The sequence below is a fragment of the Cryptomeria japonica genome, chromosome 3 (genome assembly GCF_030272615.1).
Source record: "Cryptomeria japonica chromosome 3, Sugi_1.0, whole genome shotgun sequence".
Classification (NCBI taxonomy): Eukaryota; Viridiplantae; Streptophyta; class Pinopsida; order Cupressales; family Cupressaceae; genus Cryptomeria; species Cryptomeria japonica.
In genome coordinates this window covers 936,734,870-937,023,227 of record NC_081407.1, presented here as the reverse complement: position 1 = coordinate 937,023,227, position 288,358 = coordinate 936,734,870, and the positions used below count along the sequence as shown (strand labels likewise).

The window sequence follows — 288,358 nt, the reverse complement described above, 5'->3', positions numbered from 1 at the left end:
AGAAAACAACCACAATGTCAGATGAAGAGTGAGACATTTTAGATAGAAAGGCACTGGGATCCATTCGATTGTGTCTTGTGTCGTCTGTAGCATTCAATATAACAGAAGCAAAAACCATTGTAGATTTGATGGCAACATTGGCTAAGTTGTATGAGAAACCCTCGACTTCGAATAAGGTATTTCTTATGAAGCGTTTGTTTAATTTGAAAATGAGTGAGGGAGGATCTATAGTGAAGCACTTAAATAAATTTAATACAATCACCAGTCAATTGTCTTTAGTAAAAATTACCTTTGCAGAAGAGGTTAGGGCTCTCTTGATTTTATGTTCTTTGCCAGAAAGCTGGAATAGCTTGGTTATGGCTATAAGTAACTCTATCTCTGGTAAAAATACTTTGGTATTTGATGATATTGTTGGTGTTATCCTAAGCAAGGAAATGCGAAGGAAAAGCACAGGTGAGACTCCAACATCATCAAGTAGTGTTTTGAATGTGGAGAACAAAGGAAGATCAAAGGAAAAAGGAAAAGGCCCTTAGAATGAAAAGTCATGAGGGAAGTCAAAGAAATGACGCTCTCAATCTAGAGGAAAAAAAGATTGTTGGTACTGCGGAAAGCTTGGTCATCTAAAGAAAGATTGTTGGTATCGGAAAAACAAAGAAGGAGACAAAAATGAAAATGACAGTAAGGAAGCTAATATTGCAAGTAATACTTTACAAGATGCTTTAATCTTATGTTTGGATAATGTTAATGATTCCTGGGTAATAGATTCTGGGGCTTCATTTCATGCTACACCCCATAGAAAATATTTTCTAGATTATGTTCAAGGTGATTTTGGATAGGTATATTTGGGTGATGATGAGCCTTGTCAAATTGTTAGAAAAGGAAAGATAAAGATCAAGTTGAAGAATGGAAATGACTGGTTTCTGTAGGAGGTAAGACATGTTCCTAACTTAAGAAGAAATTTAATTTCTCCAGGGCAACTAGGTAGTGAAGGTTGCATAGTTACCTTCTTAGACAATATCCAGAAGGTCAGTAAAGGATCATTAGTAGTAGCTAAAGGTGCGAAGGTAGGCACATTATATCTTTGTACTGGTAACACTTACTCTACCTTGGCTGCTACAGATAAAGTTACTGCAGGGACAACAACAATAGATGTTGCAAGAACAAATTCGATAATGTGGCACCATAGGCTTGGGCACATGAGTGAGAAAGAGATGAAAATCCTTCACTCCAAAAATCTATTGCCAGGACTAAAGAAGATTGATTTAGAGTTTTGTGAAAATTGTGTTTATGGCAAACATAAAAGAGTCAGATTTCTCAAGGTTGGGAAAGAGAAGAAGAGTGAGAAGTTAGAGCTTGTGCATTCAGATGTATGGGAACCGGCTCAGGTATCATCTCTTGGTGGCTCTTGTTATTATGTTATTTTTATTGATGACTCAACTAGAAAAACATGGGTATATTTCCTAAAACAAAAATCAGATGTTTTTGAAACTTCTAAGAAATGGAAAGCTTTGGTTGAGAATGAGACAAAAAAAGTTGAAGTGTCTCAGGTTGGATAATGGAAGTGAGTATTGTAGAAAAGCATTTGAAGATTACTACTCCTTACATGGAATTAGAAAGCAGAAGATAGTTCCAGGAACTCCACAGGAAAATGGTTTGTCAGAGAGAATGAATAGGACTATCATGGAACGCGCGAGGAGCATGAGATTGCATGATGGATTGCCCTTACATTTTTGGGAAGATGTTGTACATACTACTATCTATTTGATAAATAGAGGACCTTCAACCCCTTTGGATGGTGGTATTCCAAAGGAGGCATGGACTGGTAAAAAGGTAAATTATTCTTTTCTAAAAACCTTTGGTTGTGAAGCTTTTGTCCATGTTGATAAAGAAAACAAAACCAAGCTTGATGCTAAATCTCAGAAATGTACCTTCATTGGATATGGGATAGATGAATATGGCTATCGGTTATGGGATTTTGAAAATAAGAAAATACCTAGAAGTAGAGATGTTATATTCAATGAGAAGGTTATGTATAAAGAACAGATGCAGGAAAAGAAGCATGAACAGAACAAGCAAGAATATGTAGTGTTGGATGAGATTCCTGAAAATGAAATGCCATAGGTACCTGATGCTCAGCAACAACAAAATGTCCACAAACTCCTGCAAGTGTTAGACATTCTACAAGGTCAAGTAGACCCCCTGAAAGATTTTCTCCTTCTTTGTATTCTATATTATTAACTGATTCTAGTGAACCAGAAGAATATGAAGAAGCAATGCAGGTGGATGCCAAACAACAGTGGGAGCTAGGCATGAAAGAGGAGATGGACTCCTTGATGAAAAATAAGACTTGGGACTTAGTCCCTTTACCTGCAGAAAAAAAGAGCCTTTTCTAACAAATGGGTTTATTGGCTGAAGGAGGAGGAAGGAGGTCAGAAGAGATATAAGGCCAGACTTGTGGTAAAAGGTTTTGCACAAAAAAAGGGTATAGATTATGATGAAATATTTTCTCCAGTTGTAAAAATGACTTCATTTAGAACTGTACTTAGTCTTGTGGCTGCAGATGATTTACATCTTGAACAATTAGATGTGAAAACAACTTTTCTCCTTGGAGATTTGGAGGAGGAAATTTACATGTTGCAACTACAGGGATATGACGTGAAAGGTAAGAAGAACTTGCTGTGCAGGTTGAAGAAAAGTTTGTATGGCCTAAAGCAAGCACCCCGACAATGGTATTTAAAATTTGATAGTTTCATGGTTGAACATGGTTATCATAGATGTCATTCTGATCATTGTGTATATTTTAAGAGATTGGATAATGGCAATTATATTATCCTATTGCTTTATGTTGATGACATGCTTGTTGCTGGGTCTAACATAGAACATATAAATGATCTTAAATATAAATTAGCCAAGTCATTTGCTATGAAGGATTTGGGTGCAGCTAAGCAAATTTTGGGTATGAGGATTACACGGGACAGAAAAAATAGAACCTTGAATTTGTCCCAAAGTGAATATATAAAGAAGGTGTTGAAAAGATTTAACATGCAGGATGCAAAAGCAATTAGTACACCTTTGGCTAGTCATTTCAAATTGACTAAGGAGATGTGCCCAAAGGCACAGGAAGAAGTAAAGAAAATGTCTAACATCTCGTATTCATCAGCTGTTGGTAGTCTGATGTATGTAATGGTATACACAAGGCCAGATATTGCACATGTAGTGGGAGTTGTGAGCAGGTTTATGAGTAATCCGGGTATGGAACATTGGAATGTTGTGAAATAGATCCTTCGGTATTTGAAAGGAACCACTACAAAGGCATTATGTTTCAAAGGATCTAATGCTGCTCTGAGTGGTTTTGTTGACTCTAATCTGGCAGGTGATATTGATTCACGAAGGAGCAATACAGAGTATGTTTTTACTATAGGGGGAACTGTAGTTAGCTAGATTTCTAGGCTGCAAAAGGTTGTTGCACTTTCAACCACTGAAGCTGAGTATGTTGCTGCTACAGAAGCCAACAAGGAAATGATTTGGTTACAATGTTTTCTGGAGGAATTGGGTCAGACATAGGAGGATCGTCCATTGTATACTGATAGCGAGAGTGCCATTCATCTTGTGAAGAACTTTGCTTTTCGTTCAAGGACAAAGCACATTCAGCTCAGGTAACACTTCATCCAGATTGTTTTGGAGGAGGGTTAGTTATGGCATGAGAAGATTCACACAAGTGAGAATCCTGTCGATATGTTCACGAAGGCAGTTCCACAGGAGAAGTTGATTTCTTCATCATTTTTTGTTGGTCTTCTTTATTGATAATTGTGGAATTTATACTAGTCGAGTCCTAGTGCTTTTATCCAACGGATGTTGCATGTATAGTGGTGTCGTGTAGTATCAGTCTCCAAGTGGGAGATTGTTGAAATGTGGCGACTGATAAGAAAAGTATTGTACACTCAACACGTATCCTTTCTGGGGTCCGGGGTCGGGCCGGGGTCGGGCCGGGCTTCGGGCAAGGGTTTGGGGGTGGCAGCCCCCGAGAAAAGCGGGGATTCGGGGGCGAGAGCCCCCGAGAAAATTATTTTTGGGTTTTTTTTTTTTTGGATGAAAAACGACATTGTAATAAAACCCTAAAAAGGCCTACTTTGTTTTTGCCCTAAAAACACATGCTATAAGCGGCTGGGATGCTTAAGGCATTGTAAGGTTGATGTACTTTTTTTGCTGGATAATAAGAAAGATTGGACGACTGTGTATGGTGGACATAACCCATTCTGGGTGAACCATGTTAAATCTCTATGTTATCTATGTCCTATTTTATTCCTTTATCTTTTGTATTTAAATCTGCGTATACTTGTTAGTTCATATTTGCTTCAGATCTACTTGAAACCCTAACATTCAATACCTCTTTGACATACTTGGACTGAGTAATAAAGATTCCATCTTTCATTTGTTGAATTTGTAGTCCAATGAAGAACTTAATCTCTCCTATGAGTGACATCTCAAATTCCTTTTTCATCTCATCGGCAAAATCATGACTCGTCTTGTCAACTCCTCCAAAGATGATGTCATCAACAAATACTTCACAGATCAGAATCTGATCTCCTTCTGATTTCAAGTAGATATTGCTATCTTCACTTGTTCTTTCAAATCCAATCTTCACAAGATGAGAGTGCAAGCGTTCATACCATGCTCTAGGTGTCTGCTTTAGTCCATACAAGGCTTTATGTAGCCTACACACCATGTCACTATCTTCTGATAGGGCAAACCCATCTGGTTGCTCTATATACACCTCCTCTTCAAGTATTCCATTTAGGAATGCATATTTTACATCCATTTGGTATACCTTGAATCCTTTAAAAGCTGCATATGCAAGAAGCATACAAACTCCTTCCGATCTGGCTACTGGAGCAAAGGTTTCTCCATAGTCTTCTCCTTCTTCTTGAGCATACCCCTTACATACCAATTTGTCTTTGTTTCTTATCATTGTCCCATCTTCATTCAGCTTATTTCTGAAAACCCATTTGGTACCAATGACATTTTTATGCTCCGGTCTGGGTACCAAGGACCATGTACCATTCTTTTCTATCTGATCAAGTTCCTCTTCCATTGCCTTGATCCAATCTTCATCTTTATGTGCCTCTTTGAATGATTTAGGCTCATATTCAAAGATCATACATGAGTTTTCTCTGACCTTTCTTCTTGTAAGGATTCTTGTATCCTTGTCTCCTATGATTTGCTTTGGATCATGATTGAGTTTGACATACCTAGGTATATTCTTAATAGCTTCCTCTTGCTTTTCTTCATCATCCTCATCTTCATCAGCATCTACCGGTGTAGGAGCATAGTTGCTGGTACTGGGCAAATTTGCGACCGGTTCCCAGAAGGTTACTAGCGGTTCATCTCCTACATGCTCTCTGTTGGTTTCCTCAGATTTCTTAGAGTTTTGATCAACCCTAACATTGATGCTTTCAACAATTCTCTGAGTCTTATTGTTGAAACATTTGAGAGCTTTGCTCTTAGTGGAATACCCTAGGAATATTCCCTCATCACATTTGGCATCAAACTTGCTCTGATGTTCACTCCTCTTGATGTAACATTTACTACCAAACACTCTAAAGTAGCTTACCACTGGTTTCTTACCGGTCCAGTACTCATAAGGAGTCTTATCCTTTCCTTGCTTGATGAGTACCCGGTTCATTGTGTAGACTGCAGTGCTCACCACTTCTCTCCAAAAGGTGTGAGCAACTTTTCCTTGGATCAACATAGTTCTAGCTGCTTCAACCATAGTCCGGTTGTTCCTCTCTACTAAGCCATTCTGCTATGGAGTCCGGGGTGTTGAAAATTGCCTCTTGATGCCATTCTCTTCACAATATTTGTTGAATTCACCGGAAGTGAATTCCCCTCCTTGATAAGTTCTAAGGCATTTGATTCTTCTATCGCTTTCCTTTTCTACCAGTGCTCTGAAGGCTTTGAACTTTCCAAAGGCTTCAGACTTGTCCTTCAAGAATGTGACCCACATCATTCTTGAGCAATCATTTGTAAGAATCATAAAATACCTATCTCCGTACACACTCCTAGTCTTCATAGGACCACACAAATTAGTATGCACAAGATCAAGTAAATTGTCAGCAGTGAAAGATTTACCTTTGAAGGTTGAGGAAGACATTTTCCCCAGTTGACACTCTCTGCACAAAGGATTTTCCGGTTTTCTCAGCACAGGTAATCCTCTAACTGCCTTGGTCTTACTGGCCTTCACAATGTTATCAAAGTTTACATGGCAGAGTCTCCTATGCCATATCTAGCTATCATCAAAATTAGCCATAAGACATGTACTTATATTTGCATTCAGCTGAAATAAGTTACCTTTGGTCTGCATATCGGTGGCCATCAGTTCACCATTCTTTCCTTTGATTTTGCAAACTCCATTTTTGAATTCTAGAGTGATTCCACCATCATTCAGCTGGGCAACACTCAATAGATTGTGTTTGAGACCTTCCACCCAATACACATTGTCAGCACTACTCTTTCCATTTAGAGAGATGGATCCTCTACCTTTGACCATACATGGTGCATCATTACCAAAATGAACCACACCACCATCATACTCTTCCAGGGATATAAACTTGCTCCGGTCACCAGTCATATGGTGAGAGCAACCACTGTCAATAATCCATTCATTGAAATTATCAAAGTGAGAGACAAGAGCCTTCTTGTCTGACACATCCTCCTTGACTGTAACAAACACAATATCTTCATTTTCTTCATCTTTTGATTCCTCATCTGTGACACCTTCATCAACTGCTACAAAATAGTTTCTTCGGTTTCCTCCTTTGAATTTCTTGAACCTTTCCGGTTTGTCCTTGCTATCACCATTAGGACAGTCTATAGCAATGTGTCCTATCTGGTTACAAGAGAAGCATTTCAAAGGAAGCTTACCTCTGTATTTGTTGGTTCCCTCAGGAAGTCTCTTAGCAAGAAGGGCTTCAAATTCCATCAGAATCTCCTCATCATCCATTTCTCTGCTCTGTCTTGGTTCATCGCTAGTGATTGCTTCTTTTCTTTTTCTGGATGGTGCAACAGATGCTCTAAAAGCTGATTCAATCTTCTGAACACTGCCATCAAAACTATTTAGCTCATAGGCTGTTAATTTTGCAATGATGGAGTCTAGGGATACCTTAGTCTTGTCTATTGATCTCAACTCCTGAATAGTAGCAACCCTTATTGCATAGACCGGTAATAGGGATCTCAAAACTTTGCTAACAACAGTGGAATCTTCCATTTTACCACCCGCACTCTTGATATCTCCAACAACGGTTTTGATCTGTATTCCATATTGTTGAATGGTCTCACCTTCAACCATCTGCATGTCTTCAAGCTTCCCTCTAAGGATTTCTTCCTTATCTTGTTTTACATGTTCATCACCTCCATAGATATTCTCAAGAGTATCCCATACTTCTTTGGGATTGACTTTATCCTGGACATCAATAAACTCAATGTCAGATAAGCTGCTGATTAGGGCTTCCATGACTTGCCCATTCTCTTGAATCTCTCTCTTTTGGTCATCGGTGAGAGTACCGATAGGGATAACATAAATGTTCTCAACATAGCTCCAATGTTGAGTACCCATGCTTATGATGTATATCTTCATTCCGTCCTTCCATATTTTAAAGTTATCTATGTTGAACTTTGGACCTTCCCTCTTCATCATTACAATAGGATCTTTCCCTCAAACGGTTAAGCTTACAACAGAGAGGACCTAGAGGATGTTGTGATACCAATTGATAACTCAATGATGAACGATGAGTACCAAACCGGTACTGAGAGGGGGGGGTGAATCAGTATAGGCACAAAAACTTCTCTTGAGCCGATTTGATTAAAGACTGTAAACTACTGACAATCTCTAACACTGGTCCAAACCAGACTACTACCGGTTAAACATAGTGCAACTATGAAAGACACTGACCGGTCAATCTTCTTAGCTTTCCACACAACCTACTTCCTCATTTCCACTTTGTCCTTATGCATAAACAGATAATCTATCATCAGAAATATAATAACTTTCTAGCATAACATGAATCACCGCTTGACAGAAAATAACAAAGCATCACATGAAAGAGGCATCACACATGACACACACATTTTTCACGTGGAAAACTAACTGAGAAAAACCACGGTGGGGATGAATACCCACAAGCTATTTTTGAACTCTTTAGAAATCTACTCTGTTAGGAGCCTAGTCTGGTTAAAGACTGTTATAACAGGTTCTATTAGGAACCGATTCTGTTAGGGATCACCTGGTTAAGGGATGGCTAGAATACCCAGTTAAGGGTTAAACCCTGTTAGAGGTTACCTTGTTAGAGGATTTTATGAACTCAATGGCTTTGAGTCGCCCTATTAAAGGATTTACAGCAAGCTGGTTAAAGCTACCCGGTTAAGGGATTTTCCAATTGTTGAAGTAGTTAAAGATCAACAGGTATTACAATGATCTGGTAATAGCACTCAATGCCAATGCAGATCCACTTTAGTTCCTTCCTTCTACACACACACTAGGCAGGTATCAATCCTCTTATCTGGTCTGGAAAGAATCACATATCTTTGTTTAGATACACACACATCATTTTCCAACAAACTCAACATGAAACATAACATCGACCTTATAGAACACAGATAGGTCAGTAGCATAAACCCTAAACCCTAAACACTTAGGTTAAGTAACTGATCAGTTCAATCCTAACCATTGAGCACTTTGCATTTGAATACAACGATCTTGAATAGATCTCAAGACATTCTCCATCGTTCATTCTTCACCACTTCATGGAGGCGATAACCCATCACGTGCCATTTGCAAAGACTTCGCACATTCCCGAGGCAGATAGGATCAGGATCAATCTCCTTCATGCAAGATCCTTCACGTACACAAGACTGACGTTGCAAAACAATCTGATCTCCATTACAATGCTAACTCATCACACACTATCATCGGGCTTGGAATACTTCAACCAGAAACCCTAAAGCTAAGACTACCAACCGGTAGTCTTACCACATTCCATGTACTGGTTCTCATTCCGACATACCGGTTCACTTGGACAAGCATACCGCTTCACTTATTGCACATATACTGGTTTACACCACCATACCGGTTCTCTTTGCCAGTTGCTTAACTTCAATATACTGGTTCACTTCTTAGCATATTGACATCAATGACAACATACAATATCATCATGTCATCATACTCTTACACATATGCCAACAGACTTGTGGTTGCAACTTGCATTTGTAGGAGAATGGAAGTGGGGGGAGGGGGGGGGATTAAATGATTTAAATAAATGTTTTAATTATTTATTTAAAAGAGGAAAGGGGATTAAATTAAATAAATAGGATTTATTCATTTAATTGATTGTGAATTTGGTTTAATGAATGAATTAAAATAAATTGAATAATTTATTTAATTAATAGGAGAATGTTTGAATAGGAATTAATTAAATGTTAATTTAATTAACTACTGACTAATGGATTTATTAATCAAATAAATAGCAAATATTCATTTAATTAAAATGGACAGATTTATGTGACTACATTTGCCCCTATTTTAGATGGTGCAGTTTATCGCGTCGTTTCAAAGAAAGAAAAAAATAGGTGTGAAGAAATATGCCCCATAAATGTTAATTTAATGGGTGGTATGCCCCCTCAGGAGATGGGCCGAATTTTTTTGAAAAATCGGGCGATCTCTCGAAAAAGAATGAGAATTGGCGAGGAGTTAGAAGAGAAGAATTTAGCAATAACGGTGAAAGAATAGAAGAAATCGAAGTGAAATGGAGAAACAACAAGCCAGTGAGTACCTTTAGGTCAGGCAAGAGATATGGTGCAAATGTGGTGTGTGCTTTTGATTGATGTTATACAATTGATTAAAATTGGTTGAACAATCTGGTGCAATTGGTTTAATTGCCCCGGTCGAGTCAAAGCATGACAGTTGATGTCAGTTGTTTGCTTGGATAAGATAAAGTCTGAGTAAGTGAATCAAAGTGACCTGTTGGTGACTTAGACAATTGATGTAATTGTCCGATGAAGTCAAGGTATATGAAGAAAAATACTCATTGAGACTTAGACAATTGATGTAATTGTCCATTTGGATTGTGTTTGATTGGTTGATCAATTGATAGTGTGTGTGTGGGATGGATGGTTGTGGTGAATCATAGCAGGCCCGTTGAGACTAGGTCATTATGATAAATGTCTGATATAGTCTAGGTTTGCCATGATTGATTACCTTTTGAGACCCGAAGATACTTGATCAAAGTATCTATTGATAGTCTAGGTGTGTGTGATTCGATGTGCCTGTGTAGATAGAGTAATTGGCTTGATTGTGTGGATAACTGAGGATGGGAAGCGTAACTCCTCCTGTTAGAGATGGATGGTGATGAACGTAGCTTGATTGAGTTGATGGGAAAGATGAAGGGATTATGATGATGTTGATGATCAAGATAGGGAGGGTGAGGGGGGGATTTGATGTTAGATAGAAGATATGGAGGACCTATGACTCATTCCTATGGAAGAAGGTCAAAAATAGAGTATGCATCCATTATCATTACTATGTATGAATGATATGCAACTATTATAAATGTATGCATGGATGAAATGCAATAGAATGCAATATATACAGATGAGATGGAATGACAATCCATAGTGCGTTATTTTTCATCATTGAGCATGGTAGTATCAATCTTGGACGAGGCAGTAGGAACCAGGTTTGGAGTATTATACCTGCAAGCAAGCAACAAAAATAAAGAATATGGAACCTCCATAATGGTTCATGCTCATATGGTTGAGGTATATGTTGTAGTCAGCAAGCCATAGTGATGCATGACTATATTTTGCATATGATCACATAGCTTAGTGAACTTCCCATGTAGACACCATTAGTACATGCCCCAGAACTTCATTGGAATAATGCGCAGAAGATACACAAACAATGCTTAGGAACCATCTTGGCTACTCTAATCACTTGTGGATATCATGGAGTAGCGTAGGAACCTAATATAAATGAATAAATAACTTATCAAACTGACCAAGTACTTGATAGCTTAAACATAATTTGCTTGTCAAAGAAAATGTTATCATGTTTTGTTTTGGTAAGGAAGGATGCATCCTTGTTAAGACAGTTGTGCATACCTGTGTGGATTGTTTGGTTGATTTGATAAGTGATCATCATTTGAGTAGTTCAAAATGTTTGTTCAATTTCGGCTTTTGATACGTATGTACAATGCGTTGCCATGTTTTTGGTTGATTTTTTATTTTTTATGATGTTTTTGGATTTTGTGAGACAGTTTTGAATGAACAATTCAATGAATCATAAGTAATGTAGAATCCACTTCCATCAATAGGTTTAAGAGTATTGCCCCCAGTTTAGACATGACTATAAAAAAGTGGGATGCTAGGCGCATGAAGTACTATTCTCGATTGCAGATCAAAAACAAGCCATGGTTGTACTGATGGATGAATGGATGTAATGAATGTGAGCGCAACAAGTCTAAAAGACAATGGAGCCATAGCATTTACGAGTGGCACATGTTTGCCAGGTTTTCACCATTGCACTTACCCAAGGTGCCACCAGAGTGGTTGTTCACCGTTTGGATGCATGATTTTTCTTTACTATTTTGATTTTTTTGTATTTTCTTTAGGACATTTATCTGAATGTTTTTGGTGTTTTTCTGGTATGTTTGGGAGCCTGATGCTCTATACAGCTTATGTATGAAACCGTTTGAGGTGCATGTTTTTGATCAGATTTGCTAGCAGTTCTCCTTCTGAAGTAGCCAACTGATATGCCCCGGACCCAAACTACAACAGTGATAACATATGGAGCTAACTAGTTTGATTCAAAATTTCCCTGATGTTCTCTGTTTAGTTGGTTATGAGGATTCTCCCTAAGAACAAGATCACCTACCTCAAATGTCTGAGGTCTAACCCGGTGATTATAGCTTCTGCTCACGCGCTGCTGATAGGCCTTAAGGTGGTTGTATGCAACTTGTCGTCTTTCGTCAAGTAGCTCCAAGTCTTGAAGACGAGAGACTCGATATGCTTCATCATCTATCAAATTATGCAAGGAAACTCGTAGAGATGGTATCTCAACCTCAATAGGTAAGATAGCTTCTGCACCATAGACCAGTGAGTAGGGAGTTGTGCTTGTAGGGGTTAGAATGCTAGTTCGATACGCCTATAATGCTGGATTTAATTGAACGTGCCAATCACGATAGACATCATTGATTATCTTCTTGAGGATTCTTAATATGTTCTTGTTCGATGCTTCAGCTTGACCATTTCCTTGTGGGTAATAAGGAGTGGAAAAGCGGTGTTGGATGTGGAATTTCTCACAGAGCTCACAGACATCCTGATTTTTGAAAGGAAGGTCGTTATCTATGATGATGGAGATGGGTACACCATACCGGTAGATAATGTAATTAAGGATGAATGAGGTGATCTTCTTGCTGGTGACTTGGGTAAGTGGAACAACTTCGACCCACTTTGCGAAGTATTCGGTGGTGGTAATAATGAATTTGTGGTCATTGGATGAAGATGGATGAATTTTACCCACAAGGTCAAGTCCCCATTGACAAAAGGGCCATGGTGTTGTGATTGGTTGTAATTCTTGTGTGGGTACATGTATCAGGTCTCCATGAACTTGGCATTTCTTGCATTTTCAGACAAAATAGTAGGAGTCCTTTTCCATGGATGACCAATAGTATCCAACACGCATGATCTTCTTTGCTAAAGAAGGACTGCTTGAGTGAGTCCCACAAATTCCTTCATGTACCTCTTCCAAGGCCTTTGTTGTCTCATCTGTTTCCAAACATCAAAACAAAGTACCATCAAGACTGCACCAGTATAGGGTTTCGGCAATGATGGTGTATCAAGCAGTTTGGCGAATGAAGGTTTTACGTTGGTTATTCAATTGGTTAGGAGGAAGTGTGTGATCGTGAAGGTAGGTGTAGAACTCACCGTACCATGGAGATTCTGAACCAACAAGGCGACATATCATTTTGGATTCGGGGATATCATAAGCGGGAATCTAAAGCCATTCTACCAAGAAATTGTAGCATGTTGAATTCTATGGAAGATCTAGGAGAGATGCAATGGTAACCATAGCATCAGCAGCTCGATTATGATCTCTAGGTATCTGTTCAAAGGTGATAGTCGTAAATGATGCCTTTACACTATCCACCATTTGCTTGTACGACATGAGTTTATCATCCTTAGTCTGATATTCGTCTATGACTTGTCGGATGACTAGTTGAGAGTCACCATATACTTGTAGCTCTTTTAACTTCCATTGTACAACTAGTTAGAGTCCTGTGATCAAGGCCTCATACTCAGCTATGTTGTTTGTGCATGAAAAAGTTAGCCTGTAAGACTTCAGGATGGTGTCACCTTGAGGTGTGATAAACAAAATGCCTTCCCCTGAGCCATGCCTAGTATATGAACCATCAAAGTATAGTTTCCATGGTCATGCTACTGTGATCATGAATATCTCTTCATTTGGAAAATTGGAAATGAGAGGATGATCGCCTATGAGAGGTGCATCAGCCAACTAATCTGCAATAACTTGGCCCTTGATAGCCTTACGGTCCACGTACTCGATGTCAAATTCACTTAGAATCATCACCCATTTGGCCAAGCGGCCTGTCAATGCGGCTTTGCTAAGTAAGTACTTTAGTGGATCAATCTTTGCAATGAGTTGTATTTTATGTGTTAATAGGTAGTGCCTCAGTTTAGTGGCTACTAAGATTACTGCTATGTAATCTCGCTCAATAGGTGTGTAATTGAGTTCATAGCCGACCAATGTGCGAGAGATGTAGTAAACAACACACTTTTTCCCTTATGCATTATGTTGTGCCAGTAGTACCCCCAATGTCATATTAGTTGCTTAAATATAGAGCAATAGAGGCCTACTTGAATCTGGTGGGATCAGTAATGGTGTATTCATGAGATAATCTTTAAACATCTGGAATGCTTGCTGGCATCTGGCATCCCATTGAAAGTGGATTTTTTTGTGTAACTGGTGTGTAAAGGGGTGACACTTATCTGCCAATTGTGCAATGAATCTTTAGACAGATTGAAGCCACCCTTGTAATGTCCTTAGCTAACTAATGTTCCTTGGTGGTGGCATGTCCATGATTGCTTTAACCTTTGTTGGGTCGACCTCAATGCCTTTGCTTGAGACAATGTATCCTATAAGCTTCCCTAAGGTTAATTCAAAGACACATTTCTTTGGATTGAGTCGAACATGATATTGTTCTAGTTTGTCAAAGATTTTATCTAATATTGCAAGATGACCTTCTCTTGTTAATGATTTTGCCAATAAGTCATCGACATAATCCTCGATTATGGTATGCATCATATCATGAAAGATGGTGGTCATTGCTCTTTGATAGGTCACCCCTGCATTCTTTAGACCAAAAGGAATTACATTCCAATAGTATGTTCCCCATGGACATGTGAAGGCAGTTTTATGTTGATCCTCTAGAGCGATCTTTATTTGGTTGTACCCTGAAAAGCCATCCATGAGAGAAATCATGACATGTCATGTTGTTAGGTCCACGATCATGTGAATTTTTGGTAGGGGGAAGTCATCCTTAGGACATGCCTTGTTTAGATCTTTGAAGTCAGTACAGATACAGATGCCCCCATTTGGTTTGCCAATAGGTACAATATTGGATATCCAATCTGCATAATCAATTGGTCTAATAAAACCAATGTCTAGAAGTTTCTTAAGTTCTGCTTTGACTAGTACCGCAATCTGAGGGTGCATCTTGCGAAGCTTCTGTTTGACAGGCTTAGCTCCTTCTACTATGGTGAGGTGATGCATGACCAAATTAGGATCAAGCCCAAGTATGTCTGGATATGACCATGCAAGGTTGATCTAACACTTCTGGAAGAACTCTACAAACTTAGGTCGTTACTCTAGAGTCAAAAGAGATGCAGGATGTATGTGGTGTGGAGTGTTAGGAGTCCCCACGTTGAATTCTTTTGTTTCCTCAATAAGGATCATTGATCATTCCTGATTTATACTAGAGGGGAGGATGTCAAACCTTTTATCCTCAGGTGCCTCAGAGATGTTTTCACCATTGCATACGCTCTTTCTTTTTACTTATTTGGGATCAAACAATGCCACAGCGTGGTTTTCACTGGAAGATCCATGTTTTATTGTTATATTTTTGCAGTTGAAAGGTTTGGCATCTGCCCCAAAGTATGTTGCGCTATTAAGTTCAATGGTGAATCCAACTTTGTGATCCCCACTTGGTATGTTATCTCGTAGTTCCATTCGATGAGTTCAGGATGGATAATGGGCATCACCTCATCAATCAGGTTAAGTTCATAAGATGTGTCAGTGAGGGTTGTTGATGGTACTCTCCCTGTCAGAATCGAGCGTAGGACGTGACATAGGGTCTGTGGAAGATGTTTCCATTTCAGGAACCCAAGAGGTTTTTATCTCCGCTTCTCCATAAATAGGGATTTCTTTGCGAGGTGGAGGTAGTAATGCGTCTTCCTCATCTGAAGTGTAGAGACGTACAGAATCAAATTCCCACTCATGTGAGTCAGTTTCTGAGTCGCTTTCCAATATCTTAATACTATACCAAATCAGGATATCCTTTGAGTTAAACACTGCAAGTGTAATTGGTTGATGTGCCTTTGGAGATGGAATGGTTGGTGCTGCAGGGAGGATTATTGGGATCAGTGAATCCGATACTAGGAGTATCGGCCTTGTTGGATCTGCTACTTCTGATGGAATTGTCAGTGTTGTCGATACTGCTAGGGTTTTGATACTACTAATGGTGTTGTTGATGTGGTTGTTGTTGTTGATGGAGTTGTTGGTTTGATTGGTGGGATGATTGGTGTTGTGGATGATATTGCTAGGATTTTTAACCTCAGTGGGGCAGTTGGTATGGTGCTTGGTGTTGCTGATATAATCAAAGGTGACCTCTTTAGAGTTTTAGGCTGATATAGAGGTTTGTTGGGTTTCCCTTTGAATCTGAGCTTAGGAAGAGTCTCTTTTTGAAAGCCTAATCCAATGTTATCTTTAGGCTTTAATTCAGGCTGCAACAGCTCATGGTGTCCTTTCTTACAAGGTCCCAAAGCACTCTAACCATCATAGCCCATTCTTTGCATAATGAGAAGGCCTTTTCCATATTGATCTATGGGAAGCTTATCTTGTGGGATTTATGTGGTGATAGGGTCTTTATACATCCATTCTGCTAAGTCTTCATCTCTAGTCTCCTCTTCCTGACTCTTTCCAAGCATAAAAGGTGTCAAAGTGCATGTCGGTTTGGCCAGTGATGCTTGAAGTAACCTTTGAGGCTTACCATGAGTTTTAGGGGAAGTGGGTAGTTGCCCAACACAAAAGAGTTGGCTTAGATTGTACTCCCCAAGACCTTCCTCTGCCATTTTCATCTTTAGCTTTTCTTGCTTGGGTATAGTGGTGTTTGAACTGGAAAGAGAGTCTAGACTTACATATGATGTGGACGGGATAGCTTCTCTGTTGTTGGGAACGATGATCTATGGCTGATGGTTGATATTATTACAATATGCAAATGGATTTGCATCACCCAAGATTGTAATTTCGACACCATTATGAGGGAACTTGATACACTAGTGATATGTAGATGTAATGGCTTGCATGGTGTGTATCGAAGGTCTTCCTAACAACAAGTTATATGGTAGAGGAGGGTCCACAACTTGACATATGATGTGCTTCACCATTGGGCCCACTCAGATTGGTAACACAACTGCTCCTTTTGACGAACGGTCTGCATCATCATAGGCTTTTATTGTTACCTTTTTGCAGGGGTCCACTGATTCAATTGCATAACCCAATGTTGTGACCAATTGTAATGTATAGATATTTAGGCCTGCTCCATTATCGATCAAGACTCGCTTGATCCTGTATTGGTTGATAAATCCTTCAATATGGAGTGAGGCATTATGAGGTTGTTGGAAGGATGTATTGTCACTTTCAGAGAAAGTGAGACATGGTGACGACCGTAGACTACCCACCATAGCTTGAAATTGATCTGTGTTTAGATTGGCAGGGACTGATGCCTCTTGGAGAGCTTGATCCAAGATTGTTTTTATGAGATGGGGATAGGCACAATAGCTCTAAGATAGATATTATCTAATTGTTCCACAAGGTTGTACTGCTTTGGGATGGAGGTGGTGCCTTGTAGAGTTGCTTTTATGGTGATCTTGCTACGCCGTGTAACAACATTGCAAGTATGTTTTGGATTTTTGATGATAATGTTGAAATTTGTTCATTGGCATCATACAGGTGGTTCACAGTGTAATTATAGGTGGCTCGTGTATAATCATTGGTATTTGTGTTTCATCCTGAAGTGGACAGACCCCTTTGATCTTTTGATGGAAGTGGATTTTTAAACATAAGATGATCATTGTTTTTGGGTCATGTCCTTTAATTTCAATCTCTCCTCGGTCAATAAGATCCTGAACAAGATCTTTCAATCTATGACAATTACTTGTTTTATGCCCTTTCCCTTGATGGAATTTGCAATGTTCATTATCCCTCCACCATGGAGGTTTGACCTGAGGTTCGTAATTAGATGTTTTTGGTAAAGTTACGAGATTTGAGGAGACCAATTGATGTAACACTATTTCAATAGGTTCCCCTAAGGGAGTGTATGTACGTTTTGGTTTATAATTATGTTGTCTTTGCCTTGGTTCCTCTTGCGGTACATTGCGTCCTTGATTTGGTGGGGGAGCAACCATGTTGTTTTTAGGAAGGGGGTTTTGCCCCGCAAATCGGACCACAGGTTGTGCACTCTTGATAGTCCTTGCGTCTACAACCCCATCATTGACGATGTTTTTGTTTTTATTCCAAAAGTTAGGTTTATTACTGTTGAAGCACAAGCGAGGGGCATGCTTTGGTTCATTGTATATTTTGATAAGCCCCTTTTTTATGAGGGCCCGTTCACATTTTAAACCCTATGTGATCATGTCATTAAAAGACTCTGTGCCTTTCATGTCTAAATGAAATTCCATTTCTTTGTTCAAGTTGGAAATGAATATTTCCACTAGCTCTCTTTTAGGTAACTAAAGAGAACGTCTGCTAGACATTTGTTGCCATCGTTGCAGGAAAGTTGAAAATAGCTCCCCTGGTTTTTGCTTGGTGTTACACAGATCTGCCATGGTGACATCGTGCTCTATGTTATGGGAATAATGGGCAATGTGTTTCTGGACCATTTCTTTGAACGTCCTAATGTCGCCTGATAGTCGGGAAAACCATTGTGTGGTTGTCCCTCCCAAACTCTGAGGAAAAAGGCGCATTAGATACATGTCTTCGTATGCCACTTCTAGGCAAGCAAAATGAAACTCCCTGACATGATCTCGAGGGTCTCCTTTTCCCCGATACTTTTCAAACTTAAGTGTTTCAAACCCTCGTGGAAAAGGTGGCATATGTAGATTCCTATCAAAGGGATAGGGACAAATATCATTAAGTGAAAATTGGTTTGTTTTCACACCACTATGGAGTTGTTGGGCGAAATTCTTGACTTGTTGCCTCAACATGTCAATGTCATTCGGAGGAGGAGGAGGTGGGGGATTTCCTTGATGAAGGTTATATCTAATGTGATCTTGAGCTCTTCCATACTCATTACGACTCTAGTGTTTTGATGCTTGCCATAATTGCACCGTATCAAAATCAAAGGGTAGTTTGGCTCCCTCTTGGGCAAGTCTTAAAAAGTGAGCATCAACATTGTTCCTGAGGATCTCATCGAAAAGTCAATTGAAGAGGGGGTTGTGTTGTGCCCTTTCGATTTCTTCAGGAGTGGGTGTACTAGTATTTTCCTCATTTGTGTTTCCTCCAAGGGCTTCTTGGAACTCATTGAGATTTTCCTCCTCTTCCTCTTCAATTTCTTGTTGTCTAGACCTTGATCTAGTTTGAGCCATGTTGAAATTTGTTTGTTGAAGTTTGGTGAAAATGATGATGAGTTGATGATGGAATGAGAGATAAATGTTTGGTGACATGTTGTGAATACAGATCTCTAGCACTAAAGGTTGATGTTATTAAAGTCCTTCTATGAATTGCTTGTTTTGTTTTGTTGACAAATTTTTGATATGATAAGGTATAGCGAGGTCTGAGATGTGTTACAAACCAAGCTACCTAGTAATGAGAGGATGCACTCATATACTAGTTTTACCTCGCATAGAAATGCCTCTTAGAATGAGTTTATCCTAGAAGTAGAGACACTCTAAAAAGTGATGTGCTTGTGTTTGATTCAAGCAATATCAGAAAAGAACTTTAGGACAAGACCTTTTATGTTTTGAGAGTTGGAATGGATTGATGATGTATGAATGTGAGAATGGATGGAATGTTTAAACCTCAATAAAAGCTTTGTGTCACATATGGGACAAACTCTTCTTCTTCTTTTTCGAGGGTTGGTGGTTCTTCCCGAGCTATGTTGTATGTTATGCAAATGTCTGGAAAGAAGGCAGGATTGATTTTGCCTCGTTTTTATGATAGCTTAAAGCTCTATATTGAGTAAAAGCTTTGCGGTTCAAAGACTCTTGATCAAACTCATTAGATTTTCCTTGAAGATATAGACGCATGTGATGCAAGAAGGCTCTATGTGAGACAACGATTTGTCTATTGAGATAGAAAAATCTCCTTCTTTTGATGAGAGCCTTTGAGCTTAAAGGTCTTTGCTTCAAATTGATATGCTGATGAAGATTCTTCCTTCTCAAAATGTGAAGGATGGTCATATAGTTTTGATACTTTGTTTGTCACTTTGTTTTTTATTTGTTTGCCAAAATGTTGGTTGTGAAAATTTTGTGTTTGGATAAATACTTGTTTTTGAATTGGTTTTTATTTTCTTTGACAAGAAAATAGAGCAAGCACACAAACACAATAATGTTGCCTCAAAAGGCATAAATGGGTGTGGGTCTAAATCAACCCAATCTTTGAACTTTTTGACCCTTTTACAAAATGTTTTTGAGTATGTTTTTCCAAAAATCATGAAGTTGGCTCAGTTTATCACTGGTCTGACACAAATTGAAGATACTTTAAACATTCTTTATCCCTAAGGTCAAATGGCCAGTTGCGATAATTTCAACCCACATCTTGATATTTCTTCAACTTTGGTACTACATACCTTATGAATCCCGTCGTGGCAGGTAAGGATGTGATATACTAAGTCTTGCATGAGCATAACAAATAGATGATCCTTATGATGGGGGAGTCGCCACTTTTATCAAGCCACAAGTAGCCTTTCAAAAAGATATGTTTCTACTCAAGGAAATATGTATGGTGAGTATCTTGGGAGCAAAACCATCTATGCTCTTGCACTAAATTTATCACAAATATCCTCAATTAATAGAACGGGTGGGTTTCTATATAAAAAGGTGTTTAGTAATTTTTGATGTTTTTGGACATAAGTTCATTCTGCAGTGACTCACTTAAGAGCCTTGTAACTTGTGGTGGGGCCCATTTGTCCTTTCGACAAGTTACAATGTAGGAACAACTATACCCAAGGCTACAGCTTTCGCTCACACCTGATTTCTATAGCGGCTCAAAGGATTTACCACATGAGGTCATTCCCAAGAGTGATGTGTCTCTTGGCAGACCTCTCTTAAAAATATAAAATTTGAGTGTTACTAACACTTTTCTCTTGCACCTAGGACCATGAAAGACAAGGGAGAGGATAGTGTGTGTTAGAAGTAGGACCACTCGACCAACTTTGCACAAGTGTGCCAATCGCAAAAAGCACTTGTTCTTTTTAACTGATTTTCATTGCAATGTGATCTAACTATTTGGAGATGTTGCTCCAATAATCATGGTGTTCTTTTTAATTGCAAAGGCAAAGTGTTTTTGTAAACTAGGAACTTTGAAAATCCTGGTCAACTGAATTGAGAACATGTTTTGTTTGAAGTAAATCATTTTGAACTTAAAGGAAAAGTGGCTTGTTCTTTTTAGATTGCCCAAAACGAAATGTTGATTGTGAATTTCCTTAAGTTGATGTAAGAAATGAAAGTTGTGTTGTTGATTTTAAGCACCAAAATAAAGATTGTTCCTAACTTGCAAATAAACTTTGATGTGAAGTTTTGTGGTTCTTTTTAACTTGCAAGTGGGGTTCTTTTTACAATCCAAAACTAAAGATGTGATGCTTTTTATGATCCAAAATGAAAATGTGAGGTTCAATTTTTAAACCAAAAGAGACAATGAATTTGTTTTAATCCAACTTTGAAAAACAAAGTGAAATAAAGAATTCAATGCTTTCTAATCTAACTCCTCCAATCCTGCACAAACAAACAATCAGTTAGTCAAAAATAAAAAAGTTGAGGTATTGGTGGGCTTCTACAAGCCAAAGTTTTGATTTTTGGTTACAATTAAAATTTTTTACAACTCTCTGTTACAATAGCGCCACTCTGTGTAAACACAAAAGTGCTATTTAACACGAAAGTGCTACTTAACCGACAGATGCACTAAAACAGTGACAAATGCGCTATACTAGAAGCAAAAGCGCTAAAAATACTCTCTCAGACAAAATAAAATTTTGTCAAACAGAGCGCACGAATGCGCTAAATTAATAACAAGAGTGCTACTTTAAATGCAAAAGCGCTAAATGATGGACAATAACGCTACTTCCTAGACAATAGCACTATTCTAGTGAACAAAAGCGCTAAACCATGAACTTTCGCAGGTGCTAAAATGTGTTCGAAAGCACTAAAGCGCAACCTGTGTGTCAATTTAAACAAAAAAGTTAGTAGTTTTGTAGAGAAATCTTGTGTTGGATTCACGTCGGGTTCACCAAATGATGCTCTATAAAAGGAATGATAGTTAGGATGACAAAACACAAACAACAAGCAAGAAAACCAATTGTTAGTGTTAGGAAATAAACTATCAAACACTATCCTAAACAGGCATACCAAGAGAGACACTATAAGCAAAATAGAACATTTAACTAAGATAACAAATGCAACAAGGCATCTCCAAATACCTTCCACCATGCTTGTAGCTCCTCCTCCCTTGTTCCTCTCCTCTCCAAGTTTTCAAATGAGTGTAGCTCTCAACAAATTTTTGCACTATGGATGTCTTATGGAGATTTAAGATTGAAAAATGCTTTAAACTATGCTATGCAAGTGTAAAACAAGCTAAATATGAGATATTATGAACTAAGATTAATTTTAGTCCAAAATGACAATATAAGTGATTATGCTAAAATGCTCTCTAAAATTGACTATAGATTAAATGCATACAAGATTTCAGGATCTAGATTGTGAAGAAATGAGCTCTATTTATAGGTAAAATGGAGCAATGGATGGTTGAGATTGAGCAATCTCAACAAGGGTCGGGATTGAAGGGCTTAAGATCCATGTGAGGACTTTCAACCCAATCCCAGGATGACAAATGTCAAAAAGAGATGGGTTGAGAGGAGAGGGAATAAGCATTAAATGCTTGACATGACTTGAGGGTTAACTTGGGAGGTAAGGTTAATGTTGAGTTGAAAGAATAAAGCCATTATCTAATAAATAATGTCTTTATTCAATGGATAAACTCTTGTACAAGAGTTAGTGATGATAACCATGGTCAAAGCAATAAATGCTTGAGAAGACACATGGGTTAAATGAGGGTTGAGTTTAGAGGTAAAGTCTCTAACCATGTGGGTGAGTTGAGTTAACCATTAATGGTCGTGTAAGAGGCATAAGTGGTTTGGAAGAGTTTAGAGGTTAGCTTGTTGAACACATAAAACATTTAATGTTTTTCAAAGACTTTGGAGTCTTTGAGAAGTGAATTCAAGTTGCTTAGGAATGTGACAATATTTAGGGGATGGATTAGGCTAATTAGGAATGTTTAAAAAATGGTTAGAAGAGTCTAGAAGGGGATTTTGGAGTGCAAGTGGATTTGGTGGGTGAGGGAAAATAGGATTTAAATTAAAATAAAATTAATTAATTTCAACTTGTGGTTGCAACTTGCATTTGTAGGAGATTGCAAGTGGGGGGGGGGGGATTAAATGATTTAAATAAATGTTTTAATTATTTATTTAAAAGAGGAAAGGGGATTAAATTAAATAAATAGGATTTATTCATTTAATTGATTGTGAATTTGGTTTAATGAATTAATTAAAAAAAATTGAATAATTTATTTAATTAATAGGAGAATGTTTGAATAGGAATTAATTAAATGTTAATTTAATTAAGTGTTGGCTAATGGACTTATTAATCAAATAAATAACAAATATTCATTTAATTAAAATGGACAGATTTATGTGACTACAATAAGTTTTCATAACATACTTTTGTTTGCAGTTTACTGATATAGCTAATCTAATACACAAGGATGTAGGATCTACAATTAGTACAAGGCACATATCGAACTGTTTATGAAAGCAGTTTGATATAAAGATGGCCTAGAAATGTATGACTCTGTTATATAATAGATAGCGAAGGGTAAGATACTCACTTGATGACATTTACAAAACATATAGATATACTAAAATAAGTGAAGTTTAGAATCCGGATGTTTCTTTGAGTCAGGCATATACTAAAATGCAGTAACAGGAGGTACTCTAGTAACTCTTTCATATTGGCTTGATTTAGCATTTACATTTAGACATCTATAGGACTAGAATATCATGGTAAGATCATGAACTACATGATAGATGGGTTGTGTTATTATCAGTCTCTTGTTGACCAGTGTTTATACCTCTATTATTATTGTACCCTAGGTAATATTTCATAGCATAGCCAACCATTTCTGATGCTGACTTAATATGAAAGAAGCCTAGGCTATAATAACAACAGTGGAAAGTATGCAGAGATAATACTAGTTCTTCTTCTTTTTGTACTAACACTTCATGAAGTGGTTTGTGGCAGGATTGTCTTGAGAATCTATTTTGCAAGAAAAGCAGAAGGCAAAAAATATGGCAAAAGTGGCAACAGTACACAATGAAGTCTGGTAGAAGCAAGTTAACTCATGGGAGATTATAGATACTACCTATGAAGGGATTTTTGAACAGCCAAAATGAACAAATTGTAAAGGATTATATGTAACTCAATAAATGATATTAGATATTGATTGGACCTATGGTTCCTCCTCTTCGCTCTTTCCTACTGGTGCCCGCATTGAGCGGATATTGTAATTTTATTTATTAATAAAATATGGTTTAGACCTTTTACAGAGAAACAAAAAAACCCATTTCGTAGATCTGAGTTCCATCTCATTTATATTTAAAATGAGAAGGTAACATATCACAAATTCATATTCAAGTACTTTAGTTTGAATGAATTAATTTAAGCGTAATAAAGGATAATGGATCAAATCATCTATTTGATAATCATGCACTTTGCATATCTCTCTGATAACTTTCTTGATAATAAAATGAATATTGAAGTTCAACTCATATCAATAACACAAGAATTCATATAAAAGCATAGTGTCCAAGAGTACATAAGTGCATACAAAGAAAATAGATCATACAGGTGCTTTGGTCCATGCATATCCACAACTCTACTCATCAATAGAACTTCAGTTACAAGTACTCTATAAGTTATTTGTATATCAAAAAGTCAAAATACTATAAGGAAAATATCATTGTAATGCCCCTCCCATCTTCTTTTTTGTATTACATACTTCTTTATGTGGACTTGGTATTGCAACCATGGATTGAACCATTTGTAGTCTAGATGTGGATCATTTTGTGGTGCTTGATCTTACTTTGGATTCTTTATTATTGTAGTTTATGTGATTTTGAGTGTTTATCTTATGCTATGCTTTGATATATGTTTGTGATCATTCTAGACTAGTGATGTGTTGAATTGCTCCATGGTGATCTTGATTGTGTTGTTGCATTGAGATGCATGCCTGCTTTCTTGTGCCTAGTTGTGAGAACCATTGCATGATTGATTTGGGGAATTGACTCATTAGGTTGTTGCCATGATATAGTCTATACCTCTTGTGTTACAATAATCGAGTAAGACCTACAAAATTATTAATATTACCATATGTGAAATGCTAATTTGAGTAATGATCAAAATGAGATAAGTGATTTTAAATTTTTCTCATATATTTTGGATTAGTTGATTAAATATAATAAATTATATTCTATGTTATTTGATTCCATTTCAGAGATTAAATGCTTAGTAGTACATATTAGGATATTTATGTTAGATGCAACAATTGTATATTCAACTTGATGAGATATCATGTTACTAACGATGCTATTATGTTGACCCCATCCAGGGAATACTTATATGCTTAGGGTTGTAGAGATAATCTTGATGATGTTATTTATGTAGTTAATCAAATAAAATCATTATTATGGAGTTTAATTGATAATTAGATGTGAAAGGGATGATATTGTATCATTCGATTATATGAGAATGCATATGATGTTAAAATCCCCTTTAATGTTTTGAGTTAATTTGATTATTTATATATATACATATGCTTGAGTAGGTACAATTGGTGTGTGAATGTTTTAATGACTACAAGTTTTAAGCATTGACTCCACCTAGCTCCATAGGTTTGCGTGTGCCCACATCCCTAACAGTGGTTAATAGGAGATAGAACACTGAACAAATACTCGAGCCACAGCCATAATCATGAGAGGATCATATCGTTGTTGAAGTTTTAGAGAAGGTAACTCACTTTGTGAGAAGTCAATCACCAAAATAATCACATACATGCAATCTAATAGAGTTGGTACATAATTTAGTCTAACAAAAAGGTAGAATCACTATCCTCTATAAGGCATCCTAAATAATTTAGTGGTATGTAGGTGAAGTTTGTATCAAGTCATAGACCGAGATCTTATCGAGAGTAGCACAAAGTTTTTCCATAAGATCAAACTCTTTACCAACAAAAAACGTTGTTTTCTATTTAGTATGTGATATGTGTGAGCAGTTGTACATGGTAATTAGCTGTAACACATTCTAATTCAAGTTATTTTTTTGAGTGAGTTGTTTTATAAAGATTATAATTGGAATCCACTAGTCTAATTATGTAAACTAGGAATCAAAAGCCATGTATACTAACAAAACATTCAAGAATGACCAATAAGCCCAAATTTAAACTTATTGGTGAGAGTTGGGCACTTGGATTAATCATTCATTTGTTTGATGATTTGATTTGATAAGAGAATGCAATAATTAGGTCTAATGATGTAATATTGATAGTAAATTAGCATAAATAGTAAGCTACATAATAGATGTGCAGACCCTAAATACAAATTTGGAAATGCGAGTTAGAGAGGAACCCATTTCTGCAATTTGAGCCCAAAAGTGTTGGATTATGTTAGTAGGTGTCCTAGTGTTGAAGGTGTTTCATCTGGATATCAAAAACATATTTAGGATCAAGATATCGCTCATAATATCTCCCTGAAATTTTGTGAGAAAATTGTCAAACACTAGTTTAATAGTTGCCACTATCTAGAGGTTTTTGCTTCTTCAAAGTTTGGATCTCTTTGTCTCGGTCTATACTATTTGAATCTATACTCCTCTGCTAAACCTAAAAAACCTATATACATAAGAGAGGAAAAATGGTTTTGGGTTTATAGGGGTTTTCCTAGATCAAACCTTGGGTTTGGAATTAGCCCTATAATGAAGAATTGATAGCAAAATAACTACCATTGTAGGGTTGAGGCTGGAATCTTAAGGAAATGTTGAATTCACAATATTATACCTCAAGTTTGATGTTGTCGATGATGTAGTTCTCTTTGGATAGGACCCTCAAGTGATGATGCAATGATATAACATGATAAGATGAGATCAATCATGAAAAACCATTTGCATGAATATTGTTGTAACTTGTTGCTCCATAATGCTCAAATTTGAAGAAATTCATTCATAATACTTGCTCTAGGAGTTGATTGGAATGTGTAGGTATGAAATTGAATTAGGAAAGATGTTCTTATATAGGTTTCCCAAGGTAGTTCATAAATTAGGCCGATCTCCAATGGTCATATTAAAATATCAGTATCACAAATCAATTGGCAAGAACTAGTACACTAACATATTCAAAATTGGACCCAATTTGGGGGGACTATGACACCTAGCACCACAATCCACCCAAAAAGGGTTGTGACAAAGGTAGATTCAATATACATAGGCTCACAATAGAGAATCAAATAATCATATCATCATATGAATTGTTTTGTAGTACAAGACTCATAAATAAGCTTGGAAAAGAGGTAAGAGGAAGAACACTAAGGCAAGGGCCCAAGAAAGAGTGTGAAATTGTAAGGGTTTGAAATTTACAACACTATATTAACCATGAGGTAAAGGTGAATTTTTAACACCTTGAATATTAATAATAGGTTTTATATTGGGGTTGAGGAACATCAAGACGAAGATACAATTAGAGGTTTCATAGGCTCATTTTTATAATTAGAAACATAAATTGTGCTCACTAATCTTGGACAAATAGATGTTCTAGGAGTCATAGAGGATGACTTCATCAAGATGAGGTCATAAAAGGCTCCATCTATCATAACAAAATTGCCACTACTAAATAACTCATCAACTGCATCACAATTTTGTAGACAGAGATTTGACATAGTAAGATAATATTACTTCCTCCAAAATTATTCAAATGTAGAAGAAGAGAAAATAAATCAAAGAAAAGTGATGACAAAATGACAAATGTTGATTAAGGGATAGAAGAATTTTTTTAGTTTGATATTTGTTTTCTAATCTAAAAAGAAAATGTTTAGGGACTTTTGCTTTCTAAACTAACATATAACGTATGCAATAGAAATGTCTCATCAAGTAATCAAATAATAAGCATAATTCAAAAAGAAAATGCATAGAAGGATTGGCCTAAGTCCATTTCATTATTCCTATCTTGATGACATGGAATGGGGTTCGGGTTAGTGCTCTAGTTTTTTTTAAAAGACATGAATTTTTTCTATAAAAATAATAAAAATAGTTATGAAAAGAAAGCACTTTATTATGTCCTTTTCTTGTTTTCACACCATACCCAAAAATGAAACTATATAATTTAATCAATTTATCAACTAATCAGATATATGCAATTAATTTTGAATGCAAAGAGATGTACAATAAATAAAAATGATTGCAAGTGTAAGCTGAGTCAAGTTCTTAAAAATTATATGTAGAAAGAGTGATCCTAGACTAACACATTTGCATTAGCCTAGGTCAATCCTTAGCCCATACAATCATTAGAGATTTGAGTGGGATTAGCTATTGTCCATAAGGAATATGTAAATTGACTTGCACTTCACATATATGTTTTGTTGTTAGTGATTGAGAATTGATCAAATGTGTGTAATGAACTAGGATAAATTGAACAAGTTCAATTGAACTTGGAAGATACATAACATAAGGTAGATCTGGAAATGAGATGTATGGAGAAACCTGGTGATGAAACTAGAGGTTGACTAGGAAGGACTCTAGTGTTTAGTTCTAGTATCCCTAAGTATTGTAGATGAGACTTGGGGTTGGGATCAATCTGAATAGGGATCTAGGTAGGTGTCTTCAAAATCTAGAGCAAAACTAAGAGGATAAAAGCATAGAGTGCTAGTATCCTAGGGTTTTGTGTTGTTTGAAGTCTAGAGATGATCATTGTAGTATATTGTATGTGTATATACCATTATTGTTATCTAAATCCTTTAGATATACACTTGTACACATGAAATATGGGAAAATGTAGTGGTGTACATGGGCTTGCCTTCGTCAAACCCCATGTTGGTGTTCCCACCTCCACAACAATAATGATGATGATGGTAGAGAGTGCATACTTTAGGAGAGTAGAGGGAAAAACTAAGTTCTGAAATGAAAATATTATGTTAGATATGAAGCCCTTGTATCTACACAAGGTGATGGTGAAGTCTTGCAAGTGTTAGTACATAACATGATAATAACAATGGATATGAAATAATAGTTCAATTAAATTAAGATTGTAGATCACGGTATTCTTGACAATGCTTCTCTTGATAATTTGATAAGATGGATCATGATAATATTCTTCTAGGATTTGCAATGGAGAAGGGAGTCATATTTATATGCAACTAAAACCTTTTGAGTTTAGGTTGACAATAAGATCATTTCTAATAAATACAAAAGCCAATATATGAACTTTAAAATTTGGGACCAATTATGTGAGACACTAGCATTGGGTGCTATAGTCCTACCATATTTGGTGGTACAATGGGAAAAACACCTTAGGATGTGACTAGGTTTGCTAATCAGGGCTCAAGACACACACGTTTTCTCATGATTAGTTCCATGCATAAAATTTGGTGCTAAACACAATATGAAATTATGAACAACGATAATTTATGATGCTATATTGTAAGGGGACAAGTCCCCCCAAAAAAGGAGTTATGAAAAATTAGCTCTAATAGAGGTGCATTAGAGTCTTAAAGGGTCTCATTACAGTTCAAATTTGAGTTGTTAATGTCAGTTTTGGAATGAGATTGTAAACTTGTCTTATGGATTGTAGTATCTTTTTTGGGATTTTCTCCCTTTTCTTGCACCACTTTATACTCAAAGGGGGTGAAGAAGACTGAGCTGTTATTACAAACCTATGACCTTCCATAAGAGAAAAAGTATCATTGGCAATACCAACAAGTTCAATCAATTGTAATTTCTTGCTTTGAATGGAGCATAAACTCTCTTCAATAGTTGAAAGGGGCTCCTTTGATGTCATCTTAGGTATTGGAAACCATTGAGAACATCTATTTTCAACTTGATCGGGTGTGGAGGGAGATATATGATTCTCCAAAGGACCATTTTGCAAATGTGATATTGATGCTTGTGTTGGTTGTCATTGATGTCAACATAATAGTTGTCATTAATGTCAGCACATTGTTTTGGTGTTGGTAATTCGGTAAATGTGTTCCCACAATCCTTGGTGCTCCGGAAGATGTGCTATAGTTGATATTTAGCATGGATTGATTGAATTGATGATGATCCAGATTTCTCTGTTTATCGGCTACGTTATTGATCATTTGTAATCATGAGTATCTTGGTTCCATTCTTATTTTTGGTTGTATTGGGCAATGATTATTGGGTCCAGATTAGGCCTGAAATTCGAGGATGAGTATTGACATTGATGTATGTTAGAGTATTTGGGTCTTTACTTGATTAATTAAACAACATTTGTTTAATTATTTAAGTTCCCTTTATCTCTTTTACACTTAAGCTAACTTTAGGTGCATAATAATTAATTCTTTTATTAATTATTATGTGCAAGCCTCAGTTTTCCTTTTTAGGGTTTCTTGACCTATTAGAGGTTAACTCTTTTCTTTGTATCATTAGTGTGGGATGCAAAATTCATTCAATTCTTTATCAAAGCAAAGTAAAGTAATCAATTAGAAACAAGGGAAATCACGAGTCCCTTTCCTAATTAGAATTTAACAAACAATACAATGAAATAATGCAAGATCAAATAAATAGGAATTATAAATCAATTCAAATAAAACTCCCTATTCCAAGATTTGCATATTGCTTCCATTTCTCTTCTCCTCTTCGTGGTATGATGGCTCTCAGATATTGCGCTGGAAACCTGCAAGTGACACAAAGATTCAAATTTCGTGATCGTTGAAAATGGAGATTGGATGCTCAATTTATAGATAATTGGTGAAGGTTGATTGAAAGGTGGAACAGAATGATCAAGAGGTGTGAACTCAGGTGAGCTCAAATGCAAGTTGATAGTTGAACTGCTGATTGTGGGAGTAAAACTCAATAGATTGAATAGATTAATTGAGTCAACTGATTGAGAAAAAGCTGACTAAAGGATGAAAAAGAATGATTGGAGGAAATAAAGAGGATTACACAGAGAGTTTAATTTAGAAAAAGCTAACTGAAAGATGAAAATAGAAGTTGGAGGGATAAATGATTTAATTAATTAATTGAATTAATTAATTAATTTAGCATGTTCTTGCATTTAGATTTAGATTATTAATTTAATCTTTGCATGAGATATTATTCAAATAATTGAATTAATAAATTCAATTTAGCATTTGAATATATTTAGAACTTAACTTTGATTTTCAATTTGGTTTTTGAAATCATGCACATGTATTTGAATTTGGAAGAAATTAGAAGGATATGAAATTAAATGAAATTAGAATTTGGGGATTTGAAATTGGAAGAATTAATTAGTTAATTAAATAATTTAAAGAAACTATTTAATTATTTTAGAAATGAAATTTAATTAAATAATAAGGATTATTTAATTTAAAGGATTAAATCACAATTGATTAAATAATAAATATTTAATTAATATTTAGAAAAGGGTTGAATGATTAGTTGATTAGAGATAGAAATTGAATAATTAGTAATTTATTTAAATAATAAAGATTATTTAAATTGGGGAATTAATCAGAATTAATTAAATAATAAATATTTAATTAATATTTAGAAAATGATTGAAATGATTAAATGATGATAGAATAAGAAATAGAATAATTTAGATGAATAAGTTTAATTGACTTAATTAAATAATAAAGATTATTTAATCAATTAGAGGAATAATTAGTACATGATCAATGAGACATTTTTAGGTGTCTACATTTGCCCCTCTTTGAGATGATGTCGAAACGACATTGTTTCAAAGAAAACAAAAAATTATGCCCCAGTATGCCTTGGTATTGTTGTATAGTGTAAATATGCCCCCTCAGAAAAGGTGGTCGAAAAATTCAAAAATTGAGACCATGTTTTCAATACCAGTGTAAAGAATAAGCGTATGAAATGTTATGTCATTTCGAGATTGTTTGAGTAGGCTACAAGTTGTTTGAAGTTGGCGGGGACCACAAGCGTCAGGGTGTCATAAAACCCTAATTTTTTAGCTATAAATAGAGAATTCTAGCTTTTCATTTGCTCATTTATGATTTGGTTGTTCCTTGGTTTCTTTGCAAGTGCTTGTTTCTGAGTATTTGATCATCATGGCTGGTTATAGAGCTTGATTGCACTTGTCGGACCGAGTACGTTCATTTCAGAGACCTCCTGGGACTGGCAGCATGGTATTTTTCATTTTTTTCCCTGATTTTTGCTTGTTTTTCAATAATTTTCCATGATCACTTTATGCTCTTTGTTACGCAATCGCTTGTCGATTTTCATGCATTAGTGTTTAGTGTACCGCAAATTCTTTAAATGCTACACATGCGTCGTAAGTGTCGCACATTAGATTTATCATGCCGCATTCCTATATATCATTACGCATAAGTGTTTTTTGTCACGCATGCGCCCATTTTGTCACGCATTAGCTTTAATCATCACGCAAGAGTCTTATTTGTACTACATAAGTCATAACTATTACGCATTCATTGTATATGTTATTTGTTGTCATGCGTTTGAAAATATTTTAAGTTTATCTGGATCCGACATCTAATATTTTGATCATTTTCTCGTTGCAGGAGAACATTGGAGTGTTATACTGTCGACAGAGCAGACCTAGTGGACTTGATCTTCGAGCTAACCTACCGGATGATGAGATTGAGCATATTCGTCAGCTTGGTCTTTACCATGTATTGCATTTGCCAGAGGTTACGACCAACAGGGCCATGATTACAGCTTTGATAGAGTGGTGGCACTAAGAGACGTGTTCGTTTCATCTTCCAACTAGTTAGGCATCCATTACCTTAGAGAATGTATAGCATATACAGCTTATTCCCATTCATGGTGAGAGAGTTATATATGACCATGATGATGGCATTGCTGGATTATGTGCACTTTTTGAGTGTGAGATTCAGGATTTGCAGATCAGTGGCCGTTATGAGATCCCTTGGGCCCGATTAGACTATGATGACTTGACAATTATATTATGCGGTATTGTCGGTGGTTTACTGATACCTGATCAACGAGGTCATGGGTTTCCAGTTGTATGGGGCAGAGTGCTCCATGATATGATTGTGCACCGTCAACTGTATGCTTGGGGTCCTTGTCTACTTGCCATGTTGTACTATCAAATGCATGGTATTGTGTATCTGGGATACCGTTCTATCAATTATGGTGTTACTTTGCTGTAGACATGGGCATGGGAGCACATTTCTATTTCTAGGCCTGTTGTTCATGTAGATTTGCAGCTTGGTGAGCCTTATGTCTTTAGGTATACAACAGGTATCAGACACAGGGGTTCGGGGAACACCTTGTACTGGAGAAATCAGTTGGATATATTGCAACATTTTATTTCGAGACCTTACTTAGATTGCCCTAATTGGCCTGATGATGTAGTGCACTTGTCTTTCTGCCAACAACAGAGATATCTTATTGGGAGGACCTTTGAGACTCAGCGGATCATAGAGATGTATCTTCCTAGGCGGGTTCTTAGACAGTTTGGTGAGGTACAGGTGACACCTGTGGTTACTGCATATTTTGCTCGTGTATCGCGGGAGGTATCTGATTGGGGTGTGTATATTCAGCCACATGTTGCTTCTGCTGAGTTCGATTCTTTGCAGCCATTACTCTGGGGTTGGGGTAGAGGTAGAACAGATCTGGGGACAACAACAGAGTATGATGCGTGGTTTGCTAGGCACGGGCCAGTGCCTTTGACTGATCCTGTTGTTTCGATTATAGCACAATAGATTCGCCATCCTAGACAGCAGTTGAGGATAGACGTAGGGGAGAGAGCCGGAGGAGATGGTGGAGATGGGGGAGGAGGTGGTGGAGATGGGGGAGATGGGGGAGATGGTGATGGAGGAGAGGGAGATGAGGATATAGACATTGGTGCAGACACTGAGTCTATTAGTAGTGAGGACAGTGATGATTCTTTAGAGTCATTGAGTAGCGAGGGTGGCGATGATGATGATGATATGCCAAAGTTGGAGGATGTGTCGGCCGCCGAGGGTGGGATAGGAGAGGTTGGTGATGGGGATCAGCTGCAGACTCTTAGAGCACGGGTGCAGAGCTTGGAGGATGAGGTTGCTAGACGAGATATCGAGCGAGAGACCTACCGTGCAGATTATGGAGCCCTTGAGGCGGAGCGAGTGCGTCTTCAGTGGGAGAGAGATGAGGTAGTGCGACGATGTCAGATCACTATGGATGCCTTTGATAAACTTTTTAGAGTAGGTACAGATGCACGTGACCAGGGAGAGAGATATTTCACTACTGCGTAGGAGGCTATTTATTATAGATAGGCATATGAGAGAGCCATCCCTGAGGGTCAGAGAGAGACTAGCTTCAGTGCATTCATGGGGAGGAGAATGAGTAGATCTACTTCACGACAGACTAGTAGTGGTGGTGTTATGGGACCACCTCAACATCCTAGGGTAGGATCTAGTGGATAGGATCCACCTGCTGATAGAGGCAGTGTTGGTTGATCATGTTATCTGAGCCTTCAGGATTATTTATTGTATTCACACACATGATCATTTTTGAGTTATATATATATGGCATGCAGGTTTTTGGAAATGATCAATGTATATTATTATTTTATTTTATTTTATTTATTTTCTTTTTAATGTATGATTTATATGATGTTATGAGTTGTATGATGCATATCTACTTGAATTCTATATGATTCTAAGTGTAATGGTAATACATGTATGTAGTAATGATGTAAATGAAATCTAAAATGAATGCTACTGAACTCTATAATGAAATGCAAATGAATGCTATAATGAATGCAAATGAACTCTATAATGAATGCTTTTTTGTATGATAATAGCTGAATCAATTTTAACTCAGATACTCCTTGAAGAAATATTAGTCAGATGGTAGAGAGAAAAATTGATGATAGAAAGAATGTTAGAAAGAATGCAATTTAGACAGAAGATGAGAAACCAACAAACTATCAATAAGCAAATGAGATGAAAATAAGAATGAAATTGAATGAATCACGAACCTGTGTCACATATTTTATTGCATCAATATATATTCATCACTGAACCTTATTATTGAGCAATGAAACTTTAGCACATCAGGGTATAAGGAACCAAGATGCAAAGATATCTCATTGTAGAAACAAACACATAGCAGACAAGGAGTGAACCCTCCATTCTGGGAATTGCGTTAGGGGTCGAGGTATGTGTGGCGATTTCACCTTGATGTGAAGGCTCTTATCACAGACACCCACTAGGGCAATTTCCCTAGAATTTCATTGGTTCACACCACAAACAACAAACAAAGAAAAAGATAATGTTCATCATAGCTCCTCTAGTCACTTGTGGACATCCTTGAGTAGCATAGAAACAATATCTATCACCAAATGATAAAAAGATAAAGACTGACCCGGACAAAATTCAGTAGCTATACTGACCTTGTGCCTTCGTTCTCAGTTGTTTGATGTGATGGTTGATAACGTCTGATCTCAGAAAGTTGCAGACCCCGTTTAAGACTGACCTGTCTAATTTCGAGTGTATCCTCTTCTATTTAAGACAAGATAATGATCATGTTGATATGGATATGATACGATTGATAAGACAGTTTGATCAGTTGATTGCAGATGTTTGACTGGATAGTCGTATCCTTTGTTAACTTCGTGCGAAGTGTTTGCTGGATATCTGCTAGGGTATTTGTTTCTTGCAAGAAATTTTATTGCAAGTTTTTTGATTGAATGATTGTCGATTTTTAGTTTTTTACCAAGAGCTTTTTCGATGTTTTTGGATTATGTAGGTAGATTTTTTAATGTTTTTGTTTGATTTTCTCAGGATTGTATTCCAATGTTTTTGGTATATTTTTTCAACACATTATATGGATGTTTTTGGATTTTAAGTTTTTTCAAGATCGTATATGGATGTTTTTGGTTGATCTTTTCAAGACATTTTATGAATGTTTTTGATATTTTTTCAAGATCATTTATCTGATTTTTTGGATTTTTTCAGGACTTTGTTTGATTTTTTTTGGATTTTTTCAGGACTTTATCTGATTTTTTGGATTTTTTCAGGACTTTATCTGATTTTTTGGATTTTTTCAGTTATGCCCCCAGTGTGCAAACCTGTATGACATGATGATCTATAGAATGCGTGTGGAGACAAATAATTTTTGACATGACCTATGTGAATGCAATATGCAGGATGAAGATGCACTTCCTATTCGAACAAGGTTGACTGTCTTTGTATTTAGCATTTGTAATACACTGATTGAAAATGAAGGTGCAAAACATTTCATAGAGAAGCGGTCAATCGATCTCTAAGGCCCTTCGGAACATTCATCTCAACACACTTAGTGACTAGGATATACAAATGGAGACGTAGAAAACTTCCCCATTGGTTCTTGAAACTTTGATCTTATTTTGCCCATGTTTGTGTAGATGAGTTAATTCCTGCTCTTGTGCTCACTAAAGATCCTTAGCATCCTATACGACTAGCTACATGGATTATTCTAACTTAAAAAGCATCCCAAATAGAGCCTCGTTACCAGCAAGCCTTGAGAGCTCTGACGAGGTTATAGACTGTAATTTCTCAAATATTGCTCCATTGCCAGTAAGTGTTCATAGCCCTGATGGATTTACTTGTATGTTCCCATAGTCAAGCCTTTTATCGCATTTGTATACATGATATTTCAGTTATATATCATTGCTCTTTTGCCTTGAGATGGATATTTGGCATAGCTCTTTTTATTTTTTGTTATTTTCTTGCCTTGACTTGTAAGTAATGAAACCTACTTGGGTGTGACAATTACAGCGGCGCTGAAGCAGAATTTCAGATTTTTCACTAGTCATATGATCAACTAGGTGTCTAGAATGAACAAGAGATCTTGTCAAGGTGTGAGATATAGCAATTGATAGATTGTGGGTTAACAAGTCTCAAATAGTGAAATCACTACCCAACCATAAGTAAAGCGTCGTCATAGGATAATGTTGAGAATGAATGACTTTAGAACCCAAAAGACTTCATGTCCAAATATCTAAGAAAGGCAATGACCCTTGTTTTCTTTAGATGCAAACAAATGATAAACTCGAACAATTGCCTTGTTTTATTTGATGCTTCTATATAAGAATGCAGAACTTTAAGAATGCAATGCATCTAAAAAGGAAACTACATGTTATGCAGTGTTTTAAATGATATGATATGCAATGCGGAAAGCAAAACCTAAACCACACAGCCCTTAGGTATAATATCGCTTAAGGTGCATTTTGTTCATAGGGTCAGAGATTGGATCTCCCTCCATGGTAACCAAATGATAAGCATCATTGCCTATGACCCTTGTTATAATGAAAGGACCTAGCCAATTAGGTTCAAATTTCCCTAGCCTTTCTCGTTCTTCTAAGTTCCTTTGATTCTTTTTAAGTACTAGATCTCCCACTTGAAAGGTTTGTGGGTGGACCCTTTTATGATAACTTCGTCTCAGTCTATTTTGATATCCTTGTAAATGATTGAATGTTGTTTGTCATTTTTCATCAAGGGTCTCTAGTTCTTGCAACCTTGCTACCCTATAGTCTTCTTTTGATATAATATTTTGTAAGGATACTCTTAGAGATGGTATTTCTATTTCAATGGGGAGTATTGCTTCTATACCATAGACCAAGGAATATGGTGTTGCTCATGTAGGTGTGCGCACTCCTGTTCTGTAAGCCCAGAGAGCGGGATTTAATTGGAGATGTCAGTCCCGTCCTGTGTCAGTGACTACTTTCTTAAGAATTTTCAATATTGTTTTATTTGTAGCCTCTACTTGTCCATTACTTTGTGGATAATATGGCGTGGCAAATCTCTGTTGTATGTGAAATTTGTCACACAATTCTTTCACTTCCTGGTATTTAAATGGACGCTCGTTATCTATAACAAAGCACATTGGAACTTTGTACCTACATATAATGTAATTGAGCATGAATTTTGATATCTGCTTTCTAGTAGTATTGTTTAAGGAATTGCCTCAACCCATTTTGTAAAGTATTCGGTGGTTGTCAAGATAAACTTGTGCCCGTTGGACGAAGTAGGGTTGATTTTACCTACTAGATCTAATCCCCCTTGTGAAAATGGCCATGGTGATGTGATGGGTTGAAGATCTTGTGCTGGTGCATGAATAAGGTCTCCATGCATTTGGCATTGTTTACACTTTTGTACATACTTGTAAGCATCTTTTTCCATGGTTGGCCAGTAATACCCTGTTCTCAGCAGTTTCTTTGATAATGGCAGACTACTTTGGTGAGCCCCACAGATTCCATCATGGACTTCTTTTAAAGCAAGGTGTGCTTCATTCTCATCCAGACATCAGAGAAGAGTTCCATCGAAACCCTTTCTATACAGAGTATCAGCTATAATGGTGTATCTAGATGCTTGATGAATAAAGGTCTTCTTTTGATTTCTGGACAGATCTGGTGACATGTATTGGGTATGCAAATATGTATATATTTCATTGTACCAAGGTGATTCTGGACCCATAATTGCACATACATAGTCTGATAGGGGGGTCTCATATGCAGGTAGCATTAACTGTTCTATGATAAACTCAAACTGAGTTTCATTAGCAGGCATATTCAGAAGAGATCCTATGGTTGCCATTGCATCTGCTGCCTTGTTTTGTATTCTGGGGATTTATTCAAAGGTAATTTTGCTAAAGTGCTCCTTGTAATCTTTGACCAACTTCTTATAAGGCATGAGTTTGACATCCTTCGTATTGTAATCATCATTGACCCGGTTTACAATTAACTGTGAATCACCATAAACCTGTAACTCTTGTATTTTCCATTGCACATTTGTATGAAGCCCTATGAGGAGAGCTTCATATTCTGCCATATTGTTGGTGCATGCGAAATTGATCCTAAATGACTTAGGTATAACATCCCCTTGAGGAGTAATGAAGAGAATACCTGCTCCAGATCCATGATTTGTATATGATCCATCAAAGTATAACTTCCACATTACTGAGGCAGTTAGTGTAAACACGGATTCATCTGGAAAGTCTATCAACAATGCATGACTGTATTATATAGGAGCCTCTGCTAATTGATCTTCTATGATTTTTCCTTTGATAGTTTTTATGTCTATGTATTCTATATCAAACTCGCTCAAGATCATAACCCACTTAGCCAATCGCTCGGTCAATGTTGCTCTGCTCAATAGGTATTTGAGTGGGTCAAACCATGTAATGAGTTGTACCTTGTGACTCAACATGTAGTGTCTGAGCTTTTGGGATGCAAAGATTACTGCTAAGCATGCTCTCTCTATGGGGGTGTAATTAATCTCATAGCCGATCAGAGTCCTACTTATATAATAAATGGCTCTTTCTATTCCATTTTTGTCATGCTATGCCAATAGAGCTCCCAGGGCTGAGTTCGTTGCTGATATGTATAACAATAGAGGTTGTCCTGGAGTAGGAGATATTAACACTGGTGTGTTCAAAAGATAATCTTTTGGAGCTTGGAAAGCTTCCTGGCATTGTTCTGTCCATTTAAAAGTAACTCCTTTCCTAAGTAAATGCTGGAATGGGTGACACTTATCTGCCAACTGTGCTATGAATCTCCTTATGGATTGCAATCTTCCTTGTAACCCTCTGAGTTTTTTAAGTGTTGATGGAGGTTGCATATCAATGATTGCCTTGACCTTGGCAGGGTCTATTTCAATTCCTTTGTTTGATACTATAAACCCTAATAGTTTACCTGTTGTTACACCAAACACACATTTCTTCAGATTTAATCTGACATTATACTATTCCAACCGATCAAATATATGTGTAAGAACTGCAAGGTGACTTTCTCTAGTTTATGATTTAGCCAATATGTCATCCACATAATCTTACATTATGTTATGGATCATGTCATGAAATAATGTTGTCATGGCTCTTTGGTATGTTGCCTCGGCATTTTTAAGACCAAATGGCATCACATTCCAGCAGTACATTCCTCATGGGCATGTAAAGGCCGTTTTATGTTGATCTTCTGGTACAATTTTAATCTGGTTGTATCGTGAAAAACCATCCATTAAGGATAGCATATCATTTCCAGTTGTTAGGTCAACTATCATGTCGATATTAGGAAGCGGGAAGTCATCCTTAGGGCAAGTTTTATTTAGATCTCGAAAATTGGTACAGATTATGATGCCTCCCGTGGGCTTAGTCACAGGTACTAGGTTTGATATCCATTCTGCGTAGTCAATAGGTCTAATAAAACCTACATCCAGCAATTTTTGTAGTTTTATTTTAACCAGTAATGCGATACTTGGATGCATTTTTCTCAATTTTTGCTTGTAAGGTTTAACTCCTGGTATCAATGGTAAGTGATGCAACACTAATTCAGAATCTAAGCCTAGCATGTCTAAATAGGACCAAGCAAAGTTGATAGGTCGTTGTTTGAAAAAATGAATGAATCTGTCTTTTTCTTCTTTGCTCAGTGATTTTGCCAGATGGATGTTATGTACAACTTCCCCTTATGCTATATTTACTTCTTTTGTTTCCTCTATAAGTAATATTGAACTTTCTCTTTCCATAGGAAGATTACCCAAGTCACTTTTGTCATTATGGGTAGTTTGATCCTTATCTTCTATTTGAGAAGTACTTTCTTCTCCAAAGTATGTCATTCTATTTAGGTCTATAGCAAACCCTGTTTTATGATCACCTTGCGGAAATCCTTCCCTGACTCCTAGAAATTTTGAAATTGCTTTGTCATTTTCAAACCAATCCAGCGTTGGTTTTCCTTCTTGCCCCCAATCAATCAAGTGTGAATGTACTAGGGGTAAATCATTATTCCCTTCTATAGTAGAGTCTGATAACATGAAGACTTGATTGTTTGATATTACACTTTCTAGTGGAGTAGAATCATGGAGTGATAAGAATTCATAGTCATGAGAATATGTCTCACTGTCAATATATGTTTCATCATATGGGCTATCATCACTTATTTCTTCTTGTTCCTATCCCTGATTCCATTGCAGATTGACTGGTCTTATTTGTACATTAGTGACTATTCTTAAGCCAGGTATAAGCCTTTGTAATCTTTCTTCATCTGTTTCATTAGGTTGAGCCTGAGTTGCCTCTCGTGGTAGAATTAGTGACAATAACCATGGGTGGGATTCAGGTGGTGGGGGTAATCCTTCATCTATTGCCACATTAGCATGTACTATTGTGTTAATAACTACATCATTTTGTAACTCCGCGGTGGGTTCTTGCAAGAGTTGTCTCATGTCTTCCCCATCTGATTTTGCGCTTGGTGATGTAGGTACTTGAGTGCTTGTTTGAGATGAAGATGGAAGACCCCGTGTGGACCAATTCCTTTGTGATATGTAATTTGATGGTTTGCTTGGTCGATTTAGTATATCAAGGGTACGTTGTTTGGCTTGTGTGATATGTTGTACATGCTTGTATCCCAATCCTTGATTTCCTGGATTATCATTAGGAACAACAGGTTCTAGTCTTCCTTGCTTTTGTAACCCCAGGCCTATGGTACCATCATATCCATGTCTTTGGAGTATTTTGAATCCATTGCCATATTGATCTGTGTGTATTCTGGGTGTTTTCATATGATCTTCTTCTTTATATATCCAATGGTTAACATCTTCGCTCAAGGATTCTTCCTCTAAGTCTCCCCATCTAATGAAAGAGCGTGAGTCTGAGTATCTGACAATTTCTTTTCCTTTGTCTTTCTTTTGTATTGTAGTGTGAGGTTTCCCAAATGACTTAGGAGAAAGATACAATTGTTTTCCATTTAAAGTATTTGCAATAGAGTACTCTCCACAACCCATATCCTTTATTTGTAAGGAGGATGTCGTAGGCATATCTTTTTGTGTTTCTGTGATCTTTAACGTTTCCAACTGTATAGTGAGAGGTGCAGCCTGATTGATAGGTACCTGATTATCGACACTGTCTTTTAGATAATTACAATGTTGAAACGGATTTGGATCACCCTTTATGGTGATTTCAATACCATTGTATGGGAATTTGACACACTGATGAAATGTGGATGGTACTGCTTGCATGGTGTGGATCCATGGGTGGCCCAATAATATTGTTATATCCCAGCTCTCTGTCCAAGACTTGAAAAGCGACCTCTGTTGTTATTGGTCCTACTTGTATAGGTAATGTTACAATGCCTTTAGATGGACATTCTTCATCATCGTAAGCCTTGATGTTTATCCTTTTGGAAGAATCAATGCGAAGTTCAAAATATCCTAGTGCTTTGACCAGCTTTAAAGTACAAATGTTCAGACCAACTCCCCCATCTATAAGTACTCTTCTAATTCTTTTCTTGTGAATGTAAGCTTCCATATGTAGTGGGTCATTATGAAGCAATTTATCACTAGGAATATCTTGTTCTATAAATGCAATATGTGTACCTTGTGTCAGATTTCCTACCATAGACTAGAAGGCATGTTCATCTATATCTCTATCCACTACTGAATCTTGAAGTGCTTTGTCTAGTATAGCTCTATGATTGGGTGAAATACATAATAGTTCGAATAAGGATATATGTGCCAGAGTTTTCTTAAGTTGCTCAACTACATTGTAAGTCCCTACTACTGGTGGTTGATTTTGTGGTATCCCTTGCAAGGTTACCTTTGACCTGCGAGTAACCATTGCACAGTCTCTGTCTCTGGGAGTAATTGTGATTGAAGCAATTGTATCATTTGTATCATAGGCTGTCTTATCTAGATTTATATTAAATCCTTCTTCATAGTCCCAATGTGTATGTTTGACATTCATAATATGTTCAATGAGTTCTTCTTCAAACCAATCTGAGTGAGTTGGTTGATCCAAGCCCCAGTCTTGGAGACAAAGATTTGTATCATCATCATACTTTGGTCCTTTGGATATCATGCAAATTTGGTTGTCATCTTTATGAGTGTCTTGATATTGGTCCTCCTAATCAGGTTTTTCTTGTGAATCATTGTTTGTTGTATCTCCTAAACTAATGGCATGAATAGTGTAGTCGTATGAGACTTTCGTGTAGTTAGTCGTGTTGTCTTGGGTACCTGATGTGGTCACTTTTCCCTTGTCATGCTTAACAAAAGGATCCTTAAAAATCATATGATTTGTGTTTATTGAGGTCTTATCCGTATCAATTGTGATGTCCCCTTGGTCTATCATATCTTGGACCAAGTTTTTCAATTTGTAGCAACTTGTCGTTTTGTGACCTTTAGTCCTATGATAATCGTAGAAATCATTGTCATTCCACCATGTGGGTTTGAAAGGACCTGGTTCATATACTCTTACTTCAGGTAGAGTGATCATGTTTGCATGTATTAACTTTTCAAGCGTTGACTCAATAGGTTTTCCTAAAGGTGTGTAATTTCTTCTTGGAGTGTTTACCCTAGGGTATCTTGTGTTTGTATTTTGTGTAGCATTTACATTGGTTGAGGTTGTGTTATTTCCGGTGTGTGGATTTGTTGATTGACTCGTTCCCAGTGATAAAATGGGTTGAGTTCTGTTTATTGTTCTAGCGTCTACAATACCATCATTGGTCACATTTTTGTTTTTTAACCAAAACTTAGATTTGTCATTGTTTTTGGTATTGCCATACTTAATAAGACCTTGTTCTACCAAGCCCTTCTCACATTTGAGAGCCTTTTCTGTGATTTGTTTGAATGTGGTAAGACACTGCATTTGTATCGAATATTTTATCTTAGGAATCAAATTTTTTATAAACATATCCACTTGCTCTGTTTCTGGGATAATTGTCTTGCATCTCTTGTAGAGAGCCCTCCATCGTTGTATGAAGGATGCAAATGTTTCATTCTCGTATTGTTTAGCGGCACATAAATCCATCAAAGTAACCGGGGTGTCAATGTTGTGTGAGAAGTTTGCAATAAATTGTTTAGCTAATCCCCCCCATGACATGATGGTTGGTGGTAGATGTGAAAACCACTCTAAAGCCGGACCTCCCAGACTTTTAGGGAATAGTCTCATTAGGTAAGTATCTTCCAAGGCAACTTCTATACATGTCGTAAAAAATTCTCTGATATGATCTCTAGGATCACCCTTCCCTCGATATCTATCAAATTTGGGCATTTCAAAATGTTGTGGGAAAGGTGGCATGTACAATGTGTGATCAAATGGATAAGGACGTAAGTCCTGCATTGTGTAGCTCTTTTTATCGTTACCAGTTTGCATGGTCATCATCTGTTGTTGCAAACTCTGTACTTGATGTGTCAGAATATCTGTTGATGTCAAAGGTATAGCTTGTGTGTGTGTATGTCCCACAAAAGGATTCGTGGTTGCATAACTAGGAGGTTGTTGAAAGGTACCAAGATTATAACCTTGTGTGTTGTGTGTTCCAGTAGGTACTGTGAAATAGATGATATGTGAACCCGTGTTTGGTTGACTGGTACCTATTGTATTGGTAATACCTAGATTTGCATTTTGATAACTATATGTGGATCCCATAGAATAGGAAACTGGAGGTTGGGTTACACTTGTTGCTTGCATTTGAATAGGTGCTAAGATACTTGACATTATTGGTATTCTCTGTGATGGTATACTAGCATTGATCACTGAAGATGACACGCTTGTTTGAAAGTTTGTCTTTGTGTTGACATTTGTGGAAGAGGTACATTTTGAGGAAGACTAGAGGTCGTTGCTTGTATTTGCATCAAGGGTGGTGTTTGACTATTATCTTGACCTAAAGTTTTCCTGGTGGTAAAATCTTTGTGACATCAAAATCCTCAAGTAATTTTGCCCCATCTTGTATTAACAGCAAAAGATACTTGTCCCTATCACTATGTATAAGTGCATCTAGGATCATGAGGACATGCGGGTCTTGTTGTGCGGACTCAATTTCTTCCTTTGTCAGATGTTGTAATTCATTTATGGTGGACATTGTCTGTGCACCTGAGTGTTGACCTGTCGACATGTCCATGTTCCAAGTAGGGTTTATAGACTGTGTGTTGTTTGGGTCCATTATTCCTTTTTCTTTCTAGGACCTTGTGATGGGCATCTAAAATTGCATATATGATGATGGTTCTATGCAAGATGATGACCTAACACTAGATAGTAGACGTAAATATGAGGTATGCAATACTATACTAGACTCTCTATTGATGATTTTGATGTGAGACCTTTTTAGCCTTTCTAGCTTTCTCGAATGCAAGTCTTTCCATTTGTTGACGAAGTTGTTCAGCCTCAATCTCTCTATCAATCGTACAGGAAATCCTAGACTCAATATCTATCTCATATTTAACTCCCATATATTGGGGTGTGCTTCTTCTTAAATCCCAAGCTAAGTTAGCTAGACCATCAATGATTTCTCATTGATCGTCGTTTGGAACTAGATTAGGTTGCTCGAAGGGTAGCAAACCATCACCAGGGAGACCCGTGAAGGTACATGCTATGAACCTATAACTGATAATGGACTTAGATGTATATGAGGTCTAGGTGAAGACGTATATGATAAATGGTGGACTATGCAACTAATATGGATGATAATGAGGACGTAAGTGGGACTATGCAAAAGACTATGGACGATAATGAGGACATAAATGGGACTATGCAAAAGACTATGGACGATAATGAGGATGTAAATGGGACTGCCTATGGTCACAAGTATGTAAGGACATTTTGAGAATCAGTTTCAAAATGGACTTTGTTTTTGGTAACTTTGTGTGTAGGACAATGTTTTGCAGTTTTCCAAATCTGAGAACAATGGTTGGTAGGTATGTATACCTGACTAACTCAAATTTCATACAATCTCAGAAAATTCGGAGATACGTGGGATAGGGCCTAAAATAGCCCAAGGGACTGACTCAATACTGGTCTATCACAACGATACATAAAAAATCATGGAATACAATCTTAGGCTGGCTATGGGACACCATTCAGTAAGGCCCTTACAATAAAATACCGAAACAAAATGAACAGATAGAGAGTCTGGCAGCACTGGCTCCACTCCATGACACACACTTCTCGGGCATGCCAGTCTCTCTTACCTTGAAGATCCGAAGATCTTTTAGCCAAGGGATTCCTATATCATAGTGTAAGGTACATGAAGGGTATCTATGGGGTACGATCTGCACTCCTGGAACCACTGAATGTAGGATTTTTGGCAACTAATTTGGTTCTTAGTATTAGGTTTCGAGGGGTCTCGATCCAACGATGGATTCTCAGAGCAAGCCACTTAAAGCTTTAGTTGAGCTTATCGGTCCAGGGAAAGCCCCCACATACGTCGAATTCACTCAACACTCTAGTCGCCTGACCAGTATATTTATGTAGCGGCTCGAAAAACCCGCTCGAGAGTATGCTGGGAGAGATGATATCCCCAACGCATCCCAATTCTAAGTACCTTTGTGGGGTGATGAAATCCCCAGTCAAAGATACCCCTCACTACGTAGAACAAAAAGAAAATTTGGATGTCGTTGTCACCTTCCTTCTTTCTCCCATGGGCCCGATGGCAGGTAGAAAGTCAGTTAGTGCAACAGTAGGTCCACCCCAGACACAATGAAAAGTTATTTTCCCTTAAGACAATGAAAAATGATTTAATCTAATGCAGCTTGATTCACGTTCATTTTATAGCCCAAATTTAGGTGTTAGATCTGCATGTGCATGTCAATTTTAAACACCAAATCCAAGAATGAAGGCATACATGTCAATTTTAACCATTTGTTGATTTTTAAGCACCAAAAACCAAGTGTGAGATACACACATGTCAATTTTAGCCCATGTTCATTTTAAACACCAACAACGAAGTGTGAGATTATCCATGCATGTCCTTTTTAACTGTTGTTGATTTTAAACACTAAAAATTGAAGTGTGAGAATATCCATGCATGTCCATTTTAACTGTTGTGAGATGTGCATGCAAAATTACTAATCTAATCCTCTCTGTGAATCCACCACAGGCTGTAAACAGAAGATTAGTAGCAAAATAAACCAACAGAAAATAGAAACTGAGAACTTGACAGAGGCGATTGCGTAATACTACCTGAGCGATTGTGTGATACTTACTGAGCGAATGTGTGAATCTGATAGAGTGAATGCATGAATCTGACAGAGCAAATGTGTGACGTTATCTACTCAATTGCGTAGCACTAACAAGTCGATTGCGTGACAAAATGCAGACAACAACAAAAAAATTAGAAAAATACAAGAAAACTAAACCCGATCAGGAACTTGCGAAACCAATTGTGAAGCCCTAGCCAAATCCCTCATCATCCATTCAATATTGATTATATCATATTTAACTATATAAGAAAGAACTAGGCTATTATATCTGTCTAAGACCAGTTGTTCTTCCGAATCCTGTATCAATTTTTCTGCCTAGAGAACTTTTTGATATCATTTGGCTTCTCTCCTTTGTTGTTTCGTCCTTCTTGCACCTGAAATCTTGAACTGAACTTTTCTTACCATAAACTGTGTTAATCAAATCCTAAAGTTAAAAAGTAATTTTGATCCCGGATTAACCAAATTTAAGACATAATTATACAGAACTGATATCAAACAAAAGAAGAAAAAAAACAACAATTAACCCTGCGGATGCGTGACCCAGAAAGGGTGATTGCATGATTTGGACAGGTCGATTGCATGACCCTGTTAGAGAAAATGCGTGACCCCGAAGGGTCAAATGCGTAATTTTGTCTATGCTATTGTGTGATGATGTAAGCTCGATTGCGTGACGGAAATTTTTTTCTCGAAATTTGTGCAACCTGAAAAAAAAAGAACAATCCGTACAGTCTGCAAAAATCACACAGAACACAAAAAAAGGTTAAATTGTTGTTAGTTCACATCGGGTTCACCAAAATGTGGGATGAAAAATTCATTCAATTCTTTATCAAAGCAAAGTAAAGTAATCTATTAGAAACAAGGGAAATCACGAGTCCCTTTCCTAATTAGAATTTAACAAACAATACAATGAAATAATGCAAGATCAAATAAAATAGGAATTATAAATCAATTCAAATAAAACTCCCTATTCCAAGATTTGCATATTGCTTCCATTGCTCTTCTCCTCTTCGTGGTATGATGGCTCTCAGATATTGCGTTGGTAACCTGCAAGTGACACAAAGATTCAAAGTTCGTGATCATTGAAAATGGAGATTGGATGCTCAATTTATAGATAATTGGTGAAGATTGATTGAAAGGTGGAACAGAGTGATCAAGAGGTGTGACCTCAGGTGAGCTCAAATGCAAGTTGATAGTTGAACTGCTGATTGTGGGAGTAAAATTCAATAGATTGAATAGATTAATTGAGTCAACTGATTGAGAAAAAGCTGATTGAAGGAAGAAAAAGAATGATTGGAGGAAATAAAGAGGATGACACAAAGAGCTTAATTTAAAAAAAGCTAATTGAAAGATGAAAATAGAGGTTGGAGGGATAAATGATTTAATTAATTAATTGATTGAATTAATTAATTTAGCGTGTGCTTACATTTAGATTTAGATTATTAATTTAATCTTTGCATGAGATATTATTCAAATAATTGAATTAATAAATTCAATTTAGCATTTGAATATATTTAGAACTTAACTTTGATTTTCAATTTGGTTTTTGAAATCATGCACATGTATTTGAATTTGGAAGAAATTAGAAGGATGTGAAATTAAATGAAATTAGAATTTGGGGATTTGAAATTGGAAGAATTAATTAGTTAATTAAATAATTTAAAGAAACTATTTAATTATTTTAGAAATGAAATTTAATTAAATAATAAAGATTATTTAATTTAAAGTATTAAATCACAATTAATTAAATAATAAATATTTAATTAATATTTAGAAAAGGGTTGAATGATTAGTTGATTAGAGATAGAAATTGAATAATTAGTAATTTATTTAAATAATAAAGATTATTTAAATTGGGGAATTAATCAGAATTAATTAAATAATAAATATTTAATTAATATTTAGAAAATGATTGAAATGATTAAATGATGATAGAATAAGAAATAGAATAATTAGTAAGATAATGAGAAAATATGAAATTAGAAGAATTTAGAAGAATAAGTTTAATTGATTTAATTAACTAATAAAGATTATTTAATCAATTAGAGGAATAATTAGTACATGATCAATAAGACATTTTTAGGTGTCTACAATTAGATTGATGGATTATCACATTACACATTTTTGTGAATATTGAGCTCTCATCTTTTTGAGCATGTTTTATGTGTATTTGTTTTTCTGTTATTGCTTCATTGCTTCTCCTTGTAACAGGTTATTTAGCTTGCAGAGATATTTTGGGCTCTCGTGGTGTTGTATTTCTCAACTCTCACATGGTATCAGAGCTTCAAATCTATAGCTATCTATTCTTGTTTTGAGATTTTTTGCATTGGAAGCAGATCTGGGTTTTAGGAAGTTTTTTTTATGCACCTAGGGATAGGCCTTTTTTTTAGCACTTTGGGCCTTAACGGACCTCACCATCGTGCTCAAAAGGCCCAAAAACCCCTATGGTCATAAAAAACTTGACCATTTTTGGCTCCTGAGCCTCTGGGGGTATTTTTCCTCCAGTACCAGGTCGTACGGCCCTGGCACGCAGTTTGAGAAAAAAATTCAAAATGCCTTTTTACGGCATGCAGGCCGAATGATTTTTTTTGGAAAAAAATATTCAAAAAATCAATCAAAAAAATCAAATAAGCGAAGGCTTTTTTCAAAAAATCAAAAATCATTTTTTTGGGGGGTTTCCCCACAATACGCAGGGTACCTGGGGCCCCCTGGCTACCGTCGGACTGCTGCAAGACTGTACGTGCAGGCCCCTTGCCGGTCGTCGACCTCCGCCGCCCCCATCGATTCTTTCCCTTGCCAGCGACCGCCCTCCAGCCCCGCCGGCCCCCACTAGCCACCATAGTAGCCTCGTCGGCCTCCCTGCTGCCGACCGCCACAACAACCCCGCCAACACCCTCCCTACCCCATCATCGCCAGCGTTCTCCCTGCTGCCGACGCCCTCCCCGCCACCATTGGTGCTCTTCACCGACTACCACCACAGCTTCGCCCGCCACTGTTGCACCGTCTGTCGGACACCACTGCACCACCCACCCGCCACCGAAGCGCCGCCCATAGGCCACCTCCACCTGCCTGCGACCAGACAGCCACCCCTTTTGCCTCTTTTGGGGGGGTTGGGTTTTTTGTCATAACTTGGGCAAACGGAGAATTTTTTTCGAAAACAAATAGGTGTTGGAAAGCTGGTTCTGAGTTGGACCTCATGGTGTTGGAATGTTTTTCCAATTTTTTCTGTTTGACTGTAATTTTTTCCAGTCAAAGTGGGGTCTCTTTTTGCACTTCCGGGGCCGTAGAATGAGCATTTGAACTCTGTTTTTTGAAAACTTTATATTGTTTGAAATCTTGTTCTGTGTACTTTCCAGCCACATGGGTTTACTTTCCCGATTCTTCTCTAGGGATATTTTATTCAGTTTTTTTCTTTTCAGCACTATGGTAAATATCTTGGTTGTTTTAGGTCCTAAGATCTCTTCTTTGAGTAGGATGTCTCATTTTTTGTTCTTCTTTTTATTTCCAGTCTTATTATCATTGTAGAATTTCATTAATGCAAACACATTGAGATAAAGTGTCATCATGCATTATTTACTTGGGATCTTGCACATCTTGTGCCTTATTGTACATGCACTACTTATAAAGTGCCATGAGGGGGTTGATGTTTGCCTTTTGTTTGTCATCTACCTTTGTCCAGTGAGTGTTCCTTCCATGACATTTGCCTCATGATGTGTGTCAAGTGAGTGTTCCTTCCACGACACTATGTACTTTCTCTGCACCTTTGATGTTCCTGGTTCTTCGTCGTGCAGTTTTTGTTGGCTGTTCTTTTTAGTGTACTTGTCCCTCTCCCTTTTTCAGCATTATGGGGAGGTTTGTCCTATTGGTTCTAATGCTTCATTGGTTCAATTGATCAACTCTTCAGGCTTTGGTTTCTCATGCAATCTGTATCTTTGAGTTCAATTGTTTGCCTTTATTTGCCATCTGATTCGAGTAGTGTCATTTGAGGGCACTCATACATATTATAGTCTTTTCTACCTGGTCATGTTCTATTTCAGTGGAGGTTACAGGAGTTATTCTTCGACAGTGTTTGCAGGTTCTTCATGCTTTAGTGATTCTTCTAATCTTCTCTTGTTCCTATCTTTTTCGAACATTCTTGTTTGGAGGCTTTTTCAATCCTTCTTCTTGCTTTTTCCATCTCTGTTTGGAGTAGAGTTTTTTTCCCACGTAGTTTTCTCTATTTCTCCAGTTCATAGAGATTTGGTTGTATTTGGGTACCTGATCAGGCCTTGTTGTCAGGACCCATCTTTCTTGCTTTCAGTAGTTGTTCTAGGTTTTAGCTTCTCCCTAAGTCTAGCTTAAGGGGGGGTGTTAGAGTATTCGGGTCTTTACTTGATTAATTAAACAAAATTTGTTTAATTATTTAAGTTATCTTTATCTCTTTTACACTTAAGATAACTTTAGGTGCATAATAATTAATTCTTTTGTTAATTATTATGTGCAAGCCTAGGTTTTCCTTTTTAGGGTTTCTTGACCTATTAGAGGTTAACTCTTTTCTTTGTATCATTAGATTGATGGATTATAACATTACACATTTTTGTGAATATTGAGCTCTCATCTCTTTGAGCATATTTTATGTGTATTTGTTTTTCTGTTATTGCTTCCTTGCTTCTTCTTGTAATAGGTTATTCAGCTTGCAGAGATCTTTTGGGCTCCTCTAGTGTTGTATTTCTCAACTCTCACAATGTAGCGTGTGAGTCATGATTTGAGTTTGGAATTTGTAATGAATGTAACGTGTTGATCTTATCGATGATGTGTGTTATGGTATGGTCTACTTCTCATTCCTTTCCACCATCAAAATGTTTAGTGTTGACCTATTTTAGAGCTTTGTCTTGGTCGACTTAGAAGATTATGTTTCCCAAAGACAATATATATATATATATATGAGGATTATCTGAATGATTTAGTGTGGAAAAAGTGTGGCATTGTTATTGAAGATATGCGATATTGAAAAGGAAGGATCTAATTATTGACGATGTGTAAAGTGTGTTGGTGTTGAGGCACCAGAAGTAGTTTTGATTTTGCAGAGTGTGTTACAGTGGTGGATTACCTTTCTTTCTCTCTTAATTTCTTTCTTCGACAATGAGACTTTTTTTGGATAGTGAGCCCTCCTGCAGTGAGCATTTTGGCAGTGAGCCACTCTTTGTAAAAATCACCTTAACTGGTGTCACCTTAATCGGTGTTAAATTGAGAACTAACATTCTATGTGGTTTTTACCTTCTTGGGTTTTCCACATCATATCTGGTGTTCATTATGTGATGTCTTGTGTGTATGTGTTTTCATGTTATATCTACTTTAATTAATTCTGATGGTTATTTCAAATGTTGAAAGCATTGAAGAAATTGTTTAAGTTGTCAACTGATTCACCCCCCTCTCAGTTGCTCGGATATTCAACATATCATCCATGGTATAATGTTACAGTAGTGCAATTCTCCATCATGTGGATTGGTAGCTAGAATTGAAAATTGAATGGGGACATCGAGTAACAATACGTCATATTGAAAAATCAATGAAACATGAAAGACGAACCTTCATAGTCTAATGTTTAACATCGATTGTGCTTAACAACTTTAAAAGTAATGTTTACAAGAAGAGCATTTGAAGTATCAAGATCTACAAGAATGGGTACAAAATTTGTGTGTGAAATTTGTATTGTCATGATCAACAACCAAGAAATAGCTTGGAGTATTGCTAATAGCTTCAAAACATGCATCCAACCAAAATTAGAGTAGAAGCTAAATGGAAGATGAATTCATATAAGTTTAATCATAAAAGGTTTCAACTGATGGATTAAAATTGGATGCCACGATTTGAGCAATGAGAACATCCTAACCCCAAATCCAATATTTTCCACATAGAATAACATGTCAATCTTTTCAAATAAAAAATAATTATTAAAAACCACAGGTATGGGGGTATATTCATTCAATAAAGGCATCTAGCCATAAGTGATCCATTTGTGTAGGTTTGGAAGAGCAATCCACAAGCAATTAATTTTTTTTAATTATGTCATGTTTGGTGAAAAAAGCTTTTCACTCTAAAACTTCATTTTGCAAGCCCTTCGAAAAAAAAACATGAAATTTGGAATGACAAATGATGGGTTTGGATTCCTCTTCATAGAGAATTTAAAGTAGAAAGTAGCGGCATTAAAGGTGAAATTTGATCAAAATTGATGCAACATGATTGGAGCTAGGAAATGGAATTTTGGGACTCAATTAAGATGAATAATAGATGATCCACGAATAGAATTAGGGAAGGGAAATGCCAACAAAGTACCACATAATCCATGTCCAACATTGGCACATATAATTCTTGTTCTCCGTAGTGGCTAGAAAGTCATAAATGATGGAACCATTTGAAAGATCATCCACACTAAAGTAGCCAAATTAATTGTCAAAAACCATAAATGCAAAAAAAATAGACAACCCAAAAAAAATCAAGATCATAAAGCTATACACGCACACATATACACATATATGTATGCGTATATGTGTGTGTGTGTATAAATGTATGCGTATGTATATATACATATGTGTTGGTGTCTATATGTGTGTGTGTGTGTACATGTATATATATATATATATATGTATATATACATACATATATATATATACATACATACATGTATATACATACATGTACGTACATACATACATATATATATATGTCTGTGTATGTATATATGTATATGTATATGTATATGTATATGTATATATATATATATGTGTGTGTGTGTGTATATGTGTATATATGTATACGTATATGTGTATGATGCTCTGTGAAATGGGGGAAGGTTCGACTAGAACCTGTGGTGGAATAACACACAAAAACACAAGAAACAATGATCAAAGTTAGTGTTATTCAATCAAAGACTAATCTAAGCAAGCATATCAAAAGAGACACCAAAAATAAAGTAAAACATTTAACTACAAATGTAAATGCAAGAAGACATCTCCAAATGCCTTCTACCATGCTCTTCGCTCCTTGTCCTTTGTTCCTCTCCTCTCCCAGTTCCAAACTAGTGTAGCTATCAGCAGTTTTTTGCACTATAGATGCTTATGGAGGTTCAAGATTGAAATGTTTATTCTAAAATGCTATGCAAATGTGGATAAAAGCTAATATTAGATGCTATGATGCTAAAATGATTTATTTTAGGCCAAAATAACAAGATATTAGTGATTTATGCTAAATGCTCTCTAGAATTCACTATAACTTAGATGCATACAAGTTTTCAGGATCTGAATTATGAAAAAATGGGCTCTATTTATAGAAAAATTGGAGCAATGGATGGTTGAGATTGAGTAATCTCAACAAGGGTCAGGATTGAATGATATTCAATCCATGTGAGGGCTTTCAACCCAATCTCAGGATGACAAGTGTCAATGTGAGATAGGTTGAGAGGAGAGGGAATAAGCATTAAATGTTTGACATGACCAGAGAGTTAACTTTGGAGTTAAGGTCAAGGTTGGGTTGAGTGAATAAATTATTTATTCAAAGAATAAGCTTTTATCCAATGGATAAACTCTTGTGCAAAAGCAAAAGGGATAACCATGGTCAAAGCAATAAATGCTTAAGGAGACACATGAGTGCAAGTTGAATTAACCATAAATGGTTATGTAAGAGCCATTAATGGTCATGTAAGAGCCATTAATGGTTTTGGAAGACTTTAGAGGTTAAATTATTGAACACACAAATTATTAAATGTTTTTCAAAGACTTTGAAGTCTTTGAGAAGTGACTCCAAGTTGCTTAGGAATGTGACAATAATTAGGGGATGGATTAGGTTAATTAAGAAGGGGTTAGAAGAATCTAGAAGGGGGTTTAGGAGTGCAAGTGGATTTGGTGGGTGAGGGAAAATAGGATTTTAAATAAATAATTTTTATTTAAAATGGTTGTGCAACTTGCGTTTGTAGGAAAATGCAAGTGGGTGAAGGATAAATGTGATTTAAATAAATGTTAATTTATTTAAATGTGAGATGGGATTTTGGGGGATTTAAATAAATTTAAATGTGAGAGAAGATTAAATTAAACAAATATGATTTATTTATTTAATTAATGGACTAAATTTGGTTAAGTGAATTAAATCAAATAAATTGAATAATTTATTTAATTAATAGGAGAAGAGGGTTTAAGATGAATTAATTAAATATTAATTTAATTAATTATTGATTGATGGTTAAATAATCAAATAAATACTCAATATTCATTTAATTAAGTGGACAAATTTATGTGACTACATTTGCCCCTCTTTGAGGCGGTGTAGTTTTATTGCGTTGTTTCAAAGAAAGAAAAATAGGATGTGAAGAAATGCTCCATAAAGTGTTAATTTAATGGGTGGTATGCCCCCTCGAGAGATGGGCCGAGAAATTTTGAAAAAATTGGGTAATATCTCCATAAAGAATGAAAATTGGCAGGGTGATAGAAGAGAAAAATTTAGCAATGCTGGTGAAAAATAGAAGAAATTGGAGATGAAATGGAGAAATGAGAGGCTCGGGAAGTTCATGGGGACCATGGCGATGAGCGGGGAAAAATTTGGGGTGCCATGAAGGGTTTATATGGGGAGAAAGGGGTGAAAACGGGTTCATTTGTATCTGCGACCATAGTGAAATTGTAGCTCTGATAGTGACGTTCTGGAAGAGCAAGGAGTAGTCGGGATGTCGGTTCCCATTGTAGAGCACCGATTAGAGTGAGTCCGTCGATTTCAGCGGCCAGACGACTACGGACCAGCGGTATGTGAATTTGAATTTTTGAATTTTATGCATTTTTTATGTGTTTTAGCTAAGTCCAAGTTGAGTTGAGGCAATAGCGCTAGAACTTTATTTTGACGCTTTTGTCAATTTAATTAGTGCTATTGTGTCACAATGGAACTATTGTGTGGTTGCTTTAGTGCTTCTGTAAAGGTTGGTGCTATTACCCAAGTGTTTGAACACTATTGTTTGCTTAGCGCTATTGAGTAGTTGATTGAGCGCTATTGTTGTTAAGTAGCGCTATTGCATAGCTAATGTAACGTTTTTGTGGTTTGAGCGCTTTTGCATAGTTTATTAAGCACTTTTGTTAGGGTATTAGCGCTATTGTTAGGAGATAGCGCTTTTGTGCAGGAAAATAGATGTCTTAGTTTGTGTGGACAAAAATCTCCCGATGCCAATGATGGATGGATGGAGAGACGAAGGTGAGAGTTGTTTTGAACCATAGGAACCTTGATGAGACTTAGATCATTAGGATAAATGTTTGTTGAAGTTTAGGTGTGCCATGATTGCTTACCTGTTGAGACCCGAAGATACTTGATCAAAGTATCTATTGATAGTCTAGGTTTAAACTTAAGAAAGTTTGAAACAAAACAACTGATGATGACGATTGATGCACTTGTGTAGGAGGATCTGCGCGTCTTACAGTTGCGCAAGAGACATCCCGCCACACAAGGGTTGCGCGATAGGTTGACTGAGGCCGAGGTGGATTGCATTGCAGCGACCGTCTTATACGATATGATGTATATGCTCATGATTCAGATGAATCACGGTTTGATTACAGCATTGGCAGAGTGCTGGCATAGTGAGAAATGCACGTTTCACTTGGCGCAGGGGGAGATGACTGTGACACTAGAGGATGTATGGTGCATCCTGCATATTCTCATTTGAGGTGAGTTGGTGACGTATGACAGAGCGTGGGGGACCCTAGCGGTGCAGAGATTTTTTGATAAGGATGTCTTTATTGATGATGGATCGATAGCCTGGGAGGACATAGCCATATTGTATGAGTCGTTACCAGCAGTGCTATCAGAGATTGTGGGGGGACTACTGTGCCCAGATCGACAATCACATGGACTTGTTGTTGGTTAGGGTCAGGTGATTGAGTAGATGATGATAGAGGGGACCTAGTTTGCATGGGGACAATGTGTGCTAGCGCACTTATATCAGGAGCTGCATGAGGTAGTATACCGAGGGAGGGGTTTTTTGGCAGTGGGAGTCACGCTGCTGCATATTTGGGCATGGGATCACTTACCAATTACCCAACCAGTTAGTCTGAGATTTCGGGCAGTCGACCAACCATATGTATATATGTATAGCGGTATGATGAGTCAGCCCCACCTGGGGAAGTTACAGTGGTGGTGGCAGGCACTGGATGATCTGGATGCAGTGATCTGGAGACCATATATTGAGTGTGAGCCCTGGGAGGATGATGCGGAGGCGTTGCCGTATGTGTTCATGACCTGATTCCTCATTGGGAGGACAACCTACCATGTGGAGAGACAGTTGCCTAGTAGATTTTTGAGACAGTTTAGACAGCGACAGGGTTTGCCCAGGGGATCGGGAGAGTATGCCAGGGTGGTCCGAGAGAGGTAGGCATGGGGGCCAATATTACCTTATGATCAGGCATTAGTAGAGTTTTAGATGCTACAGGCGAGACCATGGAATATACGGTCGAGGATGGTAGATGCAAGGGTGTCAGAGGAGTATACGCAGTATATGGCGGCACATCCGATTCTTCGGATATCAGATCCGGCAGAGCCGATTCCAGAGTTTGAGGAGGGTAGGGGATGAAAACGGAGAGGACCTATAGTAGATGGACGAGGGAGAGGGGATGGTGGTGATGGAGAAGGTGGTGATGGTGGAGGAGGAGGGGGGATGGTGGATGTGGTGGTGGTGGTCGAGTTCAGTGGAGAGGGAGAGGCGGTTTTCCATTGTGAATATCACAGGGACCTTTGATGCAGGGAGGAGTTAGATTGGGTGGGAGAGGTATGGGAGAGAGGGAGGTATCAATGGATAGAGGGGAGGGAGCCACTGGAGAGGGAGTGATAGGCGAGGCACGTATGGAGACAGTGGAGGGAGCCACTGGAGATCTTTAGGACCATATGATATTATATTTGCAGACTCGACTTACAGCAGCTAAGACACGAGTGGAGGATATGGAGGCGGAGGTTGCAACTAGAGACGTGCAGTTGTTTGCATGAGAGTCAGATCTGACTATAGTGTTGCGGGAGAGAGATCAGGTCATGGACAGGGTGATCCAGTTGCAGGAGAGAGTGAGGGTTTTGGAGGGAGTACAAGGACAGGGGCCATCTATGGAGGCATTAGCGAGGGAGGTACGGAGAGCAGGTGGAGAGGTTGATTACTGGCGGGGCCTATATGAGCAGGAGGTGCCATCGATTCGATAGGCACTGAGTTATTCACAAATGCGTCGAGAGAGATCAGAGTGGTCTCAGAGGATGCAAAGTAGTGGGGGTGTGATGGGTCCTCTACGGAGAGATAGGTCAGGTGATGCAGGAGCTAGTGGGGGTTTGATGGGTCCTCCATGGAGAGATAGATCAGGTGATGCAGGGACTAGTGGGGGTGCAGGTGGTGATGGTGGTGCAGCATCAGGTCAGAGTGGCATTTGAGAGAGCATTTTGCATATTTTGATATTGTTATTTTGGACTATACCTTGGATGGCTCTTGGTAGTTGATTTTATGGACTTCATTGTACTCTGATACATGAGATGATATATATGAGGAGATCCCATATTTTGTGATGATATGCATGTTGATATGTATGGATTTTATGCAGAATGATGATCTTATGAGTTATGCTTAGATGGATACTTGTACTTGCTATATGTATGTGTTTATGAGATGATTCCTATATGCATGTTTATGATGATCTATGCTAACATGTGAATGCAGGTTGATACATGTTTGCATTGATGTTATTGGGATAGAATGTCTGATGTATGTAATGCCATGATGGTTATGTATACATAATAAAAATGATGGTTTTTTTATGGTATAGATAGTATTTTGTGTTTTATATTAATACAATGATGGGATAATGATATGCAATGATGTTAATGTAATGTTTTTGAGTGAATGATTTATTTATGGATATGTATCTAGATGGTTTAAAAATGAATGTATATGTGGATAAACAAATGTAAAGTACAAATGTTTAAATGATGATTTCTAAATTGATGCATATGTATAATGTATGAACTAATGTTTGAGACAAATGGTTTTATGATTCTAAATGTCAAAATATGATGAAGTAAAATGATAATGTGATGATGATGCAACTCATGAATAACTGCATCTTAATGCAATTAAAAGGGATAATGAATGCAATCTAATGAATCCTAAGTGAGATAATATGAGTATAAGAATATACTAAAATGGATGAATGAATGCACTTTAACTAATGAATAGATAAATGAATGCATGCAATTATGGAAACCTAAACAAATGTATGATACATAAGTGTTGAAATGATGATAAATGATGATCACTAACTGATATTTAAATGAATGTATAGTATTGAGTAATCATGGTAGGAAATGCAAATAAGGACAATTATTTATGTAAGTGAATCTAAATGTCATGAGGGTAATAATGAAAGAATATAATGATACTAGTGCAAGTAAGATGAGAATGAACTATATGGGGTAAAGTGCAACTAAATGATATTAAATGCACGCTAATGAATGGCTAAAGAGTAATGCAAATGTGACTAAAATGTAATGAAATGATGATGTGATTTATGATAGATGAATGCAAGGTTGTTTAAACATTGCATGATGATGTGATGATGTATCAGAGAGCTCTGTCGTGATTGTATCCAAGATCCACTCATTTTTCCACAAAAGTTCAGTTTTGTTCATACTTGCCTATAAAACCATGCTTATAAATAAATGAATGAGTAAATGGATGGGCGATATGCAACAAAATGCAATATATAAACAGATGAGATGAAATGGCGATCCATAGTGCTCTATTTTCATCATTGAGCTTTAAAATGTTGTAAGAAAATACAAGCAACTTGACATAATGATTCAAGATGACCAGAGTATTCCTTACATGGACTTTGATATAGCAAGTTAATACATTCAACTTGATATAATGGGTCAAGTTGACCTAAGTATTGCTTGCGGAACAAACAAGGATTATCTCCTTTCATGCATGACTTGGATCGTCCTCCTTGATCTTGGGCTGATCATATCCTGAGACAAGTTCATACCGTAATAAGAGATAAAAACCTTTATCTAGTTTGGATGAGGTAGGAGGAACCAAAGAAAGAACATTGTATCTGTAAGCAAATGACATATATAAAGAATAAAGAATATGGATCCTCAATAATGGTTCATTCTCATATGGTCGAGGTATACGCTATAGTTAGCAAGCCGTAGTGATCTATGACTGTGTTTCGCATAAGATCACGTAGCTTAGTGAACTTCCCACATAGACACCATTAGGACATGCCCCAGTACTTCATCAGAATAATGCACCGAAGATACTCAAACAATGTTGTAGAAACCTGATATGAATAAATAACCCATAAATCAACCAAGTATTTGATAGCTTAAACATAATTTTCTTGTCAAAGAAAATGTTATCTTGTTTTGGTTTTGGTAAGGAAGGATGCATCCTTATGGAAGACAGTTTGTGTGTGGATGTTGATTGTTTGGTTGATCAGATGAGTGGTCATTGTTTGGAGTATGTCACAATGTTTGCATGTTATCTGCTTTGAAAAATGTATGTACAGGGTGTTGCCATGTTTTTGTTTGTTTTGATGTTTTCTGATGTTTTTGGATTTTGTGAGATAGTTTTTCCAATGTTTTTGGATTTTGATGATTGTTTTCCAATGTTTTTGGTATTTTGTGAGATAGTTTTGAATGAAGAACTCAATGAATCACAAAAATAATGTATAATCCACTTCCATCAACTAGATTAAGGGCATTACCCCCAGTTTAGGCATGACTATAAAAAAGGCAGGATGCCAGACGCATGAAGTACTATCCTTGATTGCAGATCAATAAAAAGCCATGACTTTGGACAGATGGAGGAATGGATGAAATAAATGTGATCGCAACAAGTCTGAAAGACAATGGAGCCATAGCCTTTACGAGTGGCACCTATTTGCCAGGTTTTCACCATCGTACTTACCCAAGGTGCCACCAGAGTGGTTGTTCACCGTTTAGATGCATGATTTTTCTTTACTATGTTGATGTTTTTGTATTTTCTTCAGGACATTTTTCTGAATGTTTTTGGTGTTTTGCCAGTATGTATGGGAGCTTGATCCTCTATGCAGCTCATGTATAAAACTTTTTAAGGTGCATGTTGTTGATTGGATCTGCTAGCGGTTCTCCTTCTGAAGTAGCCAACTGATATGCCCTAGACCCAACCAATTTGATTCAAACTTTCCCTGATGTTCGCAGTTTGGTTGGTTATGAGGATTCTCTCAAAGAACAAGATCACCTACCTCAAATGTGCGAGGTCTAACTCGATGATTATAGCTTCTGCTCATGCACTGTTGATAGGCTTCGAGGTGATTGTATGTAGCTTATCGCTTCTCATCAAGTAGCTCTAAATCTTGAAGACGGGATACTTTGTATGCTTCATCATCGATGAGATTGTGCAAGGAAACCCGTAATGATGGTATCTCGACCTCAATAGGTAAGATAGCTTCTGCACCATAGACCAGTGAGTAGGGAGTTGCACATGTAGGGGTTCTAATGCTAGTTCGATATGCCCATAGTGCTGGATTTAATTGAACATGCCAATCATGACCAACATCATTGACTATCTTCTTGAGGATTCTTAATATGTTTTTATTTGATGCTTCGGTCTGACCATTGCCTTGTGGGTAATAGGGCGTGGAAAAGCGGTGTTGGATGTGGAACTTCTCACAGAGCTCATAGACATCCTGATTCTTGAAAGGAAGACCATTATTTGTGATGATGGACATGGGTACACCATACCGACAGATGATGTAATTGAGGATGAATGAGGTGATCTGCTTGCCGATGACTTGGGTAAGTGGAACAACTTCGATCCACTTTGTAAAGTATTCGGTGGCGGTAATAATGAATTTATGGCCGTTGGATGAAGATGGATGGATTTTACCCACAAGGTCAAGTCCCCATTGACAAAAAGGCCATGGTGTTGTGATCGGTTGTAATTCATGTGCTGGTGCATGTATCAGGTCTCCATGAACTTGGCATTTTTTGCACTTTTTGACAAATTAGTAGGAGTCTTTTTCCATGGATGGCCAATAGTATCCAGTGCATAGGAGTTTCTTGGCTAGTGACAGACTGCTTGCGTGAGTTCCACAAATTCCTTTATGTACCTCTTCCAAGGCCTTTGTTATCTCATCCTGTTCCAGACATCGAAGGAGAGTACCATCAAGACTGCGTCGATATAGGGTTTCAGCAATAATGGTATATCGAGCGGTTTGGCGAATGAAGGTTTTACGTTGGTTATTTGATTGGTTAAGAGGAAGTGTGTGATTGCGGAGGTAGGTGTAGAATTCATCGTACCATGGGGATTCATAACCAATAAGGTGACATATCATCTTGGATTCGGGGATATCATAAGCAGGAATCCAAAGTTGTTCTACCAAGAACTCATAGCGTGTTGAATTATGTGGAAGATCTAGGAGAGATGTGATGGTAGCCATAGCCTCAGCAACTCAATTCTAATCTCTTAGTATATGCTCAAAGGTGATAGTAGTAAATGATGCCTTTAATTTGTCCACCATTTGTTTGTATGGCATGAGTTTGTCATCCTTGGTCTGATATTCATCTGTTGCTTGTCGAATGACCAGTTGGGAGTTGCCATATACCTATAGTTCTTGTAACTTCCATTGTATGGCTAGCCTGAGTCCCGTGATCAAGGCCTCATACTCTGCTATGTTGTTGGTGTATGGAAATGTGAGTTTGTAAGATTTCAAGATGTTGTCACCTTGAAGTGTGATAAATAGAATGCCTGCCCCTGAACCATGCCTAGTGTATGAACCATCAAAGTATAGCTTCCATGGTTGTACTGACGTGATCATGAATATCTCTTCATCTGGAAAATCAAAAATGAGAGGATGATCACCTATGAGTGGTGCATCGGCCAACTAATCTGCAATGACTTGTCCTTTGATAGCCTTACGGTCCACATACTTGATGTCAAATTCACTTAGAATCATCACCCATTTAGCTAAGCGACCTGTCAATGTTGTTTGCTAAGTAAATACTTGAGTGGATCGATCTTTGCAATTAACTGTACTTTATGTGTTAACAGATAGTGTCTCAGCTTAGTGGCTGCCAAGATTACTGCTAAGCAAGCTCTCTCAATAGGTGTGTAATTGAGTTCATAGCCAACCAGTGTGCGAGAGATGTAGTAAACAACACACTCTTCCCCTTCTGCATTGTGTTGTGCCAATAGTACACCCAATGTTGTATTTGTTGTTGATATATAGAGTAGTAGAGGCCTACTGGGATCTGGTGGGATCAACAATGGCGCAATCATGAGATAATCTTTAAGCATCTAGAATACTTGCTAGCATCTGGTATCCCATTGAAATCAGATGTTCTTGTGTAACAGGTGTGTAAACGGGTGACACTTATCTGCCAGTTGTGCAATGAATCTTCAGATAGATTGAAGTCACCCTTGTAGTGTCCTTAGCTGGTTGATGTTCTTTGGAGGTGGCATGTCCATGATTGCTTTAACCTTTGCTTGATTGACTTCAATGCCTTTTCTTCAGACAACGTATCCTATAAGCTTCCCCGAGGTTACTCCAAAGACACATTTCTTTAGGTTGAGCGGAACATGATATTGTTCCAGTCTGTCAAAGATTTTTTTCAATATGTCTAGATGACCTTCTCTTGTGAGTGATTTTGCCAGTAAGTCATCAACTTAATCTTCCATTATGGTATGCATCATATCATGGAAGATAGTGGTCATTGCTCATTGATAGGTCGCTTCTGCATTCTTGAGACCAAAAGGCATTACATTCCAGCAGTATGTACCCCATGGACATGTGAAGGTTGTCTTATGTTGATCCTCTGGTGCGATATTTATCTGATTGTATCCTGAAAAGCCATCCATGAGTGAAAGCATGGCATGTCCTGTTGTTAGGTCTACTATTATGTTGATGTTAGGCAGGGGGGGTCATATTTAGGACATGCCTTGCTCAGATCTCGAAAGTTAGTACAAATATGGATGCCCCCATTTGGCTTGCTGACAGGCACAATGTTGGATATCCAGTCTGCATAATCAATTGGTCGAATGAAACCAACATCTAGGAGTTTCTTAAGTTCGGCTTTGACTAATACTGCAATCTAAGGATGCATCTTGTGAAGCTTCTGCTTGACAGGTTTGGCTCCTTCTGCTATGGTGAGGTGATGCATGACTAAATCAGGATCAAGCCCAGGCATGTCTACATATGACCATGCAAAGTTAATCTGACGCTTCTGAAAGAACTCTACAAACTTAGGTTGTTCCTTTGGAGTTAAAAGAGATGCCAGGTGTATGTGGTGAGGAGTTTCAGAAGTCCCTACATTGTATTCTTTTGTCTCTTCAATGAGAATTGTTGATCTTTCCTGTTGTGTACTAGAGGGGAGAATGTCAAACCTTTTATCCTTAGGCACCTCAAAGAGGTTTTCACCATTGGATACGCTCTTTCTTTTTACTTTTGTAGGATCAAATAGTGCCACAGTGTGGTTTTCACTGGAAGATCCATGTTTTATTGTTATATTTTTGCAGCTAAAAGGTTTGGCATCCGCCCCAAAGTATGTTGCGCTATTAAGGTCAATGGCAAATCCAGCTTTGTGATCCCCACTTGGTATGTTATCACGTAGTTCCAAAAAGTTAATGAGCACCTCATCATTTTGGAAATGGTAAAGACATGGGGGATTAGGTTGGTTCCATTCGATGAGTTCAGGATGGATAATGGGCATTACCTCATCGATTAGGTTAAGTTCGTTAGAGGTGTCAGTGAGGGTTAAGAGTTGTGGTGAAGGTCATTGATGGTACTCACCCTGTCAGAATCAGGCGTAGGATGTGACGTAGGGTCTATGGAAGATGTTTCCAGCTCAGGAACCCAAGAGTTCTTTATCTGTGCTTCTCCGTAAACAGGGATGTCTTTGCGGGGTGGAGGTAATGATGTGTCTTCCTCATCTAAAGTATTAAGTTGTATGGAATCAAATTCCCACTCATGTGAGTCAATCTCTGAGTCACTTTTAAGTATCCGATTACTATACCATACTGGGATGTCCTTTGAGTTAAACACTGCAGGTGTGACCGGTTTCGTGGATGAAATGATCGATGCTGCAGGAAGGATTATGGGGATCAATGAATCTGATACAGGGAGTATCGGTAGTGTTGACTCTGCTGCTTTTGTTGGAACTACAAGTGTCATAGACACTGTTGTGGTATAGTTGTTGCTGCTAATGGTGTTATTGATGTTATTGCTACTGCTGATGGGATCGATGGTTTGATTGGTGGGATGAAGGGTGTTGTAGATGGTTTTGTTGGTATTTTTAGCCTCGATGGGGTAGTTGCCATGGCTTTTGATGTTGTTTTTATAATCAAAGGTGACATCTTTGTAATAGGTTGATATAGTGGTTGGTTGGGTTTTCCTTTGAATTTGAGCTTAGGAAGGATCTCCTTTTGTAAGCCTAGTCCTGTATTATCCTTGGGCTTTAATTCCGGCTGTAGTGGTTCATGTCTTCCTTGTTTACAATGCCCTAAAGCATTTTGACCATCATATCCTATTCTTTGCATAATGAGAAGACCTTTTCCATACTGATCTATGGGAAGCTTAGCTTGCAGAATATCGATAATGATGGGATCTTTATAGATCCATTCTGCTAAGTTCTCATCTCTTGTTTCTTCTTCTTGACTCTTTCCCAGGATGAATGGTGTCAAAGGACATGCTATATTGATCAGTGGCATTTGAAGTAACCATTAAGGTTTGCCATGTGTTTTAGGAGAAGTAGGCATTTGTCCCACACAAAAGAGTTGGCTCAAATTGTATTCCCCAGGACCTTCCTCTGCTATTTTCATCGTAAGCTTCTCTTGCTTGGGTATAGTGGTGTTTGAACTAGAAAGAGAGGTTGGACTTACGTATGATGTGGATGAGAAGGCTTCTCTATTGTTGGGAACAGTAATATGTGCTTGATGACTTATATTATGACAATATGCAAAGGGGTTTGCATCGCCCGAGATTGTGATTTCTACACCATTATGCGAGAACTTGATACACTGATGGTAGGTGGATGGAATGGCTTGCATGGTGTGTATCCAAGGTCTTCCTAACAATAGATTGTATGGCACAGGAAGGTCCAAAATTTGAAAAATGATGTGTTTCACCACAGGGCCCACTCGGATTGGTAACACCACAGCTTCTTTGGATGAACACTCTGCATCATCATAGGCTTTGATTGTGATCTTTTTGTGGGGATCCACTGATTCAATTGCATATCCCAAAGTTGTGACTAATTGTAGAGTGCAGATATTTAGGCTTGCTCCATTGTTGATGAAGACTCGCTTGATCCTATGTTGGTTGATAAACCCTTCAATGTGGAGTGAGGCATTATGAGGTTGTTGGAAGGAGGAGTTGTCACTTTCAGAGAAAGTGAGACAAGGTGATGACCTTAGATTTCCGACCATGGCTTGGAACTGATATGTGTTTAGGTTTGCAGGGACTGACGCCTCTTAGAGAGCTTGATCCAAGATTGTTTTATGGGATGGAGATAGGTGCAATAGCTCTAAGATAGATATCAATGCGGGTGTTTTGTCCAACTGGTCCACAAGGTTATACTACTTTGGGATAGATGTGGTACCTTGTGGAGCTGCTTTTATGGTAATCTTGTTGCGACGTGTAACAACATTGCAAGTGGAGCTGGGATTTTTGATGGTTATAGTTGCAATTTGTTCACTGGCATCGTATAGGTGATTCACAGTGTAATTATATGCAGCTTGCGTATAATTGGTGGTACCTGTGTTTCTCCCTGAAGTGGAAGGACCCCTTTGATCTTGTGATGGAAGTGGATTTTTAAACATGAGATGATCATTGTTTGTTGTCTTTGGGTCATGTCCTTCGATTTTGATTTCACCTCGGTCAATAAGATCCTGAATAAGATCTTTCAATTTGTGACAATTGTTTGTCTTATGCCCTTTCCCTTGATGGAAATCGCAATGTTTAGTATCCCTCCACCATGAAGGTTTGACTTGAGGTTCATAATTTGATGTTTTGGGTAAGGTTACCAGATTTTTAGAAACCAGCTGTCGTAACACTGTTTTGATGGGTTCTCCTAAGGGAGTGTAAGTTCGCTTTGGTTTTTGTTGACGTTGTCTGGGTTCATCTTGAGATGTGATGCGGCCTTGATTTGGAGGAGCCACTGTGTTAGTCTTAGGTGGGAGATTCTGTCCTGCAAATTGAACCATAGGTTGTGCACTTTTGATAGTTCTTGCATCCACAACTCCGTCGTTGACGATATTTTTGTTTTTGTTCTAGAAGTTTGGTTTGTCACTATTGAAATGTGGACGAGGGCCATCCTTTGGTTCATTGTAGATTTTGATAAGTCCTTTCTTGATGAGAACCCTTTCACATTTTAGGCCTTTGGTGATCATGTCATTGAAAGAGTCTGTGTCTTTCACATCTAGGTGAAATTCCATCTCTTCGTTTAAGTTGGAAATAAATATTTCCACTAGTTCTTGTTCAGGTAACTGAAGAGAACATCTGCTAGACATTTGACGCCATCTTTGCAAAAAGACTAAAAATACTTCACCTAGTTTTTGTGTAGTGTTACATAGATCAGCCATAGTGATATCACGTTCAATTTTGTGTGAGTAATGTGCCAAGAACTTCTGGATGAGTTCTTCAAATGTCCTAATGCCACTTGGTAATCGAGAAAACCAGGATGTGGTGGTTCCTCCCAAGCTTTGGGGAAAAACGCGCATGAGGTACGTATCCTCATATGCTACTTCGAGGCAAGCTGAATGGAATTCTCTAACATGATCATGAGGGTCTCCTTTTCCTCTATATTTTTCGAACTTGGGTGTTTCAAACCCTCGCGAAAAAGGTGGCATATGAAGATTCCTATCAAAAGGATAGGGACAAATGTCATTGAGTGAAAATTGATGATTTTTTACACCACTGTGAAGTTGTTGGGTGAGATTTTCGACTTGTTGCCACAATATTTCTATGTCATTTAGAGGAGGAGGAGGTGGGGGATTACCTTGATGATAGTTGTATCTAATGTGTTCTCGACCTCTTTCATCCTCATTATGACTTTGGCATTCTGATGCGTGTCATAGTTGTGCAACATCGAAGTCAGAGGGTAGTTTAGCCCCTTCTTGAGCAAGTCTTAAAAAGTGAGCATCAACATTACTCTTGAGTATCTCATCAAAAAGTCTATTGAAGAGAGGGTTGTGTTGTGCCCTTTCTATTGTCGTGGGAGTAGGAGTGCCTGGATTTTCATCATTTACATTTCCTCCAAGGGTTTCTTGGAACTCATTGATATTTTCTTCCTCTTCCTCTTCAATTTCTTGTTTTCTAGATCGTGATCTGGTATGAGCCATTTTGTTTATAAGTTTTTGTTGAAGATGGGTGAAAATGATGATGAGTTGTTGATGAAATGAGAGATTTATGGTTGGTGTGGTGTGTTGCATATGGATCTCTAGCACTTAAAGGTAGATGTTACCAAATTTTTTTCCTCTTGATTTTGCTTTTTGTGTTTGATTGACAAAGTTTGATGTGATAAGGTTTAGAGAGATCTGAGATGTGTTACAAACTCCACTACCTAGTAATGGGAGGATTCACTCGTAGACTAGTTTTAACCTGCATAGGAATGTCTCTTAGGATGAGTTTATCCTAGATGTAGAGACACTCTAAAAAGTGATGTGTTTGTGTTTTATTCAAGCAATATTAGAATAGAACTTAGGACAAAAACCTTTGGGTGTTTTGAGAGTTGGAATGGAGTTGATGAGATATGAATATGATAATGGATGAAATTTTTAACTTCAATAAAAGCTTTGTGTCACATATGGGACAAATTCTTCCTCTTCTCTTTCGGGAGTTGGTGGTTCTTCCTGAGCTACATTATATGTGATGCAAATGTCTGGAAAGAAGTCAGGATTGATCTTGCCTCCTTTGTTTTTGTGATAACTCAAAGCTCGATATTGTGTAAAAGCTTTGCGGTTTAATGACTTAGGATCAAATTTGTTTGATTTCCCTTGAAGATAAAGACGCATGTGACGTAAGAAGGCTCTATGAGAGACAAAGATTTGTCTATTAAGATAGAATAATTTCCTCCTTTTGATAAGAGTCTTTGAGCTCAATGGTCTTTTCTTCAAGTTGATGTTCTGATGAAGATTCTTCTTTCTCAAGATGTGAAGAATGGTCATAAAGTTTGATACTTTGATTGTTGCTCTTTGTTTTCGATCTTTTGCTGGTGTTTGGAAATGTTTATGTTGGATGAATACTTGTTGTTGGATTTTGATTTTTGATTCTTTCTTTGATAAGAAAACAAAGCAAGCACACAAACACAAGAATGTTGCCTAAAAAAGGCACAAATAAGTATGGGTCTAGATCAACCCAATCCTTGGACTTTTTATGACCCTTTTCCTTTAAGTTTATTTTTAGGTGTTTTCCAAAGCCTGAAGTTGGCTCAATTTGCATTGGTCTTGACTCAAAAATGAAAACACTTTCAAGCACTTTTTATCCCTAAGGTCAAATGGCCAGTTGCGATAAATTCAGCCCACATCTTGATATTTCTTCAACTTTGGTACTACATACCTTATGAATCCCGTTGTGGCAGGTAAGGATGTGATATACTAAGTCTTGCACAAGCATAACAAATAGATGATCCCTATGATGGGGGAGTCATCACTTTCATCAAGCCACAAGTGACTTTTCAAAAAGCTATATTTCTACTCAAGGAAATATGTATGGTGAGTCTCTTGGGAGCAAAACCATCTATGCTCTTGCACTGAATTGTATCACAAATATCCTCAATCAATAGATCAGGTGGGCTACTACTTAAAGGTGTTTAGTAATGTTTGATGTTTTTGGACATAAGTTAATTCTGCAGTGACTCACTTAAGAGCCTTGTAACTTGTGGTGGGGCCCATTTGTCTTTTTGGCAAGTTACACTATAGGAATAGCTATACCCAAGGCTACAGCTTTCGCTCTCACCTGATTTCTATAGTTGCTCGAAGGATTTACCATGCGAAGTCGTTCCCAAGAGTGATCGATCCCTTAGCAGGCCTCTCTTAAAAAGATAAAACTTGAGTGTTACTAACACTTTACTCTTGCACCTAGGACCACGAGAGCCAAGGGAGAGGATAATGTGTGTTAGAAGTAGGACCACTCGACAAACTCTTTTTGCACAAGTGTGCCAAACATGAAATGCACTTGTTCTTTTTAATTTGTCATTGTAATGATTTTTTAATCTATTTGGAGATGTTGCTCCAACAACCATGATGTTCTTTTTAACTTCAAAGGCAATATGTTTGAGTAAACTAGAATTTGAAATCCTGGTCAACTTAAATTGAAACACATATGCATGAAGCAAATCGTTTGTGCAAAAAGAGACAGGTTGATTGTTCTTTTTACTTGCACCAAAAATTGAAGTGTTGATTGTGAGTTTTGCTTAAGTTTGTTGCAATAAAATGAAATTTGTCTTGTCTTGTTTTAAGCACCAAAAAGAGAGTGTATCCTAACTTGCAATGAAAGCAAATTTGTGTTGTTCAGTTTTAGAGCACCAAAACAAAATTCATCTTAACTTGCAAGAAATGAAATTTTGTGTTGTTCAATTTTAGAGCCCCAAATGATAAATTTTAACTTTTAAACAACAAAAGGAGTTAGTTTAAACCTGCACAAGAAATGAATAGTTAGGAAAATCCGAACATATGGTGGGCTTCTACAAGCCTAAGAAAATTTATTTTCTTAGTTACATGGCCTTTTTTACAACGTTCTATTACAATAGTGCTAGTTTGTGTGAAAACAGAAGCGCTATTTAACACAAACGCGCTAAAAAGAAGATAAAAACGCTAAAATCAAAATCTTAACAACAAAACCAGATGTGCTAAAACAAAGACAAATGCGCTACTTAAGCCTCAAAAGCGCTAATATACGTGCAATAGTGCTAAATTTGAGACAATAGCGCTATTGTAAATACAATAGCACTAGAATATCAAATTGCAATAGTGCTAAAATGTGATCAAAAGCGCCAAAGCGCGACCTGTGTGTCAAGATCAACAATCAAAAAGTTAGTTTTTAAACAAAATTTGTTGTTAGATTCACGTCGGGTTCACCAAATGATGCTCTGCAAAATGGGGGAAGGTTAGACTAGAACTTGTGGTAGAATAACACACAAAAACACAAGAAACAATGATCAAAGTTAGAGTTATTCAATCAAAGACTAATCTAAGCAGGCATATCAAAAGAGACACCAAAAATAAAGTAAAGCATTTAACTACAAATGTAAATGCAAGAAGACATCTCCAAATGCCTTTTACCATGCTCTTAGCTTCTTCTCCTTTGTTCCTCTCCTCTCCAAGTTCCAAACTAGTGTAGCTCTTAGCAGCTTTTTGCACTATGGATGCTTATGGAGGTTCAAGATTGAAATTTTTATTCTAAAATGTTATGCAAATGTGGATAAAAGATAATATTAGATGCTATGATGCTAAAATAATTTATTTTAGGCCAAAATAACAAGATATTAGTGATTTATGCTAAATTCTCTCTAGAATTCACTATAACTTAGATGCATACAAGTTTTCAGGATCTGGATTATGAAAAAATGGGCTCTATTTATAGAAAAATTGGAGCAATGGATGGTTGAGATTGAGTAATCTCAACAAGGGTCAGGATTGAATGATATTCAATCCATGTGAGGGCTTTCAACCCAATCTCAGGATTGAATGATATTCAATCCATGTGAGGGCTTTCAACCCAATCCCACGATGACAAGTGTCAATGTGAGATAGGTTGAGAGGAGAGGGAATAAGCATTAAATGATTGACATGACCTGAGAGTTAACTTTGGAGTTAAGGTCAAGGTTGGGTTGAGTGAATAAATTATATATTCAAAGAATAAAGCTTTTATCCAATGAATAAACTCTTGTGCAAAGGCAAAAGGGATAACCATGGTCAAAGCAATAAATGCTTCAGGAGACACATGAGTGCAAGTTGAATTAACCATAAATGGTTATGTAAAAGCCATTAATGGTCATGTAAGAGCCATTAGTAGTTTTGGAAGACTTTAGAGGTTAAATTGTTGAACACACAAATCATTAAATGTTTTTCAAAGACTTTGAAGTCTTTGAGAAGTGACTCCAAGTTGCTTAGGAATGTGACAATAATTAGGGGATGGATTAGGTTAATTAGGAAGGGGTTAGAAGAATCTAGAAGGCGGTTTAGGAGTGCAAGTGGATTTGGTGGGTGAGGGAAAATAGGATTTTAAATAAATATTTTTTATTTAAAATAGTTGTGCAACTTGCATTTGTAGGAAAATGCAAGTGGGTGAAGGATAAAGGTGATTTAAATAAATGTTAATTTATTTAAATGTGAGATGGGATTTTGGGGGATTTAAATAAATTTAAATGTGAGAGAAGATTAAATTAAACAAATATGATTTATTTATTTAATTAATGGACTAAATTTGGTTAAGTGAATTAAATCAAATAAATTGAATAATTTATTTAATTAATAGGAGAAGAGGGTTTAAGATGAATTAATTAAATATTAATTTAATTAATTATTGATTGATGGTTAAATAATCAAATAAATACTAAATATTCATTTAATTAAGTGGACAAATTTATGTGACTACAGTGTATACATACATACATACATACATACATACACGTATATATACATGTATATATATACATACATGTATATATATATATATATATATGCATACATGTATCTATAGTGAATTAAATCAAATAAATTGAATAATTTATTTAATTAATAGGAGAAGAGGGTTTAAGATGAATTAATTAAATATTAATTTAATTAATTATTGATTGATGGTTAAATAATCAAATAAATACTAAATATTCATTTAATTAAGTGGACAAATTTATGTGACTACAGTGTATACATACATGTATATATATGCATACATGTATATATATATGTGTGTGTGTGTGTGTGTGTGTGTACACATATACATACATACACACACACACACATATATGTGTGTGTGTATGTGTGTGTATATATATATACACATACACATATACGTATACATATACATATATACATACACACACACACACACACATATATATATATACATGATGGTATGATGAAAGAATAAGTATCCGGTAGATTACTGAGAGGGGGGGTGAATCAGTAAATTGAAAAAACTGATACAAACTTCCCAAACTCAATCTCAATCACACAAAGTAAAAATATCACTGTCGAGATCAATACTCATAAGAATATCGATTGACTGTTATAGCAACTTAATAGTATACAACTTTATTCTTGTAAACATCCAAATGCTTGATCATATATCAACACACTTCATCTCTCAATGCTTCTAGTTATCATGCCTTATCAGAAGTTAATCAAATCAACAAATAAGATCATAACCACAAAAACATTCACCACATGACACAAATGTTTATATGTGGAAAACCCAAATAGGTAAAAACCATGGTGAGATGAGACTCACAAGATAGCTATCTGAACTCTTTTGAAGTTCACCCTGTTAGGAGCCAAGCATGTTAAAGCTTTTACAATAAGTCTTGTTAAGAATTGATCCTGTTAGGAATCACCTAGTTAAGGGATTTGCAAATGCCTTGATAAAAAATAAATACCCTGTTAGGAGTAACCTCGGTAGAGGATTTGAGAATCCAAGCTAATGGACCACCTTGTTAGAGGATTTAAGAAGTAACCAATCTTGTTAGAGCTTACCCAGTTAGGGGATTTCAATTTTGTTGTAATTGTTAGAAGACAACATGTTTTTCTTGATCTGTCGAAATAGCATTACATTTGCTTGATCGGATCCTTTTAAGCTTCAATTTGCCTTTACTCAAACTGCAGATTCGTTATCCGATTAGGCAACCACACACTCAACTAATTTCTACCAACACCTTTTACAAAACAACTTCATTGACCTTAAATACAAATCAATTAGGTCGGTAACACAACAAAAACCTTATTCTCTCATAGAGATTACAAACAAGTTAGTTCAAGTGTGACCATTGGATTTACATAGCAATCTGTACACATTCTTCAAGAAAATTCCAACCGCTCCATGATCACTGCTTCATCGAACTTGTAACTCATCACGCGCTTTGCATTAGATGCAATCCACTTTTCTCCTTCCCCAGACAAACAAACGCGCCAAAACAATTTGAACTGGTCTTCATACAATGACCTTACGTGTCACCATCATCAACAACATAACCATTTCAACAACCTTAATCGGTTAGGGTTTAGCAAAAACAACTGGTAGCGTTTTACCAGTTACATAACATAGAACGGGTTTAACCTTATACACCGATTACCAGTTCAACTCACAAACTTACATATCGGTTTACAATATCTTCCACAAATCTCTTTGGTGCAGGAGCACCTAAGGGTGAGCAAATACCCTTTTCAATTTTGGCAAATTTGTCATAAGGACTGGTTCTAGTCCATTGGGTTGTATGTTTGGAGCTTTAAGTGCATTTTTGTCTTCTTTTTGAAAATTCATGTTTTGGCAAGACTTACCCCGATGAGGTCGCCAATGGATTGGAGTGATTGGAGTGAGTTAGGAGTGGAGCCATCGGGTATCGACAAGACTAGTTTTCGTGCCACTCGATAACCTGATGGGAAGGCATAATGTTTGGAGCGCATCATCGGCTATCGGCATAACATGTTAGGAGCTACACCGATAACCCGATAAGGAAGCATTATGTTGGGAGTGCACCATCAGCCATCAGCAAGAGATATTTGATGCTACGCCAATAACCCAATGAGGAAGTGTGCAATTTGTAAACTGTCATCGGACATCGGAGTGAGTGTTTTGATGCTACTCCGATGACCCGATGGAAAAGCAAGTGATTTGTAAATTGTCATTGGACATTGGAGTGAGTGTTTCGATGCTAACCCGATGACCCGATTGTAATAACCCACTCTACATAACCCAATAATTTTCAACTTTTTTTTTTATTTACTTATTTAGTCATTTGTGTTTGATTCAATCGCATACTCTAGGCATCTATCCATTTGGATTAGGCATTCATCCATCCGGGATGAGCATCTAACCATACGGGTTAGGCATCTGTCCATACGCGACAAGAGGTTTCATCTATCCAATACGGGATAAGCATCTATCCAACTTGGGATAGGAGGTGCTCTGGCCAGAGACTTAGACTCATCAGGACCATTTGGGTCCTGAGTCACTCACTAAGTACTACACTCCTCTAATAGGAGTGCACCGAGGTCGCCGTCCTTAGGAGAAATCAAAATAACATAATGCAAGCTTGAATTCCGCCTCGGAATTTCACTTATAGCCTTGGGAAGTCAAGCGAATCCATACAGGATTCCTTCCGAGTATACATTGAATTACTTTTTCCTTTATTTTCCTTATCTTTCACTTAGGAGGCTTTGTAATCCATCTATTATACCAAATCCTAGACCCCATCTCGAATGCCTGAGTACTAGGGACAACTTCATCCCTAGACTGCCTACATACCCATTTCAGCACGGGATCAAGGCGTAAAGTATGTAGTTCTGTTTTCTAATCTATGGTTTAATGTAAACTATTTTGGTGGGTACGCAACCCTTTCTAGGGTCAATGTCCCAGATAGTTTCTCTGCGGTTGCTACCCACGATGGTAGCTTTAAACAAAGTCTCAAGGTGGCCTATTGCTTGTGGCCTAAAACGTCTAGGTCCTAACGCCTATCATAAGCGTCACCCTTGACCCAACTGTCAACTGCCAATAATTATTCAAGATTAAGCCAAGTTTATAAAAGCATTTCACTCAATCAACCCTAAAGGGGCTTACTAAGGTTTAACTAGAAGATATAAATTCATTCAAAGATTATCTTATTAGATTATCGATCCAAAGGGGATTACCCGCCCCTTGGATTTTAACTTCCAAGTGTCCCTTATTACTCCCCGACGATTTATAAGGACGATGCCACAAACGTCGTTGATGCAGCTTTATTAGGCGTTAAGTGCAGTAGTTCAACGTGACGACTTTACCCGTAAGCGTGACCCAGAGGCACCATAGATACCGAACGCTACTAAGGTTTTGGTTTCAACTCCACTTATTTAGTTATCCAACTAGAAATGAACCATAAGTTCACGAAAGCTTGAATAAAATTTTACTTAACAATTACGAAACTATTACATGGAAAATAAATTATTGCTTGACATTGAAAATAAGATATAATCGAAAGGAACATTTGTCAAGAATGAAAAATAAATAAATCAACTACCTTGGAGTAACATTCTTGTGAAAATAACTATGATAAAAAAAATTCTAATTCTTAAACTAAATACATGAAAATTCCAATTTCTTGAAAGCTAGGATACTTGTAGGAAGTAGCTTACACAATGATTTAAATCACTAACTGTTACACTTTTAATAAGCACTTAATACATGAAAGATATTGAATTGCTTGCAAGAAGGTTACCAACCAATTTAGTGCCTACTTGCTTGAAGGGAACAAATCTTGATAACCACATTACCCATGTTTGAAATATGAGGTTAGGAGAGAGACAAATTTCTTACTAATTAACCAATAAGAATAAGGCTCCTAATTAATACCAATCGATCTACCTTTAATCAATCGTTATGAATATCAAATTTTTTTAGTTAACCAATATGAACACGATTGTCAAATAATCCCAATCAATTCACTTTTAATTATCCAATGAAAATAATTCCAATCAATCCATTTTAATTAACCAATATACAAAAAGTTCCTAAGTAATTCCAATTAATCAATATTTCAATTAACCAATATACAAAAAGTTCCTAAATAATTCCAATTAACCAAAATACAAAAAGTTCCTAAATAGTTAATCTTTGTCTAGTTGCTTTTGAGCCAATGCCAAAACCTTCGCAACATTATAAGGAGGTAACTAACTAACCCTCCCACTTGAAGAAATTTAACCCTTGGTTATTTAATAACTTTATCGATCTCAAATTCTTAGATGGGAGCTAAGGTTCCCTCCTAGATCTTCCTCAATTAAAATTGTTGTTTAATCTTCTAAGTGATCATGGAAAGGGATTCTCAAAACCCATATTAAGGCAATAATCCAACAATAGGAAATCATAACTCATTCATCTTTGAAGCTAAGTTTCATTAGACATTTACAACGAAAGACGAAAACCTGATTTGAGGTTCGCAAACTAAGACAAGTCTCATGGTAGAATGATTTCAGATTTGATAATATAAATGATATAACAATATAGATTATACCATGCAGATTGTATGAAGCTTTATTATGAGGTTCACCCCTACATTAAATGGAATTTCCCCTTTTTACTAATCTTATGTTTTCTTAAGGTTAGAAAATAAATTTGACCATTATTAGGTTTGACTATACTAAATACCTTGTTTATTTTGCATCTTGGAATCTAATAAAGAACAATCCAATATTCAACCTACTACTAGTAAGAGATTTATATTCAAAATGAGGACTATGGTAACTTCAATTATGCAACTTGCATGATAATCATAAATATGTATTTGGTATGATGACAATAAATATGTAACTTGCATGACATTAAATTTGTCTTTTTTCTAATTTTACCCCCCTTTTAAAATAATATTGATACTTAGGTAAGAAATGAAATATCAATCTAAATTCATGAAATTAATGAATCATCCAATTAAATAAATCTACTTAGTTAAAATTCATTGTGAAGAATTTAAATTGTTCGTTCCTATCTAAGTTTTCCAATCACTTGACAAATGATTTCCCATTTATCTAATCTAGATTCAATTGTTGGGACCTATTTCCAATTTTAATCCCCCTTAGAATTTACAAATAGTGATACAACAAAATTTGATAAATTAACAACCCTTTTCTATGTATGCATTTTCATATTATTAAATTTAATAATTACAACAAATTATTAAAATTAGTGTTAACATAATCTTACTATATTAATATTATTAATAAATTATTATATTTTTATTTTATTTAAAAGCTATTAATACCTAACCTTACTTTGATTAAGTTTTATTCATGGAAATAATAACTACTGATTTATTTATTAGTGGTTAAATAAAATAAAAATATAGATAATAGTTGTATGATGAAATTACAGAGTTACAGAGAATGATTTTCTGGAGGCATCAACAGATTTCACATATTCCTGAGATGCATTTTTTTTAAAAAGTTTTATTTACAGAGAATGATTTTCAGGAGGCATCAACAGATTTCACACATTCCTGAGATGTATTTTCTTTTTCTTGAAAATGTTTATTTACAGAGAATGATTTTCTAGAGACATTGATATAAAACAATAATTTAATAAAGGGTTTATTTAAGAGAATGATTTTCTGGAAACATTGATATAAAACAATAATTTAAGAAACAAATTTCTCAGAAAGAAATTTTTTAGAGAAAATCCTTTACACAAGGCACCAATAATTTGTTGAATAGATTTTTGAGAGAGTAATTTTATTTCATTCTTACAGAGAATATCAAATACATTTGAAAATTTCCTTTACTACAATCACAGAGAAGTAGACTACTCACAGAGGAAAAATAAGGGAACAAAAAGAATACACATAATTGATCAAACCCTCATTCAAAGAGAAATAAGCTTCGGGTGCACAACTTTATAATCACAGAGAGTTAGAAACAAAAATTCACTATTAAGGAATAAGAATTTCACTTGATTGATCAAACCCACGGGTAAGTGAAAGATTTAATCACAGGAAAGAAAAAGAATAAAAATAAGAAACAAGATTCATACACAGGAAATTAATTTTTTTATTCACTGGAAAGAAAAAGAATAAAAATAAGAAACAAGATTCATACACAGGAAATTAATTTTTTTATTCACAGGAAAGAAAAAGAATAAAAATAAGAAACAAGATTCATACACAGGAAATTAATTTTTTTATTCACAGGAAAGAAAAAGAATAAAATAAGAAACAAGATTCATACATAGGAAATTAATTTTTTTATTCACAGGAAAGAAAAAGAATAAAAATAAGAAACAAGATTCATACACAGGAAATTAATTTTTTTATTCACAGGAAAGAAAATAAATAAAAATAAGAAACAAGATTCATACACAGGAAATTAATTTTTTTAGTCACAGGAAATAAAAGAATAAACACAAGAAAACAAGATTCATGCACCAGTAATTAATCTCTATTCACATTCACAGAGAGAAGAATTAATTCTTGGAAAAAAATAACTAAATAGGAAAAAGAGGATTTTTGCACAAATCTAGACTTAAATAGAAAAGAAAGCAAAAGCAAGATCTCTTTCCTTCTTTTTCCCTAAAGAAAATTAATTAAATAAATAGATATCCTTACATGCATTTTTGAAGAGAAAAGGTTTACCTTTTTTTTTTTTGAAACAACAAATATATATATATATATATATATATATATATATATATATATATATATATATATATATATATATATATATATATATATATATATATATATATATTTGAATTAATAGAATTTCCTTTATTAAGTTTCCTAATTAACTAAGATGGTAGATATTTTATATGAAATAAATTCTAAGAGAGAAAATAAACTATTTATTGCAAAATACAAAGTTCACGTATGTCAATTAAAAGAATGTGAAGAGAGGAGAACCTGGATACTCGAAGCTCGATGTAGAATCCCCTCCAAATTCTTCAAGCTAGCCTCCCTTGATCCTTCCTATCAACTTTGTGAAATTTCTTGAAAACAACTACTTAACAATCCTACAATGAAATGCGACTCAAAGAGAAACCTACTACTTTCAATAACTTGAGAAAAAAAATTTCTTCAAAATAACCAACCCCCTCTTTTCAAAAACTTGCATACATTATATAGAAAAGATCCCTCAATTCCACTATCAAGAGAATTAATTGAAAGAAATGATTCTTTTCCAATATTGGATCCATGCAAAATTGATTAATATCTTAGTGGGGGGAGTTACATGCAAGGAAATTAAAGAATGAAAATTCCCCTGGAAGCTTCTAATTTCTCCTACAACATGTGCTAAATAACATATTGAGAAGATAAATAATTAATTTATTGCAAAAATGATTGTTGTCATCGTGGGGGTTACATTTGACCATGCATTTAAAATTCAAATTTGAATTCTCCTCCATTTTATCAAAAATAAATTTTGTAACTCCTTTGTCATAAAAAGAACTATGAGTAGAATTATTCTTGTCATAGAATAATTTGTAACTCCTATGTCATATATTTGCTAAATATAATATTTATTCCTTGATATTTTGAATTTGAAAATTGATTTTCTAGAATCTTCTTATTTCTCTTACACCATGTGCTCAATTATAATATTGAGAAAATAAATAATATCCAAGTAAATTATGACCTCACGAGTTTGTCACCACTATTTAATTCTTCTTTTTATTTAAAACTTCAACCTCATTTCAATTTATCTTTTCTTTCTAACATTACTCATAAAATTAATATAATAATAATAATAATAATAATAATAATAGCAAGTCATTTCAAGTTCCAAAAAGAGGGTTATGACATCCCGTATGGTTAGATGCCTAGTCCCGTATGGATAGATGCCTAACCCGTATGGTTAGATGCCCATCCCGGTTGGATGGATGCCTATCTCATTTGGATAGATATACCTAAGTATGTGATTGAATCAAAAATAAATCAGAATAAGTAAGAATAAGAAATCAATATTTTTATATATTAAAAAAAATAAAAATCAGTTGAGTTTTTGGATTAAGTTAAGTGAGTGTTTCGATGCTACTCCGATGACCTGATGGAAAAGCAAGTGATTTGTAAATTGTCATCAGACATTGGAGTGAGTGTTTCGGTGCTAACCCGATGATGAAAGGAAAGACAGTTATAGTCAGAAACCAAATTGTTGCCAACGGTTGGAGCAAGTTGAAGTGGAGCCATCGGATATCGGTGGAAGTGTTTTGATGCTAACCCAATGACCCGATGACGAAAGGAAGGACAGATATAGTCAGAAACAAAATTGTGTCGAGTTGAATCTCAACTGTTAGGGATGATTCAAGATATGTCTAGGAGGCTATAAAAGACCAAATGGGCATTCTGTAATGGGGGTTGGATTGGGATTGTCGGATGTGTTGGTTCCACAAGAATAAACTTCTTTTGAATAACAATTGGAAGATCATTTTCTGGTTTCTTTTCTCAAAGTTTAGTTTCTATTGTAAACATGGCTTAAATCCTTAAGTGATAATGCAGATAGGGGAGATGTTGTTTTTTCGTGTTTTGTGAATTCCAAGTTGCATTCATGCCAAGCTCGGTTCTGTAAATAAAGTCGTCTTTTGTTCTCTTGTCCTTTATTGGCGTCCCACATTTATGAACATGGCTCTATTTTGACACTCCATCGTGGAATCCGCACAACCATTGGAGGTTGTCAAGAAGGGCTAGCCATGTACAGTAGAGTTCTATATGTAGCAGACCAGAGAATGGCATCGACCGTTTCAACAAACTGGCCCTAGGCGAGCTTGATGATAGCCCAACTAGGTATCAGTGACCAAGAGGAATCACTTGCAGGGTAGACCGAAGTCTAGGCTATTAGCCTCAGACCAAGGGAAGATGGGATCAAAAGGAGAGAAGATCCAAGCATGAGGAGAAAATGACTTAGGAGAAGTCGTAGGTACAATTGATGGTAGAGAAAACCCTGCAAGGTGTCTAGTGAGATCTAGTGGATTAGTGAGTTGGTGGATTTACGAAAGTGAATTGACAAAGAGAAGAGTAACAATCCTCGGTAGTGAGGACCTGGAGTGGAATAGGGGAATAGAGAGGAACATTCCCGGGTTAGGCTAGAAAAAAAGCCTTGGAGTGAGTCAAGCTGACTCAAGCAATCTAGGGTCCTCCCTAACACTCTTCCTACCAGTTACAAGACAATATCAATAACAACAATATCAACAATATCATAAACACCATTACCGGTTCAATTGACATCAATGACAATATAATATATCATTAATACAATCTTTATGCAAATGCCAACAATACACACACACATATACATATATACATATATATGTGTATATATATGTATATACATATATGTGTATATATATGTATATACATATATGTGTATATATATATATATACACATATATATGTATATATATATACACATACACACACACACACATATATACATATGTATGTGTATATGTATATGTATATGTATATGTATATGTATATATATGTATATGTATATATATGTATATGTATATGTACATATACATATATGTATACACACACACACACACACACATATATCTATATGTATATGTATATATATATATATACATACATACATATACATATATGCATATACATGTATACATATTGTATTATATTAATATATGTATATATACATATACATACACACACACACACACATATATGCATATGTATATATGTATATATAAATGTATATAAGTATATATATATATATGCATATATGTATATATTTGTGTATGTGTGTGTGTGTGTATATATGTGTGTGTGTGTGTATATATATATAGACACACACACACACATGTGTGTGTGTGTATACACGCATGTGCGTATACATACATACATACACATCACACACACACCCACCCACACATACATACATACATAGGTATGTATATGTATACATATACATATATAGATACATATATACATACATAGGTATGTATATGTATACATACACACACACAAATATATGTATACATATATACATATGTATATATATGTACATGTATATATATGTATATTGTTGGTAAACGGATTTGTTGCTTTAAGAAACTTTCTTGAAAAACTCTGTTTTGCCCTGTAATTAGCAACAAAGCGTTCACAACAGTTGAAGAATCACAAAGAAATGGTAATTCTTCTCTACGTTTGAGAGGGGCAGCTCCCTCGTATAATGGGGGTATTTGGATTTTTCAAAAATTTAAAGAACGAACAATAAAGAAAGATTGAACACCATATAAGGTATGAATCTAGATTAAAATAAATTCCATATAATCAAGTTTGAGATACCACAACTTGAAATAAACTTCTTCACATTCAATGTTAAAGGGAAAGCATTAGGTAATCATCAATTAAACATAATAACATTGATAATAACCCATGAGAATAAGTTGAACACACATCCAAATTGATCTCTATTGCTTAATTGCTTGAATAACACTATCCAAGTCTCTTATACAAAGCTTGTGAAAAAGTGGAATCCCCCTCACATTGAATAATAATGAGGTATATATAGGTGAAGTGGTAACCACATGAGGTAACTACCCTAACCACCTTTATAACTACTTTATAACTTCCTCAACTACTTGAAATAACTTCCTCAACTTTGGGAAAAATAACTACTTAGAATAACTACCCAAAATGAGAACTTAGGATAACTACCTCATATGAAAAGAGCCAAGATTATCTTTTATTACAATACAAAAATAGAGATGAGAGAAAGGAAACTCGATCATGAGAGTTATTTACAAAGAAAGACAAAAACATGATGCGAGTAATACAAAAAAAATGAAGACTATACAAAATGCAACTCTGCACTTATTCTAAGCTAACTCCTTGCGCTGTCGATGAGGTTGTCGCTTCTGTAGGCACATCATGTTGTCCAGGTCCTTTGTCTCTGAAGATTCTGAAAAATCTGATGGCTGAAGTGACAGATTTTCCTTTGGGGATTAGGATGTTGGCTATCCTCATTTTCCATGTCTTCAAGTTTCTATGAATGCCACTTAGTTCTGTCACCATGCTGAGTATCTGAGACATAGAGATTCTCAAGGAAGAGTAAATATCAATCAATTTTTCCATGGTATTTTCATTGAAGTTTGTCCTATTAAAAAGCTGTTGATCTACCATGTTCTGGAAGCTATTCTGTAACACCTGCAAATCTTCCATCAATGTCACATCTGGGAGAAGAGTAGTGAGTTGTCCTTGGAGTTTGGTACACACTTGATCACATAAAAGCATGAGCTTTTCTAATTTTGATGAAACTTGATCTATGATCACTAGTTTCCAGTTAATGCTTTCTATCCATATTTCTAGATAATCTTTTTCATTACTAGGCACGATTTTCTCAGTTGCAAGGGTGTCCATTCCAATTTCTATCATTTGTTTGAAATCATTCACAATTTCCTTCCAAGTTGTTTCCTCTTTCTTGACATTCTTCAAGTCTTGCTCAATAGTATTTTTCTTTATTAAGGCCTCATCATGGATAGATTTTGCTTGGACTAGGAAATCACATGCAAGAGTTTTGACCTTTTCTACCCAACCTTCAATTACCTTTCCATAGGCTTGGTACTTTTGAAGATTATCCATAACATTCCTTTCAATTACTCCTTCTGGTGTCAATATAATTGGCTGGCGATCTACACTTAGTGGCATAGTGGAGGTATCAACTATGGATTTCAAGTAAGAAGACAAAGTGTGCACTTGTTTCAATTGATCCTTGGATTGCTTATCCTTTTCACTTCTCTCCACCATTCTGGCTGCCATCACATTAAAGTTCTGAATATCAAACTCATGAGAAGAAGGTCCCATATCAATCTTTGTCACAACAAAGTCCGCAGAGGTGGCCTCATTTGTATCCTTCTCAGATATGGGTTGAGCAATCTCTAAGCACATATTCCTTGAATTTGGATCAGTCTTTATTCTTGAGGATACTTTGAGTTTCTTCGGTTTTTCAACTCTTCCAAAGAGATCAGATATGCTACTAAATTTAGGTACCACTAGCTTTTCTACCTTCCTCTTCTTCAATAGACTTTGTTCTAACCATGGGAAAGAAGAATTTTTTGTAGACTCTTGGATGATTTCTTGTCTTGCTACCATTGTTGTTGTCACCTCTCTGATTTCTTCAAATTGATCGCTTGGGTTGCTTGGAAATGATGAATCCATGACTAGAGTATTTTGTTGTGCTTCTTGTCATAGGGATTCAATAGGAACTGAGGGAGCTATGGAATGCACTCCATCATCAAATCTTGTGTCATCCAGAATTTCCACTGGAACTTGATCCTTTACTTGACTTGCAATAGAATTTTCTTCTATGTCTTTTGCTCTGGATTTCTTCCTCTTTTGTCGGGGTTCATCACCACATGTGTTCTGAAGATTGTTCCTCCTTGGAGGGTCTTCATCTCCATCACTTCCTTGAGTATTCTGGTAAGAAGGAGTATCCCTAGCTGGAGTATGGGAAGAATGCAGTGACGTAGAGCTCTCAAGCTGACTTCCTTTCCTTCTTGGAGTTTCCTTTGTTGGTCTGGTAGCAGTCATTTGAGTAATCTTCTTCTTAATCCAGGCTTCAAAATTCTTGATTACAAAACTCGTTCTTTCTCTGACATCTCTCACTTCTGGATCTCCCAATTCAAATTGGGAAGTGGCTGGGACTGGACTTGCTCAAAATAGATAGGATCAATCAAATCAGATCCATCATCTTCAATGCCTTCTATGGTCCAATCCATCTTGAAATCATTCATTTGCTTCAAAGTCAACCTTGTCCAATCTCTTTTTCTAACCTCGAACTCATCTTCACAATCCTCCCAAAAGTCTTCAAGATTAGGAAAATGAAAATAGCCAGGACCTAACTTTAAGCTGTTCTTGACATAATCCTTACTATCAAAAGGAAACCTCATCTGATATGGATACAAGTTGACCTTGGACAAAGCTTTTTCTGTCTCATCTGCTCTTGAACTTGACTCACATCTATAGTGCCCGAGACAAATAGGAAAGGCTACCCCTTTATTCTTTCTATCTCTACATTTCTTTTGAACTGAAACCAATTGCCGACAAAGCTCAACTAAAATGAGCTTATCATCAACATATCTGGGTAACTTGTGTGGATAACCTTCAAATCCTCCTACTCGAAGATAGGTAAATCTCGGGAACTGGATGAAGAAACTTCCATATTTCTTTATCAATTTAGCGGCTTCCTTTGATATTTTGGTGGCAATGTCTCCTTGTAATAACCTTACTGCCCACATTGTGAAAGCATCATTCACCCGTCTGAAATACACAAAGCTTTCCTCGAGTTGCAGTTGCTTGTAATAATGGTAAATTTGAGTTTCTTGATTCAAGACACCATTAGTACTTAACCCTGGCCATGACCTCAAATTAGCAATAGCATATATCAAGTAAGAGGTCATATGGAAGCGATGACTTGTTTTGAAGTGCACTAACTGGTCATGTATGCAGTTGCTGATGAAATGGCCCCAGTCAATGAATTGCTTACCAACAGAAATGACTGTTATGAAGAGGTACATCCACATTTCGAACATAGTGGAATCAAGACTTCCTGTCACTCTATGGAGTAAGATAATCAAGTAACAAATCTCTTTGATGAAAAGAGAACAATGGAGTGTTTTTGGAAATTGAGACTGTCCTCCTCGGGGTGCGACCATCCATTCTTTAGCCAGATTGTTGAGGCATTTGCTTCTATTATCGCTGAAGTATTTGTAAGCTTTTTGCTTATTGATGTGAGTGAACTTTTCCTTATATGGCAAACGAAGAATAATAGCTATTGAAATTCCATCAAGTTTGGCCATTAAGGATCCATCTGCAGCTCTTATCTCTCTTGCATCTGGATTATATCTTTTTGAGCATTCTATCATCAAATTTGTACATTGAATTGCTATGGGAAAACATGCTGCTTCAATCAAGCCGCTTCCTGCCACTCTACAGGACAACTTTGATCTGTCGCCTTCCATGAAGAACTTTTTGATTTCCTGCAAATTAATATGCCCAATCTTGGTATCATGAACCTCTGGAATCATGGTGGTGATCATCGGGGCGTACTCATACTCTTGAGCCTTGTATTTCATGATGATGTGTTTTGCAGATTCTTATATTGAAAACTGTTTGGAATATGTGAGTGAAATGCTTTAATAACTGGTTTGAACTTTGAATTTCAAATTTGTATTATCCTGCTTCAACCTTCTAGAGCATCCTCCTTTCAAGACTGCATAGACTTGCTTATCTTTCTACAACGACGTATCTTCTTTGTCAAACACATCAAGTGTTAAGTCTCTGCTCCTTATGTGTGTGGATATTTGAGGGACGTTGTCAAACAACTCACAGCCTCTTTTTTTTTTATACACCTCCACATTTTGCATATAAGTTTACTAAATCATTTCGACACATAACATCTGCTAAAAACATTTTGTGCATATCTTGCAATCACTGCGATATATGCATTTCATTCACTGAGATGACATCTCCTCAAGGCATGTTGTGGGAGCAAGGAGATTACTCGCAGAAAATCATGGAATTCAGTTGTAGGCTGGCGGAATATTATTCACTTGCTTGAGTATTTCTAACGTCTTATCAACATACCCAACATCTTCAATACCTGTGAGTGGAGTTAGGGAGCACGATAACATGCATATCTATCAGCATGCAAAGCAAATGGTTAATAGGTAGTTACAAATCAACTTCAGCCTTCCTTCCTGGCCACATGGTAAGTTCCTTCTGCCAATTGGGGTTTCAGGCGAGCTTGGTGGTGTGATTTTCCAGTTAGAAAGGTATCGGCATGTTGGTCAACTTTGCCAAGTTGCCGATAACAACCAAAACATGACTTAAAACTGTAAGTTGGTTGCTGATATTTATATTCGGCTTGTTTATCCTTTTGGTCAACTTACCGATATCTTTCATGCATAATTGAGTTTGATGCATTTACCAATTTGAATGGAGAGAGAACTTCGAGTTTGAATGCAAATTGAATGCTCAACATACGTATCGGCCAAGGCATTGCAACTACAAAAATTGATAAAAATCTGCAAATGTACATTCCTAAATGAATCGAAGAGGTGTTGAATCATTGGGCAGTCAAGAGTCGATTCGTAACATGAATCTGCCGCCCAGTTGGGAAGAATGTTCAACGTAGCAACTCCACCGCTAGCCTGAGAGTAAGAGTCAAAAGGCATTGGACTCCAAAGAAGTTGGGTGTCAATGCTCTACATTTTTTATTCGAAGTCTTCCATTTTGACATCAGTGGAAAGAATATTGGAAAAGAATTTGGTTTTACACCCACCAATTGCATCAACTTGAAAATTTCTAAAGACTTCTTAATTTTAACAAATCGATTTGTGCATATTCTACAATCTTTGCTTGTCATGAGACCACATTTCTTTGAGTTATGTCGCCAAACTGTCCAAGAACCATGTCTACATTGTCAAATGATTTTGATGCTTTGTCTATGATTCCTCATTTTTCATACACACTGACTAGAGCAATTCCAACAATAATATATGTGCGCTGCATTTGCTTGATCATTTTTGAAGCATGCACAACGAATCCATTTTGTGTATTTCCCTGCAATCTTTTCTTTAGGAGATTATGTTTAGGAGATTATGTTTCTTTTTGGTAAGTTGGAAAATAGTTTATGCACCTTAACTGTGCTTCTTCATTATGCATGTAATCACGATGTGCTGTGAGGAGACATTTGATGAAGTTCTCTGCCAAACCATTCCTGTGGCCTGTCTTTGATTCCATTTTTTTTTGGGTGCATGTATCAACTTGCATACTTTGTAACTATAATTTCTGATGATTTGATGGATGCCTATAACCTGCGAAATGAATATTGGGCTCTCCTTTACTCTTCATCGATGCCATACATGTCTCCATACATATTAATTTATCTTTTCCATTCATTGCAACCGGAGTTGTAAAAACACATAAGCTGATGGCATGCATGGTCTATCAACATTCTTAAAAAGAAAACATATTACTTTGAATGATCTTTAAGAGGTAGTTATAAAAACTAACTTTGTGTCACAATACTCCTATCATGGAGCGCATGCGGAGTAGCCTTTTCCAACTACAAGCTATCTTCACAACTTACGTGTGTCGGCTTGTTTATTCATTTCACCAACATGCTGATACATTTAACCAAGTGATGAGATGATTATATTTGCCAACTAGCATCTTTCATATCAAACCACCAAGAAAGTTACTAGTTAAAGTGGATAATGGGATAAATCGAGCTTGCATAGCATTCTTTATTTCATTGGTGGGTTCTTGAAAAACCATTAATGGCCAATAGATAGAACTCATCGAACCACTTACCTTATTCTTTGCGGCTTCCATCATTGGTTTGCATAAACATCTTCGGCAACTTAGAAGTTATTATCAAAATATCAAATTGTTTTGAAATGATACCGGTGACTTTTAAAAGTAGCACAAGCTACCATTAAGTTTTCTTCAAATGTTTTTTAGTGCCTTTGGAAACTAGACAAAATTTGCTGATGGATAAATGAAACTTTGGAAACATGCCACATGCAAGTATATTGGCCTTTTTTGAAAGTAAACTAGCTCGCTGATGATGAATTTCTCACTCGAAAGTGTTTTAACAAACCTCCAACTTTGCAAACTTAGGTGAACTGTCGATGATGGTGCAAATAGAATGAAATTGCCAACCTACCGCAAATACATATCGGCCCCTTCATCCTTCACTCTAACTCGTCAATGTATCCTTCTATTGTCGAAGTTTTCCACATAGGCAGTTTCATGTATGCTTGTTAGTTGATTGAATTGGCTTATTTTATTCTTTATTCAGCTCAGCAGTAGGCCGATTGGAGTTAACCTTCTCTTGCTATTGGCATTTGATGAACTTTCCACGGCTTGTGTTAGAAACTCAAGTCAATTTGGCAATAAAGACCAATCCAACATATCTTTGTCCACACTTGGAATTGATTCCACAAGTACTTGAAATGGAACGTTGTCTTGAACAAGATGAATACTCATTACCTTGATGTCTAACAAAATAAAAGTTTTTGTTTTTGGAAACTCTTTATATCAACATGATTCCATTCTTGGATGATAGGAAAAAAAAAAAAAAAAAAACCTTTTGGATGATAGGAAACTTTCTAGGCCAACATTTATCACACGCAAGATTTCAAAGGCCAAAATTTCAAAATTTTCTAATTTTAAAATTGGGGCTGACATATACGTATATGTATATATGTATGCACACACACATATACATATAAATGTATATGTATATGTGTAATTGTGTGTGTATGTATATATACATATATACATGTATACATGTATATATTTATATATATGTATATATGTATATATATACATATATACATATATATATGTACATATTTATTTATATGTATGTATGTATATATATATATATACATATATACATGTATATATGTACATATATATACATATATATGTATATATGTACATATGTACATGCATATATCGATAAAGGTTAGTTTTATATTGATTTTCAAAAGACAATACAAAAAATGGAGTATGTGGCTCTTACCACTGATTTGAGCATGCATATCTATAGTCCCTAGATAAACCCCATTTTTACAAAAAAGAATACATTAGCAACAATATATAGAATCCCTTAACAACCCCGAAAATATACAAAAAAACATAATAGCAACAGTCTTGAAAAGGGTTTGATGCCAACTATAGCCAAATATACCGTATTTATAACGAAAGATATAAATAGGACAATATTAACAATTTTGGCAAAAACTCTACTATTCAATCTTATTGCCCCTTCTAGTAGTCATCCTTGGTGAATTTCAACCTCTTCTTGCTCTGTTATCGGGAAAAAGTGTATAGTTTAGTAATGTTAATTATTGATAGTTAGTTAGCCGACGGATAGGTAGTTGGAGTCGCTCGAAGGCTTTCCATGTTGCCTAGCCTGTTGTCAATAGCGATTCTGAGACTTGGCACCATGAATTCCACTGGTACCACAGCCTCCTAGCCATACATCAATTGGAAAGGTGTCTGCCCAGTGGTTACTTTGTAAGTTGTTCGGTACGCCCAAAGTACCGATGGCAGACGCTCCTCCCAGTCTTCTTTTTCCACCCCACAGGACTTATAAATTACCGAGACCATGATTTTGTTGGTCGCCTCAGCCTGACCGTTTGCTCTGGGATAGTACGGACTTGATAGGGAATGAAAATTTTTGAACTCGGTTGTCAGTAGTCGAATAATATGATTTACAAAGTGCCCTCCTCTATCACTTGTCAATTGAATAGGTATTCCATACCGGGTGATAATCTGTTCATAAATAAATTTCGCTGTACTGACGGCAGAGTTGTCTGCCAAAGCCCTCACTTCGACCCATTTGGTCAAATATTCTGTCGCCACGACAATGTATCTACATCGTCGGGCGCGAATCGATTTCAATGGACCAACGAAGTCTAACCCCCATCTTTCGAACAACTCTTGAACATGCGACGGGTTAAGTGGCATGAAATCTCTCTTTAACGGTCACCCAGCACGTTGACATGTATCACAACTTGTCACCCATTCTCTGGCGTCATTATGCAGTGTCGGCCACCATAAGCCCGCTAGTAGGACCTTCCTTGCTGTCGTATCCAGTCCCATGTGTCCTCCAGCGGCCCCTTCATGGGCTTCTCTCAATACTCCTAGGATTTCTTCTTCCAAGACGCATCGTCGTAGGATCTGGTCAGGTCCCATTTTGTAGAGAAGGCCATTTATAAGTTGGAATGTTCGGCTTCTTAGTACAAGTTTCCGTCTTTCGCCTGCTGACATTTCCTTAGGAAATTTTGATGTTGACAGGTATTCACCCACACTCGTATACCAGGGAGGAAGGATGGCAATGCGGAAAAGATGGGCGTCCGGAAAATCCTCGCCAACGCCTTCGGCCGGCTCTCCAGACTTGATCCGTGATAGCTGGTCGGCTATGACATGGCTCCTGCCAGGTCTGATAATGATGTTGAACGTAAATTCTTGTAACAACAACAACCATTGACTAATCCGCCCCTGGATGATTGGCTTGTTCACCAAATACATCAACGCCTGGTGATCCACATAAAATGTGAATGGTGTCGCCAATAGGTAATGTCAGAATTTTTGGACGGAGTATACCATGCCGAGGGCTTCTCTCTCCGTCGTGCTGTAGTTCCTCTCTGCGTTTGACAAGAGTCGACTTGCAAAATACACTAGGTGGTCCAGCCCGTGGCTAGCAACCTGTGCCAGGGTGGCCCCTATGGCGAAGTTGGATGCGTCGACATGTACATGGAACTCTTTGTCCCAGTCTGGGTATGTCAAGATTGGCGCACCCACCAACCATAACTTTAACTCTTGAAAAGCCTCTTCTTGGGCCGTCCCCCAGATGTATGGCTCCCCCCTTCGTGTCAACTTATCAAGTGGGTATGATACTTGGGAAAAGTTCTTAATAAACCGCCTATAATACCCGATGTGCCCAAGAAATGACTTGACGCCAGTGACATCGTCGGGCGCCTCCATCTCCACAATGACTCATACTTTGTCAGGGTCCGTCTTCAGTCCAGCCTTGCAGACGATGTGCCCTAGTAACTTGCCCTGAGGCACCATGAATCTGCATTTCTTGGGATTTAGGGCGAGGCGGGCTCGTCGGCATCTCTCCATGCATTCGCCAAGTGCGGCCAGATGTGCCTCCTCCGTGCTGTAAATGGACCAATCATCCAAGAATGCTTTGAAGTTTCCTATGGACATTTTATCGAAGATATGGAGGATTATCCGTTGAAAGGTAGTTGGCGCGTTGCACAACCCGAATGGCATCCGGTTGTATGCATAGACGCCATCTTCTATGACAAAGGTGGTCTTCAATTTGTCCTCCTCTGCAATGGAAATTTGATTATATCTGGAGAATCCATCCATAAATGAATAAATTTCGTGACCCGCGACTTCCTCGAGGATGGTGTCTGTGAATGGTATGGGAAATGGATCTTTAATTGTGACAGCATTCAAACACCTAAAGTCTACACAGATTCTTATCTGATCGGCCTCCTTTTTCAAGGATATCACAATGGGTGATACCCATTCACTCGTATGGACCTTGAAGATAATCCCTGATTCAAGCATGCAGTCAATTTCGTTATTTACCCTGGCCGCATAATTTTTGTTCATCCTGTATGGCCTCTTCCGTACGGGCATGGCTCTGGGAACCAGAGGGATCCGATGTACACAAAGTTCTTGTGGTACCCCCTTGAGGTCCTTATACGTCCAAGCGAACACATCTTTGTATTCTGTGAAGATTTTGAACGCCGCCGTCTTCAAGACCGGATTCCAGTCGTCACCGACCAGAATATTTTTCTGTTCTGAAGTTTCTCCAAGGTTTGTAACTTGAAGTGCGGATTCTTCGTACCTTATGGGCTTACTTTTGTCGAATTTGTGCGCTGGTGCGTCATCCATAGGGACATCCCCTTCCTTGTATTGTCCGTATTCTGGCGGAAACTCGTTCATGTCAGGTCCTTCAATCCCCAACATATTGCACCCGTACAATAATTCATAGTCTTCCATTTGCCAATGGAAGAGCCCTCTCAAAGAATCCGTCTCATCCTCAGAACAAGCTTGAATTCCTAAGATGCCTTCGTCATCTGGTTCCCTGCCATCTTTTCCTTCGTCGGTATCGTTGTCTCCGTCGGACTCTGACTCTGACGCCAACTCTTCCCTGACCAGTTGAGTTTTGAGGTCAATGGTATACCTTCTGCCAGCCTTTTCCATGGACAAGGTGTTCTTCTTCCAATTGTGGTTTGCTTTGGCCGCCACCAACCAGCCTCTACCGAGGATGGCATCATACCCCTTCTTCTTCAATGGGATGACCACAAAATTCAAGACGAACGGCTGTGTTCCGATCGTCACTGGTTGCGCCATGAGTGTGCCAAGCGGCTTGATGCCGTGTTGGTCTGCTCCCAATAAATTAAAGGTGGACGGCCAGAGAGTAGGTTTACCCAATTTTTTCCATGTTTCCTCTGGCAAGACATTTACTCCCGACCCGCCGTTGACAATTGTGTCGGTCAGGATGGTGCCCAATATACCCATTTCCACCACTGCTGGGTGTCTACCATTGTTGATCGTCAAGGTTAATGGGTCTGCTGCTGTCTCGCCAAGGTTGTCCTTGCCATGTATTGGTCGGCCTACTTGGGTTATCATTGCGGATTGCAACAATGTCGCTCGCAAGTGCGACATACTTTCCAGGAGGTCCTTCATTTTGACGGGTATCTCGACCTGTAACAGTTGGTTTATAATGTTTGTTTCTCCTTCAGAGCGAGAAGTACCCGCAAGCCCCTGTGCATCCTTGCTCGTTGACATCTCCTTCTCCAATTCCGCTCGTGCCTCCAGTGCCTTTCGTTTTTCCGTGCGGGGATCTGGATAAGTGGCTGCTTTCGTCTTGGACCTTGTTATGGCGAGTGCATCCTCCGTATCTACATTCAACAGGTTCACGCCAGATTTGGGACAATTGCCATCATCATGGTCCCCTGGACCGCACCACTTGCAAAGTTTTTGTGGTGCTTCCTCCACTATACAGTCTCTGGCGAAATGCCCCCATTGATTGCAAGCTCGACATTGTATCATCGGCCGCCCTTTAGCGTTGTATTGGATTCGACTTCTATTATTCGTATTGTTATTATTACCTCTTCCTCGCATGTTGTTTCGATAGCCGCCAGACGAGGCGTTGTTGCTCGCAGGCTGGGACGTGCCGGCTGACGCAGATGGTTCTGTAAAGAGAACCTGTTGGTTACGGGTCCTCATATTGTACGGACACTCCTTGGTAAGGTGTCCGGCAATCTGGCAAATATCACAAAATGCTTTTTTCGGACAAGACCCCTTGGTGTGTCCATCGGTACGGCAGTCCGTGCACCATAATTCCCCTTCGTCGCCCTTGCTTGTGCTTCCTTTGGTTGCCTTTATCTCTCTCATCATTCGCTCCATATCTTTCTGGAGAGCCCGTACCTTCCGATTAGAGTTGTCATCACTGCTATCACTTTTGTCAGAAGAGGAATCATCCTCCGACGAGGATTCATTTTTCTTCTTCTTGGACGTCTTCTGTTCACTTTCTAAATCCATTGCCCTGTTATAGGCATTGGAATATGAAGAGGGAGGTACTATCTTCATTTTTCGTCTAAGGGATTTCTTTAGACCTTCCACGAACCACCGTTTTTTCAGTCCGTCTGTCGGCTGGTTCTCCATCTTTCCTAGCAGCTCTTTGAGCCGCCGGCTGTAGGTTCGAACAGTCTCGTCCTTTCTCTGTTTCGTGCCGTAGATTTCGGCTACGATCTCATTATCGTCTCTTAGGAGACAAAACTCTGCTTGAAATTCCTTCTTCAAGTCTGGCCATGTGCTAATTTTAGCCTTATCCGTATCCGAAAACCAGTCGATGGCTACGCCCCTCAAGGTTGCGGGAAACTGTGTTACCCACTCGTCCTCATCGGTAACACCATTCGCTCCCCAAATTGTTTCACAAGTGCGACAGTGGCGGACAGGGTCTTCTTTCCCATCCCCATGGAACTTTGGAAGTTTTTGTTTTTGTGCCATGCCTTGTCTTTTTACTACTGGTGGCTGTTGTCCTACTCCGGATGGGTCAGATCCTATGAGGGGTGCTTGACCGTCGTGCCCCGGTGTCCCTCCGACACTCCTGGCAACCCCGGTGTCTTCTCCCTCTCCTGCCTCCTCCCCACTCCTTGGAGTTTTCCTAGCCTCTGGTGTGTGTGGCAAGTCCCTCAAATCCCTCAACTGAGTTTTGGTACACTCTATCCTACGGTGGGTTTCCGCAAGTAACTCCTCTCGACTCCGTGGGTGGCCGCTGGCCTCACCGTCCCCTTCGGAGCGTTCCTCCTCTCTTCGCTTATACCTCTGTCGCCTTTCCGCTTGCTGTTCAAGGATCAAGGCACGTTGGGCTACTGCACGTTCATCTATATATTGTTGCTTATTTTTGTCTTTATTCAGTGTATTGGGCATTAATTCCCAGACAGCTTTCTATATACTTAATGACATAAAAAGTAGAACACTTTTATTCATTCATAATGTGGAAGACAAGTTTATGCCAACAATATGACATAATTATTACAATAAGTGTTCTTTATTCCGCCCCGTATGGCTCACGGTTCAAATGCCCCTGACCTGGCGCCATCTCGTTCTGCTTCCCGTTCCTCGTACTGTTGCAAAATTTGTTGGCATCGCTCTTCCCGGGCAATCTCCTCCAGGCGAGCTTGTTGTGCCAACGATGCTTGTGCTAGCAATCGGGGGAGATGGTTCATCAACCGATTTACCTCCGGACTCACTTCCAACGCTGTCCACACGGCACTTGGTGGGACTTCCGCCCCCGCCGCCTCTCGTCAAACGTAGGTCTGAATGGCTACTTGGAGTAGAATTGAAAATTCTCTCGTCGCGGTGTCTTCTCCTACGTAGAGTTCTGTTTGGGCATCGTCGACTTCTGAGTTTATTTCACCAACGAGTAGGCCCATTGGGTCTGTGCGCCATCCGTGTCTTCCATTCCGAGTTCGTCTAGGCAACGACGCCAAATGTTTACCTCACTGGGTAAACAGGAAGAATACAGAAATCGAACAGTAATGCACAATGCCAATACAAAAGAAGTACCAGAATAAGCTTGCCATTAATGTCAAAGGATGTTCATATTATAATCTGTAGTCAATATTACATGTCCTCCAACACCCGGAGGTGGTACAATATATGACAGCCGAAGGGGTGCGACACAACCGTCGCGACTCCAACTACCTACCCGTCGGCTAACTAACTATCAATAATTAACATTACTAAACTATACACTTTTTCCCGATAACATGCTCTACTCCCATGTTGGCCCCACCTCTGATAAGAGCTCAACCTCTTGCTCCTTCAGATAATCCTTGAGGTGGCTCCACCTTGCCAGAACTTGTGCTCTCCTTCTCTCCTTGTCTTCTGCTGCACTCCAAAGCATGAAATATTGCATTAGTGGAATGATTTTTTCTACATGGATCAGATCACCCCTTTTGGCTTTAAAACCCTTTCCAAGAATAACAATGGCTATGAAATCCCTCAGACCATGACACCATTGACCTCTCACACACATATTTATAAAGCATCCACCATCATCTTTGCTCTCTAATTCTAGACACCACACAAGGACCATGGACACAATGTCAACATTTGATTTGTATTTGTATTCAAAGGCCATAAAATCCTCTCCCAACATCATCTTAATCATCTACAAGACATCAGGTTGTCAATGGAAAATGCATTCTTCAACCTCTCATCTGAGATCTTTCGCATTAAGGCAATTTGCCTCTTTTTCATTTGTAGACTAAAATTTGCATGCATGAATTTGGACACTGTTTGCCCTCTCGGGTGAATAACTTAAGACAATAAGGACATAACGCAGAATAATGTCGTAACTATCAGACAAAGTGTATCAAAATGTTCTATTCATCAAAAGTGTCCTTTACAAGTTACATTCCGGAGTATAAAAGGGTACCGAGGGGGTGCGAGCGCCAACCGTCGCATCGCAACTTCCACCCCTTGGTTGCCAACTAACCAAAACAATTACACATAATTAACTAATGTTATTCCCGTGTACAATAATGCCGCCAACATCATCCCCCCCAAAAAGAAAAGTCGTCTCCAGGCGACTTACAAAAATGGAGATAATGCAACCTATACAAGATATCTGAAAGACTAGGGAGGGGGCTGAAAAAGCATCCCTGAAGTAGAAGTGGGAGATGGCGGTGGCTGGGTCGCCAAGCAGGCATGAAGCTCATACACCTGCTGAGTGCGTGCAGCCACATCCCGTTCCGCTACAAGGACCTTCTCTAGAGCTGTCTTCACCATGTGTGCTGCCTCCAGTAACTCCTTCTCTTTGGTATCCACTGCCTCCGTCACGCAGGCCAACCGTGTCTGCTCGGCTGCCAGGCGGCCCTCTACCTCGGCCTTCGCTGTCCGGATCTCAACCATCTTTGTGCGGGCCACCTCTAGTTGTGCCAACAACTGGGCCCTCTCGGCTGCCCATGAGGCCTGTTGACTGGCCACCTCGCTCTCCAACGCTACTCGGGAAGCCTCCCTGACTGCAGACTCTTGCTGTGTGCGCCTCAATGTATAATAGGCATCTCGGTAGACCTGCTCGATCTCGCGGACAACTGCCGTCACCCGACTCTCCACAATGGGCTGACGCAACCTCCAAGCCTGGAGCATCTCCTCTGTCTCCGTAGTCGGCCACCCCTGAGACTCAAAGCAGGTAGCAAAGGCTGTCGGGCAGCCCACCCGCATAAACTATAGGACCTGCTCTAGCTCCACCACCACCTGCAGCAATGCTTGCGTCTGGGTGGCGGCCACTACCTGCCTACCCCTCGTTACCATATCAGCCATGTCAGCGAGATAAGTCTCAACATCCTCTCCCATCTGTGTCGAAGACTGGGAAATCCCTGGTGGAACGGTCACTACTGTATCCTGCTGGGAAGGTACCACCTCCGCCATCGAAGGTGCACCATCTCCTGGTGCCTGCCCAGAGGCGACCTCCCCTGCCTCGTGCCCAACTGTGAGTCCATGTGCCTCCCCTGACGAGTCATCCAAGTGGACTACCTCCGCTCCAGTCTCTCGACAGACAGCCACACAGCCACGTAAGGGCAAAACGACCGCCATAGGTAGACCAAGCAGCCGCACGATTGGAGGTGCTAGTGCTGTTGTTGACCGGAGGTGTGTCCGTACGATAAGAAGGGTGTCGACTGCACGGGAAGGTGGCCGCACGATCGGAGGTGCCAATGCTGTTGTTGACCGTACAGGGAGGTTGTATGGCCGGGGTGCCATCGAGGACATTACAGTGCATAAAAAAAAATGACGACGACGGATTGAAAAATGATTCGATGACATCTGGAGCCTAGACACTGAAAATATTGGAGTGTAGAAGAAGGGTTTTGACATCATAAAATATCACAGAAATGATGCGCGTCATAGACTTTTGTGGGGTTCTGAAGGTTGTAAATTGGTGTTGGCGGTGGGGGCACTGCCCCTCGACCCCGCTGGGGGCGTTGCCCCCAGACCCCCAGTTTATTTTGAGCTACAGAAGACCACGGGAAGTGTTGTGGTTGTCCGTATTGTGAGAAAGAAGCCTGCAGCTAAGCATTGGCAGGGAAGCCATAAGTCGTAGAGGGAGACGGATTTGGAGGTTGGGAACACACAGAGTTTGAGGGAAGGCATTGCAGGTCCGCGCAGTTGTATGACATCAGGGAGTTATTCAGTTCAGTTTTTAGCCTTTGGGGAGTGTGATGGAGGATTTGAGGTGTCTCCTAGCATTTGTGCCAGTGGATTGTAGCCACCTCCAGGCAGGATAGGTACGCTTTGAGGAACTCAGAGTATGTCTCGGCTGGACGTGAAGTTGCCTTGGTGGATGCACAAAGGGCTCGGGAGGAGTTGACCACCAGGTTGGAGGCAATAGTCGCGTGAGACTTAGTTCAGCGTACCCAGGAGTTGGATGCCAGGAGAGCAGCACGGGTGGCTATCGAGGACAAATTGGCTAGGGAGATAGTATCATTTGAGTAGCAGTTGGTGGAAGCTGAGACTGAAAAACGTGTTTTGCAGACAAGTTTGGGTTAGGCACAGGAGGACTGTGATGGCAAAGGAAGCAATATTGGTGAAATCTGCACTTGAGCATCGAATCGTAGCAGAAAAGGGTTTTCAGGCGAGGACGTAGCAAGTGTATAAGATCCAGGCCCGACTGGCGCCAGTAGTTCCTACCGTTCATCTCTATTTTGTATTAAGTCGTCAGAGTCGACTTCTTTTCTTGGGGGGGATGATGTTGACGGGAATAATCATTATGTTATGTTGTTATATTATGTTTATGTTGTCGTCGGTAATAATGAGTTACGGCGGTCAGTTAGTTGGCCGACGGGTAGGTAGTTGGAGTCGCGACGGTTGTGTCATACCCCTTCGGGTATTATATATTGTGTACCGTTTCTTCGAAGTATGATCATGTTAGTCGTGTCAGATGTAATGTTATAAGCACTTATTGTACATGGACTATGGAATTAATACAGAGGCTGGTTATTTAATATATTTCCATTATGTTCTGTGCATTTACTTTCTGCATTTAACCGTTTACCCGAGAGGTCAAACAGACACGAAAAACACTTTCAGGAAAAGAAAGCCTATGAAATTACATTACCGCATACACAAAATGAATTACTTCACACACTTCAAATGCCTTAAAACTCCCACAAAATCCATTCACTTAGGAAAATCAACCCTCTCTTGCAAATCATACCAAATCTCCATCAATACTAACTCCTCTGAGTTCTCCAACACTACGTAGTAGAAGTTAGAATTTAATGCAAATGCCCACTTCGATAATATGTCTGCTACCTTATTTCCACTCCTATACGTGTGAGAGATTTTAAACTCCCTAAAAAGATTTAATTTGACTTTTATTAGTTTAATATATTTATTAATTTTCTAAACTTGTGACTTACCATTTATTATTGTATTGATTATAATTTGCAAGTCCCTTTTCATATGTAGATTGGAAATTGATAATTTTCTCATCAAGTTTACAATGAGAAAAGCCGCTTTGACCTCTACTTCATTGTTAGTTCAATTCTCAAGCTTTTGAGCTCCAATAGCTAAAATATTCTCCAACCAATCTCGAGTCACACATCCTGCCCCTGAAGGCCTATGATTGCTTTTTGACGCTCCATCAAAATTTATTTTAACCCATCCCAATTTTAATTTTATCCAAAATTATATTATTTTTTTGAAAAAATGGGGGTAAAGATTTATTCAGAAATCATAGAAATACAAAGAAGAGGCCTCAGGCCCACGAAGACAACAACAAAAAAATCCTAAAGGAAACACCAACACCACCACTACAAGGCCAGTGACCATAGCACTAGATCTGATCACCAGATTTCCAATGATAATACCTTTTCAGAAAGCCCTCAGAAAGATGATGTTCCACAAAGTAGGGCCAAAGGCCAACTACTTTGGAATTGCACAAAAAATCAGGCTCATATGGAGCCTCGAAGGGCCTCAAAAATGACAATGAAAAGAACCAAACATAAAAGGGAATTTGATCCTACACCACAGGGTGCTCTTGCATCATCCTGTCTTCAAGCCTTAACCTGTCTAAAGTTTCAAGATAATCATGAGGTATACCATCCCTTCCACTAAAATCCCAACCATCAACATGCTCTGAAGCCCACTTGGCCAAACAATCAGCCACTCTATTCCACTCTCTGGGAATATGACAAAAGGAGACAAATTCCAATGTGCTACACATTTATAAAATCTGTCTGACCACATAAGCTAATTGCCAACTCACATCATTCAAAATTTGTTTGTTCAACATGTCCACAACAATCTGAGAGTCTGACTCACAAATAATCTTCCTCCATCCTAAAGAACAACCCCGCTCAACATCAATCTTAATAGCTAGGGCCTCCATAAGATTGTTGGAGTGCTGCCCTGTGTAAATAGAGAAGAAAAAAACTGCACAACCATCATCACCTCTACCTATACCTCCAATACCTGCATGTCCAGGATTCCCATGGGAAGAGCCATCAATATTAATTTTTAAGATTCCCACAGGAGGGGGAATCCACCTTCCATCTCTACTTATCCGCTGCTTTGCATGACGAGATCTATTTCCAGCAGCACATTCCATTTTAATGTTTTCCAATAGCAGATTCCTTACAATAGCATAATCACCTGAATCAACATTTACAAACAAATTGCATTTAGTCGAGATTGTCTCCTGAAGCCTATTAACTATCTTCTGCCACAGCTAAGAACTCCCTATATGTGAACCACAAAAGACCCTTTGATTCCTTTCTAGCCATAAATTCCAGATAATAAGAGCTGGCCCAATAGCCCAGGCCACTTGAAGAAAAGAGGTCTTTGTTGGGGGTCTGCCCAAACTATCCCAAAATTCAATTAAGGAGGTAGCATGAAAACAAGCATGTTGCCAAGCCTCCCACCACTTGTGCCAAATATCCCTAGAGAAAGGGCATAGAAAAAATAAGTGGGAGCAGTCTTCCTCATTATGCATACAAAGATAACAATTAGATGGTCCCTGGAAGCCTCTCTTACGAAGATTCTCCCACGTGAGGCATTTCCTCTGAGCAACCAACCATATGAAGAAATTACATTTTGGCCAAGAAAAGCAATTCCAAACCTTCTTCCACTAGGGAACATCCGTCAGGCCATGCAATTGCCTATCAAGCTGAGCATAACCTTCAGCAACAAAAAGCTTGGCTTTTGGATTAGGACCCCAAGCCAAAATATCTCTCTCCTTGAGGGAACTACATAACCTACCCTCCAAGATATTAAACAACACCACACAATCTTCATCTGAACCACCCAAGGGCCATTCAAGAGGATCCTTCCAACAAGTCACCTCAACCTATCCAATGCGCCTAATTGTTTTAAAATTCTCCACCTTAACCCATCCAGCATCACTGAAAATGTTGGAAAGAGGCTGAAGCTGAGGATAACTAGACAAAATAGGAGGGTGACCATCCCAAGAGTCCTGCCAAAAAAGAGCTTCAGAGCCTCTATTACAAATCCAGAAAAGACCATCTTTAATAAGTTGGGCACCTTTTTTAAGAGTATCCCAGATACAAGAGCCCCTGCCCACTAAACTAAGACGAGGCACCTCATGATCATTAGCACCAGGGAGATACTTGTGCGTTAAAATCTTGGTCCAGTCCTGATCCTAACTGTTACACCACCTCCAATATAGCTTAGCCGCCAAGGCCTTGCTAACCAAAGCAATATATCTCAGGCCAAGACACCCTGCATGTCTCAGTCTACAAACAGAGTCCCATTTAACTAAACTCCACTTAGAAGAAAGGAAACTACCAGACCAAAGAAATTGACGAGAAAGAGCATCAAACTCTCTCACAAAGTTAGAGGGAGGAGCCTGCACAAAACACCTATAAATGGGAAGTGCTTGCACCACAGTTTTCAAAAGAATCACTCTTCCAGCAGAGGATAACCACCTATAGGTCCAATGATTAACCTTACAACGAAATTTATCCAAAATTCCTTGCCAAAAATCTCTGCGCTGACCCCCCAAATCTAAAGGAATTCCCAGGTACAACAAAGGAAGAGACCCCGTCTGAAATCCGAGGATCCTGGAAATCCTATTCCGAATAAGCCAAGGGGTGTTAAAGAAATATATGGATGATTTATCTTCATTAATTTTCTGACCTGAGGCTTTACAATAGATATCCAAAGCTCTCCTGAAATTCACTGCCTCATTGATTTTGGCCTTGCCCATCAAACCTGTGTCATCCACAAACTGAAGATGGGAGTGGGGAGGTAAAACATTATTCCAACTCTAGCCCTAAATAAGACCATGTCTCACTTGGGAAGTGAGAAATCTGCCAAGACCTTCAACCATGAGAATAAATAAATAGGCAGATAGAGGGTCCCCTTGTCGAAGCCTTCGAGAAGCTCTAAACAATTGTGAGGGTTCCCCATTAATAAGAACTGAGAAAGAGGTAGAAGTCACACAACTAAGAACCCAATTCACCCACTCTTCTCCAAAACCAAAAGCCAAAAGGATGTTCTGTAAGAAATCCCAACTCACCCTATCATAAGCTTTGGCCATGTCAAGTTTAATAAACATAGCCTTCTCCTTAGAGGAAGCTATCGAATGAATAGCCTCCATTGCTATCACAACTCCATCAAGGATCCGTCTTTCGTTAATGAAACCACCTTGCTCCTAAGAAACCAAAGTGCAAAGGAGAGGTTTGAGTCGTTCAACAATCAATTTAGTGATTATCTTGTAGACAACATTACATAGAGCAATAGGCCTGTACTGATCCAAGCTATTAGCCCCCTCCCTCTTAGGAATGAGAGCCAAGAAGGTAGAATTCATAGATTTGAGCATTTGTTTATTCCTATGAGATTCTTGAACCACATCTAGAAGATCATACTTTATAATCTCCCAAAATTCTTGAAAAAACTCATTAGGAAACCCGTCAGGGCCAGGAGCCTTGCCTTTTTTCATTTGAAACACAACCCCCTCAAGTTCAGACAACAAAATGGGGCGCAAGAGAGCATCATTCATTTTAACAGAGACAAGAGGGGGAATATAGTTTAGGATGGCCCTCTCTTCCACCATAGCTTTAGGATCCTCTTTGGTAAACAAATTAGTAAAAAAACTGACAACTTCTGTAGCAATTTCTTCTTTAGATGAAAGATGAACCCCTTCTGAAGAAATGAGAGAGGTAATAGAGTTACCATACCTACGAGCCTTAACAGAATTATGAAAAAAAGCAGTGTTTCTATCACCTTCTTGGAGCCAATCCAGACGAGACTTTTGTTTCAAGAAAATCTCCTCACACAACTCCCACTCTTCTAAGTCCTTAAGAGCAAGGGACTCGGCCATACTGAGCTCCATAGTCATCCCTTGATCCCTAATTTGACACGTAGCCTCATCCAGCTTGGATTGAGCTGCCATCTTGTGTCTATGCAGGTTCCCAAAACATTGTTTATTCCACCTCTTCAGCCTATATTTTACATTTTGTAATCTCTTCCCAAAGGAGTACATAGCCCGCCCATGGGCAGGCACCCCTTCATACCACCAATCAACCATAAGATCCCTCAATGACTGATCATGAAGCCACATCAATTAAAATTTGAAAGAGGGATTTTTGGAGGTTCTAAAAGATGTAATAAAAAGCTTAATAGGCCAATGATCAGAACCCCTCCAATCAAAAATTTCTGAACTAGTGGACCACCTATCATGCACCCAAAAGCAGGAAACCAAAAATCTATCAAGTCTTTCAGAGATAGCCTCAACACCTCTCCTCCTATTATTCCATGTAAAGACACCATTAATTGGCATCACATCGATGAGATTCAAGAGACCAATATTATCTCTGAGAAAATTTGAGGAAGGATCAAGCCTGAATAACCCACCTCGCTTTTCCTCCAAACTAGTAACAACATTAAAATCTCTAGCCAAAATCCAGGGTAGAAAAGGATCCTAAGCCCAAACAAAATTGATGTGAGCCCAAAGATGAGACTTACCCACAAGATCCGTAGGAGCATAAATATTAGAGAAGAGGCATCTTTCTCTTGTCTCAAAGCTAGAATTGACCATAGAAATGGAAGACCTACTAGAAAACCACCACAAAGGGGAAACTTTCCTCGGGTTCCAGAAGCAAGCAACCTCCCCTAAACTACCATGAGAGCTCACTCCCTGCCAAAGGCCTTGGGGCCAGACACGACAAGCACAACTGGCCAAACCATCCACTGAAATCTTGGTTTCTTGAATAAAAACAACATCAGGAGACTCAGAGTCAATTAATCTACGAACAACCTTTTGTCTAGGGATGTTGTTCAAACCCCTTACATTCCATGAGAGCACAATCATTTATGTGGTTGAGAGAAGTGAGAATCAATGGGCTTTACAGACCCCGACTCAACTAAAGTATCACCAATAAGCTTAACCTTTTCCTGATCCATTTTCTGTCCACTCCTTAAAGGTTTGTCTAAAGAACCCTTTTTGAGGATCTTCTGATGCAAGCCTAAAATAGTTGGGGCTTTGCTAGTCTTCACTGAACTTGAAGCCATAGTAGTGGAAGGGGGAGTAGACGCCATGACCACTGCACCTTCAGGAACCAGTGACTCACTGAGATCTCTGTTGTCTTGAACATGGGATGGCAAATTCGTAACCATTTGAATATCCCGTTGATTCTCTAAAAATAGGGCCCGACCCTCTTTGTTGGAATCCCCATCCAGCACTTCATGCTGAAATTGAGCACTTAAGGACATTTCAACTGGAACTCCTTCCTCTTAGACCAAATCCTCTAGAACCTCAAACCTATTTAGGGTGACATCATTTTGCCTATCCAACCAGGTTCTCTTCTTTCCCTTGTCTTTATTTCGAGGTTTCACAAGAATGAAGCCATCTTTATTAGCAGGACCATTAGGCATATGGGCTTTCCCCCTATCTTCCCCCATAACAGAGTGAGGAGGATAGGAAATAGTTCGTTTAGAAGATTTATTTCTGGGGCATCTCCATTGTAAATGACCATATTCATGACAAATTTTGCATCTAAATGGTAGGGTCTCATAGTCCAACTGTTGGATCCAAGAAGATGTCCCCAAATAGATTTCCATAGAGTTTGGCAAAGGATTATTTAAATCAACTTCTACACATATGTGAGCGTAGGAAATTACATTTAGATCTTGAGTGTGTGATGCTGAACCCACAAGTTTACCAAGAAGTAGTGAGATTGAGTGAAGAATATCTTCTCTCCAGAACTCCAGCGGAAGCCTTGGCAATCCAATCCACACAGGCACACGAGAGGGAAGCTCCTCAGCAGAATTAAAGCCAATATGCCAAGGTTTAATAAAGAGTCCCACCTGGTTGAAAAAATAAGGGCCACCTTCAAAAGCCTTGTTCCTGTCTGCCAGGTTGGAAAAAATAACCAGAAAATAGTTATTGGCTGCCATAAGTAGCTCCATGTCTCCTTCAGGATTCCAGACACGATGTGCCCAAGACTCTAAAACAGGTATAAAGAGGCGAAGACCGATGAATTTGCATATGAGAGCATGGTTGCACCAATATTCAACATCCTTTGAAATTTGCTCAGGTTGAATAACCAGAACTGGGCGATCTTGGGCTCTCTCCAAACAACCATTCACCTTTTTCATGCGAAAAGGCTCTTTCGAAGAAGAAACGCCTGCCCTTGATTGGGAATGACCAATGTGTTCCTTTCCACATGCATGCATCAAATGAGACGGATCCACCATAGCCAGATCTCCAGAGACCATCTGAGAAGAGGATACTCCTCTATTCTCCATGGATCCAGAGAAAATACCAAAAGAAGAAAAATAAAAGGGGCGGAAAACCCAACCCCAAAACCCCACAAACCCCAACGACAACACAGAGTAGAAGAAACAGAAGAGGGTTGCAAAAAACCCCTACGGCAACCCAAAAAACCCGACCACAGGCAAGCAAAAGTCGACCCCCAACAAGTAAAGACTCCCCCCCCTGGAATGAAGCAAGCAGAGCGCAAATTACAGGCTAGGGCACTTCGGCCCTAGCACGACATCCACGCACACGCAGAGCCATCTCATCAAATTATATTATTATTATTTTTGTCAAAACAATGATCTTTAATTAATAAAAAGTCGAGATATTACAAAAAATTACAATATCCATCAAAATATATTGATCTGATTTCAATAAACTAGCATCCATCCGCAAACCGCCATGCTACTCAGGAAACCATATACCCCTAACTCACTATGCATTATTTTCACCTATCAACCATTACATTATCATAGAAAGTTTAAACTACCTTCAAATTCACAAACCTAAATAAACGCATATACTTCTAGAACTATACCATACAAATTTACAAAATATGGACAAACATGAAATCCTTCAGAAAATTACAAAAAACCCATTATTCACCAGTACCCCCCATCGGGCCATTCACCCAAAAATCCTCCAAAGAAAATTCACCACCCGCCAACGTCACCACCTCCGCAACCTTTGACCCATATGTTTCCGCTACTCGCTTACTAGGCTTTTTTCTATTAGCCTTCTCCAATTCTTTCGCTCTCAGAAACTACACCAATACCTTCCACTCGGTCACTGCCTTTTCCCGCCTCATGTCTCTCTTCTCCCCATTTTGCCACTTGATAAAGGGCATCAACATACAAACTTCTTCATTCTTTGATTTCTTCTCTTCATCTCTGATGTCAAACCCAGTGCTTGAAATAACCCTTGCCAGCATCGATTGAAGGCCATAAAGCCAATCCTCTCCCACATAGGCCTTCATTACCCACTTAATTTCCTCCTTTCAACGTACCTCCAAACCCCATGCTACAACCATTGCAACAATGCCAACATTTATTCTATACCTATACTCTATCTGCACAAATACCTTCCCCAAAAGCATCTCCAGGACCTACAAAACTGCCTTCTCTTCATATTTAACGATCAACCTTAGCCTTTTTTCAGAGATTTTCCCCAAAACAGGTAGTTGCCGCTTTGGCGTATAGAGCATAAAAGTCGCTTCCATATCGTACTTCAGATGCCACTTGTCTCTCACAACAATTACCTACACCTTCTACTCCAAGTTGCACTCTCCCCCTTTGAATCCTAATCACTACACTTCACTGCCTTACCTTGCATTGATGGCATCTTCAAACGACAACGTACGTACCCTCCCAAGGATCCAGAGTATGATTTCGAAAATCCTCAAAAACACATTCCCCTACCTCATCATTACATGAGGTTGCCCATTTAGAAAGGGTATCCACCACCTCATTCCTTGATCATACAACATGCACAATTTGGAATTCTTCGAAGGTGGAAACAAATTGTTTGGCAATAAATATATGTTTATTCAAAGGCCATGCACTTATTTCTCCATTTTTAATAGCATTAATTATTATTAGAGAGTCTCCTTTGAGTTGAATTTTTGACAACCCCAACTTTTTGCTTGCTCTAAGCACCTGAATAGTTGCTTGGGCTTCAACTTCATTGTTCATTCCATCTGGTACTTTACATGCTCCAAAGGCCAATATATTGCATTCCTAGTCCCGCGCTACCCAATTAGCACCCGAAGCCCCTGGGTTGCCCTTTGATGCTTCGCCAAAATTTATTTTGTACCCTCCTTCCATTGACCTAGATCACTCTACCGTCCTCTCCTTCCCATGTCCCGGATGAACCCGAGCATGCCCATTAACAGGTCGAAATTTTATATTTTTTATAATATATAAATCATATATTTTAAAAAATAAAATTTGACACATATCACTTACAACACTTTTATACATTTTATATCAGTCTATAATACCTCCTATAATAATACCTCTTGAACCTAATCAAACACATTACGAAACACTTTTATACCATTATAAAACACTTCTCATACCTATTAGCATACTACGTCTTACATTTTTTATTTAAACAAAATATTATATTTTTTCTTAATAATGAATTTGGGCACATAATGGCCCATGAAGCAAGACATGATCTATGTCCAACATGACATATACAACCCTTGTCCTTCGTAGTGTTGTAAGAGCCGAAAATGATGAAACATTTTGAAGGATCATCCACACTAAAAGGAGCAATTTTAAAAAAAAAAACTTTAAACACAAAGAAATTCAATATCAGAAAAGATATATAAATTGTATTAATTTTTACTTATATAAAATCATATGACTAAAAATATAAAATTTAAACACATGGAGACTTATATCATTGTAGAATACTACCTACCATAATACCTCTTGGACTTAATTAAACTCACTACGAGACACTTTTTATTACCACCATTCTCTCTGTGTACTACGTACCTTAACTTGATTTCATTTTAAAAAAACATTAATTTTTTTCTACAGAACTTTTAAAAATAGAAAATCAGTCCCCCATAAGACCCTGGTATAAATGTTCGCCTTCAACGAGTGTCAATAGACTGCGGCGTTTCGAAACAGTTCAATGCAAATTCCATTTAAAACAAACAAACAAGGGAAAAAATCCCAAAGTCTGCCACAATTGTTACAGGAAAGAAATTAACGTAATCCGTAGTTATGAACAGGCCCAAATGCGAACATACACAATACAAATAGCGAGGGAAGAAAGCAGGAGTCGCCAAATATTCCATCCCTCTGTAAAGCCATGCTGGCTGCTTCCTCCGCAAGAGCCGCTCTCAGGCCAGCTCTCAGCGCCTTCTCTTGCAAGCACCTGGTTGCATGGCACAAAACCCAAGGCCTCATAATCTCCTTATCTTTCTACGCCACCTGGTCAAAAGTGAGCCGCCGCAGAAACCAGGGTACGAATCCCCTCCGAGATAGTGGGGTTAAAATCTCTATTTGTTCCAGCCTGAGCACATTGCGCTCAAGCCATGTGAGATTGGCGTCTTCTTCGGTCCCGGCCATGGACGAAGTTGAGTGGAACGAATCGGGCGAGAAGAAAAAGTTGGCAGTGGATGTGAACCGTGAGTTGATACTTGAAGCTCAGCACCAGCAACACAGCCGATATATTCCTGTAAAGGCTTACTTCTTGTCTACTAGGTCCGTTCTTTGATTCTATCGCCTAGATATAGTGTTGAAATTGAGGCTTTGTGAAATACTTTATTTTTGAGCTGGCGAGTTAGTGCTATTGCTCTTTTACTAGCTAGCACCCAACTTAGGACCTCCCAATTGTATGCTGTTATCTAGATACTAATACATTTCTTGTTGAGAGTGTGGGTTGTTATTCCACTACCACTTGTTCAGTTGGGCTTCCTAGCTCTGATATCGTTTTATTTTTCACGAACCAGTTAGTACACAAATTCACAGCCTCCATTTTGAGGTTAACATGGTCTATATTGAGCCACTTCTCTTTCCATCCGGGGTGTCGATTACTCTTTCAACATGTGGATTGTTCTTTCAACATCCCCAAATTCAAAGTTATTTGCTTGGGGTTCTTAGTGCAGCTCTGATACCATGTTTTTTTGTCAACGAACTAAACCTTAAACCTATAACCTCCTCTTTGGAGGCTGAGGTGTTCAAATAACAGAGCCACTCGGTGCCTTGGCGTTCCAGAGTGGGGGTTGCTCTTTTAACAGCTATGAACAATGTTTGGTATCTATTTTAACAATAATGTTGCTTATGTTCATAATGTTAATTTGTAAACCCTTACCTATATTTAAGAATCACAAAATAATTGAACTGCTTGTTGCTTGCTTTTGCAAATAAAATTTGCTTTAAAAGAAAAGGATATTTTAACCAAAACAGAAATTAAACTTACAACAATTCACACAACAACTCAGACTTTTATCCTGGAAACCCTAATATGGAGGAAAAACTGGTTCTGTGGTGGTGGCAATGCCCTTAGTAATTTATTTTATTAGCTTGGGAGATAATGACGTCAAATGGGACTCCATTTCTTCCATCTACTTCTGATTATCTCCTTCTTATGATTAACAATTGAATTCTGCAATAATTATTTATTCTCGCAAGACTCAAAATATTTCTTAAAGTTACCTACAATCCCCTTTAAAATTATCTACAATCCTCTTTATATGGATATCCTGTGACAACAGAGTTATCCTGGGCTCTAAAAGAATTTTCGCAAACACAATAAGCTGAAATGACAACTGTACGATCCGTATTTCAAGTGAAGTGTTTCCTATTATTGGATAGCTATGCAGACACAGTGCTGTCTGGATGCTAACACGGTTGCTTTCCCATCCAAATACATTCTACTCTATTTTTGTTGTACCGTTTCCTGTTCCTGAATATGAAGTCACACCATTATTTAAGTTTTCCTATTTCTAAATACTTTCCAAATCTATTTTGGATCACATTTCCCTTTTTAGAAAGCTTTTGGTTGCCAATAGCTTAATGAGACAAAAGGTGGGGGAAGATTCTTTGGAGTACCATATTTCTTAGATCTCTACGTCCAATTTTCCAGGTTTCTTGGACTTTATTCTTTGTTCCTCTCGTTTTCTTTTCTAGAAAACATGCGTTGTTGAGTATGGCTTTTCCAAAGAGGTTAGTACTTGTTTTTCTTCTTCATCTAGCATTAAGAGCTCATAAAAATTTGCAAGTACTCACAATAAACAACTGAGTGCACCTTCATTAAAGGAAGAAGATCAAATATGAAAGCATTTTCACCTACGTCCTCCAAAATTGTGAAGGGTTCATATCTTAATGGCCTAATTGCTGATGTAGACAACTTCTATTGCTTTCAGTTAAAATAGTTAAAACAGCCCTGTTGCAGATACATAAACAAACAGAACAGGATAGAAGGGAAATAGGGTAAAGATAAGCATTTCCAAGTAAAAATCAACAAAGACATAACACTTGGTCAACCTCCGTTGTTAACAGTTAAAACAGTTAAATAACTCTGTTGCAGATACAAAAATAAACAGAGCAGAATAGAAGGGAAATAGGGTGAAGATAAGTATTACCAAACAAAAATCAACAAAAACATAACAGTCAAACTGATCTAGACTAATCTTTATTCTCAGATTTGCAAGTTAAATGCAGTAATAATGAAGATTCACAGCATCGAAATCACATAGATCTCCTTTTATTTTAGACAAAAAACAGCCATTACATATTTCTACTGCCCTCCACTACTTCAGAAAATAAGAATCTACTTATTTCTAAGTCTACCATTAATTCAAGCCCAAATTTGTTCCTCTATACAGCCCAGTCTAAGGCACTAGCCAAGATTTCTATTCTAATCAACTCTACAGCTAACACTATTAAATTTCTCCATAAAACAGGGCAGTTTATAATTATCATTATTTTTTGAAAATCACTCCCACTAATTTCTCAATCAAACTAACACTCCCTGATTTGGTGGTGCAACATTCATTCCACATTTTAGATTTCTAAGCCTCCTGGTTCACAGCTGGTTTTATCCAAAATCCATCTCCATGAAAGCCAAATGCCAATAGAACTCAAGAAGCCGACTAATGACACTTTTTTAATCAATGATGCAGGATTGCTTTTACTGTAGGGTGTTACCGCATCAAACATCCAGGTTAGGGTTTGTGAACATATGCTTACAAATTTGGCTTAGATGGTAAAACCATCCTTTAGACTTGAAGAATTAGTTGACGATATTCCTTTCCACGAAGTTAGATACTTTTGTAGCTTTCCACACATTTTCCTCCTCTCCTTCCAAGTACATTTTGGACCTTAATGGTCCTTTGCCAAATTGTTCTCTTTTTATTCTCCTAGCTTCTTGCAAGCTTAAACCAGTCTCTACTCGTCCTCCTCCCTTGAAAGCTATTTTGACTTTTCATATGGCTTGGGTTACCATTTGTTGCACCTGCACACAAACAATTAAAAATAGAAATCAAATTAAGGGAATATAAAATTCCTGTAGGGTTCTTCTTTCTCTCAATTATGTAATTTAGCCATGCTTCCCAATTCTTCTTTGTAGTTTGTATCTTTTCCATGGCTTGTTGCCCTATAACAGGCAAGCAAAAGTCTGTTTTTCTCTTCATCTATGTTTGCTGCTGTATCAGCTTCTGGCATGCTCACAATATCTTGCCATTAATATTCGTTCTTCACCATGTTATCCGTTTTATGAGAACTTCCCCTTCTCCACCACTGCTAGCTTGATTTCCACCAGGCTTGGGCTCCTCATATCCTTTTTCATTCATACTTTTGCCTATCAAGGAAGTCTCTTCATTCTCCTTCCTTTCTATTTCTTCATCTCTAATGTGGACCACTTCCATAGCTGCAATATTTTGGGCAGGCAATAGTGATAGGCTGCATCATTCTTCATTGTAGTCTTCTAAATCTTCTTCTCTTCCATGGTAATCATCAATATTTTTCCCTTCTTTAGGGTAATACAACTCAACATTTTCATCCTATTCATCTTTGTCACATTTCAATCCACTAGTAATTTTGCCAACTCCTTAAGGGATTTAATCTTTCTCTGTTCTAGCAGTTCTATCTCTAGCCAATCTTAGATTCTTTACCTTTCCTCTCTGAAATCAGCTCTTGCTCGCAAGGTGAGTATTTATTCCCACCAATCTTTTTCACCATCTTATGACCCTTGTATGCCTTTGCTTCAGATTTTATTTTGCTTTCCCATTATTGCTTGCCTCAGACTGCTCAAGCGTCCACCATAATTTCTCCAACTCAAACACCAATTCTTTCAACTTCCTTTACTTGTTTTTTGTTTGCTTTTGCCTCTTCCGTTGCTGTATTTCTTCTTCCAATTTGATAATCCTCTTTGTCACCTCATGAAACAACCTCACTTTACATCCATAGCCATAGCCACAACTCTTCTTTGAGCTATTGATAACTCTTTTCAATAAAAGCTAAGGCTGCCCATGAATTTTCTGCTTTTGGCATCTTTGGATGTTTTGATACCAAATCGATGCAGGCAATCTCTGTTGCTGCTAGTTGAAATAACCCTGTTGAAGGTACACAAATGAACACAACAGAATAGAAGGGAAATGCAGTGAAGATAAGCATTGCCAAACAAAATTCAGATAAAAACAAAACATTTAAATGTAGACTAATCTTTATTCTTAGACCTGCAAATTAAAATCAGTAATGATAAAGATTCAAACACAACTTCAAAATAATGAAGATCTTTTATTTTAACCAAAAACCAGTCATTACATATCTTTGCTCTTCTCTACTATTTCAAAAAATAAGAATTTACATATATCTAACTCTACCTTGCTCTAGACAAAAATCAGCCATTACATGTCTCCACTATCCTCCACTACTTCAGAAAATAGGAATTACATATTTCTAGCTCTATTTTTGATTTAAACCCAAATGTGTTCCTACATACGGTCCAATCCAAGGTGCCAAGTAAGAATTCTCATTCTAAATTAATTCTATAGTTTCCTTTCCCTATAAAACATGGCATCTCTAACTACTACTATTATTAGAAAATCACACTCCTCAATTTCTCAATCAAACTAACACTTATTGATTCGGTGGTGCATCAATTCCCTTTGAAGCCTTTCCTTGCCCATGGAAAGCCAAACTTTGCCCCCTACCTTAAGTTTGTATTCCTTCGTATGCTGACCATGCCTTTGTTTATAACTTTATACAATTTCTGTGTTCTTTCCATATACCTTAACTCAAATTTCTACAATTTTTTTTAACAAATTTTGATGCTCTAGGCAACTAATTATCTTTCCTTACTTGTTCATCTTGTTTATCAAAATCTACATCAAGTGGACTAGAAGGCTCTAACATGCCTTAGATGGTGACTTATTAGTAGAAGAATGCAAAGCCTTATTTTAAGAATTTTGAATGTAAGGAAGTGATTCATCCCATCTCTTGGGACACTTATTGTTATAACCCTTGATGAGCTGCACCAAGGTCCTATTGACCTCTTTTGCTTGACCATCTATTTGTCTGTGAAAGGCTATGCTTTTTTAAGATTTGTGTCCATGCTCTGTAATGTAGACCAAAACTTACCAACAAATGTTATGTCATTTTCTGAAATTATGGACTTAGGAAGGCCAAAGTGCACCCTTACATCTTCTATGTCTCAGCTGCTTCTTTTTCTTCATACATCTATCCAAAATCCTTATTATGCCTATATTCTTTGTGTAAACCTCTTTTGTGAAAGGGTTTAAGTGAATAACAATAACCATACCTGAAATAGGTGGCCTAGACAACATATTTGCCACAACATTGCTAGTTCATATTTAATATTTAATCACCATTTGCAATTGTTGTAGAAATCCTATTTGTTTATATATACATATTCCCATACTCATACCCAAGAAAAACTATGACCAATTGAAATTGTTGTAGAAATCCTATTCATTTATATATACATATTCTCTTATGTCATTTACATGGGTGAATCGATGGAGTTTTGTTGCAAAAACCCTTGCGTTCAAATCCATGAGAGGTTTGGTAATGTATAATACCATAAAAACTCCCTATTGAAGCCCACAGTGGATATGTGGTTGTAATATTGATTAACATACAACATGCAATTCTGGGTGTGGCATGGCACAATGATTGAGGCCTGGGATGAGTCTTTGGTGAAGTTGATGGACTAAATATCTGTTTTGTTATGTCATTTAAGTTGATGGACTAAATATCTGTTTTGATATGCTTCTAAAGAAAAGAAATTCACACATTTCGACTAACACAGCTGCACCCTTCCAATTGAAAAATTGATTGCTCAAAATAATCGGATAAATTATTCAACGATATACAACCATATATAAAGAGTTTACAAGATGACGTTCTAAATTAAGAACCAGTCGTTTAAGTGAAAACTAAAAAGCTAAAAAGCTAAATAAAGATGAAAAGCTTAAAACTAAAAAGCAAACTATGCGTTCTTATAAAAGAAGCAATAGTTGACTAATGACTAACTAAATGACCATTAATAGTGTTAATTTTGTAACGTTGGTCGTACTATTTCATGCTTCCGATATATATATATATATTATTTTGATTACATATACTAATATGTTAATTTTAACTAATGATAAATAAAACCAAAGTTAACTTATCGCGTTTGACCAACGGTTACACCGTTCATGGTATTGTGGTAAAGCGATTCTCAAACAAGTCGCACTCCTTCCGATCGGGTAAGTAAACGGTGACTAGTTTATATACTGTGGTGAGAGGTACGTAGGGAAGAGATGTGTCTTCCCACGTGGGAAGACATATCTCTTCACTACGTAACCCCTCATCCACTTATATTGCATGCTTACATTGAGGAGGATGTACACACTGAAATTAATGTGTGGTGCATCTTTAAAACACGCTATAGCAGATAAAATACAACTTTCAGATCATATCTCCATCTCTTCTATTTTGATCACAAAATTTTGAAAGAACTTAACATGGTATCAGAGCTAGGTCCAGGCTAGGAGCCCCAAGCACACGAGAGGTGTGGCTTAAGGGGGGGCGTTGGTTCTGGAAATAAGCCACACCCGGACCGACGATGGACTGGTCCAAGAGGGGCCCGTAGCTCAATGGTAGAGCACTCCAGTAGCGTATGGAAGGTCCTAGGTTCGAGCCCTAGCTGGTCCATGTCTCAACATGGTATTAGAGCGAAGTTAAGGAAGATCATATTAAAATTCTGTAACGATCTCATAAACTTTCACCAGGCTCTTACTAAGATCACATTCCCATAATCCTAATAGCAACTAGAATTAGGTTTGAAGATAGATTAGATGGAGCATCAAATTTTGTATCTTGGAAATTTAGGATCATGCTTGTTTTGAAAGAAAATAAAATTGACTCCCCTGTCAAAAGTGAAATTCCCGAACCCTCTGATGATACAGAGAAAATTCAGTGGAGCAAGGACAGTGAGAAGGCCCTTAAGATAATTGTGGATTCAGGAAGAGACCACATTGTACCAGTTATTTCTAAATATGAGACAGCCTTTCAGATGTTCAAAGCATTAGCTGACATTTATGAAATCAACAACACTAGCAGGGCGCTCACCCTAAAGAATCAACTACACCATATAAAGATGAATAAAGGAGAAACAGTTACATCTTATTTCTTGAGGATCACTGAGCTTAGGGATCAACTATCCACTATTGGACATCTAGTAGACAACAAAGAACTTGCTATGATGGCCCTAAATGGACTTCCTACCTCATGGGAATCGTTCATTCAAGGAATCAGTGCTCGTTCTAAATTTCCTAAGTTTGATAGATTGAAAACCGATTGCATAAAATAGGAATCTCATCTTGTCACAAGAGAAATAAAACAAAACAATGGTAATGAAGACATTCAAGTTCTAAACTCTAATTCCCACAAGAAAGGAAAGAAGAAGAACTTTAAGAGAAAGAGGGACAACAACTCAAATGGGAAGAGGTCTTCAAAGAAGAAGAGAGACATTTCTGAAGTACAATGTTTCAGATGTAACCAATATGGGCACTATGCAATGAAGTGTCCAAATAGGATGAAACAACAAGCTTCAATGGCAGAAATTAAGAAAGGGAGTAATTCCGAGAAGCTAGTCTTCTACTCAGCCCTCTCTAGTCAAGTCACCTCCAGTTTCAACACATGGGTGATTGACAGCGGAGCATCTCGACACATCACTGGATTTCGTGAGCACCTAGATACACTTGTGGAAAGTTCAAATGAAGAAGTGACAATTGGTGATGACTCAAATTATCCAGTTATGGGAATAGGAACCTGCAATATCAACCTAAAGTTAGGCATATCCCTACAGCTGACTGGAGTTCTATTTGTACCTGGTATAAAGAGAAACCTTGTCTCAGCTTCTGCACTTGAAGATAAGGGTTACAAATTAACCTTTATGGAAGGAAAGGTACTTGCTTGGCCAAATAACTCCACCATCAAGAAAGCCCATACCATTGGAGTAAGACAAGGGAGCCTCTACAGACTTTGCACCACTCCACCTCTAGCCTTGATTAGGGCACCTTCATTTCCATGCCCTACCTAAGATAGAGAAGATGGTGATCGGCTTACCCAAGCTAAGTCAAAAATCTGAAGGAGCCTGCAAAGGGTGTGCCTTGGGAAAGAATGCTAAAGGGTCTTTTAATTCTAGCAACAGTAAATCCAAAAATGTATTAGAATTAGTTCATTCTGATTTATGTGGACCCCATGTCTATACCCTCATTAGGGGGATTTTTATATTATGTAATATTTGTAGATGATTATTCTAGGAAGACCTGGATATATTTTCTGCGGTACAAAGAGTCTGAAGAAATCCTTTCTAAATTTAAGGAATTCAAAGCTCTTGCAGAAAATATGACAGGAGAAAATCATAACCTTAAGAACAGACAATGGGGGGGAATACACTTTTGACATGTTTAAAGATTATTGTATAAATGCTAGGATTAAGAGGGAGTTAACTGTACCTTATAACCCACAACAAAATGGGGTAGCTGAAAGAAAGAATAGGACTATAGTAGAAGCTGCTAGGGCTATGTTGTTTGACCAAAATATAGAAACCTCATTTTGGGCTGAAGCATCTAGGACAGCTGTGTACATTCAAAATAGATGTCCTCATTTTCTTCTTGACAATAAAACCCCTGAAGAAGCCTTTACTGGCAACAAACCTGACATAAGTCATTTCTGGATCTTTGGGTGTCCAGTCTATATTCGTGTCTTTAAAGAAAAGAGGTCAAAGTTAGAACCTTCTGGAAAGAAAGGAGTATTTGTTGGGTACAGTGAAACCTCTAAAGCCTACAGAATATACATACCTGGTCAAAGACAAATTGAACTAAGTAGAGATGTCATCTTTGAGGAAGACATAGAGGTCCAAAAGCTCTAATGAATTAGAACACCAAGATCCTCCTACAAGCTTGGATGAGGATTCCACCCCTGAGATTCAGAGGGAGACCCTTGAAGATGCTGAGCATGAAGTTCAAGGCTTACCTTAAGAAGAAAATTATCCCGAAACTAGGAAGAGACCACTTTGGGCTAAAAAGATGCTTCAAGAAGCTGAAAACTATGCTGCTCCAAAGGGGACCTTCAGAGAAAGTAAGAGACCTAACCTATTTTCCAGTTATAGTGCCTTGATGAGTGAGATCATTGATGCAGAACCTTCCTGTGTTTGAGATGCGCTCAAGCATCAAGTTTGGAAAGATGCTATGTCAGAAGAGTATTAGTCAATTCTAAAAAATGATGTCTGCTATATTGTGCCTAGGCCTAAAGGCATCTGTGGTATCTTCTAAATGGCTCTTCAAAATCAAACATGCAACAGATGGCAGCATTGAGAAGCACAAAGCAAGGTTTGTTGCCACAGGTTTCTCACAAAAAGAAGGTATTGACTATGAAGAGACATTTGCTCCTGTTGCCAGATACACTTCTGTTCGAGCAGTTTTGGCTATTGCAGCATCTAAAAGATGGAAAGTCCATCAAATGGATGTCAAGACTGCTTTTCTGAATGGTAAGATTGAAGAAGAAGTTTATTTGGAGCAACCTGAAGGTTTTGTGATTCATAAGGCTGAATCACATGTCTGCAGATTAAAGAAAGCTCTTTATGGACTGAAACAGGCCCCCAGAGCATGGTATGAAAGAATTGATCACTATCTCTTGGAATTAGGGTTTTTCAAGAATGAAGCAGATCCAAATCTCTACTAAAAGGTAATCAATGGTGAATTATTAATTCTTATTCTTTATGTTGATGATCTATTAATCACAGGAGAGGATAATTGTATTTCTCAATGTAAGAAAGAATTAGCCTCTGAGTTTGATATGAAAGATTTAGGAATTCTTCACTACTTCCTTGGATTGGAAGTTTGGCAGCAGGCAGATGGTATAATCCTTAATGAAGGAAAATACACCATTGATATACTCAAGAGATTTAGAATGTTGGATTGTAGATCCATGACCACACCTATGGAGACAAATTTGCACAAGCTAAAGGAAACAACTGCAGAATCAGAGTTTGCAGATCCTACACTCTACAGACAGATTATTGGATCTCTGATGTATTTGGTAAACACAAGACCTGATATATGTTATGCTGTAAATGCACTAAGTCAGTTCATGTGTGAACCCAGGGAAATACATCTTGTTGCTGCAAAGCATATTCTGAGATATCTTCGAGGAACTATTGGTTTTGGTTTGAAATATAAACATGTAGAACTTGACCTACATGGATTCACTAATTCTGATTGGGCTGGAAGCATAGTTGACAGGAAAAGCACATCGGGATGTTGCTTCAGTTTAGGATCAGGAATGATCTCATGGATATGTAGAAAACAGTCTTCAGTTGCTCAGAGTTCTATAGAAGCTGAATACATAGCAGCCTCCATGGGAGCAAGAGAAGTTGTATGGCTCCGGAAATTGCTTGTAAGACTGTTTGGTCAGCTCTTAAATCCTACTGTCATCTACTGTGACAATCAGAGTTGCATTAAGCTTTCAATGAATCCAGTATTTCATGACAGGTCTAAACACATTGAGATTCCTTATCACTATGTTCGAGATATGGTGGAAAGGAATGTGATCCGACTGAATTATATTAGTACAGGTGATCAGATTGCAGACATTTTACCAAGCCTCTCTCCAGGATCAAGATTGAACACTTTAGAGATAAACTTGGTATGGTTGAAAATGTTATTTCATTTTGAGATAGAGTCTCATTTATTCCGATATACTAATATATTTAAAGATGTTTAGTGTGTAAACTCTTTTATTTGTCATGTGTGTGACTCCATGACTGCATGGGCCTTCTGTGAACATTTTTGAAGGGTGACGACTTTTCAATAATGAACACTTGTTTCAAATTGATATTGTAAGGTGAAGATTTTGCAATTATCAATTTAACTATCTTGATGGATATCATGTGATTTGATATCTGTGGACATGTCATGATAGTATATATATCTCTGAGGCATTATGGTAGATATTTGTTGGTTGATATCATTAAATAAACCATAATTATGATAGAGATCTTCATGGTGAATATTATGAACATAATATTCGTGGACATGCCACAAAATCATTATCAGTATGGTAGGCATCATGTGACTTGCTGCCAGTGCACATACCTTACTTGATAACTATGAGTTATGGTGAGTATCATGAGACTTGATATTCATTGTTGAACCATATCTTTGAATATCACTATGGTGTGATATCTCCTCTCTTCACAATCAATGGATGAATTGTGATGTTTTCTCTAACATGAAATGTGTCCTCCCTAGTTAAGAGGGAGTGTTAATTTTGTAACATCGGTCGTACTATTTCATGCTTCTGATATATATATATATATATTTGATTACATATACTAATATGTTAACGTTAACTAATGATAAATAAAACCAAAGTTAACTTATCGCGTTTGACCAACGGTTACACTGTTCATGGTATCGTGTGGTAAAGCGATTCTCAAACAAGTCACACTCCTTCCGATCGGGTAAGTAAACGGTGACTAGTTTATATACTGTGGTGAGAGGTACGTAGGGAAGAGATGTGTCTTCCCACGTGGGAAGACATATCTCTTCACTACGTAACCCCTCATCCACTTATATATCATGCTTACATTGAGGAGGATGTACACACCGAAATTGATAAGTGTGGTGCATCTTTAAAACACGCTATAGCAGATAAAATACAACTTTCAGATCATATCTCCATCTCTTCTATTTTGATCACAGAATTTTGAAAGAACTTAACAAATAGAACCACAAAAGAAGGTAACTGACTAAAAGAATTAATTATTCTAATACCAATATATTATACTTTATCTCCACTTGACATTGCATAATTTAAAATATAGAAACAAAAGGCAAAAACAAAAATTATCAATGTCCATGAATCCTCAAAAGTAGATCAGTCTAGGTTTATTTGAATCAAAACCACAACTAACTATTATAGCTAACTTGGAATGATAAAAGGATCCCCGACAGCTAAGACGAACACATTAAAAATTAAAAGTTGGGAAGCAATATAACCAAATAAAAGAAGAGGGACTAAGTCGAATAGGAAAACCTTATTCATGTAGACTGTGCATAAAATTCACATAGTTAAAACATTTTCTGTGAGTTTCCTGCATGTTTAATCTTTTGGAGTTTCTATTTCTGATTCTCAGGGAGCAATGCAACATAGTCTGAAAATCATTGACCTTACTGATATTCATATTGAGTCAACTGTTAAAGCAGTGGCCTAATGAGCAAGCTGCCTTTGTAAAGGCGCAGGGAAATAAACTCTAGCAACTTAACCATAGAAGTTTTACAGTTACAACACCAATGAAATGGTACTTGAATAGTGGAATGATTAATATAAATTATATAAGGACACAATAAGTCAAATGAGTACTTGTGTCTATGCATCAATTGTTCTAACCAATGAAGCATTAATTGTTTGGGGAATTAATCAGCAAAACAAAAGTATAAGATTTTTTGAAAAAATGGGAAAAAAATGGGGAAAACATCAGATTTAAAAAAATGTAAAAAATTAATATATATATATATATATATATATATATATATATATAATTAATATATATATATATATATAATTAATATATATATATATATATATATATAATTAATATAAATATAATTAATATAAATAATAAATATATTAAATTTTATATGTTAACTAATAAATGTATTATAAGTAAAATTCTAATTTTAATATTTTAAACTACTAAATTTAATATAGAATAAATCCATAAAAATATAAGAATTGAATACATTATTTATAAGTATATTTAAAATTTTAATTTAAATATTATTAATAATAAATAATAAATAATAAATACATAAAATTAAAGTTCATATATCAAATACAAAATACATTATAATTAAAAAACTAGTTTAATATTTTAAAATTTTTAATTTAAATATTAAAAAAAATAAAATTAAAAAATGAATTGACATTGTTTTAAAAAACATATATCTAAAGCTATTAAACTTTATTTTTAATAAAGTAGAAAGCTATGGCCCCTCTTCTCGATTAACAACTTTGAAAAGGCCCACCACCTAATTTTTCATATGTTTGCTTTAAGAATATTTTTAATCTTTTAATTTGGCATATGGACAAACCTAAGACCTCGATATCAACGCCCAATAATATATTATTATTAAATCCTTTAAAAAGAAAATTTGGTCTCTCTTACATGCATTGTATGCAGCTACATTTGACGCAAATCTAATATTTTTGTCATTATTATTATTTTATAATTAAATCATGAATTGCAAAAAAGATATTATTAAAGAAATAAAAGAAACTAATGGTGAAATTTTTTATAATGATAAAATTTAATTATTTACTTGAAGTTCAATAAACTTTGTATTTTAATTAAAGTTAAAAATAAAATAACAAAAACTTTTGGATCGAAATCTCGTCCCATTCCCATTTGGTGAACCCTATGTCCTGACCCCACCTATGCCCTCGACTTGCACATAAAAATTCCCATCAGCCCTCAAAATTTCTGTTTGCCCTTGATTTTGCCTGCTTCGTGTTCGCGCCGTGTAGGGTTATGTTTTTTTTCCGTGTTTAAATTGCATTTTTTCACCTTTTTTTGGCGATTTTTTTAGGAAAAATCGTATTTAGGGTTGACCGATTAAATCCAATTTTTTGAGGGAAAAATTGGCGAGCTCCCCGACTCCTGATTAATCGGGTATAATCGTGATTTTTTCCAGATGTTTGCTTCTTTGGTTCGAACTGGTTATAGAAACTGTCACTATTGTAAATTATATCTGCATGCTTTCATAGCTGTCCACAAGAGTTATTAAAAATATAGGTGACTACAATGAATTATCTTGTTGGGTACTGTAAACACAAAATAAAATACCAAGGTATCTTATCCTCTCTTGAACAAAATCTTCTCAAATGCTAAACTACGTGATCAATTGGAAGACTCCAAGGTTTCGAAATGTTAGGTCTTGACGTGCGGATGAGCTCAATGGTTTGATGTGATAATGCTGGAATCACAAGGGGACTTATGTTGCATACAAATGCTTGAATGTTTGAACGTTACTGGAACTTGGGACTAACTCATCTAACAAAGAAAGAACACAAGGAAAGGGTTTAGAGAGTCTAATCTAATCCTAGGAATGTAGGATGTAGTGACTAACTTGGTGAAACTCTACTAGACTTTGCTTTGACATCAATGAACAACTCCACAAAACTAGTGCAACCTTCTAAGGTAAATATATGATGTTCAAATTACCACCAACAACATAGACACCATCAAGGCAATGCATATCAATGTGTGAATAGTAATTGAAGTTAAGTTTGAATAAAGATTCTAGTTGACCACGCAAGGCAAGTTTACAATCAACAAACTGCTAGTAGTATGGATATGTGAATTTCACCATTACACACCCACTAAATCTTCCATTCATCTAATTAAAGCAAACGAGAAGTAGAAACCATGCAACTTGTTGAAACAACACATTTCATCATATCTTCAATGAAAAGAGTATTATTCATTTACAAGTCTTAGCAACAATTTCTTCTTCTCCTACTCTACTCTAACTTCCAATTTCTAATCTATCTATTCTCCTAATTTCTAGCTCTTCAACTATTAACCTTTACAAATGAGAGAGCCAAGCCCTTTTATAGAAGTTCCATTTACAATGAACGGCTCAAATTGATTCAAAATCAATGGCCAAGATTGAAAGATAGAAACCCTAATTAGGGTTTGTTACAACCACCATTACATTGGCCAATGAGAGACGAGGATAGGTAAGATAAATAATATTTGATGTAGCGCGATGTGTCACTTGTTCCATCCTTGAATGAATGTTGACTTGGTACCCTTTGATTGGACAAATGGTGACTGGGATGCCACCTTAGCTTGTCCTATAGACTTGATCAACTCTTGAGCATTCTTCATGATTTTTGGAATTTCTTATGGTACTTTGCATTTCATCCTTAGGGTTGAACTATTTCATCCTTAACATTCTTTGACTTTGAGATCCTTTGATGTAGTTCCTTCTTCATAACGTGGAATCCCCCCTATACTCATATCTTGGATTTGTCTTTCCTCATTTGTTGCTTTGAAGTATTGAGCCCTTGGTATTCTTGCAAACCGCATCCTCTTTCACCTCAAGCCTTGATCATCATACTTCCCTTCCTTGTAGCAGACCTGCAAAACAAACAAATATTGAATCAAAAACCTATGAAATGAATGAAAGCACTATCAATCTTTCACCACATGAGAATGGGAACTTGATTCCCCTCGGGTCTCATGAATCCTTAATTCCTTTTGATCTTAATAGCTTTGAACCCTTAATAGAAAATTGAATCCCATGGGGATCAATTTCATGTTAAATTGAGTCTTCATCGGTGGGAATTTGCTGGTCATAGGGACTACTTTGTCATTGATCCTTATTTGAATTGATTTGTCCCTTGATGGAGAATTGATGGGTATAGGGACAAAGCATTTCGCACATCGAGAATCAGCCTCCATAGGGACTATTTAGTCCTTGTTGCAACTCCTCATCGAACCCTGAGTGGAAAATAGAACCTCATAGGTGTTGACGTGGGAAAAGTGCACGCTAATCTTTCGGTCAACACAGAGTACAAGACCTCCTTTCATTTTATCGCCTAAGTTTATTTTATGCGTTTCTATTTGAGCTCGAACTTTATTACTTTGTTTTGGTTTTAGTTCGAATGTTTTTTTTGAATAAAAGGGGTAAAAACTTTATTGAAATTTAAACAGAAGAATTACAGAGAGAGCCAGAGCCCTGAGGCCCCAGACAGAAGCCACAAATCCAACCCCATCTTATCCAACTTCATAACCATCCATGTCCTCAGTAAGAATCTTCTGCAAGTCCTGACTGTAATCCCCGGAGAGATGCTCCCAACCTTCAACTTTCCAATTACTATCATGATCCGAAGCCCACTTGGCCAAGCAATCAACTGCTCTATTCCATTCACGAGGGATGTGGATGAAAGACACCTGTTCCATTAAAGTACTAATTTGGAGAATCTGCTGGACAATCCTAGCCAATTGCCACTGAATCCCACTAACCTTTTGATCATTCAACAAGTTAACAACCATTTGTGAATCCGATTCACAAATCACCTTCCTTCGATCCAACTCCCAAGGATTCTCTAGGGCATAGAGAATCGCAAATCCCTCCATAATGTTATTAGACTGCCACCCTTTATGCACCAAGAAGAGGAAAACAACCTCCCCCCTACTATTCCTGCCAACATCACCAACTCCAGTCAAGCCTGGGTTCCCCCTTGATGAGCCATCAGTGTTAATCTTGAAAATCCCTTCCAGGGGGGGAATCCACCTTCCCACCCTTTGTACCTTCTTCATAGCCCGTCTACCTCTCCTGACACAAGCTGAAACAGGAGACAACTCCTGCAGGCCAAGCCTACTCACCATATCTGCCTCATCTCTACTCAACGGAAAATTCATCTTACATTTAGCTTCCATTGTCTCCCGAATCATAGCAATGATCCTATTCCAAACTTGTTGAACAAACAATCTGTCCTCACGAAAGATCCTCTTGTTCCTCTCGAGCCAGATCTGCCACAGAATGAAGATGGGCCCAATATACCAGACAGTCTGGAGGAAGGGGGACAAGATAGGAGGTCTGCCCAAACTGTTCTAGAACTCTACCAGAGAATCTGCGTGGACACAAGGATGCTTCCATACCCCCCACCAATAATGCCAAATAAGCTGGGAGAAAGGGCATCTAAAGAACAGGTGTGAGGAATCTTCTTCCCCATAACCACACAAAACACAGATAGAGGGTCCCAAAAATCCCCGCTTGTGGATATTGTCCCAAGTTAGACATCTATTCAAAGCCAAAGTCCAAGCGAAGCAATTACACTTCGGCCAAGAAACATTATTCCACACCTGTTTCCACTAGGTCACCTCTCTTCCCTCAAGTCTTCGGTTCAACAATTCCTGGTATCCACTAGCCACAGTAAAAATGGCCTTAGGATTTGGAAGCCAAGCAAGCCCATCCCTACTCTTGAGGGAGCTACAATGTCTTCTTGCCAAAATGCCTTGCAACTCAGCACATTCTTCCTCCATCTCAACAACCGGCCACTCATTAGGAACCTTCCATCGCTCCAACTCCAGCCGACCACACCTATAAGCAACCTTAAAGTCACTCACCCTTGACCATCCCGCCTCCAAAAATCTCTGGCACAGATTCCCAAGGTTAGGAAATTGGTCCAGGATGGGAGGATATCCATCCCAAGAGTCGTTCCAGAAAAGGACCTCTTCCCCCCTTCTGCATATCCAAAAAAGTCCATCCTTAATGAGAGAGGCCCCCCTCTTGAGAGTATACCAGATCGAAGAGCCCTTTCCCTCCAGTGGATATCTAGGGATTTCCTCCATCGGGATCCTCTGCATATATTTGTTGGCCAGAATCCTAGCCCATCCTCGATCCTGCTTAACACACCACCTCCAGTAAAGTTTAGCCGCCGATGCTTCCCCAAAAAGAACAGACTGCCTTAAACCAAGCCCCCCCGATTGTTTCGGGCTACACACCAAGTCCCAATTGACCAGACTCCATTTGGAAGAGGAAAGATTGCCTGCCCATAAGAATTGCCTAGCCAGAGAATCCAATCCCTTCAGGAACCACTTAGGAGCCACATGAAGCATACATCGGTAGATCGGAAGAGCCTGAACCACCGACTGAATCAGTTGAACCCTTCCAGCGAAGGATAGCCATCTATGAGTCCAATGTTCAACCTTCGTGCAAAATTTATCCAAGATATCTTGCCAGGTCTCCCTAGGAGGGTTGCCAGGAGAGATAGGAATACCCAAATAAATTAGGGAAAAAGCGCCAACTTGGAATCTCAAGATAAGGGCAATCCTTCTTTGAATAGCATCAGGAGTGTTGAAAAATAGGATAGAAGATTTATCCTCATTGATCAACTGGCCCGAGGCCGCAAGATAAACATCTAAGACCTTACGCAGATTAGTAGCTTCCCTGACCTGAGCAAACCCCATAAGGGCCGTGTCATCCACAAACTGCAAATGAGATTGCGGCTACAAGTCATTACCCCATTTCCATCCTTGAATAATACCTAGCCCCACATTATGCTTGATCAACCTTCCCAGACCCTCAGCCAGAAGAATGAATAAATAGGGGAAGAGGGGGTCCCCCTGGCAAAGGCCCCTAGAAGCACCAAACAACTCCGTATGGTCACCATTAATAAGCATAGAGAAAGAAGTAGACGTGACACAACTCATAACCCACTGGACCCACTCATCAGCAAACCCAAAAGCCCTGAGGATCTTCTGAAGGAAGGACCACCGAACTCTATCATACGCCTTAGCCATAGCCAACTTAATAAACATAGCTTTTTCCTTGGATGACACCATAGAATGAATGGTCTCCGTAGAAATGACCACACCATCCAAAATTTGTCGCCCTTCCACAAAACCACTCTGCTCCTCAGAGATAACATTCCCCAGGCACTTCTTCAATCTATCCGCTATCAGCTTAGAGATGATCTTATAAATCACATTGCAGAGAGAGATAGGGCGGAATTGGCCTAACCGGTCAGCCCCCTCACATTTGGGGATTAGAGCAATGAATGTTGCATTCAATGCCCTAAGCATCTGCTTATTCCTTTGAGACTCCTGGACTACATCCAATAAATCTAATTTGATAATATCCCAGAACTCTTGAAAGAATTCAACTGGGAACACATCCGGTCTAGGAGCTTTTCCTTTCCTCATGTGAAAGACAATCCTTTCTAGCTCTTCCAACAAAATAGGACACAAAAGCTTCTCATTCATCTCCCCTGTGACCAGAGAGGGAATGCAAGGAAGAACCTGATTCTCCGCCACCACTTCTCCCTAGGAATCCTCCCTAAAGAGGGTCTGGAAAAAATGTAGCGACTCCCTTGAAATCTCCTACAAGGATAGGCACTGCTCACCTCTATTGTTAACCAGGACAGGGATGGAATTTCCATGTCTTCTTTCTTTCACTGAGTTGAAGAAGAAAGCAGTGTTCTTGTCCCCCTCCTCGACCAATCAATACGAGCTCTCTGCTTCCAGTATATTTCTTCCTTAAGCTCCCATTCCTCAACCACCTTGACAACCCTGTCCTCCTCCCTAAGCAAGTCCTCAGACAACCCATGCTCTTTGATTTCACTGGTGATCCCATTTAGCACGCTTTGAGCAGCTTTCTTAGCATGAAAAATGTTCCCGAATCCCTGTCGGTTCCACTGTTTAAGTTGAAACTTAACAAATTGCAGCTGCTTGGCAAAAGAGTACATGGCTGTGCCAAAGGCCGGCCTCCCTTTCCTCCACCACTCCGCTACAAGAACTTGCAAAGTAGGATCCCGAAGCCACATGAGTTGGAATTTGAAAGAAGGTGAGCGAGCTACCTGAGCCGAAGAAGACACCAGCTTAATGGGCCAATGATCTGACCCTCTCCAGTCCAGAATCTCAGAACTTGTGGACCACCCCCCCCCCCCCAATCCAAAAATTAGAGACCAAAAAACGATCCAACCTCTCTGCAATCCAATACTCTCCCAACCTCCTATTGTTCCAAGTGAACAACCCATTGCCAGGCTTAATGTCAACAAGGTGCAACAAAGATATATTATCCTGAAAAAGGTAGGACGAGGGTTCCAACTTCATAACCCCCCCCTTCTTCTCACTCAGTGCGAGGATTGCATTAAAATCTCCTGCCATAATCCAAGGGTGAAAAGGGGTCAATCTTCGCACACCTGAAATATGGGACCATAAGTTTTGCTTGCCCTGAAAATCAGTAGGGGCATAGATGTTAGAAAACAAGATTAGTTCTCCAGTCTCAAGACTAGATATAACCCTGGATATCGAAGATCTGGAGGCAATCCACCAGACAGGGCGAAATCTTAATGGGTTCCAAAGGCAGGCCACCCCTCCAGAAGAACCAGCTGCCCCAACACATTGACACTCGCCTCGCCCCCACAGCTTTGGCACCAGACCCATCATACTCTCCACTGAAAGTTTAGTTTCTTGCAAGAATAGGACATCGGGTGAATGATTCCTAATCAACTCCCAAACAACTTTTTGTCTAGGGCCACTGTTCAAGCCCCTCACATTCCAAGAAAGCACAATCATTTAGGAGGATTGGAAAAGTGAGAATCCAAAGTCTTCACTGACCCTGACTCAACCAAGTTCTTCCCCATCAATTTGATCTTCTCCAGATCTTTCTTTCTGCCCACCTTTGAACTCTTCTCTGAAGCACTTTTCTTTATATCTTTCTGGTGCAAACCTAGGTGAACAAAGGGCTTATTACTTCTAACCCCAGCCGGTTCCATTTTTAGAGCTATCGGAGACCCCTCCCCCTCAACCAAGTTCACCTCAAAGCCTCGAGTGATTTCCATCTGGGCCCCTACTGGCTGATCCATCTCCATCTGCTGACTTCCAACCACAAGCAAGGCCTGGGTAGAGTTCTCAATTACTCTTTTCGGGGCCCCCCCTGAAGCACCTTGATCCAAAGGGGTAAACCCCGGATTTACTTCCTGATGGCTAAGGTCATCCAAGACTTCAAATCTGTTGAAGGAATTCCCCTCCTGTCGCTCCTGTAAGGGCCTCTTTTGTCCTCAGTTCCTGTTTTTTGTCTTAACTGAGACAAACCCATCAGCACCCTCACCCTCGACCGACATGGCAGCTTTCCCCTTCCCAGCCCTATCTAGGCTCGGGTTTGACTGCTGAGGTTGGCGCATCGCCGGCTTATATCTAGGGCACTTACATTGTAAATGACCATACTCGTGACATAGACGACATCGGAAAGGTAGAGTCTCATAATCTAACTGTTGAACCCAAGAATAAGAGCTTGCGCACATATCTATAGCATCTGACAGAGGTTTACTAAGGTCAATTTCAACAGAGATATGCGCAAAGGTCATTACCTTTCTCCCTAGGGTTTGTATTGATGAACCCACAGGCCTCCCAAGCAGAGCGACAAGCATCCGAAGCACATCCTCCCGACAACATTCCACAGGAAAACGTGGTAACCGAACCCACACTGGGACCCTATTTGGGAGCTCCTGAGAAGGATTAAACCCCGCATGCCAAGGCTTGATGAACAATCCCACTTGGTTGTAAAAATACGGGCCCCCTTCAAAGACCCTATTGCGATCCTCCATACAATTGAAAGTAACCATGCAGTAGTTATTGGCCAACAGCATGATCTCCATTTTCCCTTCCGGTGCCCAAGTCCTCTGCGCCCAGTTTTCCAAAAACTGCAAGGAAACCCTCATTCCCAAAAACTTGCAGTATAGCGAGTGTTTTGAAAAATAATCAATGTCTTCCGCTATCATCTTTGGAGGAATAACCAACTTCGGCCGCTCGCTACATCTCTCCAGACAACCATTAATCTTCATCATGCGAGAGCTGGCACCACTCCCAAACCCTGAATCTGATGCATACAGATTATTGTTAAAGGTCTTCATACTCTAAGGTGGGGGTTTTGAGCTCACCGCAGCACGAAAATCCAAGGCTGGAGCAACTTGTGAGGCCTCACCACCAAAGCTCGACATCGGAGCGTAAAAATAAAATGAGGATGCCTAAAAAACCACCCCCACAAAAGGCTTTTCAAAGAGGCTCGGAGCCCGAGACACCACCTTGCCCGAGCATCACCGTAGGACAGTGCCAGCCGGCACCTGTTGATGTGTATTTTGTACACGACCAAACACAGAATAAAATACCTAAAGGTACCTTATCCTCTCTTGAACAAAGTTCCCGACTGCTGAAGATCTTGCCGAAGGATCAGTCGAAGTAACTCCAAGGTTTTGTTATGTAGGATCTCTACTCGTGGATAAGCTCTTTGCGGTATGATGTGATTTTGCTGGAATCACAAGGGGACTTACACTTGACGACCTAAACGTCTGATTTGCTGGAATCACAGGATTTCACTAGCCTAGATTTTGAAAAAAAAGAAAAAAGGATGAGGGCGAGAGAAGGATCTAATTCTGACACTAAGAATGTAGGAGCAATGATTGATCTTTGATGAAATTCTAACTAAGTCTTGTCTTGACATCCCAGGACCATCTCCACAAGGTTAGTGCGATCTTCGGAGGAAAGCTTTATGATGTTCAGATCATCGCTACAGGCATAGACACCATCAGGCTGATGCATATCAATGAAGAAGCGACAATTGAAGTTAAGCTTAAGCTGAATGATTCCAGTTGACTACACAAGGCAAGTCTGCAGTCAACAAACTGCTAGTAGTATGGATATACAAATTTCAGATCAATCAAACACATTTCTTCCACTCATCTAATAACATGAAATCAAATCTGAGAAGTATAAAGACCATGCAAATTGTTGAATTGACCCATAGATTTCACCATTTCTTCAATGAAGTTTTACAAGTCTTTTACAAATCTTGGCAACAATCTTTGCCTTCTCTTGCTATTCTACTCTAATTGCTATTCCATCAACTGATTATTCACTACTAGCTAACTATTCACCTACTATCAACTATTGACTAACTATTAGCCTTTACAAATGAGGAGCTAGGGCTTATATAGCGCCCTCAATACAATTCAATAGCTTAGATCAATTTGAGATCAATAGCCAAGATTTTACAATGAAACCCTAATTAGGGTTTGTTACAACAAACTTAATTCTGACCAATGAAATAATTGTATTATTTGGACACATGTCTTCTCTGGAATATTCGACCAATGGATAGCCGGGGTAGGTACATCGAAGTTAGTGCCATCTTTGATGAGTCAGGTACATTGAATCTGGACATGCTGAAGTGGACCAACCCGACTGGAGGAGTGATGATTGGGATGCCACCTTGTCTTTCCTTCAAATGTTGGACTGGAAGAGGTCGTCCTTGATGATGTTGGGCTGGAGAAGGTCGTCCTTGATGATGCTGGGCTGGAGAAGGTCGTCCTTGATGATGTTGGGTTGGAGAAGGTCGTCCTTGATGATGCTGGGCTGTAGAAGGTCGTCCTTGTTGATGCCGGACTGGAAAAGGTCGCCTTTTAACTGCAAGACAAACAAAAAGATGATTAAGGACACATGATAAATTCATTTCAACATAGCATTTTCAACTTAAATCATGAACAAAAAGATATCAACATGAAACTTGCCCAAGATTTTCTCTAGGAACAGACCTTATAAGAATTTTGCCCTCGACCCTTTGGAAGGATCAGGAGCGATTTTCTCTTCTTGTAGCTCATTTTTGATCGTTCCAACTTCAATCGACCTCACAAAGCTAGGAAATATCTTTCTTCTTTCACCCAATCTAAGTTTGATTTCGTTTTGCAAGGCAGAATAGGAGATTTTAGGATTTTCGCCCTGGACCCTTTGGAAGGGTCAGGAGCGAAAATCCTCCTTTGGCCTAAAATCATCACTTTTGGAAACCAACATCAAGTCAGAGGTAGTCTCAAGGGCATTTCTTACCTTAGTCAAACCTTGTCTTAGCATAAATTTGAAAGGAATGGGTAGGTTTTAGGATTTTCGCTCTGGACCCTTTGGAAGGGTCGGGAGCGAAAATCTTGTTTTAGGGCTATCTTGCCATCCTTCCAACTTCAAATTACTTCCAAGGCATAGAACATCTTGTCTTTCTCCTTCCCATGGTATAAAAACCAAAATCTTGTCTTGAATTTGCAAGGAAAAAGGGGAATTTTAGAAATTTTGCTCTGGACCCTTTGGAAGGGTCAGGAGCGAAATTTTCATTAGGCTTTCAATTTTGCATTCTTGGCAACCAAAATTCACTCTAAGGCAATCCAAATGCCTTCTCACACCCTTGTCCTAGCTTGGTCTTGCCCAAAATTTTGAAAAAACAATGTTTTCAAGGATTTTCGCTCTGGACCCTTTGGAAGGTTTAGGAGCGAAAATCACTTTTTAGGCTTATTTCTCTATCATGCGAAATTTTCATTAGGCTTTCAATTTTGCATTCTTGGCAACCAAAATTCACTCTAAGGCAATCCAAATGCCTTCTCACACCCTTGTCCTAGCTTGGTCTTGCCCAAAATTTTGAAAAAACAATGTTTTCAAGGATTTTCGCTCTGGACCCTTTGGAAGGTTTAGGAGCGAAAATCACTTTTTAGGCTTATTTCTCTATCATTTCAAGTTGCATTCACCTCAAAAGGCTAGAAAACACTTCTCCTCTCACGTCCAACCCAAGTTTGACTTAATTTTGCAAGGGAAAATAGGTGTTTGAAGAATTTTCGCCCTGGACCCTTTGGAAGGGTCAAGAGCGATTTTCATCATTTCTAGCATGTTCCCCCATCATTCATCTTGAATTCACCTCACAAGGCAAAGAAACTCCTCTCTTCTCTCATCCAACCCAAGTTTGACTTGGTTTGACTTGATTTCGCAAGGAGAAAAGGTGATTTTAGGAAATTTTGCTCTGGACCCTTTGGAAGGGTCAGGAGCGAATTTCCTATTTTGAGCTTGTTTTGGCTACTCCATTACCTCAATCCAATATTCAAAGGCAAGAACACATCAAAGTCCACCTAACCATGCCATAAACTCAAGAATTTGACCATCTCCAAGAAGAAAATATGAGTTTCCAAGAATTTCGCTCTGGACCCTTTGGAAGGGTTTGGAGCGAAAATCTGGTTTTGAGCTAAAATCATCATTCTTTCAACTTGAAACTTCATTGCAAGGTAAAATCTCATCTCCCTTTGCCATAGGAACAAGGTTTTAAGCCTGAGAAAGGTCAAAAGGTGTACTTATAAGGAATTTTGCCCTGGACCCTTTGGAAGGGTCAGGAGCGAAATTTCCTTTCCTGGCTAGAATCCTTCATTTTCACAACTTCTAAACATCCCCAAAGGCTAGACCATGTTCATACTTCATCTCATCATGCCTTGGACATCAAATTTTGGCCAAATAAGGCAAGAAATGTGTCTCAGAGAGATTTTCGCTCTGGACCCTTCGCAAGGGTCAGGAGCAAAAATCCCTTCTTGGGCTAAATCCTTCATTTCTACTTTCCAAAACGACCCCAAGAGGCAAAAGCAAGTCATTTTCCTTCCATCCATGCAATAACAAATCAAAACTTGATTTCCTTTACTGCAAAATTAAGAGCTTTTAGAAATTTTGCTCTAGACCCTTTGGAAGGGTCAGGAGCGAAATTTTCGTTTTTGTCCAAAATCCTTCATTTTCAATGCTTTCAAGCCTTTCAAAGGCAATAAGAATGCCCAAGCTTCCTTCCAAGGTACCCTACAAGTCAAAGATTAGCCAAACTTAAGATGAAATGTGCTTTGGGAAGATTTTCGCTCTGGGCCCTTTGGAAGGGTCAGGAGCGAAAATCTCATTCCTGGCTAAATTACTCATTTTTCAAGCTTCAAACCACTTCACAAGGCAAAATTAGATCATCATCCACATTAGGAGCAAGGTTCTTAATCCATTCAAGTCAAGAAGCAAGGTTTATGATGAATTTCGCTCTGGACTCTTTGGAAGGGTTAGGAGCGAAATTCCCCTTTAGGTCAAAATCTTGTCCTTCAAAATCAACCAAACTCCCTCTCAAGGCAAAAACATACCCATTCATCTCCCATCAAGCCAACACCTAGCCAAAATAACGAGGAAAACAAGAGTTATAAAGATTTTCACTCTGGACCCTTTGGAAGGGTCAGGAGCGAAATTCCTAATCTTGGCCAAGATCCTGACTTCGTTTTCACATTTCTTTATTCAAACAAGCGTTTTTACCTTCGTTCAAGCCTAGGAATGCATTAGTTCTAGGTTTTGGTCAAAGTAGAATGTCCTATGGAGAATTTCGCTCTGGACCCTTTGGAAGGGTCAGGAGCGAAATTCGCTTTGGACCCTTTGGAAGGGTCAGGAGCGAAATTTGACATTTTGAACTCTCCGTCAGGATCATTTTATGGAATATAACATTTAAGTATAAGTGATTATACTTTAAGTTATATTCCATATATACTTTCAGGATGTTTGAGAGTGGTTTCGGGCCTCCAGGAGTTATATTGCAAAATCTAGTTTTTGGAGGATTCTTCAGTTTTCCAGACTTAGTCAAATTTTAGGATCAGGACATTCCAGACTTAGCCAAATTTCAGGATCAGGACATTCTAGACTTAGCCAAATTTCAGGGCATTTGAAGATCAGGATGACATTTCAGACTTCATCACTCACCAACTAGACCTAGCTCGGACCTTCAAGAATGATACCCACTCACAAAGAAAGACACAATTAGCAACGAGAGCAAAACCAGGCCCTAAGGAAGACTCTCAAAGAAACCCTAATTCTGGGCACCTGCTGACTCCCCTGGCTCAAGCAAAGCCTACCATCCTATTGATCCCCTGGCGACACCCAAAATGCAAAGGCTAATAGACAAACCCTAAACACCTAGAAAGCAAACCCCAGAAAGCAAAAAGCAGGGGTCCCCATTTGCAATGGGGCGATGTGTGAATACGTCACAACGTCATAAATGTTCCTGAACAATTTCAGAGATAAAGACTCAATCGACACCTAGAACCTCCGAAAAATTCAACCCAACTTATCAAGAGACTAAAAAATGCACTCAAAGTAGAAGAAGAATCCCTAACCAGATCAAAATGCTTAGTCTTTGATTACGCATGTGCGTGCAAGTGTATTCATTCCTCTCGACAAGACAATTATGATCTCCGAGTTCCCCTGTGATTAGCTACGTAGTTTATCTGAACCTCAAAAGCATCTTGGATAGAGCCTCGCTGCCAGTCAGACGTCCATAGTCCCGACGAGGTTATTGCCGCAAGCTCATGAACATTGCTCCATTGCCAACCGGGCGTCCACAGCCTCGATGGAGTTATCCGTATATTCCCTTTAGCCCATTTTGGTATTTCCTTTTATTTCACCTTTTTCTTGATTTTTCTCTTTAATTTTCTCATTTTTCCCTTTTGATATTGCCTTTTATTCCGTCAATTCCTTTGGCTCGTAAGCAGTGAAGCTTACTAGGGTTTGAGGATTGCGGTGGTGCTGAAGCCAGATTTTAGATTTTTCACCAATCACAGCTTTGCTTGAAAACCATAATGACTCGAAGTCTATTAATGTGTGAAGATATAGTAATCAACAGATGTCGGCATCAAGACATAGAAAATGATTCCCTTCCAAGTCAAGTACAAGTCCTGATCATATGATAAAGCTGGAGAGGAACAACCTCGGATTCTGAGCACTTCATGAATAGATATCTACGAAATGAGTCTAACATAAGATCCAGGATATTGCTAGTGTGTGAGCAACAACACAAACGCCTTTCTCACGATGGGAGGCTCCTACTCAAGACACCTAAACTAAAGCAAACGACCGACGGACCGACCCAAGGCAAACTAAGCTAAAGCGCACACCAAAAGCAAACTTCCTAAAGAAGGCAAACAACTAAACTACCTGAGCCACACTAGATCATGAGTCAAATGACTCAAGGCAAATTAAGAACAAGGCTCAAAAACTTCTAACTAAAGACACGAAAAGAAAACCTACTCCAAACCTATATACAAGAGTCCTAGACTCGACACGACTCAAGGAAGCGAAAGATGTACATGACCTCACATGATTTCTCAGGTTGTGCAACAGGAGCATGGCAAACGTGATGGTTCTCAGTCGGGCAAATTCATCCTTAAACACAGAAAAGCAAACTCTCACCATGCATCTCTCATACTCAGGCAAATTTTCACTCAAAATGATCAACTGGGGTAATTTGTTAGGATCATGATCAATCCAGATGCAAGTTGTTTTCCCAAAATCCCCATAATCAAAATCATAATAACTTTCAAGGCTAGGATTAAGGAAAGAGACAACCTGACATATTTCTGGCTCAGACGGAATTGCATTGTTGCAAGCGAGGTCATCGGCTGCTTCAAGAGGTCGCCATTGGTGATGAATCATTCCACGAGCATTTGTAGTATGTTGATCTTGATTTGGAAGTTCCTCTTGAAACAAGCTCAGCGCCCCTTTGAATAGCTCAACATTCTCTGTTTTCACTGAGATATCTTGCATAAACTAGGCATCTTCATGAAATTTTGTTAGCATATCTTAAAAAACCAAGCACTCCCTGATGGATTGAGCCTCAAACATTTCCTCTAGTCAATCAAAGATAATCAAAGGTGATGTCTCGTCTTCACGCATAGTCTCGGGAGGTCGGAGTTGATGATGGATCATATCACTCACAGCAACTTGCCTATCTTGAAAAAAATTGGGCAGTGATTCCACTTGTGTTTCCTCTACAAGATCTTTCAATGCTTCCTCAAATAGCATAATGGTGATGAAATCTTCAAGCGCCCCTTTGAATTGTTCTTCATACCTAGGCTCACTTATGATGATTTGTATCTCTTTACTCAATATGTCAACTTGATTGTCCTCTTTAAGAATGCCATTTGAAACCTCTTGTATTTCATTCTCAAGGATTTCCTTCTATAGTATAAATGAGAATTCCTCAAGGAATGAGTCATCTTCTCCTTTAATTGCTTGTTCAACTCCTGGATCTTCCTTTATTACTGTTTGAGTATTCTCAACTGATTCTTCAACTTTTGTTTCATGGTTTTCCTTTTCAGGTGCAAGGCATGGCGGGCTATCCATTGTAACACATTGTTCCTCAGGTGTATTTGTATCGTCAACGTGCAACTGATCCTTCTCACAATCAGATGCCGGAACGATGTCTTGTTCATAGGTTCTCCTGAATTCAGCTGCGAGATGTGCACCCCAAGATCTGTTCATAATACATTCTTCCTTGGACAAAGTTGGCATTGCGAGATGTGCACCCCAAGATTTATCTTGGGATTGCAATATGTCTCAACACCATATTCGGTGTTTGAATCGGGACTATCTTTGGCAATGGGGAGATTGAAGCGAAATTACTTAGCCGAACCCTAGACTCATACTTTGAAATTTGCTATTTCGAGACCTCTTCGGTTTGCCCATTCGGTCCCTCGGGCACTCAATCATTACGCAGACCAAGCATCTCTCTCGCACGCTAGCAGGTTATAGACATCGGGGGGCCCTGTCGGGGATGTTGGCAAAGCACAACAATAGGGACTTTGTTCCCAACCTTTGTCCCAACCTGTGATAGGTAATTTGAACAAATAACTTTCCAGAGTCAACTTGGGTTCTGATTTCAATTGATTTTCAGACTTATTATCTCTCTAAAATCAGAAATTCGAAATTATGAACATAATTCTGGAAAATACAAATGTTTGGATCAAAATCTGGAAAACTCGCCTTAAAGAAACCTGATTTTCAGACTTAGGATAGGTCTGATTTTAATGTGTAAGTCTGAAAATATCCTTTTAAACTTAGAAAATGAATGATATGGCAACCCAGTTTGCTGTCTCAGCTCTGATGTCTGGGTATAAAGGTCTGAAAATATGCCTAGGAATCGTGTTTTATCAGCTGGAAGTCATCCTCTTCAAGGCACGATTCCTATTGTAGGTGCAATCTGTGTTTTCTGTGGCTGGAAATGATATGTTTTCAGCTTGAAGTGGTAGTTGGCAATGGCGTTCTCAGCCAGCAGTGGTGCCCTTGATACTGCTGCAAATACCTCCAATGGTGGTGCTATTAATGCCTTAGGTAAAAATCGCACCTCTCTCTCCTTAGATGATTCAAATCCCTTCTTTCTTCCAGCTCACTTGGAGTCAAATCAGTACTTAATGATATGATATTGCTTGCTGGCCTGCTTTTTTATTCAACATTTTGCCTTTCACTTTCACCACACAGCGAATGTGGGATTAAAAAAACATGTTAACCAGCTAGGTGGAAAATCAATTTGCATTGGGACATTATAACTTAGCTTTATTTTCCCTCCTTTTGTCTACCAAATGCAATGGTGGAAAATCGCACCCCATTGGGACTCTTAAATTTGGAAAATCGATGCCCATCTGGACTCTTAAATTTGGTCAAATCTTTGCAAACCAGCCCCAAGTGGAAAATCGACCTCCATCAAGACTCAATATTCATGTTGTTTTTGCATTACTTAATCATTTTCCCTTCAAGTGGAAAATTGAACCTCATCAGGACACTTAAATTTCACCTTACCTTGGTCATTTTACCATCAAGTGGAAAAATGTGGGTCATCGAGACTCAGTTTCCTTATGCATTTTCACTCTTGTAAGCCTGTTGGAAAAACGACCTCCATTAGGATTCACTTTGTCCTTTGTTTTGTCCTGAGTGGAAATTCTCTAGTCATAGGGACTTTCCATAATATCACTTGTAAATTTAGTCCTGGAGTGGAAATTCGACCTCCATTAGGACTTTCATGATCCTTAACATTAAATCGGTACCTTCATGCTCAAAATGGAGTGGAAAAACGACCTCCATTGGGACTTTATCAGTTTTCATCTGTATTTCTTAGTGGAAAAACGCCTCCCATCGAGACTTAGTGTTTTATGACTTAATTGCTTGGTGGAAAAATGTTTTCCATCGGGACTAAGTTGATTTTCACACTTTAAAAGCCCACATTTACCCAATTTCATCAATTTATGTAGTGGAAATTCTATTTCCATTGAAAATAGAAGTCCTTTGGGACTCTGTGCATTTTTGATTTATTTCACCTCATAGGAGTGAAAAATCAACTCCTATAGGGACTTTTAACATTTTTAAACAAAATTCATATCAATTTGCAACATTTTCATCGTTTTTGCTCAAAATTTATAAGGCGAAGTGGAAAATTTACCTTAGAAGGACAAATTGACACATTAAAGCAACTTACCTTAACAACCTTTTTCATTCTGACCGACACCCTCTTATAAGCAAAGGCTAAAACTAGGAAATTACTGCTAAATTAAGACAACCTATGCAAAACTCGTATCCTAAAAAGCGAAAAAGTGGGGGTCCCTATTTGCAATGGGGCGATGTATGAAAACGTCACAACAAGTACATGTATATTTATGATTAAACTGAGACTTGTAACTACAGTGGTAGCAAGGGTGTAGTGTAATGGTATGAGTGTGTTAACAAAAAATATTAAAGAACCAACTGTAGTGTCGAAAATTGCATAACCCTTTGTAATTTGACCTACATCTTTTGTAACCACTTTGGTGTCCATTCCCCTAGCACTTGAGTAGGCTCATTTGAGCCCTTGCATCAGCCTTTTCTCTCTCAGGATGCTCAAGCCCCCCTTTTCAGCAGCTCCCTCGTGGCGTAAGAATTGTTAGCCACGTGTCTCTCTTGTCTCCTGCTGTTTTCGAGCGTGATTCATTTGGACACTAGCACGCCACGCAGACGTCCGTGCGTTGCACATTCGTCCCACGACATCTTAACGTTCAAATGTCAGTTTTGAGCGTGCCTTTCCACTTGTCACCTGCATATGTTGGTGGAAACGGCTCCGAACCTTTCAAACGACTTGCCAACCCTCTTTTCCCTCCTCTTCTCTCATTTTAAATCTATCCTCTCTCTTCATTCAAGCTCTCTAGATTCTGGACACAATCTCTCTTATTCTTTGGGCTCTCACAGCTTTCTCCGGCTCTCTCTCTCGCTTGCTACAATAGTCTCTATTTTGCTACAACACTCTCAAGCTCTCATAGTATTCTTTTACAACTCTCTTGGCTTTCTCAAGCCTCTTTGGTAATATCTATCTATTTATCTTGTCTTTGGGCATCTTGGGATTTATCACATCCCTCTTCTATCATTTATCGTATCTTGCATTTATCTTTTATTCTATCAATCTATCTGGCTGTCTGTGGAGGTGGAAACACCAAAACAGGGATTTGATTGAGGCAAGTCCGCAAGCAGCCCCAAACATTTTTCCTTTCTGGCTTGTGTGCAGGTTGCATTAGAGAACATTTATTTTTCTGGAGGCTTCATAGCGCGGACCTATTATTTGTCTATTCTCTTCCCTTTTCTCCTTCCATTTTATCTTGGTTATTTCGTATATTGCATTTACTAGCTTAGCTTCATTATTTTCCTTATTTTATTGCATTATAATTGCACTTGGAACTTTCTGTACGAACTCTGTACCTCGTCCATACAGAACGACAGCGCGCTGCACTGGTGTCCTAGACCCGCGCGCTCGTCCTTTAGATAGAGGATTGACAGAGTCGTCCAAGAGCTTCAGACTGCAGTTATATGCTTAACTCTGTTGTTTTTATCTCCTGCCTCATCTTAGCACCAGTTTGAGTGAGGTAGCAGTGGATTGATTTGTCCTTTGAGATTTATCATCTTAGAGGTGACAAATCCCCTCCTCTACACCAACATACTAACTCTACAAAATATTTATGTGCATGATTGTTTTCATTTACCTATAATGAATAATATAATTTTGGTAAGTAAAATAGTAAATAGTTATGTACTTTTGTAAATAAAATAATAGATATATAAAATAATAATGTTTTAAAAATAACAATTTAGTTAAATATGTAATAAATAATTTATTTCAAATTTAATAATTTCAAAATTTAGAAAAATAAAATGCATATTGCATAAAGTAGCAAGTAAATTTTTAGGTTTAAGTAGAAATAAAATGTAATGTCCCCTTGTTGAAATAGGATTTATTAATAAATAATAATAATAAATTAAAATATCAATCAACAAGGAAATTATCATCTAAGGAAAGCTAAGGATATCTTAGCAGTAAGCTTGAAAGCTTACGAATTATGTATTTATCCAGAAAGGAACTGGAACCTTCAATATTGATGTAACAATTGTATGCTGATCCAGTAAAGGATCTGGGCTATGTCGTGACCATTTCACACATCGCCCCATCGCAAATGGGGACCCCCTCTTTTTGCTTGTCTTTCGCTCGCTTTTGCTTTCGTTTTTAGGATTTTGCTAGTTAGTTAGTCGTCTGGATTTAGGGTCAAGCCTTAGGGTTTTAAATTTTGTCTTTTCAGGCCAAAATCCAGTCGTTTTTGAGAGCTTTTGAGCTTCCTTTTCTAGGATGCAAATTTTGAATGCAATGAATTCGCCAAAATGGTCTAATTTTCAATTGGAATGTTGATGCAGAGCTTAAATTTGTCTAAGTGTTGAAAGTGAAATGTGAATTTTTGTCCGATTGAATATTTTGACCAAATTTTGACTTTTTTTGATTTTAATCCTAGGCATTGGAATTGATTTGTTTTCGCCTCGTGAAGTGTTAAAATGTGAAAAATCATGTTATCTTGGCCTGTAGGAGCAAAATCGCTCCTGTCCCTCAGTGAAGGACGGGAGCTCATTTTCAAATATCTCATCATCCCTGCAGAGTCCAGACAAATTTCAAGTTGGAAGTGATGGAGAACGGCGATATCTTTCCATTGAATATAAATTGAAGATTTTCATGAGCACAGAAATGCCTCCAGGAGGAAAATCGCTCCTGTCCCTCAGTGAAGGACCGGAGCTACAAATCAAATTTCGCCTTGTCCTTGCGAGATTTCGATGACTTAACAATTTGAAAGGGTCCGAAGGAAGATGCTTTGCCAAATGAATATAATTTGAGATGCAAAAATGAAGGAGAATGACCTAGAATGCCCATATCGCTCCTGTCCCTCTCTAAGGGACCAGGGCGAGGTACCTTGTAGCTCTCGTCCCTCTCCAAGGGACCAGAGCAATTTCTTTCATTAGACAGGATCCGAGCTAAAATCAAGGCAAGTTTACGTTCAAAAACAAGGGAAAACATGAGATGGACGCATTGAATACAAATTGAAGATTTTTTGGACGTCCACGAAGGTCCTAAATGTCTAGTTCGCTCCTGTCCCTCAGGAAGGGACCAGAGCGATTTTTGATATAAATGATTTTCTTGCAAAGTTACAGATGATGTCAAGGCATGGACAAATGGAGTGAAGAAGGACGAGTCCGTTGAATATAAACTTGGAACCTGGCAAAGTGAGGTAAAGGCTATAAAAGGGGGATCGCTCCTGTCCCTCTCCAAGGGACAAGGGCGATACAAGGATGATGTTGCTTCCTACGCAAGTTCAAGGACGATCCAAGTTAAGTCAAGGTGGCGAGGGACACTTCAAGACTTTTTTAGCAAGCACAAACATTCAAAGGTCGTCGCAATGATGAAATTCGCACCCTATAGCCTAGATCGCTCCTGTCCCTCAGGAAGGGACCAGGGCGATGTTGAATGCATTGGCCATTTCATGCAAAATTTACGTAAGGACAAGACTTCGCAATGTTTTAGAGGGTCCAAGGCATCGTATGAAGATAATTCGCAAGGGTTTTCAACGTCCAAACATCGCCAAACAATGTAAAAGCCTCACATCGCTCCTGTCCTTTGGACAAGGACCAAGGCGATACTATCAAAAGCACTCATTTTCCTTCAAGATCCAAGCTAGGCGAGGTTAGGTAAGGTGAAGGACGCCGTTTGAAGGACATCACAACGAGGATCAAGGTTTAAAGTTGACAAGGTCAAGGAGAAAACATGGATCGCTCCTGTCCCTCTCCATGGGACAAGGGCGATGATCCCTTTAATACGCCCAAAACTTCATGCGAGCAAATGGAATAAGCGCAAAAGACACGAACAAAGGATGCTATTCGCCAACAATAAAAGATCGAAGTTAAAAGATGCAAGATGAACGTGGAAACAAGAAGATCGCTCCTGTCCTTTGGACAAGGACCAGGGCGATGTACACTCAAAAGGCACTTAAACACACATGCAAGATGATCAAATGCGAAGAACCTATCAAGATGATCGATTTTTTAACGTGGAGATGAAGAAGTTGATCGTGAAAAAATGCAAAACCAGGACAAAAATGTTGAATCGCTCCTGTCCCTCTCCAAGGGACCAGAGCGATGAGGTACGTCCCTTTGTCTTCCAATTTTGGCGCCAAGTAAGCAATTCGAATTTTTCTCAAATGCTAAATCGATTTAAAAAATTGAATATCCATTTTATTTAGCATTTAATATGGCGTTATCTTTTATTAATTATTTTTTGCCTTTATTTAAAAATCGAAATTCACATTTAAAAAACGCAAGGCATTAATAATTAATTAATTAATTAATAAAAATCGATTTAGAGCGCTCAATTAAGCAAGTCGGCCTTGTTATTTTATTGCAAATCATTTAAAATCATTTTTAAAATGGTTTTATTTATCAAGTCGGCCTAGGGGATGAAAAGGTGTGAGCGCTATATATAATGGGAGTGGAAATTTTCATTTTCACATAATCATTTTTACCTTTCTTCATGCGAATTGAGGAGAGGCGAATATAGTGCGAAGTGTGTTCAAAGGTGGTGCGAATTCAAACCAAGGGTGGCGCTTAGTTATCAAAGTGTGGAGTGCGAATTGCGTTGAAGACCAAAGGTGGTGCGAATTCCATTCATCCAAAGGGTGGCGCTTTATACATCAAGGGTGGTGCGAATTTGAAGACCACACCAAATGCGAACTTGAGGATACATTAAGGCGAATTTGCTAAAGACTTGGAGGATTTGTTTGAGCGATTTGTCAAGGGCAAATTTGGAGATCATTTAAGACCACGTCTAGCGCGATACTTGAAGATCACGTTCACTCCAAAGGTGGCAAAGTCAATTCTGAGGAGATCATATTGAAGATTATTTTATACCTCAATTTTGCCTAGGCGAATTTTGTTTTTGCATTCTAGAGTTAGCTCTCTATTGAGGTATGGCGATTTATTATTATTGCTTTATTCATTCATCGTCGTATTTCAAGTTTTGAAATTTTGATTTTTGATTTTTTTCTAAGCTCAATCGTTTATTTTAGGAAATGATAACTCTAGAGACTTATCATGATGTTTCCTAAAAATTTATCTCTCTTATTTACGTTATTTATTGCAAAATCTATTTCTTATAATGAAATGTTGTGTAGGTATGGCGACCCCGAAGGCGGGAGCATCCACCAGCCGCTCGGCTCTCATGAAAGAAGATCAGAAGACCGAAGAAGTGGAGACCAAGATTGTGTCTAAGTGGAGCAACATTGGAGATACAAACCTGGGGAACTTTAGCACGAAGAAGTTTCGAGAGGTCCCTTACATTGGCAAGCCATCACCTGTCGCCCGGAGAATAATAGAGAGTGGCATCATCAAGGCGGCCGGTTTTCCTCCAGCTATTCAGTGCCACGAGTTGATGATCGAGTGTGTCCGTCACTACAATCCACAGTCCAGGACAATTGTGTCCAATGAGGGAAACACTTTGGCGTACCTTTCAGAGGAAGCCATAAGTGAAGCCTTCCATCTTCCAGAGCACAGGGACATGATATACAAGAGCATTGAAGGAGCCAGATCAGTGTACGATGATGATCCAGATGCTTGCCTAAGCATAATCAACAAGAACTGGCTACTCAAGAGTCGTCCCCGTCTAAGCAAGGTACCGAACACACCGCATCGGATTGATTTCCAGGAGGAGTACAGAGATTTGATTACCATGCTCAACAGAGTTACAGGAGCACCTCATGCCTTCTATTTTGAGAAGTGGATGTTTTACTTCATCCAGGTGATTGTTCAAGGAAAGGGTACGATACATTGGGCTAGGATAATTAGCCATTGCTTAGACGTACAGTTGAGAAGACTCAGGGCTACTAAGTCCTTCCACATGAGTTCATACGTCATCTATGCCTTAATCAGGAGCGTTGAGTACGCAGGACTACCTCACAGAGGAGTGATTGGAAGAGGACTCGGCGAGGTCAGAGCTTGTGAATCCTATACCTACTTGCATCATCCGCCAGGAAAGAACTACAAGTTAGTCAATGATACTTTCACGATGAACATCACAAGGACGTTGCAAGGAGGGATTCACAACAGATTATCTCAGGATGCCCAGGAGTTCATCAAGAGGTATGGTGCTTGGTTCATTCAGTTTCCCAAGTTCACTTACATTAGAGTGCATGGATGTCCTTTACCTCCATACATGTTGCCGAGGTACCCGACAGACAGAATCGTGTTACTTGAAGTAACAAGGCAGTTGGCAGCATATGTGAAGGCATTCAGACACAGACATCAGAATGGAGTCCAGGTACCTATTATTTTGGGTAATTCAGTTGAGGTATGTCCTAATGTCTTAGCCATGGATGACGCAGAGAAGGAGTTAGCCTTGTATTCTTTTTCATCTTTTGCTTGGAGGAATAGCTTTGATCCCCATGGACATTTAGAGGAGACGGTCGGTAGAAGATTTAGACATGAGCACCAAATTGAAGATTTTATGATGAACCTCCTAGATGATCTTGAAGTGAAACGTAAGATACATTCTAGATTGCCTTTGGATTTCATCAGGAAATGTAAGATTTACAGAGTGGCCGACCAAGCTCAGGACAATGGCAGGCACATCCAGTCTTCATATGATAGAGAAAGCAAAACAATAAGTTTGAATTGGAATGAGCCCGAGGTCGTGGATTTAGATGATTTGATGGCACCAGTCTTGTCTTGTACTCGCAGATGGGTAGACGTTCAGCATCAGAAGTTGAGAGAACAAGGCATAGCTATGTCTTTTACTTTGGAAGAGAAACCAGCCGAAGGTGGAGCCAGCGTTAGTGAAGGCAATCCTAATCCTAGGAATTCAGGTGAAGGTAACCTTCGATGTGCCAGTGAGGGCAATCTCCATTCGAGAGGTTCAAAGAGAAAGGAAAGATCAGAAAAGAAGGAGTCTTCCAAGAAAAAACAAGGTGCCAACAAAGATCAAACACCAGGTACTTCTTCCAGACCGGAAAATAGAACAGTTCGAGTGGAAGAGTCCATGGAGTCGATGGTACAGAATGACAGACAGGAGGAAGGACAGACACAGCATGTTTCGTCAGATGGATCTCTCCAAGACTATGATTTAGAAGAAGATAATGAAGTGACATCTCCTCCCAGACAAGAAGAAATAGTACATAAAGAAATTCAAGTTCAAGAGACAAGATCGAATATCCCAGATTGGTTGAAGGAAAGATTGACTAAGGTGATCGTAATTGAGGACGAGGACAATGCAATTGACTTAGAGAGCCTTGTTGGACGTTCACATATGACAACAGAGAAGAAGAAGGCTACAAAGATGTCCAAGATGATTCGAGATGAGACTGGGTCTAGAAAACTGCAGATAGCTACACCGGCAGCAGATAAATATGAGGGTGAGATCCTAGCAGAGGATTATGATATACAAACTTTTGAGTTAGGACCATCCACAACAGAGCAGACTTTAGATGATGCCACCGACACATTTGAGGCATTGAAGGACAAGTTTAGAGAAGAGGTGGAAAAGAATAGAAAGCTTGAGAGAGAGGTCGGTGCATGGAGGACATATTTCAGTCACATCAATGAACCTTTGGGACGTCAGGATCCAGTTAGATCACCAGTGCAGGCATTGCCCCTTCAATCGATCAATGAAGCAGAAAGATTCAGGAACCTGGTCCAGCGTACATGTAGTTGGATGGATAGATCTCATACAGTGGCCATAGAATTTGTTACAAGGATGTCGAAGATCATTCATCAGGCTATCCAAGTTCTTGAGATTATCCACAGATTGATGGCAACAGTAGCTGCATTTGCCCATACCAAGGACGTTGTCATCCCTGTCTTGAAAGTAATAAGACACACATCCAGAAGAATTTTAGCGCAGGAGAGGGTCTTAGAAGGTGATTCTCACAGTTTGTTTCAGTGGTCAACCTTACTTCATATAAAGAGTGTTCTCTTCGAGGACATCAGTGTTAGATGTGGTCAAGTTGAGGAAGTGATCAATCCGATCCAAGACAGAGTATTTGAGGTACTTCGTACCATTCTTGGCAGAAGGATCGAGGTCGAGACAGATGTGGATATCCAGGAATTTGAGGATAGAATCAAGATCATCTTTCGCAAGGACGCAGATGTTACAGATGAGCAGTATGATCAAATGTATGCCACCATGCTCCTGATTGATAGAACGAAGGAACTTGAACCTACTTGGGACGCAGCTCTTCTAGATGCATTCGATCAGGTCATCCACTTAGAGGAGAGTATCAAGAATCTTCCCGAGATTCCAATCACAGAAATCGAAGGAATCGTGACAAAATTCATTGCATATGCTAAGAAAGAGAATTGGAAAGGGTATAAGATTCTAGATGAAAGGTTGTTACAGATGACATGACATCTTATTTCTCATTGGTTGATACCTCCTAGATTTTTGTGCCGAATTTAATATTTGGCTATGTATTTAATATTGTTCAGTAAAAAGGAGGTCATTTGTAACAAACCCTAATTAGGGTTTAGGTGTCATGATCTTGTCCGTTGATTTACTTTCAATCTGGACCTTTCATTGTAACTGGGGATGCTATTTATACCCCCATTTTTCATTTCATTTGGTAATAGTTAATAGTCGGATAAGAGTGAAATAGAGAGATTAGAGTTAGAAGCAATTTTTATTTTGTAGCAAGATTGAGTCTTGAAGAGAGAAATTCAAGCAATTGTTGTACATGATGACTTGGAAATCAATAAAATATTGAAGTTATGGTGTTTTGTTGCAAATTTCTTAAGTTATCTTCATGGTTGTTGGATGTACTTGAATCACGCTCAATCAAAGTAGTTTGTTAATTTGAAAGACTAAGTGTGGGATTTGATATTTGGTAGGATTCGCAATCCAAACCACTAGCTTCTTGCTGATTGTAGGAACGCCTTGCGTGGTCGACTGGAGAACACTTTGAGTCCTTAATCTTCAATTATCATTGTGTCTTGGATATGTACCTTCATAGTAGTGTCCTTGGTCTTTGATGCATTGAACATCATTATATTACCTTAGAAGATCGCACTAATTTCAATTGAGTTGTTATCTTATGGCAAAATTGAAGTTGGTTGAGTCTGGCCAAATCTCGTCCAGGCTAAGTCATTCATAGGGTTAGGCTAGATTAGACCTCTTAAACCCTATCTTTTGCTATTTTTTGAAAGTTCCTTTTAGTTTAGTAAAATCTTCGAGCTTTGAATACGTAAGACCCCTTGGAGGAAACAGCAAATCACATCATACCACTAAAAAGCTTGTCCACACGTGGAGACCCCACTAAAAGAACCTTGGAGTCCATCTAACTGATCCTTTTTGCAGATCTTCAGCAGTTAGAGACTATTTTCTCAAGAGAGGATAAGATACCTATTGGTATTTTATTCTGTGTATGATTGTGTATAAAATACACGTCAACAGGCTAGACCGGAGGTTTTCTTCCCTCCATTCTTTCCTACCGGTGCCCACACTGAATGGAGGTGTAAAATTTTTTTTGTTGAGTTATATATAAAATTTTTGGCTTCGGCCTTTTACCGATCAAAAAAAAAAAAAAAAATTAAAATATAAAGGAATAAAAATAAAATTTAATAATTAAAATTAGTTAAGATGAATGGTCAAAAGGCATGAAATGAAAAGTTGTTACTCTCTCAAACATGACATATACAAGGGAAAGAAGATAACTTCATTTGGGGAGAAAAGAGATGAAGAAAAAAAGAAAGGAGCAAAAGAATTAAGGAAGCATTAATGGGAAGAAGATAAGCAAGTGAACTCTTTTAAAGGGGAGCAATGATTAAGGGTTGTGACCCTTCTGAAGGGTGCTAATTGTGAAAGGTTGCAACCAGTATGAAGAGGTGTGACTCTCCCTCACATTGGAGGATATAAAGGGGAGAAGTTTTCATTTGAGGAGGAGATAAAAAGGGGAAATCAATTTGAGAAATAATATATTATTCTCTCCTTGCTCTTGTACGCCATGGACTGGAATGTTGGAATTCCAAATGTTTCTCCAATTGTTTCAGCTGTGACGTTGGCTAGGAGTTTGCCATTTGGTGCCAAAATTGCCCTTCTTTCAACATTGTAATGTTTTGCGCACTCAATAATCAGCTTGGGGAACTGGATGGCTGGAGGGAAGCCTGCAACTGCAACAATTCCACTCTTGACAAACTTTGTAGCAATGGCTGATGGAGGATGTCTAGCTGTTCTCTTCTTCTGAATTCTCCCATCCTCAAAGTTCCCAGGTTAGTGTTGGTGACCTCTTTCCACTTTGAAATAATCTTTGATTTATGAAGATATCCTCTTTGTTCATTCTTTATTTGCACCTGCCAGGAGGTGTTTGCAGCCTTGCTAGATTCCACCATTCCTGCAAAATAAAATAAATAACATTAATTTCGTCATAAAGAAATTCAATAAATCCACTGAGGAAGGAATTCCATGCTGCGATTCCAGGCAAAATAAAATAAATCCTTCACGAATGAGAACTTTTGGAAAATAATAAAGCTTTGCTTTTGTCTTTTCTCCACTTCTCTCTAGCTTCGAATTTCTCCAAAAACCGTTGTGAGAAATGAATTCCAAATTGTCGTTTAAATAGAAGTTTCCCACTAAAGCTACTAAGTTGGTTAGGGGTTAAAATTGGCAGCTGCATTGATTTTCTTCAATCATGCGTCATGTTTCCTTCGACAACTCGCCATGCAAGTGGACCTTACCATAATTTTGAGTTAAAAAATGGAAACTTAAATTTTCGAGTTGTGTCATAAATACAGAATATGCCCTTTACATGTCACCAACTCATTTATTGTGAAAATCTTTCCATTTTGGGCGCTTTGAAAGATTTTCCTTCCTTGGAAGAATTTTATCAATTTTGAAGGAATCCTGTATGTTTGGAATTTTAGGAGAGAGAAAGTCTTTCTAGAGAGATTTTTTCATCTTGAAGGAATTTTTTGCATTCTTGTTCACATCTCGTCCTGAAGGAGATTTTTGTATCAATCGACCATTTCTTTTCATACTTGAAGAATTTTACCTTGTCTGGGAGAGAGAAAAATTCTCTCTTAACCAAATTTTCCCGTCTTGGAAAATTTTAAATCTTTGGCTCAATTCCCACCTGGAGGAAGAAATTTTGAATTTTTTCCTCTTGCTTTGAATTTAACTTTCTACCTCTGACCTTGGACGCAATAAATTTGAGGAATTTGGAAAAAAAAGGCGAATTCTTCCTTGCAATGATTTTGGCACCCAAGTCTAGCTTGGAGCGTATTTTGCTTGGAAGGGAGGAATTTTTGACTTGCTTGGAAATTCCTCCTTGGCCTTTGTTTAGCGCCCAACACTTGACTTGAGCACATTTTCTTCATGAAGGAGGATTTTGATGTGGAGGAAAATTCCTCAGCCCCATTTTGGCACTCAACACCTTACTTGGGCGCATTTTGACTAGGAAGGAGGAAATCTGGAAAAAAGTGAATTTTCCTTCTTGTATTCGTTTTGGCACCCATCTACTTAAGCGCATTTCTTCATGGAGGAAAGAATTTTTGGTGGAGGAGAAATTTCCTCCATGTCTTCATTTTAGCGCTCCGTAATGTCCTTGGGCACAAATTGCATGAAGTGAAGGATTCTTTGTTTGGGGAGGAAATTCCTCCATGACCCCATTTTGGCGCTCTACCTCAACCCTGGACACAATTTGTTAGGTGGGAAGGATCTTGAGGAATTTTGGAAATTCCTCCTCAACATGATTCTAGCGGCCCACCTCTTGCTTGGGTGCCATTTGACCAAGGTGAAGGATTTTTGGTCAAGTTTGGAAATTCCTCCTTGCAATATACATTTTGCGTTCTTCGTTTGGACTTTGATGCCAATTTTGGATCGAAGAGAATCACGGAACACTTTCTTGCCTTAGGATAGTTTTTTCATGCTTTTTCCACTTTAGGAAAGAATTCTAGACTTAGCCATTTTTTTGAATAATTGCCTGCTTTTTCAACTTTCCGGATTTGGAACTTGGATGTTCAAGAATGCTCTGCCATCAGTGTCCCGTCAACTGCTTGAGATAGACTTGCCAAAAATAGACTTACTAAAAATAGTATGTTCTTCCCAACATCATATTAGGGCAAAACGGGACAGGGTGACACCTGCTAAAAATAGACTTACTAAAAATAGTATGTTTGTTTAAATGCAAATAATTTGGGATGCAGTGAAACTTACTAAAAATAGTAAGTGCTTGGAATTCGCTCAAATTTCACTAGTAGCTTCCTTGAAGGGTTTTGACTCCATTGCTACATTCAGATTTTTCGAAACCCTAAGAAAATGACCTCAAATCTAAGTTTGAAGGGCAAAAACCATAAATAGACAAAATAAGCTCTAGACTTAGCCAAATTTACTCAAAACACTTGCAGACTTGATCAAAATTTGCCAAAACATTTGCCGACTTGGGGAGATTGAAGAAATTGCTGCTAAAAGAGCCAAAAGACCACAACCAAAAGACCAAGTGGACCAAAAATGTAGGGGTCCCCATTTGGAATGGGGTGATGTTGTGATTAGGTCACAACAGTCACTTGCCCAATCTTTCCACCCGTTTTTTTTCAGAATTGTAGCTTTACAAAGTTTTTGTCACAATTATACACTTTGACCCAAACTGGTATCCTTTAAAGCAAAGTAAGCACGAGGTTTTCACAGTCCAATAGATTGAAAGGGCTTCTAGAAAAACCAAATTCATAGAGGTTTTCCAGATGAAAATGAAATTTAAACAGTTTAATGTTTTTTCTCAATCTCTTTTCAATTTGTGTAAGTATTTCAGTATCTAGATCAATTATGGAGTTCATGGTCTAAGAAATTTTCCAAAAACCCATGGAACCAATTGGAAATCTCTGTTCTGGGGTTTTAAACTTTACAAGAAGAAATTCAATTACCAAAAATCTAATTTAAGGAGGACCCTACTTCCAATTTTTAAATTCAATCTAATAAAGCTTCCATCAAAGGCCATTTCCCATTAATTTATGAATCAATGCCTGCGAAGTCAAGGGATTTACCATAGTTAAGAATTCTGCATCGTTCAGATTGATCTGCACATTTTCTTCTGCTATCTGAAAGATGAAGTGTTCATGTTGGGTTTAGTCATGCAACTGAATCTGATCTTTTGGAGAAAGGTCAGCAAAGGTGCCAGCCATGGCCTCCTTTTGAAAGGTTAGCATTTCCTTTGACTCCCCATTCCTCATTTTTGCCTTTTTTTTTGCCATACATTTGACATCCCATTTTTGCAAAGCTCCTCTCCTGTGTTTGCTTAATCTTCTTGTTTGTTTGAAAACCTGGTCACACAATTGACTGCCCGTTTTACACTCTCCTTGCTTGAAATCCTGCTCACTGGACATCTACTTCTCTGTAAGAAATAATTTAGATATTTAGGAATATTAAATCATTTGTAGACTCTAATTTTTTATCTTATTATGATAGATTTTTTTTTTTGGGACATGTGCACTAACATATTTACTTGCATGGGAGGTATTGCAGTGTGGATTTGAGGAGCTTGCAGCTTGAACATGTTCTTGACATCGTGCCTCCAGCTTCCCGAACTGCAAATTATCTGATATTTAAATACACCAATACTCTATCTCACCAGTCATCTACCAGTACTTTGATAACACAGGTAAACATCCTTCTTTGTCTTTTCGTTTTTTGATAAACAACCATTGGAAGATATTGCATTGCTTCTAAGTTGTAGATTCTAAAATGTATCAAATATCCATTAGGAGAAATCCTAAATTTTGTTGCTTGCATAAACTTATTTGATTTTTTTCGCAAAAAGTAAAATATCTCAATCTAGGTTGTTTGAGATAGTGTTCCTGACAATGCATCAGAAAACTAGTAGATCACATTGTTCAGGGTGTAACTTTGCAACTGTAGCTATAAACAACCTGGCTCAAAAATCTTTGGAAAGTTTAGGATGTGTATTCTGTAGTTGTACTATATGATGAACAAAGTTTGACCCCTGAAAACCAATCTGAAAGGCCCAAAATTTTCAAAATACAAAAAATCTAGAAAGCTTAAAACAATTTGGGAAACTGAAATCTTCTTGTTTTATGGGTTTCATCAATGACTGATACTCTCCGCTTCATGTTGAAATGCTTCTCAAATTGGTTTCCAGAGTCAAGGTTGAATCTCTATATTTTTTATCTCCAGACTATTCATTTCCATAAACAGCAATAAACTTTAAGGACTTGCTATTCAGATACAAAGACGAGAGAAGGTTGTAGATTCGCATCTCCTCTCAAAGATCACTATCATACTATGTTACCCCGAGTTTCCGGGATGGGGACGGCAGAGGACGGGGGTACGCGTTTCCGGGACGGTGATTTTTTTTGCCAATTTTGGGGACAGCTAGGGACGGCAAAGGGGACGCCTATATAAAAATAGGGAAAATTAAAATATATAGGGAAATTTAAAGTATTCATATGAAAACACGGATAAAGCATGCACATATACATTATAGAACCTTAACATATAAGAACTAGCAGAGTTCTTATGCCAAATTTGTGTTAAATTGAGAGTCAAAGCCAAATTGCTTATAGATTTCATTGTCAAAATTCACTGTCAATATGCAGAATTTATGGGGACGTCCCCTAGGAGTCCCTTGTTCCCGGGACGTCCCCAGGACGTGGACGCCTGAAAAAAATACTGGGGACGCATCCCCGGGTAACTTGCTGAGAGAGTGTGTGGTAGTTTCACATCTCTTCTCAGCTATTGACCTTTTGTAATATGTGGAGATGAGCAAAATAGCAAAGTGCAGTGGGTATAATTTCAACTCTTATCAGGGATGGCTAACTAATTTTGTAATAATTTGGGAGAAACAGCTTACATAATTTCTCAGAGACAATTTTTGCATATCTCTCATATTGATAATCATAAAATAATTATACTTTTATTCAGAAATTGTTCTCTTTGCTTTTATTTTATCTCCATTCATTCTAGACAGCTTTACAATCATCGCTAGGCTATAATTGTTTTAAATTTTTAGTTAATTGCTTTGACCTATAATACATCTATGTTCCAGCAATTTAGAGGTTTTGTCCACCAGATTGCCAACCAAATCCAGATCGATCCGTACATTTAGTATAAAAATTCAGAAAACAGCAAATAAGTCTTCCATATCTAGTGACTTTCCAAAAGGTTGAAGCAGTCTAAGTTTAAAACATGTTAAATTATCAAATGGGATTTAAAACCCTTCTTGTAAAAGGGCTCATGATTAGCTAGAGTGCAAATTGTTATCATATGGTCTAATTTTCCAAAAAGACTATCAGAAATTCCTCAACAATAACTATTTCTGTAAATCTAAACTATAGTTATCAATGCAGTGATTAAAAGGGAAGAACTTATACAGCTTCCAGAACAGCATCTCAATGATGCAAAGAGTACTGTTGCAGAAATTCATGTGAGCAACATCCCAGAGTGCAAGAGTACCAAGAACAGCCATAAAACAAATTTGCAAATTGTCAAAAAGCCACAATAGATTGGAAATCGCCCAGGAAAACAATTTTTTGAAATGAAAAACTGTTGTTTGCTAAACTTGTGGTCAGCAAGCTTGACCAGAGAAATAGCAACAAAATTGGCAGTCACTACTGAATTGCATTTTTCGGCCTTTTTTTGGCTATATATTTGAACTTTTCATTCATTTAAAAAAGTCCTAACCCTAACCCTGACCTGATTTTGTTCCTTCTTTTAAAACCTTAACCCTAACCTTAATACGATTTTCCTGATTAAATTGCAATTTAAAATAAAAATCTTTATCTTTTGGTTTGCCGATTTATACCCAAGAACTATTAATGATACTATGTTGCAAACTACTCCACAGATTCCAGCCTGAAAAAAATAAGTGACTCGAAGGAGTTGGCAATTTCCTGCCTCCAACCACATTTGTCATTAATGATTATCAGGTGGTTGCTCTACTATTAGGGCTTTACACCCTGTTATTATCTTGAAAGTTTCCTTGTTCATTTCATTGGAATTTCATTAACTAGTGGACATGGGGTTTTGAAAGCATTAGGGACAGTTTGACACAGCTGAGCAGGTGACTTCCTGAAATTGTGTTGCAGTGGCAACAAGCCCTCTGCTCACCGTTTGTTCTCTCAACATCATCAGCTGATTTTCCATTCTACAAATGGTTTCCTCCTGGTTTCTCATGGTTGCTTTCTATTGTTAGAAATCAGGCTTGGTTTTGGCCTTAGCTGCTAAGGTCCTGCAAAAGAATCCTTTTGTGTTTCCAGGATTTTGAATTTCTCCATTATTATATTGAAAGATAGACCATTTTCCTCAATCTCATCATCTATTTTATCACGCCCACATTTGTACGCCTATCCATATTTCTCTCAGTAATAAAAACACCTATCACATTAGGGGAAGTAAAGGCATCAAGGTGTAGCATCGTAAATTGTATCCCTATACAATTTTGTCCTCACCTAGACCTCACTTCAGTGTTCTGACCTTTTGTGCCTTAACCCTGTTTTGATTCTATTCGCAGAACCCTAAATTCAGCATTTTCAGTACCTTTTTGGGGCTCTGTCCAAATTTCAGCCTTGATGTTTAGGACGGGGACGCCCTGGGCGCCCTTGTCCTCCCAAAAGGGGCCCAGATTTTGGACCCCTCAATAGTCATATTTTGGAGGCGGAAAAACTTTCTCCATGTTAGCTTGCTTTGAAATTTCAAAGCATTCATGATGGCATCCATGATCTGAGACATTACGAAGACATTCCACATGATCAATGAAAAGGAATAGAAGAATTAATACTTAAAGTGATTGCTTGCTCAGGTTTAATAACTTTTAGTTATAGAAGAATTAGTTAGCTAATTAAACAATTAAAATAATTTTGTAATTAGAGGAGACAAGAAGAAAATAATTAATTCCTTTTCATAAGATCAATTCCAAAATTCAAGTGAGCAAGCAATCACTTTTAAGTATGAAGCTAATTAAACATTTAAAATTCCTATGTAATTATAGGAGACAAGGAGAAAAGGTTTAATGTTTGGAAAGTATGTTTAATTCCTTGTTTGCATGCATAAACTTGTAAACCCTATTTTCCAACCAAAACACAAGGTAATCTTCAGTCATGAGATGGCCACGAGACTCTAGGATTTGTGTTAGTTTTCTTACACCTTTTGAAACTTTGAAGATATTTTTATAGTAAGATCACTCTTGGAGAAAGGTATTTGTAGACACCGAAAATTGTCTAATGCTTGCTAGCAACATTTTCACTGATTATTGCTCTAAATTAATTAAATAATTTTGTTATTTAATTAAGCTACCTTTATTTCTCCATTTCAAATTCAAAAAACAAAATCTCCCTCTCTTATCATGAATAAGTAATTTATTATCATTTAGATATCTAATTTTCTTCCAACTATAATTAAATAATTTTTGTTATTAATTAATTCTTTCTTATGCAAATAATTAAATAATAAATATTTAATTATTCTAATTTTCTTCCACCGTGCACATTAACTAAATAATTTTAATTATCTAATTAAATCCTTTTCTTCCACTTTCCCTATAATTAAATAATTATTTTAGCTAGCTAACATTCTCTTCTATAATTAAATATATTATTTTAGTTTATTTAATTATTCATTTTTAAAATATATTTCTTCCAATAATAAATAAGTTTGTTATTTTATTGATTTCCCACTTGCACATGAATTAAATAATTTATTTATCTAATTCTTTTCCCACTTACACTTGAATTAAATAATTTATTTAATTCTTTTCTTATGCACTTTAATTAAATAATTTTTAATTATTTAATTAATTCTTTTCCCCTTGTCTCCTATAATTACATAATTATTTTAATTGTTTAATTAGCTAACTAATTCTTCTATAACTAAATGAATCTTTTAATTTATTTATTAGTTCATTCTTCTAAACATATCTCTTCTAAAAATAAATAAGTTTTTAATTTTATTTATTTTATACTTCGATGCACTCAATTAAATAATTTTTAATTATTTAATGCTAATTAAGTCTTTACTTCCACCTCTCCAACTCACACTCACTTCGAGTTCAACAGACTAATCAATTCTCTTTACTGATCAATATTTTGTCTATCTCCATCATGCAATGAGTTAATCTTGTAAGTATCTCAATTAAATCGTCTCATCAAATCTCAACCATTGATCAACAAATCTTCTCCTCAGATCATCACCGCTGATGGATATTGGAAAATCTATAAAAGCAACCTTGATCATATATCATTCTAAAACCATAGTCTTTGAGTGTTCGTGCAATTACGTTGCCGTAGTAGTGCTACAGATTCTAAGAGCAACATACCACCATTACACGAAGGTCAAGGAGAGCAATGGAGGCCAATGTGATGCATGCTTGAGTGAGGTATAATTGTGTAATTTCCAGTTGATTCCAAGTTTGTATTCATTAATTCTCCAATTATTTTGAGGTTTTGGAATTAGTTTGAATCGTAGGGTCTTTGTGGTTGTCCTGTTTGATGATTCATTCCGCTTTGAAATTTTCACCTCATACAGTATCCTTCAAGAGTTTAATAGATTTCCTTTATTTCATTTTTTCTTCATTGGGTTTGATCGTTTATTATGCATCTATACACCATTTAGAATTGCATATATTGTTCCATTGAATTGTGAAAAATCTTTATTCATTGTATGAGCATTTGGGATGGGAAATCAAAAATTGTATTCTCTAACCTTAACCTCTTTTTATTTACAATCTTTTAAGGAAAAGATAAGTAATTAACTAGTTTGTGTTCTAGGCCAGATTAGAAGTGCATTTCTGTTAATTTTATCTACCATTCTTTCCATTATATTAAATATAACGGGTAGAAAGGCCTTTTCTGATTAGGTTCCTTTGTCTATTTGGACTATATAAACCTTATTTCAAACTCTTTAGCATTAAACCTTTGTCCAATCACCAAAAGATTGGATTGGCTGTATCATTTAAAGAGATTGAATGTGCTCCCTCCTACGAACAAATTCAGCTGCCTAGATCTCTTCTTATGATACAACACATTCAATTTGTTTTTGTTTGGAATGATACTTCCTATAGTTAAAACTATAGAAACATTGTTAAATATGTATGGGTTAAATGAAATAGTTCACCAAGTGCTTAAAGGTTCGTGGACTAGGACACATACCATAATCCATGTCTTACATCACGAAGGACACACCCAACTGTGGCCTTATTGAACTCATGGTGAGCTACCGTGCCAATAGTGAAGGTGGTAAATGTACAGCCAGTCGATCAAGTTCAAGCACATAGAGAAGAATCATCATAAGAAAGAAAGGCAACATGAAGAGAGGCAATAGAGGCAGCATTTGTTTGAAAATGAGATCAAAAGCTATTTGCATATCCAGATACAGATCTCAACCAGGGAGAGAGACACATGCTATCCACCATCAAAGTTGTTCAACAGGGACACATGCCTTGTCAACGACAATGATATTACACAAATGTGGATAAGGACACACACTATCCATCATCAAAGTTGTTTTGACAAGGACACACACTGTCAATAACAATGATCTTACAACAAATGTTGGTAGGGATGCATGCCCGCAAGCATAACTCATTCTCATGGGTTCCTAAACTTTTCCTAGTTCATTGTCTTGCCTGCCAAGCTTCTCATTGTTTTGGTTATCACAAAATCCTCTCTGTGATTCAAAGGGGAAACAATAAAAAGATCTGGAGCTTCTAAAGCAGTATAGCTAATCTCTGATTGGGAAGCTAACTAGAGATGGGTACAGGCCTCCCTATCCTCCTAATGGGTCCTCCATCCTCCATGCAAATTCGGCTTCACTTAGGTAACACAATCAATATGCATGTGAGCCATATAATACTACATAGAGCTCTCTGGCCTATTCATTGAAGGTATTGGCTGCATAATATATGGTACTTAGACCCTTCATAGAGATAGGATTCTTTCCTTTAATCAAGACAATAATCAATAATGCACTCTTACAATGAAACTCTTATTCGATTGAAAAATTAGATATCAAGCACCACTTAATGTGCACCCAAATACACATTGAATGGTAACACCAATATACACACGTTATTTCCCTTTAAACATTACACTTCATTGAAATGGTACCTTATGTATCTGCAACTATAAAAAATCTTATCAAAACCTCTCTTTTAAACACTAACAAACACTGCACTTGTGAAATGGCAAATATGGAAAAAGTAGTTGTATTATTACTGAATTGTGTTAATGCAGCAGGTTAGTGGTTGTGAGTCAAACATAGCGTATAAGTAATAATGATTTATCTTTTATAAAATCTTGGAATCCATAAAAGATTCTGAGGCAGCTCCAAAACCTTTGAGAACTGAGCTGTAACAAATGGTGTTGCAATATTCATCCACAAAACACATGATGGCACAAATGGTTTGGCTGCTAGTATATCCCAATTCCCATTTGTAGCCTTCAAACACGTTCCCTTGTGAAAATTGGCTGCATCCTCCATGTAACTAGTGCTGGTTCTTAGCCTACAAATGAATCTCAACGGACATGCACCCATCACCCTTCAGGGTCTCCTATGGCGCTAATACCATTGTTAGGTCCAAATGCTTTGATAATAAAATACTGTGATGTTTCAATTGATCAACCAAAAGGATGAATATACAAGAAGGAATATAGTTATTTGTAACTACATTATATAACCTCCCCCAACTAATTTACTATGGGAATCCTTATTATTAACCACTAACTAACATACTATTCATGAATTACTAACAATGTGATGTAATATTTCTGACACAGGCTTTGGTGCGAGTCGAAATTTTGTCAGATGGCATGCAATATGGCTGAACTTGCTATTGAACCACAGCCTGTTAATAATGTTAGAACTTTCCGAATAAAGAATAGAGAATTGCTCATGAATAACTGTACTTCATGGTTTGGGAAGGATATGTTTTCGTGATCATTGACTCTATTTCTTTGCAATATTTGAGAAAATTTTGGTATTGATTTCATTCTTCTTGTTCTCATGCTTGCAGCATTTCAAAATGACAATAAGGATCTTTTCTGGGTCTTGCTTTATATTTTCAATAATGATAGTTCATGACAATTGTGCACTTTCAGATAAGATACTTCAAATCTTCATTAAAAGGTCCACTGATCTAGTTCTAGATTTATTTAACGTTTTCATAATAGAAGTGGAAAGGCTTGAATATATTAAATTCCTTACAAAATTTATTTTGTCATAGTTTTGATGGATAGTAAATGCTTTCACACATGATATGATTATATAGCAGGGCATCGAAGGAAGCAAAGAGTCTTGGAGTAGTTTCCATTACATGGTAGTCTTTCAATATGGGTCTGTTGTGTTGTTCAACATTGCTGAGCAGGAGGAAGAAAGATACCTCGAAATTGTCAAAAAACATGCTTCAGGCTTGCTTTCTGAGACAAGAAAAGATGGTAAATACCAGTTTTCTTTGTATTCTCTAGAATAGCCTAATGTTGTTCTCATTCAGCATACACTCCATGTAATAGTGTCCAGTATGTTGCTGTGATTTCTGTTCCCTGGAGAGTACTTGTTTGCATCCTCCCCATTGTGTTACAGAAATTCTCTGGGGGGTACTGGTATGGTAAGTTTGAATGCAGACTGTTTTTGAATTGTTTAAACTGGACAACTTCCCTTGCTCTAGTTTGATAATTCTTCAACTATCTAGAATCCAAAAAGTCAGAATTTTATATGAAAATAAATTGTTGACACAAGACCAAAAGCAGGTGAATGGGAGTCAAGAGTAGTCCTGTAAACTTTAGATCATTTTGACTGTAGCATCAAATTTTCCATTGTTAGCAATAGGTTGAATTTTAACCTCAGTAAACTAGAAGTGCCATGAGCTTTCCATGGGCAGTAGTTGCATTAAAACAAATTTAAAGCAAGATATTTCTGTCCTCTGAGATGGTTTGCTAGGTCATATTTAATAATTAGTGAAGTGTCCTTCTTTCTATGTTAAATTGTTTTAAGCTGTATTTATGTAGGACATTGAGATTTCTTGGAGCTTTATTGTTGATTTTCTTAATAATTGACAAAAAAATCTGTATTGCAATTGCATAACTTTAAATGGTGAAGGGCTAGAACATGCACCATTAATTACAAAAATAATAGCTTCTGGGGTCTCCATGGCCAGAAACACCAAATGCTACTATTGTAGTGCTCATCACACTTGCTACCCCTGACTCCTGCAAAAAGAAAGTCTGTCCATAAAACAAATTATAACTCGAAACTATCATGAGAATAGCTTGAAATGTTTATATCAAATTAAATGAGAACATTTTAATGAAACCAGAAACTAACGCAACAGCAGATGAACATAGAGATCAGAAATCATAGAACTCATTAATGATTTGAGCAATGGAGAGTTGAATTCCTTTCTGCAATTCTGTGTTATAATAGGTAATGTCTTGCAAGCAGTGGTGACAGGAAGTTTGCAAGAGCAGCAGTAGCAAGCAATGAAATAGCCTTGATAAATGAGAGAAGGGTCCACCTATTTTTTGATGTTCTTTACTATTTTCACCCCTTTAATTTTTTTTTTGGACTTCTTTCAACGAGATGCGATTGCTTCCAGTCTCCCTGTTGGCCATAAACTTAGTAACTTTGTTTTGTTCCCTATAGCCAATTAGTATTTCTGAAAACTATAATTTCTTTCAATCTAGCTCTTAGCTTCCAATCTGTCTTGGAGCGATGGTTCATTCTTTTAATTATCAGTTTAGTATTTATCTATATCCCATTGCTGAACAATTCTTAGGGCTGTGTTGAGGGCATCAAATTCCACCTGATTAGTGGTACACCAGCATCTTTAGCAGAGACAAAAACTAAACTTCCCATGTTGTCCCTGTAGGATCCTCCAGCCCCGGCATGGTTTGGGTTTCCCTATTTGCACTGGCAACGTTTATTTGACCCAATCTTCTTTAGGGTGTCTCTATTTCAGAGTTTGTTTCTCTCGTTCTACACTTTTTAGCATTTCTTGAATCTTTTTCTTCGATGGGAATAACTTTAAGTCTTTGAATACTTTGGGGATAACTGTGAATACTGCTAGGGGTAAAAACGTATGTTAGTACGGATAACAATTATAAGTGTGTTATGTGTGTTTATGTTTTGCTATTGCCGAGAGGTTCCCGTCGGATAGTTGGGAGTTGGTGACGGTTGGCAACTTGGCCAACCATCGGGTCTATATATTGTTTGGTTGGAACCTCGGCAGGGGATCATGTATGGACGATTCTGGACATTGGAATAAGGATATAACTTTCTGGTCTAATTATTATCATTTGTAATTTGTGCTATGATGTATAATTGTTCTGTTCCATGAATACTTGGTACGTGCAAGAAATACTGTGTTATCTGATTATTCACCAACTATACATTTAGGACTAAACATTTTGGCGCCGTTGCCTGAACGAACCTGGAGATAACTATGGCGGCAAGCGGAAGCAATTAATGGGCCGGCCGTTTGACCAGCAATTAATTGTCGTGGACAACGACACGTACGAGGAGAGTACTGCGGAAGAGGAACAAGAGGATCAGTTGACGACATATTTGCTAGAGTTGTGGGACGTGTCGGTCACGCAGTACGTGCAGCGAGAGGCTTAGGAGAGAGCCGTCTCGGAAGGCACGGTACGTGGTGAACTCACCGTCAGCACCCCCGTCTTTGACCTCCTCGGGAGCATTCCAAGGTTACTTGCCATAAACTTGATTGCACAACAAAACCAAAGAGAAGAAACAACAAAGGAACTTCAGCGGCAACAAGGCCTCCGACGGTACGAGGAACGGAGTCGTAGGGATGAAGAGGAGAGGGAGGCCAGTCAGCGCCGTACCTCTGATACTTGATGCCCCTACGGCCGAACAAAGACAGACGTACCACTGCTACCGAAGGAGTAAACGAGGGAACTGTACGACAATCCCTCCACATAAAAGAACAGGCCAACAGGGGACGGCGACTAAGAGAGGTTGCTGACTCAAGGAGTCCAGAGAAACACAACAGAAGTCGGAGTGTGAATCGAAGTCGTAGTCGGGAGAGGCAAAAATCGTGTACGTGGAAGGTTTTGGCCGAGGTCGCCAGGAACCTACCACTTCTAGACGTAGCGGAGGAAGATCTCGCCGACTAGGCCCCACACTCGACGTCAAGTGAAGAAGACTCCTGAACCAAACCACAAAGCACCCAATCGGAATTTTCTGAACAAGGAGAGGAGGCCGTACGAGACCTGCACGAGGAAATCGCCATGATTTTTGAAGCAACGTTGTCCGGCATTAAAAACTTGTCCTTGTCAGAGGGCATCAAAATAGGAAGATCGGATCCGGAAACCCCGGGAAGGAGGGACTATAGAAGTGAAGGTGACCAAAGCCTGGTTGGCAAGGACCCAACCAGACTAGGAGCGTACGGCACCATCTGGACACATAGTACCTTCCCGACATATAGTCAATTCCAGGCACTGCATAAAACCACACAGAAAAGAACGATGGCACACACCCCGGAGAAACAAAAACTTCCAAAATTCATGGGCGACGGGTCGGAGGACCCCGTAAGGCATTGTAAGACATGCGTCACCATCTGGGAAGCAAATGGCTAGGACGACCGGGACTACTGGGTGAAGGCATTTCCAGCCACTCTGCGAGGAATAGCTATTGACTGGTACACAGACCTTGATGCTCAGCATAAAACATCCTGGAGCAATCTGAAGAAGGCCTTCGAAGAAGAATTCAAACTCCTACGAGACGACAACGAGATTGTGGCGGAAATTTACAACACCAAACAAGGAAAAAACGAAAGCATACGTGCATATAACAGACGGCTGAGGGAACTACTGAACCAAATGGAGAACCAGCCGGCAGATGGCCTCAAGAAGCGGTGGTTCGTGGAAGGATTGGTACAATCCCTGAGAAGGACAATGAAAGTAGTACCTCCGCCATCGTACGATGAAGCATACAATTGCGCCATGAATATTGAGAGTTAAAACAAAACATCTCGGGGGAAGCGACGGACCAGCGATGGTGACAGTACGGACGACGACAGCGACGGAGGATCAAAAACAGTGCAAGCACTCCGCAAAGATATGATGAGGATGATGAAGGAGTTAAAAGGTGACAAAGAAAGTGACAGGGAAGGAAAAGAACTATGGTGTACTGATTGCAAGACCGAAGGCCACACTAAAGGAGGTTGTCCCCGTAAAGTCTTCTATGACATCTGCCAAATAACGGGACATTCCACCAAGGAATGTCCGTACAACTTGAAGGCATAGAGCACACAAGTGCTCTACGCCCAACCTGACCAAACCACACCACCAGCAACACCTCCAAGGCCAACAACAAACCCTGACGCCTCACCCGGAGGGTACAGGAACAATCGGTGGGGGAACAACAGCTCCAATAATAGCACACCAAGGAGCAGAATTCAATACGACGGGAAGGGGCGACCCATGATTTAGTGCAGGCAGTGCAACGAATGGGGCCACTTTGCTCGAGAATGCCAAAACGGAGGTGATGTAGGAAGTTTGTTGTGCAGATGGTGCGGTCCAGGGAATCACGAGGACATAGATTGCCCAAAGCAAAAAGGGGTGAACATGCTCGATGTAGAGGGATCAAAGGAAGACGTACTGGCAATCACAAGGTTGCAAAACAAGAAAGCCATGTAGCCAGACCCTCGCACAGAAAAAGAAAGATTTCAGGAGGCAAGGGCAGATATCCAGCGGGCGATGGCTGGAGAGCGGAGGGCCTCGCACTTGGCCGCTGATATGCCGGTCCGACCGGAACCAGAAAAAACTATCATCAAGCAAATGTTACAAACCACAATACTCGTACGGGTGTACGACCTTCTGCAAACCATGCCACAGATAAGGATGGCTTTGACAAATATAACCATGGCCACTACCTCTCGACAGGAACACCAAACGGTGGCGGACCCATGTAGTACGGACCCAGTGAAGGAATCGGGTACGGATGCCATGAATCCTATGCTACTCGCGGTGGGCGCTGGACGGAAACCAACAGTAGTAGAGATGGATATAATGGGGCAAAAGCTTACTAACACCATTGTTGATGGCGGGTCCGGAGTCAACGTACTACCGGAGGGAACCTGGTGAAGCCTTGGCAAGCCTACTCTCTGGCCACCAACCTTCCACCTGGTCGGTGCCGACCAACACGGTATCAAACCCCTCGGCACCCTCATGGCACAAAAGGTGGTAATTGGGACGCAGCAGTTCCTCCTGGATTTTGTAGTCATCCCGCTGGAAAGGAAAGCATACAACGCTCTTCTAGGAAGGGGGTGGCTGATCAAGGCCAAAGCTAATCATAACTGGAAAAGGGATATGCTCTCAATCGAGAGTGACGGTCATAAGTATGTAATTGATCTCAGGAACCAGTCCGTCAGCGAAGAACTCGCATCATCAGACTCCGATTCAGAAGATTCCAATCGATGGGAGTGGGGCTCTGAAGGAGGCAGAGGAGGGAAAGAGCCCGACGAAGGAGTGCTGGAGTTGGACGGGTTTTCGGAGGATGGAGCCAGTTTGATGGCAGGACTTTTTCATTGGCAAATGGAGGACTATGAGGTCTTCCACCCAGAATGTCACATGCTACAAATATGTGAGTTAGGAGAATCAAGCGGGGGGATGGAGGAACAATCCTTTCCCCCAGAGTTTGGTAGATATCAAGAAGGAATGGCAAGAGTGGATGACACGCCAGCACACCAGTTTGAAAGGGATAAACCCATCAAGTATGAGGAATGAGATGTGGAGAAGATTAATCTAGGCAACGAAGCAGTACCTCAGATGATACTAGTAGGAGATGATTGGAACCCAGTACTGAAGGCGGCAGCCTTCAAGATATTTCTGGAATATAAAGATGTCTTTGCCTGGACCTACAAAGACTTGAAGGGAGTACCGCTAGAGCTGTGCGTGCATCGCATAACCTTTGTACCGAGAGCCCAACCGGTACGAAGGAGGCTGTATAGGATGAACAAAAACTATGTAGCTAGAGTCAATGAGGCGATCAACAAAATGCTAGAAGCAGGGATTATATTCAAAGTGGAGACAAGTGACTGGGTCTCCCCAGTAGTCATCTCCCTTAAAAAAGAAGCTAATCAAACAAGGATATGTGTGGACTTCAGGTACCTAAATGCAGTAACCATAAAGGATCCATTTCCGATCCCATTCACTGACAGTATCTTGGAAGAAGTCACCGGGCACGAGATGTACACATTCCTGGATGGATTCTCCGGGTACAACCAGATAAGTATCCCGGAAGAAGATAAGCTGAAGACCACATTTGTGGTGGAGGAAGGCGTGTACGCCTATAACCGCATGCCCTTCGGGCTATGCAACGCGCCCGCGACCTTCCAGTGAATAATTCTGCACATTTTTGACAAGATTTCAATAGGAAATTTTAGAGCATTCCTGGACAAGTGGTCGATTTTTAGCGATCAGGACACCCATTTGAAGGCTTTGGGAGAGTGCATGGAAAGATGTCGGAAGGCTAGGCTAGCTTTGAACCCAAAGAAGTGCAGATTTATGGTACCACAAGGGAAACTCTTGGGCCACATCGTCTGTAAGGAAGGATTGAAGACAGACCCAGACAAGATAGGAGTAATTGTCAACATGGAAAGTCCAACGAACGTAACAGGGGTGAAATCATTCCTCGGCCACGTAGGCTACTATCGGAGGTTCATCAAGGGCTTTGTGTAGGTGTTGTGGCCATTAGATAAGTTGACAAGGAAGGGAGAGCCCTTTGTATGGGGTACGGAGCAAGAAGAAGCCTTCACGGAATTAAAAGACCGACTAGTGAGTGCACCAATATTGGTATACCCAGACTGGAACAAAGAGTTTCACGTGCACGTGGACGCCTCCAACTTTGCAATTGGTGCTACCCTCGCTCAGGTGGGGGCACAAGGACTAGACCATTCCGTCTTCTTCGCAAGTCGACTCTTGTCAAAAGCAGAAAGAAACTATAGCACAACGGAACGAGAGGCACTAGGGATGGTGTATGCAGTTTAGAAGTTCCGGCACTACTTGTTGGCCACGCCGTTCACATTTTATGTGGACCACCAGACACTAATGTACCTAGTGAATAAACCAATCATCCAAGGGAGGGTAAGTTGGTGGCTATTGCTTTTACAAGAATTCACCTTCACCATTGTCGTACGGCCAGGGAAGTCCCATGTGATAGCAGATCAGCTATCAAGGATCAGATCAGGAGAACCAGCCGAGGGAGTAAACAAAGACTTTCCAGATGCACACTTGTTCCAAATTGCAATACTACCAACCTGGTATGAAAAGATAGGGCAGTACCTATCTACTTCCACATTTCCAAGTGAGATGCCCCCAGGGGAACGGAGGAAATTGGCACTAAAGAGCAAAACCTTCCAACTAATTAATGGACTTCTATACAAGATGGGTCCCGACCAAATCTTGAGGAGGTGTGTCATGGAGGAGGAAGTTTGTAGTGTACTAAAGGAGGCACACGACGGATTGGCAGGTGGACATATGGGACCAGATGCAACCGCCAGGAAAGTGCTGCTGGCAGGGCTATGGTGGCCAACTCTACACACGGACGCTCGAGAGTGGGTGATCGGATGCGACACCTGTCAACGAGCGGGAAAATCTCTCAAGAGGGATTTCATGCCTCTCTTCTCCTCGCAACCGCAAGAGCTATTCGAACAATGGGGCTTGGACTTTGTGGGACCTCTGAAACCAAGTAGCCTTCACCGGTGCAAGTACATTGTGGTTGCCACAGAATACCTCACTAAGTGGGGAGAAGCTATGGCCTTGCCCGATAACACACCTCTGAGTACGACACGATTCTTGTACAAACAAATTGTCACCAGGTACGGGATACCACTTCGAATCACTAGTGACAGAGGAGTGCACTTCGTCAATCAGGTAATCCGTACCATGACCATGGAATTTAAAATATTCCATAACCTATCCAGCCCATACTATCCTCGTGCTAATGGACAAGCAGAGGCAACCAACAAAGTGTTGGTATCAATAATCTACAAGTCATGTGGGGTAGAACAAGAGGACTGGGAGGAAAGACTACCAGCTGTGCTATGGGCCTACCGTACAATATACAAAGTCACTACCGGGCATACACCGTTTCAGCTCATGTATGAGCAGGAGGCAGTGGTACCAGCTGAGTACACCGTGCCAAGCCTTCGGGTGGGGGTAGAAAATCGATTAGGGGACACCGAAATTATGAATGCAAGGCTTGATGGGTTGGTAAAGTTGGATGAACAGAGACTGATGGCACAATGGGCGACTGAGGTGGCACAACGTCGGCGAAAGCATTGGCACGACCAACATCTGCGGAAGGCCAACTTTCGACTGGGACAGTTAGTTTTGAAGTATAATGGTCGGAACGAACTTCGACCAGGGAAGTTCAAGGTCCGTTGGCTCCCTATAAAATTAGAGAGGTTGGCAGGAACGGATCAGTGAAACTTGCGACTCTGGATAACACTCTGATTAGGGACCCCGTGAACGGTTCCAAGTTGAAAATCTATAGGGAAAGGAATAAACCTGTGATTGGAATCAACATGCTAGGATATGCCACAAGAGGACATTGGACCATTGGTCAAAACAAGGAGATCAAGGAAGACCTGGTAGTACAAGGGGAACCCTACCGGAAGAGCGACTTGTACCAAAAAGGGTGGAAGGTGTAGCAGTCCCCAGGATTCACAAACATCTCATGAATGCATACTTCGGAGACCCAGCGGTGTGGGTATGGGTGTCAGGATATTGGAAAAAACGGGTCCCATACGAAGGAGCTCAGGAGGGATACGTCGCATATGACATTGATGAAGAAGCAAAAGCTCGGAGGAAGACTGAGAACCCCCTTGAAGAGGTAGAGCCGGGGGACCTAGAGGAAGAACTCAACCTGGAAGAATATGGGGCAACCTGGAAGAATATGGGGCAACCCTAGGACCATGTTTAAAAATGGTACTGAAGACAGAGGATCTATTTGTCATCGCGTCTGGAGTAGGCGAGGTGGAAGTCGGACCTAACTCATTATATCGGGTGATTCCCAACCCTGCTGGACCATCGGAAATCGATGGAGAAAGAGTAAAATAGTACCACCAATACGGGGACCGGTACATTGACGACCGCTACAAGGGTGTGGGACTCGCACCACTGGTGGACAAAATATGGGACCTAGAATACATAGGGACCTGCTGCGCACAAGAATGCTACAAAAGACTACCACATGTGTGTACTTGGTTGCATGACTCGGAAATAAAAATAAGGACGCCCAACAATACACCGGGAGTGAAGAGGAGGAACAATGAGGAGGGAGACTCCGAACAGGAGCTAAACAAGAAATGGAAAGAGGATAAGGCGAGGAACGTCGAACCAAGGAAGGAAGGGAGGAAAGAGCAAAGTAATAGGCAAGCAAGATGGAAACAAAGGTGACAAAACTCTACAACCGAAAGGTACCTGGGCAAATTAAAGGCGAGGAAACTAATATTGAAGAAGCCGTGCCAGATGAAAGAAGCAAGACGAATGGAAAAACAAGGGGCTTGGAAGGGTGAGAGGTATTGGAAAAAAGCAAGTAAGCTCGAGTTCCAATCAGCAGGTAGGAACAAATTAAAAAACCAGGCAAGTAGAAGAAAAAATAATAGAGAAAAAGTAAGGTTGCTGAAGAAAAAATTATTTTATATTAAATTGATAAGGCATTTTTACCTAACCATAATTCTGGCAAGGAGAAAAGCTTATAAAAACCCCCATGAAGCCTCATTAGACAAAACACAGGAAGATGAACCAGAGAGCCGAACAAGGCTGGGCGTACGAAAGGAAGTCGTTCAACGTACGGATCAGTGGCATGCTGCAAGGACAGAAAAAATAGTATGAAGCACGTGTACGGACGCACTAGAGGGAACAATTCCGTATAGTGTACGGAGTGAACGATCAAGCAGGCAAGAAAATCCGAGGACTATACCGTACAGCGTACGGGTTGCGGAAGGCTGCCAGAATCCATCATACAACACAGAGGTCATACCGTACGGCGTACGGGTTGCAGAAGGTTGCCAGAGTCTATCATACAACGCAGAGGTCATATAGTACGGAGTACGGATTCAAGGCAAGAGAGACTGGAGCCACTGTACGGTGTATGGGGTACGGAAGACAAGAAAGGAAAGCCTTAGGCTACCGCATGTGTAAGGTATACAAAACTCATCAGAAGGGGAGCAAGTGTACGACATACAGGCTCCGTACAGTGTACGACACATAGTGACTGGAATTGCGGCACGTGGAAGAGCAGGCCATTCGCCGTACGAGTACGGCTTGGGAGAAACAGGGGGTTGTCAACTTATAGTACCGTACGACGTACAGACTTACCGTACGACCATAACCCTTGAGGGTATACCCCCACCGTACGGTGTACGACACACTTCCGCCAGTACGTGCAGAGTAGAGATATTCGTACGACAACCAGCATCAACAATTGCCAGACAAACAGAGACAATCGTACGACCAACAGTATCAGCCATAGGCATCCGTACGACAACCAACATCAACATTTGCCAGACAGTCAGGGACATCCAAACAACCAACAGCATCAACATCCGTACAGCAATCAGCATCAACCACGCCCCCAAGGCAAAGTTCGTACGGCGTACGACATCAGTTAGGTAGACAGGGAGGTCCGTACGACGTAAGGTACCAGGTGGACAGGTAAAGACATCCGTACGGTAGGCACTTGTTAGGACAATCAAGGAGGCCGAACAACAAGGAAACGAAGAGTGACACAATGGGCCATACCAACTGGCGAGACAATCTGTCAGGCGGTTATAATGACTTAGGAAGGGGTATGGGCAGAAGGGCAGAGAAAGTCAGTTGCAGTACAACCATGACTGCCACAGAGCCTGCTAGCAGCAGGAAAACCAGGAGCAGACTGAATGCAACAAAGGACTCAGAGGAACTCACGGCAACAAACGCAGCATTCGAGAGTGTGACTGGCAATGAATGCCGTACTTGGTGGGAGGAAAACCTTCCAGACCATGTGATGAAGGAATCGCTTAAAAAAGCATAGGTCGATCACGCTATGCAGATGCCCATATTTAACATTAAGGAGTTCGAGCTAGTCTTACGGACCATGGTATCCGGTTATAACCCTCACGAACGAGCTTCGGTCATCCAGTTCCAAGGGTACACAATGCGGGTTTCATTCAAACCTGAGGATTTCAGGCGCGTATTTGGCATACCGGATAAAGGAGCATCTGCTGCCAAACCAACCAAAAACCTTACCAGAGAAAAGAAAAAATGGTTGATAGACCTGGTGTGCAGAGACGACCTCACAGAAGAACAGTGGAAGTGCATCTGGGTCGATAGCAGAGGAATGAAGCGTAGCTTTATCACACCAGGAGAATGGAGGATGTTGATGGACCTGGTTAAAAGCCGCTTGACAGGGGCCAGTCGGGCCTCGGACATCGCCATATGGATGATTGGGTTAATGAATGGGATCAGATGTGGGAAAGTGTACAACAGGGGGCAACTCCTGGCAGAATGCATTCACGACTTCCTGAGATTAGAACACAAAGCATTCTACATGTGCCATCATGCCATCAACTTGTTCCTAGATGCCGTACGCCTGTATGTACCGCCAGAGGATTGGGGGACGTTTGAACCTCACAGATGGGTCAAACCAAATAAACCCACTTTGTACTACTACATTCACCTGGACATCCTTAGTGACACATCGCAACACACACGGAAGAGGAGGAAGCTAGACACGTCTGTGGAAATTGAAGAGGATAGCAGTGCCGAGGATTCTGAGGAAGCGGAAGAAATGGAAGAACAGGAAAGTGGGGATGAAGGGTTCCATCTGTCGGAACACACCACCATAGAGGAGGAAGAGGAAACAAAGTCGTACCAGCAGGAAGAAGATGACGAAGAGGAGCAACAGGGGGGATTGCAGGCACAATGGAAGAGTACGAGGGTAAAGTTTATGCCCTCAAAATTAGCTTCGGCACACCTGGTACCTCAGGAGGCGCTTGCAGTCGCCAGCCTAGTAGGAGATGTACGACTAGTGGGGGTATTATTCCAGAAGATTGGAGAAGGGGAGCCGCCGGCACAACGACGAGTATCGTTGCCACAGATCAGTTTGGCCGTATTGGCAGTAGAAACTGGTACGACAAAAATTGGTACAATGGCAGCAAAAACTGGTACAACAGCAACTGGTACGACGACAACAGGAACTAGTACGGCGGTAATAGAAACTGGTATGATGGCAGCAGAGACCAGTACTGTATCAGTTAATTTAGAGGCAGCCTTGGATACTATGACAGATGAGGATATAGATGCTTCGCTGGATGGATGGCTAGGATAGTTCGCGCTCGCCCCGAACCTTCCCCCCTCCCCCGCACCACATAACATGGCCATCGGGCCAGGCATGACTCCAGATAGAGAGGTCACTGTCCCAGATGAGGAGAGACCCACTAACCAGGTGCAACAGGGAAGGGACGAGCAGAGCAGTGGCCTAGAGGGGACTCTCACTGGACTTCATATCACACTACTTGATCCGAATGACCCAGCAGGCTCACTTAGACGATTCTTGGTAGAGCTACAAGGACTCTCGGATGTTGCACGCGACATGGCTTAGCTTACTGGACAGATGGAGGTTGGTAATTCAGCAGACGCTACACAACTGTGTCATTTTATGGCCCAGGGGTGCAAAGATGAGTTCACACAGCACCTTGAGTAGCAGGGATGGTCGGATAATAGTACACTTGAGATGATTCAAAACTGGACCCACAGGCACGTGATAGGAGGCTCAGGCACCTTAGGCACCATCTTTCGCAGTATGGAGGGAACTTTTCGAGAGGTGTACTTACAGATGCGGCAACATCAAGTAGAGAAAGAGGCCCAACAGATGTACATAGTAACCCTGGAAAAAGAGAGCAGGAAGCAGACGAAGTTGGCCATAGAAGAGAAGAGCTTGAGGAAGGAGATGGAAATGAAGATGACTACATGTGAAGCCCGCTGCAGTATGCAGGAGGAGGCACAGGCATTGGCAGCCCAGGTGGCGGTGCTCACTTCACAGTTGGAGCAAAAAGATAAAAAGCTAATGGAAGCGGCTCACATGGTAAAGAAAGCGCGGGAACGATAGTTATTGGTAGAAAAGAACCTGAAAATTCAGGCCGGACCACAACCTCCTCCTATTGCCACTACAGGGACGCCTCCTCCCTCTTCTCGGTCTTAGCTATGTTTTTCATTTCAGTTTCTCTTGTCTGAGTCGTTTGGAAGACGACTACGTTTTTGGGGGGGCTAATGTTAGGGGTAAAAACGTATGTTAGTACGAATAACAATTATAAGTGTTATGTGTGTTTATGTTTTGCTATTGCCAAGAGGTTCCCGTCGGGTAGTTGGGAGTTGGTGACGGTTGGCAACTTGGCCAACCGTCGGGTCTATATATTGTTTGGTTGGAACCTCGGCAGGGGATCATGTATGGACGATTCTGGACATTGGAATAAGGATATAACTTTCTGGTCTAATTATTATCATTTGTAATTTGTGCTATGATGTATAATTGTTCTGTTCCATGAATACTTGGTACGTGCAGGAAATACTGTGTTATCTGATTATTCACCAATTATACATTTAGGACTAAACAAATACCTCGTCCCTGACAATCAGGAATTGATTCCAAGTACACTCAAAGGTTTTCCTTCTATCCTAAAAGATGCACTCATTTCTTTTCTTCCATATCACCCTTGGCAGGAGAGGCAACTGATTTCCTATCTTACTTTATCTTCCTCCACCTGAAGTTGCTTGTTGTCAATGCTGATACAATCCTTAATTTTCTCTGGGAGGCATTCAACAAACTTTAATTCCTAGAATTGCGTGTACCATAGCTTCTTAGAGAAATCACAACAGGGTAAGAGGTGATCCGTGCTTTCTCTCTCACTCTACAAAGATAACATCTAAAACGATCCTGAGAGGCTCATTTTAGGAGATTATCTTGCTTAAGAATTTCATTGGCACAAGCAAGCCAACAGAAAATCTTTTCTTTGGATGAAGCATTACTGTACCATAGTTATCCAAAGGAACTAACTTTTGTTTCTTGTGGCAGCAAGTCTACAATATCCACTTTTAGCAGATTAATTGCTGGATTCAGCCCCCTCCCATCTCAATTTGTCTCTTCATGTTTTTTAATTTCTTTTGTAGCTTCTAAATGTTGTTTACCTAGAGCCATCATCTGCAAGGGCCCTTCCAGGTTGGGTGTCTTCTGCTTTCTGATGAAAATCCCATTTTCTTGTGTCTAATTGAATGAATTTCATTTCTTGTGAATGTGAGTCTGAAGTATCCACTTTTGGCAGATTAGTTCCTGGATTCAACCCCTTCCTATCCCAGTTCATTGACTACTCCTTTATTTATCATTTTTGCTAGCTGCAAAATATTGTTTCCTTGAAGCCATAATTCCTGCAAGCTCCCTTCCAGAAAATCTCATTTTCTTGCATTCCCTTCAGTAGTTCTGAGATTTATTTCTCCACTCATTCTCAAGCACCATCCTGAAGCCTAAAAAATCTCTATTGTTGCTCAAAGTGAGTATAGAACCCATTGATCATTCCTTAATTAGATGTGATTCACTTGCCACATATTCCACAGAACCTATATGGTCATATTCCACATATTCTTATTGTGAAGATTAGAATTGGGTCTATATTATCCAGGTATTTATCCTTGATTTATTTACTCCAAGCATGTCCTTGTCTATAAGTAACCTCCAAACAATTTTTCCTAGAGTCTTCATTAACTTGGTAAGGTTGCTAGCTCCCACACCAGTACATCTTATAAGAAGGCATATCTTACTTCCACGTAATAAGAGGATCTGTTTGTTTCATGTGTACCCTGCCAAAAATATAAACAGATGCCATATTTTGACAGCAGCATCATAGATCTTCAATGGGATAAGTGAGATCTACCTAAAATAAATGAGGAGAGATTGCAACAACAATTTAGGCATTTGTAGCTTACCAGCAGATGAGAGCTTCTTCTGTGCCTGTCCTTCCTGCTACTTACTATATCAATTAGCCTTGCCCAAAATGCACTTGTAAATCTTACCTTGGACATTAGAGTTTGTAGGTTTATTGGCAAGTCTGCACTGAAAAAGCCAAAAAATTCCTATCCTGCAATCTTTGATCTGCATTGAAGAAAAAAATGAGGCTTGGCAGATTTTAGTTGCTTCACAGATACTTCTTAATACAGTTTTAGGGCAGTCCTGAAACTGTGGCCACTTTAAGTGCAGTCATTAACAAACTGAAGGCATGGTATCGTAACTGAAGGTGTTTTATTGCAATCTAAGTCTTTAGAGGTGACTTCTTTTAGGCTTGTGATCCTTCCCACCTTGCTACTATTTGATAATGACTCCTCTGCCACATTGGGTTATCCAATCCAGTGTCTTCTACATCTCCTCCAGCCACATTTTCCATAGCCTAAACACAGAGGGCTGTTCATCTTGTGTGCTCCAATCATTATAGCAATCAATCTCATTCAAATCAATAAGCTCCTTTGATTTGTCCTCCACCCTTTTTTGTGCAAAGCCTAAGTTTGTATTGCACAAAAACTAGGTCATTATTTTGTTGTTGAGTCAACTTATTGTGCTTCTTTTTGTGAATAACATCAAACAATCTCCAATTGTGCCCACAGCTAGAAGTGCTACAAAGTTGAGACAAGATTCAAAAGACTAATTTTTGAAGATTTGTTGTATTTCCACCCCAATCTTCTCACTAAAAACATGCAATTAAGATATTCAAGAGTTTGTAAGCAAGCAATATTTTATTAATAGTTGTAATTTGTAGCTTGTACGATATAAGAATTCAATTTTTGTTACTTGGGGATTGAGTGGATCTTCCTCAAATAGCTAGTGGCAAGAAAAGAGCTTCCCCCAAGCTTGCTTATAGTTTTGCGATTCTGAAATAATGAGGTCACTCACCTCAACTCTGGGTGTCATCCTCTTAATACATGCTGAGAGGCCCTCCACAAACACGTCATAAAGGTCTCTAAAGCTATTGAAGAAAGTAAAAATTGGGGTTGAGGTAGTACCCTGTTGCATGAATGGGTTTGTGGAGTTGATTGTTCCACCTTCGATCAATGATCTCATAATGGGATCAAATTTCTCTCTATCCCCCATGTAATAGTTTTAGATGACCTTTTTGGCCCTATTCATGGCCTCATAATACCATTGGGTTTTGATTTTCATACACCAATTGGAAACCTCTCACCAAGGGCTCCAACACCTACAAGTACAAACAAATTAAGTTACAAATTTGAAGTTGCATTATAAGGTGTACTTAGAGTTTGCATAGTTTGAAGTTGCATAATAAGGTGTACATAGAGTTTGCATAGTTTAATACGTTATAGGGAATGCGAGGAAGATGAAGATGGTTCCCAAAGAGTTATGGTTGTCTTCATAAAGTCAGTCATGTTTTTTCTTATAGTATCATAAAAAATCTATAAGATCATCTTTGTTGTTCAACCAATATAACTCTTATGTTTTTTGTTGATAAGAAGCATTTCATTTAAAGAATTATCAATAAGAGTGAGCATTCTTATTTCAGTTTTAGATTTTTTGATTTTAATATGAAGCAAGCAAAATCCTAAATCTTGAAAGTTTCTTGTTGTAATGCAGATTATGCAGTAGTGGAGAAGCCATCATTGGAGACCTGGATGCAAGGTGGTCCAGATTACATAGTTATGAAAAGACTTGACATTGATGGGATTCGCATCATTGGAAGTGTGCTTGGACAAAGCATTGCATTGGATCACTTTGTTCGACAGGTATCTTTTATGCTTGTATGTCGTACTTGATTGTTGTTGACTGTTTAGGAATTGGTGTTTTATTTAGTTTATTTTGTATAGGACATCTGTCTGAAATTGGTTGGAAATTATTTTCAGGTTGATGGTATGGTTGGAGAATTTATTGATTTAAATAAAGGAATGGAAAAGACTGGAACTTTTACCATGAAGCAAAAGAAGCTTTTTCAGCTTGTTGGGAAGGCGAATTCCAATCTGGCTGATGTAATTCTTAAAATTGGTCTTTTTGAAAGGTAAACATGATCAGAACTTTTTTAGTTACGTCCAAATCGACCTTGTACAAGATAATAAAAATGTTGAAAAAACTTAGACCTGGTACAGATTAAGAAGCAACATTTCTCCAATTTTATTCTCTAGAATGATTACTCTAGTAGATAAACAACTTAGACATCGTGATTATTATATATAACCTCTGGTCATAAAAGATATGCACACTCTAAAGATGATTATATAGGAACACTTTAAAGTTTTCTGCTTTCTATTTGTGATTTTTATTGACATTATTAAACAAATGGATTGTTAAATTAGTGGCTGTACAGAAGTTTTGATTTCACTTAATGTTTCTTAAAGTGATTGTAAGCATGAAAATTTATCAAGTTCTCAAATATAATTTACAAAATTACATCAATGATACTGATTTGGGTGTTTCAACAGTATAACTTGGTTGATTTTTCCATTTTCCTAAGTTTTATTTTTTTATATGCTGAATCAATTACAATTTAACAATCCTATCTTTTTTGGCAAAGACCACAGATTCCTTGACATTTTGCACTTGGAAACCACCTAAAATACCTCTTGGGAACCCCTAAGTTTCTTGGAGGTTTGTTTAGAATTGATCACATCATTTTCAGCATGCAATAGTTCTTGAACCAAGCAAGAAAATTCATATTCTTACTAAATTTGTCACCATGGTTGGTCTGGATCCCAAGAAAGCTTCAGGGGATGACACTCTAAACTATGGTGATCTAGATGTGTTAATATTTGAAGCAAATTGATAGTAAAACACAAACAGACATGGACAAGACAAGATTACTTAAAGCTCCATTGCCAGCCAGGCGTCTATAGCCCCGATGGAGTTATCCGTATATTCCCTTTAACCAATTTGATATTTCCTTTTCAGCTCATTTTTCTCTTTTTTTCTTTTTTTTTGATTTTTGATTTTCACTTTCCATTTTGATATTGCTTTTTGTTCCATCAATTCTTTTGGCTTGTGAGCAGTGAAGCTCACTAGGGTTTGAGGATTGCGGTGGCGCTGAAGCCAGATTTTAGATTTTTCACCGATCACAGCTTCGCCTGAAAACCACAACGACTCGGAGATTATAAGTGTGAAAAAGATATAATAACTGGAGGACCATAATATCTGAGTTCAATAAGCTAATCTTACTTCATTGCAAATACGACCTGACTCAAAGTTTTATCAAAAGAAACCTCTTTGCGTTTCCAAAGACCTCATAATTGTCCAAATGAAACCAACAACCTAGTGAGAGGTCAGAGTGCTTCATGACAAAATCACCCAATTTCAAATGGATACCCCTCAGGACAAACCAACTAACCTAAACAAGACACCAAAACACCTAAACTAAGACCCAAAACAAAGCGAAGGACAAACCAAACAAAACAAACCAGACAAACAAAAACGAAAGCAAACTAGACTAACTATGTACAAGGGAAGGCCTTTTGAATTCTAAGACTGGAAGTAATGTTTGAGATACCTCCCATTGACAGGCAATGGGACGTCTTCTCCAGTTAAAGTCTTCAGTCTGAATGCATTTTCTCCTAAAATCTCAGAGATTTGATAAGGGCCTTTCCAGAGCTTATCAAATTTGTCATGCTCTCCCCTTTTCTCGTGTGCTTTATCCCAGTATAAGACAAGATCTGAGATCCTGAATGCTTTGACTCTGGCTTGTCGATCAAACCATCTTTTCACAACTCCCTGATGTTTTGCAAAATTCTCCAGTGCTTGATCTCTCTTTTCCTCAAGATTCAATAACTGCGTTAATCGGGCTTGGACAACATCGGTGTCTTCCATGTATTCCTGAATAAATCTCAAGGTCGGGATCCTGAGTTGCATGGGGAAAACTGGGTCTTGACCATAAACCAGAAAATAAGGTGAAATCCCTAATGCGTTCTTGGTCTTGATTCTATCCGCCCAGAGAGCAAATCTCAATTGGGTATGCCATTCTCTCGGACTTCTTTCTAGTAGCTTCTTGATGACACTAGGTAGGTTTTTATTAGTTGATTCAACTAACCCATTACCCTGAGGATAATAATTCGATGAAAACTTAAGGGTTATACCATACTCAAAACCCCAATTTGAAAATCTCAATGATGTGAAGGCTGAGCCATTGTCGCAGACCAATGCATAAGGACACCCAAACCTCGTGATAATGTTTTCCTCCAAGAATTTAATTACGGCCTCAGTAGTGCATACTTTAAGAGCTTGAGCTTCCGACCATCTGGTACAGTAATCAGTAGCAGTGATGATATACTTGTTTTGTGCCGAGGATGCGGGGTTGATGGCACCAATAAAATCCATTCCCCATTTGGTGAATGGTCTTGCTTCGATCACTAGATTTAATGGCATGGCAGGATTCCTTTCTCTGAAGGCGGCGACTTGGCAAGTGTGACAAGTCTTGATATGATTAAATGTGTCTTTGAAAAGCGTGGGTCAGTAATATCCTGCCCTCAGGATCTGATGAGCCGTAGCTAGGTTGGCTCCATGTCCGATCCCGAACTTGGAGTGAAAATGTTCAATTATTTGTTTGGCCTCTTCTTTACCAACACATCTTAGATATATTCCCTCGTGATTCCTGCGATATAGAACGGATCCTTGAAGCATATAATGTTGACACTTTATTCTTAATACTCTTTTCTGAGTGGGTGTCATGCGAGCAGGGCACTTGTTGTTGAGCAGGTATGTCACAATTTCTTTGTACCATTCATCAGGGGTGACAGCCTCTAATTCATAAACTTGCTGGATTAATCCGGGTCCGTCAATTGTCAATGTCTGTGCCAAAGCTTGTCCTCGAACAAGTTTCATAGGCTGGATTTCAATATCAAACTCTTGGATAATGGTGACCCACTTGCCTCTTCTCTCCCCTAGTTCATTTTGCATGAGGAGGGTTTTTACTACTGCATTTGGTACTATCGCATGGATTTTGGCCCTTAAGAGGTAATGTCTGAATTTTTTTATGGCTTTGACCAGTGCATATGCTTGTTTTTCAATGTTGGGATATCTGAGTTTTGCATCTTTCAGCGGGGTACTCATGAATGCAATTGGATTCTCGTCCCTCTCTTCACTCCTCTGGGTGAGAATAGCAGCACAAGTGTATTCAGAAGCGAAGGAATATAGGTAGAAGGGCTTGAGGTAATCGGGAGTGATCAGTACTGGCGCTTCTGCGATTGCCGTTTTTATCTCCTCGAATGCCCTCTTGGCCTGTGGCGACCATTCAATCTTTGCGTCCTTCTTCAACATCTCATTCAAAGGTCTAACTATCTCAGCAAATTCGGTGATGAATTTTCTAACAAAGTTTATTTTGCCAAAGAATGATTTGAGTTCCTTCTTATTGGCTGGCAAATTGATGGTTGATATAGCCTTCACTCTTTCAGGATCAATGGAGATTCCTCTTTCTGAAATGACATGTCCTAAAAGCTTCCCTTCTGTTACCCCAAATATGCATTTCTTCGGGTTGAGAGAAACACCATATCTTTTGCACCTTTGGAAGACTCTTTTTAAGTCATCCACATGATCTTCTCTTTTTCTGGAGAAAACTGTGATATCGTCCATGTATATAATGATGCATTTTCCAATTAAGTCCCTGAAGGCAATATCCATGGCTCTCTGGAATGTGGCTCCAACATTGATAAGTCCAAAAGGCATTCTTTTGTATGCAAATGTTCCCCACTTGGTAGTGAAAGCGGTCTTTAGTCGATCTTCAGGCTCGACCAAAACTTGATTATAGCTTGAATATCCATCTAGAAAAGACATCATTTGTGACCCGTTAACAATCTGTAATACTTCATCGAGTGATGGCAATGGATAATTGTCCTTTTCTGAAGCTCGATTGAGATTTTTGAAATCGACACACAATCTGATCTGTCCATTCTTTTTCCTTACAGGAACCAGGTTGGCGACCCACGTCGAATGTCTTACCGGAAAGATGATTTTGGCCGAGAGCAGCTTCTTAACTTCTTGATATATTAGGGGTTCCAGTAGAGGGTTGATCGGCCTTTGTCTTTGCCTAAACGGTTTGCTTCCTGGCTTCAAAGGAATTGTGTGAGTGATAATTGCAGTGTCATAAGTCTTAAGATCTTCATAACTCCAAGCGATGACATTTGGGAAGTCTCTTACATTTTTCAAGATTCCATTTCTTTCCGGTGCGGTGCAGGCCTTTCCAATGAACACATTCTTAACTTGTCTATCATCACCAACGTTGATTGTGTCGCACATGTTTCCTTCCATGCTGTGGCTGTTTATCTCTTTCAATTTGTCGGGATCAAAGATTCTTTCTAACTCCACCATTCCTTTTGGAATAGTGTTTGTTTTCAGATTCAAAACTCCTTCAGCATCCAATTCTGCTCCCTCCACTTCTTCTTCATCAATGATTTGAGCTAAGAAGACATCTGTGTTGGTCAAGAAATTCAGTTTGTGCTTGTCATCTTCAAAAACTTGAAAATTGGTGATGTTATCCGGGACTGAAGGTACTGATGTTAATTCTACTGTGAACTTCTTCAATCCTTCCATCGCTAATGGTATCAAAGAGCTAGCGGCTTGTGCAAGGGAATTAGCCACTTGATTCTGATGCCTGTATATAGATTTGATGTTGAAGGCCTCAAAACTCTCAATAAGGTCCCAAACTCGATTTCGGTATCTGGTCAGCCTCTTGTCATGGCACACATACTGCCTTCTGATTTTTCTTATAGCTATTTCTGAGTCTCCATATACTTGCAATATTTTTGCTTTCTTTCTGATAGCCAGCAATAACCCATGAATCAAGGATTCATATTCAGCTACATTGTTGGTGCAAGGAAATTGTAACCTATGAGCGGCGAGGTAAGTTTCTCTTGTCGGGCTAATTAATTCGAAGCCTGCTCCAGATCCTTGTTTGGATTTAGATCCATTGAATCTTAATGTCCATATTGAATTTCCTGGATTTTTCGCTTCTTGGTCCTCCTGGCTTTCAGTTGATGTGTTGGATAGATTTTCATCTTCTGAGGAGCTTTCAACTTTTGAATGTTCCATTTCTTCTATAATCAATGTCTGCGGAACACTCTTGTATACTTGTTCTAATGCAGTCCGGCACAAAGCACAGGATAGTTCTGAATGGACGACATTATGTATTCTACACCAATTGGGGAGGAGTAAGTCCCGGACGAACGCCATGTTGCCAAGTTGCATACTTTGTCGCACGTTCTTGGGAACAAATTTTCTAAAGTTTTCAAACATCCCATCATCTTCTTGGTCTGATCCTTGGTCACTTTCCACGACAATTTCTGTAGATTCCATCACCTCTTGTTGACCGTCCTTGTCTCGCAGGTTTTGCATCATCAAGACCTCTTCCACTTTAGGTTTGTATGTCCCTAAATCCGATTCTAAGAACAGGACTTCATTATCTTCCCCATACTCAGTTATCATAAGTCTCAATCTTGGAGTGCTGTCGATTTTGATTTGATTTGGGACTCCTCTCCAGGGTAACCACATATGTGTGAAGTTTGTCGACACATACCCATTCAACTTTCGCGACCAATCTCTACTCAGAAGCATCCCATATGAGTCAGGGATATCTACGACCGATATGTCTATAAAATTTTGAACCCTTGGGTCTGCAGCCAATTGCATGTGGATATTGTTCAATTCTCCCATGACTGGAACTTCTGTCTTGTCTAGCTGAGTGACTTTTCTTTTGGTAGGAGCGGGAGTTATGCCTAGTCTCTGACAGACAACCAGGGGCATCACATTACTAGAAGCTCCTGAATCATAGAGGCAATTGTGCAGTAATTTGACTAATTTCCCAAAAATTTTGACTGACAGCAGGAATGGGGCCGGTTCATCTTTTCCTTGGGAAAGGACCGAGGAATCCCCATTATTTTCTTGATGCTTTACTTCATTGATCCTCGGATTGTTATCCTTCTCTGGGCTCTCTTCTTTTGAGTGGTCCGTCTTGTTTGGAGATTTTCCTTTCTTGACCACTTCTTTCTTAACGGCAACTCCCTTCTCTGGAAGAATTTGACTAGTGATGAGGCTTTCTTTGATGGAGGTTTGAGCTTTCTTAGTCTCGCCTCTTTTGAGTAATACCTTGCCTTATAACATATCTTCCTTTTTGGCGGGGAAGGCTATGGTCTGGACCATGCATTCGTCTTGTTCAGATTGCCCTTTGTTATCAGCTTCCTCTTGGGTTACATTGATGGTGGCTTGGACATTGTTAGCCACCTCTTTGGACTGATTCTGAGCATTCGACCTTATTGTGTTCGAACCATTCAGACTATCAATCATAGCATCTTTAATCTCTGTGACCTTAAGTAGCTCGTAGAGCGGTAGGCTAATTTTGACCTTCTTGAGTTCTTCCAACACCGACACGGCGAATCTCTTCATTTCATCGCCCTTGGGAGGTGCAACATTCTTTTGCCTATATTCTTGCGTATGCTGTGGATACTCTGGATTATTGCTAGCCTGTGGATCTGGAGGAGTAGAGAAATTGTTTGGAGGAATCGATGTAGTCAGGGGTTCCTGATTTCTCTGATTTCTATGATAGACTCTCTGGTTCACACCTCCTGAGGACTGGTGGAATACCTCTTTTATCCCCTCAACTAGGACGCAATTATTCAAAGGCGGGAAGTAATACTCTGAGTCTTCAACAGGTTCATTTGCTGATGCAGGTATTAATTGAGAACCTGGAGGTACCATTGGTCCATTAGCTGATTCTGGTGGAAATCTCCTATTTTGAGTTTGGTTACTTTCTCCCTCTGGTGAATGTTTGTAGCTCTCCACAATCATGGCTTGATCATACCGCGTAGTTGGGACCATTTCATATCCTGTCGTGGGAGGATTTTCAGGTGGATCGTTGTTGCGCATCTCTTGCTGGAATATGTCGGCTGCGATTTTGAATTCAGGACATTGCAACTCAGAATGCTGGTTTGTATTGTGGAGTCTACACCAACTGGACAAGGCCGCTTCTGCTAGAAACACCTTACTGGTAGGAGGATTCTCTTGATTTTGTGAATTTGATGGGTTGTCCAGCGGCGTCACCACGTTTCCATTATTAGGAGCGGTATTCCATGGTCTCCTTTGAAAGCCCTGGTTGTTATTTCCCTGATAGTTGTTCCTGAAACCTTGATTATTATTTCCTTGGAAATTTTGATTGTTTGTATGTTGGCCGTGGTTGACCCTTTGCATGCTTTGAAGTTGATTATTTTGATTCCTTAGATGAGTTACTTCGGTTGACAGTTTCTTGATTTGTTCAATCAACTCTTTCATTTCATCCTTTTCTTCCTGTGTTCTTGAAGAGTTTGTTGCATTTTGCAGGTACACAGGTTGCGCTGGTGGGGCTTGTGAAAGTGCAACCCCAGGATGAAGCACCAACTGGTTTGCCGGTTGTACGCTAGGATATGTTGCTTGTGGAATAGGATTCATAACTGGAGTCTGGTTGGTTAATGCCATACTAACTGCTTGTATTTGATTTGGTGTTGCAGCAGGTCCCATATGTAGTAGTGGCCCAGTAATATTTTGTCCCATGTGCTTACTGACTTCAATAGCCTTTGCATATGCTGCATTTAGATCATTCGGGATAGGATGTGTCCTCACGAACATGGCGGTAAGATGATCTAGGGCTCCATAATAGATTTCCCTTGGGTCAGCAATGAGGTAGGGATGTCGTAACATCGTGTATGCGTGGTAGAACCTGTTGTTGAAAGAGGTGATTGGCTCATGTTCTCTCCTTCGGATTTCAACAAATTGTCTATACAGCTCGGCTGGCGTGGTTGGTATACCAAACTTTGCAATAAACGCATCCTTCATTGCATCCCAGGTCCTGATTGACCCTGTAGGTAAGTGAATGAACCAGAAGTATGCCTCTTCTCCCAATGAGTAGGGAAAAAGCCTACATGCTACATCTCCATATTCGACTCGCCTGTTATGAAGAAGATCTTCGAACATCTTAATATGATCCTCTGTTGTACGATTGAAATCACTGACATTGAACTTGGGACATAAATTCTCTGGATTCTTTGGCATGTGGTGATAGATTGCAAATTCCAATGGTGATGGGTTGTTGATCATCCAAGTAGCATCGTTAAGCACATGAGCAGGAGGAGGAGGAGGAGGAGCGTTGTGAGCCATCGTGCTTCCCGAAGTTTGAAAGCTTGACAAGAGACTTGATGAACTGGCCTGGTTTGTTGGTTGGGAAATCGCCTGGATACTTGCTTGAATTGCCGCTTGTACTTTTTCTTGAAGAGATGGAGCTTGTGAAGACTCAGGAACGTCTTCTAATCTTGGTTCAAATTCCTTTGGAGTATCTTCCCTTTTGACTCGCTTCGACCTTGAAGTGAACTGAAGTTCATCCAGATTTTTGGTGCCTGGTGTCGATCTCAATATTCTTTGATGTTTCTCGAGCGAGAAAGAACCAATACGATCCAGCGTGAAGATCTGTCTTGCAGAGATTATTGCAGGTTCCTTTGATTGCGAAGTTCTCTAGGGGCAACTCTTTGGTGTTCCTCAGCTTTGTCTTCTTCTTGTTCCAAGATGATCCTCACTCTGTTATACTCAGCTTCGCTTCTCTTCATGTCCCACGCTTGGTGATTCAATCCGGAAACAATGTCTTCTTGAATGTTGCCTATCTCCAAATTAGGTTGCACTACTTCATTCAATCCTTCATGTGGCAACACCATCGTGATACATGATCATGCTCGAAATGCTTTTTTTTTTTTTTTGGTAAATTTTCTGGATAGTACTATTCCTTTAATTCCTTGGATTCGTGCCCTCCTTCTAGCGCCAATTCTGTTGACGTGTATTTTGTACACTATCAAACACAAAATAAAATACCCAAGGGTACCTTATCCTCTCTTGAGTAAAGCCTCTGAATGCTGAAGATATCGCAAAAAAGGATCAATCAGGGTGACTTCAAGGTTCTTCGTGGTAGGATCTCTACGTGTGGATAAGCACCAGTGGTCGTTGTAAATGCTGTTTCTTCAAGGGGCCTTACGTTTTCGATCTGCAGGAACAGGATTTTCCTAAAGCTAACAGGTTCTAAAAAAAAAAATCAAAAGATAGGGTTTGCAAGAGATGAATTCTAATCTAATCCTAAGAGTGACTCAATGCAGGCTAGACTTGGTAAGATTCTACCAATTTCAGTATTGCCAAGGAATTACAACTCTATTGGAATTGGTGCGATCTTCTAAGGCGATTAGTGATTTTCAAATCATCAAGAATTATACATACTATCATAAAGATACATATCAATAGTTCAATAATGACTGAAGGTTCAAGCAATCTAGATATCTCCAGTTGACCACGCAAGGCGTCCTCACAATCAGTAATAAGCTAGTGGTTTGGAACGTGAATCTCACCAAAGATCAAGCACAACACTTAGTCCTTCAAACTTAAATACTACTTCGACTGAGAATGATTCAAGAAAGTAAACAACCATGAAGATACCCACAAGAATTGCAATAAAACACCATAACTTCAATATTTTATTGATCTCAAAGCCAAAATAGAGAACAATTGTTTGAAATTCTTTCTTCACTACTCAATCTTGCTACAAAATAACTTTCCTCTCTCCAAAGCTCTAACTATTATCTATCTCCTTCACATCTAATTTCTAATCTTCTAATGACAAAATGAAAATGAGTGAGGGTATATATAGCATCCTCAATTACAATGAACGGCCCAGATCAAAAGAAGATCAACGGCTGAGATTCTGACACCTAAACCCTAATTAGGGTTTGTTACAAAAAGTCCCCTTTTTAGTTGAACATTATTAAATGCATAGCCAAATATTTAATTGGCACAAAAGTCGAGGAAACATAGACCAATGATAATTAAGATGCCACATCATTCTATAACAACCTTTCTTCCAGAATCTTGTTCCCTTTCCAATGCTCTTTCTTAGCATATGCAACGAATCTGGACACAATTCCTTCAATCGCAGCAATAGGAATCTCAAGAAGATTCTTCATTCGCTCCTCCAAGTGGAAACCCTGATCAAAGGCATTGAGAAGAGCAGCCTCCCATCCAGGTTCGAGTTCTTTGATCTTCTCAATCAGGAGCATAGTAGTGAACATTAGATCCCGTTGCTCATCTGTGATGACATTCTCATCTTTGCAAAAGATGACTTTGACTCTCTCTTCCAACTCTTGGAGGTCCACATCCGTCTCAACTTCGATCCTCCTGCCAAGAATGGTACATAACACTTCAAACACCTTATCCTGAATTGGATGGACGACACCTTCAACTTGATTGCATTTGGTGCTGATGTCCTCGAAAAGAACCTCTTTCATCTGGAGTAGAGTTGACCACTGAAGTAAATTATGAGCTCCTCCATCTATTATCTTTTCTTGTGCTAGGATCTTCCTTGGTGTTTGCCTGATTACTTGTAGAACAGGAATGATAACATCTCTAGTGTGAGCAAAAGCAGCTACAGTTATCATTAGGTTGTGGACGATCTCAAGGACCTGGATAGCTCGGTGGATTGTCTTCATCATTCTTGTTGTAAATTCAACAGCTACCGCGTGGGATTTGTCAATCCAAGAGCTCATAAGCTGAACCAAGCTCTTGACTCTTTCTGCCTCGCCAACCGATTCAAGGAGAAGTGCTTGCACAGGAGATACTGCCGGATCCTGACGTCCCAAGGGCTGATTGAGATGGCTAAAGTAACCTCTCCAAGCACTGACCTCTCTCTCAAGCTTCGTATTCTTTTCCATTTCTTCTTTAAGTTTGCCCTTGAGTGCTTCAAATGAATCGGTTGCCTCATCCATTGCCAGTTCAGTAGTGAGTGGACCAAGCTCAAATGTTTCTACATCATACTCTTCTGCAAGAATTTCACCTTCATACTTGTCCACTACTGGTGTAGCTATCTGCAACTTCCTAGATCCTGTCTCATCTCTGATCACCTTGGAAATCTTGGTGGCCTTCCTCTTCTCCGTTACTTCTTGAGAACTTCCTATAAGGTTCTCTAAGTCAATTACATCATCTTCATCTTCAACCACAATCACCCTCGTCAGTCTCTCCTTTAACCAATTCGGAATGGCAGATCTCGTCTCTCTTACTTGTATTTCTTTAGGCAATGATTCATCTTCTCGGAGAGGAGATGTCGCTTCATCATCATTCTTCTCTTCATGTAGCTCATTAACTCGGGGAGATTGACTTGACGAATGCTGAGGTGTCTGCCCCTTTTCAGGCTTATCATTCTGTACCATGGACTCCATAGATTCATCAACCTCAGGCACCGTCTTCTCTTGACCTTCAGCTTGACTCGCCTTCTTTCCATGTTGAGAAGATGCGCTTGATGAGTGATTTCGATTGGCCTCTTGCTTCTTCTTGGAGGGTTCTCTTTTCTCAGGTCTTTCTTTCCTCTTTGCACCTCTAGGATGAGAATTGGCTTCACTTACGCTTGCTCCTCCCTCTTCTGGTCTTTCCTTAAAAGTAAAAGTCATTGGTATGTTCTGCTCCCTTAGCTTCTGATGTTGTACATCCACTCATCTGCGAGTACATGACAAAACTGGAGCCATCAAAGCTCTCAAGTCCAAAACCTTAGGTTCATTCCAATCTACCTTCACTGCTTTGTCTTCTCTGTCATAAGATGACTGGAGATGTCTGCCGCTATCCTGTGCTTGATCAGCTACTCTATAAACTTTGCATTTCCTGATAAGATCTAAGGGTAGCCTGGAATGCATCTTTCTTTTAACCTCTAATTCACTTGAGAGATTCATCCAAAAGTCTTCTACCTGAAATTCGTGTTTGTACTTCTTGCCAACTGTCTCCTCCATATAACCATGAGGATCAAAATTCTCCCTCGAGGCAAAGAATGTGAATGAATATAAAGCCAGCTCCTTCTCTGCATCCTCCGAGGCTTGAGTATTAGGACATACCTCAACTGAATTCCCCAATATGATGGGCATGGGAACTCCATGTCCATGCTTGTGTCTGAATGTCTTTTCATAAGCTGCTAACTGTTTGGTCACCTCAAGTAGTACTATCTTGTCTGTCGGATACCTTGGCAACATGTAGGGAGGTGAAGGACACCCATGAACTCTGATATATGTAAACTTTTGAAACTGGATGAACCAAGCACCATACCTCTTCACAAGCCCTTGTACATCCAGAGATAGTCGATTGTGAATCCCACCTTGCAATATCCTAGTGATGTTCATCGTGAAGGTGTCATTGACTAACTTGTAGTCACCTCTAGGAGGATGATGCAAATGAACATAAGAATCACAAACTCTCACTTCTCCGGGTCCTCTTCCGATCACTTCTCTGTGAGGTAGCCCTGCATATTCGAAACTCCTGATCAAGGCATATATGACGTATGAGCTCATGTGGAACGACTTGGTAGGCTTTAGTCTTCTCAACTGCACATCCAGGCAATGGCTAATAATTTTGGCCCAATGAATGGTTCATTTCCCTTGGACAATCACTTGAATGAAGTAGAACATCCATTTCTCGAAATAGAAGGCTTGAGGAGCCCTTGTAACTCGATTGAGCAAAGTTATCAAATCTCTGTACTCCTCTTGGAAGTCGATCCTATGTGGTGTGTTGGGAATCTTGCTCAGGCGAGGACGACTTTTGAGCAACCAATTTTTATTGATGAGGTTCAAGCAAGTGTCGGGATCATCTTCATACATTGACTTGGCTCCTTCTAGGCTTTTGTAAATCATATCCTTATGCTCTAGAAGATGGAGAGCCTCACTTATAGCCTCCTCTGAAAGGTAAGCCAAAGTGTTTCCTTCCTTGGATACGATCGATCTCGATTGTGAATCATAATGGCGGGCACACTCGATCATTAGCTCATGACACTGGACCGCTGGAGGGAAACCGACCGCCTTGATGATGCCACTTTCAATTATCTTCTTTGCGACAGGTGATGGCTTGCCAATGTAGGGGACCTCTCGAAACTTCTTCACACTGAAGTTTCCCAAGTTAGTATCTCCGATATTGCTCCATTTGGACACGATCCTGGTCTCCAATTCTTCGTTCTTTTGATCTTCCTTCATGAGAGCTGGACGACTAGCAGATGCTCCTGCCTTTGGAGTCGCCATCTTGACACCTACATAACATTTCACAATTAGTTCTTAGGCATTATATCTTGAAGCGTAGAAATTAAGACTCAAAAGGAAGATACAAGATGTTAATTAGGAAACCTCATGATAAGTCTTGAGTTATCATTTCCTAATTAACTACACCAAACGTAAAAGTTCAAAATTCAAATCTTCAACAATGGTGTCAAGATGATTTCGCCATACCTCCTCTTGAGAATTAAACTCTAAGAAATGATGCAAAATAGGTGAATTTCGCTAGGCAAAATGTAGATCAAAGCTCTGCCTTGAATAGAATGCGCCTCCTTTAGCCTTCACAAGAATCAACTCCACCTCCTTCTAGTCTCCAACACTTGAAATAAATTCGCTCCAAATAGACCAGATTTTGCACCTCCTTTTTGTTCTCCAAATTCGCACTTGAAGTAATGAGTGAATGATTGATTAAACTTGATCAAAGCACCCCTATTATATAGGGCGCTCACCACTTTGCTTCCCCATAGGCCGACTTGGCAAAATAGGCTAAAAAAAAAATAAATTCCTAAAAGGAGGGGCCGACTTGATAAAATAAATAAAAATAAGACCTTAAGCGCCCCATATTTAATTTTAATTTCATAAAAATTAATTTTAAATGCCTTCACAATAAAAGTTCGATTTTTTAAGGCTCAAAATTAATTTATTAAATGCCAATATGTCTTTTATTAAATGCCAATTTAATTTTAATTTTTTCAAATGCTTCGAAGTTAGCAATTTTGGCATCTAATGCAATTTGGAGGATATTAACGCTCAAATGTGAAGAATGCTACTAACTTCGCCCTGGACCCTTGGGAAGGGTTAGGAGCGAACTTTCAATTTAGGCCTTGCATTCCTCATTTTTCTTGTCCAAAACTTCATCTAGGCATTTAAATGGCATTTCTTATTGGAGTTTTGAATTTGATTTCATTTGGTCTTTATGAGGAAAGTGCCTTTAAGACTTTTTCGCCCTGGACCCTTAGAGAGGGTCAGGAGCGATTTCTTCAATTTGCTCTTAATCCTTCATCTTTTAATTGTCAACTCTCCTTGTAGGATAAGCAATGATCTCCTTCGCTCGTTCCACACATGCTTAATTTGCTTTTGTAAGGCAAAATAGGTGCTTCAAAGATTTTCGCTCTGGGCCTCCAGTGAAGGTCAGGAGCGACTTTCGAAATTTAGGCCAAGATCATCAAGTTTTGGAGGTAAATCCTTGTTCATTACGTTTTTGGAAGACCTTTCCACCTTAGCACAACCTTGCCTTAGCGCGATCTTGAAGGGAAGTTGTTGGTTTTGCAAATTTCGCCCTGGGCCTTTAGTGAGGGTCAGGGGCAATTTTGAGTCTTTTGCACAAATTCTTGATCATTCCAACTTCAAATTACCTTCAAGGCGTAGAATATCGTTCTTCACTCCCTACTGAGTCTTGAGGACAAAAAAAATCATCTCGAAATGCAAGGAAAATGTGCACACTTGGAAATTTCGCCCTGGACCCTTGGAGAGGGTCAGGAGCGATTTTCCCTATTGTCATCAAAATTTGCAATCTTAGCATCTCAATTCCACTTCAAGGCATTTCAAACATCGTTTCAAACTTGTGCCCAGGCTTAGCTTCGCCCAATTTTGAAGAAAAAGGTTGGATATTAGGTTTTTCGCCCTGGTCCCTCAGAGAGGGTCAGGAGCGATTTTGCAATTTCAGGCTTATCCATCTTTTGTTAGCCCTTTAAATTATCTTCAACGGTCAAAACACACCCCCTTCCATTCATTTCAATCACAAAACTTGTTTTGTCCTTGCAAGAAAATTGCACTTTTAGAATTTAGCTCCGGACCTTCAGTGAGGGTCAAGAGCGCTTTTGCAAACTTAAGCTATTTTCTCTCACCTTTCCCTTTGAAATCACCTTGATAAGGAAGAACTTTCCTTTTTCATGCTATGAATAAATCTTTAAGCCCAACAAGTGATAAAATAATGTGTCTTTCAGGAAAATCGCTCTGGACCTTCAGTGAGGGTCAGGAGCACTTTCTTTGCTTCTTGGTATATTCCCTTATTTTTTAGACTTCCAATCGCTTCTAAGGTATAAAACATCATCTCTCCCTCCTATCCAAGTCAGGTTTTGCCTCAAAATTTCAAACAAAGAGGAGAATCTTGAAAAAAACGCCATGGGCCTTCAGTAAGGGTCAGGAGCGCCTTTTGTTTTTTGGGTTGATTTCCTCCAAAATTGACCACTCAAATTATATTCAACGGACAGAACATGCTTTCCTTGATCTCTTCCAATCATAAAATCACTTTGATCCTGCAAGAACAGTGCAAATTTTAAAATCAAGCTCCGGACCTTCAGTGAGGGTCAGGAGCGCTTTTTGCCATCATGATCAAATTGTTTCACTTTTCATCTCGAAATTCCTTGGCTAAGGAAGATGTCATCTTGTTTCATGCTATGAATCAATTCTCATGTCCAAAAAGGTCACAGGATGATACATATAAAGAAAATCGCTCTGGACCTTCAGTGAGGGTCAGGAGCGATTTTTCACCTTTTGGGCAAAACACCTTCAATTCATCATCTTCGATCAAGTCTGGATACTTTATTATGCTCATTTCATCTTCTACCATGCCTTTGGTGTCTCAATTTGACCAAACAAGGCCCGGAATGACTCAAATAAGTTTTTTCGCCCTGGACCTTTAGAGAGGGTCAGGAGCGAATTTGATGATTCCAACAAGATCCTCCATCATTTCGAGTTAAAACTCCTTCAGGCGGGTGGAGAAAGTCATTCATTTTCTATTCATGCTCACCACTTGGTCCTTTTTCACTGCAAGATGAGGGAAATCAAAATTTCGCCCTAGACCCTCAGCTAGGGACAGGAGCGATTTTTCCCTTAACCTTCAAAATTCATCATTTTTTTATGCCTTCAAATCTCCAAAAGCATCAAACCATGTCCAATCATCCCTCTTGGAGACCCTGCACAAAATAATTTAGAAAAGTCAGTGACAAATATGCCTTAAATGACATTTTCGCCCGAGACCTTCAGAGAGGGTCAAGAGCGAATTTACCCTATTTGGCTAAACTATTCAAAATTTAAATCTCCAATCACTTCACAAGGCAGAGTCAGGTCATTTTCAAGGTCAAGAATCAGTTAGCAAGCTTATCAAAAACAAGAAATTGCACTTAGGATGAATTTCGCCTTGGGCCCTCAGCAAGGGTTAGGAGCGATTTCTCTGTTTCGGGCATCATCTTTCTTCCAAAATTTGATCAAAACCTACCTAGGCAAGAACACGCAATTTCTCCTTAAAAATGCTAACACTTAGTCAAAATTTGGATTTTACCCTAAAAAACCCTGATTAAACCTAACCTAAGACCCTACTTGACTCCCCTGAAAGGCTTACCTTACTTCAGTCGTCTCAACTCTTCGAGAGGACACTTAACAACTTTCAAAAATTGACTGGACTCTGTTTGAATAATATCCAAAAGGACAATTAGGGTTTAGCCCTAGCCCAGACAGACAACTCACTCACTCAAAACCCTAAAAGCAAAGAGAAGAACAAGCCAAACAAAAGCGAAAAAGAGGGGGTCCCCATTCTAATGGGGCGATGTGTGAAATGGTCACAACAACTATATAGAATACTCTCGAGAGATTGTATGGTTGTTATCTTCTAGCTATGCCTATACTATGAATTTGAGGCCACATGTTAGCTTGCAGATATTTGAATACAAGTTGTTGATTTTCCCAGGTTTTATTGGATGTATTTTAATGTATATATTTGATTCAATCTGATACTTGCATTCTTGGAATTCTATTTGTTCTCAAATTGAATAACATTATACTATATATATTCCTTTGGAGAGGCATGTCCTTGAACGGACATGTCTCTCCTTTAATTATAATAATTTAATCAATATTATAATGTTTCATCAATCAATTATTAATTTAGAATAATATAATAGATTAATATTGAATATTAAATTTTATATGATTAATAATAATATAATAATATAACATAATAATATATTATTATTAATCAACATATATTATATGTATTCTAAATGATCATTCAACTGAAGCTACAAACATTAACACTCCCTCTTAGCTAGGGAGGATGATCAGACAGAATGTGTAGTGATCTCCCATGTCAACACTTATGGCCCTCACCATAGCTACACAAAACATAATTAACACTCCCTCTTAGCTAGGGAAGATAAAATCAATGCAAATGCATTAAGTCTAGATTAATTATGGAATAGAGAAAATATTATCTCACTATGATATCAGGAAGTATGGTATAAACAAGAATATCAAGGCACATGATATTCACCATAACTCAAAAATATCATCTCATGATATTGGGAGTATTTGCATCAACCATATGATGCTTATCACAGGGGACCATAGTCTCAAGGTGTGAATTTGCCTCCGTCGGCGATTCTATTCACAAGCTCTTGCGTGGATTGCCTCTGTCGGCAATTCTATTCACAAGCTCTTGCGTGGATTGCCTCAGTCGGCGATTCTATCCATAAGCTCTTGTGTGGATTGCCTCAGTCGACGATTCTATCCATGAGCTCTCACGTGGATTGCCTCAGTCGGCGATTCTATCCACAAGCTCTTACGTGGATTGCCTCAGTCAGCGATTCTATCCATGAGCTCTCACGTGGATTGCCTCAGTCGGCGATTCTATCCACAAGCTCTTATATGGATTGCCTCAGTCGGCGATTCTATCCATGAGCTCTCACGTGGATTGCCTCAGTCGGCGATTCTATCCATGAGCTCTCACGTGGATTGCCTCAGTCGGCGATTCTATCCACAAGCTCTTACGTGGATTGCCTCAGTCGGTGATTCTATCCATGAGCTCTCACGTGGATTGCCTCAGTCGGCGATTCTATCCACAAGCTCTTAAGTGGATTGCCTCAGTCGACGATTCTATCCAATCTCTTCGGTGAGATGTTAGAAAATCTAATTACAAACATTTCCTCCAAGTCATAGCCAGATCCAACGGTTAAAACAAAAGTTATGACATTTTTCCCAAAACTGCTAACCCTAGGTAGGGTTTCAAGTGACCTGCACCAAAGTCGTCATATCTTGCACAAAACTGGATCAAATTTGATGAGATAAACATATTTGAAAACTAGAAACACAGATCTTTCCATCCATATATTATAGTCCTCATTTTGAGGCCAACCAAGGGCCGTACAATGGCATATTTCAGACTGAAAATTCTAAAAAAAATTGAATTCTCCAACCCTCTCCAACCTCCAAATTAAACTTCACAGGCCTGAGCTCTGATACCATGTTGATTTTCCTAGGTTTTATTGGATGTATTTTAATGTATATATTTGATTCAATCTGATACTTGCATTCTTGGAATTGTATGTGTTTTCAAATTGAATAACATTATACTATATATATTCCTTTGGAGAGGCATGTCCTTGAACGGACATGTCTCTCCTTTAATTATAATAATTTAATCAATATTATAATGTTTCATCAATTAATTATTAATTTAGAATAATATAATAGATTAATATTGAATATTAAATTTTATATGATTAATAATAATATAATAATATAACATAATAATATATTATTATTAATCAACATATATTATATGTATTCTAAATGATCATTCGACTCAAGCTACAAACATTAACACAAGTTGAAAAAATCCAAAAAAAGGTGAAAAATTAAAAAAAAAAAAGGTGAAAAGAAAGAAAGTTAAAAAAAAGGATTTCTCAATTGATGCGCAATAGTTTCATGTTTCTTGTTGTCAAGATAGCCTTCAAGTCGATATTCTTCCACTTTGGTGGAATTTGAATACACGACTTCATGCTAGGAGTTTGTCTGAATTTGCATCAAAGAATAAATGTAGAATTCATAACACTGGTGGACATAATGAGTTATGTTGTCTAACTTTTTTGTCAAGGATGGAATTAGCATTACAACAAAAGATTTCGTTTTCGGAGATACATAAACTAGTGGTACTTGCAAGGCCGGAATCAAAGTCTCAAATGATGAAGATGAATTCTTCGTAAGATTCAAGGAAATGATCAAGAAGCAATTGAGCTTTGAGAGAGACTTATGCGTGGAAGATATTTTGCTCCCTTTTTGATAGGCACTGGCAGTAACAAAATATAGCCGGGGTTTTGAGCCCATACCGGGATTGTCATAGAGTTGGCCGTGGATTTGAGCCCCAAGTGGAAGTGGTAACTTCCTCTCTTGCCTTTCAATTTTCTTTCATTTCTTCTTCATCTCAGTCATTTGTTTGATCAGACATTCAAATTGCTCTTACCTTAATGAAAGCAACCTTATCTTTATCGTTCAAGCATTGATATAGCAGCATAATCATCATTTTGTATCCTTAGGCCAGACTTTTGGGTACCAACTGGAAGTGATTCCAAGACAAGCCGAGGATATTGAGGGTAAGTGGAAGTCATTCAAACATGGTGGTGAATTTGACCACCAACCGGAAGTCCTCAATATAGGCTGGGCTTTTGGATGCTACTGGAAACAGTGGCCTCCTTCATCATTAGTGTCACTTGTTCAATCGTTCGCTCAAGGCATCCTCCTTTTCATTCTAAGTAGACTTTACCAACCTTAATCAACATTATCTTTCAAAACATTAAGTGTTCAACTCCTTCAAGCGTTGATCTCAGCAAATGGTAGGGCATGTACATCTAAGTCGGGCTTTTGATAGCCAACTGGAAGTGTAATGTCCCCTCCTTGACCATTATATATAACCTAAATGAAGTAATTATTATTAATTAACATAATAACTATCAACAAATGATTACTTGGAATCATTAAATATTTATTTATTTATTAAATATTATTATTTTACCAATATTTATTAATTATTCTTGAAATTTTTAAATAAAATAAAATAATATTATATTCGAAAATATTATAAATAAATATTACATATTAATAAGGCAGTGACATTTAAATGTTTGATCAATAGCAGTGTGTAACTGTAGTTGATCGATGATAAATTAATAAGTAAACATTCATTATCATAACAATGTAATTAGAGACAAATATAATAATAAATAAATTCAGGAAACAAATATTCAATAAAAACAATATATAATAGAATAGCATTCATCCTAATTAATCAATAAAGTTAATTATTAAATCAAATACTCACTGCTGGTGTTAGAGATTGTCCCCTCAACAATAGACAGTGATATTCAGCAAGAGTGATTTGTAATGAGTATCGATTTTAATCATGAAGGCAGCAAAACATTCACTAATACTAATCACAGGGTGCTCATGATATTAATTGACTACCTAATACCCTAAAGTTGCGTATGAAGGGATGTGATCTTGTTAAAGATCATACTAGCTAGTAAATAATATTGTTACCAACAAGCAAATCGTATCACACAACCTTTCGTAGGAGAAGAGGCATGATGGGGTGAGGAGTTCCCATGCCTCTCCAAAGAGGCATGAAAAATGTATAAAGTATATCTCATTTCCATTCGCAAAAGGAGGGAATATGGGAAAAGAATAGAAGAGGGAATTTGAAAGGAAATACCGCATACCAGTATCTAGGAAAAACTCCACGGTATGAGTAGATTAGTAGTGGGTTCTAGGATACTGATTTATCATGCCAGTTTAGCATAGATAAAATAACTAACACTTCCATTAAAATTTACTCTTGTTTTTGATTAAGGAACAAATAGGTTTTGAGGGGACCTGAAACCACTTACAACAAGTTTTGAAGGGACCTGAAACCCTCGGATTTTTCACAGAACCGGAACCCTCAATAGAACGCTGCAATAAGATACAACATAGCCATTCAGCAGCCCAACCACAACCAGACAAAGAAGATTAAACATTAAAGAGCTGGTGGTAAAACAACAAGGCCTAAGCCAATCTCTTAAAGACTTAGTCGAACATTAGCATAGGGATCAAGGCTCCTGTTGTGACCTAAACACACATCACCCCATCCCAGATAGGGACCCCCTACCTTTTAGGCTCTTTTGGTCGTTTGGTTTTTGTTTTTTGGGTTCTTTTGGTGGCAGTCTCGTTAGTCTCTCGATTTTGCGTGTGTTTGGGGGTCAATTTGATTAAGTCTGCTTTTTGTTTGAGCAAATTTGGTGAAGTCTAGGGCCTGTTTCGTCAATTTTAGGGTTTCTGCCATTAGTCCTAGATTTGAGGGGTTTTTGTTAGGGTTTTGAAAAAACTAAACATACAACTAGAATCGGGACCCTTCAAGGAACCTCCCAGTAAAATTTGAACCAAAACGGAGCAACTTGCTATTTTTAGAAAGTTTCTATTTTTTAGGGATTTTACTGAGTTCCAGAATGTCGTCATTTTGCCTATAATCAAACTTACTATTTTTAGTAAGTTTCTATTTATAGTAAGTCATTCTGTGTCCTGTTTTAGGGTCTAACGTTGACATTTTAAATGTTTCTATTTTTGGAAAGTTTGTTCTGACAGGACCATTCAGGCAAGGTGATGATGATCAAGCATTCGCGACTACTAATTACGGAAAGTTAGAAAGTAGACAGGGAGAGTCAGAAAATGGTTAAGTGTTGGAAGCCCATTCTTGAAGTGGAAAGCTCGAGAAATTTGTCTCTGTCCGGGAAATCCCCCCAAATCCATATATGGTGGCTTGATCCGGAAGAAGCTCAGAAATCCACCTAACAAAGAAAAAATGTTGAATTCCTCCTCCATGGCGAAAATCTGCCCAAGCACTCAGGAAGGTGCAAAGTCAGCAAGTCATGGAGAATTCAACATTCAATGAAATTCCCTCTCCAATGCAAAATTCTGCCCTAGAAAGTCAAAGGGCGCCAAAACTACTCTGTCATGGAATTCATAAAAGGGGTGAAATTCCTTCCTCCTAGCAAAATGCCGCCCTACTCCCCATGAAGGCGCCGAAGTCAAGAGGTCATGGAGGAATGCAAAATCATTGAATTCCTTAGCCAGTGCAAAAATCTGCCCCAAGCTAAGGGAGGGCACTAAAGTTGATATGCCTTGGAGAATGCCCAAACTCATGAATTCCTCCTCCATGGAGAATTTGCACCCAAGGGTTCATTAAGGCGCCAAAACACACAAGGCATGGAAGATGGAGAAAATTCAAGATTCCAGGGAATGGAGTGATCAACGCCTTGGTTAATGAAAGGGATATTAGAATGGTTAAGGCATGGAAATGATGAATTCCACCATGCAAAATGAATTCCATGCTCAGGATTGAAAAGTGAAGAAATTTGTCTAAGGCATGAAAGTCCAAGAGTCAAGGAGGAATGAAAAGTAAAAATCCCCTCGGGAAAATTTTTGAATTTTCCATTTTCAGACATCGAATCTTATCAGTATCTGTAAATTTTTTTAGATTCGGAATCATGAGGAATATCTCTATCCAATGGACCTGTTTAGGGGATGTTGAAGAAGCATGCAAATTCCATCCGAAGCAAAAAATGACAAGTTAGAATGGAAAATCAAGTAAATCTTGAAGAATCTTTCAATTTACCTCCGAAATTTGAAAGAATGGAAAGTTAATGAGTTGGCAAAGGGAATCTTCCAAGTATGACGCATAACTTAGTGCATTAAGTGAAACTTCTAAATTCGAACTCACTCACAAGGGAAGTTTCTTTTGCATGGAGTAGTGATTGGGAAAGTATGACGCATAATAAATTCAATTGCTAAATTGATGCCTCCTAACTTAGCAGTACGATTTGAAGAATTCTATATAAGCATGGAGAGGCATTTCATTTCTCACGTGCAGGATTCAAAAAAGAAGAATTGGAGAAGTGAAAAGAGGTCATACTTAGTTGATTGTTCATCATTTCCAAGGTGCTTTTCAGGATGGCGGAATCAAGCAAGACATCTACCCTCACCAGGCAAGGATTGATCAAGGCAGAGATGAAAGGTTTCCTTCCTCGGTCCCAGATGAATTCCAGATGGAAGGAAATCAGCGATACAAATTTGGGCACATTCAATTTGGCTGCGTTCAAGATCAAAATGTTCGGGACAGCAAGGCATAGTCCGTCACCAACAACTGTCAAATTTGTCAAGAGAGGAATTGTTGCGGCAACTAGTTTTCCTCCTACTATTCAGTGTCCAGATTTGATTCTGGGGTGTGCAAAGCATTATAATCTGGAGCGGAAGACAATTTCAACGTCAGATGGCAAGTTGCTGGCGACATTGACTTCGGAGTCGATTGGTGAGGCTTTCAAAATTCCTTCACACTATTCCATGACGTACAGGACCAGCAGCGGAGCTAAAGTAGTATATGAAGCAGGTCCTTCTAGGTGTGCTGACTTGATTAATAAACAGTGGTTGTTGAAGCCTAGGATGCATGCCTCCAAAATGCCAAAGACTCTCACTATCTTTGAGTTCAAGTAGGAATGTGTGGACCTGATAATGATGCTGAGCAGAGTAATGGGGTGTTCACATTCTGTGAACTTTGAAACATGGATGTTCTTCTACATAGGCGAGATCATGAATGCAAATGGGCTAGTTGACTGGGCCAAATTGATTAGTCATTACTTGCACGAACAACTAAAAAACTTAAAAGAAAGAAAGTCCCAGTCCTTCTTCATGAGCTCCTACCTAATCTATATGCTTGCGCGAAGGGGAGGATTTGATGGTCTGCCAGCAAGTGGAATCATGGGTTGCGGACCAACACAGGTGAAAGTGCATGAGTGCTATCCCCAGTTGCATCTTCACAATGTTAGTTCTTACAGGCTGGCGAATGACACCTTCACTATGTACTTGACACGGCTTATGCAGAAGCAGTTGCACGTAAGGGTGTCGCTACAAGCAAGAGCCTTGGTCTAGAGGTATGGAGCCATGTTCTTACAATTTCCTAAATTCACCTACATCAGGACACAGGGATTTTCATTCCAATCATACAAGTTGCCGAGGTATCCATCAGACAAGCTCATATTGCTGGAACTCATGAGGTAGTTAACAACTTATGATCAATTACATAAGAAGAAGAAGAAGCAGTCTATTGAATTCCCAGTTGTCCTAGGTGACTTTGTGGAAATCTGCCCAAAATTGGAAGCAACTGAGAGTGCAGCAGAGGAGTTGGCATTCTATCGCCTGCCATTTTATACATCTAGGGCCCAGTATGATCCTTACTGCCAAATCAGGAAGGTTGCTGGTGTGAAATCATGCACAAATTTCACTTAGAAGATTATTGGGCAGGTGCCGAGGATGACCTTGAGGTCCGGAGGAAAATGCATTCCAGATTGCCCCTTGACACCATCAGGATAAGTGAAATTTACTAGGTGCCGGATCAGGTGAAAGAGGATTCATATATGGTGCAACCTGAATTTGAGAAAGTGAAAGATCAGCCCATTCAGTTGCCAGATTGGTCAGAGCCCGAAATTGATGATTTGAACGTCCTGGCTAGACCGGTGCTGAAATTCACCAAGCACTGGGTTGACCGACAGATAAGGAAGTTGGCAGAAGGAAATGTTCGTTTGACATATCAACTAATGGGAAGTCTAGATTCCCACAGTGAAGCAACCGAAGGTTCTTCATAGGCCCAGGCAGAGGGGGAAGTCCAGATTGATAAAGGGAAAAGTGCCTCAAAGAGACCAAGGACGACAAGGAAGAAAGATATCCAGCAGGAAGTTCCACAGGAAGTTCAACAGGAGGTGTGACAGGAAGAACCTCTGCAAAAGAGAGCAAGGATAGAGAGGGAGCATTCATCAACAAGTTCCTCAAGTGTACAGGAAGTAGAGATGTTTGCACATCCAGCAGGTCCACCTCCAGAAAATACTCCAGCACCAGATGTACACAACATTAACGCTTCGCACGGACCCAATCAGCCAAGAGGTCAAAGACAAGAAAGTTCTCCACACCAGGAAGAGACTCGTCAGGATAGCTTCGTGGAAGTCATCCTTGGCGAAATGGAAGAAGAATGACATGAGTAGGAGCACTTGGAAGTCCATGGTCACTCCATTCCCGCTCCAGATTGGTTGATAGGAAAGTTGAGGAAGGAACCAAAAAAAGAAATTGATCCATCTTGGGAATTAGAAGAATTGTTGAAAAAGATGGATCAGCCAACAGAAAGGAAGGCTCCTCGAAAATTTTCTAAGGTTGAAAGGGATGAGTCTGGATCCCAGACCCTGCACATTGCTGAGCCTATAGTGGATAAAGACAGGAACGAAATCAGGCACGAGGATTATGTTATCAGATAGGTTGATCTTGGTCCTGCTTCCACAGGACAAGTAATTGGAGACTTCGAAGAATCTTCCTTGGCCATGAGTGAAAAGATGCTGAAATCAAAGGCAAAGTGTAAGAGGCTGAGGGAAGAAAATAGAGCTCTATGCGAGTACATCACAAGTTTTAAAAGGCCACTCAAGGAGGCAGGTCCTTCATTCATTCCTCCTCCTTCCCTTCATAAGGAAGTTGTTGATGATGCGGAAGTAATTAGAGCAATGGCACAAAATTCGAGGGAATGGATAGAAGATGTTTACACTGAAGCAGGAAAATACATCGAAGACTTGGCTCAGCTTCATTCAAACTTTGTAGCCCTCTTGAGTAGATTGGAGACAGGGGAAGGATTGTGGGAAGATGTGCACATATACCAAGACTTAACCATTCCGCAACTCAGGGCTCTAACAAAGATTCTAAGGCAAATTCTAATTGATGGGAAAGTAATTCAGGAGAACGAGGTTTATGACTTTCCCCGATGGTTCTGCGCCGTTTGCTCAAGAAAGAACACCTTTTGATAAATTCAGCGTGGAGTCCTTAACTTTGAAGGACTCGATCAGAAGGGTGCAGGAGGAAATCATCAATGCAATTGAGGCACTGTTCGCAAGGAAACTCAATGATAGTGAAATAACAGTGAACTCCTTGAAATCTCAATTGCATGAGTTCTTCGTAGGTTCATTCCCTAAGGAACATTTTGCAAATGTTTTTTCATTTTCTAGTATAATGAAGAAGACACAGGAAATCATGATGGAATGGGAAAGCTTCTTTTCCAAGAGCAAGGAAGAAATTGCCTTGATGGATTTCAATATTGAAAATGCTCCAAGTGTCTCCATCTGAGAGCTGGAAGCGGTCATCAGCAAATTCATTGCATACGCCATAAATGAACGGGATAATGGTCGTCCATTCTTGGACGAGAATCTTTTAGTTGAATAGTGGTGGCATATTTACTGCTGGAATATTTTTGACTAAGTGGTGGTCTGGTCAATGCATGTTGAAGGCATGAGGAATCTTCTTGCATGCAATTGCCTTATTAATGATTCTATGACGGATTCTTCGCGCATGAGGAATGATGGGTATTTATTTCCTGCATGGGAATGTTTATTGTATTCTGGGCATGTTCGATGTAATGGGGTGCATTTAATGCACTAATGGGCGCCATTTTTGGGCTTTTGGAATAATTGTATATGGGCCTTATGGGGTATTTATTGCTGATTCCCACCTTGTTGCATCTTGAGTGGGGAATCTTCTAGGGTGAAACCCTAATTAGGGTTTGCATGGCCTGAGGCCTATATAAAGGCGTGACCCCCCTCATTTGTAAGGGAGGAGAGATTGTTATCTGAGATTGTTGCATCAAGATTGTTGAAGTGGCCAACTTAATACATTGTTCGATTTTGATGGTGTATTCTTGTTCTATTTTAGCAATCTGCATGGTCTTGCTCTCTTCATAGATTAGATTTGCTTTCATGTTGTTAGAAGAATTGGATTTGATAGGATTACTTGTTGCAGAGCCCGAGCTCATACTTTTGGTGTGCAGCTGATTGTTGCATACTGTGCAAAGTCAGCTTGAGCTGTTTGCTATGTGTGTATGCTTAACTTCGATTATCAGTGGAGATTGTTCGATTTGATGGTCTACATTGGTGATCTGAAAAACCTCTACACACCCTTTGAAGATTGCACCACCTTCGCGTAGTTGTGCTTTGCTGGCGAAGTGAAGCGTGGTTTGATTTTGCATGAATGATCCCGTCTCTTGTTCTTAGGATTAGATTAGACTCATCATAGTTCTCTCTACCCTATTCTCATTCACTCAACATATTTCGAAAATCCAAAAAACCCAAAAATAGGGCTTTCATTGCAAATCATTCACATAGAAATCCTTGAACTTGCATGAGTTTGTCATTCTTTTCAATTGAATATGTAAGGCCCCTTGGATTAATAGCAAACCATCAATCGACTGAGTCACGTCCACGCACTGAAGGAACCTTGGAGTTAGCCATTTGAACTTTTTGTGCAATCTTAGCATACAGACTAATTTTGATCAAGAGAGAGTAAGGTGACCGTTGGTAACTTTATTCTGTGTTTGACGCTGTCATAAAAAACACGTCAACAACTCCCTCAACCATAACTATGGGTTTTGTCAAGGCTCCCACAACCTTATCTTTGAGAGAGCACCACTAAGAACAACTTACCATTCAGGATCTCCACTTCAATAGGAGATAAAGGGAAGAATTCAGCACAAAAGCTATCATCAACACCGTTACAGCCAAAAGTCAGGACTTCATCAGCCTCCCAACAACACTTCCAGGCATATCCAATAGCATCCAACTCCATCTCAATAGGAGAAGGGTCAACTCCAGCCACATCCATCTCCCCCTGAATAGAAGATAGGACCAGCTCTATAGGAAAAACCAGAGTAACCCAAAGATGTAGAAAATGAAGCATAAAGACCCAAGACAAGGAAACAAGGAGAGGGACAACAAAACCCTCACCACAGCGACATGTAGGAGTCGAGAGATATAACCAGAAAAAGCCAGACCCCATCCTCAGAGAAATCACAAACCGAAACGATTCCAAAGGAACCCATAATAAAAAATCTCTCCCAAATGATCAAGATAAACGTGGAAGCGCAAGAAGAGAAAAGGGACAAAAAAGCCACCGTATTTCCATCGCAAGGGCATAGAAGAAGCTAGGTCATCAAGAGAAGCCCTAAAATAAACCAACGTGAAAATCTCCAAGTCAAGGCAAGAACAACTTCCACACAGCCCCTCAAATATGAGCATAACTACCTTGAGCATCTTGGGCAAGAGAAACTAAAACCCATGAAGCCCCAAATAACATCAACAAACTTCCAGAAGAGCATAGAGGAACAAGAGAAAGGCCAAAGCAATAAAGCCCAAAACCCCTCACAAACACCCAAAGCTTTGGAAGAACAAAGGTAGCACCAGGTAGCGCAAAGAGCACCACACACAAGAACAAGATCCGAATAGTAGGAATAGGATCCCTCAAACACCCCCAAACAGAAGAAACAACAAACCCCCACAGACCCAAAACAGAGCAGTCTCGACCCCAACAACCACGCCTATTTCCATGAACGTAGCTAGGGACAGAGAACCCATCTAACATCTCCCCACGAAAAAGAGCACCGAAACCATCCAGCAGTAGGGGAGAGAGGAGAAAACGGCAAAGAACTTTGCCCCATGCATCAGGCCCAGGGAGAGATGAAGAGGGCATGCACTGCAGAAGAAAATAGAGCATACCCACCACTAGAAAAAGCAGCTCCAAAGCGGCCACAAAGCCATAGGCAACATCTCTCCTGACAATGTCTGCCACATTAGCATCATCTCCAACTCCCACAGCGTCAAAACCCCCAACATCGCTTCCACCACACCCACATCGCTCGCTGCTCCCACCTCTCGCTTCCATTTCAAACAAATTTGAAACCACAACAAAAGGCAGTTGGGGGGAATCATCTGCATCATCTTCCTCTGCACAATCACCTTCCTCTTCGTCTCCAACGCAGCTGCCTGCGGAAACCCTTGCACCTCCCACTCCCACTCCTCCCGCTCTTCCCATTTCAAAATTTTGCAAAATTTACTCTTGTTAATATAATTCAATATTGGCATTTCTAATATAACTTAATATTGCGGATACAAGGAATACTAATACAATCAATATTAATACAATTCTGTTATTACACAATGATACTAATAACATATTGTAATATAACGGTCAACCTAACATAGTGGTCTAAAACTAATACTGTTAATACAAACTGTTTAAATAGTATAATACTGTTAATATGGATTAGTTCAGATTAGAATTGTTATTAAGTTACAGGCAGTAACATCCTTGTTCTTGGTGGTATGCATAGGGATGTGCTTAATATGTATGCTTAATATATGAAGTCTGATAATGTTCCTATGCGGAACTTAATAATAATATAATTATTGAAAATAATATAATGATTATAATTACTATAATATTTTATAAGAACTACTCTGCAGTAAGACATATAGTATAATACTATCTGACTATATATATATAGTAATTTGAATGAACAAATAAGTCTCAGACTATAAATCAAATTGAATTATCAATTCAATATCACGAAGAAGATTATGATAAGTTGATAACACTGATTTGATTCATGTTAAGATAGATTTGTCTCCTACTCAAGTTAGTTTTAAGTCAAAATGTATAAATATAGATTAATTATGGTTAAAACAGGTCTAAACCTATTAGGGGACATTACAGGAAGTGCAAGGGTGGCCAGACTTTTGGGTGTCACAGGAAGTCGTCATGATAGGCCGGGATTTTGGGCATCAACTGGAAGTGCAACCTAGTCGTGGATTTAGACCTCAACTGGAAGTGGTGTAAGCAAGTCCGTGGATTTGGGGGCTAAGTGGAAGTAACCTGACTTTTTCATTTTTGCTGGTTGTAGCACGCACTTAATCTATTTCAAGAGCTCCCCATTCCATTGATCAAGGTAACATCACTATCAACATGGCACCTTCATCATCGCTTGTGCTTTGATTGCCTCTCACCAAGCATTTCACCTCATTTGACTGTTCTCCACACTTAAACTCAACATTCCAATTATAATTTGAAGGTTACATGGTGGTGATCAAGTGAAATGATCATCCCAAATCGCTCATCATCAAAGTATTGGGAGCTAAACTGACTTCATTCCATCCAATTGAAGGACCTGACCGCTACTAAACTGCCTAAGACCAAGAATTGCTGATAAAAAAGGGGGACCCCATTTGCAATGGGGTGATGTGTGAAAAGGTCACAACAGTTTGGCTTCTCCTAACTTCTATATTTAATTTGGCTTATCACAATAACTGATTTGACAACCTTTTAGTTATCATTCATATCCTTTACTACCCATTTGTTCAGCCAAAATTCAACTTTTTTGTTTGTATGTTGATATGATATACATAGAGCTAGTTTTGATCTATGGTAGGAAGATGGAGTACCTCAAAGCTTGCTTTGTCTGTTGCTAGAAATAATGATAGTTGAGCCATTATCTATTGGAACACATTCCCCTTGATGCTGTTCGGAGCGATTGGAGAGCTGTTGCAGAAGATTGTTGCAGATATGGTGTCAACATATTGTGTTGTCATTGATGTCAACCCCCAATGTGGTGTGATGTCTTTGATGCTTGCACTTGTATGTTGATGATGTATAGTGATGATATTGAAGTTCATGGTTGGATGTCATGCGTTGTCAACAAAAGAGTGGGAATCATGATGACATTTTAAGATAAGGATTAGAAGTATTAACATGAGGATTAGAAGTATGATGATGAACTGGATATGACGATGAGCATGCTGAAAGTAGTCGTTCTATTTCTCTTGTTTGCTCCTAAGTAAGGAATTAATGTTACAAAGATGTTCTGGTCTCTGCATATTGTTGAAAGAATGAGAATGTAGATAGTTGTACTGCTGACTGTTTGGGAGAATGCTCTGCATTTCTCTTTAGTTGAAGATGTGGTTTTGTGGTTTGGAAATTAGCTTTATGTGCTGGGAACGATGTATCCTTCTCTCTTCAGAACACTAGAGTTGCCACAGATGGTTTTGGTAATAGAAGTATGTAGACAGTTTAATTGAGGGTCATACCAGTTAGGAAAATGCTCTGCATTTCTCTAGATTCTTGTGTTTCCCTTGCTGTTGGGTGGACGTGCTTATGCTATATTTACAATGTCTCAATTCAAGTTTCAAGTGTTGAAGTGTACCGCAAGTATGATTATCATTGTTTTGTCTCAAGACTGTGTTTTCTGGCTTACTGGGAATGCAGTGTATTGTATCTGCTTGTTTGCGCCAGTTTAATTTTGTGTGACAGTATGAAAGAATGGTACAAAAGTTATGTTTAAAGACATATGATGTTGTCCCGTGCTTCGCATTGGTGTTCTTGATCGTTCCATAACTAGTTGGTGACTAAATTGGATGTGTTTGAAGGATAAGTGGGTGTTTTGTCGACCTAGGATACTCATTATGAATTGTGGTTAATGCCAACATAGAGAGTTGTGCTAAGGTGTTTTGGGTCCAGTCTATCTCTTGCCCTTGGTCCGCATTTACTTCCCTTCCATCACGAAAGTGTTTGGGGCCGACCTTCTTGAAGGATAAGTGGGTGTTTTTGCAAGCTTGGAGATTTGTTCTAATATTGAAGTAGGTCTTGTTTATCCTTGGAATGGACCACAATTGTTCTCTTTCTCCGCTGATGTTGTTTGGGCCGAACTCTTGGATGGTGCACGTTTTATCATTCTTGGCCGACTTGGTGAAAGTTGTTATTGCTTGTGGAGGATATAAATGAAAGATCAAAATATTTGCAATGTGTGGATATAGGGTGTAGTGTGTGGCTATTGTGGTAGTTGTCAAGTGTGTGTAGAAATGCTTTAAGCATTCTAGAGGTAGTGAGTTGAAGGTATCTACATTTGAACAAGTCTAGAAGTTGGCTGGAGGTAGTATCGAAGGTAGCTGATGGTTATAGAAGTGTTGTGGTAGAAACTCATCTATCATTCATTATTTTGAGGTTGTTGCCTCTTCTGTAAGTGTGTAATTTTCAAGGAGTTGCAGCTTCCTTGGGTTGTAGCCCTAAACCAAAGTTTTGAACCGACTTTATTTTTTGAGGCTGAATTCGGATAGTAGCTCCCAACAAATCTTCTCATCGTGGTTTTTCCTCTGTGTATCTGGTGTTCTCTTGTGCACTTGTGTTGGTTGCTTTATCTTTCATTGGTCCTGAGTTTAAGGATTTGAATTAAAAGTTGGTATAGAAAAGTTTAAGTTTTAAGGGATACTGATTCACTCCCCCCCTCTCAGTATCCAGTGAGTTCAACAAGAGCCATGTCTTGTGGCTAGTCATATGGCAACTTACTCCGGAGTTAATTAGCCACTTTGTAGATACTCAAAGATGGGTCACGACATGAAAGGTGGTGTAAGTCTTGACCAAAAACTTCTCACTGGACTGCTATTGGTCCTTGGTTCTTGGGTGTTATTTCATCGTTAACATCAATCTCTACCATTTACAAAGTGAACCACAACATTTTCCAAATTTTAATAGGTTGTACACCTTTCAATTTTGTCCATATAGTTCTAGCTGATGTGTAAATGTGGTGTAGGAGCACCTGAGGTTTCTTAGTAAACTTTCAATTTTTGGTGTGACTGATCCTCATTGGGTCAATGGTTGAATAAAGGACTATTGTAGAGTCCAAAAGTGTGCTTTGAGTTTGTTTTGTAGTTTGTTTTATCATTAAACTTAGCTTCTTACTCTGTTTTGAGCCTATGTGCCTTTGTAAGCCTTAAATGGCATCACATAGCAAATTTTGTAAAAGTCCTTGTAAGGCCTCATAAGGCTTTTGAAGATGTTTATTTGATGTTAGGAAATCATCCTAGGTGGTCAAGATTGTGAAGATTTGACATATTTGTCAAAATGCATTGTAGAGTAAAAGATGTCATGGTGGCTTGACAACATTTTGTCAAAAATGTGAGCAATTTTGGAAAAATGCTCAAAGAGGTAGTTAGTGGTCTGATTGGTGGATGGATATGATTCTGTGGGCATATATAAGGCCACTCAAAACATTGTAGAGGAGTTAGAACCTCTATGATTGAATTTTCAATAGCAACCTGAAGCAATTTCTTGGTTTTTCATTGAAATTTGTCAAATGGCTTATTGCAGTCCGTACCAAATGGACTAGTTTCCGTATTGTACTTTCATGGAGGCTTAGCACTACTTGTTGTGGTGCTTAAAAAGTATTTGTGTCTTTTCATTTTGCAGGTTTAGTAGGTGTATTTAAATTCTTTCTTTTCTTCATTGTTCTCGGTCTGTGCAAGGGGTTTAGGCCCTGAAAATGACTCCATCTTGAATTCCCATTGTGGGTTCCCACGGCCTTTGGGATTCAAGCTATGGAGTCTATGTGCAGTGTAAATATTAAATTTGTGACCAGGAAGTTGCATTTGATCATTTTAAAGTCATGCCCTAGGCGAGCTTTGCCATAGCCCGACTAGGGAACATGACTGCACTATACCTTATTCCTTGCAGGGGTGGCCAAATTTAATAGTGCCAAGTGTTTGGTATTGAGGATGGATGTTAGACAGAGCCTAAGTGTAAGTGTGGAGGCTTGACAGGGTGTTGAGACATATAAACCCCATTGGTGTATGCACACAAGTCCAAAACCCTTGAAAAGTGCCATTTTTGGGACAGTACCTGTACGGACAGAACATACCACCTAACCTCAAAAATCTTGAAGGGTGTCCAAATGGGTATTCATATCTGCAAAGTTTCTGTGGGGTCCTTTGACAGTTTTTAGAACCAAAGAGCAAAAAGCATAAAAGGAGGGCTAAAAGGGGCTCTTAGGGCTACAAGCCCTTAATTATAGTAACTATGAAAACGATAGGAAAATGAAAGGGAGTAGATGCCAAAACATCATGGAGGGAGTTGGTAAACCATGTCAGATCCTTCTTAGTCCCCTGCAAGTGAAGAGCATCGAATTAGGCATGTTGGAGGTTGAACTTACTCATGTGAGTTCTAACCTTGGATTTGAGTAATTGGAGCAATCTAGTTGGTAGAGAGTTCTCCAAAGGAGTTTGGGTGTTGGGATAGATTCACACAAGGAGAGCAGGGCATAAACAAACAAGGAAGCCCACAATCACACCTTTTCCTAAGCTATAAACCAAATTGCAACTCTTTTGAGAGAGTCTCCCTATCAAAATGCTTGGTCAAACATTTCTGAGGTTATAAGTAGAAAAGAGAGAAGGTTTCATGTTCCATACAAATTGAAATATTTGCTAGCAGATTTCTTTTGGACAAATATTGTCTGTGCTGGTCACTGTTGTGACGTTTTCACACATCGCCCCATTGCAAATGGGGATCCCCACTTTTTTCCGCTTTCTAGGTTAGTTGTCTTAGTTTAATCATCTGGTAGAGTCTTTAGCTATTAACCTTTCTCTTGGAAGAGGTGTAATATCTCAGGTGGTCAGGAGGTAATCAAGTCAAGTCTCTCTCTTTGGGTGTGGTTGAGGTCAGCTAGTTCTCATACCTTGGAAATGAATGATTTCATGATGATCATCCCATTTGATCATCATCATTGGCTTGCAAAATCGGAGATGAAGTGCTGAGTTTGATCAAGGTGAATTTTCAATGAAGAGTGAGTGCTTGGAAGTGTTGGAATTTGTCATTGATGTCAAAGTGGTTATATGTGCAGCGATTCAAGAGACAAAGAATATTATTTGTTAAGGACAGAAAAACAGTGATCCATAAATATGCAGCGATCCATTAGCAAAGAGCAGTGATTAATATTGAACGCTAATATATTCATTAATAATAAGAAGTCATAATCAAGGCCGACTATGATCAGAACAGTGACTTAATAAGAACAAATAAATAAGGTGGTAGACAAGTAAATATTATGATTGGGTCCAAAAAAGAAAAGAAAAGACAATATTCAAAGATGAATTAACTAACAAGAATTGATACACATAGAAGCAGCAAGCAGCATTTGGATAGAAGCAGTGATCAGCATTACCAAACCAAACATAGTATGCAGATTTGTTTAATGATAAAATAAACTATAGATAGCGATTACCTATATACATCAACTTGAAGGCAATGCATATAATATGATAGTGCCGACTTCTATAAAAAGCAGCGATCGGCATTACCAAACCAAACATACAATGCAGATTTGTTGAATGATAAAATAAACTATAGATAGCGATTACCTATATACATCAATTTTGAAGGCAATGCATATAATATGATAGTGCCAACTGCTATAAAAAGCTTTGACCGACTCTATGAGAGAATAATATAATATGTTTAGAGAAATAATTATCACCGTTTATAAGTGCAACAGCAAACAAACATTAATATTAATCAACCAACAGTATGATTATAAAAGTGCGATTTATTTAAGAGGACAAAATTGTTTCACTAAAAGAGAAACTCTTTGTCTTATTCAGAAAACTAATTTTTTTTGTCTTATTCATGTAAGACAAAAAGGTGCGATTTGTTTTAGAAGAGATTCCTCTTGGCAGCGATTTTTGATGCAAATGCAGAGCTTAGTAATGAGAAAATATAAAGTGCAAAGGGTGCGATTTTTAAAAAGAGTTAATATATTCTTTATGAAGTGATGTGATTTGTAAGGAATACGTATGAAACATATTTCAAGGGATGCAATCTATTTGAAGGAAAAGATTAATTAAAAATCAGACTAAGTAAAAAGAGGACAGGTCAGCAAGAATAATTGCCACATCATTCATTGATAAAGAAAAGTCAAAAAGAATATGTTAAGAAAAGTCACAACCGGTTAAGACACAACTTTTTGAATGGACATATGAAAGGTTACGTAAAGGGTATATAAAGAAATCAAAATCAGGTTTGTACGATGAGAGTGAGTTGAATGATAAGGTGAAGAGGAAATGCGTGGGAGATGTGTGTGTATGGAGACAGGTTGAGGATGCCACGATAAGGATACAAATCTGATATAGATGTCAGACCTCTGAGAAAAATATAAGGAAGAACTAGAATATATCAGTTATACAGAAGATCTTGTTGCTGAGTGAGAAGAACATAATGTGCAGTTCATGAAAGAAGATTTTATAATCATTCTGCAAGCAGAAGTTGACAATGAGAGAGTAGTGTGTGAAAGATATATTATTCTGATTTGTTACAGAAAAGCAGATATAAATATGAAGAATATTTCAGACTTATGAAGGGTCACCTCTCTTGGTGAAGAGGTACACTGAAATAGTATAAAAAGAGATGAGATAGGTGTGAAAAGTAAGAGAGTTTAATGTAATATCCCTCTAAATAGTGAGCATATTTATGAAGACTTTATGTACAGATTTGTGAAGATTCTATGAGTATTTTCTGAAGACTTTATGAGGCAGATTTTAGCAGACTTATGAAGCATTTTGGAGCAGACTTATAGGACATATAAAATAGAGTATTGTGAGAAGTATGAATAGATTTATAATAATTTAGTGAAGATATTGTAATCAGTTTTTGTGACAGATTTATTGTCATCATTATAGCAGTTTGAAGAAGGAAACTTGTGAATCAAAGATTGTCCATCATCTGTTGAAGTAGCAACATTAAGTAGGTGGAAACAAATTCAGAAATGGGAGTTGGTGCTTCCAGTGGGTTGGTGCCTACAAATTCAGAAGTGGGAGTCGGTGCTTCCAGTGGGTTGGTGCTCACAAATGTAGGGGTTGGTGCCTACAAACATTGTTAAAGAAGAATTATATAAAAGCATTGATTTGGTGTGGTTTTCTCCCGTAAGGGTTTTCACGTATATATCTTGTGTTCTATTTGTGTTCATAATAATTATATCACATGTGAATGTTGGTATGCAATGAATGTGTTTATAAGACAAGTTATATGCTTGGATTAAAGTTCAAAAAGTAAAAGTTTGTTGATATACTGATTCAACCCCCCCTCTCAGTATATTCTTATGCTCTTCAAGAAGGAGGATAAGCTAAGGTCTAAAACGATCATTAAGCGGCTTAGGGCAAGGTAATAAAAGGAGCGAAGTTGAACATTTGAAGTCACTTCCTTTGACTCCCCAAATCATTGAACTTCCTTTGACCCCCCAAATCAGCGAACTTCTTTTGAGGCATTTCCTTTGCCCTTCCAAAACTGCAACCTGCCTTTGATGCATTTCCTTTGCCTAGTGAAATCTCCGACCATGCTTGAGCATCCCTAAAAGGCTATGAAATTCTGATCCAAGGGAAGTGAGGGAGCCAATTGAGTGAGAATTCAATCAGCAATTCATCAAGCGCTGTCAATTCTCATTCAAATCCATGATTTAGGTCCTCCTTTGCCTGGTCAGATCTGTGATCAAGCTTGAGGTCACTGTCAATGCCTCTCTAAAAGTCCGATCAGGCAGGATATGTTCTTGTTTTGGTGAGTTGAATGCTGGTTAGAGAAAGTGCTTAAGGTTCTGGAAGTTATTGTTGTCTTAAGATTGGTGAGGTTTCTGAGAGAGGAAGGAAGAAGTCACTTCCTTAGCCCTATGAGATCCACGAACTTCCTTTGCCACCTTAAACCAATGCAAATCAGGCATGTCTTAGACCTGAAACCTATCAAATCAGGCATATAAAAGTGAGAAATCAGACATAAATCTGGTCTGAGACGCAAAATTAGACTCAAATTAATGAGAATTAAGTTAAAAGAAAGGAATTCAGATTTAAAATTCAGATGTTTCCATGATCAGAAAATTAATTTTCAGATTTAGGAAGGTTAGTGGGAAGCTTGATTTAGTACTTTCTACAATGTTTTGATTCAAATTATGTTTGTTTCCAGATTTGATGCAAGTGGGATGAACATACTAAGGAATGTGAGAGAGTCAAGACTTTAAGGCGTGGAAGGAACAACACACCCACATGCAAGAGGGCAAATCAAGGCATAGGTGACGAGCAAGTAAAAAGGGCAACACAAGAATAGAGATCATTGACATCAAGGAGAGGACAAGAAAACTCCAAGATTGGTATGAAGGATTTCCATCGCATGAAGAGGATAACATTTTACAAGGAAGATCAAGCACTCAAGGAAAGAATTTATTACAATCTTGAATTTCCTCCGGAAATCCAAGAATCATTGCTAGTATAACAAGATGGAAGCTCCAGGGCTAAGGTGATCAAGGTAGGATATAGTTTCAGAAGAGTTAATCAAAGTGAGAAGATGATGCAATTTGGAAATATCTCCTACCTTCGTCTCATTCATTGATTGAGCTTGGAAATGTCGAGTATCAAGAGATATGTTTCATTCACCTACAACTTGCGATGAGTTACAAAGAATCAACAGCTGAAGTGGCGCCCAGTCATCTTCAATCCTATCACTTCATTTCAAGATAAGGCATCTAGTTCAATGTACCTGACTCATCCATCAAAGAGGATAACTACCACTTATGGGCACAAACTTCGATGTACGTACCCTCACCATCTATTAGTCAAATAATTCAATGGACATGTGGCCATTTTATTGTAAATCTCTCATTGGTCAAGCATTACATGCTTTGTAATGGGTGTATCAAACCCTAATTAGGGTTTCAATCTTTCGACCTTGGCCATTGATGTTGAATCAATCTGAGCCACTCATTGTAATGAGAGCACTATATAAGGCTCCAATTCTTCATTTGTAAAGGTTAATATTTAATAGTTCAGCAATAGTTTAGTAGTAGACAAAAGCAAGTAGATAGCAAGCAAATAGTTAGAGTAGAGTACCGTTGATGTGTATTTTACGTGCATACGAACACAAAATAAAATACCAAAGTATTTTACCCTATCTTGAACAAAATCACCTCATATGCTAAAGGATTGATCAACTAAAATGATTCCAAGGTTTCTACGGTCAGTTCTTGACATGTGGGTAACTCAATGGATTGATGTGATAATGTTGTTTTCACTCGGGGACTTACGTAATTGTTCAATATGGAGACTTCTCATGAATCGGATTTGGAATAGGAATGTTGATGACTTAGAATTTTGCAATGAAGCTCTCGATTCTAATCTAACAAAGATTTCTAAAAAATGGGCAAAAGAAATAGGGTTTAGGAGGTCTATTCAAAGCCTAGAATGCAAGGAAAGGGTGAACGATTCAATGGAATCCCACTGAGCAAGGTCTCACCATCAAATCGAACAATTTGACACAAGCTTAGTGCAATCATCTAAGGTATATTTCAAAGATGTTCAAATCGTTACCATCAAACATTGATACCATTCAAGTTAATGCATAGCAATGGATGTATAACAATTGAAGTTAAGTGTGCATAAAATTCCAGTTGACCACGCAAGGCACACTTCAATCAACAAGAGGCTAGTGGTATGGATTAAATGGATTCCACACAAATGCATTCAACAAATTCTTTCATTCAATCTAACAATACTTGAAAGAAAATTTTAATCTAAATTTCTAATCTAATTTGGAGGCAATGAGAACCTCAAATGCACAGAACATTTAATCAAAAATCACCATCAAGCTGAACAATGATTTGTATTCAAATCTACAACATATAGTGACGATTCTCAAAAATCTCTCTCTTACAAATGAGAGGCAATGGGGTATATATAGAGTCTCAAAAGAAATGAATGGCCAAGATTTAATCAAAATCAAGAGCCAAGATCATGCCAACAATTCCCTAAAGTTGCCCTAATAAGGGTTTACATAAATAATGGAGTCACCAACATATGGCCCAACGAAATAATGCCTAATCATCAAATAAGGAATCTTCTAGAAGATTCCGGCCTGCATCTCTTTCTCTCATAGCATATTCCAAGAATCTAGCCAATACAAAATCTATTTCCTCCATGGCAATGCTAGGCAAAACATCCTACTGCACATCAATCACATCCAACGCATCAGAACAAGCATCTAAAGTGTTCTCCCAATCTGGCACGAGCTTCTACGAATTGTGGACATGAATCAGCAAGGAAACCAAATCATCCATCTGATTCTTCTTCAAAGAATCCAACTGGTTGAAGTACATGAACTTCATTTTATCTCTCAACTCTGCTAAGTGTAGACCACTGGCATCAGTGACATCTACTCCCAATAACTCCTCAATAGAAGTAAGGATCTTTGACTGTATCTCTTGAATTGATCCCTTCCATCTCTGCAAAATCCTTGCGTGCGTGCTCATAAGTGGATTTCTTCATGGCCAATGAACAATACCAACCATGGAAATCATATTTGTCTCCATCATGTACAACTCCTTCCTTGATCAATGCGGACATAGAAATCCTCTTCAAAACTCTGAGGCGGGGAATGGTTTTCTCCAGAATAGGCTGTAATTCATCTTAAACTCCCTCCAAATATTGTATCCTAAATATGAGCGTTGTTGTCCTATCAAATGCCTGGACAAACTGAGTAAGGAAATCATCCGCATGTCTTCACATCTTCAACCCATTTTCCCAATTCCGACAGTGTAGCCCTCGTTGCCTCGTAATCAATATGGAGTCCACGATCAGCTGCAATAGGGCAAACAAAGGCGGGATTCTCATGCCTTACCCCTGCAATATACTCCCTAAGTCTAATATTCTCTTCTTTTTTAATTCTCTTTCTCTTCAATCTCCCTATCTACCCTTGCATTGATCACCTGAACTATATCATTGAGTTCTTGGAACTCTTGCTCTTTTGTAGTCCGTCCAAGGGCAACCGAAGTGATATGGAAATTCATAGGAGTAGCATCATCCATAGTCACATCACCAATAGGGACGACCACTTGTGCAATCCGCATTCTAGTTTCATCTCTAGCTATGTTTGAAAGTATCTCAGCCCTCCTAGGCTCCTTCTCCTGATTGCTCCTTACTAGGTAATCATCAATATCATCAATGGGCTGTGCTTCTATCATCTTCTTACTTTTCTCCATGCTCTTCATCAACCAATAGGGAATAGCATTCATCTCCATCCCGTTATCAAGACACATCTCTCGATCAAGTTCCTTAAATGCCGAGATAACATCTTCATCATCATCATCATTTCCCTTGTCCTTAGTCAAATCATACACATTCTTTCCCAAGCTAACCTCCAAAAGGACATTGGGAGACCCTGGCTGATCATCATTGTTCACCGTGTTGGAACATTGTTCAACTCTTGAGTATATTATCTGGTATAATCACCGTGTTGGAGCATTGTTCAAATTCTCTATCCTATTTGGGCATATCAATCTCCTTGATTGATGAGAAATTGAGGGGAGACAAAGACCGCTTGGCTTTTGCTTCATCTTCTTTACATCTTCAATCTTCTTCCCCTTAACCTTAGTTTCTCTTGGTGTATTCTTCCTTCGCTTTGGAGCTTGACTCTCTTCATATGCATGAATCCTTATATCACTAGTTGTTCTCTGATCATCTTTGGAAGAAGAATCCTCCTGTTTCATCTTCTCATATGTGAAGATAACACCCATATCTACTAATCTATTCATTTGCTTATCTACCCACTCTCTGGAGAAACTTATGACTTCTCTCATCAATTCGTTCAAATCTGTCACCTCCTTCTTTGACCAACTAGGCAATAGGATAGACCTCTTCATTTCATTTTCATAATGTGGATGGGTATCATCCTTATCATCCAATACTTGATCAGGAATGAGAAAGAGTTCACACCTTCTCATGAAATCCACGGACATCCTGGACCACATTCTTCTCTTCACTGCTTGCTCATCCATTAGGTTGGCCCAATAATTTTCAATGTCCTGCTTGTGTATGAATCTATCTCCTCTGATCCTTCCAACCTTCTCATGCGGATCAAATATTTCTCTTTTCTTGTATGTCCCAAGGCGATAGAATGCAATCTCTTCAATCACCGTACTAGCTGCAACACACCTCCAATGTCTTTCCTGTGGAAATAGGAAAAGTCATCCCAGTTCTATGCTTCTCCTTCTGGATGAAATCATATTCCAGAAGTTGTCTCACCACTTCCAATAGGATCAATCTGTCTGTAGGATACCTAGGAAGCTTGTAAGGTTCAGATTGGAATTCCTGAATCCTTAGGTATGTGAAAGTGGGAAACTATATGTACCATGATCCATATTGTTCAATTAATTTCGTTGCCTCTTTGGACAACCTTCTGTGGATTCTGCCTTGCAACATCCTCATAATATACATGGTGAATGCATCATTCACCCTCCTATAATCTTCAATTCTATACATGCTCAATTGTGGATAGCATTCATAACTTCTGTATTGCCCTTGTCCATTCTCGACTTCACCTCTGCATATCAATCCTTTGTATGCGACAAATTGTGCAAGTAGATATACAAGGTAAGAAGTCATGGCAAATGACTTGGATCTCTCCACATTTTTCAACTGGAAATCTAGATTGTCGTTGATGATTTTTGACCAATTGATCATCGTTCCTCTCAGACAATCCTAGATAGAATAGAACATCTATCCATCATATAATGCACCTTGTGGCATCCCTATCACTCGGTTCAATAGGAATACCAAATCTCTATATTCCTCCTTCAAATCTGTGCACATGAGTGTCTTGGGTGCCTTGGAATGATGAGGCCTTGGCTCTATCATCCATTCTTTGTTTACAATGGTCTTACATGCATCCGCCTTCGCTTTGTACTTCGCCTCATACTCATCCTTTGTCCTATCCTTCATATCTGCATTGTGTGGGATTCCAAACACTTTGGTATGGCGTCCTCGCAATAGTTACACCTTTGGGAGTCTTAATAATTTAGGAAAGAGGATCATAATGCCTTGCTCACTCTAGGGTCAACTCGTTGCATTGTATGGACTATGGAAATCCAACGGCGTGATAAATGCCACTCTTCACGATGTTTGCATAGGTAGGAGAGGGAATCTGGTTTTTTGTTCCGAACATCATCTGCCCCATATTTAGGAAATGCATGTTCGTATCTGTGATCTCTTTCCATCTGGATGACAATTTGGATTCCGGATAGAATCCCTCTTTGGACAATCCTCAATTGCTCCTTCTAAACTCCAATCCCGTATTTCGACATTGTACTTGTATGAAGTTGGAAGTCAATAACTTTGGAAAATTCATCCTGATAGCTATTTTCCAAAGATAAAAAACTCTTAATCGACAATAAATTGTTTGGCCAGAAATTTTTAAAAAATTGAGAATCGGCAAAAAATAAAGAAAAAATCGGCAATAAATTGACAAATTTATCGAACATTTGAAAATATATAATTTCTTAAAATATTCTAAAAAAAACACTTGTCATGCCGTCGAATAACCTTTGCCATCAAATCTTGTTGAAAATATATAAATCGGCAATAAAACTTTCTAGATATAACATGTGTCGTCAAATCTCTTCGAATCTCAAATGCATTTTAATAAAAATTAAAAACTTTCTACTCTAACTTGTGTTGTCGAATCCCATTTGTTGATTCAGTTGGCACTCTGCAAATCCCATGGGCAGTCGCATGAAGATTCACGCGCTCAGTAAAACGAAATCGCGCCCTTGTATCTTAAAAAACTAAGTCACCATGTTCAAGTTCGAAGATTAAAATTCCGATGATATTCGACATGAGAAAGAAAATCGAAAAAAAATTCGTCATTAAATTCGTTTTATATAAATTTGATTTTTTAGAAAATATAAATAATATGAAAATAAACAATATTAAATATGTTTAATTTTATTGAAATATTTTAATTTAAATTTGTCAAATTTATATATTAATATTTAAAAATAATATTCATGACCCGAATTTGCCACAATAAATTTGTGATCATAATAATGTTAATATAAATTCACGACCTTGGATTTTAAATAATGTTAATATTAAAATATTATTATGAATTAATAAAAAGGCCCTGTTCATAGCATTAATATAAGTGATTGTCTTTTTAGAAAATATAAATAATATGAAAATAAACAATATTAAATATGTTTAATTTAATTTAAATATTTTAATTTAAATTTGTCAAATTTTATATATTAATAATTAAAAATAATATTCACGACCCTGAATTTGACACAATAAATTTGTGATCATAATAATGTTAATATAAATTCACGACCTTGAATTTTAAATAATGTTAATATTAAAATATTAATATGAATTAATAAAAAGGCCCTGTTCATAGCGTTAATATAAGTGATTGTCTTTTTAACATTTATATTAATGTTTATATTCGAGCTGCGACTTTTGCTGATGCATCTCCAAACCCTACCCGCAGTAAAGCATCGCGTCGGTCTGCAACCCATCAGTGGCCCTCAAACCTCTCGGCAGCAGCTGGGAATTGGTCAGCCGCTGATGGAGAAAACTTCTGCAAATCACATTACGAATTTAAGGCGAATTTTTGCGAACTTATACTTTTTTTAGGGTTATGAAGTAAAAAAAGAAGGGCGCTTTTTAAAAAAACCCGATTTTTTGACATTTTGATCGTGATTTCATCGCGATTTTTTCGCCTAAGCAGATCTCGATTGTTTTTTTAAAATCAGTCGCGATTTATTGGATGATTAAATCATTTGGTAGAATAGCTCGTGATAAATTGTGATTCAATCGATTTTTTACCGATTTTTTCATCTATGCTATTTTCACAATTAGATAAGTTCCGATTTCTAATTATTTGGACACTTTGTAGGAATGGAAATCAGGAATTTTATCCACATTTCTAACAAATTCCGAAAATAAAATGTAAACATGATAACAATAGGGTCCAAAACCCTCATAAAACTCTTAAAAATCAATATTTTCAGACTTAACTAAGTCTGAAGACACCTCCTTATACTCAGAAAATTTATCAAAATTAAGGTTCAAAGGAGTGTACCAAATCTGGAAATGTGTTAGGAAAGGTGTGAAAAATTTGATTTCCACTTCAAAAATGTTTGAAGACACCTTTCCAAACTCACCAATGGCTGCCAGTAAGTCTGAAGACAACTTGCAACATTTAAAATCAGTCACTTAAAGCAATGTTGCAGCCATGTAGAATGCAAATGCATGATGAAAATAACCTTCCCAAGGTCAAAACAATGAAATTTGGGTATGAATGGAGGGCTGGTAAAAAGAAATCAGTCTGAAGACAAGTCTGAAAAATGAAGTTTCAGACTTATCATCACCTCAAGCAATGGTGGCAAATTCAGAAAATGATCACCAAATGTCATAAAAATGCCTTCCCAATGAAATCGCCGAAGTACATAGGTGGCTGGAAATGAAGGACAATCTGAGGATAGCTTGCAACAATGGTGTCTCAGACCTGCAACAGCGATAGTAACCTTTGAAAATGCTTTAAAATGTCCTCAAAATAGTCTTCAACCAAAATCGCCCTAGTGTGAAATTGCTTGTAGGTGAAAAATATGTCTGAAAATTGTGTTTCCAGCTAGCAATGGAGGTCTGATCAGCTTCAACAATGGAGGAAAATGCAGGTTTGAAACAAATCACAGCCAACACCTAGCAATGGCGCCTCGTATTGTGACCTTTTTCCACACATCGCCCCATTGCTACTGGGGACCCTCTGATTTTCCTGCTTTCTAGGGTTTTGTTAGCGTCCTGTGACCTTTTGCTGCAGTTTCACCAAGCCTTGTCTAGTTCAGAGCATTTTAGGCCCTGACGATTGAAAGTTAGTTTTTGCAAGTTATGTGATTCTGAAGTGTGAACACCACCAGAGTGCTTAGAAAGGCCAAAGGACGAAGATCGCAATCGATTTGGACGAATTTGGACAACTTTCTATTTTTAGAAAGTTTGCTTTTTTTGCTTTTTCCTATTTTTTAGGAAGTTTTGTTTTTGGCATTTTCAGCCCGATCCCCGGTATGGCTATTTTTAGAAAGTTTTTCCTATTTTTTAGGGATGTCTGCTTTTTGCTTTTTCGGGATGTAAACCGAGGGTTTACACTTGTACTACTAACCAGCTTCGATCGGAACTCGAAAATTCCAAGTTTTGACCTAAAAAAGATGAATCCCTAGATTTTAGGCTTTTTGCTTTTTCGAGATGCAAACCTAGGGTTTACACTTGTACCACTGACTAGCTTCGATCGGAACTTGAAAATTCCAAGTTTTGACCTAAAAAAGCTGAATCCCTAGATTTTAGGCTTTTTGCTTTTTCAGGATGCAAACCTAGGGTTTACACTTGTACCACTGACCAGCTTCGACCGGAACTCAAAAATTCCAAGTTTTGACCTAAAAAAAGCTAAATCCCTAGATTTTAGGCTTTTTGCTTTTTCGGGATGCAAACCTAGGGTTTACACTTGTACCACTGACCAGCTTCGATCAGAACTCGAAAATCCCAAGTTTCGACCTAAAAAGATAAATCCCTAGATTTTAGGCTTTTTGCTGGTTCAGATGATCCACCTAGGCATGGATTTCAAATTTCAAGTTAATCCGATTAAATTAGACTAAACTGTGAAAATTTTGAAATTTCTCTGAAAATTATTCTAAGTCTGGCTAACAAGGGTTTTGAAGTATTTTTGCAGGTTCAAACCCCACCACGATGCAAGAGAGGCCATGAAGGAGCCTTGCCTGAAGTCCACCATGCCTTAGGAGGCTGTGTGGGTGCTCACCCTGAAGTCCGCCATGTTTGGGGAGGTCACATGGGAGCACACTCTGAAGTTTGCCAAGGGTAAAAGGGCCATGAAGGTCCTCACTCTAAAGTCCGCCAAGGTCTAAGAGGTCAATGTGGAGAGCCTTCCAAAGTCCGCCCAAGCAAGAGGAGAGAAGGCTAAAGTCCGCCCAAGTGATGGAGGAGCTATCCTTAAAGTCCGCCACACCTCGGGGGGGTCATGAAGGAGCTCTCACCAAAGTCCGCCATGAGTTTGAAGGAGGCCATGTTGAAGCAAAGGCTAAAGTCTGCCCCAATGCCTTAGCCAAATAACATCAATGATGGAGGCCATGAAGGTGCCTTAGCCAAAGCCCACCATGCATTTGGAGGCCATGTGGGAGCACTCTCCAAAGTCCGCCCAAGGTTGGGAGGCTAAGGAGGAGTGATCAAAGTCCCCCCAATGAGGAGAAGCACTAGAAGTCCGCCCAAGATGCTAAGTCAAGCAAGAGGAGCCTTGCCTAAAGTCCGCCACACCCTAGAGAGGTCATGTGGGAGCTAACAACAAAGTCCGCCCACGCTTGCCAAGTGTTGGGAGCAACCTCCAAAGTCCGCCATAGGCTAGGAGAGATGCCTAAAGTCCGCCATAGGCTAGGAGGGTCTTGAGGAGAGGTCACCAAAGTCCGCCACACTTGGGAGCAACCTCCAAAGTCTGCCATAGGCTAGGAGAGATGCCTAAAGTCCACCATAGGCTAGGAGGGTCCTGAGAGAGGTCACCAAAGTCCGCCATACCTTGGAGAGGTATCCAAAGTCTGCCAAAATTTGAAGAAGATGGAGATAAAATTCGAAAAATCAACCTACACATGGAAGGTCAAACAAAGTCAACATGATGTCACAAAATCCACAGAGATTTCAAAATTAAATCCAAAATGAAGAAAATATCTAGGGATTATTGAATATCTTCAAAATAAATCCAAAGTGGAAATTTTTTTTTGAGGAAAAGAATATTGAAGGAATTTTGGAAAATTATTGAGATATTAATTCAAAATGGAAAGTTTTTTTTGAAAGGGAATATTGGAGAATTAATGAATATCTTCAAACTTAAATCAAAATGGAAAGTTTTTTTAGAATTAGAAGTATTAGTTGGATGATTTTAGGGGTTTTGCTTAACCTTGTCTACAAATACTTCATTATCAACTTCATTATTACACCAATAAGTTCAAAATTACTAAGGAGAGCTTAGTAAAGTATGTTAGTTTGAAGATCATCTGGAGAAAATTCTAGATATTGTTGGAAGTGGGATAATATTTTTTGGCAGAAGGTTTACAGATTTCTGGAGAAAGGCAACTTTTCTGAATTTTTTGAATTTTTTGGAGAAAAGTCTAGCCTTACTCCTATCCAAGTCAGAGGTGAAATTAAAATTGTAAATTTTCTGAATATTTTCCAGAATTTAATAAATGAATTTTTCAAAAAATTTTGGAGGAAGAAAATCATTTTTTTGGCTAAGTATGAATTTTTTTGAAAGTTTTGACACTTGGTGGTAACCACAACCAACCTTAAGACTGAGGGTTTTAAGGTGGGAATTCAATTTTTATGGCTAAGTATGAGAATAAAAAAGGGGAAAATTTTACAACACCTAGCCATTTCGCAGCCCCGTTATTTCAAAACTTTGCAAATCCTTTTCTAACTTTAAAATTTCCATTGTTTGTCTGCAGGCCTTATACATTATGAAATTCCAGGTAGACAAAGATGCTCCTCCAAAATCGAGGATGACTTCAAAGTGGAAGAACATCAGCGACACCAACCTCGGACACATCAATCTGAGGGAGTTTAAGCAGCGAATGTTTGGTCTGGACAACCTTGTGCCTACCACCATTGCGCGAAAAATGATGAAGAGTGGTATCGTGCACGCTGCCGGCTTCCTCCCCACTATGCAGTGCAATGAACTAGTAGTTGAATATGCCAAACACTACAACCCCATCAGTAAGGATATTGTTTCACCTGATGGAAGAGTGTTGGCGAATGTCAGCGATGAGGCCATCAGAGAGGCCTTCAGGATCCCTGAGTACCACAACGCAGTATATATGACAAAGGACGAAGCTGACAGTCTGTACCACGACCACCTGGAGGAATATGATGCCATAGTTAACCATTCCTAGCTAGACAAGCCGAGGAAGGGCGCCTCCAAACTCCAGAGGAAGAGCCTAGTGCGAGCATACTTCAAGGAGGACATTGGGGACATGATTGTCCTGCTCAATAGAATAATAGGAAATCCTCAGGGAGCTCCATTCGAACCTTGGATGTATTATTTCATTAATGAAATAATCAATGGAGTAAAAATGATAGACTGGGCCCGTATGATTAGCGACAACCTAGATAGCCAGCTAAGGAATCTGGAGGCGAATAGGACTTTCTTCATGAGTTCTTACTTGTTCTATTCTTTAGCCAGGACCTACAGGTACAAAGGTCTCACTTGTAGAGGAGAAGTTGGGAACAAGGAGAACCAATTTTCAGTATATGATTGCTATCCCCAGCTCCACATGGAGGAGAAGTTCCATTTCAAAAGGGTGAATGATACCTTCCTGATGCACATTACCCGGACACTTCAAGGTGGCCTGCACTAGAGGCTCTCTCAAGAGTCTATGGACTTCATCGGTTGGTTAGGGTGTTGGTACATCCAATATCCAAAGTTCACTTACCTCCGAATTCAGGGATTCTCTGGGCCTCCATACAAGCTTCCAGCTTACCCTACCAATCGAGTGGTGTTGCTCGAGGTTGTGAGACAATTGGAGGAGTATATAGTGATTCAAAGGGATAAGCAGAAGAAGGCAGGGACGTCCTCACTTACAATTGGTAATGGACTGGAAACATGTCCATCATCACAGGCTGCAACCACCGCTGAGAAAGAACTGGCCTGGTATCCCTTCTATCAACACAAGGCAAGAAAAGATTTCGATCCATTCCATAGGATAAAGAAGATCGAAGGGACAACGTTTGGGCACAGACTGGATTTAGAAGACTACTGGGCTAATGCAGCCGATAGTTTCGAGATCCGGAAGAGGTTCTGGTCAAGAATTCCTTTGAGTATGGTGAGAGTAATGGAAGTATTCAAAGTTGCCGATCAGGTAGAAGAAAGCCTAGAACTTCAGCAGCCAGGTTTTGAGAAGATGAAGAATGAACCCTTAGTCTTGATAGATTGGACAAAGGGAGAAAAATCAGATCTAGCAAACCTCATGAGGTCAGTGGTTGAGTACTCAAGGTGGTGGGCGTCTGAAAAGACAAAATTGTTGAAGGCCAAAGGTGTGGCTTTAACTTATGAATTAATGGGAGTAGATGATACTCTGTCCGTCCATCCTTGTACCTCCGCCGGTGATGCTTGGAATCTAGAAAGTGTTGGGTCTCGAAAGAGGAAGGAGTTGGGTGGAAGCTCCACAAAGGTCAAAGGGAAAAGGGCTGTAGGTGAAAGAAGAGAATCCAGCAAAAGTCACTCCATCCTAAGTGCTGCTTCCATTGCGCCTGATCAGAGTACAATTGGGAAGCAAGAGATGAACATCTGTGTGATTGATGATGAAGTAAGAGTGCTTTTCCAGCCAGTTGAAGAAGTGGTGGAGAAGGTCCTCTGAACTCAGACAGGAGGCAGATTGAAGCCCCTACAATCTTCTTGGATGGCATACCAGCAAACCCAGGAGAGGCAGATGATGAGTTTGATTGAAACACTGTAGAACAATCAACCATTCCCGATTGGCTGAGAGCAAGGATAAAGGCCAAGGTTCCCAAGGAGGCCTACTCAACTGAGGAGATCACCGCAGCATTCTTGGAGAAGGTGAATGAACCCGCTATAGCTAAACCGCCCAAACCAGCCAGGAAGTTTTCCTTGATTCAGAGAGACAATGTCGGATTTAGGATAGTCCAGCTAGCAGTGCCCAAAGAAGGGAAGACTAGGGACAATGTCACTGCAGATGATTGCAAGGTTACCACCATAGAGATGGGTAAGCCTACCCAGGACCAAGAGATCCAATATTTTGATGACTCCTACAACGTTCTAAAGAGGAGGCTGGCTCATGAAAAGGAAAAGAGGAAGAAAGTGGAAGAAGAGAACCAACAGTGGAAGAAGTATGTTCTCCATCTTACCCGCCCGCTCAACCATGAAGTCCCGGCTACTCCACCACAACGTCTTCAGCAGGGATCAATGAAGGACTATGATGCTATGAAGGGATCGTACACTCAAGAAAAGGAGTGTATTTCAGACGCTTTGGTACGTGCTGACACCCTGGTAGAAAACTTAGTATCGGCACATAGGCAACTTCTTTGTTGATTGATCGTATCCAGGATCTAGCATCCAATTGGGAAGAAGTGGATGAAATTCAGAATGAAATACTCCCTCACTTGAAGGTTATCTGAGGCATGTCAAAGAAGAGCTTAGTGGATGAAGGCATCATACAGACAGGAGACAGGTACGACTTCGGCACGTGGTACTATGCTCTGGTCACCCGGATTGAGGTTCTGAAGAAATCCGAGACCAAGTGTTTTGAGACAGAGGCAAGGGTTAGAGAGATCCTGGGCAAGGTATTCCGTGTGGCATCAGAGATCTGGAAGAAGGAAAGCCTAAGGGAGAAGCATTTACAAGCAGAGAACCTGAGAGCCAGGATTCAGGCAAGCTTCTTCCGAGATTCAGGGATGATTAACAAAGGCGATCTTTTGAAGATTGCAAACTTCCTCTCCATCGATGACAACTTCCTCACCCAAGTAGTGGAGTGGGAAGGCATCCTTGCCACATGTGCCGACGATGTGGACCTCATTGACTTCTAGATTGGCAGTTTGCCAAGTGTCACCATGGAGGAGGTCAAGCTCATTGTGTCCAGATACGTTGAATCTCTGAAAGAGGAAAGTGGCCACTCACCTCAGTAAAATTAGCAGCTATGCCACTTGTCACTCTTTCATTTGCTTGGACTGATAGTATTTTGGGAAACCCTAATTAGGGTTTAGGACTTTCAATCTTGGCCCTTGATCACTGTTTGATCTCGGCCATTCATTTATTTTTGAGAAACTATATAAGGTTGCCTCCTCTCATTTGAAAAGGGTGAGGTTTTTGATGTATTGTTGCTTAAGGTCATTTCCAGATAATATATTGCATGTGCGCTGGTTTGTAATCTCTATTATTTGAATGATTTGCATGGTTTCAATTGCCTCAACACTTAGTTAGAATTAATTTAGATTTGCTTTCATTGTTGTTAATTTGAATGAAGGATTTTATAAGTGTCAATTGATGGTGTATTTCCGCTCATACTTTTGGTAAATGGATGATTTCCATTCTACCGTTCAAAGTTAGTCTGAGCCCATCCCCTGTGCATCCCAACATCTCGATCATAAGCACAACCCATTGAAGATTGCATCGGCCTTGTCCAGTTGTCCCTAGTGTGGCGAAGCAAGGTTTGGTTTCTCGAAAGCACCCAGTTGATACCATCTCTGAAATTCGTAGGATTAGATTAGCCTTCCTAAACCCTATCTCTTTTTCCCTTTCTTTTGAAAGTCTAAATCCCAGAAAATCCCAAAAAAAGAAGAGCCTAAATTGCTAAATCCATCTAAGTCCAGCAGTTCAAAAATACTTGTCAAACATAAGTCCCCCTTGAAAATTTCAGCATACACTACCCAAGAAGCTATTCCACTAAAGTCACTTGTTCGCACATAGACCTTGGAATCAGTAGTGATTTTTCAAGATAGGATAGAATACCTTCGGGTATCCTATCCTAATGTTTGGTAGATGATAAAACAGACACCAACACCTCCCAAATACAAGTGCTTCACTTCAAAATGGAGGGAAATTCCACTAAACAAAAATCGCCCAGCTAGAGGAGTGGCGCCACCCAAGGAAAAATCGCCCCCGTGTAAAAATTGCCTTCCAAATTTGCTCCAATAGCTCCCAAAAAATTGCCCAACTCAGCCACTTAAAAAAACCATCAGCAAATATAATAATACTATAATGCTGGCCAGCCTCCTTAAACTTGTTTTCACCATGAGTTTTCACCACGCAAGCAATGTGGGATAAAACTTTGCTTTTTATACTTGCCTGGGGAAAATCGATTTGCTTCTAGAAGTGTCTAATCATTAAATGATCATTGCAAATCATTAATTAATTGTTTTGATTTTTAAATAATTGCAAAAAACAATTAAATTCCCAAATAAAATTTATGAAAATTATTAAAATTTGCTCTTCAGGGAAAATCGCCCCTTATTGGGATAAAAATCCCAATCAAAATCCATCACATTTGCACAAAAATGTCTCCAAGGGAAAATCGCCATCCATCTAGAATTAGATTTCCGACTTCATTTCGTCATTAAGTCTTAAAAAATCACCTTGGGGGAAATCGACCCCTATCTGGATAATCATCCAGATCAAATTTCATCAACATTGGTGGAAATTCACCCCGCATTAGCAATCATTATCCTCACAAAAATCCTCAAAATTTGATCATGAATAGCCCTGGTGGAAAATCGATCATCATCAGGATCTTGAATTTCAAAGTCATCTGCACTCCAAGGGAAAAACGTGGGTCATCAGGAGGATTTCCCAGCACTCAGCCAAAAATTTACCTCCCTGGTGGAAAATCGCCCTCCATCAGAACTCTGAATGGGGGAAAATTGAGGTCCATCGGATTCTAGTTGAAATTCATATCCCATCAAGATTTTGAGTGGGGGAAAACCATGGGTCATCGGAAATGTGGGGGGAAAAGCACCTCCCATCAGGAATTTTGACGTTTAGACCCTTATAACATGGATTTTCATTAGGCATTTAATAAATTAACCACTCAAAATCATTTGAGCACCTCTAATTTTCAATAAAACGTGTTGGGACTTGAGCAAATTTACCAAAATTTGAGCAAGACAAAAGGAATTCTATCGTGATAAAGTGCAAAATGTAACTTGAATAACTTCCTAGGAGCAAGAAAACAACCGCTAAAGGACCTAGGCACAAATAATATCACCGACTTAAACGTTTAAGACACATCTGCGCTCAAAAGGTCTACACTTGGGCGAAATTAGGATCGCTACGACATCTAACATTTTACACACTTGATCCTATACAAAACTCAAAAACCCTAATAGCAATTAGGCATGATCACATTTCTAACTCGAGACTCGGATACTGAAAACTCAAAATTGTCAGCCAAACTGCGAAAACCCTAAACTAACAAGACACAAAAAACAGGAAAGAGGAGGTCCTTGTTTGCAATGGGGCGATGTGTGAAAAGGTCACAACAAGTAGAAAGAGAAGGCAAAGATTGTTGTAAGCAGCATATTAATCTCATTGAAGATATGGTGAACTTTACGTGTTGATTCAACAATTTGCATGGTCTCTACTTCTCATTTAATTTTCATGTTGTTTAGATGAATGGAAGAACTTTGTGCATGGTCAATGGTGAAATTCGTACATCCATACTACTAACACCTTGGTGATTGTAAAGTGTCTTGCATAGTCAACTGGACACATCTTAGCCAAGCTTAACTTCAATTGCTACTTCTTCATTGATATGCATCCTCTTGATGGTGTCCATGTAGTTGGTAGTGATTTGAACATCATATGCTTACCTTAGGAGATTGCACTAAACTTTGTGGAGTTGCTGCTTTGCATGGCAAAGCAAAGTCTAGTTGAGCTTTACCAAAGATTGTCCATTGCTCTTACATTCCTAGGAATTAGATTAGCTTTTTTTTTTCAATCAAGTTAATTTCCATGTTCTAGCAAGCATTCAAGATTCAATGCGAGTCCACCTTGTGATTCCAACAATATCACATCAACACACTGAGTCTATCCAAGAGCATGTCAAGCCTTGACATTTGGAACCTTGGAGTCACCTCCTATGATCATGAAGTTTAGCATAACAGAAGATTCTGTTCAAGAGAAGATATAATACTTAGTATTTTATTCTATGTTGCATTGTGCATGAAAAACAAATCGACAGTCACCATACTTCTATTTCCCAATCGCAAAGCTCCTTATGATGGTCATCGAGTCTTGGAATCTGGTCACAACAACTTTTGTTCTTGCTTGCAGGTCATACTTTTCATGAAAAGGCTATGTTTCTTCTTTATGGCATTCCTGTAGCCTTTGGTATTTTTATCGTTATCATTTTTAGGCATTCTAGCCAACATGCAAAGGTACTCAGTGATTTCCTATTTTTTGAGCAGCATTTCCAGTTAATTGTAATTCACAGAACAATCTTTGAAGGTAGTTGCTTTAAAGAAATCAAATATTGTAAACTGGATGGTTTACCAACTGTAGTAAATTGAATATTGAATATTCTGAACAGTCTACCATCGGATCCTAATTTATCATTGTAATAGATCATGGTAAGTTTATCTATTGGATGGTTCTTTCATTTTCAGTATATTTTCCACCATGCTTGGTGTGTGTTGGAATTGGGTGACTGAGTCTGCCATTTTGGCATAATGATGCAATTCCACTTGCATTCAGCCAGTTTGACTTGGTCAAAATTTGCATAAGTGATAACAGTTTTCCACAATCTATCGTATTGTATATGTGCTGTTTCTGGATTAAGATTGTTTTTATTTGTATCAATGTTTCGAATCACACTCTGTGATCCATCATCAGGATGAAAGAGAGCTTAGGAGTAGAAAAATGGATGGTTGCAGACCAAAGGAGCATATAAAGAGAGGGGAAGGAAGGAAGGGTAGGGAGGGTTTGGTAGGGGTAGTTAGGGAAGGGAAAGGGATAGGTGACATGTCACATCAAAGAGCCAACAAGGATTGACATCAAGATAAAATAACAAAAACCAAAATTAAAGCAAAGTGAAATTAAAATAAACTAAATGAAAAGAGAGAGGAAAACTAAAAAGATCAAAATCAAAGGTTAAAAATACTCCTTAATATACTAATATAATTGAAGTAGCATGATTTTAAATATTGCAACAAAGAACACTAGCAAAAGGCTAACAAAGAATAATGAAAAGGGGGCTAATAAAAAGGAAAAATAAAGAAAAGAAAGGAGGAAAACAAAAACGACAAAAAACACTAAAAAGAAAACTAAGGAATTAAACAAAATAAGCAAGAACCTAAAGAGACAAAGAGACAAGGAAAGAAAGGAATAACAACAAGAATGAAACCAAAATTTGAATTTCACTCTATCAGCTATTTTGGCTTTGATTGATTCTATTGCTTATATTGTAATTTGGTCGACTAGTCGTCAATTCTTCTAACATAATTCTTGTCTTCGTATGTTCTCACCTTGCCCACATCAGGAACATGGTGATCAGAAAGGGCTAGGATTCAAGTGATCGCAAAAAAATTATGTGAATTTGAGCTAATGCCCAATGAGGGATATTACAATGGTACAAGGGCTGATGGTCTTGCCAACTTGTTTTTCAGAGTTAATTGTTTTCATGTATAGCTATTTGTCACATGCATCCCAGTGATAGGGAAAACATATATTATTAAAGAGAAATCAGAAAACAATACCGGTTTCCAGAGAATCCAGAAGTACTGTTTCCATCTTTAGAAACTGTCAAAACACGATAATATGGCAAAAAAGAAAAAAAGAGCCATGGGGGAAGAAGATTCTCCAGAGGCAAGGTATAATAGACTCATACAAGGGCAACGATGCCTTAAAAACATATTAGCTCAGTTGCTTTTTGACATGTAAAGTAATATGTCCATGCCTAGGCATCAGAATGGTGAGGGAATCACTTTTGAGGGTAATAATCCCAATATTGCTTACACGGTTACACCAACACTTAGAGGACTGTCATTGGCTCAGCTGTGAGACCTTTCCAACCCATTTTTATTCATAGAGAAGATGTTCATGAAGGGGAAGCTCAAAATCTAATTGTGAATGATATAATAGCTTGTTATGTTGACTATAGAGCACTTGTAGAGGGGATTTGGAGTGAGATACAACTCACAAATTTTATGAATATGAAGAATTCTCTGAATGGCCCTAGATCTGAGCCTAGACCACAAGCTATCGAGTGAGTTTTGGAACATGCTTTGGGGAAGTTATCACTTCCTGTTTTTGATGGATCTAGCAAGCGTTCAGCTAGAGCATAGATTCAGAAACTAGTCACGTGCTTCTCACTTCGGTCAAGGTTAGAAGAGGAGGCCATCAAATTTGCCACAATCCATCTTGAGCATACAACACATGAATTATGGTATTATGGGTTTGTTGATGTGTTTTTTATGCACATGCCAACACAAAATAAAATACCCAAAAGTATCTTATCCTCTCTTGAATAAAGCTTCTCAAATGCTGAAGATTCGCTTAAGGATCACTTGAGACAACTCCAAGGTTCATAAATGTCAGGTCTTGACTTGTGTAGAAGCACAATTGGTTGATGTGATTGCTGGTATCATAAGGGGACTTACGTTGAATTGTTGAATGCTTGAATCGTTGGAACTCGATCATCTGATGTTGCAATCTTGTGATGCTTTTTATCCTAAACTAGCTTGAATTAGAAAAAACAGCAAAAGATGGAGGGTTGAGGAGTTCTATTCTAAGACCTAGAATGTGAGAAGATAGTTGAATGATCAGATGGAATCCTACTGGGCGAGGTCTCACCATCAACTTGAACAATTGGACACAAGCTCAGTGCAATCTTCTGAGGGCATTTCAAAGATATTAGAATCAATACCATCAAACATTGATCACCATTCAAGTTGTGTAACCATTCGAAGTTAAGCTCATATCATTCCAGTTGACCACACAAAGCACTCTTACAATCAACAAGAGGCTAGTGGTATGGACCAAAGGATACCACACAAATGCATTCAACAAATTCTTTCATTCAATGAAGGCAAATTGAGAATTTAAGATCATACAAATTGTTGAAACAACTAATCAAATTCACTATAACTTCAATGAAATCAATTGTTCTTTACAACAAGGCTTTGACAACAATCTTTGCCTTCTCCTAATCTAACTTCTATTCTAATTGCTATTCACTATTCTATTCTTCGAAAACCATTCTAATCTACAATCAACAAGAGGCTAGTGGTATGGACCAAAGGATACCACACAAATGCATTCAACAAATTCCTTCATTCAATGAAGGCAAATTGAGAAGTAAAGATCATACAAATTGTTGAAACAACTAATCAAATTCACTATAACTTCAATGAAATCAATTGTTCTTTACAACAAGGCTTTGACAACAATCTTTACCTTCTCCTAATCTAACTTCTATTCTAATTGCTATTCACTATTCTATTCTTCGAAAACCATCTATTCTATTTGCTAACTATTAGTATTAACTATTCACTATTAACCCTTTACAAATTATTCACTATTCTATTCTTTGAAAACCATCTATTCTATTTGCTAACTATTAGTATTAACTATTCACTATTAACCCTTTACAAATGAGGAGCTTGAGCCTTTTATAATGCTCTCAATACAATTCAATGGCTCAAATTGACTATTCACTATTAACCCTTTACAAATGAGGAGCTTGAGCCTTTTATAATGCTCTCAATACAATTCAATGGCTCATATCAATTTGAGATCATGACCGAGATTTTACAATGAAAACCCTAATTAGGTTTGTTACAACAAACTCAATTCTGGCCAATGAAATGATTACAACACTTTAGCATAACCAATAGATAATAAGGGAAGGTGCCTCAAAGTTTGTGTCCTCATGGACGAGTCAAGTTCATTGAATCAACTCAAAGTTTGTGTCCTCATGGACGAGTCAAGTTCATTGAATCAACGACATGCTGAGGTGGAACTTCTCTGATTGGTGAGTGGTGACTGGGATGATGAAACGCCATCTCATCTTGATATTACCTTGAAATGAATCCTTGATGTCATAGCTGCTTCTTCAGGCGTTTGAAACTCTTCCTTTATGTTTCCCTTCATGCTGTTGATGTTGTGGATCATGTCGTTGTGTAAATGAATTCTTATTGTGTAATCAATTTTCCTATGCTTGCCTACGAAGTTCCCTTGAGGATATCTTCCTTGCATTTTGGTCTTGATGTTGAAATTTGCTCCTTGAGAGACTTGTGTCAATCCTCCTCTATTGTGATCCCTTTGATTTCTTCTTCATCTCCTGCAAAACAAACAAATGAGCATCAAACACATATAATATATAACCTTTTCATACTCCCATTTTGACATGATCTCCTATTTTATGTGCTGCAGGTTTGATATGTGTTTCTATAAGGAAGATCGCTGTCTTTGTGATGGAGTTTGCTGCTATCTCTTGATGAATTTCGCTATTGCATGATGAAATTCGCTCCTCTTGATTACTGAGTCTGCAATCTCTGTGATTGAATTCGCTTATGCTGATGATGAAATTCACTGATCTTAATGAACTTTGCTGTTTGCTAATGAAATTCGCTACTTAGAGAGAGAAGGAGAATGTTTTGATTTGATGTTTGAATGATTGTTTGAAATGGTCATATATAGGCGCTCAAGGGAAAGGTTGTGTCTTTTCTTATGAGGCCGACCTGATTCGGTGCAAGTAAAATCACAGATTATCTTTTCAATGCCTCTTCAAGGTGGCCGACTTATCACTCATTTAGACATTTATCATTCAAAATCGATTTTTGCATTTTGGCGCCAAAGTAGTGTTTGACTAGTCTTTGAAAGTGCATTGAATATTAGGAAAATTCGCTCCCCCTCCTTAATTTGTGAAGTTCGCTCTTGCATCTTAAATCTTGAAGTTCGCTCATCTATCTTGAATCTTGAAGTTCGCTCATATGCCTTGATTTGTGAAGTTCGCTCATCTCCCTTCAAACACGAAGTTCGCTCCTATGCTTGAAGATGAAGTTTGTTTTCAATACATTCTTTGCTCACTCCTTTTCATTTCATCCATTCAAGTGCCTCAAATGCTGCTCAAGAAGTCCACATCGCTGCCAACTATGAGCAATGGAAGCAGATTTCGCTCCAACCAGGGAGCACTTGAAATTATCATGTACTTAATCAAAACCTGCCCTTTCAACCTGCCTCTCAATGTAAGTATAATCAGATCTCTTGAATGGTAGAGGAAGTCATTTCTGAATAGCTATCTTCCAGCTTGATGTTGTCTTGAAATGTGAGTTGAATCTCAACGTGACTTGTCCTCCATGCTTCCTTGGGTGCTCATCTTTCTGTTTTCTTTTATCTTCATACCAAACCTGTAAAGCAAAAATATTTTGCATCAAAACATTAGGAATGAAAACAATTTTCTGCAAAAATCAAGCTTCCTATAACCCATTCAAATCTGAACATGGCCTTCTAAGGCTGGACATGATGATACTGATTGAATCATAGACAGGATATATCTAAAAATTTGCCAAAATCAGGTCTGATCTTAAAATCAGAATTAGGTCTGCTAAAATTGCTGATACTTTAGTTCAAATCAGAACCTTGGAAAATGATTTGGAATTCCTTCAAAATCTGCCCCTTTGCTTTCAAAAGACTGGATAACAATGTCCTTAAATCAAACAGCACCTTGAAGAAGCATTTGATCAATGTGTGATCAAAGTCTTGTTGTCAAAATCGCTGATTTTTATCACTGAAACTGTTTCCTAAATGTCTGATCAGAATTCATTATTGAATGCTGTTAAAATGATGCGAAATACTCCCTTTATATAGGCGTTGGATGCTAAGAGTCTGTTTTACTCTGTTCTTGTTAAAGTGACACATCCTCATTCAAAGGCCAGCTCCCTATCTTTTTGATGCCACACCTTGCAAGGAAATGGTGAGGTGGACGCTTTCCTTCTTTATGCCTCAAAACTAGTTTGGTGGGGTCCAATCAAGGCTACGTGGTAAAGGAAGTTAAAAGGAAATATTATGCCTTAAAACAAGCTTTCCAACTCTCCATTTCAGATTTTGTGGGTCCCAGCAGGAGAGTCCTTAAAAATCTTATTTAAATCTCCTTTTGAGTTTAAAGTGGGGCCCAAAATGTGATGTGGCAAGGATGGATAAAGAAATGTGAAGTGTTGTGGGGGAAGGGAAGAGTGTTGGGGGAAGTGCCACGTGAGGAAGGGAAGGAGAAGATGTTTGGGATATGGATGTGGGGAAATAGGTAGAGTGAGTGCTACGGAGGGGTAGGGAGGTTTAGGATGTGGGAGGTCTAAGGGGTAATTGAAAGTGGATACGGGGTTATAAGAAGTGCTGCGGTGGGAGGTAGGAGTTAGGAAGGGGAATAAAGGGATAGGAGGTAGAGTGGTAGGTAAGGGAAAGTAGAAGGGTAAGGGGTGTGAGATGGAGGGTAGAGGATGTAGGTGTAAGTTTAGGTGAAGGGTTGGGAGGTATAGGTAAGTGTAGGTGAAGGTTAGGGGATGAGTATGCTAGGATGGGAAGAGGGAGGGTTAGGTGGAGGTAAAGGTAAAGGTTGTGGTAAGTGTAGGTTAGAGTTAGGAAGGGGAATAAAGGGATAGGAGGTAGAGTGGTAGGTAAGGGAAAGGGTAGGCTAAGGGAAGTAGAAGGGTAAGGGGTGTGAGATGGAGGGTAGAGGATGTAGGTGTAAGTGTAGGTGAAGGGTAGGGAGGTATAGGTAAGTGTAGGTGAAGGTTAGGGGATGAGTATGCTAGGATGGGAAGAGGGAGGGTTAGGTGGAGGTAAAGGTAAAGGTAAAGGTTGTGGTAAGTGTAGGTTAAGGATGTGGGATGGAAGTTAGGAAATACAAGGTAGGTTATGTAGATGAAGTGGGTTAGGATATGGGGATGGGTGGAAGGAAGGGTAGATGGAGTATAGAAAGGTAGGTGGGTAGAGGATATGGAGCGAAATGGAAGGCAGCAAGGAGAAGTGAAAATGGTGGTGGTGATGGTGAGGAATGGAAATGGGAGTGATTGGGTTTGGGTACTGTTGTGACGTTTTCACACATCGCCCCATTGCAAATGGAGACCCATGTTTTTTTTTTTGCTTTTTAGGGTTTGTTTTCTAGGTCTTTTAGGGTTTTGTCAGTTGGCTTTTGCATTTTTGAGTGCTGTCGGAGAGATCAATAGGATAGCAGGTCCTGCTGGAGTGAAGTCCTGATGCTGAAATTTGGCTAAGTCTGGAATGTCCTGATCCTGAATTTGACTAAGTCTGGAAACTGAAAAACCTCAAAAAACTAGATTTTGCAATATAACTCCTGGAGGTCTGAAACCACTCTCAAACATCCTGAAAGTATATATGTAATATAACTTAAAGTATAAGAAAGAAGAAAGATAGAAGGAGATGTCACTTATACTTTTATATTCCATAAAAATTATCCTGATAGAGAGTTCAAAAAGTCAAATTCCGCTCTTGTCCTTCATTGAGGATCCAGAGCGAATTTCGCTCCTGTCCCTCTCCCAGGGACCAAGGCAAAGCGCCCCTGTCCCTCACCAAGGGTCCAAGGCGAAAAGGCTTATTTGAGTCATTCCTGACCTTGTTTGGTCAAATTGAAACATCAAAGACACAATGAAGGACGAAATGAGCATGATAGAGCATCCAGACTTGACAATGAAATGATGAAGTTTTTTGCCTAGAAGGTCAAATTCGCTCCTGTCCCTCACTGAAGGACTAGAGCGCTTTTCTTTATATGCACAATTTTAGACCTTTTTTGGACATTAACTTTTATTCATAGCATGAAGTAAGGTGAAATCTTCCCTAGCAAAGGAAATTTGAGATGAAATTGTAGTGATTTGGCCTTGAGGACAAAAATCGCTCCTGTCCCTCACTGAAGGACCGGAGCTTGAATTCCGAATTTGCATTATCCTCGCAAGATTTAAGTGATTTCGCGATTTGAAGAGGTCAAAAGAAGTATGTTTTGCCCGTTGAATATAACTTGAATAGGCCACAAAGGAGAGAATCAACCCAAGTTGCACTAGGCGCTCTTGTCCCTCTCCAAGGGACCAGAGCGATTTTCTCACAAGACAAACTCCGGGCAAAGGCAAAGCAAGTTTTATGTTTGAAATGAATGAAAAGGGGCGTGATTGGTACAATGAAGATAATTTCGAAGGCTAGCAAAACACAAGTAAGCTCATAGTTGCAAAATCGCTCCTGTCCCTCTCCAAGGGACCAAAGCGAAATCTTCAAAATGCCTAAGTGCCTAACATTTTGAAATGCTATTTCTTGTTGCCAGGACTCAAGATGAAGTGGGGAGTGATGTTCTACGTCTAGAAAGTAATTCGAGGTTGATATGATCAAGAGTTTGTGCAATGAACCAAAAGTCGCTCCTGTCCCTCACCAAGGGACCAGGGCGAAAATGCCTGAAGGCAAGCTCCTTCCAAAGATCACATGAATTGAACTTAAAGTTCCAGATAAAATGCCATTTTGAACGTCAAGGATGAGGTTTTGAACGTAAAAAATGAAGGATGGAGGACAAAATTGCAGGAGCGCTCCTGTCCCTCTCCAAGGGACCAGAGTGAAGTTATCAAAATTCATTATTTTTTTGCCTTATTTTAGCAAATCGCACTAGATGCCAAGTTCGCCAAAAAACTTCGAAATATTTTTAAAAATTCTAATTAAATTGGCATTTAATGAAAATCGCATAGCGTTTAATAATTGATTTTGAGCCTTGGAAAATCGTTTTTTTTTATTAATTGAGGCATTTCAAAATTAATTATTATTAATTTAAAATTTAAAAAAAGGGAGCGCTTGAGGTATCATTTTTATTATTTTATTAAGTCGGCCTCTTCCTTTTTAGTTTTATTTATTTTTTTGGCCTATTTTCATCAAGTCGGCCTATGGGGAGGTGAAATGGTGAGCGCTCTATATATTTGGGGTGTGTTTTTCATTATTCAAATCATCCACTCATTGTTTCAAGTGCGATTTGGAAAAGCAAGGAAGGAGGTGTGAAATCTAGCTTACAAGTGTGGAGACTAAGGAAGGCAAAATTCATCTTGAAGGCTATTAGAGAGGCGTATTTCTTGCTAGATTGGAGGATAAATTCCAGATGTTTTGAAGGTGTTGAAGGCTAGAGGTGGTGGAGTTGATGCTTGTGAAGACTAAAGGAGGCGCATTTTGCTAAAGGGAGTCTTGATCTACATTTTGCCTAGCAAATTCACCTTATTTTTGCATCATTTTTTAGAATTAATTCCCAAGTGGAGGTATGGCGTAATCACCTTGGCACCATTTTTGAAGATTTAAATTTTGCTTTGAAAATCCTAAATTAGGAAATGATAACTCAAGATTTATCATGAAGTTTCCTAATTAAAATCTTGAATCTTCCTTTTAAAGTTTAATTTTTAGATTTCAAGATATATTACTAATTTTGAAATGTTGTGTAGGTATCAAGATGGCGACTCCAAAGCCCGGAGGATCTACAAGTCGGCAGGTTCTCATCAAGGACGATCAAGCAAGGACAAGGGCGACCTCCTCCAGCCTAGCATCGACAAGGACGGCCTTCTTTGGACTAACGTCATCAAGGGCGACTTCTCCAATCCAGTATTCCAAGGCGAGGTACATCAATCATCCTGCACATCAAGGACACAAGAAGTTAGAACAAGGGTTCGTTGAAGAAGCAGATAGTTCTAGATGAATTAATTAAAGCTAGCTTCTCAACAACATCAAGTTGAATATCTACCAAGTTACAAGTGTCAGACGAGGTGGCATCCTAGTCATCACTTCTCTAGTCAGTGTGGTCCACCTCAGCATTTCCAGATTCAATGTACCTAACTCATGGAAGGTGGCACAAACTCCGATGTACCTACCCCAGCTATCCATTGGTGGAATTTTCTAGAGAGGACATGTGTCCAAGCAATACAATTTTATCATTGGTCAAGCATTAAATGTTATGTAATGGTTGTAACAAACCCTAATTAGGGTTTTCATTGTTGAATCTTGGCCATTGATCTCGAATTGATCCAAGCCATCGAATTGTATTGAGGGCACTATATAAGCCCTGGCATTTCATTTTGTAAAGGCAGAGAGATAAGAGTTAGAATATAGTTGGAAGCAATTAGAAGACAGATAGAGAGTAGTTAGAAGGTGATTAGCTAGTTGATAGAATAGCAATTAGAGTAGAGTAGAGAGAGAAGGCAAAGATTGTTGCCAAGATGTTGTTGTAAAAGACTTGTAACTTCATTGAAGAAATGGTGAAATTTATGGGTCGATTCGACAATTTGCATGGTCTTTATACTTTTCATATTTGATTTCATGTTATTAGATGAATGGAAGAAATGTGCTTGATTGATGGTGGAATTCGTATATCCATACTACTAGCAGTTTGTTGATTGCAGACTTGCCTTGCGTAGTCAACTGGAATCATTCAGCTTAAGCTTAACTTCAATTGTCGCTTCTTCATTGATATGCATCAACCTGATGGTGTCTATGCCTGCAGTGATGATTTGAACATCAAAAAGCTTTCCTTCGAAGATCGCACTAACCTTGTGGAGATGTTCCTGTGATGTCAAAACAAGACTTAGTTAGAATTTCATCAAAGATCATTCATTGTTCTTACATTCTTAGTGTTAGGATTAGATCTTTTCCTCGCCCTCATCTTTTTTCCTTTTTTTCAAAGCTAGTAAGAGCCTGTGTTCCAACAATATTCAAAGCAAATCAGAAGTTTAGGCATTAAGTGTAAGTCCCCTTGTGATTCCAGCAAATCACATCATACCACAGAGAGCTTATCCACACGTAGAGACCCTATATACAAGAACCTTGAAGTCATCCTGATTGATCCTTTTTCGCGATATCTTCGGCAATCAGAGGCTTTACTCAAGAGAGGATAAGGTACCTTTAGGTATTTTATTCTGTGTTTGATAGTGTATAAAATACACGTCAACAGACACCTACTGATAGGATTGGGAGAAGTGGAAGGGATTATGCCTTGGCTGGGCAAAGGGAGTGTTGAACCTCACTTCATCTCAAAGAAAGAGACTCGATCAGGTCCTGAGCAACTACAAACAAAAGGTTAATAGCAAAGACTCGACAATAGCTAATGCTGAATTCAGTAGAAAACATTGAGAGTTTTGATAGGAAGGACCCCAAAGTTCACTATTGGAAGTTAGCACAGCTCAAGAAATATGGAAATGTTGAGAGTTACCAACTTTCTATACTAGGTGTATTAATAGATCTGCTAACTCTAGTATTGTTCATCCCAATGATTGGAGAGGGCCATTAAATGTTCATATCCCAATGTTTAAGCTGTTTTAATCAAATCAGTTGAAAAAATACTTAGGACCATGTTGTAGGGAGTATAGCTTTTAAAGTTTTTGGATCAACCCTATGCATTTTTTAAGACATGTCAGTATTGTTCTTATAATAAGGCTGTTTTAGTTTTTAAACTAAAATCCCTTTGTCGTATACTCAGAATTATTGGTCCTGTAGGCTGTATTGTATAATTTGCTTAACGAATCTGCTTGATTATCTATGATCACTTCCGTAGATTTCATGAAAAACTCTATTTGTTCTGAGCATGCACATAGTGAACAGGCTGTGTTGGTAAACAGATTTGTCCTTCTTAAATACCTTTTAAAAATGACTCCCAAATGCCCAAATTGAAAGAGAAAACAAGAACCAACAGTTGAGTCACTTGCAATGGTGAGTGCAAGTGCTCTCTGAATTTTGATATGAAGGTCCCTTCGTTGGATAAAAATATATATTTTCTGAATATGCTTTTAACCAGAAAACAATAAAGGGAAACTAACATCTACCCATAATCATGAAAGTAGATGCGAATAACAGATTTATAATGAAGTGAATGAAGGTAAGTAAAACACAGTTTAATTATCCACACCCACGAAAATACCCTTTCCAATAGATCAAAATGCTCTGGATGCTGATCGAGTCTCTCTCATGCCTCAAAGGACAAGGGGGATCATAATACCCAGACAAAGGGTTAACAACAGATTTCTTTCCAAATACAAATTATTTTTGAAATCAAAGTTTCAGAATCAAATGCATATACATAGTTTGATGTAACAGAAAAGGCAATGAAAGGAAATTACAAAAGAGACATAACTTATTATAATCAAAAGAAAATATTGACAAATACAGAGATCAACAAAATCTTTTTCATTCTATCAATGCCAAAATGTGAGCTGACAAACTCAACCCTTCTGAAAAATTAAACTGTGCAGTCCAGAAAACAATGCTGCCCCCTTCTTTTTAAAACAGAAAAATCCAACCAAAAAAAAGAACCCTTTCTCTTTTCTTTAATTACATATATATAGCCTCTGAGACTTTCATTTATCAATAACTAATTCTTGAAAAGATTATTAATTAATCTTTTCCTTTATCTTTTATCTTCTTCCCGACAATTCTTTTTTTTTTTGCTTCAAATCTTTTATCTTCCATTCCCTTTTGAAAAATGTTTGAAGATAATTTAAATTAAACACATCTAATTATGTGTTGACAGGTGGACATATTTTTTTATATCTCCAGGGTAAATTTATTATCTGGTTCTCCATTTCAAAACAAAGTCTCCACTGCGAGTTTCTCATAATAATATTTTTCTTAGAAATTTGTATAGACCTGTACTCAGAGATTAATAACTTTTGAACGGAATAACATTTTTCCAATCGCTCCGGTGAGAATTTAGAAAACTAGGTTTTCTAAAACATATCAAAATTTCAGCGCAATCCAACGGTTAAATTAATAGTTATGCCCCCCACACCGAGACTGATTTTTCTCTTTCAGGAAATCCGTGGTTACAGGTTGCATTGAAAATTATAAACACTATACATGCCAAAATTTGCACATGGATCACGACTTTGAGTTGCCATTTGAAGGAATGAGCTCTATTTTGTGACAAAACTCTCTTTATAATAGAGGAGGATTGTAACTCTTTAGATTTTTTGTAATACCGTGAGCTGCAGAAACAATTTTTTGAAAATATTATCAACTGCTATCCTTTGGTATCAACATATGAATTAATAATTAAATTCATCTTTCAAGAAGCTGAATCTTCCTTTGTAACATGAAAGTTGGACTTTGTATGTGTTAGTGTGACTATCTCAAAAGTCATCCAAACACTTTTACTCTCAACTCGATGATCATTTTTAAAAACATCCACACTTTGAACCTGCGAACTTTGAACCTTGAACCTTGAACCTGCAAGGTTCAAGCAAATGGTTCAAAAACACAAACTGCACCCACAGTATAATTCATTGATTTTTTTTCCTTTTCCATTTTCCTGTGCGTTGAACCTTGAACCTGAACCAAAGAAAGGTTCAATAGTTCAAGTTCAATGACCAAAAATTGCAATGAACCCGAAATTTGAACTTTGAACTTTTTGAACCTGCGCACTTGAACTTGCGGGCTTGAACCAAAAAGGTTCAATGGTTCAAGTTCAATGAACAAAAATTACAAAGTCCGCTCTAGTTGAATTCAAACTTTGAACTTGAACCCGAACTTTGAACTTTGAAAAGGTTCAAGGTTCAAGTTCAATGACAATTGTTCTTTTGGGCTGCCATAGAAAAACTTGCATAACTTTTTATCGAGAGCTCCGTTTCTTATGAAATTTTAACTGTAGAATAAATGGGCCTATTAGAGCATAACCCAAAAATCATTTTTGCATAGGAGACATAAAACTTGAGATTTAATTGTTTGGGTATATGGGTAAGCAAAAATAAAACAATTAAAATCTCTCAATCGACATGGAGTTTGGCCATAAAAACTTCAGCATTAAAACATTAACAATATCTTATTTTTAGCTGATTATGAGGCTTTAGGCACAAGCAAAAATATAGGGGTAACATTGGTTCTGATTGGGGACCAGGACTGTAAAAGATTAGGAGAATCCAGAATGTCTCTGGGAGAGATCAATGCTTAGCATCTATTGGGTAATAGAGTCAAGAAGAAAAAGAGCATGGAGGGTTGCTTTGCAGAGGGGGAATAGGCAACAAGGCAAAACTAACAAGCCAAAACTCACACTAAACCAAGGCTGAAAACTAAGACAAGCGACACCTAGATCAAACCAAAAATTTATTTACAAAAGATCGGGCAAACAACCCATGCCTCCAATGCAACTGACTCCTCATGTAAAGCCATCAACTAGTTGTGAGAAGTACCTGCCGGTGGAAAAAAGTGGCTGATATGTGAGTAGAATCATTCCCAATAAATAACCTGCAACCATTGTAAAGAAGGATCCAATAACAACACATTGTAAAAACTTCCTCAAAAACATATCGGGTCCAAAGGGGCACTCTGCATCATAGACTTTTGGTTGCAACATGTCAACACCATCTTGAGTGAGCTGATTCGTACTAGAAATACCAGTCTTCCATACGAATGTTAGAAAAATAAGCCATGCCTTTGATGGGACAACCTTCTTCAAAACTGCAAGAATGATCTGCGAGAAAGTCTTTATCTAAATCTGAATTTTGACTCTCTGGACATTCATTTTCCAAGAGTTCATTATAAACATTAGCTTCAAAACAAAATGATTCCAGCATGGGATGACTATCAAATAGCTCATTTTCACAATCAAATTTAAATATCTTTAATTCAGATCGCCTGTGTGATATCATAACAGAGGTAATGAGTTTCCTTTGGTTTGTATTTCAGTATTCTCAAAATTCTTCAATGTTTTGGGCTGCAACAATTCCTCAATATCTTGCATGCAATCAAACTGAAAAAGACTCATACCTTGTCTTCATATCAATATGAGAGATACCCCCTACTTTTTCACCATAAGGTGTCTCTTGTTTATGCTGATCTGTTATGCTTCCCTGATCAAAATCATTAGCTGAAATTGCATTAGAAGTATCAAATGAAAAAGATTCAAATTTTGAAAATGAGACATTTTCTAGCAAACTTCCATCTAATTGTTCATCATCAAATCCTTGCTCCATAGAAGAAGCACCTGAGCAAGTCATTGAAATTTCTGATTGTGCAGTTTGATCACCCTCATCTTTAAATGAATTATCATTTTCAACATACAAATGACAAATCCTTGCAATGCTAGGAGAGCTATTTTCAATCACAGGAGGTTCTTGGAAATGTCCATCATTAAAGACTATTAAATTTTGAGAATAAAAGATAGGTAGTGTTGATTTTTCTGCTTTCATAACAAGTTTCTTTTGTAGAATCTCTTTCTTTGGATAAAAATTCTGCTTATAAAGACAAATTTCAGATTGTGGCTCCCTCACAACACATTCGTCCATGCATTTCATTCCACTTAACAACATATCATCATCTACCTCAATAGCCTCTTTTTGTGCATCTTTCAAATTTTGTATTTTCTTACGCTTCAATTGAAATTTAATTTCAGTTTGCAATGTGTTGTGACGTTTTCACACATCGCCCCATTGCAAATGGGGACCCTTGCTTTTTTTTTTTGTTGTTTGTTTTTTAGGGTTTGTTTTTTTAGGTTTTTTGGGTTTTGTTAGTTAGCCTTTGCATTTTGAGTGTCGCCCAGGGGATCACATGGATAGCAAGTCCGGCTTGAGTGATGTCTTGATCCTGAAATTTGGCTAAGTCTGAACGTCCTGATCCTGAAATTTGGCTAAGTCTGAAAGTCCTGATCCTGAATTTTGGCTAAGTCTGGAATGTCCTGATCCTGAATTTGACTAAGTCTGGAAATTGAAAAACCTCCAAAAACTAGATTTTGCAATATAACTCCTGGAGGCCTGAAACCACTCTCAAACATCCTGAAAGTATATATGGAATATAACTTAAAGTATAAGAAAGAAGAAACATAGAAGGAAATGTCACTTATTCCATTAAAATTTTCCTGATAGAGAGTTCGAAAAGTCAAATTTCGCTCCTGACCTTCATTGAGGGTCCAGAGCGAAAAGCGCTCATGTCCCTCACCAAGGGACCAGGGCGAAAATACTTATTTGAGCCATTCTTGGCCTTTTTTGGTTAAATTGAGACATCAAAAGCATGGTGAAGGACGAAATGAGCATGATGGAGCATCCAGACTTGATCAAAAGCAATGAAATGATGAAGTTTTTGCCTAGAAGGTCAAATTCGCTCCTGTCCCTCACTGAAGGACCAGAGCGATTTTATTCATATGCACATTTTTAGACCTTGTTTGGACATTAACTTTTATTCATAGCATGAAGCAGGATGATATCTTCCCTAGCAAAGACATTTCATGGTGAAAAGTGAAGCATTTGGGCCTGGAGGACAAAAATCGCTCCTGTCCCTCACTGAAGGACCGGAGCTTGAAATCCAAAATTGCCTTGTCCTTGAAAGATTTGAACGATTTCGCGAATTGAGAAGATCAAAGGAGATACATTTTATCAGTTGAATATAACTTGAAAGCGCAATCATGAGGAAAATTGACCCTAGAAGCAAAATCGCTCCTGTCCCTCAACCAGGGACCAGGGCGAACTCAGTGATAGCTCTCGTCCCTCTCCCAGGGACCAGAGCGAAATTCCTCATGAGGCATGTTTTGGGCAAAAAGAAAGCAAGTTTTGAGTTTGAAGCAAGAAAGGAGGATGAAATGAACCCGTTGAAGACAAATTGAAGATTACAAGACATCAATAGGAGACTCAAATTGGCCTAGGCGCTCCTGTCCCTCAGTCAGGGACCAGAGCGATTTTTGCCTTAGGTCAATTTCTTGCCAAGTTTGAACAAACTCTCGGCCAAGGATGAATGAAAGGGGACACAACGAGTCTATTGAAGATAATTTTTGAAGTTAGCAAAGTGTGATGGAGCCTACAAGTCCAAATTCGCTCCTGTCCCTCAGTAAGGGACCAGGGCGATATTCATTTTATTAGCCAGTTCATTCAAAAATCACGCCAAGTCAAGGACGTACAAGGTTGCACAAGGTCGAAGATATCATTTGGAAGGCAACGAACAAGAAGCAAAGGTTGAAAGATAGCAAATGTTGGCTAGAGCATAAAATTCGCTCCTGTCCCTCACCAAGGGACCAGGGCGAAAACCATTTAAACATCGAATATGCCTTGTTAGCGACAAGTAGAATATGCATGAAGCGAAGGGATAACGTCATTGCTTGCCATATAATGAAGATTGGTGATTGAAGAAGCAAGATCAAGGAGAAAACACCAAGATCGCTCCTGTCCCTCACCAAGGGACCAGGGCGATATCAACCTCAGGAGGCACTCATCCACAAAATCAAATCAATCAAGCTCGAGGTTCTTAGCGAAAATGCCAGTTTCAACGTAAAGATGGAGAAGATTTTGAATGTCAAAGGCGAAAATCAAAGGCTAAAATGGAAGTTCGCTCCTGTCCCTCAGTCAGGGACCAGGGCGATAATGGTTTGTATCTTTCCACCATCTCCAAGTTTTGGCGTTAAAACATTTTTTTGAATTTTATTAAATGCTAGAAAAATCGATAAATTGGAATATTCAATTGTTAGCATTTAAAAATTAACGCATGAGCATTTAATTGATTAATTTTGCCTATTTAAAAAAAAAATGAATTAATTAAAAACGATGGCATTTAATTAATTAATTATTATTTTAAATGAAAACTTGGAGCGCTTGGATTTACTTGTTTTATTCTTACAAAGTCGGCCTTTGGTTTTATTTTAAAATTGCTTTTAATTACCTTATTTTGCAAAAGTCGGCCTAAGGTAATGCATGGGGTAAGCACCTATAAAGGGAAGGTGATAATTTCATTTTCAAATCATCATTTCACCTTCATTCATATGCGATTTGGAGAAGACAAAGAGAGGTGCGATTTGTATTTACAAGGAGTGAATTTCATAAAGGAGAAGTGCGAATTTAGCAAAGGGAGTGCGAACTTGAAGTTAAAGTGGGGCGAACTTGCCAAAGACTACATTGAAGACCCCCCCCAAAGGTGGCGAATTACTAAAGAGGATCGCTCGTTTGAAGGAGATCACGTTGAAAGTTTCCAACATTAATTTTTGCCTAGGCGATTTTCTTCATTTTGCATTTTTTGAGTTAGCTCTCAAGTAAGGTATGGCAAGATCCCTTGTTTTAATTTTGAATTTTGATCGTCATAGCCTTAAAGTTTGAATTTTGAAATTTTGAATTGTGATAGCTCAATCGTTTTTTAGGAAATGATAACTCAAGATTTATCATGAAGTTTCCTAATTAAAATCTTGAATCTTCCTTTTAAAGTTTAATTTTTAGATTTCAAGATATATTACTAATTTTGAAATGTTGTGTAGGCATCAAATGGAGATCCCGGAGTTGGAAAATCAAGCCAGATCAAGGACGATCAAGCAAGGACAAGGACGACCTTCTTCGATCCAGCCTAGCATCGACAAGGACGGCCTTCTTTGGACTAACTTCATCAAGGGCGACTTCCCCAATCCAGCGTTCCAAGGCGAGGTACATCATCATCCTGCAAATCAAGGACACAAGAAGTCAAAGCAAAGGGTTCGTTGAAGAAGCAGATAGTTCCAGAAGAATTAATTAAAGCTAGCTTCTCAACAACATCAAGTTGAATATCTACCAAGTTCCAAGTGTCAAATGAGGTGGCATCCTAGTCATCGCTCATCCAGTCAGTGTAGTCCACCTCAGCATGTCCAGATTCGATGTACCTAACTCATGGAAGGTGGCACAAACTCTGGTGTACCTACCCCAGCTATCCATTGGTGGAATTTTCTAGAGAGGACATGTGTCCAAGCAATACAATTTTATCATTGGTCAAGCATTAAATGTTATGTAATGGTTGTAACAAACCCTAATTAGGGTTTTCATTGTTGAATCTTGGCCATTGATCTCGAATTGATCCAAGCCATCGAATTGTATTGAGGGCACTATATAAGCCCTGACATTTCATTTTGTAAAGGTAATTAGCAATAAATTAGGAATTAGAAATAGTTAGGAATAGTTGGAAGCAATTAGAAGATAGAGAGAGAATAGCAATTAGAGTAGAGTAGAGAGAGAAGGCAAAGATTGTTGCCAAGATGTTGTTGTAAAAGACTTGTAACTTCATTGAAGAAATGGTGAAATTTATGGGTCGATTTGACAATTTGCATGGTCTTTATACTTCTCATATTTGATTTCATGTTATTAGATGAGTGGAAGAAATATGCTTGATTGATGGTGAAATTCGTACATCCATACTACTAGCAGTTTGTTGATTGCAGACTTGCCTTGCGTAGTCAACTGGAATCATTCAGCTTAAGCTTAACTTCAATTGTCGCTTCTTCATTGATATGCATCTACCTGATGGTGTCTATGCCTGCAGTGATGATTTGAACATCATAAAGCTTTACTTCGAAGATCGCACTAACCTTGTGGAGATGGTCCTGGGATGTCAAAACAAGACTTAGTTAGAATTTCATCAAAGATCATTCATTGCTCTTACATTCTTAATGTTAGGATTAGATCCTCTCCTCGCCCTCGTCTTTTTTTCTTTTTTCAAATCTAAGCTAGTGAAAATCCTGTTTTCCAACAATATTCAAAGCAAATCAGAAGTTCAGGCATCAAATGTAAGTCCCCTTGTGATTCCAGCAAATCACATCATACCACAAAGAGCTTATCCACACGTAGAGACCCTACATACAAGAACCTTGAAGTCATCTTGATTGATCCTTTTTCGCGATATCTTCAGCAATCAGAGGCTTTACTCAAGAGAGGATAAGGTACCTTTAGGTATTTTATTTTGTGTTTGATAGTGTACAAAATACATGTCAACACAATGCAACAATAAAAACACATAGCTGATTACTTTTAGCTGGTTGGCAAGCTTGAGGAATTTTACCAACACATCTATTAAATCTATCAATAAAATCTCTCATAGATTCATCAGTTTTCATCTGAATTTGAAAGAAATTCAACAGTAACTTATAAGTATCAACCACAGGCTGAAATCTTCTAAGGAATTTTACCTTTAAGTCATCCCAGCTAGTAATGCATCCATCTTGTAAATTCTGAAACCATTCAGCGACATTTCCAACAAGGCTGTCAACAAATAGTCTCACAAAGACATTCTCTTCTTGCACTCCAAGAATCCCACAGGTAACCATGACTGCTTTAATGTGATCATCAGGATCTTGATTCTTATCTCCAACAAACTTTGGAAAACATTCCCTTGATCCTTTAGGAAGGGCTGAATATTGGGGCAAAGCAAATGGACCAAAATGAGTCCCCCATGACTGAGCTGCAACTAAAGCTATAATTTCAGACTGGAATTCTTCAACCAGACATAAACAGAGTCGCCAATCTCCTTGCACACAGAGATGTCTTTAAAACCTGAGGAAAGAAATGACTGATCGTTTGTTTTCGATGTCCCCAGCGGAGTCGCCAAAAATCTGTTGGTAAACAGATTTGTCCTTCTTAAATACCTTTAAAAAATGACTCCTAAGTGTCCAAATTGAAAGACAAAACAAGAACCAACAGTTGATTCACTTGCAATGATGAGTGCAAGTGCTCTCTAAATTTTGATATGAAGGTACAACTCCTTTCGTTGGATAAAAATATATATTTTCTGAATATGCTTTTAACCAGAAAGCAATAAAGGGAAACTAACATCTACCCATAACCATGAAAGTAGATGTGAATAACAGATTTATAATGAAGTGAATGAAGGTAAGTAAAACACAGTTTAATTATCCACACCCACGAAAATACCCTTTCCAATAGATCAAAATGCTCTGGATGCTGATTGAGTCTCTCTCATGCCTCAAAGGACAAGGGGGATCAGAATATCCAGACAAAGGGTTAACAACAAATTTATTTCCAAATACAAATTATCTCTGAAATCAAAGTTTCAGAATCAAATGCATATACATAGTTTGATGTAACAGAAAAGGCAATGAAAGGAAATTACAAAAGAGACATAACTCATTGTAATCAAAAGAAAATATTGACAAATACACAGATCAACAAAATCTTCTTCATTCTATCAAATCCAAAATGTGAGCTCACAAACTCAACTCTTCTGAAAAACAAAACTGTGTAGTCTAGAAAACAATGTTGCCCCCTTTTTTTTACAGCAGAAAGATCCAACCAAAAAAAAGAACCCTTGCTCTTTTCTTTAATTACATATATATAGCCTCTAAGACTTTCAGTTATCAATAACTGATTCTTGAAAAGATTATTAATTAACCTTTTCCTTTATCTTTTATCTTCTTCCCGATAATTCTTCTTCTTTTTGCTTCAAATCTTTTATCCTCCATTCCCTTTTGAAAAATGTTTGAAGATAATTTAAATTAAACACATCTAATTATGTGTTGACAGGTGGACATATTTTTTTATATCTCCAGGGTAAATTTATTATCTGGATCTCCATTTCAAAACAAAATCTCCACCGCGAGTTTCTCATAATAATATTTTTTTCAGAAATTTGTATAGACCCGTACTCAAAGATTAATAACTTTTGAACGGAGTAACATTTTTCCAATCGCTCCGGTGAGAATTTAGAAAACTAGGTTTTCTAAAACATATCAAAATTTCAGCGCAATTCAACCGTTAAATTAATAGTTATGCCCCCCACACCGAGACTAATTTTTTTGTCTCAGAAAATCCGTGGTTACAGGTTGCATTGAAAACTATAAACAATATACATGCCAAAACTTGCACATGGATCACGACTTTGAGTTGCCATTTGAAGGAATGAGCTCTATTTTGTGACAAAACTCTCTTTATAATAGAGGAGGATTGTAATTCTTTAGATTTTTTGTAATACCGTGCGCTGCTGAAACAATTCTTTGAAAATATTATCAACTGCTATCCTTTGGTATCAACATATGAATTAATAATTAAATTCATCTTTCAAGAAGCCGAATCTTCCTTTGTAACATGAAAGTTGGACTTTGTATGTGTTAGTGTGACTATCTCAAAAATTATCCAAACACTTTTACTCTCAGCGCGATGATCATTTTTAAAAACATCCACACTCTGAACTTGCAAACTTGGAACCTTGAACCTTGAACTTGTGAGGTTCAAGCAAATGGTTCAAAAACACAAACTGCACCCACAGTATAATTCATTGATTTTTTTTTCCTTTTCCATTTTCATGCGCGTTGAACCTTGAACCTGAACCAAAGTAAGGTTCAATAGTTCAAGTTCAATAACCAAAAATTACAATGAACCCGAAATTTGAATTTTGAACTTTTTGAACCTGCGTGCTTGAACCTTCGGGCTTGAACTAAAAAGGTTCAATAGTTCAAGTTCAATGAGCAAAAATTACAAAGCCCGCTCCAGTTGAATTTGAACTTTGAATTTGAACCCGAACTTTGAACTTTGAAAAGGTTCAAGGTTCAAGTTCAATGACAATTGTTCTTTTGGGCTGCCATAGAAAAACTTTCATAACTTTTTACTGAGAGCTCTGTTTCTTATGAAATTTTAACTGTAGAATAAATGGGCCTAGTAGAGCATAACCTAGAAATCATTTTTGTATAGGAGACATAAGACTTGAGATTTAATTGTTTGGGTATATGGGTAAGCAAAAATAAAACAATTAAAATCTCTCAACTGACATGGAGTTTGGCCATAAAAACTTAAGCATTAAAACGTTAACTATATCTTATTTTTAGCTGATTATGAGGCTTTAGGCACGAGCAAAAATATAGGGGTAACAAGCTATCAATTTCAAAATAAAATATGCTCGAGTGAACATTGTTATATGCTCTCATTATTTTGAGCTACAGTTATATTCATGTTTTGCAAAAAATTTAATCTCTTGAAATTTTTTTTGAGAAAGATTTATTGAATAGATTGGCTGTGAATAGAAGAAATTAACTTCTTCTTACATTCCTCTTTAATTTCTTCTACGAACAATTTTAGCTTCACTCATTTCCAAATTTTCTCGTAGATATTCAAAGCTTTCTCTAGGTAGTGCTTTAGTAAAAATATCAGCTAACTGATCTTCAGATCTGCAGAATTCAAGATAGATTTCTTCATTGTTGACCAATTCGATGAAGTGATATCTAGTATCAATGTGCTTGCTCCTCTGGTGAAAAACGTGGTTCTTTGAAAATGCAATTGCTGATTTGTTGTCACGTAACACTGGTGTAGGCTCCTCTTGTGCTTGTAATAGATCCTTCAATATTCTCCTCATCCAGATTGCTCAACATGTCGCTGATGTTGCTGCTACATATTTAGCTTCAGCTGATGAAAGGGTGACTATAGGCTGCTTCTTTGATGCCCATGAGATTGCACCTGTACCAGAATGAAAGATATATCCGGAAGTACTCTTCCTATCATCAATATCACCTGCAAAATCATTGTCAGTATAACCAATCAAATCAAACTCATTAGTGGTGGAATATAAAGTGTATAGGTGTGGAATCCTTCTGTAAAAGTTCTTTTGTAGGTGGAAAGCTAGAGTCAATTTTGGATGATTTTGATTGCTGTGACAATTTTCTTTTTTAATGATTCGTTTCAACTTCCAAAGTTCTTTTGTGTTTTTATCCTCTTTGTTATTTGGCGTTACATGATCTAGATAAGCATTTCTCTCAGCGAATATTTAATGCTTTCCTTGGTCCAAGATTGATTTATCTGTTTTGCTTTAAGGCTTCTTGGTGGGAGAATAGCTGGAAATCTTTCATTTATTAGTTCACTCATATCATATTAGAGATGAGCCTATATATCTGGTTGATATTGGTGTCACTTTAAGTCTGGAATTTGCTTATGCATTCAAAGGAGATATGAGGCTTCACTGTAATATTGCCCTGTCATATTCCACCATACCTATTGAAGTTTCTTATGCTTTATCACTATTATTCCAGGTCAGACATTGCCTGGAAGAATGCGAAGTATGCAGAAATTTGGGAATATCTTAGAGATGAATACGAGCTAATTCAAAGGTTTGGTAGCCTGGACTTCAAACTCAAGTTTGTAGAGGTATGAATTGTTCTTTTTTCTACTCTCAAAGAAAATGCATTTCTCCCTTTATCATTATATCTTGAGATATTAAGTTCATTCTGGAGCTTATTTGATTGTTTTCTTTTTCTGCAGCACAATGTTCGTTTTTTTCTGGAAATATTGGAAAATAAAAAGTCAGATTTTTTGGAATGGCTCATCATAACATTGATAAGTGCAGAGATATTGATTGCTATATATAACACAATCAATAAATAGTGATTGCAATATATAACAATATCTGAGATTAGGCTCTGTAATTCTTGATTTGTGTGGCATACATACAGGAAAGGTGTTTTCCATGAAAGATGGAGAACTTGCCACTGGATTGTTGTAATTCAATGTTTAGTACTTGTGAATAATGATGGCAATATACTTTCTAGTTATTAGTTCTGATGTCCCAACCACACCATACTTCTCTAGCATTTAGAATTTGGTAATCTTGTTTATATGCAATCCACTTGGGAAAATTCATTTTACCCAACTTTATTGCATAGCTTTTCTCTGTAAAGTGGACATGAGTTGTATCGGATGTATAATATTGAGCATGCTTTGGTAAACTATACAATGACAAATTTAAACTTCGTGGATTGTTCCTTGGAGAAAGCTGTTAGAGGTACTTTATAAAATCATAATCAACTACATGATATTTTGTTAATGCATTTTCAGAGGTTTATTTATTGTGTTGAGAAGATGGTAGATAACATTTGTATAAGTGATTTCGTTTAGTCTACTTAAAAAGAGTAATAATTATTACAAAGCTTTAGCATGTCAATTTCTTTTGACAAAATTTGTAAATCGGTCGATAGTCAATTTCTATCACAAACCAACTTTAGGGAATTGCCTCAATGCTAATATTTGTTGCGATCTTAGAGTATCTCAATAGTGATCAGTCTGTTACTTGGGTTGTGTCTTGGTACACCTGAATATGCGAAGGTCTCTATCGGATATGTGCATTTTTTGAAAATCAATATTACAGTAGGAATTGTATCTTCATATTTATTTGTAAAAAGATTTTTTTGTTTTCAAGTCAATAATTTAAAAGTCTGTGTAATCAAAATATGTCAAAGTTGGCATTTAGTGTATGCAGTGTTTACCCAAAATGGTTATTAGTCAGGGATTTGATATCAGTCAACTTATTTCACGGGTCATTTTCTCTTAGCATATCTGAAAATTGAATTCCAGCATGGAGCAAATCCTCATTCTGGTTTCGTTTGGTTTGTATTCCACAATAAAGCGAGCCCTATCATGTTTTGAAAATATCAGATGTCGATGAATATTAGTAATTGGAAACCATAAATGGCTATTCATGATAGATTCCTTTAGCCAAAAACCAGAAATAGCAGCTTTGATGTTTCCACTCAGTCGAAAATTGGAAATTGCAACCCTGCTATGTGTAAAACGGAAAACCCTTGAAGGCAATAGCACAGCTGCATTTGGATTTTTTTCCAAGACAAGCATACTGATAGAAAAAGGCAGAGTAAGGAGATTTTCAGGGGATTTCGTCTTTCTTGAATTGGAAACACCTTTAGCATAGGGATCTGTATGAATTAAATAAACTTTTGAAGGTTTTTGACATGACAAATCTAGCTCTATTGAAAAATATGAAGATTAAGGAAACTTTACTAAGTTGAATTCCTTTTTCACCAATTCTGCTCTATAGAAGCATTTACAAATATCACCATGGTCGTTGCCAAGAAATAACTGATAGTATACTAGTCTCAAGGGACAAAGGTTGGAAAGTTTTAAGCGCATTGTATGAGCAAAAGTGATCATAATGTATTGCAGCATGCAACATGAGAAAACGAGACAAAACTTCAAGTTCTAACATTGAATCTCTATTTGACAGGAAGCTTAGCAACTTGAGGTAGCATATGACATGAAACTCTTACACGTAATGCTTTTCTTGGAAAATCCTACATGTGTAAGTGTCACGGCATCTATGAAGCTATACCTTAATGTGTCATCATCAAATATTAGTTGTCAAGAAGGACACGGAGCTGAATAATGTTGCACTCTTCCCAATGTAACAGTTTTATATATTTAAATACAAGTGACAATGATTCTATTTTATTCAGAGTAATAAAATAATACTTATAGAGAAATTGAAACATGCATGCATTTACTTGTCATCTACACGTCAAATTTATTCAAAATCAATTTTTTGTTTACGGATATTTGTATGTCATTTTAGATGCCTCTCGGCATAAATAGGGGACTTCTATGGTAGTCTCCCAATTAGCCTAGCCCCTTTTTACTATCCCTAGCTTATAAGAAATATTTATATAGATTCAAATTAATTGTAGATAGTCTACAAGAAATTGGAACCAACACAAACGAGAAATCAACCTTATCTAAGGTTTTACTACTATATAGTACATCAATCAAATTCAATCCATAACATCTCCAATGATATATTGTATTTCTCTCATCATGCTTTTGTATAAAGAATATTAATCCCTTACATCACATTAATACCATAGGGGTGCCAACATCTATATTTCAATAATCCCTATAGTCCAAAGTTCAAAATACTCTTCATTTGAATGTAGTAAAGAAGGCCAATATCATACGTGAGGAGTTAATACTTCTCAAAGTCCTTTGCATGGAGATTGATGATGCATTCTTAAAATAATTAGTCCTTTTGACATAGTAATTATTTGTGTATTGAAGCTTTTGCTACACTTTAATTTTAATAATTTGTTTGATTTGTTAAAATTCTAGAGTATGTTCTATCTCTTTTATTAGAGATACACAAATTAGACTGGCATGTTCATGTGTCTTTGATTGTGTAAATTTGTTTGGGGATTAAGAGTAAGAAGCCGCAGCCATTTGGCCAATAGCCTCCACCATTGTATCTTGATAAAATTGTCGTTGTTGTTGTTTTTGCCCTTATAAAATTGCGGTTTGATTATATAGTATTTAACTAGGAAGAACTTTTAATGCATAGTGGTACTTCCCACTCCCTATATGAGTGTGGCAAGTAAATTCATGTAAAGATTATATATGCAAACTAGAGATGCATGTGAGCCCTATGTCAATGAACAACTTTTTGGTTCATGTATACAAGAGTAGGTATGTAATAATAATGGATAACCTAACTCTTACAATATCATTCCTTAGATCTCCTGTTAAATCGATGGTTGTGGAGTCCTTCCTTTTTAGGATGAACCACAGATACAAGGATCCTACTCATTTTGAGGGGGCTCTATGAAGATGGTCATTCGTGAAATTTTCTCGTCAAATTTTAGTAACAATTATTTGCTTGATATTAAGCAAAACTACAATCATATATTATTGATATTGGAGTCTCTATGGTTCCTCTCCCTTAGCTACAAGAAGATCCTTCACATATATCAGTTTCTTGTCATTGATGTGATTGAGTGCAACCTCTAGATTTCTAGTAGTTACATTAGAGTCTTTATATTTGCTTCACCCTTTGTAATACAAAATGAGTCAATGGTTTTGCATTGTGTTCTTTTACATCTTTTACATCTTGATTTTCTTTGTAAATTATTTGTATCTTACTTTAGCACATCGCCTCCTTTACTTTTTATTCATCTTTGTTATATCTATCCATTTTCAATGTGAATTTTAACATACAATGATATTAGACTAGATTAGGTAGAAGTTGGTTTTCTTCAAAGATTTCTAGGTGTTAAAGTTGGCCCAAGCTTCCCATTGTTGTTTTAAAGCCTACGTAGTTTCCTCCCCCCAAAAATATTTTCATGATGATCTCCATGAAGTTTCCCCAAGTGGTGTTCACCTCATCAAAACAAAGCTCACTTATATCATCCTTATCTAGCAAGTGTCATTCCAACATCGCGAAGCATGTGTTTCACCTTTTAGTAAGGACTATAATTTTTTTATTCTAAGAAATTGTTTAGAGAATATTTTTTCAATAAATTTTAAATATTTCATAGGATTGACAATAACTTTTTCCTCAAACATGGGAATTTCAAAGTTTATTTAGAACATGAAAGGAGTTTGACCACCAAATAAACATTTGGATGGGATTTATGACATATTTGGCACATTTTGGAGCATCTACAAAAACTAGCTTATCATCTCTAACATTTATCTTTCTCGAGCCACTTTAGTTAACATCTTGTGATCCACAGTTTACTTCTATCAAAAAAAATAATTTGATAAATCTTGTACCTAACCTAAGTTTCCAATATCTTGATTATGTTAAATGATACATGCAAAAGTGTATAGGTTCCTCTACTCAGTTGGTAATTTAGTGAAGAATATACTAGTTGACAATCTCAATATATTTTAAGTGACAATTCATCAAAACTCATAACAAAGGAGGTTATAAATATTTTGGAGTAAACTACTCTATAGAGGTTTTCCAATCATCACAACCTATACTCTACTGAATCAAGAAAAATAAAGAGAACAAGATTGACAATAGCTATAGTTGAACAAATAAAATCTCTATTTTAATTGAAAGCTTGTACAAAATAGGAAAATTATATAGGAGAGATTTATTTCTCCTAAATTTACATTGTTTGAAATCCACCGTTAAATAGGGGTGAACTCACAATAATGGTTCCCACTTTTATGCCACTTTTGACACTGAGATGAACATTTTTAAAATTGTTGGTGTAAATAAATATTCATTATGGATATTATTACACTTAAGTTAACTTAGGATAATGCATTTCTTCGTAGTTTGGATTTGAGACACTTAAGGAAGTGTGCACATAGGGATAGAGATTGTAAGAGAAATTCCACCTTTTGTGGTATTGTTTTGTTGTTACACTCCACATTCGGTAGGTCATCCACCTCTTGTGGAATATTATATTATTTCTCCTACCTACCCCTAGTATTTCTTTCTTACCCTTGTTTCTCATTGAGCCACATGTCATGATTGTGTGCTCGTACATCCATATGGCCTTGCCTATATAAGAAGGCCTATATTCATTGTATTGGTGAATCCAGTTGATCATTTTCACATTGATGAGAATACAGTTTGTTCTTGTCATTCTTTTGTCTCTATTTTTATACTTTTCATTGTGCCCTTGATCTTGACAAAATCTCACAAAAATAATTTTCAACTTTCGACAACTATAACTTTTAAACTATTAAGAGTTTGAAGATGATGCAAATTAATGATTTGTAGCATTTTGTCTGTAGATTCTATATATATATTTTTTTCAATTTTTTTTTATAATTATTTCCGTCTCCCTCGAAAAGTAGTTTTTTATAGCAAACTACATTTTTTAAAGAGTATTGTGCCTCCCGAAGCGCATAACTTTTTTTCTTCTATAAATGATAAAAACTCATTTCTTTCAAATTTTGGTTTGTAACATCAATATCAAGGGCTTGTAGTTGGCTTGATAGTGATATGTTGAATATTTTTCATTTTATTAAGTTTTGAAGTCCAACTTATGTTTTAGACATAGGTGTATGTTTGAACACATAACTTGTTCTATATATATCGAAATTCATTTTTTAAATTATTTTTGATAGAAAGAAGACATCAATACCTAGGGCATAGATATTTTTTAGATTTTTTTTGAATTAGTTTACTATTGTTCCCAATGCGTTGAACAAAGAAATTCATGTTTGGTGAAAAACCGATGTTTGGTAAAATTAAAAAAATAAGTTCATAATAAACTTGATATGTAATAAAATTACATTCATTGCAAATCTTGCTTCGAGGACTACCATACTACATTTTGGGTTGTCAAGATTGTTCCATTTGAGCCTTCAACCAGACGTTTGAAGGCAAAAAATCTGCAAAAAATTGTAGAAAGTTTCAGAGAAGTGTTAAAAAAGGGGTTCGAACGAAGGGGGGTTCGAGCGAACCCCCTCTTTTTACTGGGGTTCGCATGAAGGGGGGTTCGAGTGAACCCCCCCAATATAATTAAAAATTGACATAAACAAGCGTTAAAGGCGCTTCGCTCGAAAGAGAGGGTTCGAGTGAAGTGGGGGGTTTGCTCGAACCCCAAAGGGTAGTTCATTTGAACACCCCCACTTAGCTCGAACCCCCTCTGAATTTTTTTTCCTACCATCGCGTTTTTCCTTCGTGGGTGAAAGTGGGAACCATTATAGTGAACTCACCCATAGCAATAAAGATACTATAATAATTAGTTAATAGTTAATTGAGATTCTTAATAAGAATTAAAGAGCTCCCATTCTTGGTAGTGATATATGTTAGTGTGAGAGGGACATTTTACCAATCTAGTTCATCACCTAGGTCATCTTCACAAATGTTACGTAAGTTTACTTAGAGTACACATAGAATAGCTATCACTTTAAGTTGATAGTTATGACTTTATGTCTCAAGTCATAAGATTAAGACTCATGTCGTAATATTATGCAATCTGAAAGGGGTTTTCTTTATAATCTTAATTTAATTCAATCAAAGATGTTTTAATCTATCATTTATGTTCTTTGATAGAATAGCATTATTCTTTCACAGTTGATCTCTCTTATGCTTTCATGAAGTGCCTAGATCTTGGGTAGTTATAATCTTCATCAAATATTGTATGGTATAGAGCATTCTACACAAACTCTTACATGGTACCAAGGCTTATGAGATTGCTTCTTGTTAGCTTTAATTGAGAGATCTAGGTTGCAAATTTGAAAAGATCAAGAAAAATTGAGTATGCTCTTTGTTAGGATTAAGGTGTCATCTACCTTGTAAATCCTATGTGATATTACATGGTTCCAACATCCTTGGAAAGTGTTCTTAGGCACTTAGGGTGTATTGAAAAAATAATTAATAATATTTATTCTCACTATTATTTGTAATACATTCATAAGGGTTAATGGGTTCCACTAGCAATGACAAAGGTAACTTGTGGACATGAATATTTGATATTTTTTTTCCCACTTGGACACCTGGAGTGGGATGGTTAACGACAATTGAAGTGGACAAATAAGTGACTATTGGGCTTCTCCAAGTGGGTCATTGGAAAGAGGAAACAAGTGCTTGTTGGTATTCTATCATTTATTGCATGTAATGTAATATTATCTTCCAAGTTTGGATAGACAAGTTGGAGAGAAAACATTGGATCCAAAATAGGTGGCCTTTTTTATTTTGAGAAGGTAATCCATGGGGTTGGGATGTCTGAAATGAAGAGTCATATTTGGGCATCATGTTTGGTGCTTTAGAGCTCTTGAAATGTCTATAAAAATAACTCTCTGGATGTGGAAATTAATGAGGAAGTAGAGTTACTCTATAGGAACAACGATATGTCAAGGCATAAAGAGGTTGTTCATAGGTACACCTGTGCTGCCATGTCAGAGGCAAAGAGAAGAATGGAAGTGAATGTATTGTAATCCCATTTATTTGAAAATAAGGCATACTTGAACTCTCTTCTTAGTGAATGTTAGATGTTGATATCCTTTCCATTTGTTAATGGTAAAGGAGATATTAAATTGAACAATGATATGGCTTAATTTTCAAGTCCTCTCTTTGGTATTTTCTTCTTTCTAGATGTTTGTATTCACATGGTTGAGTGTGAAGAACTTAAGAGAGCTATGAAAAGTAGTGGTGAGAGAGGGTTTGCAGTATATTTCTTTACAAGATTTGCATATTATTGTATGTTTCCTTGACACTATGCAATAGAGGAGTTAGCCACATCCTCTATGTTCTTGTAATAGGATGACTCAAATGTTGGTTGTCTATATCCATGGGATTATTTCAGTGAATGCAAAATTTGACCTTTTCTATAACAATTTGTGCATTTGTATGTTGCATTAAAATAGTAGAATGAATATATAGACTTGATTATAGTTTTGACCAGATATGTTAATGTAATGAAAGTTCTATCTTTGATGGTATATTTTGGTTTGAGGTATGGCTAGCTTGGATGAGTTGCAATTTGATGTGATTGCTATTCCAATTGGTATGAGTAAGGAAGGAACTCAAAGCCTTTGTTATTATTTGAGTTTGATGCTTGTGTTTGTGTAAAGATTAGTGTAGGTTTCAACAAAATTTGATATGGTTCACCTTGACATGTTCATTTTTCTTCCATGGGTGTTGGAGGATGTGAGGATTTTTTTGTTTGATGGTGGTTATCATGGTTTCTTTTGCAAGTATCTTGTTGGAGTATGAGAGCATGGTGTAGATTCAGGTGGTACATGATTTCCTAAGTGGTGTTTTCCCTTGTTTCTGATTCTCGCAGGTGTATTTACAATGTATGATGTTGAATGGGAGAATCTTAGGATTGAGGTATTATCTACCTTGTAAATCCTATGCCATATTGAATGGTTCCAACTTCCTTGGAAAGTGTCCATAAGCACTTAGGGTTTATTGGGAAAATAATTTAAAATATTTAATCTCACTATTGTTTGTAATACCTTCATAAGGGGTGATGGGTTCCACTAGCATCGATAAAGGTAATTTGTGGACATGACTATTTAATAATGTATTTATCACATGTGGATGTAATGGGATGGTTGACGACAAGTGAAATAGAAAAATAAGTGATTGTTGGGCCTCTCCAAGTGGGTGATTGGAAAGACGCAACATGCGTCTCTTGGTGTTCCATCATTTATTACATTTAATGTAATGTTTATCTTCCAAGTTTGGGAGCCCAAGTTGGTAGAAAAGTATTGGATCTAAATCCAATGACCTTTCACATTATGAGGAGGTAAACCAAGGAGTTGAGATATGTGGTATGAAGATTCCTATTTTGGTGTCATGATTTGTGCTTTAGAGCTCTTGACATGTCTATAAAATCAGCTCTTTGGATCATAAATTAATGAGGATCAATTGATTGTAGAGTTACTTTATAGAAACAAGGATTGGTTGAGGCATATAGAGGTTGTTAAAAAATACACAGGTGTTACCATGTCAGATGAAAAGAGGACAATGGAAGTGAATGTATTATAATATATTTAAAATAATGTATTTTTTTACCTCTCTTCTTGGTGGAGTTTTTTTTCTCTCAAGGGTTTTTTCGATCGTGGTCTTAGCACAACCAATGGTAGGAGTTTGAAGATACATCTCCTCTCTTGAAAAGTGATGTAATCAATCCAAGTTTCCTCTAGGCTACATATTATCCATGCAAGTTAACTCAATTGATTTATGTGGTTATTATCATGAAGGGGCTTTTTCTGGTTTTCTTCTAAAGTCTGGTTGAAAGTATAGTATCTAATTCCCGAAGATAATAAATTGCAAAAAATAATGATATAAATTTTAATAGTATAACATTTGCAACATTGATTCTAAAAATGAAAAGCTTTCCTAAATTACCATTCCAATCTAACATGGATCGCAAAATAAAGATTAAAAGAGATGAAGGTAACAAGAGATTGCAAAATCACTCGGTCCCACAGGTTTGAGCGTGTCTTTAAATACCAATGGTGGTACATGAGATAGTACTAGGCCCATAATGTATCTAACCTAGCCATTGTCCTAACGTAGGGACAATTATCTAGTATTTATTTTTATCCCATCGAATTGTCATATAGACAATATCCAATCACCTTGTTGTCTGTGGTAAGTCTTGTTTTGATATTATTATTATTTTATGATTTACTTGAGTGTGTCAGATTTTATGTTATCTTAATTATTGATATTAATGATAACTTGAGTGTTATTAATCAATTAATAATTAATCATTGTTTATTATTTCTTTAATTATATTTTCAATTTAATAAATATATTCCTATTATTGGATATTATTTATTAAATAATTTATTATTGTACATGTGAATATTTTTAGTGTGGGAGTTATCTTGAGTGGAAATTATGCTTTATTGTGGAATTGATTGTTCTATTTTGGTGGAACTAGTTGTTCTTTTTGGTGGATAATTAAATTTTTCGTTGAAAATTGTAATGAGTGAAAATTAGGGTTTCACCATAAGAATGTAGTAAAATCGCTAATTTTGCTTAGCTACCATCAAATTAGGGAGAGATAGGAATTTGATAGATCTAAGCCTAATAGACCAAGATTCTGATCAGATTCTAGGCCTCCTAAATGGGGCTCTTCTTTTCCTAATATTTGAATTGTATTTTTGAATTGCAAAGGATTATGGTAAAATGATGAATTGCTGAAGAGATCGGACATAAATAGTGAGCTATAGTCATCGCATGGAGCCACAAACCTAGATTTGGTCAAATGAATATGATCTGGATTTGCTCCCCAAAATTCAGCCTGAACTGTCAGGACCGTGGTGGTGGTCGCCTTGGTCCTCATAACTTTTCTTTGTCCAAAGGGGAACCTGCTCGTCTTTGTGAATATTGTCGTTCCTATGAAACACATCTCTATACCTAATCCCACACATAGTGAAAAGAGGAAAATTGTTGGGAATAGGGATTTGCCTAAGTCAAACCTTGGTTTAGGAATTAACCTTGAATGAAACAATGCAAATACTAAAATAAATATTGGAAAGATATACATCATATTTGCAATTGTTGATGATGATGCTTTGCTTCTTTGAATTTAATCACACATGTTGTATAAAATAGCACGAACATGAAAAAACCCTAATCACACACACATGCTTGCATATGAACGATGTAATTTTTCTCCACAATGATTGAAGCAAGAATATTCAACCTTGAAGATCTTTGAAAATTCTTGATGATAAATTATTCATGCATGCAAGAGTGATGTAGATGTAGACTTATAATTGATTAGATAAAATTAGGTTGATCAAATGTCTTTATATAAGGGTATCTAGGTAAATGACCGATTAGGCCAACCTCCAACAGTCATGTGGAGCAATGAAGATAAATTCCCACTAAGAGATATGACTCTTGCCCCAATTCAAATTTGGGCTCCATTGAGAGGGACCATGACAATGGGCAACATGGTCTAGGACTAGTGCCATGGTCCTCCAAAAGGGACCAAAATAAGCCTCAAAGGAAAGAGGTACCTCACTAGGGAATCCATTAATGTGTGTTCATGGCATCCGAACTAGAAAGTGAGCACAAAATGAACCTAGATAGGTGATGCGAATAGGACACGCTAAAGTAGGGCACAAACATGAGGTGTAAATTGGCTTGATGAAAATTTACGACACTACATTTAGCCCCCAATTTAATGGGAGTATAAGCCTATGTAAATAATCATGATAAAGTAGATGCAGAAGATGGAAGAGGAGCAATTAGGAGCACAATCACAAGGAGTATAAGACCACTAGTTTTGAGGAACCAAGCCCCCAATATTAGGATCTTAACTCTTTCAATCTCATGCAAGGGCACATAAAATAAAACAAAAACAAAAGGGAAAACAAAGACACACAAAGGAAAAAGACACACAACACAAAAGATAAAAACCAAGAACAAGATCTCAAGTCAACTAGCCAAAGAGACCTTGATATCAAAATGTCTCAACCACTAATATCATTCTTGAAAATGCCATCTCAAGAACATAAGTGATCACATAAAAAGAGAAAGAGCACATCATCCATGAACTACAAATAGAAAAGCTATGAGCTCATGAGAAGAATGGGAAGAGCATGGATACACATTCTAGATGTATTTTTGTAGGTGATCCATGAGAAGAAGAGAAGGAGAGAAGAAGAGAAGACATGAATATACATTCTAGTTGTGTTTTTCTAGGCTTTCCATGCTGGGAAGGAGAGTAGGAATAGTCTAGCTATGTTTTGGTAATTCCACTCATCTTGCTGTGTGTGCAAGTGATGTCTAGTTTTAGGTGTTAAGCATCCTGTATAAGAGTTTTTTTTTTCTCTAATTTTGAGCATGCAACAACTTGTGTAAGACATAAAGTGCAAGTGCAAATGCAAATATTTTTTTGGTATCGGGAACATCTCATGTAAGAGTTTGTTTTCTCTCGTTTTGAGAATGTGTTAACCCCACGTAAGACAATTATATGTCTGGTTTCGAGGACATCTCATGTAAGAGTTTGTTTGCTTTGGTTTCGAGAACGTACACCCCATTTAAGACATATATCAATGCCGCATTTGGTTTTGGGCATGAAGCATCTCATGTAAGAATTTATTTTCTCTAGCATCGAGAATGAATACCCTATTTAAGACATGGAAAATATAGTGCAATATGGTACAAAGAGGGCGATATGTATTCCTCCCCCCTTAATATGTAAACATAACCCTACATTGATGTATTAAGGAAGCTAGAAACAAAGATAGGCACCTTCAACACCAAGGATATATCCTGTTAAGAAACAATGTTCATAAATCCAAGCTAAAGAGGTAATACTCTTACATGTGAGGATAAGATAGTTGAAAAAGAGATATCTTGCAACAAGTGTAAAGTGGATCCTTGGAGGATAAGAGATCGTTTCTCAAAGACATCTACCCCCAAGAGGAGTTTCTTTAACAAACATAACATCTTCTACCAAAAGAAAGGAAGGGGAACAAGAATGCCTACCTTCCTCCTATTACTAGGTAAAGGGATTCTTGATGAAGGATGACACAATTTTGACCCAAAGTGAAGGTTGTTTTTATAATAGATATACATTTCCAAGTGAAAAAGATATTTTAGACAAGGATACACAACTCTTTCATAAGAGAGAATCCTTGAGCAAACAAACAACTTCACACAAGGAATAACATAAAATCATAAGCAAACACCACTTAACAAAGGAAAAGTGGATCCTTAGAAAGGATAAGAGAAAGACAAATTCCCCCAAGGGACAATTAGAAGGATTACACAACCTCTAAGGAGAGATTTTAAATAAGAAAATGCACAATGTACTCACATGAAGGCATATTCATTGCAAGAAAAGATGTCATGGTATGTAAAATGCAACTCTAAAGAAGGGGTAATCTTCAAAGAGAGGAAGAGATTAATATGAAGGATCAAAAAATCCCCTAAGGAGAGATTAATCATAAGAGACACACCATTCCATGCAATAAAGGACATCAAAGTATGAAAAATGCAAACCCTAAAGGGAATAGTGAAACCTTAGATAGAGAGAAGAGATAGGATAATATTATTGTCCCTCAAGCATAGAGGCAAGAATGAATTATGTTGCTTCCCCAAAATGATTGTAATTGAAAAAATAATCACCTCTTATAACAAAGAGCCCCCAATAGAGTTAATTACTAGTGCCATAGGGTGAGGAGAAACATGAAGTGTGAATGGAGTGCTAAGGCACTACCTCTTCACCAAGAGAGAGTGTAGGATGAGTTGTCAGAGCTATGCGAGCCCTATCATATTGGTCTTGAACAAATGATTTAAATTCTTTACATTTTGCAAGAGAATGAGAATAAATATGGTGGAAAAGACAATGTTCATCACCTTCCTTATTCTTAGAATTGTGATTAATTTTAATAAAAGGAAAAACAACATTCTTATCATACTTCAATCTCCAAAATATTCTAGTAGCTAATTTCTCTTGGTCATCAATGGGATTAGGTCTTGTCTCTTGTGATGTAGGACAAGGTTTTTTAGAAGGAGATGAATTTTTATCTATGATTTTAATAGTTCCATTATCAACTAGTTCTTGCACACTTTTTTGAAAATCTAGCCAATCATTAGCATGATGGTCATGAGTTTGATGATATGAGCAATAAGGAATGTTTGAGGAAGAAGCACCTTTTGATGGACAATAAGTTCTATGTCTTGCAAGATACTCCTTAAAGTTTTTAATTCTAAGGAAATCATCCATAGGTGAATGATGAGAATGTCCTAGACCTTTGGTATTGGTTTTTCTAGGAGGTTTTATAGAGACTTTGATTCCTTGTTCAAAATTTACAAGTCCTTGTCCTCTAAAACCTTATTTTGATATTATGTTATAGTCACTCTTATAAGAATGTTTTAATTCAAAAGAAGAATGAGTATTATAATGAATCTCTATAAAATTTGTAGTGTAAGTGTATTTAGAAGGAACAAAGGGAAAAGTAGATGAAGAATGAAAATCTTGTGTAGGGAGATTCTCCTTTCTATCATCATGCATATCCTCTTTGATGGGTTGGGAAGGAATATCTTTATCATCTAAGACCTCATCTTTACTTAATGTTATGTAGGTGATATATCATGAATGGAATGCATAACATCATCTTTTCTACAAAGGTTTTGATGGTTAAGATAGGCTCTAAGAGAATAAGGGGGATCTAGAGAGATTGAAACACAAATATTTTTACCTTTCCCCCCTTACACTAGGGTATGTGTTGATAGCATGATGAAACTATAAAGACACGGTCAACTACTAAGAGGGGGGGGGGGGTGAATTAGTAGTTGGAAAATAAACTAAATTTTCACCAAACTTATTTTCAACTCACAAAGTTTACCGGTTTAGTCACTTTAACAAATTTGCAACTGCTCTGTTAAACCTTATTGGTTGACCTAATACATCAGGGATATAATGCAACAGATCTGAAACTTAAATATCCTTTGACCAAAAACTTAAACCACTTCACTAATACTAATAATAATATATTTCAGATCATTTCCAATCATTTAGATATATCTATCCAGATTTAATTCATATCAACCATACCAAAAACACATCCACACAATCATTCACCAATTGACATAGTGATTTTTCACGTGGAAACCCAAATGTAAAAAAGCACGGTGGGGATGAATACCCACAAGTATTCTTTGAACTCTTTTGAAGTTCGCCCTATTAGGAGCCAAGACTGGTTAGAAGCTTATACAAGAATGTTTTGTTAGGAACAGATCCGATTAAGGACCACACGATTAAGGGATTGACTACAAATACCCTATTAAAGGTAACCTCAATGGAGGATTTCAAATCCAAGCTAATGGATCACCTGGTTAGAGGATTTCATCAACAAGCCTGTTAGAGCTTACCCTGTGAGGGGATTTCAAACTGTTGTAATGGTTAGAGAACAACAGGTTCTTTGACCGATTTGGAAATAGCATTTCCTTGTTGAATCAGATCGTTTATCGCTCCTAGCTGCCTTCACATCATTCTGCAGACACACCTCCTAGTTCGGTAACAATCACTTTCACACTTTATCAAATTTTCCAATGACTCATTCAATCAATCCATCAACCTGATGAACAAATACATTAGGTCAGTAACACAACACAAACCCTAAAATTCTCATAGATATTACAAACACATCGGTTCAATCTTGGCCGTTAGATTACATTGCAATCAACTTTACATTATTCTAGGCATCTACAACAGCTCCTGGATCATTGCACTTTTAATCTTGTAACACATCATACGTTTGTCACTTCATACTATGCATTTGATCATTCCCAAGATAAACGGTTATCTTTACGTACCAAAACCTTCTAGAAACTCATCATGTGCAACATGCTTTTGTGGCATCTTCATCACCGATCATCATCCAATAATAAATAATCACAACCGATCTCCAAGCTCCATCGGTTAGGGTTCTGCTTCTCAATTGGATAGGGTTACCGGTTGATCTTCACTGCTTCATTACTGGTTGCTTTACTGCTTCATTACCGGTTTCTTTACTGCTTCATTACCGATTGCTATTGACATCAATGACAACACTTTCAAATATACTTCTTCAATGCAATCTTCATGCAATGCCAATATTCTCCCCCTTTGGCATTGATGAAAATACAAATATCAATACCAATTGATTGTCATGATTGAGAGTAAAACATATACTATCCTTCAAATGATTTAGGTATAGGAATCTGGGTTTACATTTTTCAACATAAACTATCCTTCAATTATATCTTCATATCTTCAACTGGTAGCCGGTCTACAATTTGTCTTCTCTCCTTGACATATAAGGCTATCAAACATATACTTTTCCTTTTTTTCGCTCAATCATATACTTTTCTCTCCCTTTGACAACAATGCCAAAGTGAAGGTAAACCATTCTATTTCTTATCCATGCTTCACCGATCTACAATTAGTTGCTACCCCTATGGAGTATCTCCATTCTTCACCAATCCTTCTTCAAGATTTTCAATAGGCTCTGGGATTGATGTCTTCCATATCTTCTTAATTGACTTCATGTAGGGGTACAACCCCTAACTTACCTCTAGGACATTCAAGTGTAGCCTTAGGTAGAGGTTTAGTAAAAATATCTGCTAGCTGTTCTTTAGTGGAAACATGCTCAAGTGATACATCTTTGCTTTGAAATTTCTCTCTTAGGAAATGATACTTCAACTCTATATGCTTTGTCCTAGCATGCAACACTGGGTTCTTAGAAATATTTATAACACTAGTGTTATCACAAAAAATTCTTACCACTTTTGATATCTTCAGCTTCAAACCTTCCAATATGTGTTTCATCCAAATTGCTTATGTACAATTCATGTAAGCTGCAACATACTCAACTTCTCCTATTGATTGAGGGATACAACTCTGTTTCATGCTGCTCCAAGACACTAATCTGCCTCCAAGAAAAAATGCTCCCCCGGTTGTGCTTTTCCTGTCATCAACATTGCGTGCCCAATCTGTATCGGTATAGACCTTTAAGTCAAAGTTTCTTGCATATGGATGCCATAATCCATAATCTATTGTGCCTTTCAAGTATCTAAATTTTTTTTTGGTTGCAATCATGTGTGACTCCTTCAGATTTTTTTGAAATCTGGTAACCAATCCTATTGCATGGGCAATGTTCGGTCTGCTGTGGACAACATAATGTAACTTACCTATCATGGATCTGTATTCCTTTTCATCAACTGGTGCAAAATCATCTTCCTTTGATGAATTACAGCCTGTAATCATTGGTGTTCCAATTGGTTTACAATCTCCCATTCCAAAAGTTTTCAATACTTCCTTCAGATACTTGGATTGTGTAATAAAGATTCCTTCCTTCATTTGTTGGATTTGCAAACCTATGAATTTTTTTATCTCACCTACCAGTGACATCTCAAATTCATTCTTTATTTCATTAGTAAAATCATGACACATATCATCATTACCTCCAAAAATGATATCATCAACAAATACCTCACTTACCAGTATTTTATCTCCTTCTGTCTTGAGATATATGTTACTATCTTCACTGGTTCTTTGAAAACCTATCTTTACTAATTGAGAGTGCAATCTTTCATACCATGCTCTTGGTTCTTGTTTCAATCCATATAGTGCCTTATGTAGCTTGCACACCATATCCTTTTCTTCAGTTAATGCATAACCTGTTGGAAACCAATAACAATGAGAGGGGGGGGGGGGTGAATCAGTGTTATACCGGAATAGTATATTTTAGCCTTATTAATATATTCATACACCAACCGATATACTGATATAAACATAATTGAAAGAAGTAAATCAATCAATATGCCAAACATATAAATGAGAATCATAACACACAAATTTGTACGTGGAAAACCTCAAAGAGGAAAAACCACGGTGGAATTTGTGACCCACAATATCAATCCACTGGCCATATGAAGAGATATTACAAAATATGAGGGGCCTGCACTTGCAGGAAGGCTTACAACCTAGAGCACACTGCTCAATCATAATAGGAGCCTCACTGACTACATAAAATTACAGACTACAATCCAGAGAAGTGTAGACTGCTAAGATAGCATCTTCTATGCCAGAATACAGTTCCAGTTTAAGCTCTGTCTATTCTGGTTTCAAACCCTAAACCCCTTTACCAGAATAACCCTTACAATAAATTCCTCACATACATAATTTCTCTAAATAATTTCGCATCATATTACATTCGCATATCCATAATCTCCTATCTCATGTCTATATGAAAATGATCTATCAAAATGATCTATATACCCTATACAACTTTTATGCCTTATGTCAACGTACAAAGATATATACAATATTAGATTACATGTCGGCCAGATAACATAAATGTATAAACATTAAAACAAATTTCCGATGCCGGATCCAAGATATGTCAGCCTCCAATACCGATAACCTTTACTATACCATGTCGGTCTTCCTTGCCGATGACCAAAGAAATCCTTCTGTCCTGCTGGTGTCGGTGCCAGTGTAGAATCCGTGAAGTGTCTGTCGGTACACCATAGAATCAAAACACGAAGCCGGAACATAAAATCATGTTGCCATAAATGAAAACATAGTGAAATCAACCAATAGAGTGTCAATTGCCAACAATATCCCCCTTTGGCATTGATGGCAACACTCATGTGAAAAATGGTGCCGGTTTCATCTGCTGGTTTCATCCTTCCCTTCTCCCCCTAAGCTGAATATGCAAAATACTCCATAACTCCAAAACTCCCCCTAATATATGCAATTCTTTTATTCTTTTTCACATATATACTACTCCCCCTTTGACATCAATGCCCAATTTTTTTTTCAAAGAATAAGAACTGTACAATGAATATCTCCAAAAATGTCTTACTGGAGCTTGACCAACTTCAAAATTTCCAGATAAGATTTCTCCAATAACTCATAAGTATCCCAGCCAGTTTTGAATGTGCCAGAAATAGATACAAGTCCACTAAATAAATGTGCAAAAGAATCATTCTTATTTACCTCTTCTGGTGTGGGCTTTTCCACCATATCCATGCATTCTTTCTTGTGTACACAGAGTGAATCCAGTCGAGGACTCACCAAGCTTCTTAGAGTTCTGGCTCTTCTAATTATTTTGTCTATTTCCTTTTCAAGAGAAGAAATTTGGCTCTCCAAAATCAAAATTTGACCATCAATTGATGTAGTCAATGAAATTAGTCCGTCAAAAGAGAGCAATACTTGCAATTTTCTCTTGATAATCCTTTATCTTTTTATCTACATTTTCTATAAGTATTTTAGTGTTACAACATACCCTATATATATTTGTACATTGTTTCAAATAATTTTCTATTAGAATTATCTTCTCCTCAATCTTTTTCTTCTCTATTTCAATTACTTGATCAAAAGTAGCTCTCTTAGCCTGAGTAAATCTTTCTAGTGCTTGTCGGTTTGATATTTGCTATAAGGATTGAAAGTCTTTTGATATATGCTTAGTGATTACCTTAAGCTTATCGGAAGGGCTGATTCATTTTCAATATTACACTCCAAGACCAATCTATGTAGAAAAGTGATTAATTGATCTATAATCCCCTTGTCTGTGGATCCCTCCTTCATCATTTTTCGTGCATCCATCATCATCAGTTTAGTGGGACTCATTTCTGTGATGTTTCTCTTTTCAACCTGAGAAGTGTCAATTGACAATAATGATGGACCAACAACCTGTTCCCTGTCAGATTCCCCTGTTTTCTCTTCTAATGTTTTATCCTTTATAACCTCCTCACTTGCACTGGTGGCTTCTCCACTTGGTGCAGTCTGTGCAACTACCGGTTCCTCTGTAGGAACATTAACCTCAACCTGTACATTTGTATCCAGAGGACAATTGTCCAATATTTGTATCCTGTACAATGTTAGCTTGTTCGTTCTCAGTATTAACCGGTATCTCAGTATTTGTCTATACATCTATATTTACCGATGGCTCAATTTACACTATCTTAAGATTTTTCAAAACTGAGGGTGAAGTACCCATAATCCCCTTTCCTTTTCCTTCAATCGAGGTATCTACATTATCTGTCTTGGTTTCCGGTGAAGTAAAGAATCCTCTGTTTTCTCCCAAAAATTTAATCCATGCTTTTTGAGTTTCCTTTATTATTTCATTCACTCTCCCCAGCATCAGACTAACTTTCCTATGTTTACTATTGAAAACTTTTCTGTCTGCTGCCTCAAGTGTCTTATTAATTTCATCTGGAGCTATAGTAACACATATAAATAATAGTTCTTGAATTTTAATGTGTTCATCTTCTTGCATAGCAGATAATCTTCTAGCATCTAACATGTTATATAAATTAGCCGATATTTGATTTTCTATCTCTATTAAGGCTTTCTTATAAATATCCAAGTATAATAGGGCTGCTTCCTCTACCTCTCTCTGTTCATCCTCCTCTAAGTTTCCATAATAAAATTTAACATTCTTCAGCATGCCATCTTTAGTGATTTCATCTACCAATTCTACACAAGTTTTAGGTGAAACCTTACCAGAATCAGTGTCATCCTTCTTCCTCTTGCCAGTACCAGATGCAGCTTTAGGTGTAGCTTTTGGTGCTTTCTTCTGTGCCGGTATCTTGATTTTTACCTTGCTAACCGGTTTCTTCTTCTCTTCTGCCATTGTTTCCTCCAGTTTTTTCCTAACAACCCTCTTAAATGCTAATGGGGTGTCATCCTTTGATTTAGATTCTACACTAACATGTTCAATATGAACATCTAGATCCTTCCTCTTTTCGCCTTTCTCTGGGACAACATCAAATAGTGCCTTGATGTCCTTTGAGACCTTATGTACAAATTTACTTGCTTTTCCTCCCCACTTCTCTCTTTTCTTCCAGTTGAACTCTGTTTCAACCTCTTGAGTTTTCTATTGTGCAGTACCACATGGCTTTTTAGCCTCATCAATTGGTGCATCAATTAGCATTTTTGCATAGGCATCAAGAATTTGTGCATCCACCTCATAGCCTATTTCTTCAATCCAAATCTTCTAAGGCTTAACTGCTTCCATGAGAGTCTCATTCTTCTTTACCATGAAGCATATGTCAGTAGAATGTTTTTCTATAATATGCTTAGGTAATCTTACCATAGACCTCATAGATTTTTGAAATGCCTTAAAATACCCCCATATCTTATCATCTCTTAGACTTCCTAATGCAACAATTGACTATTTCAATTGTCTTCCTACCAGAATGTCAAAAGCCCATTGTCTCTTACCAGAGCCGGATGTATCATTCATAAAATATAACATTAATAAAACTAACAAATTCCCATACCGGAAAGTACCTTTCTTCTCACCCTTAATCTTTCCTAAGTTGATTAACAACTCCTCAAGTATCCAACCGCATAGATCTAACTTTACATTATCTCTCATCATTTTGTATGCAGCCAAGATGCATGAACCAGAAATAAAATTTAGTTGGTTTGACTGAGTTACCTTATATACGATAATCATGCTACCAAATTTGATGTTCGTATCAGTGATAATACTCACTTTCATGGATCTTTTGTTTGATGTAGTGCCGGTGATCTTCCTCACAAAGTCATTTGAAACTTTCTTATCTGGATGTTGCCACCGATGGAAAACTAGTGATTGCCCAGATGGCTTTCTTAGTGATTTTGTAAGGTCTATTCAACCATATGAATTCTCCATGTACTTTGCTCAGTACATATCTGATTATCTCATCCTCAAATTGTGGAATTGTAAAGCAGAAAAATCGCGATCAAACCCTAGTTGCTCTCCCCTCTTCCAACTCCAAGGAGAGAGAAGGGAGGTTTGCTAGGATTCGATGGTTTTCACTTAGGGGGGAGACTTTACATTCAAAAGAGGGGTTGAAACCCACAAGATCCAATCCCACGCAATGCAAGATTGGATGCTAAATGAGTTTCAAGGGTTAAGACAGCAAGGCTACCCTCTTTTGTAAAGAATGTGCATAGAAGAATTGAGCTAGGAATGCATAGAAAGTGACAAAGATTCGCTTATAAACTGAGATAGGAATACAGTATGAAGCTGCAGACCTGGAATTAGCAGTAAAATGTCGATACGGCGCTGTCCTGCAAATTTGAGCAAAAGTTGTCGGGACGATGGCGCCCGGCGCCACGGTCCTCCGAAAAATCCGCGAAACGAAGGGGGATCTGTTCATCTCTGCACAAGGATTCCAGATCTTCAATTTCAGCCGCGTACCTGCAACCAACACACAGAAAAGAAAAGACGATTGGGGGGTTAGGGATTAGGGGTTTGCCTTTAGGTCAAACCCCGGTTTTGGAATTAACCAAGAAATGAGCAAGAGCTGTAAATGTAAATGACTGTAAAACAAGTACTAATACCTTGTTCTAAGGATGTTTGTATCCTTATGTGCGAAGGTTTAGATGTTGTTGTTTGTTGTATGTTTGTATGTTGTATGTAGCATGTAGTATGTGATCTCCTCTTCAATGGTTGAATCCTTGTCTTGAATGCAACACTTAGCCTTGAATGGAGACTTGAAATGATCAATTGCTTAAAGGAATGCTTGAATGCTTGAATGCTTGAGTATAGTTTCCACGCTTTTTCCGTCATGTATGTGTTATGTCCAAATGAGAGAGAAAAATGTAGTTTATATACTTGCCAATTAGGGTTGATAGACTGATTTTCCCGACCTTAGGCCGACCAGGAAAGTTAATTTCCAAATTGCAAACAAAAAGACCCGAGACCCCTTAGGAGACCGGGCCCAAAATAGGACCCAGGGACTAGGGCGCTGGGCGCCCTGGTCCTGAGGGACCAGGGCGCTGGGCGCTCTAGTCCCACCTCCCGGGACATCAGGGTGCAAGGAGGTTCAAGCCAGGGTACTTGAAAAATGCAGTTTTTGGTGTCATGAGCAAGTTTCGGGGTCTCCATTCAGGTTGCGTGTTGCGTCGCCATCATGAAGACTGAAATGCAGTCGAAATTGCAAGTGTCGCAATTTTAGGACGCTACATTTAGCCCCCACTTTAGCGGGAGTATGTATGCTCATACTTCCGGTAAAGTACAAGGAAACAACATTGAAAAACTTTCACCACGTCAAGGAGGCAAGACACACCAAGCCCCCAGTGGACTAAGGATCTTACGACTTCGATTGACAAAGTAAAAGGGAAGATCACGAGGGAGAACCATGACTGTCAGTAGTAAGGTTCCCTCACTATGAGTCATGCAAGAAAGATATCAAAAATTTTCAAGGCAAGGTTAAATTTGCCAAGAAATTCTCAAGTATCTTGAAAAGATATGAACGGTATGTATGCCCCCCTACGTTAAAGCGATCGCACATGCCTCACCGGGGGTGATTGTTTTAACGTAGTGATACACATAAGAATGAGAAAGGAAAGGAGCACGATATCGCAAGGATTTAGCCCCCAAGTGTGAGATAAGCCCAAGGATAATAGACACAAAACACAAAGCACGAGGTGACTTCGCTTTCCTTGGGGTCAGTATGCTGTATGATAAGTCATGTATATATATCATATGTATGTATGCATAATTGTTCTTCATTCCCCAATCAAGGAAGGTCACCTAGAAGAAGGGAACACATGTGTCTTTTGAGTCAACATGAGAGAGATCGAGAGATCTTAATGCTTTGCATCATCCTCAAGTGGACAACACTAAGGACAACAAATAGAAGAATGAGAATAACATATAGAAGAAGTAACACAAGAGAGGAGGAGAGAATCTGCTATGCTAATGTAACTAGTCTAGCACGTCATCTACCCCCCGATCTTGCTGATCAATCTTTCGGGAAGGCAGGGAACACGCTAGAGGAGGAACATTCAACACAGTAGATGGAGCTATCACAAGATCCAAACAAGGGCTATGTTCATGTTCCGAGCCACGTTTTTCTTGTCTAGGAGCTAGGATAAGTGCTTTAGAAAATTCATTAGATAAATGGTTATCAACATCAACAACTTCATATTCACTATCAGAAGCAAGAGAAGTAATATTTTCATCATGAATAACATTTTCATCTATATCATCATCAAGATTTATAAAAATAGGATCTTTAACTCGCATAGGATCAAGACCATCATGCATCTTATGTTTAGGAGATTTAGGCTCAATGTCCGGCTGAGGAGAAAATGGAATAATGCTTGTTGAAGGTGTTTTTGGAGATTTCAAAGTTTGAGCTCTAAGACGACGCTTTCGTCGGCGTTCACGTGCAGAACGATTTCGTCTAGTCTTAGTAGGAAGTGAAGAAGATTGAGGAGGAGGAATGTTCTCATCCCTATCACTTGGGTGTTTAGGTTGTGGTCTCTTAGGCTAGATAATAGGAGAAGAAGAAGGTCTCTTCTCTCTATAAAAGGAAGGAGGAGGAACTGCTCCATATAAAGGAGGAATTTTTGGTTTAGGAAGGAGACCAAGTCCATCATGATGAGGAGGTATAGGTCTACTTTTAGGAAGTTTATTAGACATAGACATAGTCACATCCATAGGGATGGGTTGGGAATCTTCTTGAGAAAAGACATTAGTTTTATCTTTCAAAGGAAGAACTTCCTTCTCAAGAATGATAGGAATGTCAAGTTTAGGTGTTCTAGGTTCACTTAAAGATAGGATCATATCTGTTTTCCACTTTTGATAAGATTTGAAAAGATGATCACTTCGCGGAGGAAGGGATTGGAATTGTTTAGGCCAAAAGTAATCAAGAGGAACACTAGAGGTTCTTTCAGCTGGTTTAAAGAGGCTATGATTGACAGTAACAACTTCACCATTATGGGGAAATTTCAAACACTTATGAATAGGAGAAGCAATAGCTTTCATGGAAGATAGCCAAGGATAGCCAAGCTTCACACGAAATTGTTCGGAAGATGGAATAATAGCAAAGTTCACATCAAGGGATTTGTTATAGACCTCAATAGGCAATGTAATAGAACCAATTGCAGGAGAAGAAAATGCATCAAATAGTTTCACAATCACATCTGTTTTGTCATAAATCACTTGATTCAATTGCAAAGTAAAAAGAAATTCTTCAGTAATAACATTAACCATGCACGAAGGATCAATAAGCACTCCACGGCAAGGTGTATTCTTGACTTTTGCAACTATGTATAAAGGACCATCAGGTGCCCTAATGGTTTCACTGGAATCAAATGTGATGGAAGGTTCTTTAGGGTTTTCTTGCTGCTCTACAAAGTTAATCACATTTGGAGTCATAGACACAAGACCATCAGATGAAAGAGAGGAATCATTAGTCTCAATCGCATTAGAGGTATGAGAAGGTAATGGATCAGTGAAAATCTGAAGATTTTGATTAGGAGGAGCTACAGATGTATTGCCTTTATCATTCACTCCAGAAACAGAGATAGTATTATTATCAATCAAATCTTGAATTTTACCCTTTAAAGAAAAACATTTTTCAGTATCATGCCTAGGCTGACGATGAAATTGACAAAAGGCTTTGTTATCAAAATAAGGTGAAGTAATCTTTGCAGGATCAATTTGTCTTATAGGAGGAAGAGTAAGCACATTTTGTTCCAATAACTTATTCATAATACTATGCAATGATTCATTCAAAGGAGTATACTTTCTTTCTTTCTTGAAAAATTTAGAAATAGGAGGCACACCTGATGCTGCATTCACATTGTTGTTGATGATGTTTTCATTGAATTTGATGGAGTCTCTGTTCGGTTTAAACTTCCCAAATGGTTGTTGACTGCTATCACCCTTATCACTCGGAGCCATAGGATGTGATTGTTCCATTTGACTCACAATCAGTTGATAATTGTGAAGAGTGGCACACAACTGTTGGAAAGAAGTAAACTCAGAAAACAGAAGTTTGTCTCGAATATCTTTTTGTAAATTAGAAATAAAGATTCTTTGAATATCATTGTCAGGCACTGGAAAAGAAATTTGAGCATACAAATGCTTATATCTACCAATGAAATCAGTCACTTTTTCTTTAACACCTTGTTTACAATGCATTAAATCAATCAAAGTAACTTTAGGACTTATATTGTTTTGAAATTGTTGAATGAAAGCATTTGCAAGTTGTTCGAAAGAAGTAATAGAATAGGAAGGCAACGAGCAATACCATTGTAGGGCTTTGTCTCTTAATGTTCTCGTGAATAGTTTTGCAAGCAACCTTTGGTCATAAGCAAAATCAGTACAAATTGTTTGAAAAGTCTTAACATGTGTTAGAGGATCTCCTTTACCATTATAAAGCTCCAAATACGGGATTTCAACATGTTTAGGAGGGATAGCTTGAACAATGTCAAGAGAAAGTGGGCTCGCAACATCAAATGTGGGCACACTAAACTTAGATTGATTCATAGAGACAATTTGTTGCTATAAAGAAGAGACACTTTGTGCAAGATTGTTAATGGTCGCTTCAGTCGAAGAGTTCGTATTAGATGTGTTAGATTGAGATGGAGGTGTTATGTTATTGAAAGAAGGTAAAGAGTAAGGTGGTGGGACCCTATGATAATTAGTCATAGGAGATGATTGGAGAGGAGGAACACTACAAGGAGGAATGGAATGGTTAAACGAATTGCCCCCTTGCGTTATGTTCATTTGCGGAGATGTAATAGGAACACTCATTGAAGGAATGAATGAAGAAGTCGGATTGAATGAAGGAAGAGGGTTAATTGAAAAGGAAGGATTGCCCTCATGACTAGTGATCACAGGAGGAATGTCTTGTGTAGAAGTAGCCATTATGTTTGATGTAAAGGTAGGTATGCTAGCAATAGAAGTCATCAAAGAAATAGAATGATTGACTTGAGTAGGAGGTTGTGTATAACCTAAAGTTTCGGCACAACTCTTCATAGGCATCACGTTCGAATTCACAATGTGTGAAATACCACGCAAAATATCAATTCCATTCTTATCACTTTGAAGCATACGTTTTAGACCCTCAATTAAAGGAAGAGCTTGACTATCAGGGTATTCTTGAGACATCCATTGTCGAAAATCGTCAAATTGGTTATCCAATTTCGAAAGTTGTTCTTCAGAAACCTCATGGAGAGCTTCTTCATCATTAGGAGGATTAGAGGAATTACCCATGTCCTCGTTAAAAAGGCTATTCAAATTAGGTTCCATCTCCTCAGTAGTTAAACCTCGGAAAGACTTAATTCTACGGCTTCGTCTAACGGGAATAGTGTAAGTAGGGCTTATTTTTGTAAAACTCATGCACTAGAGAAGGAGAGAAAATTTTGATTTTAGAGGTAGCAATTTTCAGTAAAATCAGCCAATCTTCTGGATTTAAGCTGTTAAATGCAATCACGATAGTCTCCCGAAATTTCAGAAAAAATGTTCGAGACCGTGGCGCTCGGAGTGCAACACGGTCCTTGCAACTTTTTCCGAAATTTGCAGGGATGAAAGGTATGATGATTTTAAAGCTAATCTGAAAAAATTGAGTGATTTTACGATCTGTAGATAGGCCAAATTAAAGTTGCAATCTCAAAATTGAACCCTATCAAGATTGTCGAAAAATGCAAAATTTGAATTTTGAAAGAGAGAGGGAAACTGAAATTTTGAATTTTATGATTTTAGAGGGAATGTCAAAAGCAATGCAAATTTTGAAATTTAAAAATTGACTCAATTTCACGCAAAATTCAATTTTGAAAGCGGAAATCAAAGTTGTTGTAATTAAGCACTTAATTTCAAAAGTCACAAAATGCAAGAATTTGAATAAAGCACTGAAATTTTTAATGAATGTTAACGCACTTTTCAGATTTACAGTAAGAACACAATTTTGACACAAAATTTCAGTTTCAATGATTTTTGAATATTTAAAAGCCTTAATCCAAGCAATCACAAGACCAACTTTGACTGTAATTTTGAAGGTGTTAAAATTGATAAAATCAGCCAAAATTCTGGATTTTAGCAGAAAAATACAGTAAGATCTCGCTCCCGAAATTTCGGAAAAAATGTCGGGGACGATGGCGCTCGGCGCCACGGTCCTCGCAACTTTTTTTCAAATTTTCAGGGATGAAAGATATTGTGATTTTATTGCAGAATCCAAAGTTAAAGCTGATTTGGAGATGTTTTGATCAGTGAAATTGTCGGACAAAGGTTGAATCAAGAGGGTTTTAAAAATTAGGGTTTTGACACTTAACCACTTAATTTTCAAAATTAAAGCATAGATATGAATTGATAATTTGTAATAGAAGGGCAGATCTGAAACAAGCATCAACAATTAATCATTTCACAAGCTTAATTACTAAAAAGAAATTTTAGGGTTTTTATGCAATCACCTCTAAAATTTTGCAAAAGATCAAACATGGAAATGTAATCAATTTTTTCAGATATAAGCATGAAAAATCAGAAAGGATGTTCACGTCGGGTTCACCAAAATGTAAAGCAGAAAAATCGCGATCGAACCCTAGTTGCTCTCCCCTCTTCCAACTCCAAGGAGAGAGAAGGGAGGTTCGCTAGGATTCGATGGTTTTCACTTAGGGGGGAGACTTTACATTCAAAAGAGGGGTTGAAACCCACAAGATCCAATCCCACGCAATGCAAGATTGGATGCTAAATGAGTTTCAAGGGTTAAGACAGCAAGGCTACCCTCTTTTGTAAAGAATGTGCATAGAAGAATTGAGCTAGGAATGCATAGAAAGTGACAAAGATTCGCTTATAAACTGAGATAGGAATACAGTATGAAGCTGCGGACTTGGAATTAGCAGTAAAATGTCGATACGGCGCTGTCCTGCAAATTTGAGCAAAAGTTGTCAGGACGATGGCGCCCGGCACCACGGTCCTCCGAAAAATCCGCGAAACGAAGGGGGATCTGTTCGTCTCTGCACAAGGATTCCAGATCTTCAATTTCAGCCGCGTACCTGCAACCTACACACAGAAAAGCAAAGACGATTGGGGGGTTAGGGATTAGGGGTTTGCCTTTAGGTCAAACCCCGGTTTTGGAATTAACCAAGAAATGAGCAAGAGCTGTAAATGTAAATGACTGTAAAACAAGTACTAATACCTTGTTCTAAGGATGTTTGTATCCTTATGTGCGAAGGTTTAGATGTTGTTGTTTGTTGTATGTTTGTATGTTGTATGTAGCATGTAGTATGTGATCTCCTCTTCAATGGTTGAATCCTTGTCTTGACTGCAACACTTAGCCTTGAATGGAGACTTGAAATGATCAATTGCTTAAAGGAATGCTTGAATGCTTGAATGCTTGAGTATAGTTTCCACGCTTTTTCCGTCATGTATGTGTTATGTCCAAATGAGAGAGAAAAATGTAGTTTATATACTTGCCAATTAGGGTTGATAGACTGATTTTCCCGACCTTAGGCCGACCAGGAAAGTTAATTTCCAAATTGCAAACAAAAAGACCCGAGACCCCTTAGGAGACCGGGCCCAAAATAGGACCCAGGGACCAGGGCGCTGGGCGCCATGGTCCTGGGGACCAGGGCGCTGGGTGCCCTGGTCCTGAGGGACTAGGGCGCTGGGCGCTCTGGTCCCACCTCCCGGGACATCAGGGTGCAAGGAGGTTCAGGCCAGGGTACTTGAAAAATGCAGTTTTTGGTATCGTGAGCAAGTTTCGGGGTCTCCATTCAGGTTGCGTGTTGCGTCGCCATCGTGAAGACCGTAATGCAGTCGAAATTGCAAGTGTCACAATTTTAGGACGCTACAGGAATATCAAGAATGTCTGTAAATCCTAGTTCTTCAATATGTTTACATGCCGGTTTGATTTTTCTAGATTCTCCAATTAGCTTACTCATATACATGCCATTGATCTTTGAAGTTCCTAAGTCCTTGATATGATAGTGAATATATGCCCTAACATACTCTATAGACACAACTCCCTCCAAAATGTGAGAAAATGCTCCAACCTAATCTTCCAGGGTAGCCACCAATGGATATCGCTTAAAAATTCGCCTGGGGCGGTCCTTGACCTCCACGACAGTTGGGTTTGTAACAAAAATAGGAATAGAAGATGATCTTGCTTCCATGTTTAAAGAAAAATGCTTTTTGATTTCTCTCGGTGAAAACCTTCAACAAATTCTTCCAGATGCCGGTGAAATTGCTCAAGAATAAATTTGATTGCCTCTGAATAGCCTTTGATCGCACATAGTTGCTCTGAATCGCTCTGAAATCACTCTGAATGCAGGGTGATTAACAATGAAGTGTATTTGACCTTTTATTCTTTGAGAAAAACCCTATTCTTCCATTGACATAAATGACTGTCGGTGAAAGATACCAGATCTCATTCAAAACATATCCATGCTGGATTAGCCTCTGCAATATCTAGAACATCTTCCAGAACATCTTTCCGGGGCATATGCAACATCTTCATGAATTTTGCCTACCCTAAGGCATCTGCCCTAGTTACGGGATGAGCATTCTGCCGGCAGGAGCAACCTCTTCTGCCAGATAAGTAACCAGGACATTCCCATCTGATGATTGTTCTTCAGTCTTCCTAACCCATCTCTAAGTATGATCTTGCTGAATTTCACTAACCTTCTCTTTTCCTTTTTCATTTGATCCTCCATTACTAACTAGTGGATTTCTGCTTCTTTAGAACTTAGGAATATGTCCAACTTCATTACATGCATAACATGTAACATTGTTCTTTTGAATTGCTTTGCTAAAACTGGTGAAATTTCTTGACCTGCACTGATTAGCCATATGTCCAATTTTCCAGAAGCATAGCATTTTACATTCATTTTGTAATCTTCTGTCTTATGACCAACCTTATTGCATTTAGAACATTTACCAGGAGTAGAATAAGGGTTTTTATTTTCTCTATTTCTACATTGCCTAGCCATGTGACCAAATCTATTGCAAACTGTAACGTCATAAATTGTACGCACTTGCTAAAGCAGTACAATTTAACACCTAGTTTAGCACCCGCCTTTGCGCAGTTGCACTTTGCATGGCATTTCCCCTTTAGCACTTAATTAATCGAATTAATTAGGTCTAAAGGTTCTATTTCACCATTTTCCACATCACAAAGTTGGGCCCTTTCATTTTATTCCTCCAATACATCACTTAATCAAAAACCCTAATTAGGCCCTATTTTGAGCTTGGGGGCTTGATTTTGGGGGTCAAAACATCTCGAAATCACCTATAACTTTGGGATTCTCTCTAAAATCATCATATCTGACGGTCCTGAAAATTTGGTGAAAAGTTGTCGAGACCGTGGCGCCCGGAGTGCACACGGTCCCGGACATTTTTCCCAAAATTTTAGGAGCGCGATCCAATCATAAAATAAAGCTTAACCCCAAGAAATTGGCGGGATATTCAATCTCTAGGTCGGCCAAAAGACGAAATTGCGACCTAGGGTTTCATATATAAGAGCTCTCTTTCTTCATTTGAAAAGATCCGATTTTTGTTTTCAGGAACTTCATATGTAGTGAAAGAGCAGATCTTTGAAGATTTCAACATCTTACAACATCCCTCTATCAAGCATTTATCAATTCCATTCATCCATTTAGGGCTTGGAAGACATTGAAGAACAATAGGAGATTACCGACTGAAGATTGGCTTGTACTCCTCCCTTGAGGGTTGGGTATGATTTCATGTTGTTTTCATGTCTTTACATAAGCTTCAATACATCATTTATTCATGCTTTAGATCACTTTGCATCTTGATTTAGAGCATTTACGTTATCATTTACAAGCAATTAGGGTTTACTTTCTAGGTTGCTCTAGTTTGCTTTCTTGCATTTTAGGACCTTGCATACACACTAGGTCTGCACACACAATACATTTTACAAAACAACTTGGCTATTCGTGGAGGTGGAAATCACCGAAGCGGGGGTTTGACTAATGAAAAACCCTATATAGCCGCCCATACACCCTTTTTCAGATATCATTGCAGGTTTCGGGATTCAGACGACGCCGCGGGATACAGATCCGGAGAGAGAAGGTCGAGACAACACTCTGTATCAAATTACAGAGCAGAAGACTGGGACAGGGGCGCTGGGCACCCTAGTCCTGCCAGGACAGGGGCGCTAGGCACCCTGGTCCCTGGGACAGAGGTGCTGGGCGCCCTGGTCCTCCAGATAGACGGCTTTCAGACAGCTTTCTGACAGTGTTCCAGAGTGCAGAATAGCAGTTTCCAGTGCAGTTTTCAGGACAGTGGCACCCGCGCCCCCGTCCCGAACATTTTCAGTTCGATTTTGACTCCGGGTACACATCTGCATTCTTATTTCATCCTTGTATTTACGGCTGTTCATTGTTTAATCTCAATTCTGCAATCTTGTTATTAGTTCATACTTGCATTTTGGGATTAGGGTTTGAACTTGCATTATTTGATCTTACAATTTCAACAAGGGAATAGAAATCCTAATAGATATCCCGTGGCTCTCTCTTTCACCAAAAGAAGTAGCCAATTGTGCGATATCTCTAGGCTCTTTCGTATTCCGTAATGTGTGTCAAAAGGTAGGATTAGGGCATGTTAACCTAGTCTCACTTTTTCCCCCACACATTTTGGTGAACCCGACGTGAATCTATCATTGCTTCCTCTTGCATTGCATTTGTTAGATCTAGATCTAGATTTAGTGTGTTTTCATTTCATTTTCATTAAAAAGAAAAAGAAAAAAAAAAAGTGTGTTTCTTTGCATTGGGTGTTTAAGTTTTGTGTAATCTTTTCAAAATGTCAGATTTTTATTTGCAAAATGTTTATGCTTTCGATGATTATTATGAGTATAGCCAAGATGAATTAGATGAAGCTTTAGATGAGTTTTTAAACCCTAAAGATGCCAAACCTTCATTTTACCAAAAACTCATAAACCTTGTTACTATGCCATTTTGTTGTGATGAGAAAGATAAGTTGAATGAGTCCTCTCAAGGGTACATTCCTATCAACTCTTCCACTAAATCTAGTAACATGGTTGTTTTCACCAATCCCCTCTATGAGGAGATGTCTCCTTTTGAATCAAAAGATAAACCTTTCAATAGATATGATCATGCTTTGTTGGATGATGCTCTTGATGACTTTGTGGCTTTATCGAAATCTTTAAACAAGAACAAAACTTCTAAATTAGTTAACATGATAAACTTGAATGAGCATAAAAAGCCTCTCTTTGAAGTCCAAGGAGCTTATCCTTCTCCCACCTTTCAAGTTTCTAAGTCACCTCTCCTTACTGTCCAAGGAGGGTATGATCATGATTCCTTTCGTACTCCGAATAAACCAATCATCACCGTGCAAGGAAGAAAACCTATAAGTCCTTATAATTATGCCAAGCAAATAACTAGAGAGAGTTATCATGCGGTTGCCCATACTTATCATACCAGAAATAATAGGCAGCCTAGTCCTCCTCCTATTATCCCAGTTTCCCTTCCGAATCCTCAACCAATTCTTCCTCAAGCTCCACGTATTTCACAAGTTCTTGGAAAGGAATATGATCTCATAGAACAACTTAAAGCTACCCCTGCTAAGATATCCCTTTGGGATTTGATTCAAACTTCTTCCGCTCATCATGGAATGTTACAAGATGCCTTGAAAGATTTGAATGTTCCTCCACCGAATACATCTAGTAATATAGCATCTTTGGTTAACTCTGTGATGAATCCTAAAGCTCAAATTGTGTTTACCCA

General features: G+C 38.3%; 1 protein-coding gene across 2 annotated transcripts; it reads left to right on the top strand.

Annotated features, from left to right (window-relative positions):
- The first annotated feature begins 108,866 nt into the window (after positions 1-108,866).
- LOC131072938 (protein RETARDED ROOT GROWTH, mitochondrial) lies at positions 108,867-256,134 on the top strand. 2 transcript variants are annotated; one of them, XM_058009242.2, is made up of 7 exons: positions 108,867-109,496; positions 153,290-153,425; positions 161,046-161,208; positions 177,407-177,555; positions 177,673-177,824; positions 255,404-255,518; positions 255,633-256,134. In XM_058009242.2, the coding sequence occupies exons 1-7, from the start codon at positions 109,102-109,104 to the stop codon at positions 255,753-255,755; spliced, it is 1,233 nt and encodes a 410-aa protein (XP_057865225.2). In that variant the 5' UTR covers positions 108,867-109,101; the 3' UTR covers positions 255,756-256,134. The 2 variants fall into 2 exon arrangements, with proteins under 2 accessions (XP_057865225.2, XP_057865224.2); XM_058009241.2 differs by having other exon boundaries at positions 161,043-161,208.
- The last annotated feature ends 32,224 nt before the right edge of the window (positions 256,135-288,358 follow it).

Excerpts from the sequence above, each read along its gene's own strand:
- LOC131072938 (XM_058009241.2), top strand. The coding sequence starts at position 109,102 with ATGCTGGCTGCTTCCTCCGCAAGAGCCGCTCTCAGGCCAGCTCTCAGC. Across the intron at positions 109,497-153,289 it reads GCTTACTTCTTGTCTACTAG|TGTGGATTTGAGGAGCTTGC; the intron begins GTCCGTTCTTTG and ends GAGGTATTGCAG. Across the intron at positions 161,209-177,406 it reads TTCTGAGACAAGAAAAGATG|ATTATGCAGTAGTGGAGAAG; the intron begins GTAAATACCAGT and ends GTTGTAATGCAG.